The 288,358-nt window shown below is 42.3% G+C and overlaps 10 protein-coding genes, 1 long non-coding RNA gene and 2 pseudogenes across 14 annotated transcripts in view; 8 read left to right on the forward strand and 5 right to left on the reverse strand.

The window, feature by feature from the left end:
- LOC106598310 (uncharacterized) overlaps positions 1-1,529 on the forward strand; it is a 2,085-nt gene extending 556 nt beyond the window's left edge. Inside the window, exons 1-3 of the long non-coding RNA XR_006769058.2 lie at positions 1-47; positions 181-281; positions 851-1,529. The exon at positions 1-47 is cut by the window's left edge and continues 556 nt beyond it. This is a non-coding gene — a long non-coding RNA (uncharacterized LOC106598310). The remainder of the gene's footprint in view (positions 48-180; positions 282-850) is intronic.
- A 24,545-nt stretch (positions 1,530-26,074) lies between these two features.
- Positions 26,075-100,188, reverse strand: LOC106598314 (RNA-binding Raly-like protein). 3 transcript variants are annotated; one of them, XM_082973261.1, is made up of 9 exons: positions 100,063-100,188; positions 70,601-70,875; positions 30,757-30,835; positions 30,318-30,365; positions 29,989-30,197; positions 29,538-29,651; positions 29,302-29,435; positions 28,873-28,910; positions 26,075-26,450 (listed from the first exon to the last, which is right to left on the reverse strand). In XM_082973261.1, exons 2-8 carry the CDS (start codon positions 70,854-70,856, stop codon positions 28,878-28,880), a joined length of 873 nt encoding a protein of 290 aa, XP_082829387.1. In that variant the 5' UTR covers positions 70,857-70,875; positions 100,063-100,188; the 3' UTR covers positions 26,075-26,450; positions 28,873-28,877. The 3 variants fall into 3 exon arrangements, with proteins under 3 accessions (XP_082829387.1, XP_014044846.1, XP_082829386.1); XM_014189371.3 differs by having other exon boundaries at positions 29,302-29,438; XM_082973260.1 differs by having other exon boundaries at positions 28,857-28,910; positions 29,302-29,438.
- Positions 100,189-109,759: 9,571 nt separating this feature from the next.
- On the forward strand, positions 109,760-115,736 carry LOC145877476 (GTPase IMAP family member 2-like). Its single transcript, XM_082973052.1, has 2 exons — positions 109,760-109,790; positions 115,096-115,736. The coding sequence occupies exons 1-2, from the start codon at positions 109,760-109,762 to the stop codon at positions 115,734-115,736; spliced, it is 672 nt and encodes a 223-aa protein (XP_082829178.1).
- A 724-nt stretch (positions 115,737-116,460) lies between these two features.
- LOC123741654 (GTPase IMAP family member 4-like) lies at positions 116,461-117,965 on the forward strand (annotated as a pseudogene).
- On the forward strand, positions 117,802-118,762 carry LOC145850278 (GTPase IMAP family member 7-like; annotated as a pseudogene).
- Positions 118,763-132,799: 14,037 nt separating this feature from the next.
- Positions 132,800-156,671, forward strand: LOC123741603 (GTPase IMAP family member 8). Its single transcript, XM_082973262.1, has 3 exons — positions 132,800-132,858; positions 150,904-152,130; positions 152,279-156,671. Exons 1-3 carry the CDS (start codon positions 132,828-132,830, stop codon positions 154,297-154,299), a joined length of 3,279 nt encoding a protein of 1,092 aa, XP_082829388.1. The 5' UTR covers positions 132,800-132,827; the 3' UTR covers positions 154,300-156,671.
- Positions 156,672-173,553: 16,882 nt separating this feature from the next.
- On the reverse strand, positions 173,554-182,376 carry LOC106598340 (uncharacterized). Its single transcript, XM_014189384.3, has 5 exons — positions 180,879-182,376; positions 179,667-179,752; positions 176,522-176,563; positions 175,900-176,024; positions 173,554-175,569 (listed from the first exon to the last, which is right to left on the reverse strand). Exons 2-5 carry the CDS (start codon positions 179,731-179,733, stop codon positions 174,259-174,261), a joined length of 1,545 nt encoding a protein of 514 aa, XP_014044859.3. The 5' UTR covers positions 179,734-179,752; positions 180,879-182,376; the 3' UTR covers positions 173,554-174,258.
- A 1,447-nt stretch (positions 182,377-183,823) lies between these two features.
- LOC106598352 (COP9 signalosome complex subunit 9) lies at positions 183,824-204,341 on the reverse strand. Its single transcript, XM_014189397.3, has 3 exons — positions 203,980-204,341; positions 187,648-187,720; positions 183,824-184,325 (listed from the first exon to the last, which is right to left on the reverse strand). The coding sequence occupies exons 1-3, from the start codon at positions 204,040-204,042 to the stop codon at positions 184,288-184,290; spliced, it is 174 nt and encodes a 57-aa protein (XP_014044872.1). The 5' UTR covers positions 204,043-204,341; the 3' UTR covers positions 183,824-184,287.
- A 73-nt stretch (positions 204,342-204,414) lies between these two features.
- Positions 204,415-208,839, reverse strand: apoda.1 (apolipoprotein Da, duplicate 1). Its single transcript, XM_014189389.3, has 5 exons — positions 208,750-208,839; positions 207,045-207,198; positions 206,625-206,746; positions 206,156-206,241; positions 204,415-205,054 (listed from the first exon to the last, which is right to left on the reverse strand). The coding sequence occupies exons 2-5, from the start codon at positions 207,162-207,164 to the stop codon at positions 204,828-204,830; spliced, it is 555 nt and encodes a 184-aa protein (XP_014044864.1). The 5' UTR covers positions 207,165-207,198; positions 208,750-208,839; the 3' UTR covers positions 204,415-204,827.
- Positions 208,840-220,672: 11,833 nt separating this feature from the next.
- LOC106598598 (apolipoprotein D-like) lies at positions 220,673-224,132 on the forward strand. Its single transcript, XM_014189629.3, has 5 exons — positions 220,673-220,805; positions 221,139-221,266; positions 222,046-222,167; positions 222,838-222,926; positions 223,712-224,132. The coding sequence occupies exons 2-5, from the start codon at positions 221,147-221,149 to the stop codon at positions 223,960-223,962; spliced, it is 582 nt and encodes a 193-aa protein (XP_014045104.2). The 5' UTR covers positions 220,673-220,805; positions 221,139-221,146; the 3' UTR covers positions 223,963-224,132.
- An 8,110-nt stretch (positions 224,133-232,242) lies between these two features.
- Positions 232,243-243,966, forward strand: samd7 (sterile alpha motif domain containing 7). Of its 2 annotated transcripts, none has more exons than XM_014189402.3 (7): positions 232,243-232,549; positions 240,074-240,205; positions 240,644-240,968; positions 241,684-242,324; positions 242,471-242,592; positions 242,861-242,971; positions 243,151-243,966. In XM_014189402.3, the coding sequence occupies exons 2-7, from the start codon at positions 240,103-240,105 to the stop codon at positions 243,397-243,399; spliced, it is 1,551 nt and encodes a 516-aa protein (XP_014044877.1). In that variant the 5' UTR covers positions 232,243-232,549; positions 240,074-240,102; the 3' UTR covers positions 243,400-243,966. The 2 variants fall into 2 exon arrangements, with proteins under 2 accessions (XP_014044877.1, XP_014044874.1); XM_014189399.3 differs by lacking the exon at positions 232,243-232,549 and adding an exon at positions 235,961-237,539 and having other exon boundaries at positions 240,072-240,205.
- A 5,022-nt stretch (positions 243,967-248,988) lies between these two features.
- LOC106598366 (translocation protein SEC62) lies at positions 248,989-265,395 on the forward strand. Its single transcript, XM_014189408.3, has 8 exons — positions 248,989-249,114; positions 255,177-255,285; positions 256,419-256,524; positions 256,818-257,127; positions 257,287-257,382; positions 257,865-257,925; positions 259,377-259,496; positions 261,280-265,395. Exons 1-8 carry the CDS (start codon positions 249,079-249,081, stop codon positions 261,777-261,779), a joined length of 1,338 nt encoding a protein of 445 aa, XP_014044883.2. The 5' UTR covers positions 248,989-249,078; the 3' UTR covers positions 261,780-265,395.
- A 14,308-nt stretch (positions 265,396-279,703) lies between these two features.
- Positions 279,704-288,358, reverse strand: part of pigr (polymeric immunoglobulin receptor) — a 9,828-nt gene continuing 1,173 nt past the window's right edge. Inside the window, exons 2-10 of the mRNA XM_014189417.3 lie at positions 287,748-287,971; positions 286,979-287,102; positions 286,414-286,495; positions 282,236-282,390; positions 281,393-281,464; positions 281,166-281,301; positions 280,990-281,081; positions 280,727-280,773; positions 279,704-280,064 (exon numbers count right to left, since the gene is read on the reverse strand). Coding sequence (XP_014044892.2) covers positions 279,987-280,064; positions 280,727-280,773; positions 280,990-281,081; positions 281,166-281,301; positions 281,393-281,464; positions 282,236-282,390; positions 286,414-286,495; positions 286,979-287,102; positions 287,748-287,971 — 1,010 coding nt within the window. The 3' untranslated portion in view covers positions 279,704-279,986. The remainder of the gene's footprint in view (positions 280,065-280,726; positions 280,774-280,989; positions 281,082-281,165; positions 281,302-281,392; positions 281,465-282,235; positions 282,391-286,413; positions 286,496-286,978; positions 287,103-287,747; positions 287,972-288,358) is intronic.

Raw genomic sequence — 288,358 nt, forward strand, 5'->3', positions numbered from 1 at the left:
TAAAATGATGTTGGGCCACCTCAACGCTAGAGGTATACGGATCGAATGTAAGTGTTGCATTTTGTGTCGATTTTCTGTGGAATTGGGGAGAGCATTTGTCTATTAATATGTGTGCTTACCTGACAATTAGAAGTGAATATGACATTTGTGTGAAACAACATTCTAACCTCTGTTTTATAGATCCAGAAAGAGTTCAGATGCATACTCTCCAGCTGCAGAAGATATTCTGTGCCAGCTCCAAACAGTTTGTGGCATATAGATGGCAACCATAAACTCATTAGGTAAGGCTGAGTTTTTGTCAACGAAACAGTACAATACAATGCAAAATCATACAATACTTTTTGTATGTGACACACTGTATTATTAGTGCAGACTTCAAAGTATTAGAGAAGAGTGCTCAAATTCCCTGTAAAAAAAAAAAAAAACATTCTCAGTGTTCATCATTTGAACAATAATAATGTTACAACAGTCCTTAACTTTTGTGAGGGTCTCTCCAATACCCCCAATGTCCCCTTATTTGTGGGGTATACCATATCTACATAAACATGATTGTATGAAAAGCATTAATGCCTTCGCATATGGGTATGAGTTGATTATGTTTCTTGAGTTGGATGGTGTACTTAAAGAATTTCAGTCGCTCCTAGCTTCTGTCACAGGACACATGAGTAGTTTTGTCTGTACATGTTTTTCCCAAATCCTGTTTGATATGGAGTTATGGACCCATATGGGTGTTTCAACTTGTCTTAACAGGTGTTACAATATTCCGTTTCATCAATTATACCTTTTTGTAAGGAAGCAACTCCATTTGGTAAATTAATCTCCAGTTAATCTCAGTTTGTAACTATGGCAGGTAACCAAACAGGTCTCCAAGCCATTGTTAAAACCAGCGCCAAAGTCACTGGTGTGACGCTCTGTATCCAGGCCTCGTTCTACAAGCAAACCCTCATCATCTTGGGGGACGTCACCCATCCCTTCCATTCACAGTTGAAGTCATGCCACTGGGGTGGCGCCTGCGCTGCATTAAGTGCTCTACTAACCGCCACAGAGCAACGTTTATGCCAGAGGTTTATTCAACAAGCTGGACGATGATCAAGATGTATTTGTTATATATTTATTACTAATTCACTCATCATGTCTATTTGCATTACTGTCTTGAAGACTTTGCACTTGTGCAATGTGTAAAGCCACTGTAAAATGTCAGTCGAAGAAAAAAGAACACGTCGATCCAGTGATTGAAGAGTGCAGATTCTTTTAACTATGTTAGATGGGACCTTTACTATTCCAGTAAACGAAACAATGGAATTTCTTTATTACAGATGGCGATTTGTAGTTCATGGTGGCATTGACGGTTTTAGCCGTCTAATCGTGTACCTCAGCGCCGCCTCAACAGTGCTGAATAGCTTCCTTGGAGCAGTCTATGGAGTGCAATCACACGTTAGGTCTGACGAAGGAGGAGAAAATGTTCAAGTGGCACACTTCATGGTGTCCACCAGATGCCTAAACAGGGAATTCCCATCTCACTGGTAGAAGTACACACAACCAGAGGTATTATAATTTTTGTAATAATTGTGTATATTTTCATACTTCTTCAATCAACATTTATTATCTTAAAGGGCCAATTATGTTTGGTTAATTGTCAGAAAAATATGTTTAAGAACCACATGAGTTATGTTTGAGTTCACATGCTAAATTGAGCTGATTTAGTAAACATTCCTAGAACGTTTTTGCATAGAAAGAGTTGTGACTGTTGACAACTGTGGTGATTTTATGAATAACGATAATGACATATCTCTTTCCCCCAACTCTTTCTCTCACACTCTTCTGCTTTGTCTCTTTATCCAGGATAGAACGATTGTGGAGGGATGTCTTTGGAGGAGTGTTGGACCTCTTCTATACTTCTATCTGCAACCTGGAGAGGGAGGGTCTACTCAACCTAGATGAAGAGATCCACATCTATGCCCTCCACTGGAGCTTCCTTCCACAAATCCAAAAGCACCTGCAGTTCTTCAAGGACGGCTGGAACCACCATCGACTGCGCTCTGAGGGGAATCAGTCACGACTGCAGCTATGGATTCAGAATCAACGTGAGGGATATCATGACCCGTCCAGGTTTGTACGTCAAACAATGTTAGCAAGTACACTTCTAATGCATAACACACAAATGTGTACGTATGAATAAGTATGAATGTAAGCAGCAATATTTGTATCTGTATTTCCAAATGACCTTGTTCTTGAGTTTTATTGTGCTTGGCATTCCTTTATTATTTGCATAGATAAGACTTGCTCATATTTTATTGTTGAATCTCACATTAGGTTGACATGGAATACGGCATTGACTGGGGAGGTCCTTATGGTCACCATCATGAAGGAGTCACAGTCCCTGAGGTTCAGCTTCCACGGCCATTGACTGGCATGGAAGTGCACACATTGCCAGAGGTTCTTTTTCCAGTGTCTATAGTGAGACAGTTGCCATATTATCAGATATAATTGGAGATGTTTAAAAGCCCGGGTCTGAGAATTGAATTGATTTTAGTATTTGGATTAGTCGCACTATGTCCAAGAGAATTTCAAGTGCTGATAGATTCCATGTAACAGCAAATGCTGTTTGAGCTGTTTTGGCAGTTCTCACTGAGTCATTCACACTGAGGGCAGGTCGGAGTCTGGGAGTCCCCCATCTGGGGTGCAATTGACTGCAAATAACATGCAATTGACTGATAAGCCATCTATTATGATACAAACAAACTGATTTCTGACAAAAAAAATAAGTTGGCTTTAGCTAAAGAAGGTTATTTACAAAAACAATGGTAATTTGAACAATTGAGTGCCACTCATTCAAACTCATCATTCAACAAGCAAAACACTGCAATAAGAAACTACAAGCTGAACGGTGAGTCAAGATGGTCCTCTGTAAAATGTGTTGTATATGGCTGATTTAGTTCCAAAGCATTTTACCTCCCAAAAGAATGAGTGAATGTGACGTAAAATCAATCATTGATTGTCTGACAACTTGTCTAGCTTGTATTCATTTGCCGAAGTGCTTTACTTTAGATGCTGTTCTGTGAAAACTGTCATCAGCATTTTTGAGTTTGTCTTTGAAAATCGGGATTTAAATCCAAAGGACAACAAGGAGGAAGCATGGTAAACAAACATTACTGATGTTTACTTGTGGAGCCTTTAGAAAAGGGTGTTCAATAACCGCTCAATTCTGTTCTTTAATTTGAATTTGTACAGTTTGCCCTGTCACCATTGACTGTCTCAGTAAAACTGAGGTGAGAAACGGTCAATAATAAGACATGCTGCTGTCTTTTACACTAGTGAGCAGACAGACCGTCTGAGCAGTTCAACTAAAGAGTATAACTAAAAGTGTCACTTCAACTTCAGCTGAATGTATTCTTCATGACTGTTTCAAAAAATGTCTTTCTGGTGATGTACGTCTAACTACCAATCATGAGACAAGCAAATTCAAAATACCACCCTCCCAACGACCATCACGCACTGTAATGACCATTGTACCGGCACCCCCCTGTATATATTGTTATTTTTTTTTACTGCTGCTCTTTAATTACTTGTTACTTTTATCTCTTATTCTTATCTGTATTTTTTTTTTAAACTGCATTGTTGGTTAGGGGCTCTTAAGTAAGCATTTCACTGTAAGGTCTACACCTGTTGTATTCAGCATTTCACTGTTGTATTTGGCGCATGTGACTAATAAGCTTTGATTTGATTGTGGTCCTTTTATTCCTCAGTGCTATCTATGCTATAATAATCTGGGGGCGAACACTGCAACAGTGTGGATAGGCTTGCCGACACAGCCAGCTCTCCACAGACCCCCAGAACACAGAGGCAACGGCCTCTGGAGCAACTTGTGATTTCAATTTGAGCCAGGCCACGGAACGAGGACATCACATTACACCGTGGGGAGCCAGGGATGGAACGTGACCGGGGGCCTCAAACAAGATCAGGTGCTCCAAACCCTGTCAAGACCAACTGAAGCCAGTCACCTTGGTAGGGCACACTAATACATGTAAATGGGCCTCTCCCTTTTCACTCTCTGACTCCTTCACACTAGACTATCATTTTCTTCATTAAATGTTTGGACTCTGAGGGAAGTTTGTTATAAGGTGTTAGTGGAATGTGCAAGTGGTGCGACCCCACATCTGGCTTCTGTTACAATACACTACATCACATTTGTTCAGTGTCAGGATTCCCTGGGCTAAAGCCCTTATCATCGCCTTGAAACACCACCCTCTCATCAGGAGAGTTCAGGGGTCAAACGGCTGCACTGCCCGTCTACTGTCAGATTTATAACACTAGGGAGGCCTTGAGACATAGCTCACATGTTCATCCCTCAGTGTGTGACAGGAAACACCGACTCCTGGGTGCTGAATTAACCCCTGTTGGCCTTAAATATCCCCCTGGCTCCAATTTGATAGTGTAAATCTAATCAAATTATGTTAATGAAACAGTATACACAGTTCATTGTAATTACCCTCCGTCACATATTCTCAAAGTCCCCAAATAATGTAGTCATGATGTACTGTATCTTCTTGTATTAATGAACTGTGCCAAAGGCCTTACTGCATATTTCAATATAAGAGAAGGGCTGAAAAATAAGAGTAATGTCTTATCACTCTGTCCCACACTGTTTGAACATGTATACAGCGTTAGAGCTATAATTTCCATGTCTTACAGTACAAGGCAGAGAAGACTTCCTAACTGCGGAGTGCACACAGTCATAATTTGTTGTTTACTCAGAAGGGCCTTCCTAAAACTTCATGTTAAATTCAACAGACAGGCTGTTTGAGGTAACTTGGTAATTAAGCAGGAAGTGAGACATAACAAGTCAGAAACATAATGCCTCTTTGAATTTATAACATTGCTTTGGCTTGGATCTGGCCTCTTACCCATGGGCATGCTACATTTAAGTCTCTGGCTGGTTTTTGGCTTTTAGCCCACCCAGATTTCCCCTGGCCTCTGTTAATTCCTCAAAACAGTTTTGTAGCGTGACCTGTTCAGTTGAATTATAGAAGCCCAGAGTGCACACAGGCAGTTTTGATGCCCCCGGACTGAACCCTGTACACTATTGCATTTTTTTCCTAATTAATTTCAGCTTTCAGAATCCATCCGTTTTCACTTCATTGCTGCCTCTGGTGTCCTGCTCCTCTCAGACCCAGTTAGAAACACCTCCACTTTTTCACCAGATGATGGATCTGTCTTTATCAGACCTTTGAGACTCTGAACCTTATGAACACCAATGTCGGTTAATATACATCAGGCGCTTTATTGCAGAAAACGAGAGCACAAAGTGGATCCAGCAGAGCTGCAGGCAGGTGAAGGTCGAGTTAAGCTGGAGGAGCGATGGGCCTGGTTTGTCAAGGGCACCTCTAACATTGATTGGCCATTTGAGACACCTTCTCCCTCGGTGTGGTGGAAAACATATTTCAGGGTAAATGCAGTTATATTGAGAGGATATGTTGTAGATGTATAAAAAAATGTTCAAGCATCCAATGCAGCTTCAGTTTTTATATTTCAGTTTCAGTTTTACAGGGTAACTTGCCTTACAGTTCACTTTGTAGTGCAGGCATAGTGCTGCCTACCCTGAGCCTGCCTGCTGTCCAGTACCGTTGCCCCCCCTCTGGTTTACTGACCCCTGCCTGCCTTGACCTGTCTATTACCTGCCCCTGTTGGATTATTAAACTATTGTTCATCCAATGTTGTCTGCATCTGGGTCTTACCTTCATACCTGATAGACATACCACACAATATTCCCTAATACAGTATGTTTCCCACAGTTGGAAAATCCCACCTGGCTTCAAAGGTAAATTGTTTGCCATCTATAAAGAGGATTTGTCAGTCACAATTAGTATTTGTTTCTTTGAGAGAGACCCAGACCACATACCAACTCAATATGAGTCCTCACGTCCTTAATTCCGTTATCCAATATAGAAATGAGGCAGTGCATTAATATCACAATTTCCTAGAAACTCCTTTTAAATGTTTTATTTACAACCAGCAATTATTTTCCTCTGCTAGTTTGTGGCCATCAATTTAGATTAGCCAATTACACTGAGCTTCTAAAGGCACATTTCTCTTCTGCTGCTTGACTGCATAGGCACTTCCTTGAGGAAACCTTTCAAGACAGGACTTTTAAATAGGGAAAATGGGAGTGGATATGGAGGGTAGGCCTTTGAACTGGCCCCTCAGCTTCAGGTTCCTCCTCCAGTAGGATCTAGAATGCAACTGCCTGCAAGGCCATTGGGAATTGATGAGGTAGTGAGCACTACCTTTAATATAGCTCTATTTTTAATCTTTCAAATTGTACAGATTTTATTTTTTTACCGTTAGGATGTAAAATGTAAGCCACTTTATCAATGTGTCTGCATTACTGTATCAATGTTTACTATACTCTATATCTAGTGTAAAGTATATCAAATAACAAACAACAGTAAAACGCTCTATAAAACATTTCTTGAGCTGATATGAACATTGTCTTCCTGCAGGGCTGTGAATCAAAATGGACCAAACCCAGAGTAGGATGAGGAGATGCTTGGCATCAGGTCTTTTTCAAAATCCTCATAAGTCACAGTATTTTTCGACAGCTTCGGGGTTAAAAAAGCATGTTGATGACTGGAAGGGCACAGTCAACAACTGCCACCTCCAAAGATGAAGAAAGGACCTCCCAACCTGTCCAAAATGTCAGCAAACTCTTCAGGACCTCTGATGAACCTACAAAAGACGGGGATGAGGTAGTTGGATGGGCTATTTACAGATGGGCTATGTACAGGTTCAGTGATCTGTGAGCTGCTCTTACAACTGGTGCTTAAAGTTAGTGAGGGAGATATGAGTCTCCAACTTCAGTGATTTTTGCAGTTTGTTCCAGTCATTGGCAGCAGAGAACTGGAAGGAAAGGCGGCCAAAGACAGGAATTGGCTTTGGGGGTGACCAGTGAAATATACCTCCTGGAGCGCGTGCTACGGGTGGGTGCTGCTATGGTGACCAGTGAGTTGAGATAAAACTGGGCTTTACCTAGCAAAGACTTGTAGATGACCTGGAGCCAGTGGGTTTGGCGACAAGTATGAAGCGAGGGCCAGCCAACGAGAGCGTACAGATCGCAGTGGTGGGTAGTATATGGGGCTTTGGTGACAAAACGGATGGCACTGTGATAGACTGCATCCAATTTGTTGAGTAGAGTGTTGGAGGCTATTTTGTAAATGACATCGCCAAAGTCAAGGAAAGGTAGGATAGTCAGTTTTACGAGGGTATGTTTGGCAGCATGAGTGAAGGATGCGTTGTTGCGAAATAGGAAGCCGATTCTAGATTTAATTTTGGATTGGAGATGCTTAATGTGAGTCTGGAAGGAGAGTTTACAGTCTAACCAGACACCTAGGTATTTGTAGTTGTCCACATATTCTAAGTCAGAACCGTCCAGAGTAGTGATGCTGGACGGGCGGACAGGTGCAGGCAGCGATCGGTTGAAGAGCATGCATTTAGTTTTACTTGTATTTAAGAGCAGTTGGAGGCCACGGAAGGAGAGTTGTATGGCATTGAAGCTCGTCTGGAGGTTAGTTAACACAGTGTCCAAAGAAGGGCCGGAAGTATACAGAATGGTGTCGTCTGCGTAGAGGTGGGTCAGAGAATCACCAGCAGCAAGAGTGACATCATTGATCTATACAAAGAAGAGAGTCGGCCCTGTGACGACCCCTCACACTCTGTCTGCTGTATTCTTTATTTGCTCTTGTTTTCCTTATTAGGATGTTGGTGGGCGGAACCGGGATGGCCGTCAGCAAAATGGGACACACCTGGGCCCAGGTGTGTCCCGGGATAAATACACCTCTTCCCCATTCATTGAGAAGACTCTCTCCATGCAGACACACTGTTGGATTTTGGTTGTGGCATTTTTTTGCTTTGGCACTCTATCACATATATGCACGCAACCACACAGTTACATTACGGTTTACTGACTACACACACCATTGTTGATTTGTATATAGGTATGCCTCAGTTAATAAATATATTTTGTTGTTTCTTATCGCCACGTTGTCTCCCTTTTTGTTACGGGCTTCGAGCCGGTTCCTGACATTCCTTCCAACTGATCAATGACAAAGACATTACAAAATTAAAATGGACAATTATTTACAATGTAGTTGAGCAAATAGATTCAAATGCTAACCAAGTTTGTCACAAGGTCAAAAACACAAAGTTAATTTTATAGAAGTTGAATTGTAAAAATATTTTATCCAAATGAAAATAGAAAAGATTACAATGTTTCTCCCAACCAACTGAATGACATCCCGGACATCATGGTCCACGCAGTCAGATAGGCTTATCGGTGCCGTCTCTGGTTCTCCGCCAAACAGTACATGTATAATAGCAGGGCTTAGTCCTGCAAGGTGTGGGCCACCATTTAAAAAACAGTGCCCGATCATGTGCCCAGCTACTTAAAAAAAAATCCCTTTCCAAAAGTGCCTGAGATGTGGAAGGAACAAGATGGTCCTGCTCGCCCTCCTGAGAATAAACAGATGTCCTTTTGACTGACCTGGGGAAAAACTGTTTCACATAATCTACAAGTCTATAAATCAATATATTCAAAATACCTTTCTCTTCATCAAGTAGGAATCCATTTAGAAGATTTTCCATGACAGTGGACAGGACATACCTGGTGACCCCAATGGCAGAGTGTAAGGGCTGTCGTGAGAGAGAGTAGACCAAGGTGAATCGGAGTTAGTGTTCATCATTGAATATTTAATAGCAGAAGAACACTACACAAAACAAAACGAGAAAACTGACAGCCAAACAGTCCTGTCAGGTGCAAAACACTCAACAGAAACAATTACCCACAAAACCCAAAGGAAAAACATGCTCCTTATGTGTGACTCCCAATCAGCAACAACGAACTTCAGCGACGAACACGGCCCAAAACAAAGAAATACAAAAAACCTAGAAAACGAACATAGAACGCCCACCCAATGTAACATCCTGGCCTAACCAAAATAAAGAACAAAAAACCCCTCTCTATGGCCAGGGCGTTACAATAAATGTCAAAAATTTTATAAATTGATTTACATTTTAATGAGGGAAGTAAGTATTTGACCCCTCTGCAAAACATGACTTAGTACCTGGTGGCAAATCCCTTGTTGGCAATCACAGAGGTCAGACGTTTCTTGTAGTTGGCCACCAGGTTTGCACACATCTCAGGAGGGATTTTGTCCCACTTTGCAGATCTTCTCCAAGTCATTAAGGTTTCAAGGCTGACGTTTGGCAACTCGAACCTTCAGCTCCCTCCACAGATTTTCTATGAGATTAAGGTCTGGAGACTGGCTAGGCCACTCCAGGACCTTAATGTGCTTCTTCTTGAGCCACTCCTTTGTTGCCTTGGCTGTGTGTTTTGGGTCATTGTCGTGCTGGAATACCGATCCACGACCCATTTTCAATGCCCTGGCTGAAAGAAGGAGGTTCTCACCCAAGATTTGACGGTACATGGCCCCGTCCATCATCCCTTTGATGCGGTGAAGTTGTCCTGTCCCTTTAGCAGAAAAACACCCCCAAAGCATAATGTTTCCACCTCCATGTTTGACGGTGGGGGTGGTGTTCTTGGGGTCATAGGCAGCATTTCTCCTCCTCCAAACACAGCGAGTTGAGTTGATGCCAATGAGCTCCATTTTGGTCTTATCTGACCACAACACTTTCACCCAGTTGTCCTCTGAATCATTCAGATGTTCATTGGCAAACTTCAGACGGACATGTATATGTGCTTTCTTGAGTAGGGGGAACTTGCGGGCGCTGCAGGATTTCAGTCCTTCACGGCATAGTGTGTTACCAATTGTTTTCTTGGTGACTATGGTCCCAGCTGCCTTGAGATCATTGCCAAGATTCTCCTGTGTAGTTCTGGGCTGATCAATGCAACTCCACGAGGTGAGATCTTGCATGGAGCCCCAGGCCGAGGGAGATTGACAGTTCTTTTGTGTTTCTTCCATTTGCGAATAATCGCACTAACTGTTGTCACCTTCTCACCAAGCTGCTTGGCGATGGTCTTGTAGCCCATTCCAGCCTTGTGTAGGTCTACAATCTTGTCCCTGACATCCTTGGAGAGCTCTTTGGTCTTGGCCATGGTGGAGAGTTTGGAATCTGATTGATTGATTGCTTCTGTGGGCAGGTCTTTTATACACGTAACAAGCTGAGATTAGGAGCACTCCCTTTAAGAGTGTGCTCCTAATCTCAGCTCGTTACCTGTATAAAAAAGACACCTGGGAGCCAGAAATTATTCTGATTGAGAGGGGGTCAAATACTTATTTCCCTCATTAAAATGTAAATCAATTTATAACATTTTTGACATGTGTTTTTCTGGATTGTTGCACTTATTGATGAAGCCGATGACTGAGGTGGTATACTCCTCAATGCCATTGGAGGAATCCTGGAACATTTTCAAGTCTGCTAGCAAAACAGTCCTGTAGCGTAACATCCGCACCATCTGAACACTTCTGTATTGAGCGAGTCACTGGTACTTCCTGCTTTAGTTTTTGCTTGTAAGCAGGAATCAGAGGATAGAATTATGGTCAGCTTTGCCAAATGGAGGGTGGGTGAGAGCTTTGTATGCATCCCTGTGTGTGGAGTAAAGGTGGTCTGGATTTTTTTTCCTCAGGTTGCACATGTGACATGCTGGTAAAAATTTGGTAAAACATATTTATAGTTTGCCTGCATTTAAGTCCCCGGCCACTAGGAGCGCCGCTTCTGTGTGAGCATTTTCTTGTTTACTTATGGGCTTATAGAGTTGGTTGAGTGCGCTCTTAGTGCCAGCATCGGTCTGTGGTGGTAAATAGATGGTTTCGAATAATATAGATGAGAACTCTTTGTAGATGGTGTGGTCTACAGCTTATCATAAAGGTACTCTACCTCAGGCGAGCAATACCTTGAGACTTCTTTAATATTAGACATCGTGCACCAGCTGTTATTGACAAAAAGACCTACTCCCCCACCTTTTGTCTTACCAAACGTAGCTTCTCTGTTTTGCCGGTGCATTGAAAATCCCTCCAGCTCTACAGTATATTGTCCGCGTCGTCGTTCTGCCATGACTCGTGAAACATAAGATGTTACAGTTCTTAATATCTCATTGGTAGGATAATCGTAATCGTAGGTTATCCATTTTATTTTCCAATGATTGCATGTTAGCAAGTAGAATTGATGGCAGTGGGCGTTTACTCGCTCACCTATGGATTCTCAAAAGGCAGTCCGATCTGCGTCGTCTTTTCCTGTCTTTTCTTCACGCAAATGAAGTGGATCTGGGCCTGTTCCCAGGAGAGCAGTATATCTTTCTCGTCGGACTCGTTAAAGGAAAAAACTTCTTCCAGTCCGTTATACGTTCTAAAACGTAGATTTGTGCATGCCTATGCACACCATAAATCAAACTGTCACAAAATTGCACAAAACAATTTGGTTCACTCTGTTGATTGACCATAAATGTCTGGTTGAGGACTCCCTTTTGTCTTTCAAGTGATGTGACCATGATTCTTTTTCAGCACAATTCTTGTCAGATGGTTATCCCTCAAGTTCAGGCGCCTCTCACCCAACCCCACTCGCTGGAGGTGCTCTTTGCCAACCCTGCTTGGGACAGTAGTTGTGTCTTTACGCCCAAGACAGCAAAATGTGTGGGTGTAAGTGGAAAGTGGGTTTGTTTGGGTGATCCTTGGTTGACGCCTTGGCCTTGTTTGGTTATTATACGCACCAAATAGCCTTAACTTCAACTATATAAAAAAATCCATTCTAAACCAATAGATCAGCTTAGCTTGTGTCATGTTGTCTAATATTTAAAGTACACTAGGCTTATGCACAAGTAAGTTAGGTTTACTGGCAAGTAAGTTAGGCTATATAACAGAAAATTAAGTGATATGTCAGTCGTCGGAGGCACATTCTTACTTTACACTTGGTTATAAATGATATTTTAAAATTAATTATAATACATTCTTTGTATATTAGCTAGCTCACCATCAACAGGGTATAGGCCTACTCAACCCCCTGAAGTGCCAGATGCAGTAACAGATGAAGTACTAGATGCAGTAACAGATGAAGTGTTAGATGCAGCAACAGATGAAGTGCTAGATGCAGCAACAGATGAAGTGCCAGATGCAGTAACAGATGAAGTACTAGATGCAGTAACAGATGAAGTACTAGATGCAGTAACAGATGAAGTGTTAGATGCAGTAACAGATGAAGTGTTAGATGCAGTAACAGATGAAGTGTTAGATGCAGTAACAGATGAAATACCAGATGCAGTAACGGATGAAGTGCTAGATGCAGTAACAGATGAAGTGCCAGATGCAGTAACAGATGAAGTGTTAGATGCAGTAACAGATGAAGTGCCAGATGCAGTAACAGATTAAGTGCTAGTTGCAGTAACAGGAAGTGCTAGTTGCAGTAATAGGAAGTGCTAGTTGCAGTAACAGGAAGTGCTAGTTGCAGTGCTAGATGCAGTAACAGATGAAGTGCCAGATGCAGTAACAGATGAAGTGCCAGATGCAGTAACAGATGAAGTGCCAGATGCAGTAACAGATGAAGTGCTAGATGCAGTAACAGGAAGTGCTAGTTGCAGTAACAGGAAGTGCTAGTTGCAGTAACAGGAAGTGCTAGTTGCAGTAACAGGAAGTGCTAGTTGCAGTAACAGGAAGTGCTAGTTGCAGTGCTAGATGCAGTAACAGATGAAGTGCCAGATGCAGTAACAGATGAAGTGTTAGATGCAGTAACAGATGAAGTGCCAGATGCAGTAACAGATTAAGTGCTAGTTGCAGTAACAGGAAGTGCTAGTTGCAGTAATAGGAAGTGCTAGTTGCAGTAACAGGAAGTGCTAGTTGCAGTGCTAGATGCAGTAACAGATGAAGTGCCAGATGCAGTAACAGATGAAGTGCCAGATGCAGTAACAGATGAAGTGCCAGATGCAGTAACAGATGAAGTGCTAGATGCAGTAACAGGAAGTGCTAGTTGCAGTAACAGGAAGTGCTAGTTGCAGTAACAGGAAGTGCTAGTTGCAGTAACAGGAAGTGCTAGTTGCAGTAACAGGAAGTGCTAGTTGCAGTGCTAGATGCAGTAACAGATGAAGTGCCAGATGCAGTAACAGATGAAGTGTTATATGCAGTAACAGATTAAGTAACAGATGAAGTGCCAGATGCAGTAACATGAAATGTTAGATGCAGTAACAGATGAAGTGCTAGATGCAGTAACAGATGAAGTGTTAGATGCAGTAACAGATGAAATGTTAGATGCAGTAACAGATGAAGTGCCAGATGCAGTAACAGATGAAGTGCCAGATGCAGTAACAGATGAAGTGCCAGATGCAGTAACAGATGAAGTGCTAGATGCAGTAACAGGAAGTGCTAGTTGCAGTAACAGGAAGTGCTAGTTGCAGTAACATGAAGTGCTAGTTGCAGTAACAGGAAGTGCTAGTTGCAGTAACAGGAAGTGCTAGTTGCAGTGCTAGATGCAGTAACAGATGAAGTGCCAGATGCAGTAACAGATGAAGTGTTATATGCAGTAACAGATTAAGTAACAGATGAAGTGCCAGATGCAGTAACATGAAATGTTAGATGCAGTAACAGATGAAGTGCTAGATGCAGTAACAGATGAAGTGTTAGATGCAGTAACAGATGAAATGTTAGATGCAGTAACAGATGAAGTGCCAGATGCAGTAACAGATGAAGTGCCAGATGCAGTAACAGATGAAGTGCCAGATGCAGTAACAGATGAAGTGTTAGATGCAGTAACAGATGAAGTGATAGATGCAGTAACAGATGAAGTGCCAGATGCAGTAACAGATGAAGTGCCAGATGCAGTAACAGATGAAGTGCTAGATGCAGTAACAGATGAAGTACTAGATGCAGTAACAGATTAAGTGCTAGATGCAGTAACAGATGAAGTGTTAGATGCAGTAACAGATGAAGTGTTAGATGCAGTAACAGATGAAATGCTAAATGAGGTTCCAGATGAACTTGCTGTTGACAATGAAATTGAACAATACAAATTATCAGCATTCAACATTAGGCCTACATATCCACAGCATAAAATATGTAGCTATTAACTTCCATTCAAACTGCAGAGGAGTATATTGCTAAGTTACCCATGCTTACTTCTAAACTTGACCACACCATTTCAGCGATATCTGGCAATCTTCCTAGGGAAATATTCTAATATTTTCTTTGTGGACTGCCAGACAATTCACTATGCTTGCTAGCTAATGCTACAACAATGGAGTGAAAATCAAATGATTAGAGCTAGCTTTGGCCAGTCTGCACTCTTCCCTTTGGTGAACATGTATTCCCTTGGTCAGTCTGCTTGCTAAGTTAACTTTAGCGGTCTGAACATGTGGTTTCTATGTGCACGAAAAGTACATGTCAAATAATGTTCAACTGATGCCCAGCAAAAATCAAATTTATACTTTCAGAGTATGTGTCATTATACTTACAGTGCTCTATTTCTCCAAGCCGATCAGCCACCTCTCGAAGAAGCTCAGACACCGACACTCGTCGTGTAGACATGTTCACAGTGACTCACAGTCAGCCTCTTTCTCCCTCTCTAGGGAGGACCTACAGCCTATCCGCTCTCTAGGCTTGATTGCTATGCCTGAATGTTAAAGTCCCGCCTCATCATTTGCATAGGGACGAAGAAATACAGAAATTAATTAATTGATTTAAGAAATAAAAGTTGCCATAAATAAATAAATAGGGAAATAAATAAATGCAGCAATAAATGGTCAAGGAAATACATAAATAGGGAAATAAATAAATATGGAAATTAATAATTAGGAAAATACATATTTTGGCAAAATAAGTAAATGCAAAAGTACTCATATCAAATTGTGTTTATGTATTGATTGATTTCCATGTCCATTCATTTTTTTTTACATTTACATGCATATATATTTATGTATTCATTCATTTTTTATTTTATATAACTAACTGCCTGTCTATTTCCAACAACTGTGAGCAGTTGTGAAAATGTACTCAATAGGGTCACTCATTATGTGATTCACCAATATCCTTAATGTCCATTGCATACTGTAGTACCAATCACACGATTGGATCATGTTAGACAGCGTCATGAGATGGCATGTCCCCTGAGGATGTATAACAGTGAGGCGTTTTTCTTTACAAAGAATATTAACTCCCAATTTACAGAGAAGATCACTTCCTGCAAAATTTGCAGGACAACATGCAGAAAAAAATATTTGATGTTTTATACATGTGTCATCAAATTTAACAGGTAGGGGCATCGTGAGCAACTCCTTCATAGACGCTCCCACAGTGCTGACTGATTCATTTTACATGGGAGGTTTGGACATAGATTTAGAATTTATAACTGCCATTGCAGTGCCAGTATCTACTAGAAAATGTATTGACTCACCATTGATGAAGAGACGAACCATTGGCTCCTCAGTTCATATGTGGGTTGAAAAGGGTCATTTCGGTTTTCCAGCCTCACCCCACTGCTCCCTATTCAGTACGTTCGTTTCGACATGTTCTGGCGAAGTGTCCCTCTTTTCCACAATTGAAACAAGCAATTCCTACCCTGTGGTGGTTGTCGTCCGGCCCGTCCGTCAGCACTGCCTCCTCCATTATTACTTTAACTTTCCTGTCTGCCCTTCTCTCTGCTTCTCCTTCCCACTTCCTAAAACCATCCCAGTCTATTCTACTTGCCTTGCTTGGTTTCTTTAAAGTCCTGTAACTTCTTTCTACATTCTGCTAATAAAGCTTCACTCAATGTCCCTTTTTAAAGGAAAATTTTCTACCTTGTCCCAGAGCGGTACTTGTTCCACAATGTCCCTGCCCCACTTGTCCACCATTACCTTCACCGGTCCGGTCAGCGGGTCAGGCAGACAAGGTTCTCCCTTGCTGCTCTTGGCTCCCATTGTGAAACTCCAGACAAACACACAAAACAAACTGTATTTTGTTAGGAACAACTTCCTTTCTAATAAATCCCCAGTTTTTTGTTTTCTAATCCCTCAAAATATATATATATATATATATATATATATATATATTGATGGATTAGAGAAGGGCAGACAGAAGGGCAGACAGAAATATAATATATATATATATATATATATATATATATATTTATTTTTTTAATTACACCATTTAATTTTAAATGTTGTACCCACATGGTTTTAATTAACACATTTTCATTTACAATATTTTTATTTCACGTTTTCTTACTTCTATCTCAGGATTGTGCCCTCTGATCACAACTCGTACATTTACACCTTACAATACTAAACCATGTCATGTCATGTCATCCCATTGCCACTCCTCTACTCCAACAGAGAAACACAACCCCTGCCAGGATATTTCTGCTTCAACAAAAAGATCCCAATCGGAGATGTCCCTGCTCCAACAGGGCAACTCGTCCCAGAATTTCTCCTTTAAATAAAGATATCTCTTCCTAATTAAAGATCATAGGACTTCCCCTATCATAAATAACCCTGATACAACAAATACCTAATGTGCACAACCTGTTCCCAGAACAGGATTTTCTAAGAAAGTCAGTCTCACCCTTAATTTATTTTGTCTGTTCAGGATGGCGTATCCGTCCACTGATGCTCCCTGCCGGGTCCTTTCTGCTCTTTTCAGTAGAGTGTGGGCTCCCTGAGCCCACACCTAACGTAGCCCCTGCCCTGTTATCCTTGGATTCCCCGGGAATGATCAGCAAGCGGAGTTAGCCATCCAATCCTCGTCGCCAAGAATTGTCGTGGAAATTTGAACCAGAAAGGAAGAGAGACTGTAGATTCTTCAAACAACTTTTATTATTAGAATTGGAATTCTGGAGCAGTTAACAATCACTCGATGGTGCAGAGTTAACCTCTTGGGGCTAGGTGGGACGCTAGCGTGCCACCCGTGGTGCACTCCATCAACAGCAGGTGCATTTCAAGAGCGGCAAATTTGAATCCAAATAAATGTCAAAATTCAAATTTTTCAAAAATACAACTATGTTACACCATTTGAAAGATAAACATCTCCTTAATCTAACCACGTTTTACGATTTCAAAAAGGTTTTACGGCGAAAGCATAAATTTAGAGTATGTTAGGACAGTACATTTACAAGAGTTGTGTGTAATGTTTTGTCAAGTCAAAGACAGGGTCACCAAAACCATAAAACCAGCTAAAATGATACACTAACCTTTTACAATCTCCATCAGATGACACTCCTAGGACATTATGTTAGACAATGCATGCATTTTTAGTTCTATCAAGTTGATATTTATATACAAAAACAGCGTTTTACTATGGCATTGATGTTGAGGAAATCGTTTCCCTCCAATAACCGGCAGTCAAGTCAGCGTCACAAATTAAATAATTAAAATTAGAAAACATTGGTAAAATATTATATTGTCATTTAAAGAATTATAGATTTACATCTTTTGAACGCAATCAACTTGCCAGATTTAAAAATAACCTTACTGGGAAATCACACTTTGCAATAATCTGAGCACTGTGCCCAGAAAAATACGCGTTGCGATACAGACTAGACGTCATGTTGGGGAGATCTAAAATCGAAAATACTATGTAAATAATCCATTACCTTTGATTCTCTTCATCAGATGTCACTTCCAGGTATCACAGGTCCATAACGAATGTAGTTTTGTTCAAAAAAGCTCATCATTTATGTCCAAAAATCTCCGTCTCGTTAGCACATGATGTAAGCCAGCCGGACTTCTCGTCATGAACGAGGGGAAAAAATATATTTCCGTTCGTTCAAACATGTCAAACGTTGTATAGCATAAATCATTAGGGCCTTTTTTAACCAGAACATGAATAATATTCAAGGTGGACGAATGCATAGCCTTTTATAACGTATTGGAACGAGGGTACCCAACATGAAGTAGCGCGCCAGGTGTCTAATGGGACATCACCGTTCCATGGCTCTTGTTCGGTCAGATCTCCCTCCAGAAGACTCAAAACACTTTGTAAAGGCTGGTGACATCTAGTGGAAGCAATAGGAAGTGCCAAAATATTCCTAAACCCCTGTGTTTTTCAATGGGATAGGTTTAAAGTCAATACAACACATCAGGTATCCACTTCCTGTCAGAAAATGTCTCAGGGTTTTGCCTGCCAAATGAGTTCTGTTATACTCACAGACACCATTCAAACAGTTTTGGAAACTTTAGAGTGTTTTCTATCCATATATAATAAGTATATGCATATTCTAGTTACTGGGTAGGATTAGTAACCAGATTAAATCGGGTACATTTTTTTTATCCAGACGTGCAAATGCTGCCCCCTAGACCCAACAGGTTAAGAGCCCAACAAACAAGACTTGGGTCTTAGCTTTTATAGGAAAGTACAACCTCTTTTGTCTGTGGCAGTTTAGCAGATGTGTGAGAACCTGGTGGGAACATAGCATACAAACAAGTACAGAATAAGAGTAAATCTTAGGCATAAGATTTCTAGTCTGCAGCTAGAAATTACGTAAACCTAGGACGAGAATACCGACAACCGCCGAAGCATCTATTCTATGAGAACATTTCGGAATTGTACTTTGAAGTATCCATTATAACCACCTATAACCACAAAAGACTTTGACTTCATTGAAAGTTAACCAGAGACTCTGATGAACCCTACAGGACGATCAAGGATTCCAACAGAGAAGAAAACAACAACATACGGGCGTAAATATATATACATTGCAATTATTCTCAAATGAGCGGCCGTTCATGTGCAAAGGATTAGCATTTCAATTCATATAATTATAGACTGTATGTAATAAATCCATTGTCTTTCCTGCTCTTTCTCAGTCCCCACCCCTTTCTTTTGACAACCAAGCCGTCATATCGGCTTAACCCACTAGGGACTTTTCTATCATTGTTAGTAACTGTTTGTTTTATGTATTCCTGTGGTTAGTTAGTTAATAAATAAATAAATAAGCCAATTTGTATATTGCTGATTCATCATTTATGCTAGGGTTCGTGCAGATAAGCAAGAATTTTACGACATTCAGATGAGACTGATAGAAGTTAAAGAATAATTAATGATTGACTGCTATTGATATAAAAGATCTTCAGATCTTTAAGAGTGGATTCGGGAGATAGCCGCTCTACATAAACTAATTGCCCCGGATTCCTAATGAGTTAGTTATTGCCTGATTAATTTAATAAAATAATTAAATGTTAGATAATTGATTTGAAAATATCATGTCATCTCATTTAACCATAGTAAAGAGACGACAGACAGTATGGTACCCTGAGAGTGGCATCAGTAGACCATCAGAGGGTAAGCTTTGGGTGCCCATTTGATAATTGATGCCTTTTGAAGCATTTAAACTCTTCAAATGTGCTGAACCATGATGGAGAGGCATTGGATGTGGTGGCGGGCAAGTTGGTGTTAAACACCAGATCTACCACTTTTAAAAGAAACTCCAAAACCCCTACCACTGTTACTTTAGACCCAGGCTGTGTGGTGCAAGATTGAATGGTGGGACTTGAGGCAGAGGCAAATCTTCCTCTCTGGTGTGGTCTTCTTCTCTGGTGTGATCTTCTTCTTCCTCCTGTCTCTCTTTCAATGACACACACAACAAAAACTATTGGTTATGTTTAGGTTTTGTTAATATTTGCAGTGGATTACGTGACTTCCAATTCAGCTCGCTAGCTAGTTAAAGTTATGTGGTCTTACCTTCGGCATGCTACATCGATCTGGTATTTGGATCCCAGGTCCACTCCATTCTTCTGGCTGCACAATTTCTCCCGTTTGATGAAAAGGTACGCATGCGGTTTTTCCACTTGAGAATTAGAGTTAGCCCCTTGGTTCATCCGCAGAAGGCATACAGTGGGGAGAACAAGTATTTGATACACTGCCAATTTTGCAGGTTTTCCTACTTACAAAGCATGTAGAGGTCTGTAATTTTTATCATATGTACACTTCAACTGAGAGAATCCAGAAAATCACATTGTATGATTTTTAAATAATTAATTTGCATTTTATTGCATGACATAAGTATTTGATCACCTACCAACCAGTAAGAATTCCAGCTCTCACAGACCTGTTAGTTTTTCATTAAGAAGCCCTCCTGTTCTCCACTCATTACCTGTATTAACTGCACCTGTTTGAACTCGTTACCTGTATAAAAGACACCTGTCCACACACTCAATCAAACAGACACCAACCTCTCCACAATGGCCAAGACCAGAGAGCTGTGTAAGGACATCAGGGATAGAATTGTAGACCTGCACAAGGTTGGGATGGGCTACAGGACAATAGGCAAGCAGCTTGGTGAGAAGGCAACAACTGTTGGCGCAATTATTAGAAAATGGAAGAAGTTCAAGATGACGGTCAATCACCCACGGTCTGGGGCTCCATGCAAGATCTCACCTCGTGGGGCATCAATGATCATGAGGAAGGTGAGGGATCAGCCCAGAACTACACGGCAGGACCTGGTCAATGACCTGAAGAGAGCTGGGACCACAGTCTCAAAGAAAACCATTAGTAACACACTACACCGTCATGGATTAAAATCCTGCAGCGCACGCAAGGTCCCCCTGCTCAAGCCAGCGCATGTCCAGGCCCATCTGAAGTTTGCCAATGACCATCTGGATGATCCAGAGGAGGAATGGGAGAAGGTAATGTGGTCTGATGAGACAAAAATTGAGCTTTTTGGTCTAAACTCCACTCGCCGTGTTTGGAGGAAGAAGAAGGATGAGTACAACCCCAAGAACACCATCCCAACCGTGAAGCATGGTGGTGGAAACATTATTTGGGGATGCTTTTCTGCAAAGGGGACAGTAAGACTGCACCGTATTGAGGGGAGGATGGATGGGGCCATGTATCGTGAGATCTTGGCCAACAACCTCCTTCCCTCAGTAAGAGCATTAAAGATGGGTCGTGGCTGGGTCTTCCAGCATGACAACGACCCGAAACACACAGCCAGGCTCCGTAAGAAGCATCTCAAGGTCCTGGAGTGGCCTAGCCAGTCTCCAGACCTGAACCCAATAGAAAATCTTTGGAGGGAGCTGAAAGTCCGTATTGCCCAGCGACATCCTCGAAACCTGAAGGATCTGGAGAAGGTCTGTATGGAGGAGTGGGCCAAAATCCCTGCTGCAGTGTGTGCAAACCTGGTCAAGAACTACAGGAAACGTATGATCTCTGTAATTGCCAACAAAGGTTTCTGTACCAAATATGAAGTTCTGCTTTTCTGATGTATCAAATACTTATGTCATGCAATAAAATGCAAATTAATTACTTAAAAATCATACAATGTGATTTTCAGGATTTTTTTAGATTCCGTCTCACAGTTGAAGTGTACCTATAATAAAAATTACAGACCTCTACATGCTTTGTAAGTAGGAAAACCTGCAAAATCGGCAGTGTATCAAATACTTGTTCTACCCACTGTATGTTGATTGGACCAGCCGTGGGGACGTCAGCTAGTCTTTTAGACACGACACAGGCTACATGGTGCAAGGACTTAGTATGGCGTGACAGAGCACACAGTGCATCTGTCCTTTTGCTGGTCATTTTCGACCCATGTTTATTGCTGACTCCATGACTGAAGGAACTCTCTCGTAGGCTCTGGGGTTCGCAGCCATTTCAAAAGAATGTGTGCTCTACAAGGCGGCAGAATGGTGACAATACCCAAATCTGCGTACGCAAGTATGATTGGTCAAAATAATGACAAGCCTCCAAACACGCCTCTTGATCTTGTGACACACACAGAGACGCAGGAGGAGGGGTACAGAAGGCAGATGTACATTTTAACATGAGATCATGAACAGAGTTGTGAAAATTGAGGACTGGCCCCAGTGACTATCTTGGCTTACTGGCCCGACGTTACTTTTCACTGGCCCCGGGCCAGCAGGCGATCTTTAATGCAACTCAGGTAGCAGCTAGGCAGTTCAAATAATATCAAGGTTTATAAATAGTGGCATTCTCTCCCCCTGCAGAGAGGTATACTACGATGCAAGCTAGATCTACTCTGGGTTTTATAACGCTAGCCAGCTTCAGATAGCTTCACATTCCAGCTCAGGCTTTATCCATGTTACGAAGGTGGATATTTATCGTCCACCCGCCGCTTACTTGAGCTGGTCTTGTAACTCTGCGTGCTCTGAGCTCTAATTCTATGGGTGAATCAGTACTACTTTTTTTTATTTGTGCTGAAATTAAAATGAAAAAAAAGTTTCCTTGCAAATTCAGCAGGCTATGGTGTGAAATAGGCTTTTAGTCTTTATTTTGTTACATATCGTTAATGCCATCTTTGGTGTGCACAAGGACCTTTTTTACCATTCCTGTCTATAAAATACTTAAGTTGTCACGTCCTGACCAGTAATTAGGGGTTATTTGTTATTTATAGTTTGGTCAGGACGTGGTAGGGGGTATTTGTTTTATATGGTTCGGGGTGTGTGTGTATGTAGAGGGGTGTTGGATTTATGTGTTCCGGGGTTTTTGGTTTATGTTCTTGTTTTGTTTTCTAGGGTTTCTATGTTGTGTATTTCTTTGTTGGCCTGGTGTGGCTCTCAATCAGGAACAGCTGTACATCGTTGTTTCTGATTGAGAGTCATACTTGGAGCTTTTTTTCCACCTGTCCCTTTGTGGGTAGTTGTTTTTGCATTGCTTTTGTGTAGCCTGCAAAACTGTCATTCTTTGTTTATTGTTTTTTCGTGTTCACATATAAATAAAATAATGATGAGCATGCAACCCGCTGCGCCTTGGTCTAATCCCTTTGACAACCGTGACATAAGTCCTACAAGAAGTTTTAAATGCATTCTATAATTTCAAAATTTGTTATGTGATATAGGTATTTTAACAATTTAACACAAAACTCTGGCCTGGATTCAATCAGATCGAGCGTTAACCAATGTTGTCTGACATCCAAATAGCAGATGTTTTGGAGGTGTAACTGCAGTATGAGCTGACATAGCAAACAGCGGCTGCTCATGTTTTCAAAACCACTCCCTTCCTTATTATTCCTACTGTTACTGTGATGTTCAAAATGGCGCTAGAAAGTGTAGGCTCTATCGATAATAGAAATGACTCAAATGTCAAACCATTGATGTTAGGCTAGGGATTTATGTCTGTCAGTCTAATTAGTGTTTGAACTTGTAACGGTGCTGCATGACTTTCAAACGCGGCTGCATGGGATTTGTCAGATTATAGTCAGGTGTGGTTTCGTTGCATCAAATGTAAGTCTCTGTGATAAGGTAACGCAACGAGCCGCTTGTGGATTTGACAGCTGTAAACAGTAGCAACCCGTCATCCAGTGCACCTGTTCTGAGCCCCACATTGTGAGACGTTTTACGATCCCGTGACCAATTGTGCTAAAGTGTACATTTTTTCACGTTGTTTTGTACATAATGTTTCTGCCACTGTGTCTTATGACCGAAAAGAGCTTCTAGATATCAAGACAGCGATTACTCACCCCATACTGGAGGAATACTTTTTCTTCAACGAGTCGGACGGGAAGGATTTACTTCAGATGCCCAGGAAAGCCCTCATCCCTGTCATTCGCAGGAGAAAGAGACGGAGGAATCCGGGTGTCTTGTTAGGATCCGTCGCCGAGAGGGTAATCTACCTTTACCATCGGTTTTATTAGCCAACGTACAATCAATCTATAATAAAATAGACGAGCTACGATCACGTATATCCTACCAACGGAGATGACTGTGGACTACATGAAAAGGAGGACCGAGCACACCCCCATTCTCATCGACGGGGCTGCAGTGGAGCAGGTTGAGAACTTCAAGTTCCTTGGTGTCCACATCACCAACAAACTATCATGGTCCAAACACACTAAGACAGTCGTGAAGAGAGCACTACAAAGCCTATTCCCCCTCAGGAGACTGAAAAGATTTGGCATGGGTCCTCAGATCCTCAAAATGTTCTACAGCTGCACCATCGAGAGCATCCTGACTGGTTGCATCACTGCGTGGTATGGCAACTGCTCGGCCTCCGACCGCAAGGCACTATAGAGGGTAGTGCATACGACCCAGTACAGCACTGGGGCCAAGCTTCCTGCCATCCAGGCCCTCTATACCAGGCGGTGTCAGAGGAAGGCCCAAAAAATTGTCAAAGACCCCAGCCACCCTAGTCATAGACTGTTCTCTCTGCTACCGCACGGAAAGCGGTACTGGAGCGCCAAGTCTAGGTCTAAAAGGCTTCTTAACAGATTCTACCCCCAAGCCATAAGACTCCTGACTAGCTAATCAAAGAGCTACCCAGACCCCTCTTTACGCTGCTTCTACTCTGTTTATTATCTATGCATGGTCACTTTAACTCTACCTACATGTACATATCACCTCCATTACCTCGACTAAACGGTACCCCCTGTATATAGCCTCGCTATTGTTATTTTACTGCTGCTGTTTAATTATCTGTTACTCTTATTTTCATTTTTTTTTTCTTATCTATTTTTTACTTAACACGTTTTTCTTCTTAACTTCTCAAAGCATTGTTGGTTAGAGCCTGTAAGTAAGCATTTCCCTGTTATATTCGACGCATGTGACAAATAAAATTTGATTAGATTTTTTGCTATAAAAAATGAGGGGGTTGCCTGTATTGCATGTTATTTTGGCATTGATACGTGTCACATATTAGTTTGCAAACAATGTAAAAAATGTATTTAAAAAAACGTTGAGTTAATAAAGCCTCCATACAAACATGGTCTCTTTTTTTGCTCTCTTGAGTAAGGCAGCTCCAAAATGCAGGTGTTTCAGCCTAGCTCAGTGCTTTCTGTGGTGGTGGGGCAGCCAGCGGAAAATACGGAGCATAGGGGCTGGTAATGTTCTCTAGTTACGCTGTAATTGGACTCAGTGTTCTGTCACTCATGGGGACACTACGTCTCTGCCAAATCTAAGGGTAGAGCTCGAAAATTCAAGCCCCTTGGGTGCTGACATTGATTTACATTAGAAGTGCCCATCCAAGAAGGCTCATGGTCATTGGCCACATATAAAATGACGTCAAATACAGTAGCTGTGTATGGACTGATCATGTCAACATCATACTTTCAAAATCTTAGCTAGCAGTCGTCATCATGAGTAAAGTCGACAATCTACTGGCAAATCCTTGTCATTTGAAGAGACATTATAGATAAAACATATCGGTGCTCATTGGACATGAACATGGGTTGAGAGAAGCTGGGTGAGAGAATGCCAAGAGTGTGGAAAGCTGTCATCAAGACAAAGGGTGGCTACTTTGAAAAATATAAAATATATTTTGATTTGTCTAACGCTTTTTTTGGTTACTACATGAGTCCATTTTTGTTATTTCATAGTTTTGATGTCTTCACTATTATTCGACAATGTAGAAAATAGTAAAAATAAAGACTAAAAAAGTCAACTTTTGACTGGTACTGTAGTTTATTAAATAACACACATTTTAGTGCCAATACTGAGCAAATGGCGGTCTACCATTTTCAAACAACATCCGAAAACTGCTACCTGTGAGACTGTAATTTCTAAAACCCTTTTTGTCTTGTCCCCTAACTCATTTCATTGGTGGCCATACAACAGTTGCAACAAATAAATTAAAATGAAAAGTCACAATTCCAACATAACATTTCTTCTGAATTTTGCCATTCACGTTTTAGACGATAATACCTTGAAACCAGAACTATTAGTCTGAGAACAATGAGTATGTTTACATGCACACTAATAATTCGATATCAAACTGATTTATGACAGTAGACAGATTATACAATAGTCATGTAACCACCTTACTCTGCTTATCTTAATCGGTGTAAGGTCAAAATAAAAGTAAGCATATGCCGATTGCTCAGAAAACCATTTTTTTTTTTTTTTTTTTTTTTTTATCTTTCGATTTATTAGGACATGTAAACACCTTAAACGGCGTTCCAGCGGTGTATTTGATATGCACATTTTCTAGCACCAGCCAAGCGAGCCTCCCTCTTAAGCACAAGTGAAGTGAGTTCGGAACTACTGAATGTATGCGTAGTAGAAGTAGTTTTCAAATACAAACTTTATATGTCCAAACTCAGAATCAAATATTCTTACTAGAAAATGTTTTTTGATTGCCGATTTTCGGCATTGATCAGAGTGCCATCAGGTAGCCTGATTTCATATGTGTCCGTGTAAACAGGATTATTAGAGAAATCGTTCCTCTTGCAAAGCATGTAAACGTTTTAATTGAACTATTATATTAATCCGACTATCCACAATAATCACATTATTGTGTGCATGTAAGTCACACTCAATGAGAGCAATTCTTTTTCACACCCTGCATTAACTCATTTCTTAGATGACTAGAATAAAATACAGTCGTCTGGTACATGTATTGTATGAAATGAAAGTACAACATTGTAGTACCGCATCAATACGCACACAGTGTTGTGTCTTGATGGGCAAACAAGCACACTGGTCCATGAGTCTTTCTCTCTGAGAGTCTTTTCCTTTTTTCCATTGATTTGTCATTCAGGTCCTGATGTTCTCTATTGATTCTTCAAACCACCAATGAGGCTTTATTTTTACCTCCCTGTGAACAAGAAGCATAACCACACACAATAAGATGAATTATATTAATTGTGAACCTTATTGTCATGATCAGTAAAAGCCAAAACAATATTAATTATTATTGTCATCGTCAACATCCTCATCCTAATCAACAGTATGGAAAAGCAATGGTTGAAACTAGGTTCTTCAGAATAGGGAGAACCTTAGAATGGGAGTTTTCCCCAATATTATATAAAAAAAATCTCTGCTCTCTGCCCCCTAAAAATATTAGATAAATCAGGGGACATTTCAATGTGAACCAGCAGATGGAAAGGGGGAGGGAGAGAGTGTCTTTTTGACATGCTCAACAGACATCAGAGATAACTGCTGAAAAACAGCCATTTTACTGTTATAGACACCAAAAATGACAGGCAATTTAGAAAAACTGTGAATTAAACTAGAAGATAATGATTGCCTATTTGGGTTCTTCTCAACTTGAAATAAAGACAAGTAAAACACAGCATTTGTTATGGAGCAAATTCCTAGCCTGGTACCAGATCAGTTTTCCTAGCCTGGTACCAGATCAGTTTTCCTAGCCTGGTACCAGATCAGTTTTCCTAGCCTGGTACCAGATCAGTTTTCCTAGCCTGGTACCAGATCAGTTTTCCTAGCCTGGTACCAGATCAGTTTTCCTAGCCTGGTACCAGATCAGTTTTCCTAGCCTGGTACCAGATCAGTTTTCCTAGCCTGGTACCAGATCTGTTTTCCTAGCCTGGTACCAGATCTGTTTTCCTAGCCTGGTACCAGATCTGTTTTCCTAGCCTGGTACCAGATCTGTTTTCCTAGCCTGGTACCAGATCAGTTTTCCTAGCCTGGTACCAGATCTCTTTTCCTAGCCTGGTACCAGATCTCTTTTCCTAGCCTGGTACCAGATCTCTTTTCCTAGCCTGGTACCAGATCTCTTTTCCTAGCCTGGTACCAGATCTGTTTTCCTAGCCTGGTACCAGATCTGTTTTCCTAGCCTGGTACCAGATCTGTTTTCCTAGCCTGGTACCAGATCTGTTTTCCTAGCCTGGTACCAGATCTGTTTGTGCTCTTGCAAGACAGACCATAGGAGTTGTCAAGACAACACAAACAGATCTGGGACCAGGCTAATCCCTGCATTCTATGAACTAATCATATTAAGTCAAACGAGTTGTGGATCTACAGCATAGGTGGCCATTCTTAGCCGCAGTGAGCCTGTGTCGGTGCAGGCTTTTGTGCCAACCAAGCCATAACAAACTCGATTTTAAAAGTCTTGACAGAAGACTATGATTTGCTGATCATTGCTATCAGGTGTCTTACTGCTTGGTAGTGATGGGTTGTTGGTGAACGAACAGATCTTTTTAGTGAACCTCAGGAACCGAATTGCATCTGTAAAAGAGCCGCTCATTTGGCTCTCTGAGTAAAGACTTGCCAAAGTGCCAAAATTAAGTATTTTTACATGTCCCTCCATGCACCCGCTGTGACTTCTAGGAAGATTTTAACCCACTTAACCCCAAAATGTCAAGTTTTCACCATCATTGTGAAGCCCTAGTTATTTTGTTGCTTTTACAAGTCATTTCTGAAGATTATTATTTATTTACTGTGATTTCATTTACATCTGTTCCTCATTTTAAAGTCAACTCTGTTATGTGAACTGAACTCTCATTTTAATATAGTGAAATTATTCCTTTTTCAATATTTTTTTTCTAAAGAAATAGACATCATATTGTAAAAGCAGGTGAGCTGGTCCTACTCTTTTTGGCCATTTTTCTGGTGTTTTGTGGTGGAAAACTGAGCGGGTTGAGCATAACACGCTAACCATAGAACAATGTGTTTTTTTTATTTATTTTTAGCTTGCATTCAATTGCCCCTCCCTGTTTCACACAATAAGCTTCCATTCCCCCCATCAGACATGGTTATATGGCTGATTTTAAAATGAAATCGTCAACCCTGTAGTAAACGTTTTTATTTAACCTCTTGAGATGGAAACATTTTTTATTAAGTCTTTATGACAGAATGTAAACATTTTTGTGAAATGTACATGTATTTAAATTTGCACCAAGTTTACTCTTCTCAAAAGGCACTGAATTGGTGGAACGGTCCTACTATTGCTTTATGAGCTACAGACAATGATTATCTGTAGGTAAGTTGTAAAAACATTCCCTGAAGATGGTGATTCCTGAGTCACTGCAGGAACAACAGGTAGTCGGGGGGGAAAAAAGCCTCATTCTGGTCCACGCTCAATTTTTGCAATGTGCTATTTTTAATCCAAATAGACGGCTCATTTAGGTGAGCGGAGCCAAAAGATCTGGAATGCCGTCACTACCGCTTGGCTGGAACAAAAGCCTACACCCACTGGCCCTTACAGTGACACTTATAATAAACACTTCTAATTAACACGTTTAAATTGAACCAAACATGTCACCTGAGTGATAACTGACCTCTCTCAATTGTCAATGTCTGATAAGTGGTTTTCTATCTGAAAAGAAGAAAACAACACAGTAAGCAGTGATACTGTTTTAACCATTCAGCATTCAGGATTAGACTCACCCATTGTATATTGTTTAACAACACACAGTGGCTTACTCATAATGCTGCTTAGGTATCATCCACATAGGGCTCTGGGCAAAAGTAGTGCCCTACATAGGGAATAGGGTGTCATTTGACCCCATTCAGCCTTCAGATGTACGATGACAGACTAACCTCTAACTTGACATTTAAAAAAAATTCTGTAGTTCTGTCGTTGAGCTGTTCTTGTCTAATGATGTTCTGTATCATGTCATGTTGACCCCAGGAAGAGTAGCTGCTGCTTTTGCAACAGCTAATGTGGATCCTAATAAAATACCTAAAATACCCCTTGGCCTCCTCACCATATCGTTAGTGCCTTCATCGTCAAAGACATCCTCGTTGGCTTCGTCTGTCATCTCTCCCGCCTCCATGTCTCCGGAGAGGTCCGCTGTCTTGGCACGGAGACACTTATACACTCCTCCCTGTTTCCTCTGGGCTGCTGGGGGAAGGGGGGGATGAGAGAGAGAGAAGATGAGGTCAGGTTAGAGGTTTGTCTGACACTCACACAACAGGACACACATAGTCTGAACACGCTTACCTGCCTCTGTGCAATGCTGTCTCTCAATCCTCTCCAGACGCCCCAGTAGAGAGTCGATTTTGGTCTTGATCTGGGACAGCTCCCGTTTGATGGTTACCAACTGGTCGGTCTTTACTGGGAATATACAAAAACAGAGACAAATTATGTTTTTTGAAAAGAATATGCTTCTTAACTGTGACTTCACCAAAACAGTTCTGTCAAAGAGTAGGAGACAGAGCAGTGCAGAAGTAGGAGAGAGGGGAGGATAGAGATAGAGGTGAGAACGGAAGGAGAGGGGAGGACAAAGAAAGGAGAGGGGAGGAGAGAGGTGAGAACGGAGGGAGAGGGGAGGACAAAGAAAGGAGAGGGGAGGACAGAGGAGCCGAAGACAGCGATAGGACAGAGAGAGGGGAGGATAGAGGGAGAAAGAGTAGGACAGAGGCAGGCAGAGTGACTAGAGTATTAGACATACGCATAGGTCCTGCAGCTGAAGACCCAGAAGTGAGAGGTAGAGGCGAGGACGGAGGAAGAGGTCTGGAAGAAGAAAAGGAGTCGGAGCAGGTCCTGACCGGCAAGGAAGATTTGATTCTCCGCAGGGACGGGACCACGACACGAGAGCGTTTGGCAGGTATCGGCGATCGGATGGGGGGCTCCACCACGCGTCCATGATACTCAAATAATCTGGGGAGACGAGGAAAGGAGAGGGGCAAAAGTTTTAAGAAGTAATTAAATAGGTAAAGTGGAGTACATTGTTTTCCAAAGAAAATACTAGAATGGAACAGATCAGAATGATTTCCATACCTGCTGTAGAAATCCTCTCTGTAATAGTCGTAGTCAAACTCATAGCCACTGTAAAGACAGAAATAGAGATGTACATACAATATGCCACTGATACACTGACAAAACAATACAAGGGATGTTGATCAGTCCCTGGTATGGTTGGATGACACTGATTTTGTCCCTACTCAAGGGCTAGTATTAATGTAAGTGGGTTTTAGTGTAAGTGGTTTTATAAATGAAAGTGGGTTTTTAGTGTAAGTGGTTTATTAATGTAAGTGGTTTTAATGAAAGTGGTCTTCCAAGAAGGAAGTGGCCATAGCTTGTCGCTCTCTGGCACAAAAAAAAGGTTTGAGAAACGGTCCTTTAGCCAACTCTATTTATAGAGTAGTACAGAGTGTTTCTACGGTTGTCCTGCTCACAGAATGACAATCTATTTCTATGGTCATGCTATGACCCTGACCTGTAGAGAGAGGAGAGGGGCCTCTTGGAGCCCACCACCTTTGGCCTGTAGGGTCTCGGCTCTCCCGCCATGTTGATGTCTGGAACACAAACACAGCAGCTTCAGGATCACTTTCTGAACACCTCACACAGACCACACACACTTTTAGGATCCATGGCCAACTGTCAGCTAATAACTTTAACTTCTAACTCTATTCATAATGTGTACCAGTCTGGTTTTAGACCTGGACATAACACCGTTTCAGCAGCTGCACTTGTGTTAAATTGCTTAGATGATAAGAAATCATTGTGCTGCCCTATTTATAGATCTTTCCAAGGTCTTTCGCACTGTTACACACTCATTCAAAGGTTGACTGAAATCAGGCTTATTGCAAGTGGTCAGACAGGACACAATGTGTGATTTTTGATGGTGTCAAGTCTAAGACCTGTAGCTAGCTAGCTAGCTAGCTAAACAATAAACCATAATCCCAACTCATGATGTTACTACCCTGCATGAATCTGCAGGTAGCTAACCAACCAGATCCAATGTTAGTTAACATTAGGCTATAACTAGCAAGGCAAATGGTTCTGAGATACGAATAATATTACTACACAGATCATACAGTTAACTTTAGCTAGCTGACCTAACAGCAGTCAAGCACCCAAGCCAGCTGGCTAATGTTGGCTAGCTTGCTAGCTACTTCCAGACACAAATGAGAGAACAGCTCACTGACCATTTTACTCGCCCTATTGAAATGGATACTTGCATAGTGGATTATTTTGTTAAACAATGAACCATAATCACAATTTATTGACGTTAGTACCCTGCATGAATCTGCAGGTAGCTAACCAACTAGATGGTTGGCTAACCAATGTTAGCTAACCAACCAGCTAGAACTAGCAAAGCAAATGGCTCTGAGATATGAATAACTAGCTAGCTAACAGTACACTATAACTTGAAATGAAAAAGATTGTCAAAATTAGAAACGTGTAATATCTGAAAGTGTAGCTAGCTAGACTCTTTTCTGTATACGTGGAATGGACGCTTCTCCCTGTTATGGATGCCATGGTTGACCTTAGTTTGAAGATGTAATCCGGGGACAGGTGTTTTCTCCATCTCCTTAGCTATCATACTCTAATTCCACTGATTTCAAAACTCGGTCCTCTAGAAAGTGAAGAGCAGCACTTATGCAGTTCTACTACGCAATATACAGTGGCAAGAAAAAGTATGTGAACCCTTTGGAATTACTTGGATTTCTGCATAAATTGGTCATAAAATTGTATCTGATCTTCATCTAAGTCACAACAATAGACAAACACAGTCTGCTTAAACTAATAACACACAAACAATTTATGTTTTCATGTCTTTATTGACCACACTGTGTAAACATTCACAGTGCAGGGTGGGAAAAGTATGTGAACTCTTGGATTTAACCTCAACCAAACGTTTTCTGTTGTTGCAGATCAGACCTGCACAACGGTCAGGAGGAATTTTGAACCATTCATCTTTACAAAACTGTTTCAGTTCAGCAATATTCTTGGGATGTCTGGTGTGAACCGCTCTTTTGAAGTCACAGCATCTCAATCGGGTTGAGGTCAGGACTCTGACTGGGCCACTCCAGAAGGCGTATTGTTTTTCTGTGAAGCAATTCTGATGATTTACTTCTGTGTTTTGGGTCGTTGTCCTGTTGCATCACCTAACAGCAGTGGCTTCTTCCGGGGTGTCCTCCCATGAACACCATTTTGGTTTAGTGTTTTACGTATCGTAGCCTCGTCAACATAGTTGTTAGCATGTTCCAGAGATTTAGCTGACACTCTAGGATTCTTCTTCACCTCATTGAGCATTCTGTGCTGTGCTCTTGCAGTCATCTTTGCAGGACGGCCACTCCTAGGGAGAGTAGCAACAGTGCTGAACTTTCTCCATTTATATACAATTTGTCTTACCATGGACTGATGAACGTCAAGGCTTTTAGAGATACTTTTGTAACCCTTTCCAGCTTTATGCAAGTCAACAATTAATCTTAGGTCTTCTGAGATCTCTTTTGTTTCGAGCTATGGTTCACATCAGGTAATGCTTCTTGTGAAAGCAAACTCCAATTGTGTTTTTTTTTATAGGGCAGGGCAACTCTAAACAACATCTCCAATCTCATCTCATTGATTGGACTCCAGGTTAGCTGACTCCTGACTCCAGTTATCTTTTGGAGAAGTCATTAGCCGAGGGCAGGTATTCCCAAACTGGGGTACGGAAAATAAAAATGTGATTCACATTTTCAAACAGTCAATTTATATTTTCCAACGAGGCTATTCATTTGGGTGAGTTTTTTTTTCTTCTATAAATATCTGGGGTTTTGGATTGACAAGAATTTAATATTTAAAAAACACTGATGAACTAGTTAAAAAGCTAAGATTTAAAGCGGGCTTCTTTTCTAGAAATAGATCTTGCCTCTCCCGAAACAGCAGCAAGCAGATTGTACAGTCAACTTCCCTACCAGTTCTGACTCAATTTACTAGAATGCAGCATCCATTTCTCCTAAACCTTTGGATGCCGTCTACCGTGGCGCCCTTCGCTTTATCACAGGTGACAGTTTTAATACTCATCAAAGCGTCCTGTATCAAAAGCTTGGCTGGTCCTCATTAAAATCCCGTAGATCTCTTGCTTTCTCCCTTTTTGTTTACAAAGCCCTACTACACACTCTTCCCGACTTACCTAACTTCTTTATTGAAGTATAAAGACATGAGTTACCAAACCAGTTCACGGGGTTAGTTAAATTCCTCGGGTCTCCACTGAATTAGGTAAATCCGCATTTAAGTTTTAATGCGTCTCACTGCTGGAACAATTTGCAGAACTCATTACAATTGGATGTTCTGGTGCCTCTCTGGCAGTTTAGGGTGTTGATTGAAGACCTAGCAGCTGAGGAATGTAACTGTTTTGTATCGATTGCCGTTTTGTTTTACATTGTATTGGTTGTCGTATTGTTGTGATCAGGACACCCTGGTATCAATGGGTTTTCCCTGAATAAATACAGAGTAGTACAACAGATAAGGAAACATCTGCACACACTGACAGCACTGACTCACACCTCATCCCTGTCCCATTCAGAGTGGCAGAACACTGGTCGGGGGCTGAGATGATATCAGTGTTGAAGCGTCTGTCTGTCTGCTCAATCCTATGAGCCCTGAGGGTCTCTCAAGGTAATAATATAGACAGGCACAAGCACGTAGACACAGCAAACACACACACACACAGCTACATCAGAGACAGCTACAGTGGATCACACAGTGCCTTTCTTACATTCATACTCATGTGAGGGTCTTGATGAACAACTCATCCATTCCATAAAAGACACTCTCCCCTGGAATCCTGCTGAGGTCACTAATGATAGAGTGGCACTCAACAGAGTACGCTCTCCCCTGGAATCCTGCTGAGGTCACTAATGATAGAGTGGCACTCAACAGAGTACGCTCTCCCCTGGAATCCTGCTGAGGTCACTAATGATAAGAGTGGGACTCTAAGTGAACACTGTGCCGTTCAGCCAGGGAACACACAGTACTGTGATTGATGTCATTATACTAATCATATAATTGTGTGCTTTGGGGTTGTGTAAGAGAGTGCGTGCATATGGTGAGAGACAGAGTGTGTGTGTGTGTGTGTGTGTGTGTGTGTGTGTGTGTGTGTGAGAGAGAGAGAGTACATGTGGGTGTGTGTGTGTGTGTGTGTGTGTGCGCGCAAGACAAGGTACACACACATGAATGTGTTGCTAAGCAATGACCACGACTTAAGAACATGCATATAAATACAATTTGAACTCTGACCTTTTACAATGTTCTATTTTGGCTAAAAGGATATCAAAGGACATCTGAAGTGCCAAACCATCCCCATTTAGCAGAATGTACACCATTAGCATTGCTACATTAACTTGTACTCTCTTCAAACCATTCTTATCCCTGTCCACAGGCCTTGATGGAGGGAACAGCCTGTGTTTTAGAGACCATCAAAGCTGCTGCTGAGGGCTCTCAGTCACTTGGTCTATGCCTCCCTTTTAGGAAACTACAGTATGGTACCTCTATTGGACTAGCTATGTCCTCTTGCCTACGTACAATAAAGTATAGTTGAGTGAGTGAACAGCAGGTTGTGTTCATGATAAGAGTTTTTTGAGAGTTTCGATGCGCCTTGAATTTGAATGTGTGAGAGACCTCTCATGTTGTTGGTAACAGATACCGTTAGATAATAACTGTGCTTTTAAAGTCTGGATGTCTGGGAGAGCCAAGTATGAGTTATCTTTGTTTAAGGGCATGGATGTCATGGTTGTCATAGGATGAAGGAGCGGACCAAAGCGCAGCGTGTGTATCGTTCCACATTTTCTTTATTAAACTGTGAAACTATGCAATACATACAAAATAAACTGAATGAACAAAAACAACAAACCGTGACGAAGAGTTACAACATACACTTACTCAAAATCAATCTCCCACAAACCCAGGTGGGAAAAACACCTACTTAAGTATGATCTCCAATTAGAGACAACGATGACCAGCTGCCTCTAATTGGAGATCATCCCAAACAAAGCCCAAAATAGAAATACAAAACTAGAACGTAACATAGAAAATCTAAACTAGAAAACCCCCCTGTCACGCCCTGACCTACTCTACCATAGATAATAACAGCTTTCTATGGCCAGGACGTGACAGTACCCCGCCCCCAAAGGTGCGGACTCCGAATGCACCTAAAAAAAATGGAGGGTTAGGGTGGGTGACTAATGTCTATGGCGGCTCTGGTGCAGTACGAAGAACCTTCTCATCCCGCGGATCCTCCAGCAGAGGAGGCGGCTCCGGTGCGTAACCACCGCTCCGCCTGCTGATCCCTCCGCTTTTGTGTCACCGGACCCTGGATCATCGCCGAAGGACCTGGACCGCTGCAGGCTCCTTGGCCGCGGGCCGTCACTGCAGTCTCCGGGCTGTGGATCACCGCTGGAGGCTCCGGGCCGTGGATCACCGCTGGAGGCTCCGGGCCATGGATCATCACTGGAGGCTTCGGACCGTGGATCATCACTGGAGGCTTCTTACATGGAGCCGGAACAGGTCTCACCGGACTAGGGAATGTCGCTGGAGGCTTCTTACGTGGAGCCGGAACAGGTCTCACCGGACTGGGGGACGTTGCCGGAATCTCTGGACTGGGAAGGCGCACTGGAGGCCTGATGCATGGGGCTGACACAGGTGGTGCTAGACTGGTAACACGCACCTCAGGGCGAGTGCGAGGAGCAGGAACTGGGCGTACCAGGCTGGATAGACTCACTGGAGGCCGGGTACGTGGAGCAGGCACAGGATATACTGGGCCATGGAGGCGCACTGGAGGTCCCGAGCGTAGAGCTAGCACAACCCGTCCTGGCTGGATGCTTACTTTCGCCCGGCAAATGCGGGGCGCTGGCACTGGACGCACAGGGCTGTGAATACGCACTGGCGACACAGTGCGCAGAGCCGCCACAGGATATCCTGGACCGAGAAAGCGAACTGGAGACCAGGAGCGCTGAGCTGGCACCACCCTTCCTGGCTGAATGCTCAACCTAGCTCGGCGAATGCGGGGCGCGGGCACAGATCGCACCGGGCTATGAATGCGCACTGGCGACACAGTGCGCATCACCGCATAACACGGTGCTTGCTTAGTCACTCGCTCCAAACGGTAAGCACGGGGAGTTGGCTCAGGTCTCCACCCTGACTCTGCCAATCTCCCCGTGTGCCCCCCCAAAAAAGATTTGGGGGGCTGCCTCTCGCACTTGCCTCGTGGTTGGTATAGTGCCTCATAATATCGCCGCTCCGCTTTCGCTGCCTCAATCTCCTCTTTAGGACGGCGATACTCCCCAGCCTGCCTCCAGGGTGCTTTCCCGTCCAGTATCTCCTCCACGTCCACTGGTCCATTCCATGCTGCTTGATCTTATTGTGGTGGGAGATTCTGTCACGGTTGTCGTAGGATGAAGGAGCGGACCAAAGCGCAGCGTGTGTATCGTTCCACATTTTCTTTATTAAACTGTGAAACTATGCAATACATACAAAATAAACTGAATGAACAAAAACAACAAACCGTGACGAAGAGTTACAACATACACTTACTCAAAATCAATCTCCCACAAACCCAGGAAGGAAAAACACCTACTTAAGTATGATCTCCAATTAGAGACAACGATGACCAGCTGCCTCTAATTGGAGATCATCCCAAACAAAGCCCAAAATAGAAATACAAAACTAGAACGTAACAACATAGAAAATCTAAACTAGAAAAAAAACCTGTCACGCCCTGACCTACTCTACCATAGATAATAACAGCTTTATATGGCCAGGACGTGACAATGGCTGATATCTATGGCTCAGTATATGGCTCTATCATGCAGGAGACTGGCAAAATGGAACTTCTTTTTTGTGATCAAATGTTTTTATTGTTTTTGGTAAACAGAATGGATGTTTGTTTTTTTTATTTTTTTTTTATTTACTATTTGATATTCTACAAGTGTATCCATCGGCGCTCCCTACCAGTCTATTCTCCATATAGCTAATAGGGATGAGCAAACTTGTTTTTCCACAGACAAACTTGGCACAGAGGTTTGGCACCTCATACCAGCCAGAAAGAGCCTCTCCTACAATCTTAGAAAAAAAGGGTTCCAAAAGGGTTCTTCAACACTCCCCGTAGTGGAACACTTTTTGGTTCCAGGTAAAAACCTTTTTTAGTTCCAGGTAGAACCATTTGGGGTTCCATGTAGAACCCTGTGTGGAAAGGGTTCTATATGGAACCCAAAACGGTTCTACTTAGAACCAAATGGGTTCTACCTGGAACCAACAAGGTTCTCCAATAGGGACCGCGAAGATCCATTTTAGTTTCTAGAAAGCACTTTTGTTTCTAAGAGTGTATAGCCCCCCCTGATGCTGAGCCAAGACGGGCGCGTTGTAGAGCATTGCACTAGATAGCCAACAATGCGCATTTTACCCGATGTTTGCGGAGATCGCATTCCCAATAAACGCTGTGCATGTCGGCTGTAAAGTGTAAATCGCCTTTAAAGGTCAAATGCTATGCGTTTGTCGATAACATGCCTTGGATTGACTAGATAAAATAACTTTGACTTCAAGCTAAGGCTTCTTTTCCTAGTATCCATACTAAATTAATGCTCCTCTATGGATTTAGTGACCTATAGATACCAGGTCAAAAGGCCCCTGGCTTTGCACAATATGACTCTATAGTCAACACTGTAACTGCAATCCGATCGCCCTTTTTCGACGATGCACCATTAAAAGGTCATCTCCGATTGAGCTGACATATGCATCGTTTACCATGAATGTGGTCTTCGCGAACGCAGGAATATTGCCTTTTAAAGCCGCATTGTCGACAGCGCTATACAGATTGAATCCCTGCCTTAGGCTGCCCACTACCTTGACATTTTAAAGCATATTATGGCATTTCAACTCAAAAACACTCAACTTCAAAAATAATCCACTCAATAGAACTCTCTATACTATAACTGCAAGTAGGCTTCCAAGGCATTATCAAAGGCATATGATGACATTCCAAAACACTCCTTACATCAGTGTTTCACAAACTAGGGGTCGCGACTCCACATGGGAAATTCAGATAAAATAAATATGTCGGTAACCTCCGGTAGCCGCTAGATGTGGTTTTAATAAACAGAGTGGTTTCTGGTTTCTTCCTACAAATGTGGCTCGGTTTAAGTTACAAAATATTATGACCTCATCACTGAAAGATAAGACTCTCAGGAACACGTATGTCTTCTGCTTCCCTCTACAATGCCCACAAGGACTCATTAGAACAGAGTGGACAAGACCAGGCACTAAATCAGACTGGGGGGAAAATATCATCAATGTTATTCTTTTCAACACAGAAGCTCATACAACATTATTGCCTGATGATCGTCTGAACTTCCCAATACCTTTCTGATGCATACTTTCTTTAGATGGAAATACTGTCAGACTGATTTGTAACAGACTGTCATAGCCCCAATTAAAAAAGTAAACATTGGCCGTTGATTACATCATTTTCTTCACATGGATATCAAAATGGGATCGCGGGTCAGAAAGGTTTGGGAACCCCTGCCTTACGTACATACACAATCCTTGTTATCTCATTTGCTATTACTGTTGACTTGCTGTTGTCTCCACTTCAGTTCTCTTTGGAATCAACTACCTGAGGTACTCACTTTAATGATTTAAATTAGTGACTGGGGCAATACTCTGTCTGTCCACTTAGAGGAGGTCCATCCCTTTCATACTAGCCTTGAATGTGTTTTTCTGAGGACTTTCTCATGGAGGAAGCAGGGAGCTAATCAATAAGTAATTTGGTGAAGGTTTATATATGAGAGAGACTACTCTTCTACCTGTTGCATCTGTCTCATCCTCATACACAACACACGCATCTGTCTCATCCTCATACACAAAACACACGCATCTGTCTCATCCTCATACACAAAACACACGCATCTGTCTCATCCTCATACACAAAACACACACATCTCTCATCCTCATACAAAACACACGCATCTGTCTCATCCTCATACACAACACACATCTGTCTCATCCTCATACACAACACACGCATCTGTCTCATCCTCATACACAACACACACATCTGTCTCATCTTCATACACAACACACATCTTCATAGTAATTTGCTGTAGGGTTGGTTGGTAAAAAAATTATATATATATATATATATGTTTTTTCTTATATATATATATATATATATATATATATATATATATAGAAGCCTAATGTGAGAAGCGCAAATTGTACTGTACATAATGTAATACTGTAAATACAAGAATGATGTAATTAATACATCTTTACATAGAAACATGACTAACTACTCACATCTTTACATAGAAACATGACTAACTACTCACATCTGTACATAGAAACATGACTAACTACTCACATCTTTACATAGAAACATGACTAACTACTCACATCTGTACATAGAAACATGACTAACTACTCACATCTTTACATAGAAACATGACTAACTACTCACATCTTTACATAGAAACATGACTAACTACTCACATCTTTGATTGCGGCGTCTGCCCTTATTATACATTGCCATGACGAACTGGAAACGGTTTCATGGAAGTAGAGATGCTCTATTCTAGTCGGAGTCCCAAAAATGGACTGCCGACAGTACTAGGCAGGACTCACAGTGCCTCCCTGGACTGTACCATGGCACAGCCGATCCGGGGGGGGGACTACAGCATCACACACACTCACACACACACAGTCTGAGTGGATTAATCAATGGACACATGACAATCAATATACACAATGTAATATGGGGAAAAATGCACCAAATTATTTCGTAATCTTCAACATACTGTAGAAATGCTACCAAAAAGAATTTACTGAAACTTGTTACAAATGACGGAGTCCACCATGATTCACCAAGTAATATTTTGAAAGAGGAAACAAAGTACTTTAAGGATATGTTTTCATTTCAGTCTCCATCTCCACTAATCAAAGTTAATTGTAAGGATGTTTTTTCTATTAATAATGTAAAATTAACATCTGTACAGAAAGACTCATGTGAAGGCCAAATTACAGAGGAGGAACTTCCTGATGCAATTAAAGCCTAAAGTCTGGGAAAACTCCAGGGCTGTATGGCATACAAGTTGAGGTATACCAATCCTTTTTAGATATACTCAGAGGACCGTTATTAGCATGTTTTAACCACTCCTGTACAAATGGTAGATTATCAGATACTCGACACAAAGTTCTGATTTTATTATTACTGAAACAGAACCCAAGTGGTAAGTATAAAGATCCAGTCCATTAAAAAAATTGGAGGCCCTTTACACTTCAGTGTTGTAATGAAAAAATTCTAGCAAAATGCATAGCACACAGAATGAAAAAGGTATTGTCGTATATTATTCATCCAAATAAGACTGCTGTTTTACATGGACGATACATTGGAGATTACATAAGACAAGTACTGGAAACAATAGAACACTATGACAAATCTGGGAAATTATCTCACTACAATACAATTTAATAGCAAGTTAGCAAAAATAGATAAGATCTTGCATGGAAAGGAAAATACCTGTCTATTTGTGGAAAAATCACCCTGATTTTTAACTCTTTAGTCATATCTCAGTTTACCTATTTGTTTATGGTCTTGCCTACACCTAGCAACTTGTTTTTTAAATTATATGAGCATATTTCCATTTTATTTGGAATGGCAAGCCAGACAAAATTAAACGGGCCTATTTATATAATGAATGTGGAAGGCCACAATGATTAAATATTAAAGCATTAGATCTCTCACTAAAGGCTTCAGTCCTATAAAAGTTATTCTTAAATCCGAACCGGTTCTCTAGCAGATTAGTAGAAATGTCTCACCCCATGTTCAAGAATGGCCTTTTTCCCTTTATTCAGATTACCTCTTACTTTCGGTTATTTGAAAATGAAATCATCTCCAAAATATTGCTTTTTTAAAAACAAGCCATAGAAAGTTGGTTGATTTATGTTTAATTCACCAGAAAATACAGAACAAATATTATGGTTAGACTCAAATATACGAATTGTTAAAAAACACATTCTTTTTGAAGATTATTTTTTTTAACGGTATAATCTTTGTAAATAATATCATAAATAAGACTGGTGGAGATATGTGATACATGCAGCTAACAAAAATATATGGAAATGTCTGCTCTACTCAAAATTACAACCAACTAATTGCAGCATTACTGTCACGTCCTGACCCTAGTAAGATGTCATTTTCTATAGTAGAGTTGGTCAGGGCGTGACGGGGTGTTTTTGGGTGGTTTGTCTTTTCTATTTCTATGTTTAGTTCTTGGTTTTCTATTTCTATGTTGGAGTTTTGGGATGATCTCCAATTAGAGGCAGCTGGTTCGCGTTGTCTCTAATTGGAGATCATATTTAAGTTGGGTTTTTTTCTATTGTTATTGTGGGTAGTTGTTCTCCGTTTAGTTGTATGTTGCCTGACGGAACTGTTTGCTGTCGTTTTTGTTTCTTTGTAAAGTGTTTCGTTTTTCATTAAAGTATAATTATGAGCACTCAACACGCCGCGCCTTGGTCCCCTCTATACGACGAACGTTACAGAACTACCCACCACGATTGGATCAAGCAGCGTGCCCGGGCAGAGATGGATACCTGGTCGATGACCGAGTGGACCGAAAGGAGAAACTGGACTTGGGGCCAGGTAATAGACAGGTATCGTAGCCTACCGGGGAAGAACAAGAGGCAGCCCCAAAAAACTTTTTTGGAGGGGGCACACGGGTAGTTTGGCTGGGCCAGGGGTGAGACCTGAGCCAACTCCCCGTGCTTATTGTGGTGAGCCTGTGCCTGCTCCTCGCACTCTCCCTCCAATGCGCCTCCAAAGCCCAGTACGTCCTGTGCCTGCTCCTCGCACTCTCCCTCCAGTGTGCCTCCATAGCCCAGTACGGCCGGTGCCTGCTCTGCGCACCCAGTCCTCAGTGCGTCTCTCCAGTCCGGTGAGACCTGTTCCAGCTCCACGAGAATAGCCTCCAAAGATAATCTATGGTCCGAAGCCTGTAGAGATGATCCATGGCACGAAGCCTGTAGGGATGTTCCATGGCACGAAGCCTCCAGAGGTAATCCATGGCCCGGAGCCTGTAGAGATAATTCATGGCAAGAAGCCTGTAGGGATTATCCATGGTCCGGAGCCTGTAGGGATAATCCATGGCAAGAAGCCTGTAGGAATGATCCATGGTACGAAGCCTGCAGCAACGGTCCCTAGTCCGGAACCTATAATGACGCTTCCCAGTCCGGAGCCTCCGGGGACGCTCCTCAGTCCGGAACCTCCGGCGACGCTCCTCAGTCCGGAACCTCCGGCGACGCTCCTCAGTCCGGAACCTCCGGCGACGCTCCTCAGTCCGGAACCTCCGGCGACGCTCCTCAGTACGGAACCTCCGGCGACGCTCCTCAGTACGGAACCTCCGGCGACGCTCCTCAGTACGGAACCTCCGGCGACGCTCCTCAGTACGGAACCTCCGGCGACGCTCCTCAGTACGGAACCTCCGGCGACGCTCCTCAGTACGGAACCTCCGGCGTCGCTGCTCAGTCCGGAGTCTTCGGATGGCGGCCTGCAGCCCCGTGTCTTCGGCGGCGGCCTGCAGCCCCGAGTCTTCGGCGGTGATCTACAGTCCGGTTCCGACGACGACGATCCACGGTCCGGTGTTACAGAAGCAGAGGGATCTGCGGGCGGAGCAGGGGTTACGCCACGAACCGGAGCCACCTCCGCTGCTGGAGGATCTGCTGGATAGTATGGTTCTGGGTACTGCGCTATAGCCTCCATAGACAATTATCACCCTCCCTACCCTCTTGTTTTGTGGTTTCTTTTGTTGGTTTATGTTGCATTCGGAGTCTGGACCTTTGGGGGGGGGGGGGGGGTACTGTCACGTCCTGACCCTAGTAAGATGTCATTTTCTATAGTAGAGTTGGTCAGGGCGTGACGAGGTGTTTTTGGGTGGTTTGTCTATGTTTAGTTCTTGGTTTTCTATTTCTATGTTGGAGTTTTGGGATGATCTCTGTTACGGATACAGGTATCCTGTGTGTGTATCCTGTATGTGTGTGTTTCTTGTCTCTCCTTCTCCCCTCACAGGTGACAATCATCACTCCCCAATCAGTCATCAATCAGTCCCCAATCAGAAGACACCTGTTCCTTTTCCCTCAACCTATCACAGCTCCTTTCCCTTGGTTTAAAAACCCAGTCAGTTGTTTTCTCCCCAGCTCATTATCTCGCTAGCTCATTCTCACTCTGTGATCAATCTTTGTGCTCATTCGCTCTTGTGTCCAATCTCTATCTCCCTGTGTCTCTCTCTATCTCTGTATTGATCACTTTTGTTTTGCAACTACATGTCACATTTGTCCGGTAATCCTGTGAGTATTGTTTTGTTGTTTGACTGTTTGTTTGTTTGGTGGGAAAAGGGGGTACCAAGACAAGTCGCCCATGGGCATACATTACCCGTAGGAATACTGTGTCTAAGTACCCTAGTTAGAACTGGGCGGACCACCCACTGTATTTTTGGTTAGTTAGCTAGCTGTTGTTGAAATAGGCTAGTCTAGCTTAGGGGTGGTTTTGGATTATTGTTTCTTTGCTTGGGTCCCGCTCAGCCCCTTTTCTCACACCCCCCTTACCGTGTGTTTAAACAATAAACCTTTAGTGTTTGACGGTAGATTTCAGTTGTCTATGGTTTTTGTTCTCACTGTTACTTTTCACTATTATAATTTGCAGGATTTATGTTACGGGTCTCAGTTCCATCTCCCTTAGACTGCAGGGCCAAAGGGATTCGTAACAATCTCCAATTAGAGGCAGCTGGTTCGCGTTGTCTCTAATTGGAGATCATATTTAAGTTGGGTTTTTTTCTATTGTGTTTGTGGGTAGTTGTTCTCCGTTTAGTTGTATGTTGCCTGACGGAACTGTTTGCTGTCGTTTTTGTTTCTTTGTGAAGTGTTTCGTTTTTCATTAAAGAATAATTATGTGCACTCAACACGCCACGCCTTAGTCCCCTCTATACGACGAACGTTACAATTTCCGCAATAATGCAAGAAGCAAGCGGAAAGGGGGAGAAAGTAAGAAACTCTGCATTAAAGACAAAAACTGGTTAAAGAACATTATGATAAATAAAAAAGTATACCAGCTTCACTTAAAGACCAAAGAATTGACAGCTGTACAGATTGCAAAATAGTTTGTTCCAATGACACATAGTTTCTGAACTGATACACAAATCAATACCGGATTTAAAACTTTGGTTTTCAATTTAAATTATTTTACAAAATTCTTGCAACAAATAGAATGTTATATATATGGGGGATACAGATTTTTCTGCGAAGAGACAGAATCATTAGATCATTTGTTTTGGTACTGTCCATAGGTAGCTTGTTTTTGGTCGCATGTTTAAGAATGGCTGAAGAAGTACAACATTTACCTGGAGCTGATTCCGCAAATAGCACTACTGGGTGATTTTGAATAGTCACAGTCAATAGATCAATAATTTAATAATACTCTTAGTAAAAATGTGTATCTTAATTTACAATCTGTAGAAACTATGTGAATAGAAAAGTTCAGAACTTGGGACAAAAAAAGGATTAAACGGCAAAGCTGTCATCGAGGCAAAGGGTGGCTACTTTGAAGAATCTCAAATATAAAATATATTTTGATGTAAAACATTTTTTTGGGTTACCACATGATTCCATATGTGATATTTCATAGTTGTGATATCTTCACTATTATTCTACAATGTAGAAAATAGTAAAAATAAAGAAAAAACATGGAATGAGTAGGTGTATGCAAACTTTTGACTGGTACTGTGTGTGTGTGTGTGTGTGTGTGTGTGTATACATACAAAAGTATGTGGACATCCCTTCAAATTAGTGGATGGATTGTCACGCCCTGACCTGAGAGAGACGTTTTGTTTCTCTATTTTGGTTAGGTCAGGGTGTGATTTGGGTGGGCATTCAAGATTTGTAGTTCTTTGTTGTATTCTATGTTTTCTATTTCTATGTTGTTAGGTTCTAGTTTTGTATTTCTACGTTGGTTTGTTTGGGATGATCTCCAATTAGAGGCAGCTGGTCCTCGTTGTCTCTAATTGGAGATCATACTCAAGTGGGTTTTTTCCACCTGGGTTTGTGGGAGATTGTTTTTGAGAAGTGTATGTTTCACCTCTGCGTCACGGATTGTTTTTGTATTTCAGTTTATTTGTATGTATCGCATAGTTTCACGCTGAAAATGAAATGTGGAACGACACACACGCTGCACTTTGGTCCGCTCCTCCTTTCGACAACCGTGACAGAATCTCCCACTTCCAAAGGACCAAGCAGCGTGATCAGGATTGGACTTGGGAGGACATTCTGAACGGCAAGGGATCATGGACGTGGGAGGAGATCCAGGCTGGATGGGATCGCCTCCCATGGGAACAGGTGGAGGCAGCGAGAGCAGAGCGGCGACGAGAAGAGGAACTAGCCTGGCAATGAGGCAATTACAAGAGGCAGCCCCCCCAAAAGAATTGGGGGGGGGGGGGGGCACACGGGGAGATTGGCAGAGTCAGGGTGGAGACCTGAGCCAACTCCCCTTGCTTACTGTGGGGAGAATAGGACTGGTCAGGCACCGGGTTATGCGGTAATGCGCACGGTGTCTCCAGTGCGCAGCCACAGCCCGGTGTGCTCTGTGCAAGCTCCCCGCAGTTGCCGTGCTAGAGTTGGCATTCAGCCAGGAAGGATTGTGCCGGCTCAGCGTTCCTGGTCTCCGGTGCATCTCTTCGGACCAGGTTATCCTGCGCCAGCTCTACGCACGGCACCCCCAGTTCGCCAGCACAAACCAGTGCGACCTGTTCCGGCACCCTGCACTTGCTGGGCTAGACTGGGCGTCCAGCCAGGACGGGTTGTGCCAGTCATAAGCTCCAGACCTCCAGTGTGCCTCCAAGGCCCAGTATACCCTGTGCCTGCTCTGCGCACCCAGCCTCTAGCGACGTTCCCTAGTCCGGTGAGACCTGTTCCGGCTCCACGTATGAAGCCTCCAGTGATGATCCATGATCCGAACCCTCCAGTGATGATCCATGGCCCGGAGCCTCCGGCGAAGATCCACGGTCTGGTACCTCCGGCGACACAAAAGAGGAGGGATCAGCGGGCGGAGTGGGGGCTACGCCCCGAACCAGAGCCGCCACCATAGGTAGATGCCCACCCGGACCCTCCCCTATAGGTTCAGGTTTGTGGCCGGGAGTCCGCACCTTTGGGGGGGGGGGGGGGTACTGTCACTCCCTGACCTGAGACGTTTTGTTTCTCTATTTTGGTTAGGTCAGGGTGTGATTTGGGTGGGCATTCGAGATTTGTAGTTCTTTGTTGTATTCTGTTTTCTATTTCTATGTTATGTTCTAGTTTTGTATTTCTATGTTGGTTTGTTTGGGATGATCTCCAATTAGAGGCAGCTGGTCCTCGTTGTCTCTAATTGGAGATCATACTTAAGTCGGGTTTTTTCCACCTGGGTTTGTGGGAGATTGTTTTTGAGAAGTGTATGTTTCACCTCTGCGTCACGGGGTTTTGTTTTGTATTTCAGTTTATTTGTATGTATCGCATAGTTTCACTCTGAAAATAAAATGTGGAACGACACACATGCTGCACTTTGGTCCGCTCCTCCTTTCGACAACCGTGACATGGATTCTGGTATTTCAGCCAGACCCGTTGCTGATAGTGTATAAAATCGAGCAGACACCATGAAATCTCCAAAGATAAACATTGGCAGTAGAATGGCTTTACTGAAGAGCTCAGTGACTTTCAACGTGGCACCGTCATAGGTCAGTTCCTCAAATTTCTTCCCTGCTAGAGCTTCCCCGGTCAACTGTAAGTGCTGTTATTGTGAAGTGGAAACGTTTAGGAGCAACAATGGCTCAGCCGCAAAGTGGTAGGCCACACAAGCTCACAGAATGGGACTGCCGAGTGCTGATGCATGTAATACGTAAAAATCGTCTGTCCTCAGTTGCAACACTCACTACCGAGTTCAAACTGCCTCTGTAAGCAATGTCACCACAAGAAACGTTAGTCGGGAGCTTCATGAAATGGGTTTCCATGGCCGCACACAAGTCTAAGATCACCATGCGCAATGCCAAACATTGGCTGGAGTGGTGTAAAGCTCGCCACCATTGGACTCTGGAGCAGTGGAAACGCGTTCTCTGGAGTGATTAATCACGCTTCACCATCTGGCACTCCGACGGACGTCGGAAGCACTCCGACGGACGGGTTTGGCAGATGCCAGGAGAATGCTACCTGCCCGAATGCATAGTGCCAATTGTAAAGTTTGGTGGAGGAAGAATAATTGTCTGGGGTTGTTTTTCATTGTCCGGGCTTGGCCCCCTAGTTCCAGTGTAGGGAAATCTTAACGCTACAGCATACAATGACATTCTAGACAATTCTGTGTTTCCAACTTTGTGACAACAGTTTGGGGAAGGCCCTTTCCTGTTTCAGGATCACAATGCCCCGTGCACACAGCGAGGTCCATACAGAAATGGTTTGTTGAGATCGGTGTGGAAGAACTTGACTGGCTTGCACAGAGCCCCTGACCTCAACCCCATCGAACACCTTTGGGATGAATTCAAATGCTGACTTTGAGCCAGGCCTGATTGCCCAAAATCAGTGCCAGACCTCACTAAGTCCCCGCAGCAATGTTCCATCATCTAGTGGAAAGCCTTCCCAGATGAGTGGAGGCTGTTATAGCAGCAAACGGGGGACCAACTCCATGTTTAATGCCTTTGATTTTGGAATGAGATGTTCGACAAGCAGGTGTCCACATACTTTTGGTCATGTATATATTTACAAAAAATATATATGGTTGATTGGAAATTATGCAGACAATTACATTGATGGAAGCCACAATCTATCTGCAATATCAAAGCTGATCTATCTATCCTCCCAAAAAACAAACAAAATAAAAATAAAAATAACAGTAGACCTCTAAAACACACATGAATAGGGTCAGTCTGTACCTAAACACTACTACTACATCTTATTGAGAAAGCTGATAGCAGCATGCATGAAGGATAGTTGTGACCTGTAGAGACCTGCGCTCTGTAGAGAAGCAAAATAAATGAATCAAACGAGGAATGCTGGAAGTCCCTCAGAATGGATTGTGCCTTGCGAATGACTCATCTGATACAGGTGAAAGGTTAGATTTGTACCAATGATCCTGCTACCTAGTTTCACAATGTTACCCAGCCTGTTCTTACTCTTTAGGTTTAGATTACTGAACCAGCAGATCATGTTGAACGTTAAAATGGATTCAATGAATGATCTGTTGAAAATAGTGTTATCCACTCTGAGACTGCAGAGATTCCTCAGGAAGAACAAGCACCAATTTCCCTTTGCACACATAGCATCCACATTGGCCTCAACTTAGTTTGCTGTCAAGGAAAGTGCCAAAATACACTGCTCAAAAAAATAAAGGGAACACTTAAACAACACAATGTAACTCCAAGTCAATCACACTTCTGTGAAATCAAACTGTCCACTTAGGAAGTAACACTGATTGACAATACATTTCACATGCTGTTGTGCAAATGGAATAGACAACAGGTGGAAATTATAGGCAATTAGCAAGACACCCCCAATAAAGGAGTGGTTCTGCAGGTGGGGACCACAGACCACTTCTCAGTTCCTGTGCTTCCTGGCTGATGTTTTGGTCACTTTTGAATGCTGGCGGTGCTTTCACTCTAGTGGTAGCATGAGACGGAGTCTACAACCCACACAAGTTGCTCAGGTAGTGCAGCTCATCCAGGATGGCACATCAATGCGAGCTGTGGCAAGAAGGTTTGCTGTGTCTGTCAGCGTAGTGTCCAGAGAATGGAGGCGCTACCAGGAGACAAGCCAGTACATCAGGAGACGTGGAGGAGGCCGTAGGAGGGCAACAACCCAGCAGCAGGACCGCTACCTCCGCCTTTGTGCAAGGAGGAGCAGGAGAAGCACTGCCAGAGCCCTGCAAAATGACCTCCAGCAGGCCACAAATGTGCATGTGTCTGCTCAAACGGTCAGAAACAGACTCCATGAAGGTGGTATGAGGGCCCGACGTCCACAGGTGGGGGTTGTGCTTACAGCCCAACACCGTGCAGGACGTTTGGCATTTGCCAGAGAACACCAAGATTGGCAAATTCGCCACTGGCGCCCTGTGCTCTTCACAGATGAAAGCAGGTTCACACTGAGCACGTGACAGACGTGACAGTCTGGAGACGCCGTGGAAAACGTTCTTCTGCCTGCAACATCCTCCAGCATGACCGGTTTGGGGGTTAGTCAGTCATGGTGTAGGGTGGCATTTCTTTGGGGGGCCGCACAGCCCTCCATGTGCTCGCCAGAGGTAGCCTGACTGTCATTAGGTACCGAGATGAGATCCTCAGACCCCTTGTGAGACCATATACTGGTGCGGTTGGCCCTGGGTTCCTCCTAATGCAAGACAATGCTAGACCTCATGTGGCTGGAGTGTGTCAGCAGTTCCTGCAAGAGGAAGGCATTGATGCTATGGACTGGCCTGCCCATTCCCCAGACCTGAATCCAATTGAGCACATCTGGGACATCATGTCTCGCTCCATCCACCAACGCCACGTTGCACCACAGACTGTCCAGGAGTTGGCGGATGCTTTAGTCCAGGTCTGGGAGGAGATCCCTCAGGAGACCATCCGCCACCTCATCAGGAGCATGCCCAGGCATTGTAGGGAGGTCATACAGGCATGTGGAGGCCACACACATACTGAGCCTAATTTTGACTTGTTTTAAGGACATTACATCAAAGTTGGATCAGCCTGTAGTGTGGTTTTCCACTTTAATTTTGAGTGTGACTCCAAATCCAGACCTCCATGGGTTGATAAATTGGATTTCCATTGATTATTTTTGTGTGATTTTGTTGTCAGCACATTCAACTATGTAAAGAAAAAAGTATTTAATACGATTATTTCTTTCATTCAGATCTAGGATGTGTTGTTTATTAAGTGTTGCCTTTATTTTTTTGAGCAGTATATTTGTACTGATCAATGGTCTCCACTGGCTCACCATTGATAAGAGTCCTCATTGGTGTCAGTGAGCTCCAGTAGCCATATGATTGGTAGAAGTCAATAGCCATATGCTTGGTAGAAGTCAATAGCCATATGCTTGGTTTTCTTAACATTCAGTTCCAAGTAGGAGCGGCCACACCATCCAACAAAGGTATTCAATAGAAGGTCACATGTCTGTAGTTGTCTAGAGCTCTCAAGACCCAGTTTCAGACCAAGATTAGACCTCTTGAAACCGGCTATACCCAAACCACACCTTCGGAGACTCATTGTACCCAGTGTATTGAGACCATCTTTTGAATGACTGTCAAATGTTGCAAACGATTCAAATCCATGCTCATTTCACCATCACACAGAAAGAACAATGAAGCCTGTTGAAAATAGAGGCCTCTGTCTCTCCTGGATGACATCTTTATCGTCTAACCTTTTCTTCCACACAAGAAAAGAGGCTCATCATTACCAACTTGTCTCTTTCAATAGCCCACTGACTCTACACCAGTCAATTTGTATTCTCTTGAAGTGGTATAACTTTTCAGTTAGACTGTCCTGGCATTCATGTATCATTGAACAAAGGCTTTTTTCCCCCCTAGACCAAGATATTTCTAACCTTTCTCTATACATTTTAAAGCTGCAATATGTAACTTTTTGGCCGACCCAACAAAATTCCCATAGAAATGTGACTTATAGATCTGTAATTATCATGGAAAGCAAGTCTAAGAAGAGGAAGATCTGTTCTATATGTGTGATTTCTATGCTTCCCGTTTTTAAGTTTTGTTTTTGCATCTTTTACTTTTGGTTTTGTACACCACCAGCTTTAAACAGCTGAAAATACAATATTTTTTGTTATGTAAAATATATTTCACAATGGTTTAGATGCTAGAATGATTGTATACATTATACTTGCTTGTTTTGTCACATAAACTGAAATTAGGCAAACTATCAGAATTTTATCCACTATATTCACAACATGAGATTCAGTTGTACAGGTAAAGATGGTCCGAAGTGGGGGAAACAGCTGTCCGCCCCATGGCCGTTGCTATTGTTTTGTTGACGGTGACAAGGTGGAGGTGGGTAGCGTCGCACAAAGTGATAAAATAAATTGCAGTATATATTCTGCTGTTCTATCGCGAGGACAGTGATGTCCGAGGGGGAAAAAACTGTCAGTTGTTTGCAGAAACGTATTTGTTGTTGTAATATTTCCAACGGGCGTGTTAGTTCCACCAATTAAGAATTCCCGCTTTAAAGTACAAATATCAGATATCACAATGTGTTCTCAGGAAAGATAACGTGAAGCTGTTGAATCTTAATAAGATGTGTTTCACAACTGAGACAAGTGCTGTAGTAGCTTCCATATCTACTCCGCTACCACCACCTAGTGTTCACATTAGGAAAGTGCAGTCCACTCACGTAAATAGTAACTGTAGCCTGGTTCCAGATCTGTTTGTGCTGTATAACTTCTATGGCAAGACAGCACAAACAGATCTGGGACCAGGCTAGTATAACTGTATTACTACTGCTAAAATCAGTAATATTACAAATCAATCACCATGTCAGAGTGGACTGACATGTAGAGATAGATACTACATGATCCTCCTATTGATTTTAAACGACTTATTTAAATTACAATTCAAGAAAATATATATTATCCAGAATAAGAACTATCAACTTGATCATACGGATGCAGAGAACTATTTAAGTAACATTTTCATGGATACATATGCAAGGGTTGAAAGAATATGCATACAATTGTGATATTTTCTCTAGTCTGGTTCAAGATAATAAAATGCTATAAATGACTGCCAACCCTGCATAAGTCTCTGGAAATGTGTTTGTTAAAAACATACATATACAAACCTCAATCAGGACAATACACTTGAAATGCATACTAACCTACACCCAAACAATACACAAGAATCAATGCACAATCCTGTACTGTAGTTATAATAACAGACACAACAAGGCGCTCAAGCACCATTAGAGAGCTCTCCTCTCCTGTCAGAATGGCACAAGGCAAGCAGAAAACCTCTGGGTTTCAGAAATAAATGACTAAAACCAAAGACCATCTTACCTCATACTCCAATCAGACCAGGGTTCAAATAGTAGGTTTTCTTTTAACACTGGAAGTGAGTTGTTTTGACTAAATATGAATTTAGAATTCAAATATCTCTGCCATTTTAAAAGTCATGCCCCCCTCTGTCCTTGACTTTTCCTAAATAAGTATATAACATATTTAAATAAATATATTTACCATTTAAATACGTATATTTAACAAACATATGTTGTAAGAATTTTGATATCACAAACAATGTGTCAAAATAAGTTTTAAGAGGACGTCATTTTTGCCAGAAAGTCACTTTTTTCAAATCCTCATACACCTACAGAGTCACATGCAGGTAAGATATTTTTCTTTCTATATAGTATGAGAAAGAGAAGATTGAGGTTTTCCCAAACCCTCACCATTGCCAATTAACTCTCAAAATGGAAGCGATGAGCTCTATTTCAAAATCAACGTTTTTCCAAGAATAACCACTGTTCCACGCGCTCCACACATAAACTCATGAAAATACATTCATAACAAATTTCACAACACACCTGGGAGCCCAGCGGGCTGCAGGTCTTTTCCCTTGCCCTAGCACACTTGATTCAATTGACCAACTCATTGCCAAACTTGTGACAGGAGTCGAGTGAGTTGGATGCAGGGGTGGGAATGTGTGGCCCCCTTCGGGTCCCGGGGCCAGGACTGGGGGATGATGTCATGGGCCAGATGGTGTCTGAGCCGCTTGTGGAGAATGGCTATTTTAATCATTTTATTTCTCAGTATAGGTAGTTATGTCAGTGGCTACAGTGTGCAGATGGGATTCCATTGTTATTATGACACCTACTTTATGTTATTCATTGTATTTTATTTTCTCTTTTGTGTATCGGTGTGGTGCGATAATGAACTGTGGCTGTTGTATTGATGTCAATGTCTCCATGTTCTCAAATTTGAAAACGAACAAATAAAGTGTGTATATATATATATATATATATATATAAACTCCGCAAAAAAAATAAACGTCCTCTAACTGTCAACTGCGTTTATTTGTATGAATATAACAAGCTTCAACAACTGAGACATAAACTGAACAAGTTCCACAGACATGTGACTAACAGAAATGGAATAATGTGTCCCTGAAGAAAGGGGGGGGGGTCGAAATCAAAAGTAACAGTCAGTATCTGGTGTGGCCACGCATTAAGTACTGTAGTTCATCTCCTCCCCATGGACTGCACCAGATTTGCCAGTTCTTGCTGTGAGATGTTACCCCACTCTTCCACCAAGGCACCTGCAAGTTCCCAGACATTTCTGGGGGGAATGGCCCTAGCCCTCACCCTCCGATCCAACAGGTCCCAGACGTGCTCAATGGGATTGAGATCCGGGCTCTTCGCTGGCCATGGCAGAACACTGACATTCCTGTCTTGCAGGAAATCAGCCATACTGCTTGTTCTGTGCGTGGTGGCATTGTCATGCTGGAGGGTCATGTCAGGATGAGCCTGCAGGAAGGGTACTACATGAGGGAGGAGGATGTCTTCCCTGTAACGCACAGCGTTGAGATTGCCTGCAATGACAACAAGCTCAGTCCGATGATGCTGTGACACACTGCCCAAGACCATGACGGATCCTCCACCTCCAAATCGATCCCACTCCAGAGTACAGGCCTCGGTGTAACGCTCATTCCTTCGACGATAAACGCAAATCCGACCATCACCTCTGGTGAGACAAAACCGTGACTTGTCAGTGAAGACCACTTTTTGCCAGTCCTGTCTGGTCCAGCGACGGTGGGTTTGTGCCCATAGGCGACGTTGTTGCCGGTGATGTCTGGTGAGGACCTGCCTTACAACAGGCCTACAAGCCCTCAGTCCAGCCTCTCTCAGCCTATTGCAGACAGTCTGAGCACTGATGGAGGGATTGTGCATTCCTGGTGTAACTCGGGCAGTTGTTGTTGCCATCCTGTACCTGTCCCGCAGGTGTGATGTTAGGATGTATCGATTCTGTGCAGGTGTTGTTACACGTGGCCTGCCACTGCGAGGACGATCAGCTGTCCATCCTGTCTCCCTGTAGCACTGTCTTAGGCGTCTCACAGTACGGCCATTGCAATTTATTGCCCTGGCCACATCTGCAGTCCTCATGCCTCCTTGCAGCATGCCTAAGGCACATTCACCCAGATGAGTAGGGACCCTGGGCATCTTTCTTTTGGTGTTTTTCAGAGTCAGTAGAAAGGCCTCTTTAGTGTCCTAAGTTTTCATAACTGTGACCTTAATTGCCTACCGTCTGTAAGATGTTAGTGTCCTAATGACCGTTCCACAGGTGCATGTTCATTAATTCAAATCAAATTTTATTGGTCACATGCAGATGTTAATGCGAGTGTAGCGAAATGCTTGTGCTTCTAGTTCCGATCGCAGTAATATCTAACAATTTCACAACAACTACCTTATACACACAAGTGTAAAGGAATGATTAAGAATATGTACATATAAATATATGGATGAGTGATGGCTGTGCGGCATAGGCAAGATGCAGTAGATGGTATAGAGTACAGTATATACATATGAGATGAGTAATGTAGGGTATGTAAACATTATATAAAGTGGCATTGTTTAAAGTGACTAATGATACATTTATTACATCCAATTTTGAATTATTAAAGTGGCTAGAGTTTGAGTCAGTATGTTTGCAGCAGCCACTCAATGTTAGTGATGGCTGTTTAACAGTCTCGTGGCCTTGAGATAGAAGCTGTTTTTCAGTCTGTCAGTCCCAGCTTCGATGCACCTGTACTGACCTCGCCTTCTGGATGATAACGGGGTGAACAGGCAGTGGCTCGGGTGGTTGTTGTCCTTGATGATCTTTTTGGCCTTCCTGTGACATTGGGTGGTGTAGGTGTCCTGGAGGGCAGGTAGTTTGCCCCCGTGATGCGTTGTGCAGACCTCACTACCCTCTGGAGAGCCTTACAGTTGTGGGTGGAGCAGTTGCCGTACCAGGCGGTGATACAGCCCGACCTCGATTGTGCATCTTTAAAAGTTTGAGTGTTTTTGGTGACAAGCCAAATTTCCTCAGCCTCCTGAGGTTGAAGAAGCGCTGTTGCACCTTCTTCATGACGCTGTCTGTGTGGGTGGACCATTTCAGTTTGTCTGTGATGTATACACCGAGGAACTTAACTTTCCACCTTCTCCACTACTGTCCCATCGATGTGGATAGGGGGCTGCTCCCTCTGCTGTTTCCTGAAGTCCACGTTCATCTCCTTTGTTTTGTTGAAGTTGAGTGTGAGGTTATTTTCCTGACACCACACTCCGAGGACCTTCACCTCCTCCCTGTAGGCCGTCTCGTTGTTGTTTGTAATCAAGCCTACCACTGTAGTGTCGTCTGCAAACTTGATGATTGAGTTTGAGGCGTGCATGGTCACGCAGTCATTGGTGAACAGGGAGTACAGGAGAGGGCTGAGAATGCACCCTTGTGGGGCCCCAGTGTTGAGGATCAGCGGGGTGGAGATGTTTCCTACCCTCACCACCTGGGGGCAGCCCGTCAAAAAGTCCAGGACCCAGTTGCACAGGGCGAGTTTGGAGGGTACTATAGTGTTAAATGCTGAGCTGTAATCGATGAACAGCATTCTTACATAGGTATTCCTCTTTTCCAGATGGGTTAGGGCAGTGTGCAGTGTGATTGCGATTGCATAGTCTGTGGACCTATTGGGGCAGTAAGCAAATTGGAGTGGGTCTAGGGTGTCAGGTTGGGTGAAGGTGATATAATCTTTGACTAGTCTCTCAAAGCACTTCATGATGACGGAAATGAGTGCTACGGGGCGATAGTCGTTTTGCTCAGTTACCTTAGCTTTCTTGGGAACAGGAACAATGGTGGCCCTCTTGAAGCATGTGGGAACAGCAGACTGGGATAGGGATTGATTGAATATGTCCGTAAACACACCAGACTTGCGAGGGCAAACACATTTAAAAGTTTTACTCACAGTGAAGGAGAGTCCGCAGGTTTTGGTAGCAGGCCGTGTCAGTGGCACTCTATTGTCCTCAAAGCGAGAAAATAAGTTGTTTAATTTGTCTGGGAGCAAGACGTCGGTGGTTTTCTTTTTGTAATCAGTGATTGACTGTAGACCCTGCCATATACGTCTCGTGTCTGAGCCGTTGAATTGCGACTCTACTTTGTCTCTATACTGACGCTTAGCTTGTCTGATTGCCTTGCGGAGGGAATAGCTACACTGTTTGTATTCGGTCATCTTTCCCGTGGCCTTGCCATGATTAAAAGCAGTGGTTCACGCTTTCAGTTTTGCGCGAATGCTGCCATCAATCCACGGTTTCTGGTTGGGGAAGGTTTTAATAGTCACCGTGGGTACAACATCACCGATGCACTTGCTAATAAGCTCGCTCACCGAATCAGCGTATACATCAATGTTGTTGTCTGAGGTTATTCGGAACATATCCCAGTCCACGTGATCGAAGCAATCTTGAAGCGTGGAATCAAATCGGTCGGACCAGCGTTGAACAGACCCGAGCACGGGCGTTTCTTGTTTTACTTTGTGTCTATAGGCTGGGAGCAACAAAATGGAGTCGTGGTCAGATTTGCCGAAAGGAGATCGAGGGAGGGCTTTGTATGCGTCATGGAAGTTAGAGTAACAATGATCCAGAATGCTATCAGCCTGGGTCGCGCATTCCATATGCTGATAAAATTTAGGGAGCCTTGTTTTCAGATTATCTTTGTTAAAATCCCCAGCTACAATAAATGCAGCCTCAGGATATATGGCTTCCAGTTTACATAGAGTCGAAATAAGTTATTTCAGGGCCGTCGAGGTGTCTGCTTGGGAGGGGGGGGGGGGTTATACACGGCTGTGATTATAATCGAAGAGAATTCTCTTGGTAGATAATGTGGTCGGCATTTGATTGTAAGGAATTCTAGGTCAGGTGAACAAAAGGACTTGAGTTCCTGTATGTTGTTATGATCACACCACGACTCGTTAACCTCTTGGGGCTAGGTGGGACGCTAGCGTGCCACCCGTGGTGCACTCCATCAACAGCAGGTGCATTTCAAGAGCGGCAAATTTGAATCCAAATAAATGTCAAAATTCAAATTTTTCAAAAATACAACTATGTTACACCATTTGAAAGATAAACATCTCCTTAATCTAACCACGTTTTACGATTTCAAAAAGGTTTTACGGCGAAAGCATAAATTTAGAGTATGTTAGGACAGTACATTTACAAGAGTTGTGTGTAATGTTTTGTCAAGTCAAAGACAGGGTCACCAAAACCATAAAACCAGCTAAAATGATACACTAACCTTTTACAATCTCCATCAGATGACACTCCTAGGACATTATGTTAGACAATGCATGCATTTTTAGTTCTATCAAGTTGATATTTATATCCAAAAACAGCGTTTTACTATGGCATTGATGTTGAGGAAATCGTTTCCCTCCAATAACCGGCAGTCAAGTCAGCGTCACAAATTAAATAATTAAAATTAGAAAACATTGGTAAAATATTATATTGTCATTTAAAGAATTATAGATTTACATCTTTTGAACGCAATCAACTTGCCAGATTTAAAAATAACCTTACTGGGAAATCACACTTTGCAATAATCTGAGCACTGTGCCCAGAAAAATACGCGTTGCGATACAGACTAGACGTCATGTTGGGGAGATCTAAAATCGAAAATACTATGTAAATAATCCATTACCTTTGATTCTCTTCATCAGATGTCACTTCCAGGTATCACAGGTCCATAACGAATGTAGTTTTGTTCAAAAAAGCTCATCATTTATGTCCAAAAATCTCCGTCTCGTTAGCACATGATGTAAGCCAGCCGGACTTCTCGTCATGAACGAGGGGAAAAAATATATTTCCGTTCGTTCAAACATGTCAAACGTTGTATAGCATAAATCATTAGGGCCTTTTTTAACCAGAACATGAATAATATTCAAGGTGGACTTCCTGTCAGAAAATGTCTCAGGGTTTTGCCTGCCAAATGAGTTCTGTTATACTCACAGACACCATTCAAACAGTTTTGGAAACTTTAGAGTGTTTTCTATCCATATATAATAAGTATATGCATATTCTAGTTACTGGGTAGGATTAGTAACCAGATTAAATCGGGTACATTTTTTTTATCCAGACGTGCAAATGCTGCCCCCTAGACCCAACAGGTTAATCATAAGGCATACACCCCTGCCCTTCTTCTTACCAGAGAGATGTTTGTTTCTCTCGGCGCGATGCATGAAGAAACCAGGTGGCTGTGATAACGTATCCCAAGTGAGCCATGTTTCTGTGAAACAGAGAATGTTACAATCTCTGATGTCTCTCTGGAAGGCAACCCTTGCTCGGATTTCGTCTACCTTGTTGTCAAGAGACTAGACATTGGCGAGTAGTATACTCGGGAGCGGTGAACGATGTGCCCGTCTACCGAGCCTGACCAGAAGACCGCTCTGTCTGCCCCTTCTGCGGCGCCGTTGTTTTGGGTCGCCTATTGGGATCCAATCCATTGTCCTGGGTGGTGGTCCAAACAGAGGATCCGCTTCGGGAAAGTCGTATTCCTGGTCATAATGTTGGTAAGTTGACGTTCTCTGTCGGCGCCATCTTTTCAATTGTTTATGGTTCAATGAACAAGTACGGGAAACAGTGTTTAAACCCTTTACAATGAAGATTTGTGAAGTTATTTGGATTTTTACGAATTATCTTTGAAAGACAGGATCCTGAAAAAAGGATGACGTTTTTATATATGAATTACATTTTTTAGACTCTTAGAATGTTTGAGTCAAAATGACTGCTCATTGGCTCAAAGGGGCTCGAGGCCCAGCTTTTCTAGTGTTAAAAAACTTTACTTCCACTTTATTGAGCATGTCTTGTGCAATGGAACAAATGGAATAGTCCAAAAAGTATACTGATGAAAATATAAAGGCAACATGCAACAATTTAAAAGATTTTAGAGTTACTGTTCATAGAAGGAAATCAGTCAACTGAAATAAATAAATTAGGCCCTGATCTATGGATTTCACATGACTGGGCAGGGGCGCAGCCATGGGTGGGCCTAGGAGGACATAGGCCCACCCACTTGGGCGCCAGGCCCAGCCAATCAGATTTCTCCACAAAAGGGCTTTATTACAGACAGAAATGCGCAGACCAGCTGGCTGGAGTGTTTACGGACACCATCCACCATTGTTCCTGTACCCAAGAAAGCAAAGGTAGCTGAACTAAATGACTATCGCCCCATAACACTTCTGTCATCATGAAGTGCTTTGAGAGACTAGTCAAGGATCATATCACCTTTACCTTACTAGACCCACTTCAATTTGCTTACCCCAATAGATCCACATACGATGCAATCGCCATCGCACTGCACACTGCCCTATCCCATCTGGACAAGAGGAATACCTACGTCAGAATGCTGTTCATTGACTATAGCTCAGCCTTCAACACCATAGTAATCTCTAAGCTCATCATTAAGCTTGAGGCCCTGGGTCTGTACCCTACAAAATGAAGGAGCTGTTCATGGACTTCAGGAAACAGCAGAGGGAGCACGCCCTTATCCACATTGACGGGTACCGCAGTAGAGAAGGTGGAAAGCGTCAAGTTCCTTGACGTACACATCACTGACGATCTGAAATGGTTCACACAGACAGTGTGGTCCACACAAGAAGGCGCAACAGTGCCTCTTCAACCTCAGGAGGCTGAAGAAATTCGGCTTGGCCCCTAAGACCCTCAGGAACTTTTACAGATGCACAATTGAGAGCATCTTGTCGGGCTGTATCACCGCCTGGTACGGCAACTGCACCTTCCGCAACGGCAGGGCTCTCCAGAGGGTGGTACAGTATGCCCAACGCATCACAGGGGGCACACTATCTGGAGTCAGTAGATATCTTTATCTGGATCAAAATATTCTCAGTTCCTGTTAGCTCCCCCAGTATGATTAAGTGGCATATGCAAATAATATACACACTCAAAGTCATTGTGATGGAAATGGGGCCCTGGCTGGTGAAATTAACCTGAGTGAATGAATAGAAAGCCTGAGCTCCGTCTCTCATATGGCTATTAAATTCACTCAAGCATTCAAGCCTCTCCTCACCTGCTGGCCAAACCCACAGCAGTATCATGATCACGAACCTAAGCACACACACACACACACACACACAAACACACACATCTTTTGTAATCTGGGAAAATGTAATTCTCTGCATCTGCAATTTATTCTGCAGCTTTGCTCTTTTTTTAACCCTTTCCTACTTCTACAAGTGTGAGAGGTGGAAGAAAATAGGATAGTGTAGAAAACCCCTCTCTTTGGTCTTGGGAGAGAGACCGAACCTCTCTCTGGGAGTTAGAGACAGACCCTCTGGCCCTGGGAGTTAGAGACAGACCCTCTCTCTGGGAGATAGAGACAGACCCTCTCTCTGGGAGATAGAGACAGACCCTCTCTCTGGGAGATAGAGACAGATCTTCTCTCTGGCCCTGGGAGATAGAGATAAACTTTAGGACTCTGTCCCCAGGAGATAGAGATAAACTTTAGGACTCTGTCCCCAGCAGAGGCTACCATCCCCCTGATTTCACACCTCTGTCCTTGGCTACTCCATTGCTAGGGGGTCAGCCAATCACATTCTTTACCTGGTGGGGATCTCAAACCCCCAACAGTCTGTTCTTTAGTTGGACACAGAGGTCCAGAGATACAAAAGGTCAGAAGAACTCTGCACCACCTCAACACAATTCACCCTTCCTACAAGGACAAGCCTCCACCCTGGACTTCCTAACCGTGTGTCACTGACCATAATCCACTGTCACTACCACTAGTCTCTTCTTCCTGTTTGTCGTGTGTCTGTTTGGTGTGAGGTAATAAAGTGTGGACTGTAACTCTGTCTCCTACTGGTCATTTCTGTCCTCTAACTGGGACAGATGTACCTACAATCTAAACCAGAACCTCTTTCAGAGACCACCACATGATGGCGCTCTGTTTCAAGTAGATTACATTAATCGAAGGGTGTGAAAGTCAAAACGTTTTAACAACATTTTATCCTTAACATTAATGCAGCATCTTTCAAATGATTTGCCATCATAGTTAACAGTTGGAAAGTTGAGTCTCGCTTATCAATATCACTGTTCACCGTTTACTCCCGTTTTAACAGGGTTTTATTCCCTTTATGAATGAATAGATTACATTTAAATGTTTATGTCAAATCACCAGTTGGCAACCCATCCCGTATGGGATTATTTAACACATAAACAAACATTACAGTGATTCATAGCGATAATTCAGTGAAAATTCTTCCAGTGTTTTGAGCAGGGAGTTGAGACATACGGTTAACAGCAATTACAAAGCATAAATTCTTCCCTTTTTTAACCAATAGATGCACGTGTTTTCTTTTGCTCTGTGTTTGATTTGTGAGCTTAAACTTGGTGGGCAGGCGTTTGTTAAACATTGAACAAAGTAGGCCCCTATAGACTAATGAATATGCAATTTGACTTCATCGAAACAATGTTTTTGTTGCATATTTCAGTCTGGAACCTGCCTAGGTTTAGGGAAGGGGGGGTGTAACCTAATCTACGTGGCACACTACAGCTGCGCACTAAGCAAAAAAAGCCTAAAATAGACGACACGCATTTATTATTCCTAACTGCAGCACGTGGTTGGAACTCATGTTTCCCTACTGTAATCAACCAGTCCATTTAGAATTTGTTTTAAAGCTGTAGTGATTTGGCAAAAAAATGTATCGTTTTCAGTTTTGTTTAGTGCATACCGTCAGTTAGACACGTCTTTATAGGCAGTCATTTCTGTAGGTCTAATGGGAGGTGAGCAGCACACGTGTGTAGAGGGAGAGGTGGAGGGAAAAGAGAACGTAGGGAGAAGATCTGTGATCACCTGGCTACGTTTATTTTTTTTAGTTTTGAGTCGCTAATACACATAACGAATGGAAGGGACACGAGTTAACGTGAATGAACGGTTGTCTAAGGGACTTAATTTCACCTGCCTCAAAGCAGATTCCAGATACCGCCCTACTGTTTGACTGCCACCTATCGGTCATACCACACAATAGGATTTGAAGTGGAATTTTATGAAATGTTACTTTCTTTTTAACAGAAAACCACAAATAAATGTCTGTTTAATTTGTAAAGATTTGTTTTTATTTGTCACATCCCTGCATTAAACCACATACTTCTATGCTCTTTCTGTCTCTCTCTCTCTACAATACATCTTCACCATATTACTTATTGATTAGCTCCCTGCTTCCTCCATGAAAAATGAGAAAGCCTGTCAAGTCCTCTTCTCTTATTAAATATGAACTATGAACTAGAGTCCAAAAGGTCGCAGCTGATATTCTATCCTGCTTATCATCTATCTGAAGCCATAGTGTTATGTTAGTGGGAGGGTGCAGTGTGACTGCAAGGTTAAAGATGGAATCTGCAGCAGGGGGGAAACAGCGCTACTGGTCGCCCCACCACCGTTGTTATTGTTTTAGTTGCAGAGCTGAGGAGCGTCGTGCAGCGTGGTAAAACAACAATCTGTACATATTGATTAATGTTTTAGTTGTAGAGCTGAGGAGCGTCGTGCAGCGTGGTAAAACAACAATCTGTACATGTTGATTCATGTTTTAGTTGTAGAGCTGAGGAGCGTCGTGCAGCGTGGTAAAACAACAATCTGTACATATTGATTCCTGTTTTAGTTGTAGAGCTGAGGAGCGTCGTGCAGCGTGGTAAAACAACAATCTGTACATATTGGGCTCTTCTATCACACGTGTGATGATGTCAGAGGGGAAAACACTGTGTTTGTTGTTTGCAGTAGCTTCTTTGGTGTTTTAATCTCACAAACTGACGAGGCTGTTTCACCATGAAGGATTCCAGTTTTAAAGTTTAAAGTGATGGGCCCTAGTGCTCTCCTCATTCAGAGATGTATTAAATACACAATCTGGGATATTTCCTGCTGTTATTTTCAAATGATATACTGTACCATATGTAAAAGAGTGGTTGCATACATTTCCCCAGCTCCATCCCTCAGCTAACCATGTTTGTGTTTCTTGGCCTAAGCAAGTCTCTTCTTATTATTGGTGTTCTTTAGTAGTGGTTTCTATGCATGAATTCGACCATGAAGGCCTGATTCACGCAGTCTCCTCTGAACAGTTGATGTTGAGATGTATCTGTTACTTGAACTCCGTGAAGCATTTATTTGGGCTGTAATTTCTGAGACTGGTAACTCTAATGAACGTATTCTCTGCAGCAGAGGTAACTCTGGGTCTTCCTTTCCTGTGGCGGTCCTCATGAGAGCCAGCTTCATCATAGCACATGATGGGTTTTGTGACTGCTCTTGAAGAAACTTTCAAAGTTATTGACATTTTCCAGATTGACTGACCTTCATGTCTTAAAGTAATGACAGACTGTCGTTTCTCTTTGCTTATTTGAGCTGTTTTTGCCATAATATGGACTTGGTCTTTTACCAAATAGGGCTAACTTCTGTATACCACCCCTACCTTGTCACAACACAACTGATTGGCTCAAACCCAAAACCAAAATATTGAATGTTCTTTATGTATGTTTACTATTATATCTGCATTCAATCCTAACTTATTATTTTTATGTTATGGAAAGAAATTCCAGAAATGTAGTTTTAACAAGGCTCACCTGTTAATTGAAATGCATTCCAGGTGACTACCTCATGAAGCTGGTTGAGAGAATCCCAAGAGTGTGCAAATCTGTCTTCAAGGCAAAAGGTAGCTACTTTGAAGAATATAAAATATATTTTCATTTGTTTATCACTTTTTTAGTTACTACATGATTCCGTATGTGTTATTTCATAGTTTTGATGTCTTCACTATTATTCTACAATGTAAAAAATAGTAAAAATAAAGAAAAACCCTTGTTGAAGCACCTTTGGCAGTGATTACAGCCTTGAGTCTTCTTGGGTATGGCACTACAAGCTTGGCACACCTGTATTTGGGGAGGTACTCCCATTCTTCTCTGCAGATCCTTTGAAGCTCTGTCAGGTTGGATGGGGAGCGTTGCTGCACAGTTATTTTTAGGTCTCTCCAGAGATGTTCGATCGGGTTCAAGTCCGGGTTCTGAATGGGCCACTCAAAAACAATCAGAGATTTGTCCCGAAGCCACTCCTGCGTTGTCTTGGCTGTTTGCTTAGGGTCATTGTCCTGTTGTAAGGTGAACCTTCGCCCAAATCTGAAGTCCTGAGCGCTCTGGAGCAGGTTTTCATCAAGGATCTCTCTGTACTTTGCTCCGTTCATCTTTCCCTCGATCCTGACTAGTCTCCCAGTCCCTGCAACTGAAAAACATCCCCAGAACATGATGCTGCCACCACCATGCTTCACCATAGGAATGGTGTAAGGTTTCATCCAGACGTGACGCTTGGCTTTCAAGCCAAAGAGTTCAATCTTGCTTTCATCAGACCAGAGAATCTTGTTTCTCATGGTCTGAGAGTCCTTCTGTCGAGTTCTGGCTGTCGTGCATTTTACTAAGGAGTGGCTTCCGTCTGGTCACTCTACCATAAAGGCCTGATTGGTGGAGTACTGCAGAGATGGTTGTCCTTCTGGAAGGTTTTCAAATCTCCACAGAGGAACTCTAGAGCTCTTTCAGAGTGACCATCAGGCTCTTGGTCACCTCCCTGATCAAGGCCCTTCTCCCCTGATTGCTCAGTTTGGCCGGGTGGCCAGCTCTAGGAAGTCTTGGTGGTTCCTAACTTGTTCCATTTAAGAATGGAGGCCACTGTGTTATTGGGGACCTTCAATGCTGTAGACATTTTTTGGTACCCTTCCCCAAATCTGTACCTCGACACAATCCTGTCTCGGAGCTCTACTGACAATTCCTTCAACCTCATGGCTTGGTTTTTGCTCTGACATGCACTGTCAACTGTGGGACCTTATATACTGTAGACAGGTGTGTGCCTTTCTAAATAATGTCCAATCAATTGAATTTACCACAGGTGGACTCCAATCAATTTGTAGAAACATCTTAAGGATGATCAATGGAAACAAGATGCACCTGTGCTCAATTTTGAGTCTCATGGCAAAGGGTCTGAATACTTATGTAAATAAGGTATCTGTTTTTTATTTCTAAAAACCTGTTTTCGCTTTGTCATTATGGGGTTTTGTGTGTAGATTGAAGAGGAAAAAAATGGATTTAATCAATTTTAGAATATGGCTGTAACGTAGCAAAATGTGGAAAAGGGGAAGGGGTCTGAATACTTTCCGTGTGTGTGTGTGTGTGTGTGTGTGTGTGTGTGTGTGTGTGTGTGTGTATATATCATATTTGTTTTGCCTGTTTTGTTTGTTATTTTGGCATTAATAGGTGTCACATATCAGTTTGCAAACAATGTCAAAAATAAAATCATTGAGTTAATAAAGCTGCATACAAACATGGTCTTTCTTGAGTAAGGCAGCTTCAAAATGCAGGTGTTTCAGCCTAGCTCAATGCTTCCTGTGGTGGTGAAAATGGAGCATAGGGGTTGGAAATGTTCTCTAGTTGGGCTGTGATTGGCTCAGTGTTCTGTCACTCGTGGCCGCAAAATCTTTGGGGAGAGAAGATTCAAGCCCCTTGGGTGCTGCCATAGATTTACATTAGAAGTGCCCATCCAAGAAGGCTCAAGGTCATTGACCACAGCTAAAATGACGTCAAATCAAGTTCTAGCTACCGTAGCTTTGATTGGACTGATCATGTCAACATCATACTTTCAACATTTTTGCTAGCAGTCATCATTATGAATCAGGTCGACAATCTACTGGCAAGTCCTTTTCAATCCTTGTCATATGAAAATAAATTATAGATAAAAAGTATCGGTGCTCATCGGCCATTGGACATAAACATTACACAACAAGTTGAAAATCGCAAATTCAACAATGAGTGGAATCAGTGGCTAACTGCAAGCATTGCGAAGCAATCACTAGTCTGCTATTCAGTGGAATGGGTGTGTGGTAAAGTGTAGGTTTAAGGGTCTTATTTCCAAGCTGAAAAGGATAAACATTTACATGTCATGGGCCAGAAAATGTTGTATTTACTTTGCCACCATGGCCTTTTTTGCCTTTACCTCCATTATCTCACCTCATTTGCTCACATTGTATATATATTTTTTTTAAGTTTAAGACAACTGGGAACTCTGAAAAAAACGAGCTGGGGGAATACGTTTTGAACGGTCATCCAACTCGGAATTCAAAGTCGGAAACTGGGGCCTCTTTCTAGAGCTCTGACCTGAAGAAAACTGACGTCGTGATTCAACCTTGTTTTTTTCAGAGTTCCCAGTTGTCTTGAAAGCACCATAAATTCAGAAAATGCCAGACTTTGAAGACAAAGTTCAATGACAAATTTTGCCCACAAGAAGGATGCTGCTCCACCTTCCTGTTCAAGAGAGTACAGCACAACAAGGTGAGTCAAAAAATGTCTTGTATGCTGCTGCATAAGTGATGTAATATTGGGGAGATATGTATATTATAGCTAAGAAAGTAATACTAAGTGTATGTTGAGGAGTAAGCTGTTAGTAGCCCATGTGCCCCACCCTAATAATTTAGTAACTTAGCCTACTGTTCTGACTTGGTGGTGCACATGTAGCCTATAGCCTGTTTTAGAGAAATGTAATCATTGAATATTGTAAGAGCTTTCATTATCTGCTTATATGCCCCCTTTATTTATCCTACAGTTCTGACTTGGTGTACAGGGAGAATACTGTAATAATGGACCATGTTCTGAATCCTGTCGCTGAACAATTCAAAAGTGCTGAACAAATGTGACTTGTTTCAGGAAACTAGGCTTATGTCGCAGGTTACTACTTTACAGGAGAGCCGTTTGAACGTAAACTTTTTTGTTTTAATCAAAATGCATTTTTTTTGTCAGAAAGGCCTTCTGGAACATGTGAACTTTCATGTGCCTTAATAACAAACCTGTTTGCCATCTGTAAATACAAATACAATTGTTAAATTACGAGCCTAGTTGGCTTAACCACAGAAAAAGTCAGCAACCTTCCCACTAGCCATTATTGGCTGAGATAATGAGTACATGCCGAGAGATGAGTTCAGATTGGTCTGCTATATACAGTGAGGGAAAAAAGTATTTGATCCCCTGCTGATTTTGTACGTTTGCCCACTGACAAAGAAATGATCAGGCTATAATTTTAATGGTAGGTTTATTTGAACAGTGAGAGACAGAATAACAACAAAAAAATCCAGAAAAACGCATGTCAAAAATGTTATAAAATGATTTGCATTTTAATGAGGGAAATAAGTATTTGACCCCTTTGCAAAACATGACTTAGTACTTGGTGGCAAAACCCTTGTTGGCAATCACAGAGGTCAGATGTTTCTTGTAGTTGGCCACCAGGTTTGCACACATCTCAGGAGGGATTTTGTCCCACTCCTCTTTGCAGATCTTCTCCAAGTCATTAAGGTTTCGAGGCTGACGTTTGGCAACTCGAACCTTCAGCTCCCTCCACAGATTTTCTATGGGATTAAGGTCTGGAGACTGGCTAGGCCACTCCAGGACCTTAATGTGCTTCTTCTTGAGCCACTCCTTTGTTGCCTTGGCCGTGTGTTTTGGGTCACTGTCATGCTGGAATACCCATCCACGACCCATTTTCAATGCACTGGCTGAGGGAAGGAGGTTCTCACCCAAGATTTGACGGTACATGGCCCCATCCATCGTCCCTTTGATGCGGTGAAGTTGTCCTGTCCCCTTAGCAGAAAAACACCCCCAAAGCATGATGTTTCCACCTCCATGTTTAACGGTGGGGATGGTGTTCTTGGGGTCATAGGCAGCATTCCTCCTCCAAACACGGCGAGTTGAGTTGATGCCAAAGAGCTCCATTTTAGAAGGATTACTTTATCCTATCCCAGATATTCCTTAAAGAGGTGGGGTTTCAGGTGTCTCCGGAAGGTGGTGATTGACTCCGCTGTCCTGGCGTCGTGAGGGAGCTTGTTCCACCATTGATTGACAGTACTTTTGTGTTTCTTGCATTTGTGAATAATCACACCAACTGTTGTCACCTTCTCACCAAGCTGCTTGGCGATGGTCTTGTAGCCCATTCCAGCCTTGTGTAGGTCTACAATCTTGTCCCTGACATCCTTGGAGAGCTCTTTGGTCTTGGCCATGGTGGAGAGTTTGGAATCTGATTGATTGATTGCTTCTGTGGACAGGTGTCTTTTATACAGGTAACAAACGGAGATTAGGAGCACTCCCTTTAAGAGTGTGCTCCTAATCTCAGCTCGTTACCTGTATAAAAGACACCTGGGAGCCAGAAATCTTTCTGATTGAGAGGGGGTCAAATACTTATTTCCCTCATTAAAATGCAAATCAATTTATAACATTTTTGACATGCGTTTTTCTGGATTTTTTTGTTATTCTGTCTCTCACTGTTCAAATAAACCTACCATTAAAATTATAGACTGATCATTTCTTTGTCAGTGGGCAAACGTACAAAATCAGCAGGGGATCAAATACTTTTTTCCCTCACTGTAGCATGCTTCTGTCCATTTGATCTGGTCAGTATGTGTAGGTAATCCTGTGTTAACGCGGCTGTTTTTTAAATGCATTGCGTAGTAAAACTGCATAAGTGTTGCTCTACACATTCTGGAGGACCGAGTTTTGAAATCAGTGGAATTAGTACGATAGCTAAGGAGATGGAGAAAACACCTGTCTCCTGATTACATTTTCAAACTAAGGGCAACCATGGCATCTGTGACAGGGAGATGCGTCCATCCATGTTGTATACGGGTAAGATAGTCTAGCTAGCTACATTTTTAGATATTACACGTTTCTAATTTTGACAGAAGGTGGATTCATTTCAAGTTAAAGTATACTGTTTATCTAGCTAATGTTAGCTGGCTGGCTCGCTAGCTAACGTTACGTGTATGATCTTAATATTTGTATCTCAGAGACATTTGCATTGCTAGTTATAGCCTAATTTTAGCTAGCTAACATTGAACCTGGTTGTTTAGCTACATATCTGGTCTTCTACTCCAATTTCAGAGCACTGTGTGCCAGAGTGCTGATGGGATGAACGCTCAACACACCTTGAATATGGCTGGTGTCAGTAAACGTCGGCAAAAAAACATAATTAAATTGTTGCAGCCGCACAGTTACAGTCACCAACGCTCTGGATAATATGAAAATAGCCTAACCAGCTCTGCTGGGTGACTAAAATGGTCAGAGTGGGGTGATCATTTGTGTCTGGAAGTAGCTAGCAAACTAGCCAATGTTAGCAAGTTAGCTAGGGTGCTTGACTGCTGTTGTGAGGTCAGAACGCTCGGATCAACCCTACTCATCGGCTACAGCGTCCAGTGTGTGCTCTGAACACTCCCAGAGTGAAATGCTCTGAATTTATGAATGGACAATCTGACAGCACAGTTGCAGTCATCAACTCTCTGGATAACATAAAACAACATAACCAGCTCTGCTAGGGCGAGTAATGTTCAGTGAGTGTTCTCACATTTATGTCTGGAAGTAGTTAGCATGTTAGCCAATTGGCTTGGGTGCTTGACTGCTGCTGTTAGGACAGAATGCTCGGTTCAACCCTTAAAGAGATGGGTCGGTCTAAAGCTGGGTGTGAACGATGCTGAATGTGTGTAAACAAAGAAGAGCTCTCCAGTTGGTACCAAAACATTCAAAGGTCATTTTCTCAAAATTGAGGTTACAAGTTTATCAACTTTCAAAACAGAATTACTTTCCCATTGTTCCTCAAATGCAGTGTATGATATAACATTTTGTAGCTCTGTATCTCTGCTTTTATCCAATGTAAAAAACACAATTTCAAATTTTGATACATATATTGACTACGTCGGTCCTAGCTCGCTCATTAATGTCTTAATCAAAATTACGGATTGCCTTTTATCCACTCCTCGTTCCCTTATGCCATAGTTTGTACATCTCACAGCTTTATGTAGGCCCTAACAGTTTGTGGGCACCGTTTGTCACCGTTATAGTGCAATTAATGTATTGTTTAGTGTTGTTGTGTAGGGGCTTTTCTGGCATGTATCTAAAAAAAAATGTGGGGATTTTGCCCCACCAAGATTTACATGCTAAAATCGCCACTCATACTGAACGCAATGTACTGTATGCCTCTCTTGTACTCTGCATCAGTGGATCCACTCTGAAATAGCTTGTCCTTTGGAACTAATGATTCATTCAACAATTTAAGAGGCCTCGACAGTGAGTCCAATTGAGAGGCACTAGAACAGTAGAACAGCTGAAGAGAAGCACAGTACAATCACTGATGTGATATCAACAACAACTCAATAGTTATCTTCTTACCACAATATAGACCTAACATATTCCTTGCCTGCAATCCACGAACAAAAAAAAACAAGTTACCCAAGGGCTGTCCAGCGATGACCCTGGCGTTCTCCCTTTCTACAGCCACTCTTGCGTTCCTCTCGCTGCCGTACTGGACGAAGGCAAAGCCCTTGTGGACGGAGCAACCCACGATCCTGCCGTACTTGGCGAAGAGGGCCTCGATGTCGGCCTTGGTTACCGCCGCTGTGTTGAGGTTGCCGATGAAGACTCTGGAGTTGAGGGAGCGTGGATCATTCTTGTTGGTCACGTTGCTGGTGGGAGTCTTACCAGTCATCCTACTGTACCCTGACCGACTGACCGAGGAGGAGAGAAGAGACGTCAGAGTGTGTAAGGTGGGTGGTTGTGTAGGGGGGGAGTGTGTGTGTGTGTGAGAGAGAGTGTATTTCCAGTCATCCTACCACACCGCGCTGAAATGAGAGAAAAAATATGTCAGGGTCAGATATTGTCAGGGTCAGATACGGTCAGGGCCAGATACTGTCAGGGCCAGATACTGTCAGGGCCAGATACGGTCAGGGCCAGATACGGTCAGGGCCAGATACTGTCAGGGCCAGATACTGTCAGGGCCAGATACTGTCAGGGCCAGATACGGTCAGGGCCAGATACGGTCAGGGCCAGATACGGTCAGGGCCAGATACGGTCAGGGCCAGATACTGTCAAGTTAAAGTATTTGAAGTTTATTTGCCATTATGAATACATTGAAAATCTGAGATCACCTAAGCAAGCTCTCACAAAACACAATACTTTCAAGTATTTGAGGGTGTTTTCACACTTGGTCCCTTTCAGACAATGTTTGCAAACTCAGTGCGGTTCTCTTCAGTTTTTCTGCAGTGTGAACACTACAAAGGAACTCAGACCCGTCAAAAGAGGCCCCTGAAGTGAACCGAACCACGACCATCTTGAGAGGTGGTCTGAGTTCGGTTAGCTTGAATTACGTGGTCCGGTTCCCTTTTTTGGGGCAATGTGAACACAATGCTCCCGAGGTTCGCTTGTCATTATTCCTGCACTCACAGTAGACTACTGCAACACTGTTTCCCCTGACATAACCCCTCACATTAGACTACTGACATAACCCCTCACACTAGACTACTGACATAACCCCTCACACTAGACTACTGACATAACCCCTCACACTAGACTACTGACATAACCCCTCACACTAGACTACTGACACACTGTTTCCCCTGACATAACCCCTCACACTAGACTACTGACATAACTCCCCACATTAGACTACTGACATAAACCCTCACACTAGACTACTACAACACTGTTTCCCCTGACATAACCCCTCACACTAGACTACTGACATAACCCCTCACACTAGACTACTGCAACACTGTTTCCCCTGACATAACCCCTCACACTAGACTACTGTCATAACCCCTCACACTAGACTACTGACATAACCCCTCACACTAGACTACTGCAACACTGTTTCCCCTGACATAACCCCTCACACTAGACTACTGACATAACCCCTCACACTAGACTACTGTCATAACCCCTCACACTAGACTACTGCAACACTGTTTCCCCTGACATAAACCCTCACACTAGACTACTGCCATAACCCCTCACACTAGACTACTGACATAACCCCTCACACTAGACTACTGACATAACCCCTCACACTAGACTACTGCCATAACCCCTCACACTAGACTACTACAACACTGTTTCCCCTGACATAACCCCTCACATTAGACTACTGACATAACCCCTCACACTAGACTACTGCAACACTGTTTCCCCTGACATAACCCCTCACACTAGACTACTGTAATACTGTTTCCCCTGACATAACCCCTCACACTAGACTACTGACATAACCCCTCACACTAGACTACTGACATAACCCCTCACACTAGACTACTGACATAACCCCTCACACTAGACTACTGACATAACTCCCCACATTAGACTACTGACATAACCCCTCACACTAGACTACTGACATAACCCCTCACACTAGACTACTGTAACATGGTTTCCCCTGACATAACCCCTCACACTAGACTACTGACATAACCCCTCACACTAGACTACTGTAACACGGTTTCCCCTGACATAACCCCTCACACTAGACTACTGACATAACCCCTCACACTAGACTACTGTAACACGGTTTCCCCTGACATAACCCCTCACACTAGACTACTGTAACACTGTTTCCCCTGACATAACACCTCACACTAGACTACTGACATAACCCCTCACACTAGACTACTGTCATAACCCCTCACACTAGACTACTGACATAACCCCTCACACTAGACTACTGTAACACGGTTTCCCCTGACATAACCCCTCACACTAGACTACTGCAACACTGTTTCCCCTGACATAACCCCTCACACTAGACTACTGACATAACCCCTCACACTAGACTACTGCAACACTGTTTCCCCTGACATAACCCCTCACACTAGACTACTGACATAACCCCTCACACTAGACTACTGCAACACTGTTTCCCCTGACATAACCCCTCACACTAGACTACTGACATAACCCCTCACACTAGACTACTGCTATAACCCCTCACACTAGACTACTGACATAACCCCTCACACTAGACTACTGCAACACGGTTTCCCCTGACATAACCCCTCACACTAGACTACTGTAACAAGGTTTCCCCTGACATAACCCCTCACACTAGACTACTGTAACACTGTTTCCCCTGACATAACCCCTCACACTAGACTACTGACATAACCCCTCACACTAGACAACTGACATAACCCCTCACACTAGACTACTGTAACACTGTTTCCCCTGACATAACCCCTCACATTAGACTACTGACATAACCCCTCACATTAGACTACTGACATAACCCCTCACACTAGACTACTGACATAACCCCTCACACTAGACTACTGACATAACCCCTCACACTAGACTACTGTAACACTGTTTCCCCTGACATAACCCCTCACACTAGACTACTGTCATAACCCCTCACACTAGACTACTGACATAACCCCTCACACTAGACTACTGACATAACCCCTCACACTAGACTACTGCAACACTGTTTCCCCTGACATAACCCCTCACACTAGACTACTGTCATAACCCCTCACACTAGACTACTGACATAACCCCTCACACTAGACTACTGCAACACTGTTTCCCCTGACATAACCCCTCACATTAGACTACTGTCATAACCCCTCACACTAGACTACTGCAACACTGTTTCCCCTGACATAACCCCTCACACTAGACTACTGACATAACCCCTCACACTAGACTACTGACATAACCCCTCACACTAGACTACTGTAACACTGTTTCCCCTGACATAACCCCTCACACTAGACTACTGTCATAACCCCTCACACTAGACTACTGACATAACCCCTCACACTAGACTACTGCAACACTGTTTCCCCTGACATAACCCCTCACACTAGACTACTGACATAACCCCTCACACTAGACTACTGTAACACTGTTCCCCTGACATAACCCCTCACACTAGACTACTGACATAACCCCTCACACTAGACTACTGACATAACCCCTCACACCAGACTACTGACATAACCCCTCACACCAGACTACTGACATAACCCCTCACACTAGACTACTGACATAACCCCTCACACTAGACTACTGCAATACTGTTTCCCCTGACATAACCCCTCACATTAGACTACTGACATAACCCCTCACACTAGACTACTGTAACACTGTTCCCCTGACATAACCCCTCACACTAGACTACTGTAACACTGTTCCCCTGACATAACCCCTCACACTAGACTACTGACATAACCGCTCACACTAGACTACTGACATAACCCCTCACACTAGACTACTGCAACACTGTTTCCCCTGACATAACCCCTCACACTAGACTACTGTCATAACCCCTCACACTAGACTACTGACATAACCCCTCACACTAGACTACTGCAACACTGTTTCCCCTGACATAACCCCTCACATTAGACTACTGTCATAACCCCTCACACTAGACTACTGCAACACTGTTTCCCCTGACATAACCCCTCACACTAGACTACTGACATAACCCCTCACACTAGACTACTGACATAACCCCTCACACTAGACTACTGTAACACTGTTTCCCCTGACATAACCCCTCACACTAGACTACTGTCATAACCCCTCACACTAGACTACTGACATAACCCCTCACACTAGACTACTGCAACACTGTTTCCCCTGACATAACCCCTCACACTAGACTACTGACATAACCCCTCACACTAGACTACTGTAACACTGTTCCCCTGACATAACCCCTCACACTAGACTACTGACATAACCCCTCACACTAGACTACTGACATAACCCCTCACACCAGACTACTGACATAACCCCTCACACCAGACTACTGACATAACCCCTCACACTAGACTACTGACATAACCCCTCACACTAGACTACTGCAATACTGTTTCCCCTGACATAACCCCTCACATTAGACTACTGACATAACCCCTCACACTAGACTACTGTAACACTGTTCCCCTGACATAACCCCTCACACTAGACTACTGTAACACTGTTCCCCTGACATAACCCCTCACACTAGACTACTGACATAACCGCTCACACTAGACTACTGACATAACCCCTCACACTAGACTACTGCAACACTGTTTCCCCTGACATAACCCCTCACACTAGACTACTGTCATAACCCCTCACACTAGACTACTGACATAACCCCTCACACTAGACTACTGACACACTGTTTCCCCTGACATAACCCCTCACACTAGACTACTGTAACACTGTTTCCCCTGACATAACCCCTCACACTAGACTACTGACATAACCCCTCACACTAGACTACTGACATAACCCCTCACACTAGACTACTGCAACACTGTTTCCCCTGACATAACCCCTCACACTAGACTACTGCAACACTGTTTCCCCTGACATAACCCCTCACACTAGACTACTGTAACACTGTTCCCCTGACATAACCCCTCACACTAGACTACTGTCATAACCCCTCACACTAGACTACTGACATAACCCCTCACACTAGACTACTGTAACACTGTTTCCCCTGACATAACCCCTCACACTAGACTACTGTAACACTGTTCCCCTGACATAACCACTCAGACAGAAGGTGATGATGTGCAGGTTCGTAGAAAAAAACTTGTGCTGTTTTTGGATATTGATTAATGATTGTCAAGGATGCACAGAAATTCCAAAATATGTGTGGAGTTTTGTACTGACACGATGTTCAGATTATTTGTTTGCCATACGTGATCTATAGGCTGGCAGCTTTATAAACAGTTTTTGGGGTACGAATAGTGTGAGGTGAGAATGACATATTTGGATAGAATCACAACTAGAGTACAAAATCAAGGTTTTTGCTATCCGGGATCTTTGGAACCTCCCAACTCTGATGTTACCCCATTGAAGTTGATATTTAAAATGGTTAATGTACGGGTTAAGGTTAAAGTTAGGTTAAGGGTAGGGGTTAGGGTTAGGATTTAGTGCAGGGACATCCTAAGGATCCCGGATAGCATTTCTCACAAATTCAAGCCTAGCTCTTAAAGGGGCAGTATCCTACATTCAGTGTACAATTTTCAATTACAGCATTATTTGATCTGCAGTATTCTTCTGCTATTTATTCTCTTACCAATAATATTTACATGTAAATATTATCTTCTGTTTATAATATTTATGTCTAATTAAAAATAAAATAAATCTATTTTTTTTTCTTCCTTTTTCTCATCACTGCAACTCCCCAATGTGCTCGGGAGGCGAAAGTCGAGTCATACGTCCATAACACCCGCCAGCTTAACCCAGAAGCCAGCCGCACCAATTTGTCATTCAACTGACAACCGAGGTCAGCCTGAAGGCGCCCGGCCGCCACAAGGAGTTTGCTTGAGCGCGATGAGCGACTCTGGGTACCTTTCCTCCCCATATAAATGTGGTAACACCCTGATTGATTGACTTTAAAAAACACTTTGGTAAAACCAATGGGATAGATTGAAATAGATAAAGGAATTTGGGTTAACTGTTCATTTTTACGGCATTAATCCTTCCTATAGGTGATCGTTGTAAGCTACCCCATTTCTGAAAATCAGTTTTCATTTGTGCAAGAAGGAGAGTAAATTTTGCAGCAAAAAGAGCATGTAAAGAACAAGTTACGTTCACAAACAAATATAAATACAAATATAAAACCAGAGCGGCTAAGCTAAAAGGCAAAGTCTGTCTGCTGGAGCTGTAGCGCTGCTGGATTGATTGGGAAGCACTAACTTTTCTGGAGATTCATCTTGTAAATTGAGAAGGAGCCAAAGTTCTCCAGAATAGAAAGGATAGAAGGTAAACATGTTACAGGGTTATTTACATAGGTTATCATTATATGCAGATCATTTGTTACTCTATGTTCAACTCCTTCCTGTGCTACACCTTGGAAAGAAGAGGATGCCCGCAAAGTTACTGAAAGGGGGTCAATGGCAACGGCGAATAATAAAAGGGACAGTGGGCAGCCTTGGCGTGTCTCACATTCCAGGACAAAATAATCAGAACTGGTGTCATTGGTACAGACACTGGCCTGGGGAGATGTATACAAGAGACAGATCCATGAGCTAAATTTGTCCCCAAATCCACATTTTTTTAAGAACAGCAAATAGGTACTCCCACTCAATTCTGTCGAATGCCTTCTCTGCGTCTAGGGAGATTACCAGCTCAGGGGAGTTGGAGAATTGTTTAGAATAAGTAATGTTAAACAGAGTACGAATGTTAAAAAAATGAATATCTGTCCTTTATAAAGCCGGGTTGTTCCTGTGATGTGAGTCCTTGTAAGACTACTTCCAGACACCTAGCTATCACCATCGCCAGCACCTTTACATCCACATTAAGGAGACTTAGGGGCCTAAATGAAGAACAGGAAGTAGGGTCTTTCCCTTTCTCAAGGAGAAGCGCTATTGAAGCCTGTGTTAGGGTAGATGGCAATGAGCCACGTTCAACTGATTCATTATACATAGATAAAAGTAAAGGGGATAACTTGGTGTAGAACTCAGTTGGAAACCCACCAGGCCCTGGAGCCTTGCTGCTCTGCATTGACTTGATAGACTGAATAACTTCAAGGCTGAGAGGAGAATCAAAGTCATCTGCAGTATCAGCCTCAACTGTGGGAGTCTCCAGTTCACTCAAAAATGTAGTCATATTGGCAGTATCTGATGGAAATTCAAACGTACAGTTGAAGTCGTAAGTTTACATACACTCAGGTTGGAGTCATTAAAACTCGTTTTTCAACCACTCCACAAATTTCTTGTTAACAAACTATAGTTTTGGCAAGTCGGTTAGGACATCTACTTTGCATGACACAAGTAATTTTTCCAACAATTGTTTACAGACAGATTATTTCACTTATAACTCACTGTATTACAATTCCAGTGGGTCATACAATAAGTTGACTGTGCCTTTAAACTGCTTGGAAAATTCTAGAAAATTATGTCATGGCTTTAGAAGCTTCTGATAGGCTAATTTACATAATTTGAGTCAATTGGAGGTGTACCTGTATTTCAAGGCCTACCTTCAAACTCAGTGCCTCTTTGTTTGACATCATGGGAAAATCAAAAGAAATCAGCCAAGACCTCAGGAAAAAAAATTGTAGACCTCCACAAGTCTGGTTCATCCTTGGGAGCAATTTCCAAATGCCTGAAGATACCACATTCATCTGTACAAACAATAGTACGCAAGTATAAACGCCATGGCCGTCATACCGCTCTGGAAGGAGACGCGTTCTGTCTCCTAGAGATGAACGTACTTTGGTGCGAAAAGTGCAAATCAATCCCAGAACAACAGCAAAGGACCTTGTGAAGATGCTGGAGGAAACAGGTACAAAAGTATCTATATCCACAGTAAAACGAGGCCTATATCGACATAACCTGAAAGTCCGCTTAGCAAAGAAGAAGCCAATGCTCCAAAACCGCCATAAAAAAAGCCAGACTACGGTTTTTGCAACTGCACATGGGGACAAAGATCGTACATTTTGGAGAAATGTCCTCTGGTCTGATGAAACAAAAATAGAACTGTTTGGCCATAATGACCACCGTTATGTTTGGAGGAAAAAGGGGGAGGCTTGCAAGCCGAAGAACACCATCCCAACCGTGAAGCACAGGGGTGGCAGCATCATGTTGTGGGGGTGCTTTGCTGCAGGAGGGACTGGTGCACTTCACAAAATAGATGGCTTCATGAGGAGGAAAATTATGTGGATATATTGAAGCAACATCCGAAGACATCAGTCAGGAAGTTAAAGCTTGGTCGCAAATGGGTCTTCCAAATGGACAATGACCACAAGAATACATCCAAAGCTGTGGCAAAATGGCTTAAGGACAACAAAGTCAAGGTATTGGACTGGCCATCACAAAGCCATGACCTCAATCCCATAGAAAATTTGTGGTCAGAATTGAAAAAGCGTGTGCAAGCAAGGAGGCCTACAAACCTGACTCAGTTACACCAGCTCTGTCAGGAGGAATGGGCCAAAATTCACCCAACTTATTGTGGGAAGCTTGTGAAAGGCTACCCGAAACATTTGACCCAAGTTAAACAATTTAACGGCGATGCTACAAAATACTAATTGAGTGTATGTAAACTTCTGACCCACTGGGAATGTAATGAAAGAAATAAAAGCTGAAATAAATCATTCTCTAATATTATTCTGACATTTCACATTCTTAAAATAAAGTGGTGATTCTAACTGACCTAAGACAGAAAATCTTTACTAGGATTAAATGTCAGGAATTGTGAAAAACTGAGTTTTTAAATGTATTTGGTTAAGGTGTATGTAAACTTCTGACTTCAACTGTATACAGGGAGGAATAGAAAGATCTGAAGGTGTCATTGATCCCTGCAGGGTCAGAAATCAAGCTATGAGTGGAATCTTTAATTTGGGGAATAAGACCGGTAGCAGCACAGCGTTCTAATTGGTGTGCGAGCAGACGACTTGCCCTGTCGCCATGTTCATAGTAGGTACCACGTGAACGCAATAATAGCCGTTCTTCATCAAACAGCATTGCTTGCTGTTTGGGGTTTTAGGCTGGGTTTCTGTACAGCACTTTGAGATATCAGCTGATGTACGAAGGGCTATATAAATAAATTTGATTTGATTTGAGATTGAATTCAGATTGTAAATTCAAGCGTTGCTTATATACCTCTGGAGACGGCGTCAGGGCATATTGATGGTCTGAGTCAAGGATGGCTTTAGTGAGTTCTTCTAGTTTAGCTTTCTGAGTTTTGTTTAAGTGAAAAGAATAAGAAATTATATATCCTCTAAGATAGGCCTTAAGTGATTCCCATAAGAGAGAATGAGCGATAGAGCTTGAGTGATTTGAATTTTTTTAAATTATCAATAGAAGTGCAGATAACGTTACAGAAGTCTGCATCAGACAGGAGAAGAGAATTGAATCTCCAGAGAGGAGTACGAGTTTGTCCTGATAGTCCTATGTCGAGGGCTAAAGGTCCATGGTCAGAAATTACAATGGATAAATATTCAGAAGAGGTGACATTTGGAAGTAACTTATGATCAATAAAGCAAAAACCAACAGAGGAAAGCTCTGCATAAGCCTGGAATTGTAGTTATGCATTGCTATGCTAGCCAAATAAAAAGGACCTCCCAAATGTGTAGCTTAAATGACAACCACACAAGACAGTATTAGTCATTTTTATCAGAGTTCAATAACGTTAGTATTTCTGCCGAGTAGAAAAGGAATAGCAACAGGAGAGAAAGAAAATGCCCTGCCTTAAAAGTCAAACATACCTTTGACTTAAAGGCTAGGCTATGCATGCTACCTGGCAAAATAGTAGGTCATAGATCCAAGATATGACTCAGAAGTGACTGTCAAACCAACGCTGGCGTCCTCGTGGGAGTCGAATTGTAGCTTCCCCGAGGCATGTTCAATGTGCAGGGAAGCGGAATGAGAATTTCACTTTCTTCTCATGAAGTTTGCATTTCACATCGAGGAATTTAGCTCTTTTCTTGGCGACATTCGAGCTGAGGTCAGGAAAGATGACCACCTTGCGTTCGCAGAAGTGTAGCTGGTCTCTGCCCTGCCTCTGGAGAATGCGCTCCTTGTCACCGTAGTAGTGAAAAGGACGATAAACACTCTAGGCTTGGAGTTGTCGTCTCCGCCAGCTCCGCCCACCAATGCAGTGGGCTCTGTCCAGCTTCGGGGGTGATGGAACGATGGCCGGACCCAGCACATCCGTAAAGAATTCTGACATGAGTGTGACCGCATGAGGCTTTGTAACAGTTGGACTGGAGTCGGCGGCATTATTACCATTCACGTTTGCCATCGCGGTTGAAACGTTAGTTACAGGTCTTCTGCCCCTCAGGTCGTGTGACATTTGAATCAAAATGGTAACTTCTGAACTCATCAATCAAATAAATGTATGATATGTAAGAAAGTGGAATGCAAAGTACAAATTTGGCAAAAGTAACTAATGTGTAGGAGCCTCGTCCACGAGCTTCTTCTCCATTCACATGCTAAACCGGAACTCTCCCATGTCTCATCTTTCAACTAAATGAAATCTATTTGCTTCCAAAATTACATCTAGCTGTCCGATAACACGATCTGATGTTATAGTTTGTCCTGCACTTTGTAAAAACCCACATTGCATTGAGTGAATGTTGGAAAAAGATCTTGGTTCCTTTCTAAACATAGCAATGTGAATGCAAAGAGGACTCAGACCACAAAATAGGTGAAGTGACCTGGCAAAAGAGTTGAGTCCTCATTCAAAGGCAAGGGCAGTGTAAACACAAAGAGAACTGAGTTCACTTTAAAGACGACTGAGATCAATTATTTTTAAGAGGACTATATGTGAAAACACCCCGAGGTCTGTCTGATTTTGCATGCGTCTTTGGGACTACTCCACAGGACAGTGGAAGCCAAATCAAGTGCATCTCAGCTATTTGTGCCTAGTTCTGATTGGAATGTAGTCTCTCAGCAGACACATGACAACCTCTCACAGCACTGTAACAATAACTGTTGGTAACAACAGCTGATTCCACTGGAGTGGCAGGCAGAACATGAGCTGTGAGTCTGGGGCTAGTCCAGCTCACACACACAAACACACACACTCAAAGAAGAGTCTGCCTGAGAACCCTATCAACAATTAATCTCCTCTCTCTAAGACACTATCTCTCCACACAATTCTCACCATCCCATCCTCCCTTTTCACTCCATTTCTCCATTTCTCTCACCAGCCACGTCTCTCCTCAGCTGTCACACACGGCAACGTTATCCTGCTTTTCACAGCCACAGAATATAAAGAATGGCAAGACAGAAAAACAGACAAACTGATCTGTGACCAGGCTAATGTACCTAACCTGAAAGTTAAGGTTGGTGACCCGTGCTCTATAGAACATTGCAGATGATGAGTAGGTGTGAACTGTAGAGTGCATTGGCTGTGCTCTGCTCTCTAATCTAAACCTACTCACTCTGTTGTCCATGTCACAGTTCCAGTCTGAGGTTTACAGTGGTGAGTCCATTAGCTGACTAATCAACCATCCAGGGGTCCTGTCATAAGTGGTTTTAATGGGAGGAGACGACAGCTGTCTCAGAGCTGTCTGTCTGTTCACTGAACTGGGCTAGCTACTGTAGGAGAGAGCTAATCTCTCCAGCGACACTTCATTACAGTCATTAGGGGCCCTGAGGTCAGTAACCATCATTAAAGCGACAATCAGCAGTTGAAACAATAACTCCCCGTCCCTGTTTCACTAAAAAGCTATGGGATGGGTCTGGAGAAATGTAACCACTCTCATGATATCACAATTGTAGTTTTAACCATGTTTTAAGGCTATACAGTGTTTGTTTTCATTTACAAACATTGGAGTAAAACAACCTGGACTGACCACCTGCTCTGATTTTCCACACCTTAGCACAGATACACTCAGTCATTCACGCACGCACGCACCCAGACATATATACAGTACCAGTCAAAAGTTTATTTTTACTATTTTCTACATTGTACAATAATAGTGAAGACATCAAACTATGAAATAACACGTGGAATCATGTAGTAACCAAAAAGTGTGAAACAAATCTAAATATACTTTAGATTCTCCAAAGTAGCCACCCTTTGCCTTGATGACAGCTTTGCACACTTTTGGCATTCTCTCAACCAGCTTAACCTGGAATGCTTTTCCAACCGTCTTGGAGTTCCCACATATGCTGAGCACTTGTTGGATGCTTTTCCTTCACTCTGCGGTCCAACTCATCGCAAACCATCTCAATTGGGTTGAGGTTGGGTGATAGTGGAGGCCAGGTCATCTGATACAGCACTCCATCACTCTCCTTCTTGGTCAAATAGCTCTTACATAGCCTGGAGGTGTGTTTTGGGTCATTGTCCTGTTGAAAAACAAATGATAGTCCCACTAAGCGCAAACCAGATGGGACTTCGTATTGCTGCAGAATTCTGTGGTAACTATGCTAGTTAACTGTCCCTTGAATTCTAAATTAATCACCGACAGTGTCAACAGCAAAGCACCCCCACACCATCACACCTCCTCCATGGTTCACGGTGGGAACCACACATGCAGAGATCATCCGTTCACCTACTTTGTGTCTCACAAAGACACGGCGGTTGGAACCAAAAATCTCAAACTTGGACTCATCAGACCAAAGAACAGATTCCCACTGGCCTAATGTCCATTGCTCGTGTTTCTTGGCTCAAGCAAGTATCTTCTTCTTATTGGTGTCCTTTAGTAGTGGTTTCTTTGCAGCAATTCGACTATGAAGGCCTGATTCACACAGTCTCCTCTGAACAGTTTATGTTGATGATGTGTCTGTTACTTGAACTCTGTAAAGCATTTATTTGGGCGGCAATTTCTGAGGCTGGTAACTCTAATGGACTTATCCTCTGCAGCAGAGGTAACTCTGGGTCTTCCTTACCTGTGGCGGTCCTCATGAGAGCCAGTTTCATCATAGCGCTTGATAGTTTTTACAACTGCACTTGAAGAAACTTCCAAAGTTCTTGACATTTTCCGGATTGACTGACGTTCATGTCTTAAAGTAATGATGGACTGTCATTTCTCTTTGCTTATTTGAGTTGTTCTTGCCATAATATGGACTTGGTCTTTTACCAAATACGGCTATCTTCTCTATACCACCCCTACCTTGTCACAACACAACTGACTGGCTCAAACGCATTAAGAAGGAAAGAAAATCAACAGATTTACTTTTATCAAGGCACACCTGTTAACTGAAATGCATTCCAGGTGACTACCTCATGAAGCTGGTTGAGAGAATGCCAAGAGTGTGCAAAGCTGTCATCAAGGCAAACGGTGGCTACTTTGAAGAATCTAAAATCTATTTTAATTTGTTTAACACTTTTTTTGGTTACTACATGATTCCATATGTGTTATTTCATAGTTTTGATGTTTTCACTATTATTCTACAATGTAGAAAATAGTAAAAATAAAGAGTAGGTGTTCTCCAAACTTTTGACTGGTACTGTACATACAACTGCTGCTACCAGACCCTTATTATACTGGTCACTTAATATACACTGACCCCCCCCCCCCACCCCCACCCCCCTCCACCCCCTTCTCCAATACAGTAAATGTTGGACTATTAATTGTGCCTTCCTGTATTATACTTACGCTAAAATGTTTATTCTATTCTACTGAGACATTTATTTTCTTTGTATTCTTATCTGTTATTATTTCTTGTTGTTATATTGTCGAGCAGGAACCTGCAAGTAAGCATTTCGTTGGACGATGTATACCATGCGTATCCCGTACGTACGACTAATAAAACTTTAAAACTTGAGCTTATATTTTGGGCTCTGATGGGTTACAGCAGTTGAACTAATCTCATTAAGCGTTTCTAAGTTATATTCTTCAAGAATCAATGGGTACATATCATTCATTTATAAGTCCAGAAATGGATGTAGCAGCTGCTGATTGCCCGTTTCACGGTCAGTAGATGTCATTAGTTGATGTGTTAGCAGTGATGGTCAGTTGGTTAGGAATACTCAGTACCCTAGTCAGGAGAAGTTTCCTGATATGTCACAGGATAACCTTTTCTACTCACATTGGCCTCATAGTGAATGTACTCAGCTTGTTTGTGACAGAGAGAGACATCGAGAGAGAGAGTGTCAGTGTTTTTGTGTAACGCTGTGATGACTGTACAACTGAAAGAGAGAAGCCTTTCTTCATACAGCTTTCTGTTTAAAACTGCATCTCAGCTGAGCTCAGACAAAGTTACTCAGCATTATTTCCCACCATAATTACTCACCATTAACGGAACATATCCGAGTGAAAGGGCATTATGTTATTCCTTAAACTCGGTAGGGGTAAAGGGGATTATGTCATTGCTAAAACTCAGTAGGCGTAAAGGGCCTTATGTTATTGCTAAAACTCAGTAGGGGTAAAGATATGATGTTATTGCTCAAATTTAGTATGGGTAAAGGGGATTATGTTATTGCTAAAACTCAGTAGGGGTAAAGGGGATTATGTTATTCCTTAAACTCAGTAGGGGTAAAGGGGATTATGTTATTCCTTAAACTCAGTAGGGGTAAAGGGGATTATGTTATTCCTTAAACTCAGTAGGGGTAAAGGGGATTATGTTATTCCTTAAACTCAGTATGGGTAAAGGGGATTATGTTATTCCTTAAACTCAGTAGGGGTAAAGGGGATTATGTTATTCCTTAAACTCAGTATGGGTAAAGGGGATTATGTTATTGCTAAAGCTCAGTAGGGGTAAAGATATGATGTTATTGCTAAAACTCAGTATGGGTAAAGGGGATTATGTTATTCCTTAAACTCAGTAGGGGTAAAGGGGATTATGTTATTGCTAAATAAAGCTCAGTATGGGAAAGAAGTATAATTGAAAGAACACTTCAAAGGGGTTCATTCTTTACAATATTCATGAGTCTGCAGATCCTTAGAGCTTATTTCAGTAAGAGGCATGACATGACTACAGGCAACGCTGGGAGAGTGCGTTGAAGCACACTCAGTCTGTGCCCATAACAAACCATATAGTATACCAGTCCAGGGGACTCTTGAAATGTTAGGTGAACATGGTCAGACCACTTTTGTTAAGTAAATAATTATGAAGTATTAAAATCCCACCATATTAAAACTGCAATATTTAACTTTTTGGGCGACCTGAACAAATTCACATAGAAATGTGTGTTATAGATCTGTCATTCTAATTGAAAGGAAGTCGAAGAAGCGGTAGATATGTTCTATGTGTGCTACTTGTATGCTTCCCGTTAAGTTTAGTTTTTGTGTCTTTTACTTTCGGTTTTGTACACCAGCTTCAAACTGCAATAAATACTATATTTTTGGTTATGGAAAATATATTTCACAGCGATTTAGATGGTTCTCTACGCTATACTTGCTAGTTTTGTCAAATAAACTGAAATTAGGCAAATTATTAGAATTTAACAACCAGGAAATGCCAGACTGATTTCTGCATAGTCCATCTTTAACAGTCAGTTACAGTCAGTATAAAAAGTAACAGAGTAACTGCAACCAGGAGAGTAAATAATCCAAGGCCCGTATTCACAATGAGTCACAGAATAGGAGTGCTGATTTAGGATCAGGTTTGCCCTCTTATTCATTAGGATTTAAAAGGCAAAACTGATCCTAGATCAGCACTCCTACTCTGAGACGCTTATGTATACAGACCCAGTAGTATTCCATCATATCCAGGTGTGAGAGAAGTGAGTCATCGTGTAGGTCTGAGAGGAGCTGCTGAAATGATTACTTTCTACCAGCTTCAAACCTTTTAACCTCTGGAGAATTCATACATGATGGAAGCTTTTTTTCGGGAACTGAGATTGTGTGAAAAGAGTGTAACGGAGGTGGCCTGATGAACCAAGAGTGTAACGGAGGTCATCTGATGAACCACTCTTACCTAATGTGGTACTCACTGCCCACCTCTCATAGCCTGGTTCCTCTCTAGGTTTCTTCCTAGGTTCTGGCCTTTCTAGGGAGTTTTTCCTAGCCACCGTGCTTGTACACCTGCATTGCTTGCTGTTTGGGGTTTTAGGCTGAGTTTCTGTACAGCACTTTGTGGCATCAGCTGATGTAAGAAGGGTTTTATAAATACATTTGATTGAAATTTGACTGTAGAATAGGATAGAAAATAATAGAATAGAATAACTACATTTTTTCCCAGAATGAACTTCAGCATCATTCTGTGTGACTGTCCAATTCAGTTGAAAACCAGCCCAAATGCTTTCTGGGTGATTTATCATGGGTATTATACTAGATAATTCAGTTTTTATTGAGTTGAATGTTTCATGAGTATTCTGCAATGCAGCTAAATCCGTCATTTCTCTTTTTAGCCCGCTTTTCCCACAAGTCCTTGTAAACAATGTCCTTTTCATAACTTCCCCCCTCCCTCTCTTCTTTCTTTCTGTTCCCTTATTGTAGCCATACATTTATAAATGACTCAGCTAATATCCCAACAGCAGCAGGCGTTGCTGAATCATTAAAATGCCCCAATTAGCCAATGGCTAATTTGTTGCTAAAAGGATTTAATGAATAGGAGCATCAGATCATTCTACACCCAGTCCAATGGAACCTAGTGGAACCCATAGAAATATAATTACTAGTTCATTTAATAACTAATCTATTTATATGGTGGAACCTCTCCTTCTGCACATATGGATTGCCTTGGACTAATGTTCCTTTACTGGTACACTGAAGTACCTTCAAGGGAACACTTTTTTTTGTAGGCAAGCACAATCATACCTGATTCAACTAATCAAGGATAATGAGATATACTGTAGGGGCAACACATTACCCTTACAGTGTATTAACCTCCAGCGGTTCCAAAGCCTTTGAGGCACACCATGTTTCTTTTGACCTCATCAAAGAATTGTTCTACCTATCCCAGCCTGGGTATGCTTGCAAGAGGATGATGTAGAGGATGCTGTAGTAGAGAGAAAGAGAGAGAGGGAGGGAGGGAGAAAGAGGGAGAGCAAGAGCAACAGAGAGAGTGAGAGAGACAGAAAGAAGGAGTGTGTGACAGAGAGAGAGAGAGAGAGAGAGAGAGACATTTTAAAAAAGAGAGCAAAAGGCCTTTGCAATGCCAATCATCTTCAAGGGGCTGAGAACTGGGTTTGTGGCCTGAATATCAACGTTTTACATTTTGACACAACAGAACTGTCACGCCCTGACCATAGAGAGCCCTCAGGGTTTTCTATGGTGTTTTAGGTCAGGGAGTGACTAGGGGGTGTTCTAGTCTTTAATTTCTATGTTGGTGTGAGTATGGTTCCCAATTGGAGGCAGCTGATGATCGTTGCCTCTAATTGGGGATCATACTTAGTGTGGTCCTTTTCCCACCTGCGTTGTGGGATATTGTTTTTGTTTAGTGCTATGTGTGCTACGAACGGCACGTTCGTTTATTTATTTGTTGCTTTGAAGTTTCACTAAAATAAATATGTGGAACTCTTTGATCCACTCATTATAACGAACGTGACAAAATATCCCACCACTACAGGACCAAGCAGTGTTCCCTGGAGGAAAAAGAGAGCTGGAGCATAGGAGGACAGCGACGACGCCGGGGTCCGCGGCCACAGAAACCCCAAGATTTCTTTTGGGGGGGGGGGGGCACAAGGGGCGGTCGGTCGAGCCGAGGAGAGAGCCAGAGACCATCGGGGAGTTGATGGAGCAGTGTGAGTAGGGAGATCGGAGAGAGATGTTGGTTAGGTGTATTCTGCAGCGCATTCACCCTGAAGAGCGTCTTCTCAACCCAGTACGTCCTGTGCCGGCTCCCCGCACTCGCCCTGAGGAGCGTGTCATCAGTCCGGTGAAACCTGTGCCAGCACCACGCACCAGGCCTCCAGTGCGCCTTCCCAGCCCGGTACGTCCTGTGCCGGCTCCCCGCACTCGCCCTGAAGAGTGTGTCACCAGCCCTGAGTCCTCTGCGCTGGTGCCCAGTCCAGGCATGGCGTCCAGTCCCTCTCCATGGCCGGAGCCTTCCTCTGCGCCGGTGCCTAGTCCAGGCACGGCGTCCAGTCTCGCTCCAGGGCCGGAGCCTTCCTCTGCGCCGGTGCCCAGTCCAGGCATGGATTCCAGTCCCGCTCCATGGCCGGAGCCTTCCTCTGCGCCAGTGCCCAGTCCAGGCATGGCGTCCAGTCCCGCTCCATGGCCGGAGCCTTCCTCTGCGCCAGTGCCCAGTCCAGGCATGGCGTCCAGTCCCGCTCCATGGCCGGAGCCTTCCCCCGCACCGGAGCCGCCACCGACGCTAGTTGCCCACCCTAACCCTCCCCATCCAGGTTCAGGTTTTGCGGTCGGAGTCCGCACCTTTGGGGGGGGGGGGGGGGGTACTGTCAAGCCCTTGGGGTTCTCTATGGTGTTTTAGGTCAGGGCGTGACTAGGGGGTGTTCTAGTCTTTAATTTCTATGTTGGTGTGAGTGGTTCCCAATTGGAGAGAGCTGATGATCGTTGCCTCTAATTGGGGATCATACTTAGTGTGGTCCTTTTCCCACCTGCGTTGTGGGATATTGTTTTTGTTTAGTGCTATGTGCGCTACGAACGGCACGTTCGTTTATTTATTTGTTGCTTTGAAGTTTCACAAAAATAAATATGTGGAACTCTATGCACGCTGCGCTTTGGTCCACTCATTATAACGAACGTGACAAGAACACACTTTTTACATTTATTTTACCTTTTATTTAACTAGGCAAGTCAGTTAAGAACAAATTCTTATTTACAATGATGGCCTACCGGCCAAACGCTAACCCGGACGCTGGGCCAATTGTGGGCTGCCCTATGGGACTCCCAATCACGGCCGGTTGTGATACATCCTGGACTCGAACCAGGGTCTGTAGTGACACCTCTAGCACTGAGATGCAGTGCCTTAGACCGCTGCGCCATTCAGTAAAGGACACACTGAGCAGTTAGACCGCTGCGCCATTCAGTAAAGGACACACTGAGCAGTTAGACCGCTGCACCATTCAGTAAAGGACACACTGAGCAGTTAGACCGCTGCGCCATTCAGTAAAGGACACACTGAGCAGTTAGACCGCTGCGCCATTCAGTAAAGGACACACTGAGGAGTTAGACCGCTGCGCCATTCAGTAAAGGACACACTGAGCAGTTAGACCGCTGCGCCATTCAGTAAAGGACACACTGAGCAGTTAGACCGCTGCGCCATTCAGTAAAGGACACACTGAGCAGTTAGACCGCTGCGCCATTCAGTAAAGGACACACTGAGCAGTTAGACCGCTGCGCCATTCAGTAAAGGACACACTGAGCAGTTAGACCGCTGCACCATTCAGTAAAGGACACACTGAGCAGTTAGACCGCTGTGCCATTCAGTAAAGGACACACTGAGCAGTTAGACCGCTGCACCATTCAGTAAAGGACACACTGAGCAGTTAGACCTACTGCTGTGCACTACTGTCAACTGGCTGGGAGGGTCTACTTGAGGGCGTGGGAGCATATACAACATGCACGCACGCACACACACACCCACTGCACGCACATACACCCTGCATGCACGCATGCACACACACACATACACAATTGATTCTCATTCAAAATCCTATTTCACCTAACCCCTAAACATAACCTTTCCCCCTAAACCTTTTTCCTTGTGGGGACCGGCAGAATGTCCACAAATTTTCCTTGTTTTACTATCATTGTCATTGTGACTCCACAAGGATATTAAAACCAAACACACACACACAGCAGCCAGCCAGGAAGGCTCTCACATACAGTGCCTTCAAAAGTATTCAGACCCCATGACCTTTTCCACATGTTGTTACGTTACAGCCTTATTCTAAAATAGATTTTGTTTTTATTATCCTCAGCAATCTACACACGATACCATAATGACATCACACTACCCCATAATGACATCACAATACCCCATAATGATAAAGCGAAAACAGGTTGTTAGAAATGTTTTCTAATTTATAATAAATTTAAAACATAAATACCTGATTTCCATAAGTATTCAGAACCTTTGCTATGAGACTCGAAGTTGAGCTCAGGTGCATCCTGTTTCCATTGATCATCCTTGATGATCTACAACTTGATTGGAGTCCACCTGTGGTAAATTCAATTGATTGGACATGATTTGTAAAGGCACACACCTGTCTATATAAGTTCCCACAGTTGACAGTGCATAAAAGAGCAAAAACCAAGCCATGAGGTCGAAGAAATTGTCCTTAGAGCTCAGACAAGATTGTGTCGAGGCACAGATCTGGGGAAGCGTACAAAAAAACACAGTGGCCTCCATCATTCTTAAATGGAAGAAGTTTGGAACCAAGTTTGGTTCTCCCCCGCTCAGTTTGGCCGGGCAGCCAGCTCCAGGAAGAGTGGTCAGGGAGGTGACCAAGAGCCTGATGGTCACTAACAGAGCTCTAGAATTACTCTGTGGAGATGGGAGAACCTTCTAAAAGGACAACCACCTCTGCAGCACTCCACCAATCAGGCCTTTATGTTAAGAGTGGCCAGATGGAAGCCACTCTTTAGTAAAAGGCACATGACAGCCCACTTGGAGTTTGACAAAAGGCACCTAAATAGTCTCAGACCATGAGAAACAAGATTCTCTGGTCTGAAGAAATCAAGATTGAACTCTTTGGCCTGAATGCCAAGCGTCACGTCTGGAGGAAACCTGGCACCATCACTACAGTGAAGCATGGTGTTGGCAGCATCATGCTGTGGGGATGTTTTTCAGCAGCAAGGACTGGGAGACTAGTCAGGATCGAGGCAAAGATGAACGGAACAAATTACAGAGAGATCCTTGATGAAAACCTGCTCCAGAGCTCTCAGAACCTCAGACTGGGGAGAAGGTTCACCTTCCAACAGGACAACGACCCTAAGCACACAGCCAAGACAATGCAGGAATGGCTTCGGGACAAGTCTCTGAATGTCCTTGAGTGGCCAAGCCAAAGCCCAGACTTGAACCCGATTGAACATCTCTGGAGAGACCTGAAAATAGCTGTGCAGCAACGCTCCACATCCAACCAGACAGAGCTTGAGAGGATCTGCAGAGAAGAATGGGAGAAACTCCCCAAATACAGGTGTGCCAAGCTTGTAGCGTCATACCCAAGAAGACTCAAGGCTGTAATCGCTGCCAAAGGTGCTTCAACAAAGTAAAGAGTCTGAAAACTTATATAAATGTGACATTTTTATTTTTAATAAAAAAGAAAATCCAAAACCCTATTTTTGCTTTGTCATTATGGGATATTGTTTGTAGATTGATGGGGGGAAAAAAGCAATTCAATCAATTTTAGAATAAGGCTGTAACGCAAAAAGTGAGGCACCAAGATATTTCACATTTTTTTATTCCCCTTGTGTTGATGCCAAATACAGCTTAGTTCGTTCCACCACCCAGCTAAAGTAAATGGGTCATTGGAGTTGTAAGTAATAAGTTGATAGTAAAATATGTACACTTCCTGGTCTGTATGGTCCAAGTGTCATTCTGGGCCCAATAGCAAATCTTCGGCTGTCCCCTTTTTGGTTCCCTTTTTTTCTAAGAGTGTATACATTTGTGGAGAACTGAGAAGATTTGATTGGTATAAGCATTATGGCAATACCTTCACCTAGCCAATCAGACGACAAGGGGGGTGTATTATCATATTTGCTTATACCTGTCAAATCCTCTCAGATGTCCACAAGTACATAGGGAGTAGGAAGTAAGGGTAGATTTGGGATTGGGACATTGTTCCACTGGGAAACTCTGTGGAGGTTGGAGTTAAGGTCAGGCAATGGGGCAAGTGGCCACAGAGTTGTGCAGTGGAAGTGGTATGGGGAATGAGTAACTCAGGTGAGTAACCATGCCTGAGACTAGTTCCCAGAACTATCTAGTCTTTAACTCAGTGGGCTAACTCAATCTTGAGTTTAATACCAGTTGGTCATAGTTGCAGTCAGTGGAAGAGCCCATGCATGCTAAAACAAACTAAAATGGTATGATTACTTTATCTGCTTCCAGGATAATGGTCTAATTACTTTATCTGCTTCCAGGATAATGGTCTAATTACTTTATCTGCTTCCAGGATAATGGTCTAATTACTGTATCTGCTTCCAGGATAATGGTCTAATTACTGTATCTGCTTCCAGGATAATGGTCTAATTACTTTATCTGCTTCCAGGATAATGGTATGTCAAGTGTGTGCGTACTGGTAGCGAAGTCAGGTACAGGAAAGCAGAGTTTTGTGAACAGGCGCTCACTTTATTGAGGCAAAAGTGCAAAATGTGCAAAACAGTCACAAGAATTATGTTTAACAATAAACATCTTAGTGAAATACCACGGAAAAAACAAACCAGTCTGGCGCGTCAACAATAAACACGTAACACAAACAATCTTTCACAAAGACATGATGGGGAACAGAGGAATAAATACATGTAGATTGATTGGGGAATGAAAACCAGATGTGCAGGGAACAAGACAAAACAAATGGATACATGAAAAATGGAGCGGCAATGGTTAGAAAGCCGGTGACGTCGACCGCCTAACGCCGACCGAACAAGGAGAGGAGCCGACTTTGGTGGAAGTCGTGACATGGTCTGATTACTTTATCTGCTTCCAGGATAATGGTCTAATTACTGTATCTGCTTCTAGGATAATGGTCTAATTACTTAACTGCACACAGGATAATGGTTGAATTACTTTATCGGCTTCCAGGGAAATGGTCTGATTACTTTATCTGTAACAGGATAATGGTCGAATTACTTGGGCAACTCCAGTCATCGGGCCTGATTTTTGTCACACTTTTTCCCCAGCCCTAGCTAACACACCTGACTCGAATAATTGACTAATCATGATCTTCAGTTTAGTCCTACTGTTTAGGGGCAGCACTACTGTTCAGTACCACTGTCCTACTGTTCAGTACAATTGTCCTACTGTTCAGTACAATTGTCCTACTGTTCAGTACTACTGTCCTACAGTTCAGTACTATTGTCCTACAGTTCAGTACTACTGTCCTACTATTCAGGGGCAGTACTACTGTTCAGTACTATTGTCCTACAGTTCAGTACTATTGTCCTACTGTTCAGTACTACTGTCCTACTGTTCAGTACTACTGTCCTACTGTTCAGTACTACTGTCCTACTGTTCAGTACTACTGCCCTACTGTTCAGGGGCAGTACTACTGTTCAGTACTATTGTCCTACAGTTCAGAACTACTGTCCTACTGTTCAGGGGCAGTACTACTGTTCAGTACTATTGTCCTACAGTTCAGTACTATTGTCCTACTGCTCAGTACTATTGTACTACTGTTCAGTACTATTGTCCTACAGTTCAGTACTACTGTCCTACAGTTCAGGACTACTGTCCTACTGTTCAGTAGTACTGTCCTACTGTTCAGTAGTACTGTCCTACTGTTCAGGGGCAGTACTACTGTTCAGTACTATTGTCCTACTGTTCAGTAGTACTGTCCTACTGTTCAGGGGCAAGCTGCTATCAAGATCTGGTTTCTCACAGTAGCCATATCAGATGTAGACGCAGTCAGTCAGTCAGTCAGTCAATCTCACTACTCCCAGACAGTCTCCAGTGAGATATGTAGACTCAGTCAGTCAGTCTGTCTGGGAGTAGTGAGACTGACTGACTGGCTCTACATCTCTCACTGGAGGGAGACTGTCTGGGAGTAGTGAGACTGCTGACTGGTTCTACATCTCTCACTGGAGGGAGACTGTCTGGGAGTAGTGAGACTGACTGACTGGCTCTACATCTCTCACTGGAGGGAGACTGTCTGGGAGTAGTGAGACTGACTGACTGACTGTCTCCCTCCAGTGAGAGATGTAGAGCCAGTCAGTCAGTCCCACTACTCCCAGACAGTCTCCAGTGAGAGATGTAGAGCCAGTCAGTCAGTCCCACTACTCCCAGACAGTCTCCAGTGAGAGATGGCTAAGTATTGTTTGCATATAAAGCATATTTCATGCTTCGTTTCCTCCATCTATTATCTGACCTTCCCAGTCTGAATGGTGAAATGGTTTTCAGAAGGCATCCCATCTGTCCAATATCAGCCCATCTTAAGTAGGGCTCAGTCAAGCCTGAAAAAAAGGAGGGGAACCAACTCATAGCTGGTTTCAGCACCAAGGATAGTGGCTGATGCTGTCATTATGGATGAAGCTGGAGTGATCAGACCCCGATCAGAGCCTGTTTTCTGAACTGAATGACTGAGTTACAGCCTGAATAAAGTTTGAGGTGCATTCATGAACATAATCCAATGGTCATTGGTTATTTCACCTCAACATCAGCAAAAGGGAGAGACTTTTTCAGCTCCTAGAATACAAAAACGAAGCGAAACTAAGGTGTCAAGCCTGTGGCCAACTAGCTAACATTAGCTAGCTTAGCTCACGTTGCTTTCTTCAGCTGGCTAGTTATTCGCTAGTTGTTCCCAATGTGCGTAGCTCTCTAACGCTAGATTTCTTAGCATAGTTAGCTAGCTTTCTTGAGTTGTTGTAGGTCGTCTGTGCCTTGGATGTTTTTGGACTATTGCCAAACTTGAACTCCACTTGGATTTACTGTTCTGGACTCTGTGTAGCGCTTGCCACGCTCCCAGCTTTCCACCGGCCTGTACTAGAAACGACATCCCCTCCAAGGTGCTTCTCTCCTGGCTATCATACTGGTACATTGCTGTTTTGATGGCCCCCAGCATTTAATCGCATTGAGTAAGTCACCACTCTCTCTCTCCTTGCTGTTTTTATGCTGGTGAGTTTTGTGCCTTGGTTGTGTTTATTGTGGGTCCTAGTGCTGGCTGGATTCTAGTCTCTAACTACCTTCAGAGACTACGGTGAACGTTTCATCCCATGTAGGACCTGCACCTATTTTGCACAGTTCCAGGATAATATTGTACGGCCAAAATTCCAATGTGGAAACTGTCAGCTTATTGAGGAATATATGTCTGAGCTGGACGAGTAAGTAAATTGAGACATTGCAGTGTATCCTGAATAGGTCCCACTCTAAGAGCTTTTCCTTCTCTACTCCTCAGCCTGGTTGTCATGCCACTGCCTCAACACCGTGTTGTCACTCTCTGACTGACTGGCCAGGGCTGCCCTGGAAGGACCCCTTCCCTAGTGAAGTCACCCCCCCCCCCCCCCCCCGGCGAATAAGGCAGCATGGGCACTTTATGAGGAGCTGGTGGATGCCACAGTTATCGAACCTGCATCCCAGTGGAGGCACGTCACACACCGTAAGCCCAGTGCTATAGACCACCAAGTGCTAACAGTCAGTATCTGGGTAATATGTGTGAAATGCTTGATAATGTATGTGATTTCAACAGAGAGGTATATTTCCTGGATGACCTAAATATTGACTGGCTTTTATCAAGCTGCCCACTCAAGAAAAAGGTTTAAACTGTAACCAGTGCCATCAACCTGGTTCAGGTTATCAGTCAACCTACCAGGGTATTTACAAACAGCACAGGAATGAAATCATCCACATGTATTGATCACATATTTAAAAGACAATTACATTGGATGTAGTGATCACAATATGGTAGCCTTATCTAGGAAAACCATAGTTCCAAAAGCTGGACCTAATATTGTGTATAAGAGGTCCTACAAGAGGTTTTGTAGTGATTTCTGTGTTGATGATATTTGCTGGTCTGTGGTTTTTAATGAGGAGCAACCAGACGCTGCACTTGACACATTTAGGAAATTGCTTTTTCCAGTTACTAATAAGCACGCACCCATTAAGAAAATGACTGTAAAATCTATTAAATCCCTATGGATTGATGAGGAATTGAAATATGTTATGGTTGAGAGGGATGATGCAAAAGGAATGGCAAATAAGTCTGGCTGGATAATCGATAGCCAAACTGCAAATTGAGAAATCATGTGACTAAACACAGTGAGTGTGGAAGAGGTGAAAAAATATATATTGTCTATCAACAATGACAAGCATCCTGGGTCTGACAACTTGGATGGAAAATGACTGAGGATGATAGCAGACGATATTGCCATCTCTTCAATCTAAGGTTCAAAAAAGTGTGTTCCCTCAGGCCTGGAGGGAAACAAAAGTCATTATGAGACCCAAGAATAGTAAAGCACCCTTTACTGGCTCAAATATCTGAACCTGTTACCAACCCTTAGTAAACTTTTGGAAAAAGTTGTGTTTGACCAAATACAATGTTATTTTACAGTAAATAAATTAACAACAGACTTTCAGCACGCTTATAGTGAAGGGCATTCAACATGCACTGCACCTACATAAATGATTGATGATTGGCTGAGAGAAATTGATAATAAAAAGATTGTGGGAGCGCTTTTGTTTGACTTCAGTGCAGCTTTTGACATTATCGATCATAGTATGCTGCTGGAAAAACATATAGGTTATGGCTTTACACCCCCTGCTATATTGTGGATTCAGAGTTACCTGTCTAACAGATCACAGAGAATGTTCTTTGGGCTCCCGAGTACTCCCTAAGGCACTGCATCTCAGTGCAAGAGGCATCACTACAGTCCCTGGTTCAAATCCAGGCTGTATCACATCTGGCCGTGATTGGGAGTCCCATAGGGCGGCGCACAATTGGCCCAGCGTTGTCTGGGTTTGGCCGGGGTGGGCCGTCATTGTAAATAAGAATTTGTTCTTAATTGGCTTTCCTGGTTAAATAAAAAAATGGATGATTTAATGGTAGCCTCTCCAAAATAACACAAGTAGAATCAGGCATTCCCCAGGACAGCTGTCTAGGCCCCTTCTTTCAATCTTTACTAATGACCTGCCACTGGCTCTGAGTAAAGCCTCAACACTATACATATCAGCTACTACAGCGAGTGAAATCACTGCAACACTTAACAAAGAGCTGCAGTCAGTTTCAGAATGGGTGGCAAGAAATAAGTTAATCATAAATATTTCAAAAACTAAAAGCATTTTATTTGGGACACATCATTCACTAAACCCTAAACCTCAACTCCAATCTTGTAATGAATAAATGTGGAGATTGAGCAAATTGAGGAGACTAAACTACTTGGAGTAACAGTAGCTAAGATGGGGAGAGGTCTGTCTGTAAAAAAGCACTGCTCTGCCTTCTTAACAGCACTATTAACAAAGCAGGTCCTACAGGCTCTACTTTTGTGGCACCTGGACCACTGCCCAGTCGTGTGTTCAGGTGCCACAAAGAGGGACTTTGATAAAATACAACTGGCCCAGAACAGGGCAGCACGACTGGCTCTTAAATGTATACGTAGAGCTAACATTAATAATATGCATGTCAATCTCTCATGGCTCAAAGTGGAGGACAGATTGACTTCATCACTACTTGTTTTATAAGAAGTATTGACATGTTGAATGTACACAGCTCAGACACCCATGCATACCCCACAAGACATGCCACCAGAGGTCTCTTCACGGTCCCCAAGTCCAGAACAGACTATGGGAGGTGCACAGTACTACATAGAGCCATGACTACATGGAACTCTATTCCACATCAAGTAACTGATGCAAACAGTGAATCTGATCAACAACAAAAAAAAACAGATAAAAATACACCTTATGAAATAGCGAGGATAGTGAAGAGTCATACACATAGGGACAATCACACACAACACACACACTATACACACACATACACCTGGATCACCTGGATCACACACATAACATACACTATACACACACAACATACACTCTACACACACATACACCTGGATAGTGTTGTAGTACAGTAGTGGCCGGAGGTTACACACTTAATGTATTGTGAAATGTTGTAAAATGTATTTTAATGTTTAAAAATTGTATTATAATGTATATTACTGCTGCACCCCAGGAAGAGTAGCTACTGCCTTGAAAGCAGCTAATGGGGATCATAATAAACCCCAGGAAGAGTAGCTACTGCCTTGACAGCAGCTAATGGGGATCATAATAAACCCCAGGAAGAGTAGCTACTGTCTTGGCAGCAGCTAATGGGGATCCATAATAAACCCCAGGAAGAGTAGCTACTGCCTTGACAGCAGCTAATGGGGATCATAATAAACCCCAGGAAAAGTAGCTACTGCCTTGACAGCAGCTAATGGGGATCATAATAAACCCCAGGAAGAGTAGCTACTGCCTTGACAGCAGCTAATGGGGATCATAATAAACCCCAGGAAGAGTAGCTACTGCCTTGACAGCAGCTAATGGGGATCATAATAAACCCCAGGAAGAGTAGCTATTAGCTGCCTTGACAGCAGCTAATGGGGATCATAATAAACCCCAGGAAGAGTAGCTACTGCCTTGGCAGCAGCTAATGGGGATCCATAATAAACCCCAGGAAGAGTAGCTATTAGCTGCCTTGGCAGCAGCTAATGGGGATCCATAATAAACCCCAGGAAGAGTAGCTATTAGCTGCCTTGGCAGCAGCTAATGGGGATCCATAATAAATACCAATTGAACAATTCACCCACCTATTAAACCCAGAGATGGAGGCTGGTTTCTGGACCAATGACAGCGTCCAATGTTGTCAGTATGGAGGAGTCTGAGTAGATTAGGCCCTTGTTTAGTTATTTTGGAACTGAGTGGGTATTCAGCCCAGGTTGCCCATATGCCTCTAAACCCCGTTAGCCCACTGAGCTAAAGGCCTTTGTAAATTAGAGGAGGAATTTGTAAAGCGATCCTTTGGGTCATGCTTGAATGAGTCATGGTTTGACACCTGTAAATGTTTTTAACGTGTAAGTATCAATACAGATAGACAGATATAAATGATGTTTTTGAATGGTTATTGTCCATAGTTGGGCTATATCAGCTATCAGCCTGCAGATAAGTTGTGTGTTAAAGCTTCCGGTCTGTATGTCAAGGTCACATCATTAATCAAATGTATCATTAGGGGACCTGCAGAGACCTTCAGCAGACATTTGCATATTGAATGACTGCAGAAAGCCCTCACACTCAAACACACACACAGACACGATTTTAACTGAGCCTCTGCTTTAACTCCCTGAGATATCATGATTGGATTCCACAAAATACCAGTGCAGTGAGTGACTTCTTTCAGGAATGGCAAACAGTGAATAACAACTTCTACAGTGTGAAAGTATGCCTGCTTCCACTCAGTAGAAATGATCTGGAACAATAAATTAGTAGAAATATTACTTGGATTCATTCAATATCTGTCCAGCATCCTGTTATAGCCTATCGTAAACACGTGGGGAAAAAAGTGACAGGAATTGTAAACAAAAATAACATGAAGTACACGAAAAAAATAACTCCAAGCAAAGTTAAATTCTCACCTAGTTGAAAAGCAAAATCCCATCTCAAAGACCTGAAGACCACAGCAAGATCAAAGACAAGAAGCAAATAAAACCACACCAAAATAAGACAAGAGAAAATGAAAGAAAGAAAGAAAGAACGGGGGATAAGAGTGTCGGAGTACAACTGCTTCAGGGATGAAAAATATAAAGAGCTCCGCAAGCACGTATATTCCAGAGGCTGAATTCTGTGCATCCAACATTCCAATCATTGCATTCAGAAAATTAGAACACACCAGTAAAACCAAAATTTCTCATGTCTGAACACCAAGACAAGGAGGAAAAGAGGACAAAAATATGCTTAGGAAAATGCCATGAAGAAGGTACTCACCGAGTGGGAGAAAAATGTTTCAATTAAAAAAGAAATTGGGCGTAAAGCGGAGGGAGGGTGACGTTGTGTAGGTTTGTGTACCGGATAACTCTGCCTCACTCGCTCGCGCTCTCGTTCACTCTGCCGCTAGCTGGTCATGTGATAAGCATCGGCCCGTTTTTTTTTTTTATTAATCCACTGCACTGGTAGCCTGTAGTTCTCAACTTTATTGTGTTGTTCATTGCAATGATATATTCCAGAATTTGGAGCTGAACTAGACTCAAGCCAAATGTATTCGTATAAGTGCCAAATAGTGTGGTTTGTGTTAGTCAAATCCATTGTTTGGAACCAATGTCTTTGGAGGCTAAACTAACAGTGTATAACTTCGAAATATGGTTAAAACTATCACACTGACCTCGGACTGTCCTTGTCTCCATAGCTCCATCTATGAATTAGAGAGTGGTTACATTCCTCTTGACCAATTCCTCAACTTTATAACAAACCAAGAGATGGAGGCTGATTTCAGCACCGGGGACAGCAGCCAACACTGTCATTATGAAGGGAGCGTGACAGAAATGGCCTCTATCATTGATAAGTCACTCTCTGTTCAGTGCACATGGTCATTCTATGGTACTGCCTGGCAGGGCTCCTGAGAAATAAACGGATAAATGAACAGTAGCATGTCTGCCAAGCAGGGCTCATACTCTGTCTGACACCACATCAATGGCCATGTATCTAAGAAAGAGGGAGGCAAATCTGGTCTTATAGGGAGCCACAATGTCTGCCGCTTTCTTAAAAAAAAAAGTTATTATTATTATTTACTACTGATTGATACATGGGAAATAATTCCCTCTTTACCTCCTTTCACCAGCCTCCTGTGTGATGTGTTGTCCACAGAACCAGACACAGCTAAGACAAAATCATTGTAATTCAGATTCAAAGGATCCACTGTTGCCATTTAAAGTAATTTCCTAGTAAATAACAAGCAACTTTATACATCCTCATGAACGCCTGTTTCCAGTGGAAACAGGACAGTAAAATAAAGGGTTGCCGAAATGTCTTTGTTTTTTATTGATTCAATACCAAGAGCCTTACATTCTATGCATTATATACAGCAATAGGACAATTGGGCACTACTCTATCCTCCTTGTTCAGTCGGTATGGGCCCGATTCAGACTTGAGATAAGTTGACTTAACATGAATGTAAAAAGATTTGACTTAAGTCCATTTTAAATCTACTTATCTCAAGTCTGAATCAGGCCCTATGTGAGGAGAATGGTTGATTCAGAGAGAGTTCAGATAGGTGTCTGGACTCCTCCTGAATGGTGGAGTGTGCATCCATCTGTTTCATTACTCTGTCGATATGGTTGCCCATCTGGTCAGAGCTTTTAGTCTGCTCTCACATTAACCTGTTTCGAAACCTGGGTCTGTCACGGATCCAGCACCTATCACTGACTTCCACCGCCGACACCCTGGTCAACCAGGTATGGGCCCAGGTAGGACGCCAGGTGGCATACTGTCACGCCCTGATCTGTTTCACCTGTCCTTGTGCTTGTCTCCAACCCCCCTCCAGGTTTCGCTTATTATCCCCGGTGTATTTATCCCTGTGTTTCCTGTCTCTCTGTGCCAGTTCGTCTTGTTTTGCGAAGTTTACCAGCATTTTTCCTAGCTCCTATTTTTCCCAGTCTCTGTTTTTCCTAGGCCTCCTGGTTTTGGCCCTTGCCTGTCCTGACGCCGAACCCGCCAGCCTGACCACTCTGCTCATTCTGACCTCGAGCCTGCCTATCCCCTTGTACTGTTTGGACTCGGACCTGATCACTGAACCCCTGCCTGTCCTGACATTGAGCCTGCCTATCGCTTGGTACTGTTTGGACTCTGACCTAGTTTATGAACTCTCGCCTGTCCCCGACCTGCCTTTTGCCTACCCCTTATTGTTATAATAAATATCGGAGGTCAACCTCCTGTGTCTGCATTTGGGTCTCACCTTTTGCCCTTATAGGGTCTCCTGTGCCGCTCCACAAGACTGTGTTAGCCCTCTGAGATAAAGCCTAGGCGTTCATGAGGACGTCTCTGAGAGATACAAATTTGACCTTGTGTTTGTCCTGTGATTCGAGTGACAGTGTGTTACCAGCATGTTGACGTCGCAGCACTCAAAATAATACTGAACTAAGTAAACAATTTAAGTTGCCAACATTCTGAAGTAACACTTACACAAAGTCATGAATTTGTATGAGTATACAAAATAAAAATATCTCAATGTTCTTTCCTCTGTTGTTTAGCAGTGTCCCCTGGTTTTTCATTTGGAAAACGTGTTCATTCCAACCCAGAGAGATTGTTGTTTTCAATGTAAATCAGGTAGGAGTAGACAGTCTGTGAATCAATACAGTAGCCGAGCGAAGTGGAATTAGCTGTCATGCCTTAGGGACTCTTAAATTACACTAGTTTATTACAAGAGGGAAGGACAGAGGTGTGGATTTCCTAGTGTCAAACTATTGGTTGGTAAATTAGTATGCAAAGGCCTTGCCTTAAGAGATCATTTGGCCAACTGGCCTTATTTTGCCCATAGAAATAGTATTTATAGAACGGATATCTCTATTTTATTTCTATGGTTTTGCCAGCCATACCTTTTAAATGTGTACAAAGCAAGGTCTTTCTGTACAAACATGCATACATATTTATGTTGTGGGACATTTTCATCAGGGAAGGGAAAGTTATTACTTAACTGCAATTCTTTCACCATTATGCAGAAGTTTAATGGGGAAAGAGTGTTTAAAGTTCTATATGAAACCCGTTGTGCCCCAGGACACATTAGTAGAGATGCACAGAGCTCTGCTCAACCCTGAAGAGTACTTAAGAGTTCTTAAGCTCTTGATTAATTTAAGTTCTGTAGAAGTTGGAAAATGAATTTTCTTTGCTTTGTCCTAGATACGAGGGAATTGAACCAAGTACACAATGTTGTTCTTCACTGTGTTAAAGTAGTAACTGCAAGCTGAGTAGTGAGTACAACTGTAATTATTATTTTAATATTAAAATGTTGTAAATGTACTGAAACACTAACAGACACAACGTATAGAATGAATAAAATAAATATGATCAGAGGTGGAATATAATGACAAAAACCAGTAGCTTTGAAAATCTGCTACATTCAGTAATGCAGTAATTCAGCAATGCAGTAATTCAGTAATGCAGTAATGCAGCAATGCAGTAATGCAGCAATGCAGTAATTCAGTAATTCAGCAATGCAGTAATTCAGCAATGCAGCAATGCAGTAATTCAGCAATGCAGCAATTCAGTAATGCAGCAATGCAGTAATTCAGTAATGCAGTAATGCAGCAATGCAGTAATTCAGTAATGCATCAATTTAGAAATGCAGTAATTTAGTAATGCAGTAATTCAGTAATGCATCAATTTAGTAATGCAGTAATTCAGTAATGCAGTAATTCAGTAATTCTCTTCACAACAAGCCTATAAATTCCCAATGTGTCATGTGACCAGAACAGAGAAAGACTCTTGAGTTCTGTATAAAAGGGGACAAAGGCATTACTGATAGAAATGACAAAGTTATCCTGCATCCACTTGTCTGCACTTTGTATCTGTATCTAAAATACCATACCACCATGTGCATACTCTATCAAAGAGTTTGGGTGTGCATACAGCAAACCATGGTTTCAAATAGTATTTGATTTTTGTTTTTAATATTTTGAGAATTTTATTGAGCATGCCTGGAGTGGCAGATGGGTTTGCAGTTTTTTGGAACTATTCCATTGGATTCCATTAAGCCAGGCAAGCTCAATCAAACGCTGATAAAGTATTTTCTTTAAATCACATCATATTTGAACCCAGGTACTTTAAAGTTACCTTACATGTCATTCTGTACGGGTTAGTATCGGAATTTCAGAACCAGAATCTATTATTATTATTATCTACGCCTCTTCTTTCCCTCTTGTCTCTCACTCCTCTCCCACATGTCACAGATGAAAAGAACTGAGTTCATCTTTTATAGATTTCAAAAAGCAGCGAGCTGGAGCTCCATCTTAAATCGAATCTTGAAAAGAATCATCTTCTTGGCAGCTGGCTCAATGGAAGTTGAGATGTTGATAGTTTCAGAGTGCTCCTCCATTCAGGGCAGGCTGATTCATGTTCTGTCACCATTCTCTTGAGACCTGTCACACACTGTGTCGTTTTATCAGACCTCAAACCCCACGCTAAGTTCAGAACTGCTATACAGTATAACATTGAATATCATTTTCTTATCCATTGTTGAATGGAAATGTATTTTTTGCTGCTACGTTGCAGGCTATATGCAAATTACACACACACACACACACACACACACACACACACACACACACACACACACACACACAGAGAGGTTTGAGTACCTGTTTGAGTGTGTGTACGTAGTTGTGGTGGCGAGGGGAGGGGTGGGGGGGGCGTCTCCCAAACAAAACGCTAGGGGCAGGGGTCACAGTTGCATGGCCGTTTAGGACACACCTGTTAAAAAGAAAGTGAATTCCTCTGACAGTTGGTCAACGTCAACAATGTTGTTAGCAGGACATCTGGCAAACATCTGGTAGTCGATCATGACATCTGGTAGTCGATCATGACATCTGGTGCAGAGCCTTTGTGCTGGGTAATATGTTTCTGAACAGACTATAAAAACACAGAAACAAACAAAAGAACTGTTCTGAATACGTGCACAGTAGGGGTCAGTTTGCCTCCCTCCATCGGTGTATTCCTGTTTCACAGTTTACAACTCGGATTGCTCACATTGCTCTGCATTTTTTCTTATTTTTTATGTGAGTAGCTAAATGCACATGAACAAATGGAACATGAGAGTCAAAACGAATTAATGGTAGTCTTCAGGGCATATTCCACCTACCCCGTGTGGACATTTTTGTTATTATTATAATTTTTTTTCGTAATTTTACCCACTTTTTCATGAATACGATCTTGTCCCATCGCTGCAACTCTCCAATGGGAGTTAATCCAGAAAGAAGCCAGCTGCACCAATGTGTCGGAGGAAACACTGTTCAACTGACGATAGATGTCAGCCTGCAGGCAAACGGTCCGCCACAAGGAGTCAGTAGAGCGTGATGAGCCAAGTAAAGCCCCCCCCGGCCAAACCCTCCCCTGACTCAGACGACACTGGGCCAATTGTGCGCCGGCATATGAGACTCCCGGTCACAGCCGGTTGTGACACAGCCTGGGATCGAACCCCAGGCTGTAGTGACGCCGCAACACTGCGATGCAGTGCCTTAGACTGCTGTGCCACTCGGGAGGCCCCACTTATGTTACTTTAGATGGAGCTTTGGGAGACAGATAGTTCAGCAGTCTAACGTCTGCTGTTAGACTGTAGCTGTGTTGTTGAAAGGCTGAGACAGACAGCTACTGTGAAGCACCGAGTAAACTCTAATCTCTGTCCACATTGACATTCTTGTTCTGTATCTATTGGGATCCTTCGCCCCAAAAATGTAAACGTTTGAGATTGAATCAGCATCTTGACAAGTGAACCAAGAAACTTTGTTCACATTCTCTTGTTGAGGCTATGGGATTTTATCTTGTATTAAACTTTGATGAACATATTTCTTGCAGTCCGCTACTCTCTACTCATTCGTGTACTGAATGTAAATGTACAGTACTGCATCTCAAACTGCAGAAACATTCAGACAGACACTGTTCCACCCAAGTTGAAGTTAATATTGCCTTTTCATGAACGTATACAAAGGCTCATTTCAATTGGTTAATGTGACCGACCAGGGTTTGAAACCCAGGTATCCTGCGGTTTAAAACACTGTATTATCTCTCTGAGCTGAAGCCTTTTACTGCTTGTGTTTAGCCTCATTACCAAACCTAGCTAGCCCTGTTTGAGCTAATTATATTCCTATAGGGTCTCATGGGGTGCTGAGGACTTGCAGAGGTAAAGTCAGCACAAACGCAGCCCCAATGCTGACTCAAGCACCCCGGGCTAACGCTAGGTCTTCTCCAGCCGCCAAGGCCATGACTTAGGGAGGAACGACCAATGCAAGTCAGCTAGAATCTGCACCACAATACTTGAGTGGAGTTGCCAAGTGAATAACAAGCTAAATTCTTGGTTACACATGCACGCAAGTGCACGAACACATGCTCGTCCTAATATTTATTTATATATTTCTTAATTCCATTCTTTTACTTTTAGATTTGTGTGTATTGAGTGTATTGTTGTGAAATTGTTAGATATTACCGCACTGTTGGAGCTAGAAACACAAGCATTTCACTACACCTGCAATAACATCTGCTAAACATGTGTATGTGACCAATAAAATGTCATTTGACTTGACACACACACACTTTCTTTCCCTCTTTCGCATCTGCTCTCTACACTATCTGATAGTGTTACTGTTACCCCTAAGTTGCCCATCGTTGGCAGGCAGGCGTACTGAAGTGGGATAGATCGATGACAAGGGCTGTCAGAGCGCCTCAATGTTCCTCACAGCTTGATTGTGTTTGAAAGACTCTGTGCCACGCAGCTAATGATTGAAAGAAGTGCACAGTCAAGTCTGATCAGTTCTCCTGACAGCCATCATCAATACTGTCTGTTAGAACAGAAGCGCTCCATTGGACAATGTGACGGGTGAGTCATGAAAAATAGGTAGATACACACCCCCTCTTCAGAACAGTTCGGATCCTCCGCCAATCAGCACAGTGGACATGGTTGATGTTACTAGAGGTTATTGGCATTATTCGTTTTACCTTGATACATAAAGAAAGTGAATAGCTGAAATGTGGTCATTTTAGACCAGAGGTGGGCAACTCCAGTCCTCGAGGGCCTGATTGGTGTCACAGTTTTGCCCCAGCTAACACACCTGACTCCAATGATCACCTAATCATGATCTTCAGTTCAGAATGTAATCAGATTAATCAGCTGTGTTTTCTAGGGATGGAGAAACAGTGGGACACCAATCAGGCCGTCGTGGACTGGAGTTGCCCACCCCTGTTTAAGATGGCGCATATCTTTCTCATTCATTTTGGAGTTGGACCTACACAAAATATTGTGTGGGACACGAGACTCATCTCACCATTAGGTTACTATTTTGATCTGAAAACATTGGATAAACTTTGATTTTGGAGAACACTATCCCTTTAATAATGGCCTCAAAACACTGAAGCAAAGCGCACTGAAATAACACCAGCAAAACCAATTAGGCTGCTTTGCCCCTCTTCACTGCTGCAGCGAATGTTTATGAGTAGAAATAGATCTGAAAAGCACTAGCAATAATATGGGAAAATCTCCACAGGATCTTCCTACACTGTTATGTGTTTGCTAGCCTGCTGTGAGGCACCACAATGTTTAGGTATCGAACACTAGAGAAAACTCAGAGGAAAAAATTTCACATGAATATGGATGTGACTTTATAACTTAATTGCTAACTTGTCTCCCTTCTCACACGGCCTAAAGCACAACCCTTCTTCAACCCACGTCCTAAAGCACAACCCTTCTTCAACCCACGGCCTAAAGCACAACCCCTTATCAACTTACATCCTAAAGCACAACCCTTCTTCAACCCACGTCCTAATATACAACCCTTAATCAACCCACGGCCTAACGCAAAACCCTTCTACAACCCACGGCCTAACGCACAACCCTTCAACCCACGGCCTAATGAACAACTCTTCTGCAACCCACGGCCTAACTCACAACTCTTGTGTGTAACAGAGCCCCTGTGTGTAACAACCTCCACTGACTCTTTCATATGTAACTATGGTTACTATCTTCATATCATTCTCAATGTATAATGTCTATCCATAACATTAAACTTTTATCATTGAAATACTGTAGCAGATGGTTTGGTTAGTATCAGTACTACCTTCCTTAAATCTGTAGGCTACTGTCAGTCCTGACCTAGAAATGCCTTTTCTGGATCAGTGGTATTGACAGTGTTCCTGGAGTAGGTTGTGGCCTGGGTTCTCGGGTCCACCATGGTAGGGATGGACCATTTTATAACACTACATAGAGGTATATCCAACATGCAGTATTCTACAAGATATCTAGATTTATAGTTTTGTTAAATACATAGTGTTTGGCTGGTGTAGGTCTAATCAGAAGTGTTGTCTGCCAACTGTGTGTCACTGTGGTCATATCTCCTCTTTATATAGTGTACATGGACAGACACCTGCACAAATACACACACACACACACACACACACGCACGCACGCACGCACACACGCACGCACACACGCACACACACACACTGGTTATAGTTACAGCTCTAGCAAAACTAGGCCCCATCTTGTTTGGGGCATATAACTCAATGACACACAGATGAAGGCAATTTCAATCATCTCAAAAAAGGAAAAACACACTGAATGATCAATGTGACACATTCCAAGTTGACATTACAGCAGAGATGAAGCAACATTATCTCTATTGCTCTGTCTCTGGTGTGATGTCACAAAGGAATGACCTCTGGAGTTTCCCTCACTGTTCTACTTCTTCTCTGGCAGTGGAATTCCTATGTGGTAACACACACCCTGCCAGATAGCTGGAAATACAGCTTCAAGCATTTCCCATTCTACTGTATTTAAGACGACGATTCATTACCAGCCAATAATTACTACAAAATACAACAACCATGATGATTAATTACAAATGTTATTCATTGTGAGATGCTGCTAGAAACTTATCATAATAATATCATAATAACATAATTCAGAGCATTTAGTCTTCACAGAAGCGTGAAATTGATTCCAAATATTCTCTGCTCTATTCAGAGTATTTTATCTCAGTTCCTCAAAATAAAATATTGTTCATTCAACTTTTTTGGCAGATTCGTCGGAATGCAGGCACCAATTCAATTTGCTAGATGACTAAACTGATTGGTGTCTGAGGCAATACAAACATTTTTTGGGAGTCAATAGTCACAGCATTTTACTCCAAGGATATCTAGACAAATAAACAATGTTTTATTTCAAAACATACAGTTGTTTTCCAGATGAAGCCACAGAAAGGTATTGCTTATTATACAAGAGGTATCCCCTTTTATGCAAGAAACAGTTATTTTGGCATCCAAAACTTTCAGCACACTACCCAGGTTTCTCTGGTTACTGGTGCCACCTTGTGGAGGAAGTTTTTCATTGCGAAAGGTGAGTTTACAGTCTTGATATACCTGGAGACATTTTAGCATTCTGTCTTTACAGTTTTGTTTTGCCTAACCTGATCTACCTAACCATCTCAAATCACTTCAGAGTAACATCAAACCAAGTAATTTAGCTTATTACTTTGATGTGGGATTGGAGATGTGTACAGTATTTGCCCAATGTCAATCAAATATTACATTTATTTGAAATATACATCAAAGCAATTTGAGTTTTACAATAAATACATTTTTATTGAAAAATGTTTGCTAAAAGACTCCACTGGAAAGTGGCAGAATGTTTGGTATGTGCTTTATTTTTTAACTGCAAGGTATTTAATGGCTTAATTAGCTGGGTTTAATTCACTGAGATGACTTGGTTATGCAATGTAATGTATGCCAGGTGGAGAACATTCAGTCCTATTGTTACTCTGATTACAAATCAAGATCAAGTTAGTGGTTTGGAAACAAATTCAACATGTAAATTTTAGTCTCTCCACAAAACTCAACAAAACTCCACAACTCCTTTAAACAGGTAGGACCATGTCTTACTGCAACTTTCACTTTCATGTATCTGGCCCAGTACAGACATTTTAAGAATGAAATGGCGAACGCTGCATCATTCAGAGACAAAGGTAAGAACAGTAAATCCTTCAAAATATATCTGTAGGCCTTATGTTCATCATTATCTGTAATGTATCATTCATATAGTTGGCCTACATATCTAATTAAATTTACCCATCGAGCAATATATATAATATATATTTTGGGGCTCATCTTGGGTAACTGCTTTTCGTCTAGTATGGCCATCCTCAATCTCTATGCTTCAGTGCTCTGTCTTTGGAAAATACATTTACAGGAAATACCTGAAACAAGTGGTTATTGTTATCCAGTTTATATTTCTAAACATGTAATATCCCCCAAACTTATTTGGGTTTGAAAATGACTATCAACATTCTATTAAGCAAGGACATAGAAAGAGAAAAATATTGATATATCTACAGTTGAAGTCAGAGGTTTACATACACCTTAGCCAAATACATTTAAACTCAGTTTTTCACAAGTCCTGACATTTAATCCTAGTAAAAATCCCCTGTCTTAGGTCAGTTAGGATCACCACTTTATTTTAAGAATGTGAAATGTCAGAATAATAGTGGAGAGAATTATTTATTTCAGCTTTTATTTCTTTCATCACATTCCCAGTGGGTCAGAAGTTTACATACACTCAATTAGTATTTGGTAGCATTGCCTTTAAATTGTTTAACTTGGGTCAAACGCTTCGGGTTGCCTTCCACAAGTTTCCCACAATAAGTTGGGTGAATTTTGTCCCATTCCTCCTGACAGAGCTGGTGTAACTGAGTCAGGTTTGTAGGCCTCCTTGCTCGCACACGCTTTTTCAGTTCTGCCCACACATTTTCTGTAGGATTCAGGTCAGGGCTTTGTGACGGCCACTCCAATACCTTGACTTTGTTGTCCTTAAGCCATTTTGCCACAACTTTGGAAGTATGCTTGGGGTCAGTGTCCATTTGGAAGACCCATTTGCGACCAAGCTTTAACTTCCTGACTGATGTCTTGAGATGTTGCTTCAATATGTCCACATAATTTTGTTGAGAGTGTGCAAAGCTGTCATCAAGGCAAAGGGTGGCTAATTTGAAGAATCTCAATATAAAATATATTTTGATTTGTTTAACACTTTTTTGGTTACTACATGATTCCATATGTGTTATTTCATAGTTTTGATGTCTTCACTATTATTCTACAATGTAGGAAATATTAAAAACAAAGAAAAACCCTGGAATGAGTAGGTGTGTCCAAACGTTTGACTTGTACTGTATATAGCAATTGGTTTTGAGCTAGAGACTTCCTGGATGTGTCATTTGCCTTATCTATTTGGGCTAAGTGAACCTTGGTCGCTCGCGTGAAAGGCCAACACCCTATGCATTGCGCCAATAGGGTTAATCCACTTGGTGGGAATTGTAAACTGTAAAAAAAGGATTCAGTTGGTTAGTAAATTATACTTGAAAATGTTTTGACATAAAAAAATGTACTTGTCATTTTTACTTGAATTTAATTAGTACTTTTCTTCACTTCACCAACCAAGAAAATTAAAATAATAATTCAACATAAGTTCAATGCATAATTTAAACAACTAATTATGTGTAAAAACAACTACAAGGTAAATAGTGTTTAACTTACTCAATTTTCCTAATATTTCCTTTAATATTCACATGGAGAAGTCCACAGACCCACTCCAAAAGGCATTCGGAGCCATCATCAACTCGGGGGGTTTTGTCCAACATGTCTCTGGACCTACTCACTGCCACAGTCATACTCTGGACCTAGTTTTGTCCCGTGGAATAAATGTTGTGGATCTTAATGTTTTTCCTCATAATCCTGGACTTTCGGACCACCATTTTATTACGTTTGCAATCGCAACAAATAATCTGCTCAGACCCCAACCAAGGAGCATCAAAAGTCGTGCTATAAATTCTCAGACAACCCAAAGATTACTTGGTGCCCTTCCAGATGGAAGTCTTCCGACTAGCTTGGAAAGACAGTACCGTGCATTATCGAAGAGCCCTCACTGCTGCTCGATCATCCTATTTTTCCAACTTAATTGAGGAAAATAAGAACAATCCGAATTTCTTTTTGATACTGTCGCAAAGCTAACTAAAAAGCAGCATTCCCCAAAAGAGGATGGCTTTCACTTCAGCAGTAATAAATTCATGAACTCTTTGAGGAAAAGATCATGATCATTAGAAAGCAAATTACGGACTCCTCTTTAAATCTGCGTATTCCTCCAAAGCTCCGTTGTCCTGAGTCTGCACAACTCTGCCAGGACCTAGGATCAAGGGAGACACTAAAGTGTTTTAGTACTATATCTCTTGACACAATGATGAAAATAATCATGGCCTCTAAACCTTCAAGCTGCATACTGGACCCTATTCCAACTACTGAAAGAACTGCTTCCTGTGCTTGGCCCTCCTATGTTGATCATAATAAATGGCTCTCTATCCACCGGATGTGTACCAAACTCACTAAAAGTGGCAGTAATAAAGCCTCTCTTGAAAAAGCCAAATCTTGACCCAGAAAACATTAAAAACTATCGGCCTATATCGAATCTTCCATTCCTCAAAAAAAAAAAAAAAAAAGCTGTTGCACAGCAACTCACTGCCTTCATGAAGACAAACAATGTATACGAAACGCTTCAGTCTGGTTTTAGTCCCCATCATAGCACTGAGACTGCACTTGTGAAGGTGGTAAGTGACCTAAGTAATGGCGTCAGACCGAGGCTCTGCATCTGTCCTCGTGCTCCTAGATCTTAGTGCTGCTTTTGATACCATCGATCACCACATTCTTTTGGAGAGATTGGAAACGCAAATTGGTCTACACGGACAAGTTCTGGCCTGGTTTAGATCTTATCTGTCGGAAAGATATCAGTTTGTCTCTGTGAATGGTTTGTCCTCTGACAAATCAACTGTAAATGTCGGTGTTCCTCAAGGTTCCGTTTTAGGACCACTATTGTTTTCACTATATATTTTACCTCTTGGGGATGTCATTCGGAAACATAATGTTAAATTTCACTGCTATGAGGATGACACACAGCTGTACATTTCAATGAAACATGGTGAAGCCCCAAAATTGCCCTAGCTAGAAGCCTGTGTTTCAGACATAAGGAAGTGGATGGCTGCAAACGTTCTACTTTTAAACTCGGACAAAACAGAGATGCTTGTTCTAGGTCCCAAGAAACAAAGAGATCTTCTGTTGACTCTGACAATTAATCTTGGTGGTTGTACTGTCGTCTCAAATAAAACTGTGAAGGACCTCGGCGTTACTCTGGACCCTGATCTCTCTTTTGAAGAATATATCAACACTGTTTCAAGGACAGCTTTTTTCCATCTATGTAACACTGCAAAAATCTGAAACTTTCTGTCCAAAAATGATGCAGAAAAATGTATCCATGCTTTTGTTACTTCTAGGTTGGACTACTGCAATGCTCTACTTTCCGGCTACCCGGATAAAGCACTAAATAAACTTCAGTTAGTGCTAAACCCGGCTGCTAGAATCCTGACTAGAACCAAAAAAATGTATCATATTACTCCAGTGCTAGCCTCCCTACACTGGCTTCCTGTTAAGGCAAGGGCTGATTTCAAGGTTTTACTGCTAACCTACAAAGCATTACATGGGCTTGCTCCTACCTATCTTTCCGACTTGGTCCTGCCGTACATACCTACACGTACGCTATGGTCACAAGACGCAGGCCTCCTAATTGTCCCTAGAATTTCTAAGCAAACAGCTGGAGGCAGGGCTTTCTCCTATAGAGCTCCATTTTTATGGAATGGTCTGCCTACCCATGTGAGAGACGCAGACTCGGTCTCAACCTTCAAGTCTTTACTGAAGACTCATCTCTTCAGTAGGTCCTATTATTGAGTGTAGTCTGGCCAGGAGTGTGAAGGTGGACGGAAAGGCTCTGGAGCAACAAACAAAATATATAAATACATTTGATTTAAACTTAAGAATTTTATGTTATTTCAACAACTTGCCACGTGGCTCTGTTTTCAGAGGATTGTGGAGATTTTATTTTTACTTTACGATACTTTTACACAATGTTGTATGCATGTTTGAAGAACCAAAAGCACATTTATATATTAGTATCAAACAGTTTGTTGTGCTATGATATATAATGGATCATGATGAACGGATATCAAAACTGTCGAACAATTTGACATTAAATGATGAGACCACCCATTCTCCACCCATTCTCACCATTAGTAAGATCATGTGCGCTACTCTTGACAGAGGCAAATAGGTCAAGCTACAATGCTTTCCCTCCATTTAATGCTAGTGGAATGAGCATTGCACTCAACAATTCCTGGTAAAGTGTATAAAAATGTAAAGCGATGAAATAGTGTACATTATGTCATGTTTAACAATAAAATACTGTCAATGAAAGTAACTAATCAGAAAGATTAAGTACTGTAGATCTAATGTACAATAACAGTTCTATATTTTATACAATGAAGTTGGACCTTAGACATTTTTTTATGCTTGACTTAAAATACTAGTGTTTGCGAAACAGAAAAATATATTTTTAAAAATCATCATGTTGGAAATCCTCAATAAGCAGATGCAAATAGTTGCCTTTTTGTTTCAGGTGGAACTAGCTCAGTATTTTTTACAGTGTAATGTGGCTCATATAGCGAGGATCGCTACACTATCTATCTAGCTAGCATCCAACGCCCTCCTGTTAGAATTTCTCTTCAGAATCCTAGTACAAAGGCACTTTTCACCAGATAATTATCAGGTATGATGTTTTTATTGTTGACAACAGCTAAATGTATGGGCTGACCAGTGAAAAATTGCTCTTTTCATCTTGAACAGTAGCTAACGTTAGCAGCAGCTGAACAGGAAATGGGTTGTCAGTCAACCTGAATTATATTACTTCACGGCCGTCAATCCTGTACCTTCAAAGTTTAGAAACCCTGACATGTTCAAAAGCTGTTTATAACTTATTAGAATTGTTTTCTCACAATAACATTGATATGACATTAAATTAGCTTACCAATAACCTACATAGCTACTCAACATAAAATTACTTCAGAAGAAAATAAGTAGACAATCAACATTAAGAACTTTACAAAATACTGATGATTGTGTACATTTGATATGTTTTCAGTCTCGAATCCAGGGGCACAGAGATGCAAAAGTGTGGAATTATTGCCCCGAAAGGGTGAGTGATCAATAAAATATCAGACTTTTATCAACAGATTTTGTATTTCTCTGTGTAGAGAATAGAATAGATGTTTTGTTGTAATATGTTGCATAATGTTCATGGTGTAATCCTGAAAGAAAAGCAAACAAAAATGTTAGTGTCAACATTTTCAACAAAGTTTTACGGCAAACATTTTAAATAACGTTGTGGTGGTGTTTATGTTACAGAGTTAAGGATTGTGCTGCTCGGCAAGAATGTCTCTAAGAAGAGTGTTGGGAACTTCATCCTGGAAAGAGAGGTATTTGACCTTAACTATGTACGAAGTCGCTGTGAGAGAGTCAGGGGTCAGATGGAGGGAAGACACATAGCTGTGATCAACACTCCAGACCTGTTAGACCCTCACATGTCACATGACAAACTCTCAGAGGATCTGCGTTGGTGTGTCACTCTGTCTGACCCGGGACCTCATGTGTTCCTGTTGGTGCTGCAGCCTGAGGAGTTCACACAGGAAGAGGGAGACAGAATCAGGACAATCCTAGACACCCTCAGTGACCGGTCCTTTGACTACTCAATGGTATTGACAACTCATGAAGACAAGAGGGGACACATGGATGAGAATCACCCTCTGAATCAGATGGTCAGAGCCTGTAGAGGGAGGCAGCACCTCAGTGACCGCACTCAACTTATGGCAGATGTTGACAAGATTGTAAAGGAGAATATCTCACCTGTGATGTATTTGAAGATACAAGTGACATGGTACAAGGGAAAGAGGAAATCCACAGGAGTAAAACTGATTGGAACCTCAAATCTTCCTCTGAGGAAGAACTTGGAAAGGATGTTTTGGAACAAGGTGAATCAGCACAATTGAACAATTGGGAGAAAATTAGAACAATTGGTAAGTATACAGCACACTGACAAAAGTTATAATGAGATGAGCATTGAATACAACTGACAATTAACTTTTGTTTCATTATGACTGGTTTAAATGGACTGCGAAGAGGAAGTCACTGAAATTGATTATGTCAACTTTTCTTCAGGACTGGTATCACTTAAGCAAGAAAGACGGAATCCATCAAGCAGACATGACAAATGTGGGTAAAATTCAGTGGTTATACATCATAATGTAACTATTTGTTATTTAAGAGGGAGGCTACGGCTCAGAAGGATTTGTCATGGGGCATGTTTTCATTATTTTGTTTTCAAAATGTCTATCCTGAAAATGTCTCTTGTTTTTCTAAATGTCTATCCACAGCTCATAAACCAACAGTATCTATCAATTTGAGGTTATTGCTCCCTCTGGTGGAAACAAAAAGAAATGTCGCTCAACATTTAGATTTAGAGATTTGCTCAGTGCAGCGATTTGCTGCTCAGTGCAGCGATTTGCCATATTGTGGCCATTAAAGGTGAAGCTTTGGAGTACAATGTGAGGGATTCCACGGGAATCACTGAGCAAAATAAAATTCTGGAACTGTACTCACTCAATATTACTGACTACTACTGTCAAGTTTTTTGACAACAAGCATTGGGAGTAAAGCTTTGTTAATTTGCACTGGGACAATCCTCCAGTGTGAACATTTGGTAAGCAGGTAAACAACATGATGTTTTATATGCATATCCTTATATTAATCAATGTGTACATGTGATTTACAGTGTCTTCACTCAGGATTGTGCTTCTGGGGAAGAATGACAACAAGAAGAGTACAGTGGGTAACATGATCCTACAGAAACAGGCTTTTCCTTCAACTATAAACAGCCATGTGAATCAGCCAGTGATAAGGTGAATGGCAAGTCTGTTACTGTTGTAAAGACTCCAGACTTCTTTGCTACACGTCTGACTGTGAAGTAACTGATGGAGGAGATGGAGAAATGTAAGTCCCTCTCTGCTCCTGGGCCTCATGGGGTCCTGCTGGTGTTGAAGCCTGAGGAGCTCACAGAGGAGAACAGAAACACATTCAAGTTGATCCTGAGCATATTTGGTAAAGAGGCCTTCAAGTACTCAATGGTGATCATTACTCACCACAAGGGAGTCACAGGAAATCCTCATCTGAGACAAATGATCGAAGAATGTGGAGGAAGGTATCATGAAATGTACAAACAAGGAAGTGACCACAAAGAGTTAACTGAAAAGATAGAAAAGATGGTAGAGGAGAATGAATGGAGATACCTCACCTCCAATGAAGAGACGACACATGATACCATGACACCAAAGGCTCAGAGACTGAATGTGGTGCTGTGTGGCAGAAGAGGAGCTGGGAAGACTTCTACAGCCAATGTGATACTGGGTCAGACAGAGTCCAGTCCAAAGTCCAGCTCCTCCTCAGTGTGTGTGAAGAGAGAAGGAGAGGTGTGTGGTCGGCCGGTCACCCTCATCGAGCTGCCTGCTCTGTATGGAACACATCTCACTCTGGAGGAAGTGATGCGTGAGACTTTCCACTGTGTCTCTCTGTGACTCTGGAGTGCATGCTTTCCTCCTGGTCGTACCTTTAGGTCCAATCACTGATGAAGACAAAGGAGAGTTGGAGACCATCCAGAAGATTCTCAGCTCACGAGTCAATGACTTTATCATGGTCCTGTTTAGACAGGATTACATTCCAGTTGATAAAACTGCAGTTAACTTTGTGGAACAAAATGCAGACACAAAACAACTGATCAAGATATGCGGAGGGCGGTATAAAATCTTTGATGCTTTGAAGATTGATAACACCAAGCAGACGACAGAACTTGTAACAGAAATAGTGAAGATGATGGATCAGAACAGAACCTGCTACACTCTGTACATGTACATGGAGGCTAAACACCAATCAGAACTGGACCAAAACAGAAGAATCAAGGATTTAGAGGAGAGAATCAGGAACATGTCACAAGGTGAGTTTGTTGAACACAGAGAGGAACAAATATTGGGGGGGTGATTGGGAAAACAATGATTTAACACTATGAACTTTCTGTGTTGATTTCAATATCAGTTCATGCAGTAATTCACATTCATTTTTTATAATTTATTGTTTAATGTGTAGGCGCTGAAATTGAGTTTGCCAGCACAGCGTGCATAAGGGTGGTGCTGATTGGGAAAACTGGAAATGGGAAGAGCGCCAAACACTATCCTGGGCAGAAAGGAATTTGAGTCTGAATCCAGCACTGATTCCTTGACAAAGGTTTGCAAGAAGGTAGTCGTCAAAGTTGATGGAAGAACAGTTTCTGTGGTGGACACACCTGGACTTTTTGACACAACATTGTCTAATAAAGATGTTCAGCAAGAGATAGTGAAATGTGTTTCCCTGTCAGCTCCTGGACCCCATGTGTTTATCATAGTGTTGAGTATCGGGAGAATCACACAAGAGGAGCTGGACACTTTGGACCTCATAGAGACAACCTTTGGTCCAGGAATGTTGTGCTTAGTTCTGTTTACTAGAGGAGATGACTTGGAAAATACATCAATTCAAGATTACATTGGGAAAAGCAAGAATGCCAAACTGAAAAAACTGATCAGAGATTGTGGAGACAGATTCCATGTCTTCAACAACAAAGACAAAACTAACCACACACAGGTCACTGAGCTTCTTAAGAAGATTAACAAAATGGTGTCCATGAACTGGGGCAGTTTCTACACCAGTGACATGTTCCAGGAGGCAGAGGCATCCATTAAACAAAAACAGGAAGCAATACTGAAGGAGAGAGAGATGGAGATAAAGGCTGACATGGAGAAACTGAAGGTCAACCATGAAACAGACATGGAAAAGATGAAGTCAAAGTTGGAAGAGGAGAGATTGAAAGTTCAGGAGGAAAGACAGCTGAGAGAAAACATGTTGAGAGAGAGAGGAAGCTATTAGAAAAGAGCATGAAGACAAGGAGAAAGCAGAGAAGGAAGGAAGAGAGTTGAGGACAAAAAGAATATGAAAAGTTGAAAAGAGAAAATGGAAAAAAAGAGAAGATGGAAAAAGAGATAAAAACTCAGGAAATAAAGTTGAAAACCTCCAAAGAGAAAAGGAGGAAGAATATAAAATGAGAATGGAAAAACTGAGAAAGGAAGAGAAAGAAAAAGAAGAACGGCTTATAAATCAAGAAATTATGTTTGAAAAATTAAAAAAGGCAGAAATGGCCAGGAGAGGGAAGGATGAGGATGAGAGGAGAAAGAATGAAGAGAAAGAAAGACAAGAGTGGCAAAGAAAAATAAAGGAAGCAGAGAAAAGTCAAACAGAAATCATGCAGAGAAAAAAAAGGGAATGGGAGCAACATTTAAAAACAGTAATAGACAGACAACAGCATAGAGAAATGCTGAGGAGACAGAATGAGGTACAAACTCATGTAGAACAAGATAAAAAACAGAGAAGATTGAGAGAGCAGTTTGAAAGAGAGAGGGAACAAGATAGATTAAGGAATCAGAAGAGCAGAGGAGAGAAATAGAGCAAAAAGAAAGAGACCGAATAGAAAAAGACTTTGAAGAAAAGAGGAGAGAGTTGACAGACAAAATGACAACGCAACAAGAGCAGTGGGAGAGAGAACGTAGAGAGGAACAGGAAAGAAGACAAAAAGAGGATGTAAATCGAAGAGTGGGGGAGAGGCGAAGACTCAAGGAACTGCAGAAACATTTTGAACAAGAACGTGAGAGCGAGAACATGAGGAAAGAGAAGGAAGATGAAGCCAGGAGAGAACAAGACAAGAAACGGAAGGAAATGGCAGCAGAGTACGAAAGAAAAACAAAATAAATGGGTAAATACGAAGAAGAGGCCAGAACACAAGCAGAGGAGTTTAATAACTTTAAAGAGAAATATGAAAAAAAGCTAAATAAATTGTTGAACAACTTGAAGATGAGAAGAAAATGGAAAAATCACAAAGTGGAGCATGACCTATTAAACAATCTATATAGTCATAATAAAGAAGAATGGAATAGCAAAATGCAGGAGTTGAAGGAAAAGCATGAGGTAGAGATACATTCTTTGAAGGAGGCAGCCAGATGTGTTGTACAGTGAGGAATCTTGAGCCCCATGTGAATTGGACTGGTTTAACCAATGAACATCGTAATGTAGTTAATACCAGAAGTTGAGTTATATTTTAAACAGACTGCAGTGATGTGAACAGCATTGTGAACCAAAGATAGTTGTATCACAATGCTGAGCACATGTATAGAAAACAATGTCATTTTTACTTTGAGGCACTGTCACTTCATTTTGAAAGCTGGTTTGCCTCTTAGGGCCACTGTTGTGAAGCCCTACTAAGGTACAAAATGTAATAGTGCCCACTGTTTACTGTTAAATGACGATGGTAACACAAATGCACCATTTATAAAATACACCACTTGTGGCAAAGATGAGACATGGAAAATAAAATGTGAGAATATGGCCTCTGATAATACATCATGATATAATTGTTTTTATTTTCCTTAAAATAGGGTTTGTACATGAAATGTAAATACAAACTGGACAGCAATGATGAGAAGGAGGAGGATGATGACAATGGTGATGATGATTGTTGATGGATTAAATGCTGAGAATTCTTAGTTTTGTACTCTTTGTTCCCCATTCTTTTGACAGTCTGTTGAAAATCACAACATATTTAAACAGTTACATACTGTACTATGCAGACAGAGAACTACTAACGGCACAGAATGTTCACCTGTACTAGCCCAAAGTAATTGCTTTCCAGGCCTGTACTAGCAACTGTCGTGTGACTTGTCTTTGTTGATTTCATACTTGTCATTTTAATGTGTTACTGTGCTTTATATATATCACAATTTCTGTCTTTGTTGTTCAAACAACAAGATAATAAAATGTCAAAAGAGACACATCAACAAATCTGTTAATTGTCCAGTTTCCATAAAATCACTTTACAGCTGTTCCCATTGTCTTGTTAATATGAGGCTGAGTTCGGGTCTTGGGTGAGGTCCACCTAACCAGGATCTCGTCACGGTATTTTTGTGCATTCAAATTGCCATCGATAAAATCACATTGTGTTGTCCATAGCTTATGCCTACCCATACCATAACCCAAACTCCACCATTGGACGCAGTGCAAAATTCTCTATAACAACATTGGAGGTGGCTTATGGTAGAGAAATTAACATTCAATTCCCTTGCAACAGCTCTGGTGGACATTCCTGTAGTCAGCATGCCAATTGCACGCTCCTTCAAAACTTAAGACATCTGTGTTGTGTGACAACTGCACATTTTAGTGGCCTTTTATTGTCCCCAGCAAAAGGTGCACCTGTGTAATGTTCATGCAGTTTTGTTTTCATTTACATTTTTATTGAATATTAAAACATACAATCTAATTGCAGTGAAGCCGGTCAACATTACATTCAGTCATCTAACAGACTCCCATCCAGAGCGACCCACAGAAGCAACCAAGGTCAACTCCCTGCTCAAGAGCAGGTTGACAGATCTCCTACAAGGTCAAAAATGGGGACCTGAACCAGCAAACTTTCAGCCACCTATGGGGGGTGATTCCTGCCAGAATTACGCTTCGTGAAGCTACTGATACCTCTCACCAAGTCATCTAACGTCTTCCTAGCACCATAAAATACTGCCATGAATTAACATGGATGTCAATGGAGACAATTTTTTTCTAAGGCGTCAAACTGCTTGTAAGTTTATTATGAAAGATCTCACCATGAAATCTACATGTACATGATTTTGTAAAATATATTTAATTGCCAGAGTAATCTAATCAATTTAATTTGGCGATTTAGATAAAATAGGCATATCACCTCAATACATAAATGATTAAGCAAGTTGATATTGTAGCCAGCCACCATTTCTGTGTAGATATGACTATTTCTCACATCAATACAGAGTCAAGGGCTACAACAGAATGTCGGCTTGCACGGGAAAAACTGTACGTTTCTGACATTTATGGTTGAGATTTAATTCATATAAACATAAACTATGCACCTTATGACTTTCAGTAACGTGCAGGCGTCACGCAGATGTTAGTAAGATGTTCAATGGTAGGTGACAGCCACACGGTGGTACTGTTGCCTAGGTTTATTAACTTCTTTTGGATCAGTGGGACGGTAGCGTCCCAACTCGACAACATCCGGTGAAATTGCAGAGCGCCAAAATCTAATTAAATTACTATAAATATTTAACTTTCATAAAATCACAAGTGCAATACATCAAAATAAAGCTTAACTTGTTGTTAATCCAGCCACCATATGGCATAAAAATAGTTGTACTCATCCTTAAAAATGTCGTACTGGAGAGAAGAGGACCAAAACGCAGCAGGTATGTGCAGGCTCATCTTGACTTTTATTCACTATCAAAATGAATGCCAAAATAACAAACCATGAGAATGAACGAACAACCAACAAACAGTCTGGCAAAGCATAGGCTCAACACAGAACAATTCCCCACAACCCCAAAGACAAACACACACACCTATATAGGACTTCCAATCAAAGGCAACTATACACACCTGCCTTCAATTGGAAGTCCCAATCATCCACCCAACATTTAACCAACACAAACATGCCACGTCCTGACCCCAAAACTAAAACACTAGCTCCATCTGCTGGTCAGGACGTGACACCATATCAGATTTCAAAAAGGCTTTACGGCAAAAGCAAACCATGCGATTATCTGAGGACAGCGCCCCGCATACCAACACATGAAAAACATATTTCAACCAGGCAGGTGCGACACAAAAGTCAGAAATAATGATATAATTCATGCTTTACCTTTGAAGATCTTCTTCTGTTGGCACTCCAAAATGTCCCAGAAACATAACAAATGGTCCTTTTGTTTGATAAATTCCTTCTTTATATCCCCAAAATGTCCATTTATTTGGCGTGTTTGATTCAGAAATACACCGGTTCCAACTCGCCCAACATGCCTACAAAGTATCTAATAAGTTATCTGTAAACTTGGTCCAAACATTTCAAACAACTTTCCTAATCCAACCTTAGATATCCTAAAACGTAAATAATCGATAAAATTTAAGACGGAATATATTGTGTTCAATAGAGGATAAAAACAATGTGGAGCGAGCTCCAAATCACGCGCGCCACACAGAAGAGTACACTTGGCTTGAACAGCCCTACTTCTTCATTTCTCAAAAGAAAAACATCAACCAATTTCTAAAGACTGTTGACATCTAGTGGAAGCCATAGGAACTGCAACCAGGTTCCTCATAAATATAGTCTCCCATAGAAACCCAATTGAAAACACAGTGACCTCAAATTATTTTCCTGGATGGTTTGTCCTTGGGGTTTTGCCTGCCAAAGAAGACATAATTTTAACAGTTTTAGAAACTTTAGAGTGTTTTCTATCTACATCTACCAATTATATGCATATCCTAGCTTCTGGGCCTGAGAAACAGGCAGTTTACTTTGGGCACGCTTTTCATCCGGACGTGAAAATACTGCCCCCTATCCCAATGAAGTTAACACGCAGGTGTCACAAAGATATTAGTAAGGCGTTGGTATCAAGTCATGTCAGTCAGACGTTCAATGGTAGGTGACAGCCACACAGTGGAATGGTTGCCTAGGCTTAATTCTGGCACTTATCAACCCCCCATAGTCACTGGCTCAATCTCCCAACGGCCAGGCCACCAGCCCTCCAAGATCCCCCCCACAGTTTCCCCAAGAGATGCTCCTCAACCATCTGAGACCCCACCTCACAGTCACAATATTTTTTTGAATCATAATACAAATAACAAACAAAAGAGAGACAAAGGAAAACAGAAAATAACAATGCAGGTAACAAAATACATCAAGGACAACAAACAGCATAACAGCAAGACCAATTGAATACGTTTTAGTTCATGTATGGCACTGTTTACGTGTGTGTGCGCGTGTCCGTGTATGTGTACGTTTGAATGAGAGTGTGCATATGCATGTGTACAAGGGTGCAAATACCTGCGCTGCATCAGCCACAGGCAAACAGGCATTAGCAACCTCAGTGTCATTCAAATGTACTTTTTGTTTTGTTTTATTTAGACTTAAAAGTAAAAAATATATATATTTGACCGTCATTCTATCCCCAGCCCAGCAACTCTCCTCCCCCTTGTCTCCAATTCCACATCCCAACCCTCAACTTCCCTCAGCCCATCCCACCTATCTCTGTTGGCCATCCTCTTCGGATTTCTATGCACCATATATCTTTCAACTATGCTGTGATGTTTAACATACAATTTTAATCTATGTAATCGAATAGAATTCACAGATTGCGAGTTGAAGATAAATACTTTTCCTAAGAGTATTAGTATATTAGTAATTGGCTGACCAGCTCTCTCCAGATCTCCCAACAATGCTATTTCTAGGGTCAATTTTAGAGGAATGTTATGCTTTTTCAGCCATTCCTGAACCTGAAACGGGCTACCTGAGGGCAATACCAAAACAAATGGTCTATTGATTCTGTATCCTCACAACAAAATCTACAGAGCTGCGATGATTGTATGCCCCAAATATTCAACATTTTGTTGGTGGCAAGAATTCTGTACAATAATTTTAGCTGAAAAGCACAAAGTCATACATTTTACGTAGTTTTATATATCAACTCATACACCCAACTATTTTGCATTCTGTATGGCACAGCCATCAACATCCTGGTCTTCAAATGAAACTGGTATACTTTCCTATTTATGCTATTTTTATTCCTTCTCCAGTTTTGATCCTTTATATTGGGCAGACAGACCAGTTCCTTACCTCCTCCTGCTGCCAGCTGCCTCCATTTTTGGGTAATGATGTAATCAATTGTTTGTAATCTTGGATTGAGCAGACCTTCCCATACAATTATGATTACTCCATGAAAGACATAACTCTACAATTCGAATTTACAATATCATTTAAAAGTGAAATACCCTTTTCAAACATATTTTCCATAAATGCAGGTATTTTATAAACCAGCACATTTGAGTTCAGCTATAATATTTGTTGTAACATCTGTTCTGTCTTTTCAGGGGGATGAAATTAAAATTGTAGCCAGCTCTGCAATGCTTGTTTGAAAAAGAGAGATACTTTGAAAAGGTTGAATTTTCAATTAATCAAAAATGAGACATGTCAATCTACACAAAGGCAAAAAGGACATTTTTAAACAATGGATGAGCTTTTCTTAGTAATCTACTTGATAACCATTTAGGGTTCAAGTAAAACTTTTGTATATGTGAAGCTTTAAGAGGGAGGTTTAGTGGTTTTATATGTAATAATCTTTAACACCCAGTTCATATTAATTATATAGATAGGTACACTTTATCTTGTCTGGTTTAGCATCCCAGATAAAGCCAAATATTTTTTGCTCATATGATTTGAAAAACAAATCATCATGAGTAGGTAGTGCCATAAGTAAGTGAGTAAACTGAGATATGACTAAGGAACAAAATCCAGGCATTTCTAAATAAAATCCGCTATAAATACCAGGCCTGAATTTTTAGATGTTTCATGTTGTTCTGTTATTTCTAGTAGTTGTCATATATTATCTCCAATGTATCGTCCATGTAAAAAACCTGTCTGATCAGGATGAGCAATACCTGGTAAAACCTTTTTAATTCCGAGTGCTATGCATTTCGTTAGTATTTTTGCATCACAACATTGAAGTGTAAGGGGCCTCCAGTTTTTTAGATAGAGTGGATCTTTATATCTTGTTTTAATAATAGTGAAGTCAGACCTTCCTGCTGAGTACCTGACAGACTACCATTTCTATAGGAGTAGTTAAAACAAGTTAATAATCAAGATTTTAGTTCTGTATATCAAAAAAGGCTTGATATACCTCTACTGGTATACCATCAAGCCCTGGGGTTTTTACAGACCGAAAGGATTTAATAGCCTCTAGAAGTTCTTCCTCTGTAATTTGGCCTTCACACTGATCTTTTTGTACATTTGTTAATTTAAAAAATATATATTATTTGGAAATAATTCCTTACAGTAATCTGCATTCAAAAGCTGAGGATGAGACAGAAAAGAAAAGAAAACATCTGCCTAAAATATTTTGTTTCCTCTTTTAAAATATAATTTGGAGAATCATAGATGACACCGTCTTTAGTAATCTTGTTTCTTTAGACAGAAACTGATTTATTATTATCGATGAATATTGAATTGAATGACCTCTGAAGGTACATTTAAAGCTATCCCAAACAATAAAGGGATTTGCCGAACCTATATTGTGCTGAAAAAATCAAGTTGTAAATTATTTTGTCTTAGTAAAAAATAAGATTGTCCTCCAATAGACATTGATAAACTTTCCAATATCCCCGTCCACGTGGAAATTCTGTAAGAGTTATGTGAAGGCCAATTAGATGATGATCCAATCACATTCTGTCTCTTATCAATACTTTTTGAACCTTTGATGCAAGAGAAAAAGATACAAGAAAGTTGTCGAGACGACTAGCTTGATTAAGTCTCCATGTAAATCTTACTAGGTCAGGGTTTTTTAGTCTTCAAATATCCACTATTTCTAATGTCCATAATATTTGTGATTTCCTTAAGAGCACAGTGATGATAGTTTTTAGAGTGATTTCCTTTACAGTCCATTGAGGTACTTAACACCGTGTTATAGTCTCCCACCATAATGATTTGATCATATGTTGCGTGTAAGTTCACTTTCATATTCAACAGGATCCACCTTCCTTGCAAATTATTCTTGACTATTTGCACATTCAAATCAACATTTTTGTTAATTCATATCATCACACCTTTTGAGTTCCTTTGTCCATGAGAGAAAATTATTTCACCACCCTATTCCTTTTCCACGCAAGTTAAAACAAAGGTCTCCGGACCTACTCACTGCCACAGTCATACTCTGGACCTAGTTTTGTGCCATGGAATAAATGTTGTGGATCTTAATGTTTTTCCTCATAATCCTGTACTATCGGACCACCATTTTATTACAATCGCATCGCAACAAATAATCTGCTCAGACCCCAACCAAGGATCATCAAAAGCCGTGCTATAAATTCTCAAAAAACCCAAAGATTACTAGATGCCCTTCCAGACTCCCTCCACCTACCCAAAGACGTCAGAGTACAAAAATCAGTGAACCACATAACTGAGGAACTCAATTTAACCTTGCGTAATACCCTAGATGCAGCCGCACTGTCACGATCCTCGTCTTCTGACGATATCGCGAAATCACTGTCGGAGAAAGTGGACCAATACGCAGCGGGTGGCGTGTTCAACATCATATTTATTAAAGACGTTGACCACGGAAAAACAAGAAATGCAGACAACACGACAGGAGACAGTTTCACAGGCTATACCTAGCAGTGCAAAAAACAACTACCCACGAAACACAAACACACCCTACTATATAGGACTCCCAATTAAAGGCAACTCAACACACCTGCCTTCAATTGGGAGTCCAACCCCAATTAACTAGACATAGAACCACAGACATAGACCAGTGACAAACCCCATAAACATACATCAACTCCCCTCTGCCACGTTCTGACCGAACTACAATAACCAAATATACTCTATACTGGTCAGGACGTGACACGCACCTCTAAAAACTGGAAGTCTTCTGACTAGCTTGGAAAGACAGTACTGTGCAGTATCGAGGAGCCCTCACTGCTGCTCGATAATTATATTTTTCCAACTTAACCTCTATGGGCTAGGTGGGACGCCTACTCAACAGCCAGTTGAATCCTGTGGTGCGTTATTCAAATACCTTAGAAATGCTATTACTTCAATTTTTCAAAAATATGACTATTTTACACCATTTTAAAGATAAGACTCTCGTTAATCTAACCACACTGTCCGATTTCAAAAAGGCTTTACAACGAAAGCAAAACATTAGATTATGTCAGCAGAGTACCCAGCCAGAAATAATCAGACACCCATTTTTCAAGCTAGCATATAATGTCACATAAACCCAAACCACAGCTAAATGTAGCACTAACCTTTGATGATCTTCATCAGATGACAACCCTAGGACATTATGTTATACAATACATGCATGTTTTGTTCAATCAAGTTCATATTTATATCAAAAACCAGCTTTTTACATTAGCATGTGACTAGCATGTGACTAGCATTCCCACCGAACACTGCCGGTGAATTTACTCAATTACTCACGATAAACGTTCACAAAAAGCATAACAATTATTTTAAGAATTATAGATACAGAACTCCTCTATGCACTTGATATGTCCGATTTTAAAATAGCTTTTCGGTGAAAGCACATTTTGCAATATTCTCAGTAGATAGCCCGGCATCACAGGGCTAGCTATTTAGACACCCAGCAAGTTTAGCACTCATCAAAGTCAGATTTACTATAAGAAAAATGTTATTACCTTTGTTGTCTTCGTCAGAATGCACTCCCAGGACTTCTACTTCAATAACAAATGTTGGTTTGGTCCAAAATAATCCATCGTTATATCCAAACAGCGGCGTTTTGTTCGTGCGTTCAAGACACTATCCTAAAGGGTAAATAAGGGCGCAATTCGTGACAAAAAAATTCTAAATATTCCATTACCGTACTTCGAAGCATGTCAACCGCTGTTTAAAATCAATTTTTATGCAATTTTTCTCATAAAAAAGCGATAATATTCCGACCGGGAATCTGCGTTTAGGTAAACAGACAAAGGAAAAGAAAGCATTCGGTCGACGCAGGCACGCGCCTAAGCCCATAGTCTCTGAGTGGCCACTTGCCAAAAGCGATAAAGTGTTTCAGCCAGAGCCTGCCTCGATATCGTTCAGCTTTTTCCCGGGCTCTGAGAGCCTATGGAAGACGTAGGAAGTGTCACGTTATTGCACAGATCCTGAGTCTTCAATAAACAGAGCCAAGATGAAACACTACTTCTCAGACAGGCCACTTCCTGCATGAAATCTTCTCAGGTTTTGGCCTGCCATATGAGTTCTGTTATACTCACAGACACCATTCCAACAGTTTTAGAAACTTTAGGGTGTTTTCTATCCAAAGCCAATAATTATATGCATATTCTAGTTACTGGGCAGGAGTAGTAACCAGATTAAATCGGGTACGTTTTTTATCCGGCTGTGTCAATACTGCCCCCTAGCCCTAACAGGTTAATTGCAGAAACTAAGAACAATCCAAAATGTACTTTTCATACTGCCGCAAAGCTAACTAAAAAGCAGCATTCCCCAAGAGAGGATGACTTTCACTTCAGCAGTGATAAATTCATGAACTTCTTTGAAGAAAAGATTAGAAAGCAAATTACGGATTCCTTTTTAAATCTGCATATTTCTCCAAAGCTCAGTTGTCCTGAGTCTGCACAACACTGCCAGGACCTAGGATCAAGGGAGACACTCAAGTTTTTAATACTATACCTCTTGACACATTGAAAATAGTCATGGCCGCTAAACCTTCAAGCTGCATACTATTCCAACTAAACTACTGAAAGAGCTGCTTCCTGTACTTGGCCCTCCTATGTTGAACATAATAAATGGCTCTCTATCCACCGTATGTGTACCAAACTCACTAAAAGTGGCAGTAATAAAGCCTCTCTTGAAAAAGCCAAACCTTGTCCCAGAAAATATAAAAAACTATCGGCATATATCGAATCTCCCATTCCAAATTTCCCAAATTGAAAAAGCTGTTGTTTTAGACCCCATCATAGCACTGAGTCTGCACTTGTGAAGGTGGTAAAATACCTTTTAATGGCGTCAGACCGAGGCTCTGCATCTGTCCTCGTGCTCCTAGACTTTAGTGCTGCTTTTGATACCATCAATCACCACATTCTTTTGGAAAGATTGGAAACCCTAATTGATCTACACGGAAAAGTTCTGGCCTGGTTTAGATCTTTACTGTTGGAAAGATATCAGTTTGTCTCTGTAGATGGTTTGTCCTCTGACAAATCAACTGTAAATTTCGGTGTTCCTCAAGGCTCCTATTGTTTTCACTATATATTTTACCTCTTGGTGATGTCTTTCGGAAACATAATGTTAACTTTCACTGCTATGTGGACAATACACAGCTGTACATTTCGGTGAAACATGGCGAAGCCCCAAAATTGCCCTCCCTGGAAGCCTGTGTTTCAGACATAAGGAAGTGGATGGTGGAAAATGTGCTACTTTTAAACTCGGACAAAACAGAGATGCTAGTTCTAGGTCCCAAGAAACAAAGAGATCTTCTGTTGAATCTGACAATTAATGTTGATGGTTGTACAGTCGTCTCAAATAAAGCTGAAGGACTTCGGCGTTACTCTGGGCCCTGATCTCTCTTTTGAAGAATATATCAAGACTGTTTCAAGGACAGATTTTTTCCATCTACGTAACATTGCAAAAATCAGAAACTTTCTGTCCAAAAATGATGCAGAAAAATGTATCCATGCTTTTGTCACTTCTAGATTAGACTACCGCAATGCTCTACTTTCCGGCTACCCGGATAAAGCACTAAATAAACTTCAGTTAGTGCTAAACACGGCTGCTAGAATCTTGACTAGAACCAAAAAATGTGATCATATTACTCCAGTGGTAGCCTCTCTACACTGGCTTCCTGTTAAGGCTAGGGCTGATGTCAAGGTTTTACTGCTAACCTACATGGGCTTGCTCCTACCTATCTTTCTGATTTGGTCCTGCCGTACATACCTACATGTACGCTATGGTCACAAGATGCAGGCCTCCTTACTGTCCCTAGAGTTTCTAAGCAAACAGCTGGAGGCAGGGCTTTCTCCTTTAGAGCTCAATTTTTATGGAATGGTCTGCCTATCCAAGTCTTTATTGAAGACTCATCTCTTCAGTAGGTCCTATGATTGAGTGTAGTCTGGCCCTGAAGTGTGAAGGTGAACGGAAAGGCACTGGAGCAACGAACCGCCCTTGCTGTCTCTGTCTCAAACCCTATTATGGGGGCTGACTCACAGGCTTACTGGTGCTCTTCCATACCGTCCCTAGGAGGGGTACTGCTCCAACTGTTCTGCCTGCAGCTATGGAACCCTGACCTGTTCACCGGACATGCTACCTTGTCCCAGACCTGCTGTTTTAGCAGGAGCGGTAGAGATACTCTGAATGATCGGATATGAAAAGCCAACTGACATTTACTCCTGAGGTGCTGACCTGTTGCACCCAAATCAAATCAAATGTATTTGTCACATACACATGGTTAGCAGGTGTTAATGCAAGTGTAGCGAAATGCTTGTGCTTCTAGTTCCGACCATGCAGTAATATCTAACAAGTAATCTACCAATTCCACAACAACTACCTTGTACACACAAGTGTAAAGGAATGAATACGAATATGTACATAAAAATATATAAATGAGTGATGGCCGAACGGCACAGGCAAGATGTAATAGATGGTATGGAGTAGAGTATATACATATGATATGAGTATTGTAGGGTATGAAAACATATAAAGCAGCATTGTTTAAGGTGGCTAGTGATACATTACATCAGGATGGCAAGATGCAGTAGATGGTATAGAGTACAGTATATACATATGAGATGAGTAATGTAGGTTATGAAAACATTATATAAAGTGTCATTGTTTAAAGTGGCCAGTGATACATCTAATTACATCAAGATGGTAAGATGCAGTAGATGGTATGGCGTACAGTATATACATATGAGATGAATAATGTAGGTTATGTAAACATTATCTAATATAAATAATATAAAGTGGCAAGTGATAAATTGATTACATCAATTTTCCCATTATTAAAGTGGCTTGAGTTGAGTCAGTATGTTGGCAGCAGCCACTCAATGTTAGTGATGGCTGTTAACAGTCTGATGGCCTTGAGATAGAAACCTTCTACAAACACTGTGATTATTATTATCTGACCCTGCTGGTCATCTATGAACATTTGAACATCTTGGCCATGTTCTGTTATAATCTCCACCCGGCACAGCCAGAAGAGGACTGGCCATCCCTCATAGCCTGGTTCCTCTCTAGGTTTCTTCCTAGGTTCTGGCCTTTCTAGGGAGTTTTTCCTAGCCACCGTGCTTCTACACCTGCATTGCTTGCTGTTTGGGGTTTTAGGCTGGGTCTCTATAGAGCACAGTGTGACATCAGCTGATGTAAGAAGGGCTTTATAAATTCATTTTATTGATTGATTGATTGATTGATTGATTGATTGATTGATTGACTCTCAGACCATGAGAAACAAGATTCTCTGGTCTGATGAAACCAAGATTGAACTCTTTGGCCTGAATGCCAAGAGTCACGTCCGGAGGAAGCCTGACACTATCTCTACGGTGAAGCATGGTGGTGGGAGCATCATGCGGTGGGAGTGTTTTTCAGTGGCAGGGACTGGCAGACTAGTCAGGACCGATGGACAGATGAATGGAGCAAAGTACAGAGAGATCCTTGATGAAAACCTGCCCCAGAGTGCACAGGAACACAGACTGGGGCGAAGATTCACCTTCCAAAAGGACAACGACCCTAAGCACACAGCCAAGACAATGAAGGAGTGGCTTCAGGACAGGTCTCTGAATACCCGTGAATGGCCCAGCCAGAGCCCGGACTTGAACCCAATCGAACATCTCTGTAGAGACCTGAAAATAGCTGTGCAGCGATGCTCCCCATCCAACGTGACAGAGCTTGAAAGGATCTGCAGAGAAGGATGGGAGAAACTCCACAAATACAGGTTTGCCAAGCTTGTAGCGTCATACCAAAGAAGACTTGAGGCTGTAATCACTTCCAAAGGTGCTTCAAAAAGTACTGAGTAAAGGGTCTGAATACTTATGTAAATGTGATATTTCAGTTTCAAAATTTGCAAAAATGTATAAAAACCTGGTTTTCGCTTTGTCATTATGGGGTATTGTGTGTAGATTGATGTGGGGAAAAAAATATTTAATTCATTTCAGAATAAGGCTGTAACATAACAAAATGTGGAAAAAGTCAAGGGGTCTGAATATTTTTCCAAATGCACTGTATGCCAGGTGGAGAACATTCAGTCATATTGTTATTCTCTTTACAAATGCTCAAGTTAGTGGTTTGTAACAAATTCAACATGTAGATTGCAGTCTCTCCACAACTCCACAAAACGAATTGTCCCTTTAACAGGTAGGAGGAATATGTTTTTCTTCAAGTTTCACTTTCACATTTATCTGTCCAGTGCAGACATTTGAAGGATGAAATGGCAGACGCTGCATCATTCAGAGACGAAGGTAAGAGCAGTAAAACCTCAATAATATATATATATATTGGCCTGATGTTCATCAAATCTTGTAACGTATCATTCATATTGTTGGCCTACATTTCTAACTCAATTTGCCGAACTGGCTAAATATTTTTTTTTGTTGGCTCATCTTGGGCAACTGCTCTTCGTCTAGTATGGCCTACAACACTCTATGCTGTATCTTTGGAAAATCATTTACAGGAAATATCTGAAACATGGGGTTCTGGAGAAATGCCTTCACCAGGCAGGCACCATATTATTGTTTTCCAGTTTATTTATAAAAATGTAATACCTGAATGCTAATAATGTAAATAATGTCACGGGTCTGTGTCAGAACGGATATGATTGTCACAGGTCTCGGGTATGTGTAATTTTAACTGACTTGTCGGGAAGGGTCCATACAGATCCGCACACGACTGCTGCAGTAGAGAGAGAGAAATGTTTTCATTTATGCTGACAATCATACATCAAAGCGGCAATAGGCTACAGTCAAAGAGCCTCCGCTTGTGGCAAAAGTTAGGAGATATATAATAAATGGAAGATGGAATTAAAATGATGAATGTAGGTTAGGCAGCACCCACACCTTTCTGATTCAGATGGGTTGGGTTAAAATGCGGGAAGACACATTTCAGTTGAATGCATTCAGTTGTGCAACTCCCTGTGTCATTAGCTCTTAGTACGGCCAAAGACAGTTCAATATAAAGATGGGCTAAAACTGCTTCTCCAGTAGAAATCCCTGATCACACTTGTAGGAGATGTCATGGCAAGCTAAGCTCATGCTCAGCTCACGTCATTGGGTCTAAAGGTCGTCTCGCGCCAAACTGCGCATGTGCAGGCCGTCAAATCAAAGGCACTCCTTAGATATAAAGTCGTTTTTGACTAAAATAAAAACGTGTCAGTTTGTCACTTAATAACATGTTCAGCTACTTAAGACATTGGCTCAAATCTAGGTTGTGCCTTTAGATTTTGAGAAAATGAACAACTAAGGAATACTTTTTCACGTCTCTCATTAACTTCTCAAAGCCCAAACCCCAGCTTGTTCCACATAGTCTCCTTCGCAAGCTTTCCCCAAAGTCTTGCAATGTTGTATCTCTGGGTTTAGAAACTCTGTGGTACGGCCCCTCCCCTGCCTGCTAGAGCGGTGCCTCTCTCCCTCCTCGTGCTTTATCAGCTACGGTTAATAAAGTGAGTATCCACACGAGTTAATGATCAATAGGCATGACTTGCACTTTACATTTTCAACATAGTTGGGAGTTAAATTGGTGGCAAAATTTTCTGTGTTGGATAATCACTGTTTAAAGATCCATCATGAACTAATTTACTGGAGTGCCAATGACAATAGTACAGTAACCGTGGCATAGCTAGTTGGCTGTGGCTGCAGTGCCGTGGTCTGGAATGTGGAAAAGGGTCATGGGTACAGGGTTCGCCTCTCCCGAGTCCGTATGGGAGTTGCAGCGATGGGACAAGACTGTAACTACCAATTGGATATCACGAAAAAGGGGGTAAAAAGTACCAAAAATAATCATAACAAAAAATAACAAGAAGTTAATTATTGCGAGTTTAAGAATATGTTGCAAGAGAAACGATAAATCGCCCTTATTAAACTCTCCAGATCATTTTCCATCAATGGATGTTAATTTAACTTGTTTTGACTGCTATGATTAAGCAATAAGTTCCGAGGAGGTGTGCTATATGGCCATATACCACGGCTAAGGGCTGTTCTTAGGACATAGCCCTTAGCCGTGGTATACTGGCCATATACCACAAACCCCTGAGGTACCTTATTACTATTATAAACTGGTTACAACATAATTAGAACAGTAAAAAGTATGTTTTTGTTTTTCCCATGGTACACGTCTGATATACCAATGTCTTTCAACCAATCATCATTCAGGGCTCAAACCACCCAGTTTATAATTGTGAATAAATCCCTTTTGTGCATGTGCATAACTATAGATAAATCCGACAGGAGAGTTTGAGTGATGAAAGTTGGACAGAGGATCTTGAAATCTCTGTGCAAGAAACACTTGGACGAACTTCTAAAAATGAATGTTATGCTATTTTCTGACAATTGTGCCGTGATTATGTGACAGATGTTAAGACTACAAACCGTTATAAATGGCATATTTGCGAGATTGACTTATTTCAATGGGCATAGAATACTGACTAAAATCTGGGTTTATAATTGCAATTAAATTTTGCCATGGTTATCTGAGCTAGATGCAGGTAGCCTATTACACAACGCTACAACAACAAACTGAGTTATCGTATTTAATGGTAGGCTACAGTAGCCTGCAATGGCATTGAAATTAATAGCCTACTTGATGGCCAACAGATGCAAATATAGCCTATCATCCTCCTGTCACGCCCTGACCTGAGAGAGATGGTTTATTTCTTTTTATTGGGGTGGGCATTCTATGTCATTATATTTCTATGTTTTGGCCGGGTATGGTTTCCAATCAGAGGCAGCTGTCTATCGTTGTCTCTGATTGGGAACCATACTTAGGCAGCCTTTTCCCACCTGTGTTTTGTGGGTTGTTTTTTCTGTTTTGTGCTTCTGTACCTGACAGAACTGTGTGCCTTTGTTATTTTTGTTTGGGTGTTTGTTTGATTCAAATAAACAATCAAGAACACGTGCCACGCTGCATCTTGGTCACCTTTCTACGATGATCGTTACACCTCCACATTTCATGTAATTTTCATTGTGGACTTTTTCCCATAACACAAGCACACGAGGGAGTTCCATAACTTCCATTTCAAATTTCCACCCGTGCAGCGCTCCAGACCTTAGAACTGAGCATGAGTAAAACCCTTAACTGTTATCCATAAGAAAAGTCCACTTAATACTGTTATCCATAAGAAAAGCCAACTTAATACGGTTATCCATAAGAAAAGCCAACTTAATACTGTTATCCATAAGAAAAGCCAACTTAATACTGTTATCCATAAGAAAAGCCAACTTAATACTGTTATCCATAAGAAAAGCCAACTTAATACTGTTATCCATAAGAAAAGCCAACTTAATACTGTTATCCATAAGAAAAGCCAACTTAATACTGTTATCCATAAGAAAAGCCGACTTAATACTGTTATCCATAAGAACAGTGGACATTAGAATGGAGTTTACTTTAAACCACCTCTGAGCTAATTTATCTAAAGTAGGTTTCCAGTGCTTTGTCTCCGTTATATCAGTTCTAGCACGTTAATATGTTTTATGGAAAAGGAGTGTCTCCATAATCAACAATCTAAGTAGCCTACCTGCCTCTGCTGCAGCATTCTCTCAACCAGTGTACTTTGAGCACACACACCCCTCCGGCCCTCCCCCTCTCCACCACTCACTCCCACTCACTCACTCACTCACTCACTCACTCACTCACTCACTCACTCACTCACTCACTCACTCACTCACTCACTCACTCACTCACTCAGTAACAGCCTTCTCACTGCCTGATAGTCAGCAGCACAGTGAAATACAGTACCAGTCAAAAGTTTGGACACACCTACTCATTCCAGGGTCTTTCTTTATTTTTACTATTTTCTACATTGATGATTAACAGTGAAGACATCAAAACTATGAAATAACACTTATGGAATCATGTAGTAACCAAAAAAGTATTGTATGTAACATATATTCTAAAATTATTTTATACAATAGTTTTCATGTTGGTACCAACTTTCATTCAGAAATGATGGCTTAGTAATAATAAAAATGGTGCTCTGGTAGGCTACCCCAAAAAATACCACTTCACCACTGGTTATAATAGATGTAAAGGAATTACCATGTATGGCCAACTGATGATAATTAAAGCACCATTTTTATTGGGACAGCGTCATTGCGCTGCTTTGAGACAAGCATTGGAACTCATCTTGATAAATAAATCAATGTCAGATTTTTGTTTTCACTGAATCTCCGTTTGGATATTTGGTTACAATTAGAATGGGAATTGTTAGCTAAGTTGAGGTGAGTACTCATGATCATTAGTCAAGCAATTGAAAGCAATGCAGATATTCTCTCTACACACACACATTAGGCCTATTACTTGATGAGTTTCCCTGAACCAATACTTTTCTGATGCAATTCAGTCACTTAGCCTACTGATGCGAATACACATTTGGAAGCTTTTCCCATAGGCTATTCAAGTCATTTTACATCTTTTTTTTTTTTTTTTTTTTTAAAAGGTAGTAAGGCCTACATCATTTCAATGACAATAGAGCTGAGACCGCTATTGGCTTCATTGACGTAAATCAAAATTAAATCAAATGTTATTTGTCACATACACATGTTAAGCAGATGTTGTTGCGGGTGTAGCGAAATGATTGTGTTCCTAGATCCAACAGTGCAGTATTAACTAACAATTCACAACAATACACACAATATACTAGAGGTCGACCGATTATGATTTTTCAATGCCGATACCGACTTCGATTATTGGGGGGCCAAAAAAATGCCGTTGCCGATTAATCACCCCATTTTGTATTTTTTTTAAATGTATTTGTAATAATGACAATTACAACAATACTGAATGAACACTTATTTTATCTTAATATAATACATCAATAAAATCAATTTAGCCTCAAATAAATAATGAAACATGTTCAATTTGGTTTAAATAATGCAAAAACAAAGTGTTGGAGAAGAAAGTAAAAGTGCAATATGTGCCATGTAAAAAAGCTAACGTTTAAGTTCCTTGCTCAGAACATGAGAACATATGAAAGCTGGTGGTTCCTTTTAACATGAGTCTTCAATATTCCCAGGTAAGATGTTTTAGGTTGTAGTTATTCTAGGACTATTTCTCTCTATACGATTTGTATTTCATATACCTTTGACTATTGGATGTTCTTATAGGCACTTTAGTATTGCCAGTGTAACAGTATAGCTTCCGTCCCTCTCCTCGCTCCTACCTGGGCATGAACCAGGAACACTTCGACAAAAGCCACCCTCGAAGCAGCGTTACCCATGTAGAGCAAGGGGAAACAACTACTCCCAAGTCTCAGAGCGAGTGACGTTTGAAATGCTATTAGCGCGCACACCGCTAACTAACTAGCCATTTCACATCGGTTACACCAGCTTCATCTTGGGAGTTGATAGGCTTGAAGTCATAAACAGCGCAATGCATTGCGAAGGGCTGCTGGCAAAACGCACGAAAGTGCTATTTTGAATGAATGCTTACGAGCCTGCTGCTGCCAACCACCGCTCAGTCAGACTGCTCTATCAAATCATAGACTTAATTATAACATAATAACACACAGAAACATGAGCCTTAGGTCATTAATATGGTCGAATCCAGAAACTATCATCTCGAAAACAAAACGTTATTCCTGTTACATTGCACAACCTTCAGTGTTATGTCATAATTACGTAAAATTCTGGCAAATTAGTTCGCAACGAGCCAGGCGGCCCAAACTGTTGCATATACCCTGACTGCGTGCAATGAACGCAAAATGACACAATTTCACCTGGTTAATATTGCCTGCTAACCTGGATTTCTTTTAGCTAAATATGCAGGTTTAAAAATCTATACTTCTGTGTATTGATTTTAAGAAAGGCATTGATGTTTATGGTTTTCAAATGCGCTTTTGTTAAATCATCCCCCGTTTGGCGAAGTTGGCTGTCTTTGTTAGGAAGAAATAGTCTTCACAGTTCGCAATGAGCCAGGCAGCCCAAACTGCTGCATATACCCTGACTCTGTTTGCAAGAGAAGTGACACATTTTCCCTAGTTAAAAGAAATTCATGTTAGCAGGCAATATTAACTAAATATGCAGGTTTAAAAATATACACTTGTGTATTGATTTTAAGAAAGGCATTGATGTTTATGGTTGGAGCAACGTGTACCTAAGCGATTATATGCAACGCAGGACAGGCTAGATAAACTAGTAATATCATCAACCATGTGTAGTTAACTAGTGATTTTGATTGATTGTTTTTTATAAGATTAGTTTAATGCTAGCTAGCAACTTACCTTGGCTTCTTACTGCATTCGCTTAACCTCATGGAGTGCAATGTGAAGCAGGTGGTTAGAGCGTTGGACTAGTAAGGTTGCAAGATTGAATCCCCGAGCTGACAAGGTAAAAATCTGTCATTCTGCCCCTGAACAAGGCAGTTAACCCACCGTTCCTAGGCCGTCATTGAAAATAAGAATGTGTTCTTAACTGACTTGCCCAGTTAAATAAAGGTAAAAAAAAAAAAAAAAGGCCAAATCGACGTCCAAAAATACCGATTTCCGATTGTTATGAAAACTTGAAATCGGCCCTAATTAATCGGTCATTCCGATTAATCGGTCGACCTCTACAATATACCCAACCTAAAAGTAAAATAATGGAATTAAGGAATATATCAATATTAAAATGAGCAATGTCAGAGTGCCATTGACTAAAATACAGTAGAAAAGAATACAGTATATACATATGAGATGAGTAAAGCAAAAATGTGTAAACATTATTAAAGTGACTAGTGTTCCATTATTAAGTGGCCAGTGATTTCAAGTCTATGTATATGGGGCAGCTACCACTAAGATGCAGGGTTACGTAACCGGGTGGAAGCCGCATTGTGATGGCTGTTTAAGAGAGTTGGGCCTGTAACCGAAACGTTGCTAGTTTGAATCCCCGAGCCAGCAAGGTGGCAAAATCTGTCGTTGAGCAAAGCAGTTAACCCCCCAACAACACTCACTCACCGGGTGCCGATGACATGGATGTCAGTAAAGCAGCCCCCCGGACCTCTCTGATTAGAGGTTGGGTTTGTTAGGTTCTAAATATCAGAGTAAGAACTCGACGGACACTATGAAAGCTTAAACCAAGTTTATTCACCCCAAAGGGCCGAACAGCTGAACAGACAAAGACACATTTCAAATAGTGGTAATATATATACCCCAGTTTGGGTGTAGTCTCCTAATTCTCGCTAAACATTACATCTCTGTTGCTAGGCAGGAAATGAAGTGACGCGGGCAATAAATTGTTCCTTCTCCCTTAACGTGACCTGACCTGACCTCGACCCCCTTCATCACTAATCCACAGCTCTCTCCCCTTATCAGTGCTGCCACGTGATCATTTCCCCTCCACTCAGCACATTCCAAGATTAATTGTACCCACCATATACAATCCTCCTACAGATAACCATTAACTTCTGGTGTAAACCCAAGACTATGGCACTCAATATTTCAATAGGACACCTGATAATTAACCCTATTCAAGTTTTAGGAGTCAGAACCCAGAATCCATCAATCCCCCGTTTTGAACATTTAACTCCTTACTGATCAACATTACATCAACTTCGAAAATACTTTTAAATGGACTAACAATGATAATAAAACATGAACAAAAAATAAAACATAATTCATATTCACAGTGAGGTTTACAAACTCAGAGACGTATGGCCTCTGTTCTATAATCACACCATGCACACTCTTATTTCCATTTCTCATAGAACACTGATAATAACGTGTCCGATAGATCTGTTGACTTCTCCCAGTTCAACTTTCTCCTCCTGGTTCCTAAGAGAGTGATAGCACAGGACTTGAAAAGCAACGAGAAACACAAAACATAACAGTATTAACAAGGTGATAAGCTATGCATAATTATATATGCATGACAACCCAAAGTCTGATAACATGACAATTCCCATTCTCTCTTCGCCTGACTCTGTGCCTCCAGGATACCTTTCTGCTGGATTCCACAAAGACGAAGGCCCTAGGGAACATCATGCTTTCACCCAGTCTTCCCCTTTTCGGCCACAGGCGCAGAGAGGTGTTCACAAGCCATGTCATTTTCACTTTGTTCCCCATCTCCTTCTTCCTCCATTGCCACCTGACAGGCAAGTCCGTAGCCCTAATCAACCTATCCCTCAACGTGACCAAGACAAAGGAGATAATTGTGGACTACAGGAAAAGGAGGACCGAGCACGCCCCCATTCCCATCGACCGGGCTGTAGTGGAGCAGGTTGAGAGCTTCAAGTTCCTTGGTGTCCACATCACCAACAAACTAGAATGGTTCAAACACACCAAGACAGTCGTGAAGAGGGCACGACAAAGCCTATTCCCCCTCAGGAAACTAAAAAGATTTGGCATGGGTCCTCAGATCCTCAAAAGGTTTTACCACTGCAACATCGAGAGCATCCTGAGTGGTTGCATCACTGCTTGGTACGGCAATTGCTCGGCCTCCGACCGCAAGGCACTACAGAGGGTAGTGCGTACGGCCCAGTACATCACTGGGGCTAAGCTGCCTGCCATCCAGGACCTCTACACCAGGCGGTGTCAGTGGAAGGCCCTAAAAATTGTCTAAGACCCCAGCCACCCCAGTCATAGACTCTTCTCTCTACTACCGCATGGCAAGCGGTAATGGAGTGCCAAGTCTAGGACAAAAAGGCTTCTCAACAGTTTTTACCCCCAAGCCATGAGACTCCTGAACAGGTAATCAAATGGCTACCCGGACTATTTGCACCTAAAATTATATTGAAAAATGATATTGACATGAACAGGGAAGAGAGAAAGTACATGTTTAATAATTTCACACCATCCTTGATGTGACTAAGACTGGGGAAAGAACCGTCCATCCGTTCCATTCTATGCTCAGCCCATGTGATGCTGGTCTCCATGCCCGTCTCCTTACTTTTCATCCTCGGGTGTTAACGCAAGACATAGACTATGAGCCTTGTATGCAATTACTTGTATCATATCATCCAGCAATCTATATGTATTGCTGCGATTTAACATTAGAATTCTGATGACATGGTAAAACAAAGAACCCCTTCATGGTTGACCCAAGCTACCGTCCAGTGAGTTCTCTAATAACTTCCCTCTCGGAGAACACTAAAAGATAAGGTTTCTAGAGAGAGAAACCCTCCCTAGACCCAATAAATTAGAGCAGTACCCCCACCCCTCACAGTTTGAGAGCAACTCACTCTCGCTTGTATCCGAATCATAATTAAAACATTTTATAAGTTACCAACCCAAACTTAGGTAGCCTTGTGATTAGAGCATTGGGCTAGACACCGAAAGTTTGCTAGATCGAGTCCCCGAGCTGACAAGGTAAAAATCTGTCTGAGAGCGAAACGGTCTGAATTTACCCAGAGGGTTTTTCGTTTTTCATGGAATAGAAACACCATAATATTAATCTAATTAATTAAGCAAGTACCAGTCAAAAGTTTGGACACACCTACTCATTCCAGGATTTTTCTTTATTTTTACTATTTTCTACATTGTAGAATAATAGTGAAGACATCACAACTATGAAATAACACATGGAATCATTCTTATTTACAAGGACAGCCTACTCCTTCCTCCCTGTCGGTCTCCCGCGTGCTTGCAATATGAAAGACTATCAAATGCTTCTCAAAGATGCCCTCTGGTGCTCAAACTAGCAAAACTTGCATTAACAGAAGAAATGGCTGACAAATAGATGACGTTCCACAGAATGCTGCAGCAGCCCGCAAGGTGTGCCGCAGTATGACACAACTTTTAAAGGAGGAACCACTGTATACGCCTATGTAGATATTACATAAAAAATCTGCAGTTTCCATCTACAACAGTCATTTCCAACATTAGCAATGTCTACACTGTATTTCTGATCAATTTGATGTTGATTTAATGGACATTATTTTTTGCTTTTCTTTAAAAAACAAGGACATTTATAAGTGACCCCAAACTTTTGAATGGTAGTGTATATAGTCATTGGTTTTGAGCTACAGACTTCCTGGATGTGTAATTGCCTCATCTATTTGTTCTGGATCTGCCCATAGCAGCCATTCACCTCTGTGGTAGACAGGAGCTACGTTACAACAGAGTTTGTGAGACAAGACAACATCCTGAAAACGGTTCTTCTCACGAAAACGTCTCTAAACTGAACGGTTTGAGCTACAGACTGTTATGACCCCATAATGAAAAGCTTAGACTGTTTTGCTCACAAGCCGCACAGTCAATCATTGAAATGTATTTTGAAAGTTTATTTTGTGCTTTATCCGGGTAGCCACAAAGTAAAGAATTGCAGTAGTCTAATCCAGTGACAAAAGTATGAATTCACTTTTCTGGATTATTTTTGGACAAAAAGTTTCAGATTTTTGCAATGTTACGAAGATGGAAAAAAACTGTCTTTGAAATATTCTTGATATGTTTGTCAAAAGAGAGATCAGGGTCCAGAGTAACGCCGAGGTCCTTCACAGTTTTATTTGAGAAGACTGTACAACCCATGAAGATCGCTTTGTTTCTTGGGACCTAGAACTAGCAAATCAGTTTTGTCTACATTTAAAAGTAAAAAAATTGATTCCATTCACTTCCTTATGTCTGAAACACAGGCTTCCAGGGAGGGCAATTTTGGGGCTTCACCATTTCATCGAAATGTACACCTGTGTATTCTCCACATAGCAGTGAAATTTAACATTATGTTTCCGAATGACATCACCAAGAGGTAAAATATATAGTGAAAATAGTGGTCCTAAAACGGAACCTTGATGAACACCGAAACTTACAATTGATATGTGTTTGAGGACAAACCATCCACAGTGACGAATTGATATCTTTCCGACAGATAAGATCTAAACCAGGCCATAACTTATCCGTGTAGACAAATTACGGTTTCCAGTCTCTCCAAAATAATGTGGTTATGTCAGAATCCATGTATGTAGGTGGCAGGGAAGTCAGGCGCAGGAGAAACCAAAGTGGTTAAAAATGGAGTATTTATTAAAGAAAACAAACTACAAAACCAACGTACTAAATAATCTGGGTAAAAAAATTACCCGTCGCACACCGATACATAATCAACACGTACATAACAAACAATCACCGACAAGGATATGATGGGAAACAGAGGGTTAAATACACAACATGTAATTACTGGGATAAGAAACAGGTGTGTAAGGAGACCAGACAAAACCAATGGAAAATGAAAAAACTGATCAATGGTGGCTAGAAGACCGGTGACGTCAACCGCCAAGCACCACCCGAACAAGGAGGGGCATCGACTTCGGCAGAAGTCGTGACAGGTGATCGATGGTGTCAATAGCTGCAGGACAGATGCCAAACCTTGGTCTGACGGCATCAAAAGATAATTTACCACCTTCACGAGTGCAGTCTCAGTGCTACGATGGGCTATCAACAGCTTTTCCAAACAATTTTGAGAGGAATGGGAGATTCGATATATGCCGATAGTTTTTTAGATTTTCTGAGACAAGGTTTGGCTTTTTCAAGAGAGGCTTTATTACTGCCACATTTAGTGAGTTTGGTACACATCCGGTGGATAGGGAGCCATTTATTATGTTCAACATAGGAGGGCCAAGCACAGGAAGCAGCTCTTTCAGTAGTTTAGTTGGAATAGTCTCCAGTATGCAGCTTGAAGGTTTAGAGGCTATGACTATTTTCATGATTGTTGTGTTGAGATGGGATTTAAAAACTTGAGTGTCTCCATTGATCCTAGGTCCTGGCAGTGTTGTGCAGACTCAGGCACACTTAGCTTTGGAGAAATACGCAGATTCAAAGAGGATTCCGTAATTTGCTTTCTAATGATCATAATCTTTTCGTCAAAGAAGTTAATGAATTCATCACTGCTGAAATGAATCTTCTCTTGGGGAATGCTACTTTTTAGTTAGCTTTGTGACAGTATCAAAAATACATTTTGTATTGTTCTTATTCTCCTCAATTAGTTTGAAAAAATAGGATGATCGATATTGCACAGTAATATCTTTCCAAGCTAGTTGTAAGACTTACAGTTTAGTGGAGCGCCATTTCCGTTCCAATTTTCTGGAGGCTTGATTCAGGGGTCGGGTATTTTCTGTATACCAGGGAGCTAGTTTCTTGTGACAAATGTTTTTTTGTTTTTAGGGGTGCGACTGCATCGTGGGTGTTACGCAAGATTAAATTGAGTTCCTCAGTAAGGTGGTTAACCGATTTTTGTACTCCGACGTCCTACATAGAAGATCATGAAGAAGTATTGCATTGTGATAATTTCTGATAACTGTCAGACAGATGTGGGAATTGTAATGTGGCACATTTATCGAGACTCGCTAAACTGCCCCCTCCAAACGGGAGGCTAGTCAGTCCCCTCACATGTCCGGGCTGTGTGCTCCGATGAACTTACGGCTGTCATTCCACTTCTGACACCAATGTAGCGAACGACAGGGAGGGGAAGGAAGTTAACCTGGGTCACTGGCGTGAAAGGCCAACACTCTATGCATTGGGGGTTAGTCCACTTGGTGGAAATTGTAAACTGTAAAAACTGTTTTCAGAGAATTGCGGGTAATATATATATTTTTTACATTACAATACTTCTACACAATGTTGTATGCATGTTTGAAGAAACAAAAGCACATTTGTATATTACTATCAAACAGTTTGTTGTGCAATGGATCATGATGAAAGGATAGCAAAACCGTTGGGAAAGATTAAGTAGATCTAATGTACAATAACAGTTCTGGATTTGATACAATTAAGTTAGGTCTTAGCCATTGTTTTATGCTGGACTTAATATATTAGTGTTTGAGAAACATTGAAAGTTAAATATATTACACATAAAAATACATCATCTTGAGAATACCCGAAAAGCTGATGCAAATAATTGCAATTTGATTTTGAAGAGGAACCAGCACAATATTTTATTTATTATTTGATAAATTGTTCACTAACGATGGAGCTGATATGTGTTGGTGTATTTAATAATGGTTTATCCCATACTGACCTGATGGAGCTGATATGTGTTGGTGTATTTAATAATGTTTTAGCCCATACTGACCTGATGGAGCTGATATGTGTTGGTGTATTTAATAATGGTTTATCCCATACTGACCTGATGGAGCTGATATGTGTTGGTGTATTTAATAATGTTTTAGCCCATACTGACCTGATGGAGCTGATATGTGTTGGTGTATTTAATAATGGTTTATCCCAGACTGACCTGATGGAGCTGATATGTGTTGGAGTATTTAATAATGGTTTATTCCATACTGACCTGATGGAGCTGATATGTGTTGGTGTATTTAATAATGGTTTATCCCATACTGACCTGATGGAGCTGATATGTGTTGGTGTATTTAATAATGGTTTATCCCATACTGACCTGATGGAGCTGATATGTGTTGGTGCATTTAATAATGTTTTATCCCATACTGACCTGATGGAGCTGATATGTGTTGGTGTATTTAATGTTTTAGCCCATACTGACCTGATGGAGCTGATATGTGTTGGTGTATTTAATAATGGTTTATCCCATACTGACCTGATGGAGCTGATATGTGTTGGTGTATTTAATAATGGTTTATCCCATACTGACCTGATGGAGCTGATATGTGTTGGTGTATTTAATGTTTTAGCCCATACTGACCTGATGGAGCTGATATGTGTTGGTGTATTTAATAATGGTTTATCCCATACTGACCTGATGGAGCTGATATGTGTTGGTGTATTTAATAATGTTTTATCCCATACTGACCTGATGGAGCTGATATGTGTTGGTGTATTTAATGTTTTAGCCCATACTGACCTGATGGAGCTGATATGTGTTGGTGTATTTAATAATGGTTTATCCCATACTGACCTGATGGAGCTGATATGTGTTGGTGTATTTAATAATGGTTTATCCCATACTGACCTGATGGAGCTGATATGTGTTGGTGTATTTAATGTTTTAGCCCATACTGACCTGATGGAGCTGATATGTGTTGGTGTATTTAATAATGGTTTATCCCATACTGACCTGATGGAGCTGATATGTGTTGGTGTATTTAATAATGGTTTATCCCATACTGACCTGATGGAGCTGATATGTGTTGGTGTATTTAATAATGGTTTATCCCATACTGACCTGATGGAGCTGATATGTGTTGGTGTATTTAATAATGGTTTATCCCATACTGACCCGATGGAGCTGATATGTGTTGGTGTATTTAATAATGTTTTTGCCCATACATTAGTGGGTTTTTAATTTTCAAACTCTCACGAGTGCCTGGACTTTGACTTTTTTTTATGCCACTTAGCACCTATTTGTGGTTATAATTGTTCCTTTTTGCTTTTCAAATAATGATTTCAGTTAGTCATTAAATCGCTCATGTAATACTGCACTGCATCACACACATTCAACTCAAGCAACAATCAATATTAACATCTTTACAAAATACTGTTGGGGACCCCTTCCCGCTCTGATCCGTTAACGGGATTGCTTGACAAGATACCATGGCGGGAAATTCAAAACTGCAAGAATCTAATCATTTCAATTTCTCAAACAATCAACTATTTTACACCATTTGAAAGATAAACATCTCCTAAATCCAACCACATTGTCCGATTTCAAAGAGGCTTTACGGTGAAAGCATAAAGTTAGGTTATGTTAGGAGAGTACATTGAAAATAGCTGTGTGTAATGTTTTGTCAATGCAACGACAGGCGTCACCAAAAGCAGAAAACCAGCAAAAATTATGCACTAACCTTTGACAATCTTCATCAGATGACACTCCTAGGACATTATGTTAGACAATACATGCATTTTGTGTCCCATCAAGTTCATATTTATATCTAAAAACAGCATTTTACATCGGCGCATGACGTTCAGAAAATGTATCTCCTCCAAAAACTGCTGGTGAATTTTCAAAAATACTCATTATAAAACGTGGATAAAATATTAAACTGTTATTCAAAGAATTATAGATTAATATCTCGTGAAAGCAACCGCATTGACATATTTCAAAATAACTTTACTTGGAAAGCACACTTTGCAATAATCTGACTACTGCGCTCAGAAAAATAGGCTAGGCTATACAGTTAGCCGGCATGTTGGAGTCATCTAACATCATAAATAACATTAGAACGATTCCCTTACCTTTAATAATCTTCATCAGAAGGCACTTCCAGGAATCCCAGGTCCACAACAAATGTTGTTTCTTTCGACAAAGTTCATAATTTATGTCCAAATAACTCCAAGTTGTTCCATGTTGTTAGCGCGTTCGGTAGGCTACTCAAAATGTAGGGCGGGGAGTGTTTTCTATCCAAATCTGTTAATAATATGCATATCCTAGCTTCTGAGTTCGTGTAGGAGGCAGTTAAAAATGGACACATATTTTTTTCAAAATTCTCAATACTGCCCCCTAGCCCCAACTAGTTTAATTGGATGTGTTTTCAGTCTCGAATCCAAAGGCCCAGAGACGCTCTCATTTACAACTGCGACCTGGCCAAGATAAAGCAAAGCAGTTCGACACATATAACAACACAGACTTACACATGGAGTAAAACAAACATACAGTCAATAATACAGTACAAAAATAAGTCTATATACAATGTGAGCAAATGAGGTGAGATAAGGGAGGTAAAGGCAATAAATGGTGGCAAAGTAAATACAATATAGCAATTAAAACAATGGAATGGTTTAAATGGACTGCAAAGAGGAAGTCACTGAAATGAATAGTGTCAACTTTTTTTCAGGATTGGTATCACTTAAGCAAGAAAGACGGAAGCCATCAAGCAGTCATGAAAAATGTGGGTAAAATTCAGTAGTTATACATCATAATGTAACTATTTGTTATTTATGAGGGAGGGCTACGGCTCAGAAGGATTTGACATTTTCATCATTTTTGTTTCTGTTTTCAAAATGTCTATCCTGATATGGTACAAAAGCTTTGTAGGTAGACGTGACAAAAAAAAAAATATATATATATACGTGTTATTATTCACTTAAGTCCATTTCAATATTCTGCCGACCTCCATTCCAATGTGTTTGTATCTCTGAGGACCTACTGTACTTTATAGTCTAGTATCATGCTCATGTCATTGTTTTAACACTTTAACCTGTTGGGGCTAGGGGGCAGTATTTTCACGGCTGGATAAAAAACGTACACGATTTAATCTGGTTACTAATCCTACCCAGTAACCAGAATATGCATATACTTATTATATATGGATAGAAAACACCCTAAAGTTTCTAAAACTGTTTGAATGGTGTCTGTGAGTATAACAGAACTCAAATGGCAGGTCAAAACCTGAGAGATTCCTTTACAGGAAGTGGTCTGTCTGACCATTTCTGGAACTTCTTTGCCATCTCTATCTTTTACAAAGGATCTCTGCTCTAACGTGACACTTCCTACGTCGTCCATGGGCGCTCAGAGCCCGGGAAAAAACAGAATGTCATCATCCCAGCCCCAGGCTGAAACACATTATCGCCTTTCTCAAGTGGCCGATCAAGGGACTGTGGGCTTAGGCGCGTGACCTGGCCGCCCCCGTCTTTGTGATTTTTTCCTCTGTTTGCCGAAAAGGAGATTCCCGGTCGGAATATTATCGCTTTTCTACGAGAAAAATGGCATAAAAATTGATTTTAAACAGCGGTTGACATGCTTCAAAGTACGGTAAAGGAATATTTAGAATTTTTTTGTCACGAAATGCGCCATGCGCACGACCGTTATTTACCATTTCGGATAGTTTCTGGAACGCACGGACAAAACGACGCTATTCGGATATAACGATGGATTATTTGGGACCAAACCAACATTTGTTATTGAAGTAGAAGTCCTGGGAGTGCATTCTGACGAAGAACAGGAAAGGTAAGACCATTTTTCTTATAGTAAATCTGATTATGGTGAATGCTAAACTTGCTGGGTGTCTAAATAGCTAGCCCTGTGATGCCGGGCTATGTACTTAGAATATTGCAAAATGTGCTTCATCCGAAAAGCTATTTTAAAATCGGACATATCGAGTGCATAGAGGAGGTCTGTATCTATAATTCTTAAAATAATTGTTATGCTTTTTGTGAACGTTTATCGTGAGTAATTTAGTAAATTGTTAGCGAATTCCCCGGAAGTTTGCGGGGGGTATGCTAGTTCTGAACGTCACATGCTAATGTAAAAAGCTGTTTTTGATATAAATATGAACTTGATTGAACAAAACATGCATGTATTGTATAACATAATGTCCTAGGGTTGTCATCTGATGAAGATCATCAAAGGTTAGTGCTGCATTTAGCTGTCTTCTGGGTTTTTGTGACATTATATGCTAGCTTGAAAAATGGGTGTCTGATTATTTCTGGCTGGGCAGTCTGCTGACATAATCTAATGTTTTGCTTTCGTTGTAAAGCCTTTTTGAAATCGGACAGTGTGGTTAGATTAACGAGAGTCTTGTCTTTAAATAGCTGTAAAATAGTCATATGTTTGAGAAATTGAAGTAACAGCATTTCAAACGTTTTGAAAATCGCGCCACAGGATTCAACTGGCTGTTACGTAGGTGGGACGAATTCGTCCCACCTAGCCCAGAGAGGTTAAACGATTATAATTTGGTATGAGATCACAGCTAATAAACCAACAGTATCTATCAATTTGAGGTCATTGCTTCCTCTGGAGGATACAAAGAGAAATGTGGATCAACATTTAGAGATTATTTTTGAGGTGCTGCTTAGTGCAGCGATGTGCTTTATAGACCCCCTCCCCCCTTTTATCAATATATTTGGCTCTATTTACTCTCAGATTTGAAAATGCTAATTAGCATCAATGTAGACATCATGCAAAACTACAAATCCCTACAAGCTCCTGAACGTCATAGCTTACAACTTTGCTAACATGTCAATTTAAAACTTGCACAAGACAGTTCACAGAATTGTCCATTTAAAGAAATGTTGCCAATTTATTCATTACTACATGTAGATAACATTAGATAGTTAATCCAGAGATTCTTACCTAAGCCTACACGAAACACAGCCCTTATTTTAAGTGATTCTAAAATCCCTTATTGGAAAAGTTAATGGTGGAAAAACGATTGGAACCATTTCCCTGTATGACCTCTAGGTTTTCTGGGTATTATGACACCTCCACTGTGGGGCTCTATGGTGGCCATTAAACATGGTGCTTTGGCGTACAATGTGAGGGATACCAGGGGAATCACTGTGCAAAATAAAATGCTGGAACTGAACTCACACAATATTACTGACTACTACTGTCAAGCTTTTTGTTCACAAGAATTGGGAGAAAAACATTATTAATTTGTAACAGAGACAATCATCCAGTGTGAACATTTGGTAAACAGGTCAATTAAATTGTTTTATATGCATATCCTTATATTAATGAATTTGTACATGTGTTTTACAGTGTCTTCACTCAGGATTCTGCTTCTGGGGAGGAGTGATGACAAGAAGAGTACTGTGGGTAACATGATCCTACAGAAAGAAGCTTTTAGGCCTGCTTATTTCTTCAAATATAAACAGCCATGCGATTCAGCCAGTGGGGAGGTGAATGGCAAGTCTGTTACTGTTGTAAAGACTCCAGACTTCTTTGCTCTACCTCTGACTGTGCGGTCCCTGATGGAGGAGATGGAGAATTGTAAGTACCTCTCTGCTCCTGGGCCTCATGGGCTCTTGCTGGTGTTGAAGCCTGAGGACTTCACAGAGAAGAACAGAAACACATTCAAGTTGATCCTGAGCATATTTGGTAAAGAGGCCTTCAAGCACTCAATGGTGATCATTACTCACGAGGGAGTCACAGGAAATCCTCATCTGAGACAAATGATCAAAGAATGTGGAGGAAGGTATCATGAAATGTACAAACAAGGAAGTGACCACAAAGAGTTAACTGAAAAGATAGAAAAGATGGTAGAGGAGAATGAATGGAGATATCTCACCTCCAATGAAGAGACGACACATGATACCATGACACCAAAGGCTCAGAGACTGAACGTGGTGCTGTGTGGCAGAAGAGGAGCTGGGAAGACTTCTACAGCCAATGCCATACTGGGTCAGACAGAGTCCAGTCCAAAGTCCAGCTCCTCCTCAGTGTGTGTGAAGAGAGAAGGAGAGGTGTGTGGTCGGCCGGTCACCCTCATCGAGCTGCCTGCTCTGTATGGAACACCTCTCACTCAGGAGGAAGTGATGCGTGAGACTTTCCACTGTGTCTCTCTCTGTGACTCTGGAGTCCATGCTTTCCTCCTGGTTGTACCTTTGGGTCCAATCACTGATGAAGACAAAGGAGAGTTGGAGACCATCCAGAAGATACTCAGCTCACGAGTCAATGACTTTATCATGGTCCTGTTTAGACAGGATTACATTCCAGTTGATAAAACTGCAGTTAACTTTGTGGAACAAAATGCAGACACAAAGCAACTGATCAAGATGTGCGGAGGGCGATATAAAATCTTTGATGCTTTGAAGATTGTTAACGCCAAGCAGATGACAGAACTTGTAGCAGAAATAGTCAAAATGAGGGAGCAGAACAGAACCTGCTACACTCTGTACATGTACATGGAGGCTAAACACCAATCAGAACTGGACCAAAACAGAAGAATCAAGGATTTAGAGGAGAGAATCAGGAACATGTCACAAGGTGAGTTTGTTGAACACAGAGAGGAACAAATATTGGGGGGTGATTGGGAAAACAATGATTTAACACTATGAACCTTCTGTGTTGATTTCAATATCAGTTAATGCAGTAATTAACATTCATATCTTATCATTTATTGCTTAATTTCTAGGTGCTGAATTGGAGTGTTCCAGCACAGAGTGCATAAGGGTGGTGCTGATTGGGAAAACTGGAAATGGGAAGAGCGCCTCCGCAAACACTATCCTGGGCAGAAAGGAATTTGAGTCTAAACCCAGCACTGATTCTGTGACAACAGTTTGCAAGAAGGCAGTCGGCAAAGTTGATGGAAGAACAGTTTCTGTGGTGGACACACCTGGACTTTTTGACACAACATTGTCTAATAAAGATGTTCAGCAAGAGATAGTGAAATGTGTTTCCCTGTCAGCTCCTGGACCCCATGTGTTTATCATAGTGTTGAGTATCGGGAGAATCACACAAGAGGAGCTGGACACTTTGGACCTCATAGAGACAACCTTTGGTCCACGGGCAGGAATGTTCTGCTTAGTTCTGTTTACTAGAGGAGATGACTTGGGAAAGAAATCAATTCAAGATTACATTGGGAACAGCAAGAATGCCAAACTGAAAAAACTGCTCAGAGATTGTGGAGACAGATTCCATGTCTTCAACAACAAAGACAAAACTAACCACACACAGGTCACTGAGCTTCTTAAGAAGATTAACAAAATGGTGTCCATGAACAAGGGCAGTTTCTACACCAATGAGATGTTCCAAGAGGCAGAGGCATCCATTAAACAAAAACAGGAAGCAATACTGAAGGAGAGAGAGATGGAGATAAAGGCTGACATGGAGAAACTGAAGGTCAGCCATGAAACAGACATGGAAAAGATGAAGTCAAAGTTGGAAGAGGAGAGATTGAAAGTTCAGGAGGAAAGACATCTGAGAGAAAACATGTTGAGAGAGAGAGAGGAAGCTATTAGAAAAGAACATGAAGACAAGGAGAAAGCAGAGAAGGAAGGAAGAGAGTTGGAGGACAAAAAAAGGAAAGAAGATGAAAAGTTGAAAAAAGAAATATGGGACACAGAAAAAGAGAAGATGGAAAAAGAGATTAAAACTCACGAAATAAAGTTGAAAACCCTCCAAAGAGAAAAGGAAGAAGAATATAACATGAGGATGGAAAAACTGAGAAAAGAAGAGAAAGACAGAGAAGAACAGCTTCAAAATCAAGAAAGGAAGTTTGATCAACTTAAAAGGGAACAGGAGGAAGAAATTAAAAGGAGAGAGAAAGAAGAGGATGAGAGGAGAAAGAAGGAAGAGAAAGTAAGACAAGAGTGGCAAAGCAAAATAGAGGAAGCAGAGAAAGGTCAAACAGATCTCCAAGAGGTCATGCGTAGAGAAAAAGAGGCATGGGAGGAACAGTTGAAGAAAGAAAGAGACAGACAACAGGAAGAAGAAAGGCTAAGGAGACAGAAGGAGGTAGAAACTCTTGTAGAACAGGAGGAAAAACAGAGGAGATTGAGAGAGCAGTTTGAAAGAGAGAGGGAACAAGATAGAATAAAGATGAAGCAATCAGAAGAGCAGAGGAGAGAAATAGAGCAGAAAGAAAGAGACCGAATAGAAAAAGACTTTGAAGAAAAGAGGAGAGAGTTGACAGAGAAAATGACAATGCAACAAGAGCAGTGGGAGAGAGAACGTAAAGAGGAACAGGAAAGAAGATTTCAAGAGGATGTAAATCGAGGAGTGGAGGAGAGACTAAGACTAAGAAAACTGGAGGAAACATTTCAAGAAGAACGTGAAGAAGAAAACAGGAGGAAAGAGGAGGAAGATAAAGTCAGGAGAGATCAAGAAGAGAGGAAATTGAAGGAAATGAAGGCAGATTATGAAAGGAAAACAAAAGAAAAGAAGGATACATATGAACAAGAGGCCAGAAGACATGCAGAGGAAATTAATAACTTTAAAGAGAAATATGAAAATGACATCCAAAAACTATCGGATCAACTTGAAGAAGAGAAGGATAAACTAAGACAAAAGCACAAAGAGGAGTGTGATCGTTTAAAGGATCAATATGCTGATAAAATGAAGGAATTGGAGGAAAAACAGAAAGAAGAGATAGAAAACATGACAACGGTAAAGGGAATCACTAAACAAGTGGTGAACAAATGTACTATGCAGTGAGAGTCTTAACTACATGACAATGTGCATTAGTTTAAACTAGTCCCATTCAAATAAGGCTTAACCCTCTGAGACTGAAGGGTTTTCCCTATGATATTTACTGCCCTAATACATAGATTTGTTTTAAAATAGTAATAACAACATTACTGATGGAAATGAATATGGATATACTGTATGTAAATACAACATAGTACATAAAATGTCAATACCTACTGGACAATAATGATGATGATGAGGAGGAGGATGAAGATAGTGTAACAGCTGAAATAGTATAAAACTAAGATCTTTGCTCCACGTTCCTTTAACAACAGTGTTGTAAATCACATGTTTAAACTGCTATAGCTATAGAACGATAACTATAAATGCGCAGAATGTTCACCTGTACTATCCCAGAGAAATTGGCAGAGGCCGGACACCTGTACCTGCGTCCTAAATAGTAGGCTGTTTGGGTATGCAAAAATAGGAAATATATAGTAGCCTATGTGTCACATCCTGACCAGTATTAGGGATTATTTGTAATTGTAGTTTGGTCAGGACGTGGCAGAGGGTATTTGTTGTATGTGGTCCAGGGGTTATGTGTAGTGTAGAGGGGTGTTATATTTATGTGTTCCGGGGTTTGGGTGTATGTTCTGGTTTTTGGTTGTCTAGGGTTTTTCTGCTTTGTGTATTTCTTTGTTGTCTGTGTGGCTCTCGATCAGGAACAGCTGTACTTCGTTGTTCCTGATTGAGAGTCATATATTAGGAGCTTGTTTTCACCTGGGTTTTTCGTTATTTAATAAATATGATGTTGAGCAAGCAATCCGCTGCTCTTTGGTCTTCTCTACAGTACGACAACTGTGACACTATGTGAAATTTCTTGCCTACTAATTACTAAAACGACATACTGTGTACTAATCATACTACATACTAGATAGAACGTATCGTTTAGTAAAAACACATTCAGAAAGCAACAAATGTCAACATACTACTTATCCGTACTGAGAAGGCTTCATCTAATGCGCAATCGCGATTGTCCCCCTCCCTTGGTTTATTTTTGTAGAGTGCGTCCCCTATTCTGATTACCAGCTGTTGTCAAACACACTTGTGAGAAGACGATTCTCTTCCTCAATAGGGTGCAGTGAATTCTACTAGATGAAATGCCAAATGAGTATGACATCCTGGCATTTAAGCATGCTCGATGTTTGAAATTTCAACATACTATAAAACTCTCTTTTCACGTACACAAAAAGCCTACTATGTAGACCGGAAGTGTGGGTATTCGGACACAGCGTATGTTTTAAATACAAGGATGTCATTCTCATTTCGGCTAAGAATTCGATGCATGCTATTGAGGAAGAGAATCATCTTTTTAGACCCAGTTGAGTTTGACAACAGCTGCAAATAAGATCAGGGGACGTGTTGTACCAAAATGAATGTATGGCAGTAAACAACGCAATTGGGCATTAGATCAGTTTCCCAACCCCAGTCCTCCAGTACCCCCAAGAGCACAAATTTTTATTGTAGCCCCGGACAAAAACACCTGATTAACACTTGTCAAGGGCTTGATGATTAGATGACAAGTAGAATAAGGTGTACTTGTCTGTGGGCCACAGAAATATGGTCCTACTTCTGGTTGTACTTGAGGACCGGAATTGGGAAACACTGCATTAGATGACACATTCTCAGTATGTATGTATGATCCTAGTATGTATGTATGTATGTATGTATGTATGTATGTATGTATGTATGTATGTATGTATGTATGTATGTATGTATGTATGTATGTATGTATGTATGTATGTATGTATGTATGTATGTATGATCCTAGTATGTATGTCCTAGTATGTATGATCCTAGTATGTATGATCCTAGTATGTATGATCCTAGTATGTATGATCCTAGTACGTTTATATTTGTTGCTTACAGCATTCATTTTTTTACTTAACAGTACATTTTAATTAGTATTTAGTATGATTACAGATTTCGTACACCCATTGCCTTCCTGGCCTGTACTAGCAGCCACTGCCTTGCTTTTATTTGTTGATTTCATATGTTTAACTTTTATATACGTGACTGTGCTTTATATATCCTGATGCTATTTCTGCCTTTTGTGCTGTTCACACCAGAGAATAACAGACAAAAGAGACATATATCAACACATTTGTTAATTATTGATTTATGTCAGTTAACAACTGTTCCCAGATCTCAATTTCTTGTAGTCCATGGACATGTCTGAATACCCGTTCTTGCATTCTAAATATTTAGACTGATTGGGTGTGTGAAAATAGAATGTTTTATAGTAGACTATGTGAAATGTATAGTAGACTATGTGAAATGTATAGTAGACTATGTGAAATGATTATTAAAGGTCCAGTGCACTACAAAAAAAAATAAAAAATTGTTGTTTATAAAAAACATTTGTTTTCTGATTTTTCAGGGGGTGCTCCAGCATCCTCAGCTATGGCTGCAGATAACCAGCTAATAAAGCATTGCATGGGTTAGGGTTAGGCAATTCTACTTCCTTTTACATGACTGGCAACATTAGCAAAATATTTTTAAATACCACACAAATGAGAGAAAGTACATGGTTAGTATATAGTTGTAATAGGGCATATTTTGAATAATAAATAGGCTGACCTTATAGAATATCTTACCACTTCCATCGCATTTTCTCTCGCTCTGCTTTATAACTTTCTCGAGCGGGTAGAGACGTGCAGAGAGAGGGGCTCTCAACAGTTTAATGAAATAAGGTTAGTTGTGAAAACATGTCAATATCGATGTTCCCGAACAGATTTGGTTGGTTTTAGATATTGTGGCTTAAGTGGGCTAGGCCTACTGTCTGTTCAAAAAGCAGATGTGTTCCTGCCTGTGCTCTACAGCCTACAATGTGTCATATATTTAGAAAATAAAGTTGCATATCTAACATAACAGTGCAATTATATAACAAGGAAAATAAATAAAACAAAGTGGCATATTTAATTATTTTAAATAAATGATGAAGTGTAATGCTGGAGAGATGGAGAAAGGGTTGCAGGCTCATCTCTGTTCGAGCGACGTTCGGCTGTCGACGTCACCGGCCTTCTAGCCATCACCGATCCACTTTTCATTTTCCATTTGTTTTGTCTTTGGTTTTTACACACCTGGTTCCAATTCCCCATTACATGTTCATTATTTAACCCTCTGGTTTCCCCCATGTTTGTGTGCGTGTTTGTTTTATTGTAAGGCTGTATTCTGACGGCTGGTATATTGTTACCGGGTTTTGTTATTTAAGCCCGTTTATTTCGTGGTACCGGTATTTTTCCAGCACCATAGTATTGTGTTTATACTGGTGTTTTCTTGAATTAAATACCTTGTCCACACATCTCAGCTCTCCTGCGCCTGACTCCTTTCACCAGTTACTGACAGCCTTGACCCCATCGTCTTGCGCACCAGCCCTTCATGAAACTCACCTGGACTCCATCACCTCCTTGATTACCTTCCCTATATCTGTCTCTCCCCTTGGGTTCTTTCTTCAGGTGTTATTGACTCTGTTCCATGTCAGTGCGTTGTTTGTGTTCTGTTTATTTATTAAAGACTCACACCCTGTACTTGCTTCCCAACTCTCAGCTCATTCGTTACAGAGATGGCCTCTACATGGCATGCTTCTCTCTCTCACCTTAACAATGGTCATACATTGGTCAAACATGCTCAAACTTAAACCCAGGCCCTGCCCAACCTGAATCAATTATCACAATATCAAGCGTGGGCTGAAAATCTACATTTTCAAAATATGTTTTTTAGTGGGCAGGATAATTAACAAGGAGGCAACTTGATATTGCCCAACTCTGATCGCTTTTATTTTAATTTTTACATTGCAAACAGTGACAATCATTTGTCATTCCAGAGAGGTACCGGATCCAGGCAAATAGGTGCCGGAATTCCAAAACTGAGAGGTTTCGGATCCTGTTCCGGCAGGATTCGGCTCAAATTAAGAACTGATCTCAGCAAATATCATAATCGACTGATAACTCTCTTATCCATGTAGGATCTGTGATCTACATCTGTGATCTACATCTGTTTCTATTAGTTACTATGCTGTTACTAAGCAGTAATGTATTACGGCAGTGTTACGTTACTACACCTAATAGGAAATGCACATGGGCACTATTGTGCCGGGGGGCTGTAGAGCATGAGGGGTTTTGACTAAAGCAAACTAACTGTACTCTCAAGTTTGTATGTGGTCTCACAGGTGAAGCATATCACAGAAGGCTTCTGTCAGAGAAGAACCTGACCTTTAAGAAAGCCTGTGATATCGCACGTGGACTCGAGCTTGCCCACAGGGATACTATTGAGCTATCAGGATATGCAGAATGTCAGAAAGGTGTTCACATGGTCAGTGATGCACGTGATGAAAAAGGCTCACAAAAGTCACACTTTTATCAGTCCCGTCCTCAAGGTTACACAAGAACAAAGCAGCCCACATCACAAAGGTCTAAGCCAAGTTGCTACAGATGTGGGGGAGATAATCATCAGCACAGTGAATGTCGATTCCAAAATGAAAATTGCCACAATTGTGGAAAGGTTGGACATCTACAGAGAGTGTGTAAACTCCAAAACGCACGGTAAAGTGTCAGACGCAGCACAAGAAGAGGAAGGTACAACTGAATCAGTATTGGAACTGTTCACAGTGTACACAGCTCAACAACAAAAAGATGGAATCTATCTCAGCATGGAGTTAGCGGGAAAACCAGTGAAAATGCAGCTGGACACCGGAGCGTCTGTATCACTTGTTCCAGAAAGACTCTACAAAGAAAAACTGTGAGTGCCCTCTTCAGCCAGCGTTCATCCGCCTTTCTTCATACACTGGTGACACTATTCCTGTGTTAGGGCAGATCCAGGTACCAGTCCGGTATGAGGGGAAGGAGTGGACGCTACCGCTTGTCATTGTTAAAGGAGAACAATCAGCCTTGCTAGTCAGAAACTGGCTACAAAAGATCAAGTTGAACTGGGGAGAAATCTTCAGTCTGAGAAATGACAAACCAGTGAGTCAGGCTACACTCACTAACATGCTGGAGAAGCACAATTAACCTTTCAAAGTTGGCTACGGCGAAATACAAGACTTCACAGCAAAAGTCAGAGTGCAAGAAGGAACCAAGCTTATCTTTCACAAACCACGTCCAGTTCCCTATGGTCTTAAGGAAGCAGTAGAGAAGGAACTGGACTGCTTACAGAAGAATAACATCACCATGAAAGTAGTGAGGAGCGACTGGGCCGCTCCGATCATTGTAGTGCCAAAGAAAGACAAGACCGTCAGAATGTGCGGAGACTACAAGGTCACAGTAAATTGCTGCATACTGCCAGAGGAATATCCACTACCAAACGCTGAAGATCTGTTTGCCACTCTAGCTGGTGGGAAGGTTTTCAGTAGGCTGGACCTGGCATTCGCTTATCAGCAACTGAAGCTGGATCCGGAGTCAGAACAGTATCTGACCATCAAAACACACAAGGGGCTATTCAGATTCAATCGCTTGGCCTATGGAATCTCGACAGCTCCAGCGATATTCCAACACACAATGGATCAGATCTTGGACGGTATAGACAATGTTGTGTGCTTCATGGATGACATCCTCGTGTCAGCACCAACCATTGGAGAGCACCTTGTAGTGCTGGACAAAGTGATGTCAAGACTGGAGAAATACGGAGTGAAAATAAAACGCAGCAAGTGTGAGTTCCTCCAGGACTCAGTGGAGTATCTCGGATACAAGATTGATGCACAAGGCCTGCACCCAACCAACAGCAAGGTGGAAGCAATCGTAAATGCACCAGCACTCACAAATATCTCAGAGCTGAGGTCATTTTTGGGGCTCCTGAACTATTACGGGAAGTTTGTGGCAAACTTGTCCACATTGTTGCATCCCCTTCACCAACTGCTGCAGGCCAATACAAAGTGGAATTGGTCCCCACAATGCGAAGAAGCATTCAAGACTTGCAAACAGCGTCTGCTAAAGAGCAAGTGGCTTGCCCACTATGACACAGAGATGAAGCTGAGACTCACGTGTGATGCATCTCCATACGGAGTAGGAGCCATCATCTCACATGTTCTACCGTCAGGCATCACGGACTCTGTCACCAAGTGAGAAAAATTATGATGAAATTGAGAAGGAAGCCCTGAGCATAATATTTGGAGTGAAAAAGTTTCACAAATACCTCTACGGAAGGAAGTTCCAACTGCTGACAGATCAAAAGCCTCTGTTGGCCATCCAGCTATAACAAGCCTTGCTGCACTTTGAATGCAACGTTGGGGTCTGATATTGCTAGCCTACGACTACGAGATCGAGTACAGACGATCCAGTGATCACGCAAATGCAGATGCACTATCAAGACTACCATGCAATAGTGACTCCGACAGTGAAGATGATAGAACAGTCTTCCAGATCTCTCTCATCGACAAACTGCCCATATCTGCTTCAGACATAGCAGAGGAAACAAGGAAAGACCCAGTGCTTTCCAAAGTCTTGGACTTAACATTAGGTGGTAGGCCAACCTTCGTAAATGACGATAACCTTCGTCCATTCATTGAAAAGAAAAACCAGTTGTCCACTGATCAAGGATGTGTTCTGTGGGGATCAAGGGTGGTGGTACCTCACAAATTCCAGAGGAGAATGCTATCTGACCTGCATGAGGGACATCCAGGGATCACTCGAATGAAAGCACAGTTATCAGTGGTGGCCTGGACTGGATCAGGACATTCAACAGCATGTAGGCCACTGCTCACCTTGTGAAGCTGTTCGCAACAAGCCTGCTGCTGCACCTCTTCATCCATGGTTCTGGGCTGCTACACCATGGGAATGCATCCATGTGGATTACGCCGAGATTGACAAGCAACATTTCCATGTTGTCGTCGATGTCCATTCCAAGTGGATGGAAGTGTTCCCTACTCAACTGACCACAGCTGAGAAGACCATAAATCTTCTCAGACACCTGTTCGCATCCTTTGGACTAGTCAAGGAGCAATCGGACAATGGACAATGGCCCTCCATTCACGTCAAACGATTTTGAAATGTTTCTCAAGAACAACAGAGTAAGGCACATCCTGTCACCACCTTACCATCTGGCATCAAACGGAGCAGCGGACAGAGCCCTGCAAACCTTTAAGAAGGCCTGGACTAGACTCGATGTTCAGTCTGTGCCCACCCACCAAAGGCTTCCCTGGTTCCTGTTTACTTACCGTAACACACCACACAGAGTAACGGAATGTACACCAGCTGAACTGTTTCTGAAACGCCAACCACGTACCCGCCTGACATTGTTGAAACCAGACTTGTCAAGCACTGTGGCAAAGCACAAGCTACAGCTGAAGAAAGCTCATGACAGACACTCAAAGACTGTCAGAGAATTCAAAGAAGGAGAGAGAGTGATGGTACGTGATTTCAGACACCCCAAGCGCCTGTGGAACTCAGGTGTGATCTTGCAACGTGGAGGACCTTTGACTTACCAAGTCCAAATTAGTCATCGCCATGTCAACGTTCATGTGGATCATCTGCTACGGTCCAACTCCCCAGCAGAGACATGCCGAGAGAACAAGAGAACAAGAACAATTACAACCGCCAGGACTATTCTCCTGACAGAGCCTGACCTTCCTCTTCTCCTGACAGAGCCTGACCTTCCACCCGAACCTGGCCCACCACCGGAAGCCCAGGAGGAGCGGAGGGATCCTATTCGACAGCAAAGGGCACCTCAAAAGCTTGACCTGTGAGTTGAGCTGTTTCAGGAGGTAACAGACAGTAAAACAAACAAACACTTTAATATGTCCTAGATAAAAGGAAAGAAAAAGGACATTACCTGGGTTAGTTATTAGGACACAAATTCCATCTTCGGGGCAGAATAATCCCCTGGATTTGTGCTGGGCTCTGAAAAGTCTGCTTCAACACAGTAGTTGAAAATGGTTAAGAATGCATTGTTCAGATATTGCATTAGTAGTTCCCTAACATATTTACCTTGTTCTCTGGGAGTTAAACACTATGGGGAGGAGTGTAGTATCTGTGATCTACATCTGTTTATATTAGTTACTATGCTGTTACTACGCAGTAATGTATTACGGCAGTGTTACATTACTACACCTAATAGGAAATGCACATGCGCACTCTTGTGCCGGGGGCTGTAGAGCACGAGGGGTTTTGACTAAAGCAAACTAACTGTACTCTCGTCTCCTGCCTGGTCATTTCTCCACAACACAAATATTACAATCCATAGATTCTTTAATGATAAAGATCAGTGACCAAACCCTTTGAGTAACCATGTCTGTCTAATATTCTATGCAGTTTGTTGTGGTAGGGATGATCCCCGATAGATGCCATATGCCCACATGCTGATCTTAAATATAGATTAAATTGATTTAAAATTTTAACATGTAATGAATTTTTTAAAAACCAAATAAATTGACCTTAAACGTAGATTAAGGAAAAAAGAGGCACCAGGTAATTTATATTTAGCCATTAGGTCAGCGCAATACAATAAGAATACACACATAATACAAAAAGTTTTAAAAAACTAGAAATTACAAAATGTCAGAGTGAGCAATATGAGAATGAGCAATATATGCATTCGAAAAGTATTCAGACCCATTGACCTTTTCCACATTTTGTTACATTACAGCCTTATTCTAAAATGGATTAAATACAATTTTCCCCCTCATCTATCTACACATAATACCCCATAATGAAAAAGTGAAAACTGGTCTTTAGACATTTTTGCAAATGTAAAAAAAATATATATATACTTATTTACATTTACATGTATTCAGACCCTTTGCTATGAGACTCGAAATTGAGCTCAGGTGCATCCTGTTTCCATTGATCATCCTTGAGATGTTTCTACAACTCTATTGCAGTCCACCTGTGGTAAATTCAATTGATTGGACATTATTTGGAAAGGCAAACATCTGTCTATATAAGTTCCCACAGTTGACAGTGCATGTCAGAGCAAAAATCAAGCCATGAGGTCAAAGGAATTGTCCGTAGAGCTCCGAGATGGGATGGTGTCGAGGCACAGATCTGGGGAAGGGTACCAAAAAATGTTTGCAGCATTGAAGGTCCCCAAGAAAACTGTGGCCTCCATCATTCTTAAATGGAAGAAGGTTGGAACCACCAATACTCTTCCTAGAACTGGCCAGCAATCGGGGGAGAAGGGCCTTGGTCAGGGAAGGGAAGGGACCAAGAACCCGATAATAACTCAGACAGAGCTCCAGAGTTCCTCTGTGCAGATGGGAGAACCTTCCAGAAGGACAACCATCTCTGCAGCACTCCACCAATCAGACCTTTATGGTAGATGGGCCAGACGGAAACCACTCTTCAGTAAAAGGCACATGACAGCCCGCTTGGAGTTTGCCAAAAGACACTTAAGGACTCTTGAGAAATCATGAGAAACAAGAGTCTCTGGTCTGATGAAACCAAGATTGAACGCTTGGCCTGAATGCCAAGTGTCACGTGGAGGAAACCTGGCACCATCCCTACGGTGAAGCATGGTTGTGGCAGCATCATGCTGTGGGGATGTTTTTCAGTGGCAGGGACTGGGAGACTAGTCAGGATCGAGGGAAAGATGAACGGAGCAAAGTACAGAGAGATCCTTGATGAAAACCTGCTCCAGAGTGCTTAGGACCTCAGACTGGGGTGAAGGTTCACATTCCAACAGGACAACGACCCTAAGTATACAGCCAAGACAACGCAGGTGTGGCTTTGTGACAAGTCTCTGAATTTCTTTCAGACGTCCAGCCAGAGCCCGGAAGATCGAGACCTGAAAAGAGAACCTGTGTAGCAACCCTCCCCATCCAACCTGACAGAGCTTAAGAGGATCTGCAGAGAAAAATTGGAGAAACTCCCCAAATACAGGTGTGCCAATCTTGTACCGTCATACCCAAGAAGACTGGAGGCTGTAATCGCTGCCAAAGGTGCTTCAACAAAGTACTGAGTAAAGGGTCTGAATACTTATGTAAATGTGATATTTCTAAAAACCTGTTTTTGCTTTGTCATGATGGGGTATTGTGTGTAGATTGATTAGTCAAAAAAACTATTGAATCCATTTTAGAATAAGGCTGTAACGTAACAAAATGTGGAAAATGTCAAGGAGTCTGAATACTTTCCAAAGGCACTGTACTAGTGCAGGTTACAATTTTGTTAATATTGTTAATGTTAACAGTAAAAAGTACAGGACCCTGAATCGACCCCTGTGGGACAACTTTCGTAATATCCAGGATATACAAACAATTGCACATACTATAAAACATTCTATTTTCACACACTCAATCAGTCTACTATTTAGAATGCAAGTAGGGATAATCGGACATGGCCATGCTTTCAGTGAGCAGTAAATCTATAGTAGCCTTAGTAGTGCAATCTTAACGGAGATGACTCTAACTCTTTTAACAAGCAGGATCACACCAGAAACCAAACGTTTACAAGACGACACCTGCAATTTAGGGCATATTTCCACAGGTTTCCAGAAGCACAATTTGGGTTCAGGTAGTCATTACATTCTCCACTGCGAGCTACCTGCTTTTAAAACTGTCAGCAGCAGTTGGCTACACCTTGAAGCCAGTGTGTGTGCTCAACGTCTGGTGACAGTTGAAAAACAAGAGTTCCCATCACCATTTCTTGTATGCTTCTCAGTCAGGAGTTCTGTAATATACTGTCGGTCCTTTTACGAGGGCTGGATGGAGCTCTGGCAATTCAATGTCCAGTCCAAGATATAAGAAAAGCCATGAAATAGGTGTAGAATCCATGGCTCAGTTTAAATACATGTTATGTCTTCTACATCTGAGTCTTTATATAATGTTTCAGTCAGCTTTCAGTCATAGAGAAGCCCTGTCATGATACCTTTGTCTGTACATTATTCCTTGAATCTATTCTACTAGACGACCAATTCTTATAGCCTTTAGCAGTACCCTTATCCTACTCCTCCTCTTTCCTCTGGTGATGTAGAGGTTAATCCAGGCCCTGCAGTGCCTAGCTCAACTCCCATTCCCCAAGCGCTCTCATTTGTTGACTTCTGTAACCGTAAAAGCCTTGGTTTCATGCATGTTAACATTAGAAGCCTCCTCCCTAAGTTTGTTTTATTCACTGCTTTAGCACACTCTGCCAACCCGGATGTCATAGCCGTGTCTGAATCCTGGCTTAAGAAGGCCAACAGAAACCCAGAAATTTCCATCCCTAACTATAACATTTTCCGACAAGATAGAACTGCCAAAGGGTGTGGAGTTGCAATCTACTGCAGAGTTCTGTCTTACTATCCAGGTCTGTGCCCAAACAATTTGAGCTTCTACTTTTAAAAATCCACCTTTCCAGAAACAAGTCTCTCACCATTGCCGCTTGCTATAGACCACCTTCTGCCCCCGGCTGTGCCCTGGACACCATATGTGAATTGATTGCCCCCCATCTATCTTCAGAGCTCATGCTGTTAGGTGACCTAAACTGGGACATGCTGAAAACCCCGCCCATCCTACAATCTAAACTTGATGCCCTCAATCTCACACAAATTATCAATGAACCTACCAGGTACAACCCCAAATCCGTAAACATGGGCACCCTCATAGATATCATCCTAACCAACCTGCCCTCCAAATACACCTCTGCTGTCTTCAACCAGGATCTCAGCGATCACTGCCTCCGTAATGGGTCTGTGGTCAAACGACCACCCGTCATCACTGTCAAACGCTCCCTAAAACACTTCAGCGAGCAGGCCTTTCTAATCGACCTGGTCCGGGTATCCTGGAAGTATTTTGACCTCATTCCGTCAGTTGAGGATGCCTGGTTATTCTTTGAAAGTGCTTTCCTCACCATCTTAAATAAGCATGCCCCATTCAAAAAATGTAGAACCAGGAACAGGTACAGCCCTTGGTTCACTCCAGACCTGACTACCCTTGACCAGCAGAAAAACATCCTGTGGCGTATTGCATTAGCATCGAATAGCCCCCGCGATATGCAACATTTCAGGGAAGTTAGGAACCAATATACACAGGCAGTTAGGAAAGCAAAGGCTAGCTTTTGCATCCAGAAATTTGCATCCTGTAGCACAAACTCCAAAAAGTTCTGGGACACTGTAAAGTCCATGGAAAATAAGAGCACCTCGTCCCAGCTGCCCACTGCACTGAGGATAGGAAACACTGTCACCACCGATAAATCCACGATAATTGAACATTTCAATAAGCATTTGTCTACGACTGGCCATGCTTTCCACCTGACTACCCCTACCCCAGTCAACAGCCCTGCACCCCCCACAGCAATTTGCCCAAGCCTACCCCATTTCTCCTTCACCCAAATCCAGATAGCTGATGTTCTGAAAGAGCTGCAAAATCTGGACCAATACAAATCAGCCGGGCTAGACAATCTGGACCCTCTTTCTAAAATGATCTGCCGAAATTGTTGCAACCCCTATTACTAGCCTGTTCAACATCTCTTTCATATCGTCTGAGATCCCCAAAGATTGGAAAGCTGCCGTGGTCATCCCCCTCTTCAAAGGGGGAGACACTCTAGACCCAAGGTCTTCGAAAGCCAAGTTAACAAACAGATCACCGACCATTTCGAATCCCACCGTACCTTCTCTGCTATGCAATCTGGTTTCCAAGCTGGTCATGGGTGCACCTCAGCCACGCTCAAGGTCCTAAACGATATCATAACCGCCATCGATAAGAGACAATACTGTGCAGCTGTATTCATCGACCTGGCCAAGGCTTTCGACTCTGTCAATCACCACATTCTTATCGGCAGACTCAACAGCCTTGGTTTCTCAAATGACTGCCTCGCCTGCTTCACCAACTACTTCTCAGACAGAGTTCAGTGTGTCAAATCAGAGGGCCTGTTTTCCGAACCTCTGGCAGTCTCAATGGGGGTGCCACAGGGTTCAATTCTCGGGCCTACTCTTTTCTCTCTATACATCAATAATGTCGCTCTTGCTGCTGGTCATTCTTTCATCCACCTCTACGCAGGCAACACCATTCTGTATACTTCTGGCCCTTCTTTGGACACTGTGTTAACTAACCTCCAGACGAGCTTCAATGCCATACAACTCTCCTACTGTGGCCTCCAACTGCTCTTAAAGGCAAGTAAAACTAAATGCATGCTCTTCAACTGATTGCTGCCTGCACCTGCCCGCCCGTCCAGCATCACTACTCTGGACGGTTCTGACTTGTGGACAACTACAAATACCTAGGTGTCTGGTTAGACTGTAAACTCTCCTTCCAGACTCACATTAAGCATCTCCAATCCAAAATTAAATCTAGAATCGTCTTCCTATTTCGCAACAAAGCATCCTTCACTCATGCTGCCAAACATACCATTGTAAAACTGACTATCCTGCCAATCCTTGACTTCGGTGATGTAATTTACAAAATAGCCTCCAACACTCTACTCAGTAAATTGGATGCAGTCTATCACAGTGCCATCCGTTTTGTCCCCAAAGCCCCATATACTACCCACCACTGTGACCTGTATGCTCTCGTTGGTTGGCCCTCACTTCATATTTGTCGCCAAACCCACTGGCTCCAGGTCATCTATAAGTCTTTGCTAGGTAAAGCCCCGCCTTATCTCAGCTCACTGGTCACCATAGCAGCACCCACCAGTAGCACGCGCTCCAGCAGGTATATTTCGCTGGTCACCGCCAAAGCCAATTCCTCCTTTGGCTGCCTCTCCTTCCAGTTCTCTGCTGCCAATGACTGGAACGAACTGCAAAAATCACTGAAGCTGCAGACTCATATCTCCCACACTAGCTTTAAGCACCAGCTGTCAGAGCAGCTCACAGATCACTGCACCTGTACATAGCTCATCTGTAAACAGCCCATCTATCTACCTACCTCATCCCCATACTGTATTTATTTATTTATCTTGCTCCTTTGCACCCCAGTATCTCTACTTGCACGTTCATCTTCTGCACATCTACCATTCCAGTGTTTAATTGCTATATTGTAATTACTTCGCCACCATGGCCTATTTATTGCGTTAACTTACCTCATTTGCACTCACTGTATATAGACTTTTTGTTTTCTTTTGTTCTACTGTATTATTGACTGTATGTTTTGTTTATTCCATATGTAACTCTGTGTTGTATGTGTCGAATTGCTATGCTTTATCTTGGCCAGGTCGCAATTGTAAATGAGAACTTGTTCTCAACTAGCCTACCTGGTTATATGAAGGTGAAATAAAAATAAAATGTACGACGGAGTCCCTGGATACAGCCCTTAGCCATGGTATACTGCTCAAAAAAATAAAGGGAACACTTAAACAACACAATGTAACTCCAAGTCAATCACACTTCTGTGAAATCAAACTGTCCACTTAGGAAGCAACACTGATTGACAATAAATGTCACATGCTGTTGTGCAAATGGAATAGACAACAGGTGGAAATTATAGGCAATAAGCAAGACACCCCCAATAAAGGAGTGGTTCTGCAGGTGAAGACCACAGACCACTTCTCAGTTCCTATGCTTCCTGGCTGATGTTTTGGTCACTTTTGAATGCTGGCGGTGCTTTCACTCTAGTGGTAGCATGAGACGGAGTCTACAACCCACACAGGTGGCTCAGGTAGTGCAGCTCATCCAGGATGGCACATCAATGCGAGCTGTGGCAAGAAGGTTTGCTGTGTCTGTCAGCGTAGTGTCCAGAGCATGGAGGCGCTACCAGGAGACAGGCCAGTACATCAGGAGACGTGGAGAAGGCCGTAGGAGGGAAACAACCCAGCAGCAGGAACGCTACCACCGCCTTTGTGCAAGGAGGAGCAGGAGGAGCACTGCCAGAGCCCTGCAAAATGACCTCCAGCAGGCCACAAATGTGCATGTGTCTGCTCACACGGTCAGAAACAGACTCCATGAGGGTGGTATGAGGGCCCGACGTCCACAGGTGGGGGTTGTGCTTACAGCCCAACACCGTGCAGGACGTTTGGCATTTGCCAGAGAACACCAAGATTGGCAAATTCGCCACTGGCGGCCTGTGCTCTTCACAGATGAAAGCAGGTTCACAATGAGCACGTGACAGACGTGACAGAGTCTGGAGATGCCGTGGAGAACATTCTGCTGCCTGCAACATCCTCCAGCATGACCGGTTTGGCGGTGGGTCAGTCATGGTGTGGGGTGGCATTTCTTTGGGGGGCCGCACAGCCCTCCATGTGCTCGACAGAGGTAGCCTGACTGCCATTAGGTACCGAGATGAGATCCCTCAGACCCCTTGTGAGACCATATGCTGGTGCGGTTGGCCCTGGGTTCCTCCTAATGCAAGACAATGCTAGACCTCATGTGGCTGGAGTGTGTCAGCAGTTCCTGCAAGAGGAAGGCATTGATGCTATGGACTGGCCCGCCCGTTCCCCAGACCTGAATCCAATTGAGCACATCTGGGACATCATGTCTCGCTCCATCCAGCAACGCCACGTTGCACCACAGACTGTCCAGGAGTTGGCGGATGCTTTAGTCCAGGTCTGGGAGGAGATCCCTCAGGAGACCATCCGCCACCTCATCAGGAGCATGCCCAGGCGTAGTAGGGAGGTCATACAGGCACGTGGAGGCCACACACACTACTGAGACTCATTTTGACTTGTTTTAAGGACATTACATCAAAGTTGGATCAGCCTGTAGTGTGGTTTTTCCACTTTAATTTTGAGTGTGACTCCAAATCCAGACCTCCATGGGTTGATAAATTGCATTTCCATTGATTATTTTTGTGTGATTTTGTTGTCAGCACATTCAACTATGTAAAGATAAAAGTATTTAATAAGATTATTTCTTTCATTCGGATCTAGGATGTGTTGTTTAAGTGTTCCCTTTATTTTTTTGAGCAGTGTATATTTGCCATATGCTACAAACCCCTGAGGTGCCTTATTGCTATTATAAACTGGTTACCAACATAATTGGAACAGTAAAAATATTTTTGGGTCATACCTGTGGTATACGGTCTGATTTTCCACGGCTTTCAGCCAATCAGTATTCAGGGCTCAAAGCACCCAGTTTATTATAACTAATGAACCTTGTAACTTAATACCTGAAATGTAAATATTTTTTTTAAATAGACTGCGGTGATATGAACAGCAGTGTGAACCAAAGATAATTCAGAGTGAGGGTGGTGCAAGAGGTTAGACTCCCACACAGAACATCTGTGGCTGTGTGCTTGTGCATGGGAGTTCACTTCACTCTCCTGTGATGTGATAGCTGCCTGATACTATTTTGAATAGATGTTCTCTGTCCTAGAACATCAGTACATAAAGGGGAATTGTCCAAAACTCCATTTATGGTTTCTAAACCTATTTGTTTATTGTTTATTATCCTTGTTAAAAGCCCTGTCCTTGGACAGATCAGACTGGTCATGACTCATGAAAGTAGAGATGTTGCTGGATTGTTGGTCATTTTTTATCGATGTGCTACGGTGTCATTTTCCTAAAGTCTGAAATTAGCATGTTGAGCCCTTTAGTTAGTCTACATTCAAGGACACTGTCAGTTTCACTAAATACTACCATCCACAATATACACGTGATAAAGCAGCAGTCTATTGAACCCTATTTGAATGGGACTGGTATAATTAAGCAGTAAGGCCAGAGGAGGTGTGGTATATGGACAATATAGCACGGCTTAGGACTGTTCTTATGATGTCATATGTTTCATTTTTCTATCTGTGACTGTGCTTTATATATTCTGATGCTATTTCTGTCTTTATGTTGTACAAACCAGAGAATAAAAGACAAATCAACAAATGTGTTAAATCTTTATTTCTTCCTTTCACTTCATAGTTGTTCCCACAGCCTTGTTTAAAACGCAGCTGAGTTCTTTTAAACTTGGAGGTCCTAAATATAGATTCTCCATTGAAAATGTATTATAGTCCAGGACTAGGCTTAATGTATGTGAGGGAATTTGGCAATTTTTTGTTTTACTCAAAGCTGTTTTAAAACCTTTTTGAGAAAAGAGATGGTTTCAGTGAGCAGTAAATCTAATTTATCCTCAGTAGTCCATTCCCTAGTGGAGATGGTTTCAGGGAGCAGTAAATCTGATTTATCCTCAGTAGTCCATTCCCTAGTGGAGATGGTTTCAGTGAGCAGTAAATCTAATTTATCCTCAGTAGTCCATTCCCTAGTGGAGATGGTTTCAGGGAGCAGTAAATCTGATTTATCCTCAGTAGTCCATTCCCTAGTGGAGATGGTTTCAGTGAGCAGTAAATCTGATTTATCCTCAGTAGTCCATTCCCTAGTGGAGATGGTTTCAGGGTTCAGTAAATCTGATTTATCCTCAGTAGCCCATTCCCTAGTGGAGATGGTTTCAGTGAGCAGTAAATGAAATTTATCCTCAGTAGTCCATTCCCTAGTGGAGATGGTTTCAGGGAGCGGTAAACCTGATTTATCCTCAGTAGTCCATTCCCTAGTGGAGATGGTTTCAGGGAGCAGTAAATCTGATTTATCCTCAGTAGTCCATTCCCTAGTGGAGATGGTTTCAGGGAGCAGTAAATCTGATTTATCCTCAGTAGTCCATTCCCTAGTGGAGATGGTTTCAGTGAGCAGTAAATCTGATTTATCCTCAGTAGTCCATTCCCTAGTGGAGATGGTTTCAGGGTTCAGTAAATATGATTTATCCTCAGTAGTCCATTCCCTAGTGGAGATGGTTTCAGTGAGCAGTAAATCTGATTTATCCTCAGTAGTCCATTCCCTAGTGGAGATGGTCTTAACTCAGAAACACCAGAAACCAAACATTTACAAGACAATTCAGCAATTCAGGACATATTTCCACAGGTTTCCAGAAGCACACTTTGGCCTCAAGGTGTAGCCAACTGCTGCTGACAGTTTTAAAAGCAGGTAGCACCCAGGGGAGAATGTAATGACTAGCTGAACCCAGTGTTTGTGATCCGTCTGGTGACAGTTGAAAATCAAGAGGCCCCATCACCAACAGTGGCTGCTAACGCAAACTGATACCTGTGAAACTCAAAACAGTTGTGGTATTTCCTTCTATGCTTCTCAGGCAGGTTTGTAATATGCTGTACTGTATGTTCATTTGGTTTCAGCACTTTTATGAGGGCTGGATGGAGCTCTGGTAATTCAATGTCCAGTCCAAGATACAGTGCCCTTCGTAATTAATGGGACAGTGAAGCATATTTTCTTATTTTGGCTATGGGGTTAAAGTGCAGACTGTCAGCTTTAATCCATATTAAGTGAACTGTTTCGAAGTTATAGCACTTGTAAATAGTCCCCCCATTTTAGGAAACTAAAAGTATTCATTTGTATCAAAATAGTAAAAAGTGAAGTATTTGGTCCCAGATTCCTAGCATGCAGTGACTACATAAAGCTTGTGACTACGTTTGCTTTTGCTGTTTGTTTTGGTTGTGTTTCAGATTATTTTGTGCCCAATAGAAATGAATGGAAAATATTGTATTGTGTAACATTAATTTGACACAATAAAATATCACTCATCATTATTCACGATTCATTCGGCAATATCCGTAATCATGGTAGCATCCACATTAATGTAGAAGTGTTTAGAAACATGTTCTATTGTTATTTAGAATAAAGGTGACTCAACACATTATTTACCATTCATTTCTATTGGGCACAAAATATCTGAAACACAACCAAAACAAACAGCATATTCATCCAACAAATGTGTAGTCACAAGCTTGATGTAGTCATTGCATGGTATGAATATGGGAACATAAACTTACTACTTTAATACACACTTTTGGTCCCCTAAAATGGGAGGACTACATACAAAAAGTGCAGTAATTTCTTAACTGTCACCCTATATGAATGAAAATACCCTCAAATTAAAAAGCTGACAGTCTGCACTTTAACACATTGTCATTGTCTCATTTCAAATCCCAAATTTTGGAGTATAGAGATAAAATAATAAAAAAAATGCTTCACTGTCCCAATAATTACAGAGGGTACGGTCTAAGAAAAGCCATGAAGTATGTGTAAACAATGAGTCCATGGCTGAGTGGAAATACATCTTCTACATCTGAGTCTTTATATGATGTTTCGGTCAGCTTTCAGTCATAGAGAAGACCTGTCATGATACTGATACTCATTGTGACTTCCTGGATTCACCTACAATGGCCTCACCACACCCCTGGATTCCACTGCTGACACCACTGATGGATTCAGGAGATGACCAGCACTGAGTATTCTTACCTCTAAAATGCTGAACATGTTTGCTAATATGACATACATTTCAGACAGCAATGGCTTTTTACTGTGTTTTCACACGTTATCAGAACCACTGTGATAGATTGGTTATGTTGTTGTGTAGTTCGGGTATTAATTAATGTTTCCATAAGAAAATTCAAGCTTGTTTCAAAACTTTTTATTTGGAACTAAAATAAACAAACTGACCAGAGGAAGGATTTGAGGTTGACAGGTTTTAGAAATACTATGAAAACAACATTAAATACACTCAGGAGAGACTATGTTCACGAAACACTGGAAATGGACAATGTACAACCACAGAAAACATACCAACATATCGACACAAATTTAGATTAGGCTGTCTTCAAGTATATTAGCTAACCCTATTCTACAAACACAATACAGACATTTATTTCTACAGACAAACGTAGTATTAAATGAGGAACTTTCACATAGACTTCTATGGGACCATAAAACGTAGAGGGACTAATGTTGGGTTCCCCACAGCCAGAATATCACAGCCAGTATACCACAGCCAGTATATTACAGCCAGTATATCACAGACAGTACAATTATATACCTTCAGGCACTGTAATTGAGCAAATCTGATTAACTATTGCAGGTCTGGAACTTCCTGTTGATAAAGCACTAGCCGTCCTGCTTTAGCAGTATTGGACCATGGGAGATATTTTAGCACCTTGGGAGGACCATGAGTGTGTGTGTGTGTGTGTGTGTGTGTGTGTGTGTGTGTGTGTGTGTGTGTGTGTGTGTGTGTGTGTGTGTGTGTGTAAAACATTAACTTGTCTCACTTTCTTCCAGTTCTAGCGATCTATCGTCTAGTTGACATTTGAGTGACGTGTGTTTTTTTTTAGATGTACTTCTTCCTGTACTGACCCATGTAACTCCTCAGGAAGTCTTCCAACTGTGGGACAGCGTACCCGGGCCCGGCCTTCTGCTGCACCGGCTCCTCATTGGCCGCTGATTCCATCGCAGCGGGGGAGTCCTCGGCACGACGAAGGCGACAGTTGTAGTCGTATTCGGGGTCGCAGTCGGGATCGGGCAAGATCACACCGCTCTTGGGCTCGTTGGCCTCGGCGGTGAGGGTAGTGGGGGCAGACATGCCGTTGCAGGTGAAGTCGTAGGGGTGGCACTGGGGTACGGCGGGGGTCTTGGGTTCGTCGCTGGCCTCCACAGGAGTGCAGTCCTTGTCGTAGTGCACGTAGCAGTCATGGCCCTCCTTGGTCTTCCCGAGGAAGCCCAGGCGGGAGCGGATCTGGAACTGAGGCAGCGCTGGGGGGGCCTTATGGAGCGCGGCGGCGGCACCAAGCAGGCAGTATGGGTCGTAGCGCGGGTCACACGCCAAAGGGGCGGGGGCTGGCGCAGGTACGTCTTTGGGCGTGTACTCCAGGACGGGCTTGGTGAGGCCCGCCAGCTTGGTGGCGGTGAGGGGGTTACAGCCCTTGTCAAAGAGGGGGTTGCAGTGCTGCTCCTTCGGGGTCTCCAGGGGAGCGGGAGGAGGGGTCGCTATGCTAGCCATGCACAGGGGGTCGGTGGCCGGGTCGCAGGTGGGGTACAGGTGGAAGAAGCCGGAGGGGGCCTTCTTCACCAACTGGGGCCGGCAGTAGGGGTCCTTGGTGGGATCGCAGCCCAGGGCAGCATAGGACGGGGCGGGTCCAGGAGCGGGCCTGTAGCCGTAGGCGGCACGCAGGTGGTACTGCAGACACTCGGTGTCGTCAAAGTTACAGATACGCAGCAGCTCTGTCTTCTGCTCAGCGGTGAGGAAGGGCTCCAGGACTGGGGCGTAGTAGAGCCCTGTGGGGGTCTTCAGAGGGTACGGCAGGAAGGGGGTCAGGCCAGGCACTGGGGCGGCTTTGACCGGAGCCGGGGCTGGAGTCAGAGGAGGCTTTGGGGCAGCCATCTTAGGGGTCATGGGGAAGAGGCAGTAGGGGTCGATATAAGGGTTGCACATTCCGACTGTGGCGGTCTTGATGGGCGCGGGCATCAACACCTTGGCCTTGGGCTTGCTGGTGGACTCGGCGATGCACTCTGGGTCGTCGGATTCGGCGCAGGTCCTGTAGATAGCACTGAGGTGGGTGAGGTAGTGGTTGAAGGTGGGACCCTCCTCGGAGCGGTGCTTGTTCTGCAGGTAGATCACGTACATCTTGTCCAGATCCTCGATCTTTAAGTGAGGGAAGAGACGGACTCCCATCAGATCCAGACATGGGTTCAAATTGTATGTTGTCTTTCAAATACTTTGCACATTTGATTGACCCTGCCTGAAAAGCCAGATGGGTCAAATTTTCACTTTTTCCGACTATACCATTGGTTCCATTGTGCCTGGCTCAATCTAGACTGTCAAGGGCTAATGGGGGTGGTGGAGAGGCGCAGTACAAAGTACCAGTTATCTACAAGTGAATAAACTGAAGAATATGGATTAAGATAAACTGGTAGCTAACAAACCAAAAGTACGTTCACTCAAAACAACGTCTGTGGATTGTTTGACACTCACTCCTTCCTGGTTACCAGTATCCATGAAGAATCTGTACCATCCCCAGAAGTCAGGGAGCTGCTGGAGGACGGGCATGTGAACAGGAAGACTCCTCTTACTGCGGACATCCCTGGATACTGAAGATGCTGATACAATAGAGAGAAAGACAGCATATATTAAGAAGAGAATGTGGACTCAAAAAGAGCCATATTAGATTAAATAAATACAACACCTGTACATGAGTATGTGTGAGTACACCACTACATGGCTGTTTGTGTGTGTACTGTAAGGGTGTATGTAAAATGGTATCACTGTAAGTGAGTTAACTGTTTATGTCTGAAAATCTTTTAGTATGACATACTGTCCAGTAAACAGTACCACAGTTTGGACACACATATTCATTCAAGGGTTTTTCTTTATTTGTACTATTTTCTACATTGTAGAATAATAGTGAAGACATCAAAACTATGAAATAACACATATGTAATCATGTAGTACCAAAAAAAGTGTAATATTTTAGATTCCTCAAAGTAGCCACCCTTTGCACAGTCTTGGCATTCTCTCAACCAGCTTGAATGGTACTGTACATGCTAATATCCTTGTTTCCCTTGTTGTCTCATTCAAACCAGTCCCCCTCACTCACCCTCCTCCACATTCTGCCTCACCGGGCCGGCCCCCAGAAACTCTGTAAAACAACGGTAGGGACATGAGTCGACGAGAACCAGATGTTGTGTGGCTCTGCTAATAGGTCCCTGGGAGAACATGGCAGGAGCCGGCACTTAGAGGAACAGCCCAGGCAGCATCCTGACCATTAACATACACACACATCCTTTAAACATACACATACTGTACAGACACACCACCTGGAAGTCAGTGGAAACCATAAAACTACAAAGAGAGCCCAGAAGACCCCCCCCCCCCCCCCATCCAATTAAACCCCCACTATAAAGTAAGATGTTTTGGGGGGAGGGAGGGGGCGGAATCTGATGTTCTGTACATTGTGTCTCTGTACGTTAGAAGCACCAGGGGTTTCCTTCAGAGGTTTATGGCAGAAGGGAAAACGCCTCGTCAACTGGTTATGTTATGGTGAGACGTCTACGGTGCCTTACCTTGACTAATGAGACTAGAGTTCAGCTACAATGGCATCAGAGATTCAACTCCAAGGCATCAGAGATTCAACTCCAAGGCATCAGAGATTCACCTCCAAGGCATCAGAGATTCACCTCCAAGGCATCAGAGATTCACCTCCAAGGCATCAGAGATTCAACTCCAAGGCATCAGAGATTTATGTATTTTTATATGGTGGTGTACACTTTAGACTGCATTCCCCTATGACTGACAAGTGATCATCTACCGTACAAGCATTGGTTTGATGTAGAGTGTAGTAACAGCCCATCCTTTTAGTGACATTGTAGATATAAATGATTATGTACTAACATCCATTAGTGGTATGAATGATGCTCTATGTAGAATGCCTTTGGGCTTAGTAAAGTGACTGATTATAAAGCTATCTATCTATTGGGCTACAGTAAAGTGACTGATTATAAAGTTATCTATCTATTGGGCTACAGTAAAGTGACTGATTATAAAGTTATCTATCTATTGGGCTACAGTAAAGTGACTGATTATAAAGTTATCTATCTATTGGGCTACAGTAAAGTGACTGATTATAAAGTTATCTATCTATTGGGCTACAGTAAAGTGACTGATTATAAAGTTATCTATCTATTGGGCTACAGTAAAGTGACTGATTATAAAGTTATCTATCCATCTATTCGGCTACAGTAAAGTGACTGATTATAAAGCTATCTATTGGGCTACAGCAGTGCTTAAATTATTGCCGGATCCTGTCACCTCTCCGTTTTGGACTGTTTCGTTCTAGAACGTATTTGACTGGATCCGGTACCTCTCCGTTTTGGACTGTTTCGTTCTAGAACTTATTTGACTGGATCTAGTGGCCTGAAAAATAATTGGCAGTTTTTGCAATGTAAAAATTCTAATAACAAAGTTAATTTAAGTTGCCTTTTTGTTAAATATCCTGCTGCCCCCCTCCCCTATATCTATCAGAGAACTTGAATGAAATTCACTTTCTATGGATCTCTCTCCCTCTCGCTGCTCTGATAGACATGAGCCTGTAGCTCTCATCTCTCCAGCGTTGCACTTCATAATGTATTACCTTTTATAGGTGGTTCGAGCCCTGAATGCTGATTGGCTGACAGCCGTGGTATACCAGACCATATTCCACGCGTATGACAAAACATTTATTTTTACTGCTCTAATTACGTTCGTAACTAGTTTATAATAGCAATAAGTCACCTCGGGTGTTTGTGGTATATGGCCAATATACCACGGCTAAGGGCTGTATCCAGGTACTCCACCTTGCGTCGTGCATAAGAACATCCCTTAGCCGTGGTATATTGGCCATATACCACACCCCTTCCTACCACACCCCTTTTTGCTTAAATAGAGCCGCATGAACAGTTCTGGGGGAGCTGAGCACACCCGATCAATTGAAATAAATTTGCCAAAGTTATAGAGTTCCTGCTGTCTGTTCAGAAAGAAATTAAATAATTAAGAAAAGCCTACTACACCATGATAAAAGACTATAGTTTTGCCACAGAGGATGAATAGCTTATTAAAAATAGCCAAGCTGTGGAGTGTAGCCCAAAAACAAGGCATGGCATAGTCGGAAACACACTACAAATCTGTCAGTGAATGAACAGCATGTAGACAAAAATGGCCTTCACAATATTTCTACAATTGCGGGAAAACACGTTGGAAAGCAAATGGCTCCTGCTGAAAAGAGAAGACTATAATCTGTCAGCTTTAGGCTACCAAAATATTTTAGCATCTTCCAAATATTGTTTTACAAAGTAAAACGAGAGAGAGAGGCTTTTGGCACGAGCGCAAATGCCAAAACCAGCTAGTGAGCTGCGCATCATTGGGTGAGTCAGTGAAACTGGAAAGCATTTTTATTTAACTTCTATTTAACTAGGCAAGTCAGTTAAGAACAAATTCTTATTTACAATGACGGCCTAGGAACAGTGGATTAACTGTCTTGTTCAGGGGCAGAACGACAGATTTTTACGGACTATCATTTCCTCCTCATACTGTAGCATACAATATGACTCCACACACCTAGAGAAGGTCGTTTTCACTGATCTCAGATTCTCAGTGTCAAAGTAGCCTGCCATTTCGATCATTGTGCGGTATTATGGTGCTTTCAAGACAACTTGGAACGTGGTCAAATCATGATGTCAGTGATCTACAGATCGAAAAGTCTGAGCGCTAGAAAGAGGCCAGAGTTCCCCACTTGGAATTCCGAGTTAGATGACCGTTCAAAACACATTTTTCCAGTCGGAGCTCGTTTTACCGAATTCCCTGTTGTCTTGAACGCACTGAAGTCGGAAGCTGGAGATTTCCCAGCTCCGAGTTCCCAGTTGTTTTGAACGCAGCATTATACCAACGTCTTCAGTTATGTAAAATTAAATCCGTTTATAAAACTCAAATGTTTCCCATGTGTGCAACTTCTGCAAGTGCCCCCATCTACTGCTCTATGCCATTACGCAAATGTGATATGAATGCAATGCTTGATTAGAAAAGTGACATTTTTTCCCCTCATGCCTCAGAGCTCAGGTCACCCCCCTCTTGCTCACTTTTTGTTCCGGCACCTCCCGCTTTACAAATTAAGCACTGGGCTACAGTAAAGCGACTGATATAAAGTGCCAGTCAGTAAATCAGTCAGTCATGTCTTTCAGAAAGTGCTGAAGCACAGCAGTCTCACTCACCTGGTGATAACACTAGGAGGATTCCAGTGTAGATCAGGGAAAACGTTGGTCTTCCTGCCCGTGCCATTTTCAGCTTTGTCTGTCTCCTGAGTGTGAAATTGGGAATATTGATTATTTTTTGGGGGGAAACAGGTAAGAGAGGGTGAGATTTTTTCCTGAACATGCTAAAATAGGTGAGACTTTAAACAAGTTTATGTATAAGTAGTGTACATACCAATAATAAATGAATATTTGTAAACATTTATAAACATGTAGCCTATAAGCATTTATACGTTTCCAATACTGAACGGCTCCTCTAGCTCACAAAATGTCTGCTTGTGTATGGTCATGTAAATGCATAACCTTTGTGTATGGTCATGTAAATGCATAACCTTTGTCATAACCTTTGTGTATGGTCATGTAAATGCATAACCTTTGTCATAACCTTTGTGTATGGTCATGTAAATGCATAACCTTTGTGTATGGTCATGTAAATGCATAACCTTTGTGTATGGTCATGTAAATGCATAACCTTTGTGTATGGTCATGTAAATGCATAACCTTTGTGTATGGTCCTGTAAATTCATAACCTTTGCAGTAAACAGTTGTTTATACAGACCCAAGTCATTGTCCTGTAAATGGATAATCAGTCTAATTTGTTTCTTCTATCAACGTTGAAAACAGCTGATCTTGGAGCAATGCACTAAAGCACCAAAGGCTAGTAACTTCAACAAAAAATATTTTAACATCCTGCAAAACAATATCATGTAGCCTGCTTATCTTGCTCGGACTAGACTATACAGTTTTTCCTGAGGCAAAGTCTTGAAAAGGCATTAAAATGTAATTCACTGGAATGATGTATTCTTCTACTGGCTTTACCACTGATGGAGGGATTGACTTAACAGAATAGAACTCCCATCTGTTATAATGATAATCCATTGCCAGCTTTGCTCCCAAACCAACAACTGAACCATTGTAGATTCTGAAATAAACTCTTGCATGTAGTAACTGACTGACACTAGCTTTCCTACCATACAAAGAGCTTGGTACTATATAAACAATATACATCAACTGTATATAAAAAGTCACAGTGAACATCATACATCTAGCAAACATTACACATTTATGTATTTTGAGCACATTCTTGTATAATGAAAAGCGCTTTACAAATGTAATACATTATTCTAAGCACACCACTGTAACACACTATATGCATTATAATCCAGGACTTACCTGTTGTTCAAGTGAAGCTCTGCCCTCCTGAGATCCTGAAGGAGCCAGTGGCTCTCTGGGTTGATTGGTTTGGGGGGGGGGGGGGGGTATAGCTCACCGAGCTGTGTGTGCACCCTACCTTTCTGCTCCCTTGTATGGGAGACGAGCGCAGGGCAACATTTTTAAGGAGCTTCTTGATCATTACAAAACAAAAAAAGGCATGTCGTATGGCTGGAGCATGCTGTTACAAGCTCCGGTATTGGCTCCTGTACAGCCAGCTGATGGACCAATAGGGGGCCTGTAATTACCCCAACTGAACAGCAAGACCCCTGGGTAGATAAATACCTGATTAACAGGATACCATTTTGATGTACCTTATTTGTTTTACACTGATTTGGAATTTGGGTTTAAAGATGGCTACAAATATAAACCAAGACAACAATCAGTGTCGTTGGATAGAACAGCCATTATTATGGATCTTAGAGCTGATTCAGGCAGCAGGATTCACTCAGTAAAACCCTAAAAACAGTCAACTTATCTCTGACTGTGTTGTTTCTCACAGAACAGCTAGTGTAGTATAATAGAATGTGAAGATCCCTCACTCAGCCAGAGAGCTAGCCTACCTTCTACTACTATATACAGTATCTCTATGTGCAGTGTCTCCAGCCATAGATCTAGCCTACCTTCTACTACTATATACAGTATCTCTATGTGCAGTGTCTCCAGCCATAGTCAATAGCTAGTCATATATCTCATAACACATTCCTCTTGTATTTGATTAGAATCCCTATCAGCTGTTGCTATAGCAGCAGCTACTCTTGCTGGTGGTCCACACAAATCATGACATAATACAGAACATTAATAGACAGGAACAGCTCAAGGACAGAATTACACAGATTTAAAATAACCAAAAAAAAAGGTCCCACAGACAGTTAAACTATGGTCCGTGCTATCCAGAAACGTTGGGACGTCCCTACCCCATTGAAGTTGAAATTTATAATGGTTAAGGTTAAGATTAAGGATGTCCCAAGAATGCAGAATAATACTGACCGTTACACTATCTTAACTTCTTACACCGTCTTTCCTGGAAACACAACTGAAGAGAGCGACTGTTGTCCAAGCAGAGACCTTTATGAGCACACTACCAACTGAGCTCTGACTGACACCTGGAAACATGCCAACCGGGACCAGTGGCACTGAGCTGGTTCTGTTGGAATCAACTTGAAAAGCTTTATGAAGCCTTCAATGGCCCTTCATAAAGCCTTCGTAGATGCTTCATAAACCATTCATAAGCAACGTCATGCTACATGGAAGGTGGGAAAAGGGCTATGCCACATTTGAATAATATGTAGTATAGAATGTATAGATCATCAAATGGACCACGTGCAAAGTGAAGACATTACCTCCTCAGTCGTCCATGCATGGAGGCATTCTATAGGTCAATGAACCAGTTGCCTTGAAAACAACTCTTAAGTTAATAGTAACCATATTGTTAATGTCAAAGTTGTTATACTCATGGAAACATTATGGCAAGGGAAGTTTGTATGAAAAGCCCATAAAGCGGTTTCTTAACACTTGTGGACAAAGAAAACTCGTTAAAAAAAAAACAGACCCTTGCTGTAAAAATGATGAGGCCCTACCACCACTTTCATGTAAGCAGTTTTTCCATGTGTTCGTTTGACGAACTACACGCCACCAACAGGGGAAGAGAACACGTACAGTGGTGTGGTCAGTCAACGAGGTGAAACATTCTGAAACATGATAAACATGGCCGCGGAAAGATGTTTAGTGGTGGGGGTACTGAAACTATTTTTGGTCCGCTCACACAGGAGCAATAAAGTCCCAGTGCACAAAAAATATCCATCTCAGGAGGTGCTGCAGAACCCTCAGCACCCCTACATCCCACAGCTATGGAAATTAATAGAGCTGATATCATCATTTATTCAACATTACATTTACATTTAAGTCATTTAGCGGACGCTCTTATCCAGAGCGACTTACAAATTGGTGCATTCACCTTATAATATCCAGTGGAACAACCACTTACAATAGTGCATCTAAATCTTTTAAGGGGGGGTTAGATGGATTACTTTATCCTATCCCAGGTATTCCTTAAAGAGGTGGGGTTTCAGGTGTCTCCGGAAGGTGGTGATTGACTCCGCTGTCCTGGCGTCGTGAGGGAGCTTGTTCCACCATTGGGGTGCCAGAGCAGCGAACAGCGAACATCGCAACAGATTTGATCTGAATGTTCCTTGCCGTAGCACCCTCCTAACTAGATCCCTCGTCATCCACACTTGATTGAAAATAAATATTATTTGTTGACATGGAAAGTGTTAATTCTAACGGCCAGGAATTATTTACATTTTGGATTTGGAACATCAAAATGTGTCCTGAGCAATTAATCATAGCATATGTGTGGTGGAATTGGATCAACAACTCTCCACATCGACATTAAATATACTTAAACTTTGTGCTTCAGTTGTTTACTTTACAAAATCCAGATTATTCATGTAATTCTTTGTGGAGTACAATTAACATTTTGTTGAGAGAATGCCAAGAGTGTGCAAAAGCTGTCATCATATACATCTCAAATATATTTTGATTTGTTTAACACTTTTTTGGTTACTACATGATTCCAGATGTGTTATTTCATAGTTTTGATGTCTTCACTATTATTCTACAATGTTGAAAATAGTTATAAAAAAAATAAACACCCTGGAATGAGTAGGTGTGTCCAAACTTTTGACTGGTACTGTAGATACAGTATATAGAGCTTTATAATGTACTGTGTCCTGCTCTAGTGTTTCCAAGGTAACCAAATACATGGACAAGTGATATATGCATTTTCTCATCTTTCTCCTTAACATTTATGTAACCAATGGAGACAAAATGAAACAGGATATTAATCCAAAACACCATATCCATCAAGCCTCACTGTGCCCATATATAAAACCTAGGAACTATCATTATTCTCAGGCTTTTATTTGTCATTACAAATAATTTAAGGGATTCTTTGTTGCGCCCCATTCATCATCTGCCATCTGCAATCTGACTGCATCGGAGGCTCTGGGATCATCCCGTATATAATTATGCTCCACATGCCTGAGGAACAGGTGTTCTCAGAGAGAAGAGGGGAGAGATAGAGACAAACCTATAATCCAGCTTGGAAGTCTGTTGAAGCTACGTTAGCATGATAGCAACTCATAAATTGGAACATTCCAACATATTTTGGGGGAATCGTGCAACATCTGGTGGCAGCAGTGGCGATTTTGTTAAAACCTCGAACTAGCTATTTGGCTGAATGTAAATTGTATATCATTAGAGTTTAAATAGCCAGTTTTCCATGTAGTCCCAGAAAATCATCCACTCTTTCATTCAATCACCTTATTAAAAATAAAATCCCCCCCAAAAAATAAATCCATAATCTTCCTCACTGGACATCATCGTCATCAAAAAGGTCTTCAAAATCTGTGGAGAAAAAAACAGATGCATGAATTTAGAATAATCCGTGATCTTCACAAGTCATTGTCTATGGAAGTCAATCCCCTAAAAGCTGTTATCAAAAACCATACTTTGGCAATACTATCAAGGAAAAGACAGACAACAGGAAAACAATACTTTAAGCCAAATGAAAGACTTTAGCAAACCAACCACTTGTACATCACCTGCACTCTAAGACGGGCTGTTAAAATAGACACAAGTACCTATCTCATATGTTACATGTTTATAGGGGGGCAGCAGGTAGCCTAGGTTAGAGCGTACAGCTCAAATCCTCAAGTTGAAAAGGTCCAAATCTGTCGTTCTGCCCCTGAACATAAGAATTTGTTCATAACTGACTTGCCTAGTTAAATAAAGGTTACATAAAATAAATAGGGAGGCATGTTTAAAGGACATATCTTTTAGGAGCCACATTTCAAGACATTGTGGAACTCTCTTTGTGCATCTCCTTTGAACTCAATTTAACCCAGTGATTCACAGAGCTCACCTTGAGTACCCCCAGCCAGCTCATTCAAAAGCCCCTCATTAGTTAAATCAGCTACTGCTAGTTCTGGAATAGATCAAAGATGTGGACTGGCTGGGGGTATTCCAGGAAAGACTTTGATTAGGAAAACAATGCTCTAAACTAATCAAAAATAAAAATTGTGAGCTACTTGATTTATTCAATCAATCCACTTTAAGTTTGAGGGAAGCCTCTTCAACTAGACACAGTCACATAACTAGCTATTGCAACAAAGAGGAAATAAATTCTGTCTCCTATAAACAAACGTCTTGCATAACAGCCCTGGGTGTTCCAGCAGAGGTGGTCTGGGTAGGCTAGTGAATCAGACTCCATTATTTATTTATTTCGTTTTTCCAGGTTTCCATATTATCTGGTTTTCAAAATTAAAAACATTTAATAGAAAAACAAATGTGGATGTTCTAAGTTCACAACAATTGTTAAAACACACCAGGAGACCATTTTGTTAGGTCTGGGAAGAAGAGGTTTATTTCCAATGTGACAGTGGATACTACATAGCCGGTTCCAGGCTGCGTCCATCTGCTCCCGCTCAAAGGAAACACAATTGAATACATTGGCTAACAACCAATGAGGCCTGCCAATAAAACTATGCGCATCCAATCAGATACATATTTCCAATATCACGCACTGAACACGTGCATACCATTTTAACCAGGTGTGCCTAATAACATGCTGCATATCTCTCAAACAATACAGTTACCCTTTAATTCCAGTTTGTACATAGCAAGAGGATATTGTTTAGCTGTTTCATATAGCACACATGTAATGATAGTTGGATTAATAAAAATATCATTCTGCCAGGTAAGCATAGGCTACTATGCAGTTAACATTTAATTCAGAAAGATTTTGTGAAAGCCTTTCCATCTACCAGGGACCAGTTTTTCATAAGTGATCTATCTAGATTTCATCTATCAGATAGGATTAAATGTATAGAAATAGAATGAATAGAACAATGGTTTGTCTGTTCTGTTCATTATATTTCTGTGCATTTTAATCCTACCTGATAGACGAAATCCAGATAACTTTTGAAAAAAATGGGCCCTGAAGGCTGTTTTCAAAACATCGTCGCTAACGGCTACACAGTGGTAGACAAGCGCACCGCACACACACAATCGTTGCCTTTTCAGAAAGTTGCAGGAAATACAAAATACTTGTGCATTCTGTTCATTATAACACACTTGGGCAAATATATTTATTTTCAATATATTTTAGTTGATTCCCTATCAATTTCAATACATTGTTGAATATTGTTGTTCCGTTTTAATGTCTGGATTCCATGATTGCGTCCGCGTTCTCCAGATCGCGGATTTTATAGACATATGGTGAGAAGAAGTCATGTTTGATGTTATTTTGCCTCAAGACAGGGATCACACTACATTATAAAACTAACTTTGTAAAATAAAAAAACAGGAGTGATGGTTTGAGGCCAGTAAAGATGCTTCCTGCTGCTCCAGAAGCCAACAGAGTTCTGAAGAAACAGAATGGAGGTGAGCTGCTGGAGGAAGACATGCACTAATGGATTCAATCTGCCTTGACGACTCGGCTCATATGGAATACAGGTCAGCTGCTCTGGTTAAAGGCAGCAACCTCAACGCATTCAAAGGTCCAATGCCCTACCAAGTCAATGTGTTTAAATCACAGTTGGATTGATGCTGTGAGTGTTAACATGATAGGAGTTTCAGGATTGATACTGTAACAAACCATCTCTACGTATGCAACTGAAGGATTAACCCTTATTGAAGCAGTGATGCCTACGGGCTGTGAGACCTGGTATCGAGACCCGCAAGGGCCTCAATACATTATTCACTGTTACATTATACACCGCTGCATTATACACCGCTGCATTATACACCGCTACCGTTCGCAAACAGATCACTACAATATCAAAATTATGCATATAGTTGATACTGTTCAGTGATGTTTTAGTAATTTTAGCAGCTGGAACTCTTAATGTTTCAAAAGCACAAAGGTTATCATTGCTATTATTTATTTTGAGTCAGCAACATTGCAAAGTTAACCACACTACAACATTACAAAATGAATCTGACTATTCTGGTCAGATTATGTCTATCCACGGATGCTAAATTTCGCATGGGACGTCAATGTCATTTTCTGCTTGTTGAGACGTCATATTACCATCTTACAACCAGTTAACAAAATTTTTTACAAGGACAACATCAATGTGTCTAGGAAAGACATTTTGGTTATCTGGTCAATTAGCCATGATTCCTTTCTCAAACTTCATACTTTCTCAAACTTCATACTGTTATCTTGTCAGTTAAAGACACCTTTTTCAGATCACTAAAGAGACATCTAGAAAATATGCTTTTATTAGCAGTACACAACCTGACCATGACGTCACAAAATATATGTCAGAATCATCTCATTGCAACCAGCTTTGTGTACTGGGCATGGATGAACCTTTATGAATAATGAGTGTCTTCAAAAAGAGTGGTAGAATATAGCAGGGTTTCCCAAACTTGGTCCTGGGGCACCCCATGGGTGCACATTTTGTTTTTTTTCCCCCAGCACTATACAGCTGTTTCAAATCATCTAAGTTTGATGATGAGTTGGATATTTGAATCAGCTGTGTAGCGCTAGGGCAAAACGTTTGAGAAACCCTGGCATATAGGATGCAAGGGGGACATGGCCCTGACCAATATTCACAAGAATGTAGCAGCACCTCTGTCTCTGACAGGATAGATAGTAAATATGGAACTATGGGAGATGTAGAGTTACCATTTCACCCAAACAGGTGTTCTTAAATCTTACCATTGAAAAAGTCTGCATGAACTGCCTTCTCATTGGTGGCCAGGTCCATGAGCAGTCCTGTACTCCCCCCGGCCTGTCAGGATAGAAAATTCAGCAAGTGATGGAGGTGAACTCAACGAGCACACAGTTAAAGAGACAGGCCTCTCTGAGGGTTGCTGGTATTAGCTATTCAAATATCGCCTAGTCCGATCATTGCTCTTGTTCCAGCTGGCTGATAGGCATTATTAGGTAGGTACCATTTGGCGTAGCACAAAGAATTTATGACCAACCTTAATGTGACGATACTTTCAAATCTTCTCTCATTGATTGAGACAGGTGGGTGTTCACCACAAAGTGCTGCATGTCATGATGACGCTCACCTGTCTCGATCAATGAGAGAAGATTTGAAATAGACAAGATGGCGGCGTACACATTGTTGGATTACTTAATGGAGCAAAACATTTTTATTTAATAACAGAGTGTTTTCTAAATTCAAAAACGAACCACTTGCAACTGGACACTGACCTTTTAAAAGAAGATACATGTTTGACCGAATCAAGAAAGAAGATGATAATCGCCAAGTTAAGGTTTGCTACACCAAACAGTACCTATCCTGTACCGTAATGGGACGCCCAGTAATGGATACCAAAAATCTTTGTCTATTTCCCATTATCTGGTGTACAATCTGTAGCTGTGTGTGTGTTCCTGGGGGTTTCCCTGTGCCAATGGACAAAGTATGACTTCAACAGCTAACGTTAGTTAATCCAGCTGCAACTAAAGTTAGACAAGACAGCAGTGCTCAAAGTTAGTGGTGAGCTGAACCAGAATCTGGGTTTACAAAGGAGACGTTGAATATGGCGATTCTCCTTTAAGCTCAGGAAGCAGCCATTCAACTTGCCATTCACCAGCTTTTCAAGTGTAATAATGTCCAAATGTGACCCGATTCAGGAAACTAGGCATATGTCGCAAGCCTTGACTTCACAGGAGAGCTTTTTGAACGTAATTTTTGTATTTTTAATCAAAATGCGTTTGTTTGGGCAGAAATGCCTTCTCGAACATGTGAACTTTCATGTTCCTTAATATCAAACTTGTATGTCATCTGTAAATCCGAATAAAATTGTTAAAATTACGAGCCTAGTTGGTTTAGCCACAGAGAAAGGCAGCAACCTTCCCGCTAGCCATGATTGGCTGAGATAATGAGTGGGCTGGATTGGTCTGCGGTGTTGCATCTTGTGTCTATAAAATGAGCTGCTCGTAATGCATTTTTTTTTTAAAGATATAACTTTAAACATGGAGAACTGCAAATATGTTGCTGCTGCCCTGAATTTATCAGGCGCTATCAACAAAGGTCAGTGAGAAAAAGTTGTGATGAACTACTTTCTGGATGACGATCGTGCCGTGCAATGCTGGCTGAAAATAACACGTTTTGAAATCAGTGGAACACAACGGGCCAAACAAGCTGTGCAAACTAAACGGAAGCAACACAGGATGTCTTATAAAAGGGGTTGCAGTCTGCCGTGAAGCTTTCATCCATGTATACAGGTAAGAATCTAGCTACAGATTCAGATATTACACGTTTCTAATTTTGTCCGAAAGTTGTTTTCATTGCAAACTAAAGCTTGTTGTTAGCTAGCTAGTTGGAGTTTGATGGCTGGCTTGCTAACTAACAATGAACCTAACGTTATTTGGTTAACTTTAGCTTGCTATGACAATCGGTTTGTATTGCTAGTAACGTTACTCTATGGATTGGGATTATAGTTCATATTTTAGCTAGCTAACGTTAATGTGACATGTCTAAACAAAAGACCAAGTTAAAGCTTGCTGTTAACTTTTATTTATTTCACCTTTATTTAACCAGGTAGGCTAGTTGAGAACAAGTTCTCATTTGCAACTGCGACCTGGCTAAGATAGAGCAAAGCAGTTCAACACATACAACAGAGTTACACATAGAATAAACAAACATACAATCAATAATACAGTAGAAAAATCTATAAACAGCATGTGCAAATGATGTAGGATAAGAGAGGGAAGGCAATAAATACGCCATGGTGGCGAAGTAATTACAATATAGCAATTAAACACTGGAATGGTAGGATGTGCAGAAGATGAATGTGCAAGTAGAGATACTGGGGTGCAAAGAGGCAAGATAAATAAATAACAGTATGGGGATGAGGTAGATTGCTTAAAGCTAGTGAGGGAGGTAAGAGTCTACAGCTTCAGAGATTTTTGCAGTTCGTTCCAGTCATTGGCAGCAGTGAGATATACCTGCTGGAGCACGTGCTACGGGTGGGTGCGGCTATGGTGACCAGTGAGCTGAGATAAGGAGGGGCTTTACCTAGCAGAGACTTGTAGATGACCTGGAGCCAGTGGGTTTGGCGACGAGTATGACGCGAGGGCCAGCCAACGAGAGCATACAGGTCGCAGTGGTGGGTAGTATATGGGGCTTTGGTGACAAAACAGATGGCGCTGTGATAGACTGCATCCAATTTGTTGAGTAGAGTGTTGGAGGCTATTTTGTAAATGACATCGCCGAAGTCGAGGATCGGTAAGATGGTCAGTTTTACGAGGGTATGTTTGGCAGCATGAGTGAAGGATGCTTTGTTGCGAAATAGGAAGCCGATTGTAAATTTCACTTTGGATTGGAGATGTTTAATGTGAGTCTGGAAGGAGAGTTTACAGTCCAACCAGACACCTAGGTATTTGTAGTTGTCCACATATTCTAAGTCAGAACCGTCCAGAGTAGTGATGCTGGATGGGCAGGCAGGTGTGGGCAGCGAACGGTTGAAGAGCTTGCATTTAGTTTTACTTGCATTTAAGAACAGTTGGAGGCCACGGAAGGAGAGTTGTATGACATTGAAGCTCATCTGGAGGTTAGTTAACACAGCGTCCAAAGAAGGGCCAGAGGTATACAGAATGGTGTCGTCTGCGTAGAGGTGGATCAAAGAATCACCAGCAGCGAGAGCGACATCATTGATGTATACAGTGAACCGAGTCGGCCCGAGAATTGAACCCTGTGGCACCCCCACAGAGACTGCCAGAGGTCCGGACAACAGGCCCTCTGATTTGACATACTGAACTCTATCGGAGAAGTAGTTGGTGAACCAAGCGAGGCAATCATTTGAGAAACCAAGGCTGTTGAGTCTGCCAATAAGAATGTTGTGATTGACAGAGTCGAAAGCCTTAGCCAGGTCGATGAATACGGCTACACAGTAACGTCTCTTATCGATGGTGGTTATGATATCGTTTAGGACCTTGATCATGGCTGAGGTGCACTCATGACCAGCTCTGAAACCAGATTGCATAGCGGAGAAGGTACGGTGAGATTCGAAATGGTCGGTAATCTGTTTGTTAACTTGGCTTTCGAAGACCTTAGAAAGGCCGGGTAGAATAGATATAGGTCTGTAGCAGTTTGGGTCTAGAGTGTCTCCCCCTTTGAAGAGGGGGATGTCCGCGGCAGCTTTCCAATCTATGGGAATCTCAGACGATACGAAAGAGAGGTTGAACAGGCCTCTCTTTCCAGATAGGGGTTGCAACAATTTCAGGAGATAATTTTAGAAAGAGAGGGTCCAGATTGTCTAGCCTGGCTGATTTGTAGGGGTCCAGATTTTGCAGCTCTTTCAGAACATCAGCTATCTGGATATGGGTGAAGGAGAAGTGGGGGATGTTTGGGCGAGTTGCTGTGGGGAGCGCAGGGCTGTTGACCGGGGTAGGGGTAGCCAGGTGGAAAGCATGGCCAGCCATAGAAAAATGCTTATTGAAATTCTCAATTATTGTGGATTTATCGGTAGTGAAAGTGTTTCCTAGCCTCAGTGTAGTGGGCAGCTGGGAGGAGGTGCTCTTATTCTCCATGGACTTTACAGTTTCCCAGAACTTTTTTGAGGTTGTACTACCGGATGCAAATTTCTGTTTGAAAAAGCTAGCCTTAGCTTTCCTAACTGCCTGTGTATATTGGTTCCTAACTTCCCTGAAAATGTGCATATCACGGGGGCTATTCGATGCTAATGCAGAACGCCACAGGATGTTTTTGTGCTGGTCAAGGGCAGACAGGTCTGGAGTGAACCAAGAGCTATATCTATTCCTGTTTCTAATGTTTCCTGTTTTTTAATGGACCATGCTTATTTAAGATGGCGAGGAAGGCACTTTTAAAAGAATAACCAGGCATCCTCTACTGACGGGATGAGGTCAATGCCATTCCAGGATACCCCGGCCAGGTCGATTAGAAAGGCCTGTTCGCTGAAGTGTTTTAGGGAGCGTTTGACAGTGATGAGGGGTGGTCGTTTGACCACAGACCCATTACGGATGCAGGCAATGAGGCAGTGACCGCTGAGATCTTGGTTGAAAACAGCAGAGGTGTGTTTGGAGGGCGAGTTAGTTAGGATGATATCTATGAGGGTGCCCGTGTTTACGGATTTGGGGTTGTACCTGGTAGGTTCATCGATAATTTGTGTGAGATTGAGGGCATCGAGCTTAGATTGTAGGATGGCCTGGGTGTTAAGGATGTCCCAGTTTAGCTCACCTAGCAGCATGAGCTCAGATGATAGATGGGGGGGGCAATCAATTCACATATGGTATCCAGGGCACAGCTGGGGGCAGAGGGTGGTCTAGAGCAAGAGGCAACGGTGAGAGACTTGTTTCTGGAAAAGTGAATTTTTAGAAGTAGAAGCACGAATTGTTTTGGTACAGACCTGGATAGTAAGACAGAACTCTGCAGGCTATCTCTGCAGTAGATTGCAACGCCGCCCCCTTTGGCAGTTCTATCTTGGCGGAAAATGTTATAGTTAGGGATGGAAATTTCAGGGTTTTTGGTGGTTTTCCTAAACCAGGATTCAGACACGTCTAAGACATCCGGGTTGGCAGAACGTACTAAAGCAGTGAATAAAACAAACTTAGGGAGTAGGCTTCTAATGTTAACATGCATGAAACTAAGGCTTTTACGGTTACAGAAGTCAACAAATGAGAGCACCTGGGGAGTAGGAGTGGAGCTAGGCACTGCAGGTCCTGGATTAACCTTTACATCACCAGAGTTACAGAGGAGAAGTAGGATAAGGGTACGGCTAAAGGCTATAAGAACTGGCCGTCTAGCACGTTCGGAACAGAGAGTAAAAGGAGCAGGTTTCTGGGCACTAGCTAACGTCAGCTGAGTTTAGGTGGCTGGCTTGCTAGCTAACATTAACTTGTGTGTGTAACGTTAGTGCAGTTTTCAGAATGCCATTTCGCATTGCTAGTTATAGCCTAAATCTTAGCTAGCTAACATTGAACCTATTGGTTAACTTTAGCTAGCTATGACAATCAGTTTGTATTGCTAGTTAAAGCTTGCTGTTAGCTAGTCAGCTGATGTTAGATGACTGGCTAGCTACAGTAGCTAACATTCCCTGTTTGAAGTGTGTGTAGTGTAGACAAAGGAGAGCTCTCCAGTAGGTACCAAAACTTTCAAAGGCCCTTTTCTCAAAAATGAGTTTACAAGTTTATGAATTTTCAAAGCAGAATGACTTTCCTATTGTTCCTCAATTGCAGTGTATGATATACTATTTTGTAGCTCTGAGTCTACTTTTATCCAATGTAAAAAAAAAATATACAATTTCAAATGTTGCTACATAAGACCAATTTGAGCTGGTCAGTCACAAATATGTTCAGTACTTACCAAAGAATGGAGTTTCGGTGATCATCTATTGTCATTACTGGTCGTTCCACCTGATAAGAACTTCAAAATGTCTAAATTAGAAGTTACATGCAACCGAAAAAATGCCTCGTCTGGAAATTAGTACTGATTGGTATGCGCCCAAATCCACCTCTTCTGCACCTCCTGCAATATTAAAGGAATGAAAACACACTAAATAATGTATGTCTAGACATATACAATCACTGTGAAAACATACCCTATATTGTCTACTTAATCTACATACATGACATATTATTGTATTCCGTGCAGGGTAACCAGATTGATAAGACGTTCGTACTGTTGAAGGTGTTGAAGGTGATACAATCAATGACCTTTCCTGCCGCTGGAACAGCCGAACTGTGAGCGGCAGTAATGAGTGATTTTATTGGAGGTGCAGAAGAGGTGGATTTGGCACATGTCCACTTGCTCAAAATCAGTACTCGTTTCCAGACAAGGCTTTTTTCGGTTGCAATGAACTTCTTATTTATACCTTTTTTTGAAGCACATATATCGGGCGGAACGGCAGTAATGATGATAGTTGCTCAATGAAACTCCTTTCTTTGGTAAGTACCAACATTATTTTTACATTATTAAGCTTGAAAAGCTGGTGAATGGCAAGTTGAATGGCTGCTTCCTGGGCTAAAGGGAAAATCGCCCTAATCAACATATCCTGTAAGCACCGACTCTGGTTGACAGTGGTTAGCTATCTGGGATGAGCCGGTAGCTAGCAGGTTCATCTCAGTGACGCGACAGAGGTGTAGGGTTGCTATAGGCACGGGATACCGAAACTAATCGGAGCTCCGGTACGAGGTGTGCCAGGGAGCATGAATATAGGAAGTGTGGGGATGGTGGACAACCAAAGTGCTGCAGCTGTGGGGGTGTTCATAGTGTGGTATATAGTGGGTGTGAGGCTATGAAGCAGGCAGTGGAGGTCCAACAAGTGAAAGTGGAGAGAAGGGTGCCATATGCTGAGGCAGTGGGGGTGGTGCAGGTCCAGAAGCTACAGGTTCCAGGGAGAGATGGGTAGGAGCATCTAGACTGGGGATTACAGGGCAGGTGGGCGGCGCTATGGTATACATAGATAAGAGAAAGCTGGTGACGTTCATAGCAGGAGCTATCAATAGCACCACTAAAGTAGAGTCTAAAAAAAGAGAGGATTCAGCTAACAGTGAAAGCTGATGGGAGACATCTGAGTATGACAGGGTTGACATGGGAAGAGGTTGGAGATGACCTCAATCAGCCGAGGGTGGAGTCATGTATTACTGGATCTTAGTTATGATGGTAGTACTACAATGGAATGCTCGAAGCCTGTTGGCTAATGGGCAGGAGTTCAAGCAGTTAATTGTAGATATGCCAGCTAAGCCTGATGTGACTCTTGTGCAGGAAACATGGCTCAAACCAACTGTGGAGTTTAGGGATATGTACAGGGATACAGGGATATGTAGAGGTTTGTTAGGGACAGAGATGTAGGCGGAGGGGTACCACCTTCATAAAGCAAGGACTTCCTTACAGGATGCTAGGCAAAGGTATTGAACAGGAATATGTGGTGGTGGTGTGGTTGAGAGGAGGGATGATAGTGAACTACTATAATCCATGTCAGGTATTGGACATAGAGTTGGAGAGGGTGGAGGGCCAGGATAGAAGTAAGGTCATGTGGTGATTTTAATGCTCACAACACGCTCTGGGAGGGAAACGGATGGATGGAAATGGCCAAGTGATGGAAAATCTGATAGAAATGAAAGATCTGGTGTGCCTGAAAGATGGCCGAGGGACCAGGATTGATGTAGACACAGGGAAAGAGTCTGCCTTGGACCTCACTCTGGTATCTAGTGCGATGGCAGGAATCTGTGAGTGGGAGGTATGGGAGGAGTCGACAGTAGGGAGTGATCATTACCCCATAGTATGGACAGTAAGCCAGAGGGAGGAGGAGGTGTCAGTGGATGAAGTAGGGTGTTTGAAAGGGCAAAGTGGGATCAGTTTCAGGAGCTGGGTGAGCGGGTGATGTCTCGGTTGGATATGAGAGGAGATGAGGATAGTATGAATAACTGGGTGAGAATAGTGTTAGTGTGGGCAGCTACTGAGGTGATACCTAAGAGTTCAGGGAGAAGGAGGAGGAAAGCAGTCCCGTGGTGGACGGAGGAGTGTGGGGCAGCGGGGAGGAGCAGGAACAGGGAATTTAGAGTACTGAAAAGGACACATAACTTCCAACATCTGATTCAGTATAAGCAGGCCCAGGCTCTGGTGAGGAGAACTATACGTTAGGCAAAGACGTCATGTTGGCGTCGGTTCTGTGACACCATTGGAAGGGCGACACCAGTGGGAGAAGTGCGGGGGATGATTAAGAGGATGAGTGGGGTCAGAAGGGAGTGGGATTATCCAGTGTTGACGAGTGGGAAGGATGTGGCAGTAACAGATGAGGAGAAGGCAGAGATGATGGTCAAAGTGTTTGTCCAAGTCCATAGCTCTGCAAATTGATCAGAGGAGGGGCAGAGGGGGAGACAGAACGAGAGAGGAGCATCTTGGAGTGCTGGATAGGAGGGAGGATGTAAAGGATGTGTTGAATACACCATTTACCATGGCAGAGGTGAAAATGTCAATAGGTAAGGCTGGGTTAACTTCATGTTGGCCCATCTTAGTAATGAGGCACTGGATAAGGTATTGGTGTTGTGGGAGGAGGGGAAACTACCAAGCAGTTGGAAGGAGGCAGTAGTGGTAACAATCCGGAAGCCAGGGAAGGACCAAACGAGGCCAACAAGCTATTGGCCAATAACTTTAACATTACATGTATGTAAGATTATAGAATGTACAGTCGTGGCCAAAAGTTTGGAGAATGACACAAATATTAATTTCCAAAAAGTTTGCTGCAGTGTCTTTAGATATTTTGTGAGATGTTACTATGGAGTACTGAAGTATAATTACGAGCATTTCATAAGTGTCAAAGGCTTTTATTGACAATTACGTGAAGTTGATGCCAAGAGTCCATATTTGCAGTGTTGGCCCTTCTTTTTCAAGACCTCCGCAATCCACCCTGGCATGCTGTCAATTAACTTCTGGGCCACATCCTGACTGATGGCAGCCCATTCTTGCATAATCAATGCTTGGAGTTTGTCAGAATTTGTGGGGGTTTGTTTGTCCACCCGCCTCTTTAGGATTGACCATAAGTTCTCAATGGGATTAAGGTCTGGAGAGTTTCCTGGCCATGGACCCAAAATATCAATGTTTTGTTCCCCGAGCAACTTAGTTATCACTTTTGCCTCATGGCAAGGTGCTCCATCATGCTGGAAAAGGCATTGTTCGTCACCAAACTGTTCCTGGGTGGTTGGGAGAAGTTGCTCTCGAAGGATGTGTTGGTACCATTCTTTATTCACGGCTGTGTTCTTAGGCAAAATTGTGAGTGAGCCCACTCCCTTGGCTGAGAAGCAACCCCACACATGAATGGTCTCAGGATACTTTACTGTTGGCATGACACAGGACTCATGCTAGCACTCACCCAGTCCTCAGCAGTCCAATCCCTGTACCTTTTGCAGAATATCAGTCTGTCCCTGATGTTTTTCCTGGAGAGAAGTGGCTTCTTTGCTGCCCGTCTTGACACCAGGCCATCCTCAAAGTCTTCGCCTCACTGTGCGTGCAGATGCACTCACACCTGCCTGCTGCCATTCCTGAGCAAGCTCTGTACTGGTGGGACCCCGATCCCGCAGCTGAATCAACTTTAGGAGATGGTCCTGGCGCTTGCTGGACTTTCTTGGGCGCCCTGAAGCCTTCTTCACAACAATTGAACCGCTTGGCTGGTTGATTTAGCTGCAATCTCACTGGCAGCAATATCCTTGCCTGTGAAGCCCTTTTTGTGCAAAGCAATGATGACGGCACGTGTTTCCTTGCAGGTAACCATGGCTGACAGAGGAAGAACAATGATTCCAAGCACCACCCTCCTTTTGAAGCTTCCAGTCTGTTATTCGAAGTCAATCAGCATGACAGAGTGATCTCCAGCCTTGTCCTCGTCAACACTCACACCTGTGTTAACGAGAGAATCACTGACATGATGTCAGCTGGTCCTTTTGTGGCAGGGCTAAAACGCAGTGGAAATGTTTTTGGGGGATTCAGTTCATTTCCATGGCAAAGAGGGACTTTGCAATTAATTGAAATTCATTGGATCACTCTTCATAACATTCTGGAGTATAAGCAAATTGCCATCATACAAACTGAGGCAGCAGACTTGGTGAAAATTAATATTTGTGTCATTCTCAAAACTTTCGGCCATGACTGTATGATTACGGAGAGGCTAACTTACTTCCTGGAGAGCATGGGGCTAGTATCGCCACATCAGGGTGGGTTCAGGAAGGGTAGGGAAACTATGGACCCAGTGCTCTGCTTAGAAGCAGAGGTCAGGAAGGGTCAGGTGAACAAGGAGACTGTTGTAGCGGTCTTTCTTTGATGTGGAGAAGACGTAGGGTATGATGTGGAAGGAGGGATTGTTAATCAAGCTTGTTTTTATGGGGGTAGGAGGAAGAACGTACAACTGGATAAAGGATTTCCTGTTTGGAAGGTCTATTTGGATGATGGTGGGGAAGTCTCTCTCAGGCAGCTACATTGTGGATAACGGTACACCGCAGGGGAGCGTGACTAGTCCTCTATTGTTCTCGATCATGATCAATGATGTTTACTCTCAGGTATGGCCAGATATTGGGAAGTCGTTATTTGCTGATTGGGCCTTATGGAAAAGAAGAAGAAATGTGCCATATATAGTCAGGAAGGTACAGGAAGCAATTGATGAGGTTGAGTGGTGGGCATTAATGTGGGGATTCAGGTTCTCTGTAGAGAGAACTCAGACAGTGTTCTTTACCAGGAGGAAGGTGGGAGATGAGGTATGCTTGAGGTTATATGGGAGAAACTTGGAGAGGGTGGGGGGCCTTCGGATTTCTTGGGGCGTACTTTGACAATAGACTGACCTGGGCAGAACACATTGAGAGAGTGGTGGGAAAGAGTAAGAAGGTACTAAATGTGATGCATTGTCTGATGGGGAAGGAGTGGGGGGCTGGGCGTTCCTCATTCAGGACCATGTATGTTGCATTGATCCAATCTGTAATAGACTATGGCAGTATTGCATATGGTTCGGCATTGGAAAGGCTAGATGTCATAGTGCTCAGAAAATGCAGTGGGGCATTTCGGAACTCGTACTACACCGGCTCCAACGCTCGTCGGATGTGGCAGGGCTTGCAAACTATTACAGACTACAGCCGAGAGCTGCCCAGTGACACGAGCCTACCAGACGAGCTAAATATCTTCTATGCTCGCGTCGAGGCAAGTAACACTGAAACATGCATGAGATCATCAGCTGTTCCGGACGACTGTGTGATCACACTTGCCGCAGCCGATGTGAGTAAGACCTTTAAAAACAGGTCAACAGTCACAAGGCCAGACGGATTACCAGGACGTGTACTCCGAGCATGCGCTGACCAACTGGCAAGTGTCTTCAACTGACATTTTCAACCTCTCCCTGTCTGTAATACCAACAAGTTTCAAGCAGACCACCATAGTGTTCTTGGGCACAGGGACTAAGGTAACCTGCCTAAATGACTACCGACCCGTAGCACTCACGTCTGTAGCCATGAAATGCTTTGAAAGGCTGGTCATGGCTCACATCAACACCATTATCCCAGAAACCCTAAACCCATTCAAATGTGCATGTGCACTCAACACTGCCCTTTCCCACCTGGACAAAAGGAACACCTATGTGAGAATGCTATTCATTGACTACAGCTCAGCGTTCAACACCATAGTGCCCTAAAAGCTCATCAATAAGCTAAGGACCCTGGGACTAAACACCTCCATCTGCAACTGGATCCTGGACTTCCTGACGGGCCGTGTCAGAGGAAGGCTCTAAAAATTGTCAAAGACTCCAGCCACCCTAGTCATAGACTGGTACCGGAGCGCCAAGTCTAGGTCCAAAAGGCTTCTAAAACAGCTTCTACCCCAAGCCATAAGACTCCTGAACATCTAATCAAATGGCTACCCAGACTATTTGCATTGCCTCCCCCACCATCCCCTAATACCCAGACGAAGGAGATGGGACTCTATGGAAGGGAGTTTAGTCCAATGGTAGCAATTCCTGTAAATCCACCATGGCTCCTCCCACCTCCAGTAGTTGATCTAGAAGTGTTGGAGAGACTACAGAAAGATAGGGAGGGTGTTGATCCATCTGATTGGTTTAATAGATGTCTGGATACTGTGTATCAGGATTTTGTGGCCATTTACACAGATGGTTCAAAAGATCCAAGGACAGGACATACTGGGTCAGCATTTGTGGTGCAGGAATGTGGGGTGGAAGTCAGGAAACGTATTACAGATCATCTGGCTGTATATACAGCAGAGCTGATGGCCATACTGTTGGCCTTGCAGTGGGTGGAGGAAGTCAAGCCAGACAGAGTAGTTATTTGCTCTGATTCATGTGCAGAGTTGATATGGTAGAAAGCCTGATATGGACAGTAATGGTGCAGAGATGGCAGGAGCAGTGGAATAGAGATACCAAGGGCAGGCATTTATTTCAAGTACAGAGGAAAGTCGGGGGAGGGGAGGGCGGCAGGAAGGGACAGAGGGGAGGCTATTTTTTACAAGATTAAGGGTGGGACACAGCCGGTTGAATAAGACCTTAAATGTGATAGGAAAGCATCCAACAGGAAAGTGTGATAATTGCCATTAACAGAGACAGTGGAGCAAGTCTTCTCTCCCTATCCCAGTCTGCTGTCCCCACATATTGCAAGATGGCTACCATTGTTCCTGTACCCAAGAAGGGAAAGGTAGCTGAACTACAGTTGAAGTCAGAAGTTTACATACACTTAGGTTGGAGTCATTAAACCTCGTTTTTCAACCACTCCACAAATGTCTTGTTAAAGGCACAGTCAACTTAGTGTATGTAAACTTCTGACCCACTGGAATTGTGATGCGGTGAATTATAAGTGAAATAATCTGTCTGTAAACAATTGTTGTAAAAATTACATGTGTCATGCACAAAGTAGATGTCCTAACTGACTTGCCAAAACTATAGTTTGTTAAACACCTTGGAAAATTCCAGAAAAATTATGTCATGGCCTTAGAAGCTTCTGATAGGCTAATTGACATAATTTGAGTCAATTGGAGGTGTACCTGTGGATGCATTTCAAGGCCAACCTTCAAACTCAGTGCCTCTTTGCATTGACATCATGGAAAAAATCAAAAGAAATCAGCCAAGACCTCAGAAAAAAATTGTAGAACTCCACAAGTCTGGTTCATCCTTGGGAGCAATTTCCAAACGCCTGAAGGTACCACGTTCATCTGTACAAACAATACTACGCAAGTATAAAAACCATGGGACCACATAGCCGTCATACTGCTCAGGAAGGAGACGCGTTCTGTCTCCTAGAGATTAACGTACTTTGGTGCGAAAAGTGCAACTCAATCCCAGAACAACAGCAAAGGACCTTGTGAAGATGCTGGAGGAAACAGGTACAAAAGTATCTATATCCACAGTAAAACGAGTCCTATATCGACATAACCTGAAAGGCCGCTCAGCAAGGAAGAAGCCACTGCTCCAAAACCGCCATAAAAAAGCCAGACTACGGTTTGCAACTGCACATGGGGACAAATATCGTACTTTTTGGAGAAATGTCTTCTGGTCTGATAAACAAAAATAGAACTGTTTGGCCATAATGACCATCGTTATGTTTGGAGGAAAAAGGGGGAGGCTTGCAAGCCGAAGAACACCATCCCAACCATGAAGCACAAGGGTGGCAGCATCATGTTGTGGGGGTGCTTTGCTGCAGGAGGGACTGGTGCACTTCACAAAATAGATGGCTTCATGAGGTAGGACAATTAAGTGGATATATTGAAGCAACATCTCAAGACATCAGTCAGGAAGTTAAAGCTTGGTCGCAAATGGGTCTTCCAAATGGTCAATGACCCCAAGCATACTTCCATAGTTGTAGAAAAATGGCTTAACGACAACAAAGTCAAGGTATTGGAGTGGCCATCACAAAGCTCTTTTTTTCACCTTTATTTAACCAGGTAGGCCAGTTGAGAACAAGTTCTCATTCACAACTGCGACCTGGCCAAGATAAAGCAAAGCAGTGCGACACAAACAGCAACATAGAGTTACACATAGAATAAACAAGCGTACAGTCAATAACACAATAGAAAAAAAGGTCTATATACAGTGTGTGCAAATGGCGTGAGGAGGTAAGACAATAAATAGGCCATAGTAGCAAAGTAATTACAATTTAGTAAATTAACACTGGAGTGATAGATGAGCAGATGGTGATGTGCAAGTAGAAATACTGGTGTGCAAATTCGCAGAAAAGTAAATAAAAACAACATGGGGATGAGGTAGGTAGATTGGGTGGGCTATTTACAGATGGGCTATGTACAGCTGCAGCGATCGGTTAGCTGCTCAGATAGCTGATGTTTAAAGTTGGGTGAAAGCTCTGACCTCTGACCTCAATCCTATAGAACATTTGTGGGCAGAACTGAAAAAGTGTGCGCGAACAAGGAGGCCTACAAACCTGACTCAGTTACATCAGCTCTGTCAGGAGGAATTGTGGGAAGCTTGTGGAAGGCTATCCGAAACGTTTGACCCAAGTTAAACAATTTAAAAGGCAATGCTACCAAATACTAATTGAGTGCATGTAACCTTCTGACCCACTGGGAATGTGATGAAAGAAATAAAAGCTGAAATAAATCACTCTCTACTATTATTCTGACATTTCACATTCTTAAAACAAAGTGGTGATCATAACTGACCTAAGACAGGGAATTTTCACTAGGATTAAATGTCAGGAATTGTGAAAAACTGAGTTTAAATGTATTTGGCTAAGGTGTATGTAAACTTCTGACTTCAACTGTAAATGACTATCACCCAGCAGCATTCACTTTAGTCATCATGAAGTGCTTTGAGAGACTAGTCAAGGATCATATCACATCCACCTTACCTGCCAGCCTAGACCCACTTCAATTTGCATACCACCCCAATTAGGTCCACAGACGATGCAATCGCCATCACACTGCCCTATCCCATCTGGACAAGAGGAATACCTATGTAAGAATGCTGTTAATTGACTACAGTTCAGCATTCAACACCATAGTACCCTCCAAGCTCATCATTAAGCTTGAGGCCCTGGGTCTCCACTTCGCTGATCCTCAACAAGGGTGCGTGCTCAGCCTTCTCCTGTAGTCCCTGTTCACCCACGACTGCGTGGCCATACACGCCTCCAACTCAATCATCAAGTTTGCAGACGACACAACAGTAGTGGGCTTGATTACCAACAACGATGAGACAGCCTACAGGGAGGTGGTGAGGGCACTCGGAGTGTGTCAGGAAAATAACCTCTCAACTTCAGGACACAGCAGAGGGAGCACCCCCCTATCCACATCAATGGGGAAGGTGGAAAGTTAAGTTCCTCGGCGTACACATAACGGACAAACTGAAATGATCCACCCACACAGACAGTGTGGTGAAGAAGGCACAACAGCGCCTCTTCAACCTCAGGAGGCTGAAACAATTTGGCTTGTCACCTAAAACCCTCACATCTGTCGGGCTGTATCACCACCTGGTACGGCAACTGTACTGCCCACAACCGCAAGGCTCTCCAGAGGGTGGTGCGGTCTGCACAACCCATCACCTGGGGCAAACTACCTGCCCTCCAGGACACCTACAGCACCCGATGTCACAAGAAGGCCAAAAAGATCATCAAGGACAACAACCACCCGAGCCACTGCCTGTTCACCCCGCTATCATCCAGAAGGTGAGGTCAGTACAAGTGCATCAAAGCTGGAACCGAGAGACTGAAAAACAGCTTATATCTCAAAGGCCATCAGACTGTTAAACAGCCATCACTAACACAGAGGCTGCTGCCTACATGCAGGCTCAAAATCATTGGCCACTTTAATAAATGGATCACTAGTCACTTTAATAATGTTTACATATCTTACATTACTCATCTCATATATATATATATACTGTATTTTATACCATCTATTGCATCTTGCCTATGCAGCTCGGTCATCACTCATCCATATATTTACATGTTCATATTCTCATTCACACCTTTAGATGTGTGTGTATTAGGTAGTTGTTGTGGAACTGTTAGATGACTTGTTAGATATTACTGCACTGTCAGAAACTAGAAGCACAAGCATTTCGCTACACTCGCATTAACATCTGCTAACCATGTGTATGTGACCAATAAAAGGTGATTTGATGTTTTGCTAGTGTGGGCAATATCAGAGGGAAAGAGAGAGGCTGAAATCTAGAAAGAGGGAGAAGTGGTTACAGGAAATTAGTATAAAGAGTATATTGAGTAGAACGTCATTACATATAGTCTCAAATATGTTGTTATCTATTTTTAAGGGCAAAGGGCTGGCAGGAAGGATTTAGTTTCACCCCGTCTCTGGCCCACACTCCAGTACAGTAGTTGGTGGTAATACACCATAACGTTGGATGCCAACCGCTGATAAACCCCACCGAAGACGACAGTGGTGAACTGGCTAAATTCAATAAAAGCTCAATTAAAATTCCTACAGCCACCAAATAGAGCTTGGTTACTTCTAGTGTGAGTTCATACAGAGGAAATCGAACTAGTTACAGTAGCTCGCTAGCAGGTAATGTTAACGTTATCTAACATAGCTACCTAACTAACAATTCTGAAGCATAACAAATGTTTGCAAACCTCATCAAGATCCACGTATGGCCCAGCTCCTTCGGGGAACATCTCGTCGACTGCTGGCTTCATCACGGTTGAGTTTTATCGGTCTTTAATTGTCATACATGAATTAAATAATTGAACGCTTGAATGTTTAGCAAGCTAGCCGCTAGCTAGCTGCCGTCGCCGGTTTTGATGCAGTGTCATATAAAAATATATCCGATGGGGAGACAAGGAACGCGCATGCAACAGAATAAACGTGCCGGATATACAAGTGCCTTCTAAGGCACATTTACACCAACATTGTGTTTAGTTTAAGACTATGTTAAATGAGACCATATGATGGATGAAAACAATGTTAGGAGTTTTAACATATTAAGCCTCGTGCATTTGTCATGCATTCTCTTTTTACAGTAGCCACAAGGTGGCAGTATACATCTGTCCAATCAAGCTCACATGATATTGATTTCCTTATACTTTATTGCCTCTAATGAGAATACTCATGTTTTCAGTTTGTGACAAACATTTTAAATTAGGTCACAACAATTAATTTCCAGTCATAGGATTTAAAATAACGTAATTGTAACTGGAATATATATATATATATATAATTTGACAGAAAAGCATAAAACAGACAAACTATTACTGTACATTGTTTTCCTCTAACGATTCCTCTGAATAATTAGTGAAATGTCACTGAAGTTTGCCAGAGCTAACATATTATTACACAGATGAGGGAAAATATATAACTTGTTTCCATCACCATCTCTTGCATACTATGTTGTTGCAAACCAAATGTCCCTGTGGGAAAATTCTATTAAGTTCTACTCTACATTACTCTGCTCTATCCAATTCTATTGAATCTCTCAGAGGGTCTAATCACAGCCCTGCTGCCTGCTGGCAACCATCCGACTAACATCAATGTTGCTGCTTGTGAAGATCTCCCTGGCTTTGTCGACGGTGGCAGCGGGGAGCGTGCGTGTGCGGCCCAGGATCCAGGCAAAGTCCATGTGGAACAGACGCAGGACATCGGTGCAGGAATAGATCAGCGCTGAGTTCTCATAGTCAGTGGAGAGGATCCAGTAAGGAGAGTAGGGCAGGACTGTTAGAGACACAGAGATGAGAAACAAACACATGAAGGCAAGACGCACAGGATCACATTACGTTTATTCCACTGATTATAACGTGATTGCAGTCGTGATGACTTCTTCAAACTGCAGGAAATGTAATTATCTCAAATGATGTCAAGATCAACAAAGTGGGATGAGATGGGCTAACAGGTCCAACTCATGACATCTCCTGACTTTCAAAAACAACCCCTACCATTTGAACTCTGTGGTGAGTGATCTCTACTGCTCAGTTTGTCCTTAAAGGCTAGCATCGTTTTTGTTGACCAATGAATGTAATTTGTTAGCTGGGAAGTCTACACACATGTTTAGTAGGGCACACTGTAGCAAAACATTTAGCAATGGAAAACAAACAAACAAAATCTCATTGGACAATTTCATGTAGTAGCTACCTCCCTGTTTTATATATACACTAGATGAGACAGGCCGCTGTTTCGAAGCCGCCGTGCCTCCATCTTGGAACTCCCCCACCGCTGTAAAAAAGACTTTAGAAGCTATAGAAAGTAATTTATTAATGTCTACATTCGTTTTTGCCATGTTTATTCAATATTTATGTTCATGTTTATGCATATTTTTTATAATATTATGTGAGCATGAAAATAAAAATATAAAAATATATAATAATATATATTTTTGCAAGTTCTAATGTTACCTTCCCCACTGCAACCCAAAAAATACATACAATTCTGTCCTTGAAACATTTTATTGAAATACTGTAGAATTCCTTTGAACGACTGTTCCTTCTGGGGAGTGCCAATATGATGGCCGGTGGCTTCAAAGCCTCTCATTGGCCAATACAAAGCATCAGCAATTCAGGGTTTATTCCATTTCAAACAGTTTTCTCCCTACTGAACACGACCCTGGTTACACTTGTAAGAAGAAAAGGATTGGCTTAAACCAGAATAGACTGGAGCTCTTGAGGACCGGAGCTGGGCAGTGGTACTCCTGCCCTAGATGAGGTGTAGGACAAGTTCAGGCAGTACCTCCCTATTTAATGCAGTTTCTCCCTACTGAACACAACCCTGGTTGCCCTGCTCTACTGTAGTTATGGTGTAACAGCTGATCATAACACTCACCGTAAGAGTAGCTGATGCCTAACTTGGCTGGGTTCTTCAAGTCCTCTGTGACTCCTGTCCCCTCGATAGTCCTTAGCTCTCCCTTTCTGTCAAAGGTCACCAAAAGGTCAAAAGCATGAGATTCATATCAAAGGATTTCAACAGAAAGAACTGTACAGCAACTGAAATGATCTGCATGTCAACTGAAATTAGCTGATTTTAACTGAAATGAAATGTGCCACAACTGAAATAAACTGCATGGCTCACTACTTTGAATTTGCAAACAACATTGTTCATGATAAAAGTGTATGTAATCAAAAGGTGTATCTAGGGTTGAAAAATTCCTGTAACTTTCCCAATATTGCCTGGTTTTCCCAGAAGTATTACGAAATAAGCAGGAAATCTGAAATCTTCCAACCAGGATTTTTAGAAAACTGGAGAATTTAAATTACCTGAATTTTTCAATCCTAGGTGTACGTAATCTACTCACAATATTTCAGAGCTGACCACTCTAATGGTCTGATCAGCCTTCATGGAGAAGTTGGTCTCGATGCACTTCCCCTTCTCAAACTGGGCAGGCAGTTTGGCGATTTCAAACCATCTACCCATGAACTAGAACCATGGGTAAATAAACACATACACATTCCAAATTCTCAAAACCTCCAACTTAACATGTTGTTGTGCTTGTTGGTTCTTTCTGTGATAAAATGCTATACAAGTTATTTAAATAAATGATTATTATCATGAACATATCACAGTGAATGTCATTCTAAATCTACCTGTCTTACAAGATGAACACTAAACACTACATTAGTCATGGTCTCTTCATTTTCTGATTGACTGGCCATTCATGATTGGCAGTACAGTAGGTAAATGATCTTTGTCGATTGGTCAGGCAGGGGGTTAGTACCTTTTTCATGCTGAAGGCGGGCTGGACGGCTGGTTCCGGACAAGGCCCCCAGTGGGGAACTTGGGCACTGACGAGGGGCAGGAGGAGGAGAGGCAAGAGGAGGGCAAACAATGGCGTCATGGTCACAGGGGCAGCCGTCACCTGAAAATAATTACTATCAATCAACAGAGAAAACAAAGCTTTAAAAAAAGTACATTTTCTGAGGGACAACAGAGAGGAAGAGGCGAAGCGAGAGGTTTACTCCGCCCAAAATCTGTTCACGAAAATAAGTCCACGAAGTGAGGAACTTTTGTATGGAGGAGGTTAATGAGAGTGTAGAATTTGGTCAACAAAATGTTTTATCCTAATTTGCAACATGAGGCTTATTTGATCTAAAATAAGTTTCTTAATGGTTAGGTTGTTACAAATCACAGGCAGCCGGTGGCACCTTAAATGGGGAGAACGGGCTGGAACGGAATCAATGGAACGGCATCCAACACACATCAAGCATATGGTTTTCATGTGTTTGATACCATTCCATTTACTCCATTCCAGACATTATTATGAGCCGTTCTCCCCTATGCGGCCTCCTGAGTTTAGAAATGCACTGATATAAGTGGACGCACTTGGATTTTTGGCAACTTTTGAGTTGTGCCTGTTGCCATAGAGATATCTAGTTTTAGCATGGACATTTGAGTTGAGGGCTTCCACCATTTTAAAATAGTAAACTGGGTGGAGATTCCTATGAGTTTGGTGCGATCAGTCAATGAAGAAGAAAATTAACTACATTGTAAAATGGAGATAGCCTCAATAGTGCTTCCCATGCGGTCACAGATCTATAATGGCACAGATACAAAGATGAATTCTTTATCTACAGTACCTCTAGGGCCTGTTGTTCACATGTGTATCTGCCCTCTCATTGGCTAGAATGGTCCCACCTGATCTTGCCTCCTCCCACCTGCCTTCCATATTTGATGACATGCATTTCCATTGTTGGAGCGGTCACTTGACTATCTTGTCAATATAATAGAACATTTTTGGGGACAAGAAGTCAGTTCAGGAATAGGCATAATTGGTGAAACTGGCCTTAGATGTTGTTGTTGTCCATTTTACAAATAGAAAAATGGTTAAAGAGAGCAAACCACAGGATATTCCATCTCAAGTGTTTTTTCATTGTCGATTCAAATAGTAAATGGAGAAAAGGAGGACAGATGACGCATCGGCCATCATTTCCTCAAATGCAAAATATTAACATATAATATCTCTATCTGTCATAAACGCAAAACATACAGTATCTCTGATATCTGTCTTAAAATGGCTGACAAATGTCACTCACACTTTCTCCTAATTAGTCACATTTTCAAGACAGAAAAAAAAGATTCTTTACAAAGAAAAAATAAAATCAATATAAATGTGTTTCAGCATCAACCATGTAACACACATCAATCATTGGGTTATTTTAAGTTCACTGCTATTTGTAAATAGACAGCTATATAGAGATCAGATTTGTTTCATTTCCCAGTCCCTGCTGTTGGTCTCTTCGTCTCAGATGACAAAGATATTCAGCAAACTCTACCTTATTTCTCTTGCTATGGTACCAACCAAATTCTACCGTTCATTTGAACTCCCCAAACAAGTTTTCTAATTTGAACATTGATAGAGTTCATTCATTCGAAACATTTATCTTTATATGAAATCCCATACAACAGCAAAAAGCACATCTTACCTCTTTCTCTCTGGTCAGGATATCTGGTCAATTCAGGTTGTGTATTTATAAGAGAAGCTTCTCTCTCCTGGGTCACGCCACACTGAAGTCTCTGTCATGAATGAACGTCTTTGTAGCACCCGAGGGCTTATTTCTGACATAAAGTAAACAATTAGCAAACTGGAGTCATGGGGACATACCAGAATAAAATTTATAAAACAATCTGGCAGGATGGCATAGGATGGAATAGATGGACTGGGATGGAATAGGATAGACTGGGATGGAATAGGATAGACTGAGATGGAATAGGATAGACTGGAATGGAATGGGATGGAATAGGATGGACTGGGATGGAATAGGATGGACTGGGATGGAATAGGATGGACTGGGATGGAATAGGATGGACTGGGATGGAATGGGATGGAATAGGATAGACTGGGATGGAATAGGATGGAATAGATGGAATGGGAAGGAATAGGATGGACTGGGATGGAATAGGATGGACTGGAATGGAATAGGATGGAATCGGATGGACTGGGATGGAATAGGATGGACTGGGATGGACAGCACTCTCTGGGACATTGTCGTGAAATATTAATGTCACACTTGGGGAAGATATCCAGGACCTTTATTTCTTTCTTCTTACTTAAATTCTGTTGTCTGTTCTTTTTTGTTGTTGTTGTATGGTTCACTGGGAAATGTTTGAGTAGCACTCTATTTAGCAGTGCAGACATGACTAGGTATTTACTAAGCAATTTGTTCTAACAAGCTCAGTCCACACAGTCATATTTGTTATTTAAACAAGACTTTGGAGGATGTCAAACTTTAATATAAGATGTAAGCTATGATTTTCAGGTGTGAATCAGAAAGAGTAACAAACACACAAATCTTTGCATGCAGGCATTTAATAAAATGACTTTTAAAGCATCATTCCACCCCAGTAGGGACCAGGGTGTAGCTGTCATAGTCAGTGGACAGCACCCAGTAGGGACCAGGGTGTAGCTGTCATAGTCAGTGGACAGCACCCAGTAGGGACCAGGGTGTAGCTGTCATAGTCAGTGGACAGCACCCAGTAGGGACCAGGGTGTAGCTGTCATAGTCGGTGGACAGCACCCAGTAGGGACCAGGGTGTAGCTGTCATAGTCGGTGGACAGCACCCAGTAGGGACCAGGGTGTTGCTGTCATAGTCGGTGGACAGCACCCAGTAGGGACCAGGGTGTAGCTGTCATAGTCGGTGGACAGCACCCAGTAGGGACCAGGGTGTAGCTGTCATAGTCGGTGGACAGCACCCAGTAGGGACCAGGGTGTAGCTGTCATAGTCGGTGGACAGCACCCAGTAGGGACCAGGGTGTAGCTGTCATAGTCGGTGGACAGCACCCAGTAGGGACCAGGGTGTAGCTGTCATAGTCAGTGGACAGCACCCAGTAGGGACCAGGGTGTAGCTGTCATAGTCAGTGGACAGCACCCAGTAGGGACCAGGGTGTAGCTGTCATAGTCGGTGGACAGCACCCAGTAGGGACCAGGGTGTAGCTGTCATAGTCGGTGGACAGCACCCAGTAGGGACCAGGGTGTAGCTGTCATAGTCGGTGGACAGCACCCAGTAGGGACCAGGGTGTAGCTGTCATAGTCGGTGGACAGCACCCAGTAGGGATCAGGGTGTAGCTGTCATAGTCGGTGGACAGCACCCAGTAGGGACCAGGGTGTAGCTGTCATAGTCGGTGGACAGCACCCAGTAGGGACCAGGGTGTAGCTGTCATAGTCGGTGGACAGCACCCAGTAGGGACCAGGGTGTAGCTGTCATAGTCGGTGGACAGCACCCAGTAGGGACCAGGGTGTAGCTGTCATAGTCGGTGGACAGCACCCAGTAGGGACCAGGGTGTAGCTGTCATAGTCGGTGGACAGCACCCAGTAGGGACCAGGGTGTAGCTGTCATAGTCGGTGGACAGCACCCAGTAGGGACCAGGGTGTAGCTGTCATAGTCGGTGGACAGCACCCAGTAGGGACCAGGGTGTAGCTGTCATAGTCGGTGGACAGCACCCAGTAGGGACCAGGGTGTAGCTGTCATAGTCGGTGGACAGCACCCAGTAGGGACCAGGGTGTAGCTGTCATAGTCGGTGGACAGCACCCAGTAGGGACCAGGGTGTAGCTGTCATAGTCGGTGGACAGCACCCAGTAGGGACCAGGGTGTAGCTGTCATAGTCAGTGGACAGCACCCAGTAGGGACCAGGGTGTAGCTGTCATAGTCAGTGGACAGCACCCAGTAGGGACCAGGGTGTAGCTGTCATAGTCAGTGGACAGCACCCAGTAGGGACCAGGGTGTAGCTGTCATAGTCAGTGGACAGCACCCAGTAGGGACCAGGGTGTAGCTGTCATAGTCAGTGGACAGCACCCAGTAGGGCCCAGGGTGTAGCTGTCATAGTCGGTGGACAGCACCCAGTAGGGACCAGGGTGTAGCTGTCATAGTCGGTGGACAGCACCCAGTAGGGACCAGGGTGTAGCTGTCATAGTCGGTGGACAGCACCCAGTAGGGACCAGGGTGTAGCTGTCATAGTCAGTGGACAGCACCCAGTAGGGACCAGGGTGTAGCGCAATACCCTCTGTAGTGCCTTGCGGTCGGAGGCCGAGCAGTTGCCATACCAGGCAGTGATGCAACCAGTCAGGATGCTCTCGATGTTGCAGCTGTAGAACCTTTTGAGGATCTGAGGACCCATGCCAAATCTTTTCAGTCTCCTGAGGGGGAATAGGTTTTGTCTTGCCCTCTTCACGACTGTCTTGGTGTGCTTGGACCATGTTAGATTGTTGGTGATGTGGACACCAAGGAACTTGAAGCTCTCAACCTGCTCCACTGCAGCCCCGTTGATGAGAATGGGGGCGTGCTCGGTCATTTTTTTCCTGTAGTCCACAATCAGCTCCTTTGTCTTGATCACATTGAGGGAAAGGTTGTTGTCCTGGCACCACACGGTCAGGTCTCTGACCTCCTCCCTATGGTCTGTCTCGTCGTTGTCAGGGATCAGGCCTACCACTGTTGTGTCATCGGCAAACTTAATGATGGTGTTGGAATCGTGCCTGGCCGTGCTGTCATGAGTGAACAGGGAGTACATGGATACCTCACCATATGATGAACTGAGGAACATCTGGCCTTAACTAACATAACTAATTACTGTCAAATGTATGTTGATTCATATCAGTAGTATTGGCAAGTACTGGGAAATCATAATTAGTCATACTTTATTTTATTGTCGCTTATTTGCATAGTTTATGTGATTTTCTAAAAAAACTAAAACTTTTCATACAAAGTATTCGTTTTGAGACAGTAGACAATATAAATACACCAAGTATTCAGATAACTTCACTGATAATAATTGACTAATAATTGAACTCAAACCCAACCAACATTTAGTATGAAGCTCCTATACGGTACCTGTAATCACACAGCTCCACTGTGTAATGTGAAACATGTGTCAGTTACATGGATGTAGAACTTGCATAATTATGATTGACAGCCTTATACAACCACTAGACTGTCACGTGCTATCCTAAAGGGTGGCAGAACCCAGTGTGTAAGACAGCTGTGTACACACTCGGGGGGGGGGGGGGGGGGGGGGGGGGGGGGGGGGTCCGCTGTGTGAACGTGTTTGATAAAGGGGCGAAGGTAATCCCATCCTGGGACACTAGCTCCTGTTGATGGGCTCCAGGGGTCACGTCCTTACCGTTTACGTAAATGGCAAATAATGCAATGTCATTCACTGGTTTAAGCAGGTAAGTCATTGAGAACACATTCTCTTTAAAAACCTTTTACATCTAGACGTTCCGCTAGCGGAACACCTGCTCCAATATCCAATGATGGGCGTGGCGCGAAATACAAACTCCTCAAAATTCCGAAAACTTCAATTTTTCAAACATATGACTATTTTACACCATTTTAAAGACAAGACTCTCCTTTATCTAACCACACTGTCCGATTTCAAAAAGGCTTTACAACGAAAGCAAAACATTAGATTATGTCAGGAGAGTACCCAGTCAGAAATAATCACACCCATTTTTCAAGCTAGCATATAATGTCACAAAAACCAAAACCACAGCTAAATGCAGCACTAACCTTTGATGATCTTCATCAGATGACACTCCTAGGACATTATGTTATACAATACATGCATGTTTTGTTCAATCAAGTTCATATTTATATAAAAAAACAGCTTTTTACATTAGCATGTGACGTTCAGAACTAGCATTCCCACCGAACACTTCCGGTGAATTTACTAAATTACTCACGATAAACGTTCACAAAAAAACATAACAATTATTTTAAGAATTATAGATACAGAACTCCTTTATGCAATCGCGGTGTCCGATTTTAAAATAGCTTTTCGGTGAAAGCACATTTTGCAATATTCTGAGTAGATAGCCCTGCCATCACAGGCTAGCTATTTTGACACCCACCAAGTTTGGTACTCACCAAACTCAGATTTACTATAAGAAAAATTGGATTACCTTTGCTGTTCTTCGTCAGAATGCACTCCCAGGACTTCTACTTCAACAACAAATGTTGGTTTGGTTCCAAATAATTCATAGTTATATCCAAATAGCGGCGTTTTGTTAGTGCGTTCAAGACACTAGCCGAAGGGTGACGCGCCGGCGCGTTTCGTGACAAAAAAATTCAAAATATTCCATTACCGTACTTCGAAGCATGTCAAACGCTGTTTAAAATCAATTTTTATGCGATTTTTCTCGTAAAATAGCGATAATATTCCGACCGGGAGTCGTTGTTTTCGTTCAAAGACTGAAAATGTAAAATGGCCTCTTCACGTGCACGCGTGCGCCCGTCTCATTGTTCTCAGATCGACCACTATCCAAATGCGCTACTGTTTTTCAGGCAGGGGCTGCAAAGTCATCATTCAACGTTCTGGCGCCTTCTGAGAGCCTTAGAAAGTGTCACGTTACAGCAGAGATCCTCTGTTTTGGATAGAGATGACAAAGAAGGGCCAAGAAATGGTCAGACAGGGTACTTCCTGTACAGAATCTTCTCAGGTTTTGGCTTGCCATTTGAGTTCTGTTATACTCACAGACACCATTCAAACAGTTTTAGAAACTTGAGTGTTTTCTATTCAAAGCTACTAATTATATGCATATTCTAGTTTCTGGGCAGGAGTAATAACCAGATTAAATCGGGTACGTTTTTTATCCGGCCGTGAAAATACTGCCCCCTATCCATAACAAGTCAACAATAACACCCTGACAACCGCTATTCCTCCGCACCTTTGACATTATGCCTTGTATCACATCCGGCCGTCATTGGGAGTCCCATAGGGCGGGCGGCTCTGGCGGCTCCTGACTGGCGGGCGGCTCTGGCGGCTCCTGACTGGCGGGCGGCTCTGGCGTCTTAGTCCTGGGAGGCGGCTCTGGCGTCTTAGTCCTGGGAGGTGGCACAGGACGGACCAGGATGGGGAGACCCACTGGAGGCCTAGTCCTGGGAGGTGGCACAGGATGGACCAGGATGGGGAGACCCACTGGAGACCTGGTCCGTGGAGCAGGCACAGGACTGACCAGGATGGGGAGACCCACTGGAGGCCTGGTCCTGGGAGGTGGCACAGGACGGACCAGGATGGGGAGACCCACTGGAGGCCTGGTCCGAGGAGGAGGCACAGGATAAACCGGGCTGTGGGGGAGCACTGGAGTTCTGGTACGGACGCTCTTTACCCACACTCCAGGCTGAATGCCCACTTTGGCCCGGCACGGGCGGAGAGCAGGCATTGGGCGAACTGGACCCTCCCAGCGCTCTGGAGACACAGTGCGCAACGCCGGCGCAGGAAAACCTGGACCGAGGAGGCCCACTGGAGACCAGACGCGCTGAGCTGGCACCATCCGCCCTGGCTCGATGCCTGCACTCGCATGGCACTTGCGGGGGGCTGGTATGTAGCGCACCGGGCTTTGAACGCGCACTGGGGACACCGTGCGCTCCACAGCATAACACGGTGTCTTACCAGTACCACGCTGCTTCCGGTAAGCACGGGGAGTTGGCTCAGGTCTACCGCCTGACTCCACCAATCTCCCCGTGTGCCCCCCCCCCATTTTTGGGGGGGGGCTGCCTCCCGTGTCCGTTGTGCTCCCTTTCCTCATACCAGCGCCTCTCAGCTCTCGCCGCCTCGATCTCCCACTGCGGGCGGCGATAATCCCCAGCTTGAGCCCATGGTCCTTTCCCGTCCAGGATTTCCTCCCAAGTCCACGACTCCAGATAGCTTTTCTTCTGGTGCCTCCTTGTGCTGCTCCTTCCTCCGCTGCTTGGTCCGTTGTTGGTGGGTAATTCTGTAAGGGCTGTCGTGAGAGAGAGTAGACCAAGGTGCAGCGGAGTTAGTGTTCATCATTGAATATTTAATAAAGAAAGAACACTATACAAACAAAACAAGAAAACTGATAGCCAAACACTCCTGTCAGGTGCAAACACTAACAGAAACAATTACCCACAAAACCCAAAGGAGAAACATGCTCCTTATGTGTGACTCCCAATCAGCAACAACGAGCTTCAGCTGTGCCTGATTGGGAGCCACACACACACGGCCCAAAACAAAGAAATACCAAAACATAGAAAAAGGAACATAGAACGCCCACCCAATGTAACACCCTGGCCTAACCAAAATAAAGAACAAAAACCCCTCTCTATGGCCAGGGCGTTACAGGGTAGGCCATCATTGTAAATAAGAATTTGTTTTTATCTGACTTGCCTAGTTAAATAAAGGTTAAATAAATAAAAAAATACATTTAAAAAAAATAAACATTTAAAGACGACAATACCTTAGAAATAAAGTAATTCATGGTTTATAGTTGTGTTTCACCCCTGTCATGACATAAAATCAATGTGATATTGCATGATAAAATAGTAATTACACAATAACCTATGGAATTCCTTGGTATTCATTCAAACAATGATCACTTGACACCGTTTGGTACCAGGCAAGTAGTAACCAATTGTGTTGAGTTATGATAAATACAATTTTTAGGGTTTGTAAAGGTGGTAACAACCCAAAAAACATGAATATCCTAAGCTACAAACCTCCATGTCATGATAAGCAAAACCTTCTCTTTGGATTCGTTATCAACGGATTGATAAAATAAGACATAGGGAATTGACAAGATCTTTGAAAAGAAGATTACAAACTGAAGTGCTTAATGCAACTTTTGCTGCTGCAAATGTTGACAAGATAAAATAACGACGATCTTTCAAGATCTTTCAGGATTCTGACAAGATATTAATCAATATTCTATAAGATCTTTAAAGAGTCAAGATCCTGCAATCATCACACACATTATACTACTAGCGAGCATTTGGTCTCCCTTGATAAAAAAAGTATAAAACAATAGCCAATCAGTGTTGAGCTAAACTAAGTGTGCTCAACTGTGATTTTTGAAAATATTTTTGGTTAAAAAAAAATCTTTAACCTTTATTTAACTAGGCAAGTCAGTTAAAAACAAATTCTTATTTACAATGACGGCCTACTCCGGCCAAACCTGGACGATGCTGGGCCAATTGTGCACCGCCCTATGGGACTCCCAATCACGGCCGGATGTGATACAGCCTGGATTCGAACCAGAGACTGTAGTGACGCCTCTTGCACTGAGAATGCAGTGCCTTAGACCGCTGGTTCACCCCCAAAAAAGTGTCAATAGGAAGCCTGTTTGGATTTGGCTTCACTCCTATCACATCTCTTCAAGAGAAATACGTAATTGACAGAAACAACTTTGTCGCATCTCTTGTGTTGTTGTCCTCTGGTGGCTAGGTAGCTAAAATTAACCTTTTTCTAAATTAGCCATGGATGGAGATAGGGATTTGGCCTTTTGGTTTTACTCAATTCTCCGTACTGGCCAATGATTATAAAGGTGATTCTGATCCAACCATAAATTCATACACATTGTGGCCCTGGACTGAGAGGATGGATGTTCAGTATGTAGCTTGATGTAGTAGGCTACTGTTAACTAGCTGGCTAATCGCTAACGTTGCCCATGAAAGGAAGTTAGGCTAGCAAGCAAGCATTTTAGCCAGGTAGCCTAGGACAACAACAAATAAAAGCTTGTACAGATTGACGGAGTCATAGAATGTTTCACCAACATGAAAGAGAGGAGGATGGCATTTCTCTACATGTAGGTTGAGTTAACATGTTTTTTCTACTTGCAAACACACACACACACACACACACACACACACACACACACACACACACACACACACACACACAGAAATCAGTCCATGGACAGTCACATTATATTTAGCTTACATTGATTGGACAAAATGTTTTTTAGTATCTTTTAATTGTCACTGTATTACACTAAGCATAGCTAAGTGATTTGATGATGTTGAAATGAACCAACAGGTTATAGAGCAAACAACACAATTATCACAACACATAGATTGTAATATGGCTTTTTTGCGGCGCGTAGCTTCCCCAGTGATGTTACCCACACACCTCTACTGATTTCCATTACAGCATATTGGATGACTGTCATTCACATTCCATTCACCCAGCTCAATGTAACATCGATAGGTTTAGGCTACTACATGATACCCAAATTTTCCCTGTACCCATCATGTTGCTACAACCTAGCCTATAAATAAAAGTTTACAATGTAGTTGCACAGGTCGAGATTTTGAATAATTAAGGTGACAGACAGGGACACATTCAATTCTGCATTGCACACTCTTGCCTGCATCTAACTGATCTAGGGTGTAATCATTAGTCCAACAGTTGTAAATAATAGTTTCTATTGGACAAATTCAGGTATTTTTATCCCCGTTTCATTCTGAATTCTTCTGTTAAGATTTTTTTTTTCAATAGTATCGGTGGGAATCAAAACACCCCTGATCACACGCAAACAGCTCACTTTCATAGCAGCCACATAAAAACAGCATGATCACTTTGCTCGTTGTATACAGTGCATTCAAAAAGTATTCAGACACCTTCACTTTTTCCAAATTTTGTTACGTTACAGCCTTATTCTAAAATTGATTAAATAGTTTTTTCCCCTCATCAATCTACACACAATACCCCATAATGACAAAGCAAAAACAGGTTTTTAGAAATGTTAGCAAATAAAAAATATATAAAAAATTATGGAAATATCACATTTACATAAGTATTCAGACCCTTTACTCAGTATCAAATCAAATGTATTTATATAGCCCTTCTTACATCAGCTGATATCTCAAAGTGCTGTACAGAAACCCAGCCTAAAACCCCAAACAGCAAGCAATGCAGGTGTAGAAGCGCAGTGGCTAGGAAAAACTCCCTAGAAAGGCCAAAATCTAGGAAGAAACCTAGAGAGGAACCAGGCTGTGAGGGGTGGCCAGTCCTCTTCTGGCTGTGCCGGGTGGAGATTATAACAGAACATGGCCAAGATGTTCAAATGTTCATAAATGACCAGCATGGTCAAATAATAATAATCACAGTAGTTGTCGAGGGTGCAACATGTCAGCACCTCAGGAGTAAATGTCAGTTGGCTTTTCATAGCCGATCATTGAGAGTATTTCTACCGCTCCTGCTGTCTCTAGAGAGTTGAAAACAGCAGGTCTGGGACAGGTAGCACGTCCGGTGAACAGGTCAGGGTTCCATAGCCGCAGGCAGAGCAGTTGAAACTGGAGCAGCAGCACGGCCAGGTGGACTGGGGACAGCAAGGAGTCATCATGCCAGGTAGTCCTGAGGCATGGTCCTTGGGCTCAGGTCCTCCGAGAGAGAGAAAGAAAGAGAGAGAGAATTAGAGAGAGCATACTTAAATTCACACAGGACACCAGATAAGACAGGAGAAATACTCCAGATATAACAGACTGACCCTAGCCCCCCGACACATAAACTACTGCAGCATAAATACTGGAGGCTGAGACAGGAGGGGTCAGGAGACACTGTGGCCCCATCCGAAGAAACCCCCGGACAGGCCCAAACAGGCAGGATATAACCCCACCCACTTTGCCAAAGCACAGCCTCCACACCACTAGAGGGATATTTTCAACCACCAACTTACCATCCTGAGACAAGGCCGACTATAGCCCACAAATATCTCCGCCACGGCACCACCCAAGGGGGGGCGCCAACCCAGACAGGAAGACTACGTCAGTGACTCAACCCACTCAAGTGACGCACCCCTCCTAGGGGCATGGAAGAGCACCAGTAAGCCAGTGACTCAGCACCTTCAACTTTGTTGAAACACCTTTGGCAGCGATTTCAGCCTTGAGTCTTCTTGGGTATGACGCTACAAGCTTGGCACACCTGTATTTGGCTAGTTTCTCCCATTCTTCTCTGCAGATCCTCTCAAGCTCTGTCAGGTTGGATGGGGAGCTCCAAGCTATTTTCAGGTCTCTCCAGAGATGTTCGATCGGGTTCAAGTCCGGGCTCTGGCTGGGCCACTCAAGGACATTCAGAGACTTGTCCAGAAGCCTTCGCCCCAGTCTGAGGTCCAGAGCGCTCTGGAGCAGGTTTTCATCAAGGATCTCTCTGTACTTTGCTCCGTTCATCTTTCCCTCGATCCTGACTAGTCTCCCAGTCCCTGCCTCTGAAAAACATCCCCACAGCATGATGCTGCCACCACCATTCTTCACCGTAGTGATGGTGCCAGGTTTCCTCCAGACGTAACGCTTGGCATTCAGGCCAAAGAGTTCAATGTTGGATTCATCAGACCAGAGAATCTTGTTTCTCATGGTCTGAGAGTCCTTTAGGTGCCTTTTGGCAAACTCTAAGCGGGCTGTCATGTGCCTTTTACTGTGGAATGGCTTCCGTCTGGCCACTACCATAAGGTCTGATTGGTGGAGTGTTGCAGCGATGGCTGTCATTATGGAAGTTTCTCCCATCTCCACAGAGGAACTCTTGAGCTCTGTCAGAGTGGCTTTCGGGTTCTTGGTCACCTTCACCCTGACCAAGGCCCTTCACCCCCGATTTCTCAATTTGGCCGTGCAGCCAGCTCTAGGAAGAGTCTTGGTGGTTCCAAAGTTCTTCCATTTAAGAATGATGGAGTCTGCTGTGTTCTTGGAAACATTTTTGGTACCCTTCCCCAGAACTGTGCCTCGAAACAATCCTGTCTTGGAGCTCTATGGATAATTCCTTCGACCTCATGGCTTGATTTTTGCTCTGACATGCACTGTCAACTGTGGGACTTTTATATAAACAGGTGTGTGCCTTTCCAAATCATGTCCAATCAATGAAATGTACCACAGGTGAACTCTAATCAAGTTGTAGAAACATATCAAGGATGACCAATGGAAACAGCCTGAGCCCAGTTTTCAATCTCATAGAAAAGGGTCTGAATACTTAGCAGATGTTCTTATCCAAAGCGGCTAGGAAATTTGATCCAGCAACCTTTCAATTACTGGCCCAGTGCTCTTAACCATTATGCTACCTGCCACCCTTGGGACAACATATAAAAAAAAAAAAATTGTCTTCTATTCCGCTAAAATGGTCCTCACAAAATCAACCCCTATATAAGCCCCTTTGCAACCCCAGTTAAGAAATGTTCAAAATAATTGTAGTCAAATGGATGAGGGGATCAAATGAAACGCTTTGGTGCACATTTTCGCAAGTCATAGCTTGAATACTGGCAATATTTTGCAATGGTAAAGAATCTAAGAAAGTGGTAAGAAGTCAAGTTACACTTCTGCCTGTGTAGAAACACACTGTGTATTAACATGTTATTACTTAGTACTTTGGTAGAGCATGGCGCTTGCAACGGCAGGATTGTGTGGGTTTGATTCCCGCCAGGGTCACCAACACGGAAAATTGATGCACTCACAACTGTAAGTCGGTTTGAATAAAAGCATCTTCAAAATGGCGTGTTATTTCAGTTGTGTAACAACCGAAACCACTAACATGTAAGTCACTAGCAGAGTCAGCCAGGAGTTTGTTTCCACAAGGTCCATTTGAACAGGTGCCATACTCCCAACCCTAATACAAACACTAACACACACACTCTCAATTCTGGAATTCTGAGAAAACCCGACATGAAAGCCATGCGTCAGCCACATAACTAATGAGTTTGACGTATAAATAGGCGTCTATAACCCACTGAACATCACTGAAACAGGTTGATCTTCTGAACAAGTGCAGGTAAGTGGGACCCATTCCCCCTGTCTCTCTCTCTCTCTCTCTCTCTGATTCTTGAAGCTCTGCGATTTCCCATTGCCTGAAGAATGACGCTGTGCACACTGTAGGTCTGTAGTTGTTAGGCACAATGCATTGCATTCGTAACGTACTTCTGACATAAAATTGACGTATCTTGACCAGTGTCTAGGATAATTGTTTATACAGTATGTTGTTCTGTTTCCTAAAAGGTTTTGATATGAATTAATCACTGTATATTTGAAGTCAATTTGCATTGTCCTCCAATGGAGTTGGTGAAAATGTCTCTACTTTTCTGCGCATGTGTCTGTTCCTACCCAGGACCCAAGATGCAGGCTCTACACGTTCTCTCTCTGACTCTGCTGTCTATTCTGACCGCTAACGCCCAAACCTTACGCCCTGGAAAATGCCCCCAACCTCCCGTCCAAGCTAACTTCGACGCCGCCAGGGTGACTATACATAACTTTTATTACTGTATTTGAAGTTGCTCTTATGCATATGCAGTAGCATTGTAATTAATTGAGTGATAACATGGAATTGCGTGTATGCATGTGTAGTAACAGTGTCATTACTTGAGTAACAATGTATTCCACAGCAGGCTGCTGAGGGGAGAAAAGCTCATAATAATGTCCGGAACGGAGCAAATGGAATGGCATCAAATACATAGAAACCATGTGTTTGACGTGTTTGATACCATTCCACCAGTTCTGCTCCAGACATTACCATGAGCCCGTCCTCCCCAATCAAGGTGCTACCAACCTCCTGTGTTGTATTCATAAATTGTTACCTATTCATTTAGTAATTGTTTTGTCATTACATAGTAATGCTTTTGAGAATTTGTGTTATTACACAAGTGGAAGAGAGATTGTTCCTATTTCCACTTTAATTAAAAAAACGATGAATACAATGTTATTACAGCATTACTACACAGGTATACAGCAACTTCTATCTACTTTAAGTGTGACCAAAATGTCGCCTTCGATCAAACCACTGGTATGTTGTGAGCTGCAGGTATGGATAAAGCCATGGAGGAGTAGGGTAAAGTTGCCCCTAGATGCTGATCTTGGGGTCAGTTTTGCAACCATTCCCAACAAATGGTTAAGTTTAGGATTGGGGCAGGGGAAGCTGATCCTAGATCTGTACACAGGGGAAACCTAACCCCTGAGCTCTAAGCCATACCATAGCATCACATTGTCATATGACCTTTGACCTTTGTCTTTGACAACAGTATCTGGGCAAGTGGTACGAGATCAAGAAGCTCCCTGCCGTCTTCCAGAAGGGCGAGTGTACCACAGCTACCTACTCCCTGGAGAGCCCCGGAGTCGTTGGTGTGCTCAACAGGGAGCTGCTGTACGTGCATTAAAGAGTTCAAGTTAAAACGTTTTTAAAAAGTACATTTTTTATTTATTTTTTACATTCAACTGAGACTCAGCGATATGACGTTCCCACGAGCAGCAATGCAGATGTAGATGAGTGCAATGCAAGATGATGCACTCGTAGAGTATCACAGAGTACCTGTGCATGGGTGCGTTTCCATAGCTGCGATGTGATAGCTGCCTGATCTGAAGCAACAGAGAAGTTTTGCCTCGTGCTTCAATGCTGTTAGTTATTGTAGGAAATCATGCATCGCTGACTTCACCTTTAAAGAGATAGTCAAAATTCAATGTTTGTATCTCATTCCAGGAGAGCAGACTACCTTTTATTAACCCAAGTCTGAGCCTCCTATTCAATCAAGTACATGTAATGGAAATCCGCACTGTAGGTTTACTCAGAATGGTAGGTTAAGGACAGGTGGGACGTGATGTCATTAGCCAATGAAAATGTCCGCAGCTTACGTAGTGGTGAGTCGGTTAACAAGGTTATCACCTCAGCTATAGCATAAACATTCCCAGTGAATGTGTGCTGTTTTCCTTTATCTGCCATTGATTGAGTAGGGGCCCATGAGTCAGTAGGCCTCATGAAACGCCATTGTTGAATGTGTTTAACCTCTAACCTCTCTCTCCCTTTTTTTCTCTCTCAGTGCTGATAACACTGTCAGTGTTATCACTGGCTATGCTAAGGCCAAGGACCCCTCTGAGCCCGCCAAGCTGGAAGTCACCTTCTTCGAGGGTAAACACACATCAAGTCTAATATACTTGTCTCAACATTCTCGTGAGGTAGACCTAAATAAGTCCATTTGACTTCTTAAGTGGTCTGCTTCTGACCCATGTCTGGTCTGACCCTGTATGTGTATGTATAGCGTTTATGTAGTGGGCTGTGTAGTGTTAGCGCACGGTCAGGCAAACATATTGACAGGATACACTTCCACACTCCATCCCCCAGGGGGCAGCAGCAACCTTGTCCAAATGCTGAGCCTTGTTGATAAGCACATCAGGTGCTGCCAATGAAGGTGATGGTCAGTCATAGTAGCAGCTGGTAAGATGTAAAGCTGTAAGGCTGCTTGATTTGTTTGGTGGCCATGAGGCCTTTCCTTTGTTTTTGTCTTTAGTTTGGACATGCCTTTGGTATTTTTCCTTTTTGTACATATTCACATTTCATCATCTAAACAAATAATAGTCTTCTTGGATGACCAAGAGGTCAAGAAAGACTGAGCTGGCCCTGGACCAAGGTAAGGTTGCTGTCTCCCTGAGCACGTGTACATTCAACACCAAGGCATATACACAGATGTCTCACAGAAATGGACACATTCAGGTTACAGAGCATGTAACTAGGCCTAGGACCCCTAGACAAAGCGAGTGCAACAATATCCTTAGGCTAGTTATGGGTTTAGTAACAATATTTATATTCATATGGACCTCTGTAGAAAAATGTAAAATTATAACCCAGATATTTATTTTAATTGTTCTCGTAAATAAACTACTAAATGTATTTTAATATGTTTTCCTCTCCTGCAGACTCTCCCCCTGGCAACTATTGGGTTCTGTCCACTGACTACGAGGGCCACTCCGTGGTCTACAGCTGCACCGACATCCTGGGCACCTTCCATGCTGACTTTGCCTGGATCCTGAGCAGAGAGTCCACCCTGTCTGAGGAGAAACTGGAGGAGCTGTACAACGTGTTCACCTCCAATGGCATCGACATCGACGGGATGACCGTCACCAACCAGAGCCAAGAGCTGTGCGCCGACATGCCTCTGTGGGCCTAAGAGACATGATTCAGTCTACAACATACGTATGATTTGCATTCATAACATAACATGGCATGCACATAGACTGCTGTACAACGTCCAATGGTTGATACCTGCATGGTTGTTTGGTGTTTGGTCTGTATATGTTATCTTATGAGGAAATGCAATAAAATTATACTAGAAACGTTTATCTGGTGTGAATGTGTACTTTTTCTGACTAGTATTTATAATGATTCCAATCACCTCGCTGTTCAGTGAGGTGACTGTATAAAATGGAAGCTTTTGTCACATTCAGCAAGCAAATGTATGATTTACAAAAGAGAAACCAGTCCAATGATGCAACAAAGGCATAAAAAACATTCTCTGTCACCTTATATGACAATATTGCTACCATATGCATTACATATTGTCTCACAAGTAAATAGGTATTTAGAGATGAGTGTCCTACTGTGAATTCACATGCTCAGTACAGTATATCTTTTTTTTCCTAAACTGATTTGAAGCACTAGATGGCACTATGACCGTGGCGGAATTCAGACTCTGTACCCTTCTCCCTGACGTCTGCACATGCTCCCACCATTATCCATTGTCCGCCATACTTGGTTACACGACTAACACTTGTGGGGGCCCTTTTTGTACTGTAATCATAGTACAAGTTAAGTAAATATATTATTTATATGTATTTATCACAAATAGATCCAGATTTTCTATTACAGTAATACAAGTAAATATTAGGGGCAATATGTTATGTACTGTAATAGTACTGCGATGTGTCCAAAAGCAACAGGGACGCCTGTTACTCCAGGATTAGGCTTCTAAATATATAAGTGATTGTGTGTGCTGTATTTATTCTGTTGAAAAAGAAAAAAATATAATAATTACAGTGAAATTTGAATGCATTGTTTACCTTTGAAGCATTATAGAGGCTTAGCACTGTTATTGGACAGCCCTGTCGTGAGCCTTTATCTCATGCTGTCCAGTCTCTGGGAACAAACCATGGAATTTATAGCTAGAGCTCTTTATAAGGCTAAACCCACTTCACAGTGACTACATAATACAGGGTGCAAACAAGCCGAACAGAAATCCCAGCTTACACCAGGGAGATTCTTAAATTAGCGGTTTAGCTAAGTATCTTAATACTTTGTTTACTTAATTCCTAAGTCCTTTATTAGTGAGTTCCTCTTCTTTTTTGGGGATGAAGTGAGCATTCCCCTCACAATATGGTTGTCTGGTTTGACAGCCCCTCCCCCACAGGCAGACAGACAGACAGAAACCGTTCACAAACGGTTATCTTTCTGGTTCAACAGCCTCATGTGGAGCCTTCTCAGGGTCCAGGCCACTCTTTTTATATTTTAATTCAAAGCATTGCCACAAAAGGCAAACATAATTAAAATACATGTGAGGATCAGTCTGGCCTGCACTCCTATAGATGTGGTAAAGAGATATATCAAATTCTACCAAAACAATGGAAATGCCACTCACGTGTCCCCCCTTTTGGGAAAGATTTAGAATCTTCTCATTGCCCCCATCAAAATTAGTCTGCATTTAGGCCAGAGTTTCCCAAAATCAGTCCTGTGGACCCCAAAGGGTGTACATTTTGTTTTTGCCCTAGCACTACACAGCTGATTCAAATAATCAACTAATCATCAAGCTTTGATTATTTGAATCAGCTGTGTAGAGCTAAAGCAAAAACAAAATGTACACCCTTTGGGATCCCCAGGACCGAGTTTGGGAAATGCTGATTTAGGCTATTGTTTATATGTGTTTCACAGCAGGCTGCTGATTGGAGGCTCACAATAACATCCAGGAACAGAGCGAATGGAATCGGATCAAACACATGGAAACCATGTTTTTGATGTATTTGATACCATTCCATTAATTACGCTCCAGCCATTACCACGAGTCGGTCCTCCCTAATTTAGGTTCCACCAACATCCGGTGATGTGTATTTCACATTATTTTGAGGTAAAAACCAGAGTGTAATTCTATACTATTATATTATATATTTTTTATTTTTTTAAATTATCCCAGCCACCATCCCCACAGGAGGGCTTTTGCCTTTTGGTAGGCCGTCATTGTAAATAAGAATTTTTTCTTAATTGACTTGCCTAGTTAAATAAAGGTAAAAAATACATTTAAAAAAAAATGCTTGTATGTCAACCCCAATACATGTTCACGTCATCGTTACTAATCAACTGCATTACAGTTAAAAAACAGAGTTAACTCCCACCACCGATTTCTAGTTTCTACAAATGGGAGTTATTATTTAGCAGACATTTTTTCGAACCCTGAAAATGACTATATCTAAATATTATTCTGCGAAAACAGCCAAATATATCCAAATAGGATTTTAATAACCACATTGTGGGCCTGTTAGAACACCAAAATCATGACAGATTTGAAGAATATCCACTCTGTGAGATCAGATTTTTTGAGTTTGCGCCAATGCCAGCGTCCTTGTTCTTTCCCCCACGTTCTGCATTCCAGTGGTCTCATTGGTCCCCCAACGATGAAATCAGAGCGGAATATGGATCTGTACCCATCCGTTTGCTAGTCACACACAATATCTCATACCCCACTGGCCCGATTTTGACGAAACTTGGGTGAATGATGCATCTTGTCATATAGATCTGCTATTTACAAAATTGCACTGATTGGCCCAAGGGAGGGGGGGGGGGGGGGGCTATAGTAATCAACTGAAATTCTAAACTTTGAACAAGCATATCTCCTGTCCCTTTTGAGCTATATATGCCTCTCTTCACAAAAGTTGCAAGATCAAATCCCCGAGCTGACAAATGAAAAAATCTGTTGTTCTGCCCCTGAACAAGGCAGTTAACCCACTGTTCCGAGGATGTCACTGAAAATAAGAATTTGTTCTTAACTGACTTGCCTAGTACAATAAAACACATTTCCCATAAGGATCCATAAGCTCTGCCCATTCACGAACAGTGAACAACATCTATGGGCCCTGTAATTCCATACAGTTGACATAAGATTTGATTGTTGTTTGTTCTCTCATTAATCCATATTATTGAATAATTGTCACTAATTGTCCCAAGTTGGGGCACTGCATCATTTGTGGGGGATGACATGTTTACTGTTTCCTTGTTACTCTTGGTTAGACAGCTGTACATGAACCAGCCATTTACACTCCTCTTTCAAAATGGAGACATACATGTCATTCCTCTCAAGGTTGAGGATAGCATGTACTATTGCACTATTTCTAACACGGCATGTAATTCGAGCAACAAGTTTCCCATAAGGACGTACATTGAGTGTACAAAACATTAGGAACACCTCCCTAATATTGAGTTGCACCTCCTTTTGCCCTCAGAACAGCCTCAATTCGTTGGGGCATGGACTCTACAAGGTGTCGAAAGCGTTCCACAGGGATGCTGGTCCTTGATGACTCCAATGCTTTCCATAGTTGTGTCAAGTTGGCTGGATATCCTTTGGGTGGTGGACCATTCTTGATACATACGGGAAAATGTTGAGCGTGAAAAACCCAGCAGAATTGCAGTTCTTGACACAGACCGGTGCGCCTGGCACCTACTACCATACCCCGTTCAAAGGCACTTAAATATTTTGTCTTGCTCATTCACCCTCTGAATGGCACACACACAATCCATGTCTCAAATGTCTCAAAGCTCAACTGTCCCCTCCCATTCATCTACACTGATTGAAGTGGATTTTACAGGTGACATCAATAAGGGATCATAGCTTTCACCTGGTCAGTGTATGTCATGGAAATAGCAGGTGTTCCTAATGTTTAGTACACTCAGTGTTGTTTTGATAAAATGCTGCTACTCTTCCTTCCTATATGATTTGATGACACTACATAAACGCCTGGTCTTTTGTCAAGAACATTTGCACAATGATAGGTCACTCCAAGGTCACTCCGATTGACCAAATGGTGACTTATATGTGGCTATGGCGTGCTTGGCCCCCGCAATTGCTGCTTGCAGCTATATATTTTTTATAATTGATATTCCAAGAGGGGGCTCTGCATCATTTGTGGGGGATGACATGTTTACTGTTTCCTTGTTATCCTTGTATTCCTGTTCAAGAAAGTTTGGAATTTTGGAATGTTCAACTGTTCAAATTCATGGAAAATTCTTCAGTCAGACAGTTGATACAAGACTCAAAATGACAGTCTGTAAAACCTGGAGGATTTACAAACTGTTTTTCAACTTGAGGTAAGCAAGCAAAGCATTTAATGTATAATGTATTTAAGTTCAGAATAATATTTCTTCAAAGACCCTTTTCTGTGTTTGCAAACATTTCCAGCACGAGAGCGATGAGCGCAAGTTGTTGGAGGAACAAGAGCGAGTTATTTTAGAACGGCAGCAAAAAAAGCCTCTATTTACATGTTGCATGTTACTTTTGGATTATAATTGGATTTTAAGTCTCGTAAGAATGTCCTGCTTAATATACTGCTCAAAAAAATAAAGGGAACACTTAAACAACACATCCTTGATCTGAATGAAAGAAATAATCTTATTAAATACTTTTTTCTTTACATAGTTGAATGTGCTGACAACAAAATCACACAAAAATAATCAATGGAAATCCAATTTATCAACCCATGGATGTCTGGATTTGGAGTCACACTCAAAATTAAAGTGGAAAACCACACTACAGGCTGATCCAACTTTGATGAAATGTCCTTAAAACAAGTCAAAATGAGGCGCAGTAGTGTGTGTGGCCTCCACGTGCCTGTATGACCTCCCTACAACGCCTGGGCATGCTCCTGATGAGGTGGCGGATGGTCTCCTGAGGGATCTCCTCCCAGACCTGGACTAAAGGATCCGCCAACTCCTGGACAGTCTGTGGTGCAACGTGGCGTTGGTGGATGGAGCGAGACATGATGTCCCAGATGTGCTCAATTGGATTCAGGTCTGGGGAACGGGCGGGCCAGTCCATAGCATCAATGCCTTCCTCTTGCAGGAACTGCTGACACACTCCAGCCACATGAGGTCTAGCATTGTCTTGCATTAGGAGGAACCCAGGGCCAACCGCACCAGCATATGGTCTCACAAGGGGTCTGAGGATCTCATCTCGGTACCTAATGGCAGTCAGGCTACCTCTGGCGAGCACATGGAGGGCTGTGCGGCCCCCCAAAGAAATGCCACCCCACACCATGACTGACCCACCGCCAAACCGGTCATGCTGGAGGATGTTGCAGGCAGCAGAACGTTCTCCACGGCGTCTCCAGACTCTGTCACGTCTGTCATGTGCTCAGTGTGAACCTGCTTTCATCTGTGAAGAGCACAGGGTGCCAGTGGCAGATTTGCCAATCTTGGTGTTCTCTGGCAAATGCCAAACGTCCTGCACGGTGTTGGGCTGTAAGCACAACCCCCACCTGTGGACGTTGGGCCCTCATACCACCCTCATGGAGTCTGTTTCTGACCGTTTGAGTAGACACATGCACATTTGTGGCCTGCTGGAGGTCATTATGCAGGGCTCTGGCAGTGCTCCTCCTGCTCCTCCTTGCACAAAGGCGGAGGTAGCGGTCCTGCTGCTGGGTTGTTGCCCTCCTACGGCCTCCTCCACGTCTCCTGATGTACTGGCCTGTCTCCTGGTAGCGCCTCCATGCTCTGGACACTACGCTGACAGACACAGCAAACCTTCTTGCCACAGCTCGCATTGATGTGCCATCCTGGATGAGCTGCACTACCTGAGCCACTTGTGTGGGTTGTAGACTCCGTCTCATCCTACCACTAGAGTGAAAGCACCGCCAGCATTCAAAAGTGACCAAAACATCAGCCAGGAAGCATAGGAACTGAGAAGTGGTCTGTGGTCCCCACCTGCAGAACCACTCCTTTATTGGGGGTGTCTTGCTAATTGCCTATAATTTCCACCTGTTGTCTATTCCATTTGCACAACAGCATGTGAAATGTATTGTCAATCAGTGTTGCTTCCTAAGTGGACAGTTTGATTTCACAGAAGTGTGATTGACTTGGAGTTACATTGTGTTGTTTAAGTGTTCCCTTTATTTTTTTGAGCAGTGTATAATGTTTGTGTCATCATCGCAAATCAACTGTATTATATTTAAAAAACACTTCAACTTCAACCAGTAAAATTGCTCAGAGACTCGATTTTTGGTACAGCCTATTTCAATGAGTGTTAGCATTCTAGCTAACAACTGCTGCATCCAAAATAGTTATTTTGCAAAGATCACAGCCAAATATACTCTTAGTGACTGTTCAAGCAAGAATCAAAACATAATTGTAAGCGTATGAGAACTCCAAAAAGTGATTTTGTTTAGAAGTAATAAAAATGTAAATCTAGGCTAGGGTTGAATGGCGCAGATGAAGCTGGTTTCTTACTGCAGCCAAGAGCATGACGCCAGTGTGTCGTGTACTGGAAAATGGTCTACATGAAGAAATGTATTTGTGACTTCTTGTTTTAGCACTACCAAATTTGATATTATGAAGACTGTTTAGCTAGCTAGCTAGCTAACATTTGTCATTAGCTCGCTAAGTTAGCAAGTAACGTTAAGCTTGCAGTTGAAAAAAAACCTGTGGTTAAATCTCTAAATGCATGATGTTACATTGTTTCAGTTGTCTACAAAGTCCATGGTCAAGTTTCCAGTATTATTAGTTGTATGTACGGGATCACATGGTACACAGCGTCCAACGAAATGCTAACTTCCTTTTCGATCTTCATTACTTCTCAACAATGTTAAAATCTCAACTTCAACGATAGTTCAGCCCCATCACCACCTTCATCTTAAGACATCTTGAGAGAAAGTTGATCTACTCTTCTTAAATAAACGATTGAGACTGCAATTCTGGGCTTGTGTGTCTGTCTGTCTGTGTGTGTTTGTGTCTGTCTGTGTGTGTGTGTGTGTGTGTCTGTTTGTCTGTGTATGTGTTTGTGTCTGTCTGTGTGTGATTTTCTGTCTGTCTGTCTGTCTGTCTGTCTGTCTGTCTGTCTGTCTGTCTGTCTGTCTGTCTGTCTGTCTGTCTGTCTGTCTGTCTGTCTGTCTGTCTGTCTGTCTGTCTGTCTGTGTGAGTGTGTGTCTGTTTGTCTGTGTATGTGTTTGTGTCTGTCTGTTTGTGTCTGTCTGTGTGTGTTTGTCTGTGTGAGTGTGTGTCTGTTTGTGTCTGTCTGTGTGTGTTTGTCTGTGTGATTTTGTGTCTGTCTGTCTGTCTGTCTGTCTGTCTGTCTGTCTGTCTGTCTGTCTGTCTGTCTGTCTGTCTGTCTGTCTGTCTGTCTGTCTGTCTGTCTGTCTGTCTGTCTGTGTGAGTGTGTGTCTGTTTGTCTGTGTATGTGTTTGTGTTTGTGTCTGTCTGTGTGTGTTTGTCTGTGTGTGTTTGTCTGTGTGATTTTGTGTCTGTCTGTCTGTCTGTCTGTCTGTCTGTCTGTCTGTCTGTCTGTCTGTCTGTCTGTCTGTCTGTCTGTCTGTCTGTCTGTCTGTGTGTGTGTGTGTGTGTGTGTGTGTGTGTGTGTGTGTGTGTGTGTGTGTGTATTTCTGTGTGTACGTGCACAGTGACTGGAGGGTGCTAGTATGACAAACATGGCAACAGCGTGACGATCCTGAGGCCACTTAACCCTGCGGGAGCCTCATGCTCACACCTAAACTGGATAGAGAGAGCGAGAGAGACTGTCCACCACTGTCCCCCATGCAATAACACCCTTAGTTAGCAGAAACACCCTACCCCCCACAATACTGCACACCTAGCTGTAGACTAATCCCACTTTATCCCTCCAGGATTAAAAAAAAAAAAGCATAATTCGAGGAACTGCACCAAGGGCCTCTGCTGTAAGCGGCTGGTGAGTACAAACTGTCAGATTAAGACGTCTGAGAGGATGATCCTGGTCACACATTTAGCAGGATTTTATTTCCTACCAAATGACCAGCTTGGATGTTTGGCCAGTGTCACTGTATGGAACTACAGAGAGTCTTAATAGTCGTGCCAAACCCAGACACCTTGTCAAAACAAAAACAACAAAAAACATGGTTGTTCTTCCCACATAACACAGTCCACACGGACAACCTTCCCTGTACTGTTAGTGGCCACCGAGTGGTAGTGGTTACTTATAAGGCCACCCCTTTTTCTGCCATCGGAAAAAGGAAGCTAAGGCATTTAGGTGTCTTAACCGCGGCCTAAAGTGCTAACAAGGGCTTAGTGAGGTAAATGTTGAAAGAGGTTTAGCCTCCCAACGCTTAATACAGGACTCTCCTGGGAGTAATTACTGTGAAGCGCCTGGTCCGGCCGGTGCGTAGTTGGATGAGGAGATCACCCCAATGTCAGGAAATAGGGGGGGGGGGGGTGCTTAACTCGGGAGATAAAGCCAGGCTAATAGAGTTGAGCCAAAGCGATATTTTAAGTTTTTTTTGGGTTAAGGCCGTTAGTTAGCCGTTAGCTGCTGACACAGGACAGGGGTGTGGCTGATTGGCTGGTCACCACTTATCAGAGGTGTCAAGCTAGGCTGCTATACCAAGGCCCTGAGGAATCCATCAGCATCATATTTTGTGAACTCCTGACCTGAAGATACAGCGTAGCTTTAAGGTTTTTTATTCCGTTTAACTTCTCGTTCTGTCTACTCTGTTGGGACAAGCCAGTCACAAGCTGTTCTCATTGGCAGGAACTTGAAGGTGAGTCAAATGAACTTCCCTCTGTCCTCTCTCTCTCTCTCTCTGTTACTCTTCAACCTTCTTCTCCCTATTCCACTCTCTCCCTCTGTTACTCTTCAACCTTCTTCTCCCTATTCCTCTCTCTCTCTCTCTCTCTCTCTCTGTTACTCTTCAACCTTCTTCTCCCTATTCCTCTCTCTCATTCATTCTTCATTCTGTGTGTTTCAAAAGCTGAACACTGAAATAAGATTTTATTAAATTGAATAATGCAAAGAGCACAGATCTAAAAAGCACAGAGCACAGATGTAAAAAAAAAATACAGTAAAACTCCTTAGAATTTGCAGAAGGTTAATTTAAAAAGGTTATTCGATATGCACGTAAATTGCATATATATATATATATATATATATATATATATATATATATTATTATTATTATTTGTTCAGTGTGGATGAACCAATGGGCGTGAGCAAAATAACCATAATATTTAAATTAGATGGGAAATCACATTATCCAACATATGTTCCAAATACTGCAACTCACATTTCCATCATGTGCTTCACATAAATTGTGAAGTTTACTAAACGGAAATCGTCGAATAACTTTTTTCAATTAAGCTTCTGGAAATTCTAAGGAGTTTTACTGTATTTTTAAAAAAAAATTACAGATCTGTGCTCTTTGCATTATTCAATTTAATAAAATCTTATTTTAGTGTTCAGCTTTTGAAACACACAGAATGAAGAATGAATGAGAGAGTGGAATAGGGAGAAGAAGGTTGAAGAGTAACAGAGAGAGAGAGAGAGAGAGAGAGAGAGAGAGGAATAGGGAGAAGAAGGTTGAAGAGTCTACGTAGACTCTATATATTTTAAATTGTATGTATTCAACAAATACACACTGTGAAATGCATTTTACAGTAGTTGCAATCAATCAATTTGTATTCACAAAAGTTGTTCCTTAAGGGGATAGTTCAGTGATTTATTCAAATTCGGGGTAAAAAAAGAAGAAGCTAATTTTAGCATTTGTTGACTATGTTTAGTCTAACTGTGGATAACTCCCCCCCCCAAAAAAAAAAGTATGGATTGCAGTCACTCCTTGTCTATAGATAGGGGTTGGGTAAGTTTCTCATCTTATTCATTATGATGTTAAAGGCTAAACTGATCCTAGTTCAGCACCAGGGTTGGGTAGGTTTCTCATATCATCTTATTCATTATGATTTTAAATGCTAAACTGATCCTAGTTCAGCACCAGGGTTGGGTAAGTTTCTCATATCATCTTATTCATTATGATGTTAAAGGCTAAACTGATCCTAGTCCAGCACCAGGGTTGGGTAAGTTACTTTCTAAATGTAATCCGTTACAGTTACCTGTCTAAAATTAGAATCAGTAATATAACTTTTGGATTACCCAAACTCAGCAACCTAATCTTTTTACTTTCATTTAGTTTTTGGATTACTTTCCTCGTTAGAACAAGACAAAAAGGATCGATCAAACGCATTTGGTGTGTCATCATTGTGGTCAGACTCGATTAGGAGGAACAAACTTAAACTTGCGTCTTTTTTCAATGCTGAATGTCATTGAGGAAATGGAAAGCTGTCATAATGTATATTTTTCCTTTCCGAATTTAAAAGTAATCAGAGAAGTAATCAATTCGTTTTTTCAAAAGTATTTGTAATCTGATTACAATATTTTGGTTTGTAGCGTAACTGATTAGTTACGTTTTTTTTGTCATCAGATAAAATGTAATTCTTTACTCCTCAACCCTGTCTATAGTCTCACGGTAAGGAAATAAATATAAAAATATGTAAAATACTGTAGTTGAACTATCCCTTTAACTTTTTGTCTGTTGAGTTATTTTATTGTATTTATGTAAAATATTTAGGTAATGATGCTGTAAACTATGCAGTTGTAGGTAGCACGGACAGTTAAACATTTTTTTTTATTTTTTTTTAACTTTGCCTCTCAAACCTGGCCTGACTCACGTGCTCATCTAATTAAATCAAAATGTAATTAAAATATCAACCTCATCGATATCTACATCTCGGGTTCATTCAAACATGCTAACAACGTGTTGATGGTCTCAGCAAAAGTATGTCTGGCATTTGTTTGTCACTTAAGGGGATTATAACGTTCCAGACGATGCTTCTGTCTTGTCTGATATGACCTCCCCAAATGCAAGGCTTCATGTAAGTCGTCAGCAATTTTCCTTTAATTCATTCTTGTAATGAGATTAGCCCGGGCAGCCGCAAATCCAGGCACCCGGAGCTCTAGTCTTAGATACAGGCTTCCACTTGTCACATGCAGGCCAAAACTCCACTTGCTGTGTGCAAACATGTCAGATCAAATGGGGGAAACTCCTAAATCTCACTGTTCGAAAACCTCAAGATTTTAAGGTTTTTAAAAAATGTACATGTTTATCCAAATGAATGGCATTACTTTGGTGGCTTGATTTCAACTGTACCATAGAATCAGCTACAGTAGGAGCTTAGTTAGTTAGTCAGTTAGTGAGGATTGATTAACTGAGTGTCATTAGTCTAATGTTTAGGACTCCATATAAAGGTCATCTAAAGGTCATCTATTACATTTTGGAGGTGACGATATAGTAATATAGTTTGATATTTGAGTTAACTATCCCTTCAAAATACGCATTGTGGTCATTTGACCGACTTTTAATATATTCGGTAACACTTTACTTGACACCCAGCGTCATAACATGTTATGACCCATATATTTACACCTGTTGTGACATATATTGTGTTATTTTATGGCTGGTTATGACACCTACATAAGACTGTCAAAACCCCACAAAACCTACCACACAAGGCAAAACATTCCATTACACCATAAACATACTGTTGACATGTAGGCTATGTTATATCATTTTTTTGGGAGAAACAACCCATATTAAATTATCATTGTACTAATTGCACACACATTGATATCAGACATACATCCAGCGCAGTGCTCTGTTGCTGATGACTGGGATGAATGCAGGAGCAGATTTCAGGAGCAGGACAAGACACCCTCTTTTTGACTCATGACTGATGTTGTTTTTAAAACGCAGATGATCTGCATTATTTAACTAGGCAAGTCTGTTAAAAACTAATTCTTATAAGGGCCTGTACTTGATAGGCCTATGTGGCTTATATGATTAGGATGGTCATAAAGTGTATTTTCTTAGTCCAAGTAAAGTGACACAGGATGGTAATAATGCTTCATGCCAATGTCATAAGGTGTATTTTCTACAAGTTATTTAAAATATGATTAATTGCAACAACAAAGGATTTATGAAACAAACTTTCAAATGAAAGGAAACTTCTAGGCAGGGAAAAAACTATTTAGAAAAATATGGGTTTTGACACTCTTGTTTAGGTGTCATAACCAGCCATAAAATAGCGCAATATATGTCACAACAGGTGTAAATACATGGGTCATGACAGTGTTATGACCATATTATGACAGGTTATGACACGTTAAGTCAGCTGTTATGACATATTATGACACGGTTATGACCGTGTCCTAACGTGTTTTGACACTGGGTGTCAAGTAAAGTGTTACCATTTATTCACTGTACATTGTGTGGAGAAGGGTCTATTCAACCCATCGAAAATATGACAAATAAATATTTCTGAATCGAATGATACGCTCATTTAACAGACAGTTTCATACAAAGCGACTTACAGCACCCTCAACATAATGACACATATACTCACTATGTGGCCCATGCTGGAATCAAACCCACAACACTGGTGTCTCTGCCGCCACCAAGCTCTAACAAACTGAGCCATTTGTATTTGTATTGGTATTGGTATGTATTAGGATCCCCATTAGCCGCTGCAAAAGCATCAGCTACTCTTCCTAGGGTCCACATGAAACATGACTTAATACATAGTACGGAACATTATTAGTCAAGCACTGAAATGCATAATTTCAAAATGTTACATATCAGTACATACACACACAATATCTAGGTCTAATACATAGTACAGTGCAATTACAAAACAAGATATATAAAATGGCTGTGTCTCTTCACAGTCCACTTTGTGCAGTAAGTTGTTCTTTTATCTGCTTTTTTAAACTGGTTTTATCGCTAGCTTGAGTTACCTGGGGTGGCAGAGACACCCTAAACACTTGTAACAGGCTGATTGGTCAGCTGTTTGAACCATTAAAGGGTGCTCTGCTATTCTTGGGTAGCGGAATGACCTTTGCCCCCCTCCACTTCTGAGGGCACACATCGTCTTCCAGGCTTAAATTGTATTCTGCTATCAACCTCAGCAATGTACCATCCAGGTTGTTGCTACCAGGTGGTTTGTCCTTATTTATAGATAACAACAATTGTTTCACCTCTTCCACACCCACTTTGTAGAACTCAAAACGACAGTGCTTGTCCTTCATTATTTGGTCCATTATGCATGAATATGAAGGCTCAGAATTTGTTGTTTGACCAACAATTTTTTTTCACGTCTTTAACATAGGAATCATTGTAAAACCTCTTGTATAATCCTTTAAACACAATTTTCGGGTCCAGTCTTTGGAGCATTGTTTTTTCTAGTTAAGGCTATTATGATCTCTACATCTGATGGGTGTGGATACAGCTCTAGAGCAGATTTCTGTAACATTAGTAAAGATGTGATCAATACACATGGAGGATTTAGTTCCAGTTCTGTTTGTAAATACCCTGGTAGGTTGACTGATAACTTGGACCAGATTGCAACAGGCATTTTACTGAATTGTACAGTAGTTGCTCTGCTGTATGGCAAGTCCTAGTGTGTGCTGCAATAGGGGCCAGGCCTCTCTGGCTTTCCTCGGACTCTTCTTGGTTCAAGTTCATACAAGCCCTACTCTTCCTGTATAAGATTAATTACTGAGTACAAGCTGTTTTTCCAGCTGAGCGCTATACCTCAAAGATTAGTATCCCCTCTTCTGACTGGTAGTTCAGTGATAATAGTAGGGATAGGCTTGAATGTACAGTGGTCTGTTTGTTGTTTCGTAGCGTTGGTTTGGTCACTAACCGGGTGAGTTTTCATTCATTTATACACGCATAGACATACTTATACTCATAGATATACTCACTTTACCGCTACCTACATGTACAAATTACCTCGACTAACCTGTACCCCCGCACATTGACTTGGTACCGGTACCCCTGTATATAGCCTCGTTATTGTTATTTTATTGTTACTTTTTTTTAAACTTTAGTTTATTTAGTAAATATTTTCTTAACTCTATTTTCTTAAAAATGCATTGTTGGGTTAAGGGCTTGTATGTAAGCATTTCACAGTAAGGTGAAACACACCTGTTGTATTCGGCTCATGTGACAAATAAAATGGGATTTAATTTATACTAACATTCACACAGGCAAAATGACACTATGACGCAATAGATTTTTCTTACACTCACATTATGGAGACATTTAACACGCAAACTCTTATTACACAAAATACACAGATCCCCCCCCCCCCCCCCCCCAAAAAAAAACACTTATGTAAATTTACAGTCAGGCTACCTGAGGAGGACAGATAAACCTTGAACCGTCATTGTATTAATTCACTATGGTGTATGTCATCTTTTTAAATGTTCTCTCTTACCTCTATCCTTCCCTGTGTATATTTGCTGAGTTTAATAGATGAAAGATAAAAGGTTGTGTGGAGAGTGACATTGGTGGCAGGGACCAGGGTGGCCATGCTTGCGTGTGGCGCCACATATTTCCCCATAAACCAATTTCCCTCCACCAGATTTATCCCCCAAGGTGTTTTCAGGACATCTCAAGGGGCTGATGGAGGCTAATAGGCTTATCACTGAAGGTGTATTGTCTGGTGTGCTTACAGGCAAGGTTTGCTGAGGTAAAACTCCTAAACGCCCGGATTACCTCCAACACATCCCTTTAAAGTGCTGTATAGTCAGGATTTAGCTAATCGGATAGTGGGGGAGGGAGGGCCAGGTTGGAAGACACACGGGTCAGCAGATGTTCTCGGGTCCTGGCAGACTAGATGGGACTAACAGGAGGATTACTGGAGCCCAGATTAGATGGGTCTGTGAGGGAACTTTAGGGGACTGTGGGGTAAAACGGTACACGACTGACTGGGGCTAAGGGCTGCTAACGGTTAGGGATAGGCTGGATCTTATGGGGGGGATATTTAGCCAAGTGTATTTTGACAGGGGTGTGTTGTCGTAGGTTACCCCATAGGTGTATCTAGCCCCCCCCCCCCCCCACACACACACACACACACACACACACACACACACACACACACACACACACACACACACACACACACACACACACCATAAAGGAGAGATACCCAGTAATTTCAGTAATGCCATGACCACAGTTATTTTAGAGACACCTCTGACATAATATTTTCCTGTAGTATGTGTTAAAAAATTGGAGTCCATTTCCCTATGGATATAAATCTACAGCCCATACTGGTCCTGGATTAAAGCGCTGTCTGTTCAGTGTAATATTTATTCATTAGATGCTAATCAGAGGTGTCTAAGTCAATCGGGTGTAATGACAAGCTGCAATGATATACACGTGTGTGTGTGTGTGTGTGTGTGTGTGTGTGTGTGTGTGTGTGTGTGTGTGTGTGTGTGTGTGTGTGTGTGTGTGTGTGTGTGTGTGTGTGTGTGTGTGTGTGTGTGTGTGTGTGTCTAAAATTGTGCTAATTAAAAGGATTGTTGTTGTAGCAGAGAGAAAGAGTTATATGGAGGCAGAAAATGTTCCAATGTTCCTTCTGCTCTGAGGTGAATCTAGAGTCTAGACAGTATTCCTCAATCCTCGATATAGCTTTGGTTGCTCCAACAAAACTTCATTGTCACCTTTGACAACAGTTTCTTTTTTTTATATCTCAATGTCATCAGTCTCTCTCTCTCCCTTAAAGACCATTGATGAAAACATGCTTAGCAATGATTAGCAATCCTCACATGCCTATTAAGTGTACTAGTTATGGTAGTATTGTAACGGCAGGGTTTGTTAATCGACAGTACACACGTGATCACTGACGAGTAGTAGCCTAATCTTTTCTGAGACCTGCGGACTTATGTTGCATCCCTCTTGGGCTATAACTTAGTTAATTGGGCTAACACGGTCTTGAGTAACACCAACCACCCATGTTTGATATCTATCTGTTCAGTTACATCAGCACACAGTAACTGTACGCCATAATTTTTTATCATAGAAGACCTTTCAATGTATAGGTCATGGTTGCCTCCTAGTGGTGAAATATGAAAATGACAAGCAATTTAAAGAAGGTTGCTAAACGGGGACTTAACTTAGACTAATTAACACTAATCTGCTCAACACCACTTTACTTTTTTTGTACTGGGCAAGTGCGGTCTTTCCTGTACCTGGTATATGTAAGCAAGGTTCCTTCCTTCTTAAAGGACCAATTAGATTAAAACAAGTACTTGAAAACAGACTAAATCACTGTTAGCTAACCATCTGAGGGACCAGTCAGCAATATCCCAGGGACCAATGCTGGTCCACGGGCCACAGGTTGACAAACACTGGTCTTAAATACTAATCTCCTGATCTCGGTTCCACAAAGAGGCAGTTTCCTAGAGGTCAGAGGTCAGGCCATGACCCCAAGGGAGCAGCTGAGAAAGATGTCAGCGATGGGGGAGCAGGGGGCTCTGGATGAGAAACACTGGTACCGCCTGGTCAACGGCATGTCTGCTGGAGGTAAGGCTGATCCACCTGGCTTGAATCTGCATGTCTCAAGGCTATGTTAGCCTGTTGAGTTAAAGTCCTAGGTATTAGCTCGTTCATCCTTGCCTAGAAAATTCACTCAACCTAACCAAGAGCATTCATATTCTTCCATACCTTAGAGCCAGGAGCTTTTCACTGACCTAGGTAATTGCTGGGGCCCAGAACTTTACCTGATCTGGTCACATAGTCAGTAGAAACTTTGGGCCCTAGTTCTGTATCGACTTCTAAATGGCGTGACACATCCACCATCGAAGGCTAGGTATTTCAGAAGGTTAGGTATTTCACTTGTCCTGCATGTTGGAGCTCGAAGCCTAAGATTTTCACTGTACCCTGCAATCACACCTGCAACCCTGTACATGTGACTATTAAACACTCTGAATCTGAATCGTGTTGCGCTGTGTTGCGTCGCAGAGCTACGTCAGCGGCAGGAGATGATGATGAGGAACCAGATGACCATGACTCCTCAGATCCTGGCCCAGGGACAGCAGAGGCTACAGGGGGTGCCCACCCAGTTTGAGCCCCGCTTCATGGAAAGAGAGCTAGCTCCTCCCTCTGAGATGGTATCTTCTGAGGTCAGGCAGATGCACATGGGGGGTCACCTCGGTCCGCCCATGCCCCCACACCCTGGTATACCTGGCAGGGGCTTCCCTGGAGCTAGCTATAGCTTCATGCCCTCAGAGCCCATGGAGACAGTTGCCCGGCGACAGGAGCTCATCCACAAGCAGAACATCGCCAGGTACGGTCTGACATTGACCTGCAGCTGCATGTTACAGGGCATGTCAAAGTACACGTCATGGACTATAGGGCTTTGGAAATCCTAGCCCTCCCTTTTATGGCCCCCTTCAACTTAGTACCAAGGGTCTGTTTTATGCACTACATTACAGAACAGTTGACATATATGATTTGATTAAATACAGAGCCCATGTGACCTACAAATGTGTATTGTTATATATATATATATATATATATATATATATATATATATATATATATATATATATATATATATATATATATATATATATATATAGTGTTTGGTTATGTCTGATTGGTGTGTTGTTACGTCTGATTGGTGTGTTGTTACGTCTGATTGGTGTGTTGTTACGTCTGATTGGTGTGTTGTTACGTCTGATTGGTGTGTTGTTACGTCTGATTGGTGTGTTGTTACGTCTGATTGGTGTGTTGTCACGTCTGATTGGTGTGTTGTCACGTCTGATTGGTGTATTGTCACGTCTGATTGGTGTATTGTTACGTCTGATTGGTGTGTTGTTACGTCTGATTGGTGTGTTGTTACGTCTGATTGGTGTATTGTTACGTCTGATTGGTGTGTTGTTACGTCTGATTGGTGTGTTGTCACGTCTGATTGGTGTATTGTCACGTCTGATTGGTGTATTGTTACGTCTGATTGGTGTGTTGTTACGTCTAACTGGTTTGTATTGGTTGTTTTTCAGGATGGAGATGAATGCCATCCTCCACCAGAAGGAGATGGAGAACGCCCATCAGAAGGGTCTGATGGGTATGGAGGCGCCCATGATGTACCAGTCCAATGCCATGGCGTTCCGAGGGCGCCAACGCCTCCCAGACGGCCATGATGTCTTCGTCCACCGCACCACCCTGGAGGAAATGCAGGCCAACAGCCTCATGATGTCCTCCAGCCCCTATCCACCAATCAGCACGCTGCAGAGGGAGAGGAGCCGCAGGGCCGGTCGCAGGGCAACTAATCACAAGAGCGCAGAGAGCCATGCGTCGGGCCCAAAGGGCCAATCGGAAGACAAGAGCGTGGAGCAGAGTCCTGGCGGTGCCTCGGGAGAGGAGAAAGAGGCGGAGGGGAAAATGGACATGGGAGGGGAGGCGGCCAGCAAACAACATCAAACCAAAATGGACGCACAGCTCTCGACGGGCACCAGGAAGAGCTACAAGGAGGAGGAGCAGGGCCTGCGCAAGGCCTGCATAAACAGTCAAGATGGCTGCCCTGACGTTACCAACTGTAACAGTAGCGCCAGCGACAAAGACATGCCTGGCCAATGCTCTGCGTTCCAGTATCCCTCCGCCAGTGGACCTATCCCAGGCATGCCTTACATGTTCCCTCATGGTGGGTCTACTTTCTACAGTCTTATTTTGATCAAAACACTCAGGGGCTTGTGCTGCTGTCTTTGATTTGATTTGTATCATTTATTTGACCAAGGATTGATGTGAGCCGTATGTGTGCTAACACACTTTGTTTTTTGTTTTGATCAGGGCACCCCAATCTCTTTCTCAACGGAGAAGATATGTCCTCTATCCAGGACCTTAGGAAGTGGACAGTGGACGACGTGTACAACTTCATCAACAACATACCCAGCTGCTCTGAATATGCTCAGGTTGGTGTCATCATCAAAACAGTAGAGTGACTTCCTGCTTACAAAAGTCAACAACAACATCATTGTTGTCTCTTAACAATTTGCACCCTCCCTCGAGGCAGTCCCACTTTGCAGGTTTGAATTCTGTTGTTGGTGATTTTTGTAAACAGAAAGTTGCCTCGCTGTATATAGTGTCATACTGCTGCATCTACCTTTTAAAGGATGTTTTTCTAACTGGTTAAACGTTCCTGTATTCCTCCTCCTCATATTACCTGATTATTCCCTGCAGACGTTCAAGGACCACATGATAGATGGGGAAACGTTGCCGCTCCTGACAGAAGACCATCTACTGGACACCATGGGACTGAAGCTGGGCCCTGCACTCAAGATACGATCACAGGTAGACAAACCATCAAACAAATTTGGACAGCAGACCAAAAGATTTTCAAGTGCTGTCTATTTAATTTTCAATGGATTAAATATTTGCAACCCTTTTCGGGAAAAAAGTATTGATGCACATTTTTTCAGCACATTGTTTATTATAATACCTTATGGCATCTCTATCTCTGTCCCACCCAGGTGTCTCGACGGCTAGGCAGCATGTTTTATATGATGAACCTCCCGCTCGCCGCCGCAGCCGCTCTGCAGGCCGCCCCTGACAAGGCAGGAGGAGGCCGATCGTCAGAGATCAGCTCCCCTGTTAACTGTAACAGTGTGGAGATGATGGGCAGCCCGTGCACCAGAGACCCAGAGGGCCTGAAACCAACTGACTCCCTCCCAGAGACTGACAACCCCTCTCCCCCTTCGGCCAGCAGTGGAACTGCCTGAGGCATCAGTGCGTGGGAGAAGAGTCGTCAGCCAGTGGCTCAGATCCAAGTCGACCACTAGCCTCTACCACATACACATAGACACATACCCTCAAAGGACTTCATGTAGATTTTTAAGCATTGGATGGGTATAAGTGATATAGTAATAGCTGCATCTTGCCCTCTGATTGGCTAGATGGAATTGTTGCTGTGTTGGATACACCTGTCCAACCTTCAGAAGTGCACAGGGAGTAGGAAGTAGGGTTCGATTAGGAATTCAGGAAGTGTTTCAGCCCAAAGAGCTGCTTTTGAGCTGCTAACCATTTCCATCAGGCAATGGTGTTCAGTTTTCTAGTGTGTGTCCTGCAGTGTTTAAACTGCTAGGTATATGATGGCATTTTTTCTATGTATTTAGTTACAGTTGAAATGTTTGGTACTTTTTTTCCACCATGTTTCAGATTCAAGATGGAGGCAATAAACCCCAAGCCATTAGAAATATAGATGGCTTGATGAAGAATGGGAAGAACACTGAATATACACATGACCTCTGTGTTTGGGGGGAAAATAAACTGTATTATGTAAATGTTAATGCATTAATTGTGTTTTTGTAGCATAATGCTTTCCAATGAATATGTGTGACATTACCACTTTTAATGAATATAAATGATTGATTTTAATGTCACAATGTAGCCTATCAAATCACAGTTTTTTATACGTTTTCTATGTTTTCTGGTTCAGTATGGAAACTATTTTTAGGAAGCAATGGACACTGAACATCAATCATATAAACACTATATAAATAATTTATATGTAGATAGCTGCACTTTATCTGAAATTGTATAGTTGGGACTCATCCAGTTTAGCTACATTCAGGGGCGGACTGGGACCAGAAATCGGCCCTGGCATTTCTAAAACACCGGCCCATTTTTTTCCTTGAGGCCCCCATTATTAGCCAAATAATGATCAAGTTAGACAGACCCACTGGGCACATTTTTTTTATCAGCCCATCTGGCATTTGCCCGAAATGCCAGAGGGCCAGTCCACCCGTGTACATTAGAATGAACACCCTTGACCCTGTCGTTTGAGATACAGTGGTGGTAAGGCTATTTCAAATTCAAAACACATGCTTTGATACTAACAGTAGCCAAATGTAATTACCATAAGATAACATTATTATTACAAGGTGGTTAATTCGATATGATTTCTCGAAGAAGGGTCTCTTGTTGAAGAAACTCACCTTTCAGGACAGAAAAGGGGTATTTGGAATGGTCCATGCTACCCGGGATCCTAGTGACGTCCATACCCCATTGAAGTTTACATTTAAAATGGTTAATGGTTAAAAAGGTTTACAGTTAAAGTTAGGCTAAGTGTAGGATTTAAGGTTACGACGCTTGCCTTTTGGCTGATCCATTTCTGGTTTCAGGTGTGGGTGAAAACCGAGTTGGGTGCTGTGGAATCACTGAGGGTAACCAGAAGTGGTCTTGTGATAATTGTTTGTGTTTCTGCTGGTCAGAAGGAGCAAGTGCTCCGTGTTAAATGAATGTGGGCACCGAGATGTGATTTTGCTCTCAAGAAAAGGGTGCCATTGAAAGGAGTGATTAACTTGGTAGCGGTAAATGTGAAAGTTGACCAACTGAAAAGGAAGATTCCCGGTGTTTGTGATGCTCGTCGTTTGGTCCGACGCAGACAGGGCGGCATGAGTGGTGGAACAGAAGAGTCATTGTCTGTTCTTTTGAGTTTTGATGTTAAGTTTTTGCCTGACAAATTTATGTTAGGATATATAAGTTATCCTGTACAAGCTTTTGTGCCGAATACATGACGTTGTTACAGCGGTGAAGCTTATGGGCATGTGGCAACAGTGTGTAGGAGGGAGGTTCCTAGGTGTGAGAAGTGTGCAGAAGGGAATGAGACAAAGGAATGTGTACCATTGGGGAAAGTAATAGTATATGGTAATTGTAAGGGTGCCATGGGGCTGGGGATCAGAAATGTCCGGTGCGAGAGAGGCAGGTTGAGGTTTCCAGGGTTAGAGTAGTGCAAAAGTTCTCATATGCTGAAGCAGTGAAGAAAGTCGAGGAATATGAGTCAAGGGGGAGGGATCCTGAGAGGAGTGGTGTGAGTAGTAGATCTGTACCAGTACAGAGGAATAAACCAACAAGTGATATACACTACTGTTCAAAAGGTTGGGGTCATTTAGAAATGTCCCTGTTTTTGAAAGAAAAGCACATTTTTTGTCCGTTTAAAATAACATCAAATTGATCAGAAATACAGTGTAGACATTGTTAATGTTGTAAATGACCATTGTAGCTGGAAACGGCAGATCTTTAATGAAATATCTACATAGGCGTACAGAGGCCCATTATTAGCAACCATCACTCCTGTGTTCCAATGGCACGTTGTGTTAGCTAATCCAAGTTTATCATTTTAAAAAGCTAATTGATCATTAGAAAACCCTTTAGCAATTATGTTAGCACAGCTGAAAACTGTTGTGCTGATTAATGAAGCAATAAAACTGGCCTTCTTTAGACTAGTTGAGTATCTGAAGCATCAGCATTTGTGGGTTCGATTATAGGCTCAAAATGGCCAGAAACAAAGAATTTTCTTCTGAAACTCGTCAGTCTATTCTTGTTCTGAAAAATGAAAGCTATTCCATGCGAGAAACTGAAGATCTCATACAACGCTGTGTACTACTCCCTTCACAGAACAGGTCAAACTGTCTCTAACCAGAATAGAAAGAGCAACTGAGCAAGAGGACAAGTACATTAGAGTGTCTAGTTTGAGAAACAGACGCCTCACAAGTCCTCAACTGGCAGCTTCAATAAATAGTACCCGCAAAACACCAGTCTCAACGTCAACAGTGAAGAGGCGACTCCGGGATGCTGGCCTTCTAGGCAGAGTTGCAAAGAAAAAGACAGATCTCAGACTGACTAATAAAAAGAAAAGATTAAGATGAGCAAAAGAACACAGACACTGGACAGAGAAACTCTACCTAGAAGGCCAGCATCCTGGAGTCACCTCTTCACTGTTAACCTTGAGACTGGTGTTTTGCGAGTACTATTTAATGAAGCTGCCAGTTAAGGACTTGTGAGGCATCTGTGGTGGTAGTGTGGATGAGAGGAGGGATGATAGTGGTAGTGAACTACTATAATCCGTGTCAAGTATTGGACCTAGAAGAGTTGGAGAGAGTGGAGGGCCAGGATAGAAGTAAGGTCATGTGGTGTGGGGATTTTAATGCCCACAACACGCTCTGGGGGGACGGGGACGGATGGATGGAAATGGCCAAGTGATGGAAAATCTGATAGAAGTTAAAGATCTGGTGTGCCTGAATGATGGCCGAGGGACCAGGATTGATGTAGACACAGGGAAAGAGTCTGCCTTGGACCTCACTCTGGTATCTAGTGCGATGGCAGGAATCTGTGAGTTGGAGGTATGGGAGGAGTCGACAGTAGGGAGTGATCATTACCCCATAGTATGGACAGTAAGCCAGAGGGAGGAGGAGGTGTCAGTGGATGGAGTAGGCAGGTGGGTGTTTGAAAGGGCAAAGTGGGATCAGTTTCATGAGTTAAGTGAGCGGGTGATGTCTCGGGTGGATAGGAGAGGGCAAGTGGGTAGTATGAATAACTGGCTGAGAATAGCTTTAGTGGGGGCAGCTACTGAGGTGATACTTAAAAGTTCAGGGAGAAGGAGGAGGAGGAGGAAAGCAGTCCCGTGGTGGACGGAGGAGTGTGGGGCAATGGTGAGGAGTAGGAACAGGGAATTTAGAGTACTGAAAAGGACACATAACTTCCAACATCTGATTCAGTATAAGCAAGCTGAGGCTCTGGTGAGGAGAACTATTCGTTAGGCAAAGACGTCATATTGGCGTCGGTTCTGTGACACCATTGGAAGGGCGACACCAGTGGGAGAAGTGCGGGGGATGATTAAGAGGATGAGTGGGGTCAGAAGGGAGTGGGATTATCCAGTGTTGACGAGTGGGAAGGATATGGCAGTAACAGATGAGGAGAAGGCAGAGATGATGGTCAAAGCGTTTGTCCAAGTGCATAGCTCTGCAAATTGATCAGAGGGGCAGAGGGAGAGACAGAACGAGAGAGGAGCATGTTGGAGTGCTGGATAGGAGGGAGGATGTAAAGGATGTGTTGAATGCACCATTTACCATGGCAGAGGTGAAAATGTCAATAGGTAAGGCTGGGTTAACTTCACCTTAGAAAGATGAGGTGTGCTATATTATATTGGCCCATCTTAGTAATGAGGCACTGGATAAGGTATTGGTGTTGTACAACAGAGTGTGGGAGGAGTGGAAACTACCAGGCAGCTGGAAGGAAGCAGTAGTGTTACCAATCCGGAAGCCAGGGAAGGACCCAACGAGGCCAACAAGCTATCGGTCAATAGCCTTTAACATCACATGTATGTAAGACTATGGAGCGTATGATAATGGAGCTTGTTAATCAAGCTTGATATTATGGGGGTAGGAGGAAGAACGTACAACTGGATAAAGGATTTCCTGTTTGGAATGTCTGTCCAGGTGAGGGTCAGGAAGTCTCTCTGGAAGCTACATGGTGGATAAAGGTACACCATAGGGGAGGTGGATTAGTCCTCTGTTGTTCTCAATCCTGATCAAAGATTGTTTACTCTCAGGTACAGCCGGATATTGGGAGGTCGTTATTTGCAGATGATGTGGATTTATGGAAAAGTGGAAGAAATGTGCCATATAGAGTCAGGAAGGTACAGGAAGCAATTGATGAGATAGAGAAGTGGGCATTAATGTGGGGATTCAGGTTCTCTGTAGAGAGAACTCAGACAGTGTTCTTTACCAGGAGGAAGGTGGGAGATGAGGTATGCTTGAGGTTATATGGGAGAAACTTGGAGAGGGTGGGGGCCTTCGGGTTTCTTGGGGCGTACTTTGACACTAGACTGACCTGGGCAGAACACATTGAGAGAGTGGTGGGAAAGAGTAAGAAGGTACTAAATGTGATGCGCTGTCTGTTGGGGAAGGAGTGGGGGGCTGGGCGTTCCTCATTCAGGACCATGTATGTTGCATTGATCCAATCTGTAATAGACTATAGAAGTATAGTGTATGGTTCGGCAGACCGGACATCATTGGAAAGGCTAGATGTCATACAGGGACAAGGACTCAGAATATGTAGTGGTGCGTTTTGGACGTCCCCAGTGGCTGCACTACACCTGCATTGCTTGCTGTTTGGGGTTTTAGGCTGGGTTTCTGTACAGCACTTTGAGATATCAGCTGATGTAAGAAGGGCTATAGAAATACATTTGATTTGATTTGATTTGCACTACAGATGGAGATGGGGGAAATGCCATTGCAGATTAGGAGACAGCAGCTGGCAATTCATTATTGGGTCAGGGAGAAGGGGATACAGGAAATTTGTTTAAAGAGTGTATTGAGTAGAACGTCATTAGATATAGTCTGAAATATGTTGTTATGTTTTTTAAGAGCAACGGGGCTGGCAGGAGGGATTTAGTTTCTCCCTGTCGCTGGCCTACACTCCAGTACAGTAGGTGGCGGTAATGCACCATAACGTTGGATGCCAACCGCTGATAAACCTCCACCGAAGAAGAAGAAGAACAAGGGAAGTTATTGAAGGAACCGTGTTTTTGGAACGTACATTTGTGTGCCATTTTGCTCTCGCGATATTACCCGTACGTCCTACGTGATTACACGTCAGACGAGCTGTGTTGGAGAATCATGGCGGAGCGCAGGAGGCATAAGAAACGGATCCAGGTAAAAATAATTTTCACGTTAACTGGAAGAAGATAGTTTTTGCTTGGATGTATTACAGAGAGGTTATTTTCAAGATTGGAATATTTCCCGCAACAGACTAGTTTTCTAGTATGGTAATTTGCTAGCGATTCGATGCTGTTGATAATAGGCGAAAAGCTGTGCTAGCAGCTACCGTTAACGACTGAAATATTTAATTTTGCAGGAAGTCATTTTGCATAACATTTATATTTAACACGAATATTTCAAATAGCAATACCTAGCTATTTCAGAACATTAGCTAGCTAGTTAGTGAACTTTACCGGTTAAGAAAACATTTTGGTGAAGAGGAGGAAGATATTAGGTAACGTTACAGTAACGTTAGGTATTTACAATTTGCTAGTTAGCCAGGCTATCTCAGAAACCAGGCAGAGAAAGCTAGTGCAAACCCGTAGCCAACTAGCTTTGCTACCAGCTACTAACAAAACTCGCCAGCTAACGTTACCATCACAATGATAGTAAAGCAACTTGCGGTTGCATGGCGGGCAAACAGATGTTAAGCCAAGACGTGTTTTGGAATATATAAATAGCTAGCTAATGTTACTGTTTTGGCAAGCCAAATGCCACTGATGCGCCAGCACATCCTCATTAATTGATGTTTGATGGCCATACGAGAATAGTCTCATTAAAACTACGATGACGTAGTTTAACTAGAGGTAGCTAGATTGCGGCGTGATTTCTTTCGAGGTGCATTGGTCATTGTACAAATTGCAATAGTTTTGCAAGTAATGCTGGACCAGTTTTCTTTGGGGTAAGTCCCTGTCAATTGTTTGAGACGAACTCAGGGGTATGATCTGTGGAACGTTCCAATAGGAATCTGTTCCCAAAACTTCGTAAATAACAAGTTTGCCAACAAACAACGCATCCAAAGTTGTATAGCGGCAGAATCAGATACCGGGTAGGGAGTGGGCTACATAATTAAGTTTTCACTCAACACGTTTATTCCGAAAAATGTCTCTGGTAGCCTGTGGACAAACATTAAGAATAAGCTACGTGGTGAGTTGATGCCTATTCGGCAGCTAGTTAGCTAGGTGAATTGATCATGCAACTTTGTATGCGTTGTTTGTTGACAACCTTGTACTTTACCAAGTTTTTGGGACCGATTCCTTTTGGAACATTCCACAAATTATACCCACCCTCAAACTCATGCCAATGTAACAATATAGCTTCCATCCCTCTCCTTGCCCCAACCTGGGCTTGAACCAGGGACCCTCTGCACACATCAACAACTGTTACCCATCGTGCCACAAAAGCCGCGTCCCTTGCAGAGCAAGGGGAACAACTACTTCAGGTCTCAGAGCGAGTGACGTCACCCGATTGAAACGCTATTAGGGCGCACCACCGCTAACTAACTAGCCATTTTCACATCGGTTACACTCACCCCTCATTTGACCTCCTCCTTTTCCGCAGCAACCAGTGATCCGGGTCAACAGCATCAATGTAACAGTTTGCTTCCGTCCCTCTCCTCGCCCCTACCTGGGCTTGAACTAGGGACTCTGCACACATCAACAACTGACACCCACGAAGCATAGTTATCCATCGCGCCACAAAAGCCACGTCCCTTGCAGAGCAAGGGGAACAACTACTTCAGGTCTCAGAGCGAGTGACGTCACCGATTGAAACGCTATTAGGGCGCACCACCGCTAACTAACTAGCCATTTCACATCAGTTACACCAACACACTAAATTCAACTCGACAACCTGATGACAATAACATACCTTACTGTAGTGTAATGGAAGTTAATCGAATCGATTACACACAATTCAGGCCTTCTGGTCATTGTCAAATTATGCAACAGGTTCACATCACCTTGACATGCATCAACAACAGCAGATAGGCAACACCTTGGCTGTCAGTGGTCAAATTGCTTAATATTCCATATGTCCTTCTCCTGGCTGCAGGAACAGGGTATGTTATTATGCAATAGTTGAAATTACATCTATTCCTTTATATCCAGTTTGCGCTCTCTCTTTTTTCTCTAGCTCTGTCTCATGATATGGTAACGGAAAAGCACATGTTTTGAATAACTGATTACTATGGAAAAGCACAGTTTTGAATAACTGAGTACTATGTTGCTTTATTACCATGATGAGTGAAGTGAACTTTCGCTGAGCATAAACATTGAGCAAAACACTACCCAGGTTTGATAGCTGGCAGTGGCTATGCTATCCTCATCAACTATTAGACTAACCAGATTTGGACTTTAATTTTATTTGGCCACGACGTGGGCAGCTGAGAGTGGGGACAACTGGGCCTGAAAGAGTAGGGACTATCAAGACAACGTTGTGAAACGAGGAGATAAGCTACTACCTGATATTTCCAATAAGAACACAGGTTTTAGTTTGCCGATTGCGAAATGCTTTTGCTAAGGCGGGCCCTACTGAACTTAGAACTGTCTTTCATAGGGGAAGCGAGGGTGGCCTAAGTCCCCCTCATATTCATAGGATAGGCTCAGGTAAAGACGGAGTTTTTTTTCATTTAGTGGGGCCTCGTGTGTCTGTATTTTGTGACTGATGATGCCCATACCTGTACCAAAACCCTGTTTAAAAGCCCTCCTTGCTTCATCATGTGCTGTATAGCTGCGAAGCCAGCCAGCTGGGCCAGAAGCAGCAGCAGGCAGGACTGAATCTCATTGTGCTGATGCTCTCTCATTCCCCTCCATGTTAGCAGGCAGTACTGGCTTCAGTGTCGGGCCATGTTCAGTCAGTAGGCACGAAGCAGGAGATTATGAAACTGAGCAAAATGGAGGGGGGTGCGAGGGAATTGGCCAATGATAGAGTTTGTGTTTGTTGTCTGTAATGTCCAAACAAGAACTACAATCCCATATATCACCATAATAAGACTATTTCTGGAAATCCCAGTGAAATAGCCTAATGTTACATCATTCCATTTTGTTGATTTTATAAATGCTTCTTTAGAAATCCTATGAAATGCTTAAATTCATGAATGTCATTCAACACCACGTGGTCATATGCTGGATGTCAGCCTTCCCTCCCCCAATTCTAACCTTAACCATTAGTAGGGAAAATGATAAACTGAACCTAGATAAGAGTCTAGGGGCAACTTCACCCTAATCCTGTCCTCTGTAGCTCAGTTGGTAGAGCATGGTGGTGCTCCTCCTGTAGCTCAGTTGGTAGAGCATGGTGGTGCTCCTCCTGTAGCTCAGTTGGTAGAGCATGGTGGTGCTCCTGTAGCTCAGTTGGTAGAGCATGGTGGTGCTCCTGTAGCTCAGTTGGTAGAGCATGGTGGTGCTCCTGTAGCTCAGTTGGTAGAGCATGGTGGTGCTCCTCCTGTAGCTCAGTTGGTAGAGCATGGTGGTGCTCCTCCTGTAGCTCAGTTGGTAGAGCATGGTGGTGCTCCTCCTGTAGCTCAGTTGGTAGAGCATGGTGCTCCTGTAGCTCAGTTGGTAGAGCATGGTGGTGCTCCTGTAGCTCAGTTGGTAGAGCATGGTGGTGCTCCTGTAGCTCAGTTGGTAGAGCATGGTGGTGCTCCTCCTGTAGCTCAGTTGGTAGAGCATGGTGGTGCTCCTGTAGCTCAGTTGGTAGAGCATGGTGGTGCTCCTCCTGTAGCTCAGTTGGTAGAGCATGGTGGTGCTCCTGTAGCTCAGTTGGTAGAGCATGGTGGTGCTCCTCCTGTAGCTCAGTTGGTAGAGCATGGTGGTGCTCCTGTAGCTCAGTTGGTAGAGCATGGTGGTGCTCCTCCTGTAGCTCAGTTGGTAGAGCATGGTGCTCCTGTAGCTCAGTTGGTAGAGCATGGTGGTGCTCCTCCTGTAGCTCAGTTGGTAGAGCATGGTGGTGCTCCTCCTGTAGCTCAGTTGGTAGAGCATGGTGGTGCTCCTGTAGCTCAGTTGGTAGAGCATGGTGGTGCTCCTGTAGCTCAGTTGGTAGAGCATGGTGGTGCTCCTCCTGTAGCTCAGTTGGTAGAGCATGGTGGTGCTCCTCCTGTAGCTCAGTTGGTAGAGCATGGTGGTGCTCCTCCTGTAGCTCAGTTGGTAGAGCATGGTGGTGCTCCTCCTGTAGCTCAGTTGGTAGAGCATGGTGGTGCTCCTCCTGTAGCTCAGTTGGTAGAGCATGGTGGTGCTCCTCCTGTAGCTCAGTTGGTAGAGCATGGTGGTGCTCCTGTAGCTCAGTTGGTAGAGCATGGTGGTGCTCCTCCTGTAGCTCAGTTGGTAGAGCATGGTGCTCCTGTAGCTCAGTTGGTAGAGCATGGTGGTGCTCCTCCTGTAGCTCAGTTGGTAGAGCATGGTGGTGCTCCTCCTGTAGCTCAGTTGGTAGAGCATGGTGCTCCTGTAGCTCAGTTGGTAGAGCATGGTGCTCCTGTAGCTCAGTTGGTAGAGCATGGTGCTCCTGTAGCTCAGTTGGTAGAGCATGGTGCTCCTGTAGCTCAGTTGGTAGAGCATGGTGCTCCTGTAGCTCAGTTGGTAGAGCATGGTGCTCCTGTAGCTCAGTTGGTAGAGCATGGTGCTCCTGTAGCTCAGTTGGTAGAGCATGGTGCTCCTGTAGCTCAGTTGGTAGAGCATGGTGCTCCTGTAGCTCAGTTGGTAGAGCATGGTGCTCCTGTAGCTCAGTTGGTAGAGCATGGTGCTCCTGTAGCTCAGTTGGTAGAGCATGGTGCTCCTGTAGCTCAGTTGGTAGAGCATGGTGCTCCTGTAGCTCAGTTGGTAGAGCATGGTGCTCCTGTAGCTCAGTTGGTAGAGCATGGTGCTCCTGTAGCTCAGTTGGTAGAGCATGGTGCTCCTGTAGCTCAGTTGGTAGAGCATGGTGCTCCTGTAGCTCAGTTGGTAGAGCATGGTGCTCCTGTAGCTCAGTTGGTAGAGCATGGTGCTCCTGTAGCTCAGTTGGTAGAGCATGGTGCTCCTGTAGCTCAGTTGGTAGAGCATGGTGCTCCTGTAGCTCAGTTGGTAGAGCATGGTGCTCCTGTAGCTCAGTTGGTAGAGCATGGTGGTGCTCCTCCTGTAGCTCAGTTGGTAGAGCATGGTGGTGCTCCTCCTGTAGCTCAGTTGGTAGAGCATGGTGGTGCTCCTGTAGCTCAGTTGGTAGAGCATGGTGGTGCTCCTGTAGCTCAGTTGGTAGAGCATGGTGGTGCTCCTGTAGCTCAGTTGGTAGAGCATGGTGGTGCTCCTGTAGCTCAGTTGGTAGAGCATGGTGGTGCTCCTGTAGCTCAGTTGGTAGAGCATGGTGGTGCTCCTGTAGCTCAGTTGGTAGAGCATGGTGGTGCTCCTCCTGTAGCTCAGTTGGTAGAGCATGGTGGTGCTCCTGTAGCTCAGTTGGTAGAGCATGGTGGTGCTCCTCCTGTAGCTCAGTTGGTAGAGCATGGTGGTGCTCCTCCTGTAGCTCAGTTGGTAGAGCATGGTGGTGCTCCTCCTGTAGCTCAGTTGGTAGAGCATGGTGGTGCTCCTCCTGTAGCTCAGTTGGTAGAGCATGGTGGTTGTAACGCCCGGGTACTTGGTTCGATTCCTGGGACCACACATATGTAAAATATATGCGCGCATGATTCTAAGTCTCTTTGGATAAAAGCATCTGCTAAATGACATATGTATATGTGTATGTATGTATATATGTGTGTGTGTTGTGAATATGACTGGCTGATTGACTTGACTTCACCGCGGGAGGTCCTAAAGCCCACCCCTGCCCTGGGCTGACAGTCTGATCTGCTCCTTAACTGGTCTGCGTTCTTGTCTCTGTAGCAATGCTGTAGGCCCTACACTGTTAGCCTATATCTATGGCAGTGTTTCCCAAACATGGTCCTCTGGTGGATTTTGCCTTAACACAGCAATGATCAAAGCTTCATGATTATTATAATCAGCTGTGTAGTGCTAGGGCAAAGGGAAAAATGGGTGCACCCCTTGGGGTCACCGTGGACTGAGTTTGGGAAACCCTGGTCTATGGTCTGTAACTGTTAGTGTGGGGGGGGGGGGCAGGAGCAGCAAACGTGTCGCAGCAAAAGAGTAAGTGTTGATGGTATTCAACTCAACATGGCATAGTAGCACACAGACTTGTGATTTCCCTTTTTCCTCACTGTGTAGGAGGTGAGTGAGCCCACCAAGGAGGAGAAGGCGGTGGCCAAGTACCTCCGCTTCAACTGCCCCACCAAGTCCACCAACATGATGGGCCACCGGGTGGACTACTTCATCGGTCAGTGCTCCGTTCATACGCTCTCCTTTGTTCACTCATTTAGGACAGTGATTCTCAAACCAGTCAGCAGCAGTTGGTGCCGGTCCCCACAGCATTTGATATTTCAGTACTAGCACATAAAGTGCTTAAATTAGTCAACTATCATCAAGCCTGTGACTAGGCCTCGTTGAATCAGGTGTGGTACTGTTGGAATATCCCTACTTCAAATAGGCTATCATTGTGGGGAATGGTTTGAGGGACACTTTTAGGGGATTAAAGAAGTATTTTATTTTTGACCACTTGACTAGGAAAACCCAAATGTTACACTTTAAAGCTGCAATATATCATTTTTGGGCTGACCCAATTCACATAGAAATATGTGTTACAGATCTGGCATTCTCATTGAAAGCAAGTCTAAGAAGCTGTAGATCTGTTCTATGTGCGCTATTTCTATGCTTCCTGTTCTTAAGTTTAGTGTCTCTTTTACTTTAGTTTTTGTACACCAGCTTCAAACAGCTGAAAATACAATGTTTTTGGTTATGCAAAATGTTTCACAGCTGTTTAGATGGTACAATAATTTTCTACACAATACTTGCTTGTTTTGTCACATAAACTTGGGCGAACTATTAGAATTTAAGCAAGCAGGGAAATGGCAGAGCGATTTCTGCATAGTGCATCTTTAACTAAGGCCCGAAGTTTTTCCTGGTCAGGAACAGTCAGGACATATCTGGGCCTTAGCAGTAGGCCTAATGACGACGGTGTCTTGATGTGAGAGACGACAATTGGCATTTATTTGTTATTTCTTCCGGTCCTGCTGAGTTGAGGGTTGGAATAGTTAACTTTTGACCCAGAATCTCTCACTATATCTCATAGTAGTACTGTTGACCTGCCAATGTTTACATTTGCCCAATGACTTTAGCCCCATAGCAGACCTATTCTGTCAACAGTGTCAGTAAATGCTGTTTGCACAGTCGTTGGTTAAATATCTCTGGCGTGTGCTGTGTCTGTTGGAGAGGAGCTTTTGTACACATCCCCAGGGGCCAGGATTTCAGAATGTTTTCATAGCATGATGGTCATTGAGTTTCAACGTACAGCATCTCTCTACTACCTTTTGATGTCATTTTTGAACATGGTTGTCTGTTTCCCTTTGTCAGCCTCCAAGGCGGTGGACTGTCTGCTGGACTCCAAGTGGGCCAAGGCCAAGAAGGGAGAGGAGGCCGTTTTCACCACCAGAGACTCTGTGGTGGACTACTGCAACAAGTTAGTCTAATGTGGGAGTGCTGGTAGTTGTTTAACTACCACCCTACACTAGAACTGAAGTTGCTTTCACACTACACATTGTTCACTACAACTTCCATGTTTGTATGTTGTCCCTATGTCCTTAGGAAGTTCGGGGCAAAATGTGTGTAATGTGAAAGGTTCTACAAGGACTATACAGGCTCCCGATGGTTTCAGGGGCTCCCAAACAAAATCTGAAACAATATGATGAAGTACTGAACAATATTTGACCATGGTTCATCTTGTGTTCTGGTGTTTCTGCTCTCCTCCTTCAGGCTGCTGAAGAAGCAATTCTTCCACCGCGCTCTGAAAGTCATGAAGAAGAAGCCAGAGAAGGACATCAAGAAAGACAAGGAGAAAGAAAAAGATAAGAAGAAGGATTCCAAGGATGCCGAGGCTTCAGATGTAAAGAAGGAGAAAGAGAAGAAGAAGGATTCCAAGGATGCCGAGGCTTCAGATGTAAAGAAGGAGAAAGAGAAGAAGAAGGATTCCAAGGATGCCGAGGCTTCAGATGTAAAGAAGGAGAAAGAGAAGAAGAAGGATTCCAAGGATGCCGAGGCTTCAGATGTAAAGAAGGAGAAGAGTGTATGTAAATTGAATGAAGTGAATATATAGGCTATGAACATGTTGTATAGTTCGTAACAGGTTAGACCACTGAAGCGGTTTGGTCATAAAATCAAATACGATTGATCTAGATTCTTTTTATAAAGGCCATATGACCATGCTGTTTTTTTGTGTGCTCAGGATGATAGCCCCGGAACGCCAAAGAAGAAAAAAGACGTGAAGAAGAAATTCAAACTGGAGCCTCATGAGGATCAGCTCTTCTTGGATGGCAATGAGGTGAGTTGGAACACAGGGAATCCTGGGAAAAAGGGCTCCGCCTCGCCAAAGATTAGGATGGGTAAAAATATGAAAGCAGGACTTTCTGGAAAAGTGAGCATGTTTCAGTCGGTGTGTAGCCAGAGGTCATTGTTGTAATATTCACTTTAAAAGACGGGGAACATTCTGATCTTTGTGGCATGAATTCAGCACATTGGTGTTTGTTTTTCCCTGTGACATTTGAGAGAATTCCAGAGCAAAAGAGCTTACCCTTGTTTCAGGGTGCACTTAATGAGACACGTTCTCCATGACCAGAGACATTCTTTGTGGCGTCAGTTTGCCATGCAAGCATGACATGATGGTGATATGATGGCAAGAGGTTCAATGTGACTTGCACGGAGTTCACCATGTGATATGTGAAAAATGGTGAATCGCTGTGGTTGATAAATAAAAACTATTTCTAAGGTGAAATTTAAAATTATCATATTTACTCCACTTTCCAGGTATTTGTTTGGATCTACGACCCAGTCCATTTTAAAACCTTTGCCATGGGACTGATTCTGGGTGAGTGGAATTGTAGTATTAATTACCTAGAATATTACATTTTGATAACTGATTAAACTGTCTTTCACAAATAACTGATCATTGCAACTGAATTGGTAGGGATGGTCATGAGTAGTCGGAATGGAGGTCAAAACTCGATCTCTAACCAGAGGTTGAAACATTGTCTTAAAGACAACGTTCATCTGCTTTGGTTCTCGTGTTCCATTTGTACATGTGCATTTGCGAGGCACAATAAAAAAGAAACCAATCCAAGCATCACTCAGTCCCTAAATTCCCTCCGTGTCTCACTAACGCAATTGCGTTCTGATCACTCCCTCTACACATGCGGGCTAAATGAGCACACAGGCTTCTGTTAGGCCTACAGAAATAAATGCCTATCAAAACATATCTACCTGATGGGATACACAAGCTACATTCCTTGCCAAATGACAACAGTTTTATCGCATTCAAAATGGACTGGTTGATTGAAGTAGGGAAATAGGTGGTTCCAACGAGGAGCGCAGCAGTTTTGGAATAATTGCGTCACGTCATTTTTCCGCTTAGGCTACTTTGCGAACTGCTTGTGCCATTTAGAATAGGTTAGCCTAGGCTATAACACTTTTAAACATAGACGGTGGGAAAGAAATGTGAAAACGTGAGTTTGATAAAGACGGCGTGTATTTTCAATCATTAAGCCTAGGTCTACTCACCAAACAGATGTTGTGGCTGCAATTCATCACCATCACCAAATGGATTAACAATGTGAAATCCATTTTTTTAAATACCAAAGAATGGCAGAATAAACTACATCGAACGTCTCTATCGAAAAGACAGATTCTGTTTTGTAACCCAGAAAAAATTTCACCTCGACAAATTGAGCCCAGTTTCAAGCGAGCACTCTGAGAATAACTGTTCCAGACGCGCATCAATTAGCACTGGCAACTTTCAATTTGGAAAAAAGTTTCTATTTTATTCTGTTATGTTACATCATGATTTTTACTATGAAATAGGAGCCTATTGACTGTGATAAGGGCTCGGGAAATTAACAAAACAAGGCTAGGCCATTGTACAGCCATAGGCTTTTACAAGCAAGCGCCACTGTTGATGTTAGTGTCTTGTTTGGAGATAATTCTTTGTGGCGATTTTATTTATATATATATATATTTATATTTAGTTGATTTTTACGGTTTCAATAAATTAATCTTAAAATGGCACTTGTTTTTTTATTGACGTGTGCGTATATATGGGGCAATTAGGATTTGTTATCTGTAGTGGTTATGATTAATCAGGCATTGTTGAGCTCTGTTAGCATACAGATAAATGCTGAACAGATACATTCCAGTACAGGCCTTGTGTTCTAAAAATGCAATTACTCGAACAGTCAACATTTCAAATGCTCATCCCTATGAATTGGTAAAGGGAATAACGATGCTTATTTTCCACTGTACTAAGGCCTGCGTCTCTGTTTCCAGTAATTGCAGTGATTGCGGCCACTCTCTTCCCGCTGTGGCCGGCTGAGATGCGTGTGGGTGTGTACTACCTGAGCGTGGCAGCAGGCTGTTTCGTGGCCAGTATACTGCTGTTGGCTGTTGGTAAGAAAGAAAACACCCAACCTCTAGACACTTGTGTACAACTAAAAATAGTGTAACTCAATATGCTAGCACCAACTTGTCCTCCTAATGCTCTAGGTAGAATTGCCTTCTCTCGTCCTCCTTTCGGCAACTCGGAGTGCGACTCCATTTTGCTCCTCCCCGCCTACAAACAAAGACTCAAAAGGGATCTTCCGGTGGTCAGGTCTGTACAACGCTGTTCTGACCAATCAGAATCCATGCTCCAAGAGTGTTTTGGACTGGAATATGTTCCAGGTCGCGTCTGGGGATAACATCATTGAATAGGGCTACAAAAATGCAGAGATGATGTGATACCGACGGTATCGTTCAAAACTTACTGGAATCCAAAACCGTGGATTGATGGCAGCCTTGTTGGGAAACTGAAGGAGAGAAATGCTGCTTATAAACAGGGCAAAGTGACCTGGGACAACTGTATGGTTAAACAGCACAAATGCGACCCACGCGGATCGATAACATGGCAAGATAGAAGTATAGGGACAAAATGGAGGAGTAATTCAGTGGGTCGGATACGAGGCATATGTGGCAGGGGCTTCTAACGATCACGGATTACAAAAAGCAAGCCAATCACGTCGCAGACACCAACACCGGACGAGCTAAACCCCTTTTTCTCATGCTTGGAGCATAAGGGTGAGCCCCCGAGGACGACGAGGGCTACGTGCTGACGGTCTCCACGGAGGACCATTCACTACGTACCACTCACTTCTGTCATCATGAAGTGCTTCAAGAGGCAAGTCAAACACCACATCAACTCGACTTCCTGACAAACGTAGCCTACATTACCTCCTCCACACTGATCTTCAACACGGGGGCCTCACAATGGTGTGTCCTCTGTCCCCTCCTGTACTCCCTGTATACCCACGACTGCGTGGCCTCACACATTTACAACTCCTTCATCAAGTTCTCTGACAACATGACAGTAGTAGGCCTGATTACCAACAACGAGACAGCCTACAGAGAGGAGGTGGGCACTGGTGGTGTGGTGCCAGGTAAACAATCTCTTCCCTCAACGTCAGCATAACAAAGGAGCTGATTGTGGACTTCAGGAGGAACCAGGCTGGGCACGCCCCTTCCCTGTCAACAGGGCCGCCGTGGAGACAGTCAAAAACATCAAGTTCCTCGGGGTAAACATCTCCAAGGAGCTGAAATGGTCAACAGCAACGCCTCATTGGGTGCACACTGCCTGCCTTCCAGGACACCTATTAACACCAGGTGTCGCAGGAAGGACAAGAAGATCATCAGGAAACTCAGCCACCTGAGCTACGGCCTGTTCTCCACACAGCTGAACAGTCCCCTGCCCCCCCCCCCCCCCCCCCCCCCCCCCCCCACGTTCCCTGTGCGTGTGATCACCATATTGCTAATACCCCTATCCAACCCTTAAAGGGATACTGCCAGATTCTGACATTAAGCCCTTGTTCTATGAGTCAGAAGCTCATGGATACCATTTTTATGTCTCAGTGTGCATTATGCAAGAACTTAAGTGGTAGTTTCGTGAGCCAATTAAATGCCAGAATCTTGCAGTAACCATTTTAACAGGGAATTCCAATAAAGTTCAAATTCCGTTTTGTTCTTTTACTTTTTAAATAATGTATCTTGTGTTTACCTAGAGACGTGAGTCAAACTGGGTGACACGGCACCAAAGCTGACGTCACAGGGTTGCGTTCCTTCCCCTCAGCACCGTTGACGTTAGTTGCTGGCCTTTGCTTTGACATTACAATGCCATTTGACAATGTTTATCTCCCCTCAGCTCGCTGCATCCTGTTCATGATCATCTGGCTGGTGACGGGCGGACGCCACCACTTCTGGTTCCTGCCCAACCTCACGGCTGACGTGGGCTTCATCGACTCTTTCCGCCCGCTCTACACGCACGAGTACAAGGGCCCGCGGGACTCCAGCAAGAAGAGCCAGGGCAAGACCAGCGATGAGAAGGAGGGTGACGGTGAGGAGGAGGAGGAAGAGGAGGAGGAAGGTGAAGGAGGCGAGGGCTCAGTTCCACAGGGGACGGAAGAAGGCGAGGTGGCGAAGGGGACGGGGACGTCAGCGAGTACCGCTGAGCGCTCTGACACAGACAGCGACCGGCGTGAGGACGAGGGCTCGCAGCACAGCAATGGAAATGACTTTGAGATGATCACCCGCGAGGAGCTGGAGCAGCACACGGAAGAGGAGGAAGAGGAGGAAGAAGGAGAGGGGGATGAAGGAGAGCAGGAAGGAGATGGTGAGAGAAAGCCCTTGCCTGTTCAAACATAAACATTTTATCACTGCCACCTCCTTCTCCTCCAACCTCGTGCTCCTCCAAGGACAACCTCCCACCTCCTCCAGGTCAACCTCGCTGAGGAGACACCTTCATCTTGCCTGCTCCGATCTTCCACCAACTATACAGATGCCACGTCTGAGTATCGACACCGGTGTCAAATGTCTATAACGTTGGAAAAGAGAAGCCTTTATTGTGGTTCTAAAATCCCCAGCTTATTTAACTGAGAAATGCAAACTAACTTAACAGATGTTTGTCTGAGGAAGTTGTCACGTTAGTTCTCCCGACGTTTTCCCTATTTTTCGGTACTTACGTTATGACTGTTATCCCATATCATTCTAGTTAACTCATCCACTCTGTGTTGTTTACTATTGCTACAATGCTTCCCTTGTATGTCTCGTTTCTGCTGTGAGGCAAAGTCTCTTGACAATTTCCACAGATGAGGGAATTAAAGAGCTAAGGAATCGTTGTTTTTACTAGGGGAAGTACTGCCATCTTGTCTACCTACCCCTCAAATCCAGACTGTTGTCTTATGAACAACTTCCGATTTGTACAATCATGGTTAGGCTAAGCCCAGTGTTGTGTCCAGTAGCTGCAAAACATGGTAACAAAATTCAAATGGGAACCAAAATATACACATTTTCCCATTTCCCTACTGAACACGGCCTTGTCCTTTGGTCTATTGTCACCCAACTGGGCCAAGGTCATGTACTAGCAGTGGCATCTGGCCCTCTGTACACAGTTCAGCTCTTTGTTTTTTTATGAATGTGATCTCTCCTAGGCAGCCATCGGACGTTACGATTGACCAACCGTTGGCTACGCCACTATAACTAATGTGGATGGACCAAAATCCATAGTTTACCCCACCCCAAGAAAGACCTCACTTATTGGGGGTATTGCCGAAATATGTCTGGTGAGAGAACAAAAGAAGAAGAAAAAAAATGGCGTCGGCAGATGAACAGCATTAACAATAAACAGCCTTGTGGTTCTTTGCGGTACTTATTATTTTCAATGAGAAATGTTTGTTTGGGTGATCGGTTCTGTCCATCCACACACACACACACACACACACACATATAAAACCAGAGTTCATTAGAGTCATGTCCATTACAAGCAGTCGGACAACAAAAATAAAACAGGTCATTTGAGATACTGCTTTCTAGAAGAAATGTATTCTGAGGCCACGCACATGCAGACCGCAAAGATGGAATGGAAAACCTGTTTTTACAGTTTTGTATTCACCATTTAGAATCGGACATCAAAATTAAAGTGCCAAACACGTTAATTGTTGTTACAATGCATGCTGTTTTCATACTGGAAGACATGTCAAAGGTGTCAGCAAGGGATTTTGGTACATTTATTCATTTTTGTAACGATTGTGTCAAATTCCAAACCTTTTACACCTTAGAAACGCAGCGCAGTATAGGAGCTAAGACGTGTGTAGACATCAATCCCCTTCTCCCTTCAGTTCTATCTAAGCCATGCAAAGCAGGCAATATGTCCTTAAGCTTACTATACTCATTCTACGATCGCTTGTAATAGTATTGTCAGTTCAACTCGGATGCCTGTATTTTCATGATGGCTTTTGTTGTGTTGCCTTCATTGGTATTCTAGTCATGCTAACGGACAACAATGGAGACCCATGTGAATGCATGGGGACTCCGTTAGAAACCAATGTGGTCCAGGTCCAATTCTCTGTAGTGTTGCATTATGGGGGCTGTGGTCCAATACCGTCTGTTCGTAAGGTTGCATTCTTTTTGGCTGGAGTTGTTTTAGATGCTAGTGAGGACGATATTTAAAAATAATAATAATAATAAAGATGTCATTTATATAAGGAATTCTATATCAAATATATTTTGAATTGATCAATTATGAGCCCACTTTGTTCAACTTGAACAGAATCCTTTTTTTGGGTATCAAAACTTTTTATTTTCAGTGTAATGTTTATTTTGCTCAGTTATACTTTTTTTTTTACTATCATTTTGACCACCAATAGGCATATTGTCAAGAGTGTATTGTACTCTCATTATTGGGGACTCTCACCAGAAATGTAGAATATTTAATGTTTGGATATATGATCAGATGGACTACCTATTTTTGATCTAGTTGATATTGATCGATTTTTGTCATTTATTTTGTGTAGAGGAATGTATATAGAAAAACTAGCTATGTGGCTACTTACAGCAAGTCCCACAAACATGTTTGTTTCTTGCCATAAGAATAGTGAATGATTAACTTGTGGTTGAGAAACCCGTTGGCAGTGGATTGCATAATATTTTGTATTGCTGTTCCACACAAAATGTTCTGGGAAGAAAGTTCACCCCGCTGTGGAATGGTAGAGTGGAGCTTGTGAGAGCAAAGGGGGGGAAAAGTCACTTGGTTCGGATATCCCACACACTACACAGATGGACTCAATGTCTAGACTGAGGAGTATCTTCCAGACACTCATACCCTTTTCCCACAATCTTGTCGACCCGAACGGTAGTCCTGGCCGGTTCCTGGAGCTATGCTGGATGCGTAAACAGGCGGGCGCAGTGCAGCTCTGTGAACGGGTCAGAACGGGTCAGTAGTGTGAAAAGGGTACAAGCACTGTCTTGCTTTCCCGTTCTCAGAGCTTGTTGACCTCGGTAGATCTCCAGCTTGTTTCTTCATTGTCGTGTTTCCCTGAACTTTATTCAACTGCGCGTGGCTCTTGTACAATACAAGTGTACTACTTACAACTGCACACTGTAGTTGGTCTCTTTTAGTATTTTTTTTTGTTGTTCATTTTCAATTATTTTCTGTTTCCTGATGTCTTCTGGAGAGCCAGAGTGCGTTCGTAAATTCAATCTGGAGTGCCAGAGTGCCCTCTGGGCATTTGTAAATTGAGCATTGTCCGTTGGTAAATTCAGAGCGTGTCAGATTGTCTGTTGGTAAAGTGTTTTGCTCTCGGAGCGTTCAGAGAGCACACTGGACACTCTGACCGAGGAGTCGGGTTGAGCCGAGTGTTCTGACCTCAACAGCAGTCAAGCACCCAAGCTAACGTTGGCTAGCTTGCTAGCTACTTCCAGATACAAACCCCACTGAGAATTTCTCGCCCTAGCAGAGCTGATTTAGGCTGTTTTCATGTTATTCAGAGCGTTGGTGACTAACTGTGCTGCTGGCAACATTTTTATTACACTTTTTGCCGATGTTTACTGACACTGGCCATATTCAACAGGTGTTGAATGTTCGTAAATTCGTCAGTTATTCTGCGCTCTGGCACACTCAGACGAGAGTGCTCTGAAATCGGAGTAGATAGCCAGAGTGAATTTACGAACGCGCCCCAAGTTGCCAGTAGCTGTATTATTATGAACTATTTCATGAAAATCTCATTGTTCTTGAGTCTTCTTCTTGCACAGTACCAGTCTGTTGTATATTGTAGTATTAATCTATACTGCTTTATTCCATTACATTTCTTTGAAGAAAAAAAAACGTCATCTTTTATCTGTTGAAAATGTTGTTAGTCACTTAGTTGTTCATATTCGGATCAATATCATTGAGGACTGTCTCTTGCAATATTTCAATATAATGTCATTAATTGAATGTCTGGAAGTATATCTGTATCTTATTGCAATAAAACTATAGAAAGCAGTTGTTTCCTGTCTTATTTGCATGAATTGTTGGTGCTTGAATGAGATGATTCATTTCAAATGACCTGTTTTTCCATCTACCCCAAGTTTAGTATGTCAATTACATAAATTAGGTCCTCTTCCAAAAAAAGATAATCTTACGTCGATAATCCAGGGGCTGGTTACTGACAGCAACACACAGGTGACTCTTGCCACATGGTTCTACCTAGCCTTTTATACACTGAGTGGATGGAACATGTTCTTTCCATGACATAGACCACGGGTCAAACTCTTTCCACTGAAGTTCCCAGAATCTGCGGGTTTTTCTCTCCTCCCTTGTACTAGGCCACTAGTTGGTAAGGAACGCCCCTCACCTGGTTGTCTAGGTCTTAATTTAAAGGATAAAACTAAAACCTGCAGACACTAGGCCTTCCATGGAATGAGTTTGATACCCCTGACAGACTAACCATGTCACTTGTTAAATCCACTTCAGTGTAGATGAGGAGATGGGTTAAAGAAGGATTTTTAAGCCTTGAGACAATTGAGACCTGGATTGTGTACAGTCGTGGCCAAAAATGGAGAATAACACAAATATTAATTTCCACAAAGTTTGCTGCTTCAGTGTCTAGATATTTTTGTCAGATGTTACTATGGAATACTGAAGTATAATTACAAGCATTTCATAAGTGTCAAAGGCTTTTATTGACAATTACATGAAGTTGATGCAAAGAGTCAATATTTGCAGTGTGACCCTTCTTTTTCAAGACCTCTGCAATCTTCCCTGGCATGCTGTCAATTAACTTCTGGGCCACATCTTGACTGATGGCAGCCCATTCTTGCATAATCAATGCTTGGAGTTTGTCAGAATTTGTGGGTTTTTGTTTGTCCACCCGCCTCTTGAGGATTGACCACAAGTTCTCAATGTGTTTAAGGTCTGGGGAGTTTCCTGGCCATGGACCCAAAATATCGATGTTTTGTTCCCCGAGCCACTTAGTTATCACTAAGTGGCTTTTCCAGCATAGGTGCTCCATTATGCTGGAAAAGGCATTGTTCGTCACCAAACTGTTCCTGGATGGTTGGGAGAAGTTGCTCTCGGAGGATGTGTTGGTACCATTCTTTATTCATGGCTGTGTTCTTAGGCAAAATTGTGAGCCCACTCCCTTGGCTGAGAAGCAACCCCACACATGAATGGTCTCAGAATAATAACAAAACCAATTGATATTGCCAATTGTTTTGCAGATTTTTTTACAAAGAAAACTAATTTATTGAGCAACAATGTAAACATACATTCTTCCAAACAAGCTGTTGTCCAATGGATTGATGATTATATTATGAGCAACAAGACCTGCTCTTTTAGTCTGCAAACGGTGTCAGTGGAGGAGGTGTTAAACCTATTGAAGTCATTACCCAATGGTAAATTGGGGTTATTGTCTTATGGACAATTTTTTGCTTCGCTGTGCTGCTCCCCAGATTGTAGTTCCACTGAGATACATATTTAATGGGTCACTGGAAAAGGGGATGTTTGCAAATGTATGGAAGCATACGAAACTGTGTCTTATTCCGAAAGACAGCAAAGAACCCATTACTCCTGCCAATAGTCGACCAATTAGTCTACTCCCTTCACTCAGTAAGATATTGGAGGGTATTGTGAGTAGACAAATATGGGAGTATATGGAAAATAATTATCTGATTACAGCTAATCAGCATGCTTATTGCAAAAAACATTCACTACCACTGCATTGGTTGACATGACTGACCAGTGGCTCAATGCTGTGGATAATGGCAAGTTTGTGGGTGTACTATTTTTAGATTTCAGTGCAGCATTTGATTGAGTGGATCATGAAATAATTTTGACAAAATTAATGCATTATGGTTTTAAGGAGGTAGCATTGAATTGGGTACAGTCATATCTAACTGACAGGAAACAGTCCACCTATATCAATGGTTCATTTTCTTCCCCTCATGTTTCAAACTGTGGAATACCGCAGGGCAGCTTCCTTGGGCCACTTCTTTATTAAATATATACCAACGACCTTCCTTATGCCTTAGCTGAAACTCAAGCTACTATATTTGCAGATAATACTACAATTTATGCAGCAAGACAATCGGTTCAACAGGTACAGCAACCTTTACAAGGCGATTTGGAGAATATTAGGGAGTGGGGTTGCCAGAACAAACTTGTTTTAAACACCAAGAAATCCAAAGTTATGTTGGTCTGTTCCACTAGGAAAAGGCCAAAACAGCATGGGATACAATTGAGTATGGGAGGACTACAAATTGAAGAAGTGGCAGAAACCAAACTACCGGGAGTGCAGCTAGACAACAGCTTAACATGGTCGTCTCAAATAACTAATGTATGTAAAAAAAAATATATATATTAAAACAGCATGCATAATCAGAAGGATAGCTAAATATTTACCAGGAGAAATTCTTAAGAAAATAACACAAGCTTTAATTGAGAGTCAGGTGAACTACTGTTCTGTGGTCTGGGGAAATGCATCATCAAGTGAAGTTAGGAGGCTGCAGATTGCACAGAACAAAGCAGCAATTCAGTTGGTAAGAGACAGACATTCAGTAAATACTAGGAATAGATTGTCCACCATCTATGCGTTATCCAGACAGAAAAGAGAAATAGGCAAAAGAACATTTCGATTTAGAGCAATAAAGAAATTGAATAAATTAACCTTTCAATATATACATTTAAACATTATTTTAAAACCATTTAAATATAATACGTACAAATGTTGTGGGACTATAGTATTTTTTAGATTGAGTATATATCGGGTCATTATGTTAGTATATTATGTATGTTTGTAACAGTGAAAATGTGTTCGTATTATAAATTGTATTTTAATGTTTAAGGACTCTTGGAAGATTAGTCCAAATGAGGACCTTGTCTTCTCCGGACAAGCTTTTTTTCCGGATGCCTCAAACAATCGGAAAGGGGATTCATCAGAGAAAATGACTTTACCCCAGTCCTCAGCAGTCCAATCCCTGTACCTTTTGCAGAATATCAGTCTGTCCCTGATGTTTTTCCTGGAGAGAAGTGGCTTCTTTGCTGCCCTTCTTGACACCAGGCCATCCTCCAAAAGTCTTTGCCTCACTGTGCGTGTAGATGCACTCACACCTGCCTGCTGCCATTCCTGAGCAAGCTCTGTACTGGTGGTGCCCCGATCCCGCAGCTGAATCAACTTTAGGAGATGGTCCTGGCACTTGCTGGACTTTCTTGGGCGCCCTGAAGCCTTCTTCACAACAATTGAACCACTCTCCTTGAAGTTCTTGATGATCCGATAAATGGTTGATTTAGGTGCAATCTTACGGGCAGCAATATCCTTGCCTGTGAAGCCCTTTTTGTGCAAAGCAATGATGATGGCACGTGTTTCCTTGCAGGTAACCATGGTTGACAGAGGAGCACCACCCTCCTTTTGAAGCTTCCAGTCTGTTATTCGAACTCAATCAGCATGACAGAGTGATCTCCAGCCTTGTCCTCGTCAACACTCACACCTGTGTTAACGAGAGATTCACTGACATGATGTCAGCTGGTCCTTTTGTGGCAGGGCTGAAATGCAGTGGAAATATTTTTGGGGTATTCAGTTAATTTTCAATGCAAAGAGGGACTTAGCAAGTAATTGCAATTCATTGGATCACTCTTCATAACATTCTGGAGTATATGCAAAATGCCATAATTTTTTATATGTTTTTATTTTTATTTAACCTTTATTTAACATACAAACTGAAGCAGCAGACTTTGTGAAAATTAATATTTGTGTCATTCTCAAAACTTTTGGCCACTACTGTATGTTTGCCATTCAGAGGGTGAATGGGCAAGACAAAACATTTAAGTGCCTTTGAATGGGTTATGGTAGTAGTTGCCAGATGCACCGATTTGTGTCAAGAACTGCAATGCTTCTGGGTTTTTCATACTTAACATTTCCCTGTATGTATCAAGAAAGGTCCACCACCAAAAGGACATCCATCCAACTTGACACAACTGTGGGAAGCATTGGAGTCAACATGGGCCAGCATCTCTGTGGAACGCTTTCGACACCTTGTAGATTCCCCAACGAATTGTGTCTGTTCTCAGGGCAAAAGGGGGTTCAACACCATATTAGGAAGGTGTTCCTATTGTTTTGTACACTCAGTTAATAACAAAGCTGAACCAGGTGTGTGGAGGCAATTAGGTGAAGACACTAAAGGTGTTTTGGGAAGCCAAGCTTCTGCTTCCCTATTTGGCCACTAGATGAAGCCAACGTCACATATTGGCCTTCTAGCACCAGTCCCCTTGCCACAGCCTTTGGTGTGTGTTTGTGGTGTGTACATACTTGTCTGTTGTATTATGGAATTATGAATACCAGCATATTGAGAGAAATAGTGCTGCTTTGTTCAGTAATGTCTCTCTCCACTACTGCCAGGTGGGTTGTGGAGCCCTGTCTGTGACATGCACACAGAGATCAGCTTGTTCATATTGTACACATTGAAGGGAGTGAGAAGCTCAAGGGGAATATTACAGGTACAATCCGTAGCCTCAATTGCTTGTCAACAGTTTGGCCACGTGAAAAATCAAAGAAGAGGGAAAATTGTATGGGTTTTTCCTTTGCTTCAGCCAAGATTGTATGAACCAGTACTGGTATTTACTGTTACTGTACCAGTACTGGTATTTACTGTACCAGTACTGGTATTTACTGTACCAGTACTGGTATTTACTGTTACTGTACCAGTACTGGTATTTACTGTACCAGTACTGGTATTTACTGTTACTGTATCGGTACTGGTATTTACTGTTACTGTATTGGTACTGGTATTTACTGAACCAGTACTGGTATTTACTGTACCGGTACTGGTATTTACTGAACCAGTACTGGTATTTACTGTTACTGTACCGGTACTGGTATTTACTGTACCGGTACTGGTATTTACTGAACCAGTACTGGTATTTACTGTTACTGAACCGGTACTGGTATTTACTGTACCGGTACTGGTATTTACTGTTACTGAACCGGTACTGGTATTTACTGTACCGGTACTGGTATTTACTGTTACTGTACCGGTACTGGTATTTACTGTACCGGTACTGGTATTTACTGTTACTGTACCGGTACTGGTATTTACTGTTACTGTACCGGTACTGGTATTTACTGTACCGGTACTGGTATTTACTGTTACTGTACCGGTACTGGTATTTACTGTACCGGTACTGGTATTTACTGAACCAGTACTGGTATTTACTGTTACTGTACCGGTACTGGTATTTACTGAACCAGTACTGGTATTTACTGTTACTGTACCGGTACTGGTATTTACTGAACCAGTACTGGTATTTGTTCGGGAAACAGAAGGCTGCACTATATAACTGCTCTTAGGCTGCTGATGAAGATGTTTACTGACATTCAGGACAACATTTTTTTTTATTGTTCTCCGCAGCTACACAATAAGCATAACTCCCCCACCCACATCACCTATTGTAAATATATATGGTTCAAACTAAATCAAGGACATCGTCATTCTATCATTTAACTAAACAAGCAGAATATATTTTATAATTGATTTAAATGTTTGACAATTTGAATAAGAGAAATGACACCGCAAAACTGAAAATGATTAGGCATTCTCTCAGGGTTAAATATGTGATCAAGGGCTCTAGACGTGTTGGTATACACTTATTGGATCAAAGGATACATATTTGCCTAAACACTGTTACCATGGTTACCAGTCTGAAAGAAGTCGCTGTAAAAAGGACAATCTCTATAAGCCAGAATGTTGTACATGTTGTTGGTCCTTTTGATGGTATGAGGTGGAGATGGGGTATCCACAGGAAAGTGTTGTTTACCTGACTTGCGGCGCCGGTATATTCTGCCGCTTCTATTTTCAATCTCTTGACTCATTGCAGGTGTTGCACAATGTGTCAACAATAGCTAAATGTAACCGATTGAAATAAGTGACCGAAGCACATTTCCTGCAATCAGCTGGGAATGTTTGCTGTATGGTCAGGCTCTGCCGTATTGTGCAAGTGTTTGTCATGTGCGAATTGCATCAGTATTGAAAACGGAAGTACAAACTGATATACAGACCAGCATACTGAAATTCTGGTTAATAATTCTACGCAGTTGATATTTTGTCTACATTTTTGAGCAGCAGTAGGACAAACCGCACAGACCACCAGTAGAGCAAGTTTAAATGCAATTTTAATCAGAATTCTGGCTTGTAAGGAGCATTTATTTTTGCACAAGTCTCAGGCTGTATATACAGTGCATTCGGGAAGTATTCAGACCCCTTGACTTTTTCCACATTTTGTTACGTTACAGCCTTATTCTAAAATGAATTAAATGTTTGTTTTTTTCTCTCATCAATCTACACACAATACCTCATAATGACAAAGCAAAATCAGGTTTAGACATTTTTGCTAATTTATTAAAAATAAAAAACAGAAATCACATTTACATAAGTATTCAGACCCTTTGTTGAAGCACCTTTGGCAGCGATTACAGCCTCGAGTGTTCTTGGGTATGACGCTACAAGCTTGGCACACCTGTATTTGGGGAGATTCTCCCATTCTTCTCTGCAGATCCTCTGAAGCTCTGTCAGGTTGGATGGGGAGCGTCGCTGCACAGCTATTTTCAGGTCTCTCCAGAGATGTTAGATCGGGTTCAAGTACGTGCTCTGGCTGGGCCACTCAAGGACATTGAGACTTGTCCCGAAGCCACTCCTGCGTTGTCTTGGCTGTGTGCTTAGGGTCGTTGTCTAGTTGGAAGGTGAACCTTTGCCCCAGTCTGAGGTCCTGAGCTCTCTGGAGCAGGTTTTCATTAAGGATCTCTCGGGAACTTTGCTCCGTTCATCTTTCCCTCAACCTCCCTCCCTCAGCCTTTCCAAATCATGTCCAATCAATTGAATTTACCACAGCTGACTAGCTGATGACTTTACTAGCAGCTAAACGAGTACATTTTGTATGCAGTAGCTAGAAGTTTGACAGAGCTGCAGCTTGCAGGTGTAAAGCAAGAATGTTTTTATTGAATGTAACGATTTTTATTGAATGTAACGATGTTATGTCTCTGTGCCTCCAGGACCAGCACACAGAGAGGAACCCCTCAACGTCTGTTTCAGAGGAACCCCTCAACGTCTGTTTCAGAGGAACCCCTCAACGTCTGTTTCAGAGGAACCCCTCAACGTCTGTTTCAGAGGAACCCCCTCAACGCCTGTTTCAGAGGAACCCCCCTCAACGCCTGATTCAGAGGAACCCCCTCAATGCCTGTTTCAGAGGAACCCCCCTCAACGTCTGTTTCAGAGGACCCCCTCAACGCCTGTTTCAGAGGAACCCCCCTCAACGCCTGATTCAGAGGAACCCCCTCAACGCCTGTTTCAGAGGAACCCCCCTCAACGTCTGTTTCAGAGGACCCCCCTCAACGTCTGTTTCAGAGGAACCCCTCAACGTCTGTTTCAGAGGAACCCCTCAACGCCTGATTCAGAGGAACCCCCCTCAACGCCTGTTTCAGAGGAACCCCCCTCAACGTCTGTTTCAGAGGAACCCCCCTCAACGCCTGATTCAGAGGACCCCCGTCAACGCCTGTTTCAGAGGAACCCCTCAATGTCTGTTTCAGAGGAACCCCCCTCAACGTCTGTTTCAGAGGAACCCCCCTCAACGTCTGTTTCAGAGGAACCCCCCTCAACGCCTGATTCAGAGGACCCCCGTCAACGCCTGTTTCAGAGGAACCCCTCAATGTCTGTTTCAGAGGAACCCCTCAACGCCTGATTCAGAGGAACCCCCCTCAACGCCTGTTTCAGAGGAACCCCCCTCAACGTCTGTTTCAGAGGAACCCCCCTCAACGCCTGATTCAGAGGACCCCCGTCAACGCCTGTTTCAGAGGAACCCCTCAATGTCTGTTTCAGAGGACCCCCGTCAACGTCTGTTTCAGAGGACCCCCTAGTGCACAGCAACATGGAGGATGAGCTAGACGGGGACTCTGGGTCAAAGGTGAGAGGCGAGTGAAAGCAGGAAGAGTTATAGGGCAATTGAAATGTATGTATGACCTCATAACATTTTTCTAAATATGTACTCATGTAATTCAACACCATGTTAGCCCTTATAAATTGTGTGTGTGTGTGTGTGTGTGTGTGTGTGTGTGTGTGTGTGTGTGTGTGTGTGTGTGTGTGTGTGTGTGTGTGTGTGTGTGTGTGTGTGTGTGTGTGTGTCGCACACGGGCATTCCTGTGCCGTTTAAGAAAGCTGCAGGAAAATAAGTCACTGACTCATTTTGTTCCTCATGATTAACAGGCTAATTAATTCAATACATTTAGTTGCTTTCCCACAACTTTTTTATTTTATTTTATCCATTTGAATCTCCACAATGCAGATTTTATAGGGCCCTGCACAAGGTAACAAATTGAACATTATGGCGCTGTAATGATGTCGAGGCAGGGTTTATGAATAATCAATTTACCAATTTTATTTTCTCCACAGTGCCCAAAGCATGACACCGTTGAAACCAAAATTGGAATAGAGAAGTGTGGCGTTTGCCGAGGACCATTCTCGCCTCTTAAGGTGGCAGGGACTGAAGTGCAAATGTGAGTATCAATACATCTGCTTCAATATTGATGACAATAGGTGGCAATCAACACAACATCGGCATCATTTGCTAAAGTTGCAATATACCTATACACTCAACCTTAAACCATCCTTCATGTGTTAATTTCGTAAACAATAACTACGACACAAAATACTCGTCAACTACTTATTTTTTTCTGACAAAAATTATGATGATAACGAGATTCCCTAAGGGGGGGGGGAACGATAACTATTAAAAATGTACTTTCCATTTTAGTCTACGAAAATGACTGGAGGAGAATTCCACCTGAGGCTAATGGACATTTGACATGACATGCGGTGCGAGAGCGGCAACACGGGAGAATGAAAAATGGCGCACTTGGGAAGATGGAGCTTCTGATGTGATCAAAGCAAAAATAGCCTTCATGAAAGTAAGAGAGGAAGTAAACAGTATTGTTTCTACACTGAACAACAATATAAACGCAACATGTAAAGTGTTGGTTTCATGAGCTGAAATAAAAGACCCCAGAAATGTTCCATACGCACAAAAAGCTTATTTCTCTCGTTTTGTCCACATTTGTTTGCATCCCCGTTAGTGAGCATTTGTCCTTTGCCAAGATAAGATGTCAATTCTGCCAATAAGAGGATTGTATGAAATATTCTGCATGTTTAGGATTGGAGAAAAAGGGACATTTTATTTGCAGAATTGATATATTTCAGTTGCACGGTCTGATTGAGCTGATCTGCCTGGCTATCCTCCCACACAGCTCCTCACTCTCCTCACTCTTTTGAACTGATGCGAAGCAAGGCACCAGGACACATGACTTGTAACTAATCTCAAACGAGAAACAATGTTTACTTCCTCTCTTACTTTCATGGAGGATATTTTTGCTTTGATCACATCAGAAGCTCTATTTTCCCATGTATGCCGTTATTCGTTCATCTGTGTTGCCGCTCTCGCTCCGCATGTACACATGATAGAACTCAGAGGATATTTAGCACTAAATATTCATTATTTAATAGGGGGGAAAAATGCTTTGACTTGTGACTAAAATTAGACACATTGTCCAAGGTTTTAGTCGACTGATAATTACAAAAATTAGACACATTGTCCACGGTTTCCGTGGACTGATAACTAAAACTAACGAAGGATGAAATGACTAATGAGACTCAGACTAAAAGGTATTTTAAAACTAAAGATAAAATAGCTGTCACGCCCTGACCTGAGAGAGACGGTTTATTTCTCTACTTTGTTAGGTCAGGGTGTGGGGTGGGCATTCTATGTTTTGTATTTCTTTGTTTTCGGCCGTGTATGGTTCCTAATCAGAGGTAGCTGTCTATCGTTGTCTCTGATTAGGAATCATACTTAGGCAGCCTTTTCCCACCTGTGTTTGTGGGTATTTGTGTTCTGTTTTGTTATCTGTGACCTGACAGAACTGTTGGCTTGTTTTTGTTTTGTTATTTTTGTTTGAGTGTTTCATAGTGAAATAAAATCATGAGCACTTACCACGCTGCGCTTTGGTCCCCTTCTCATTACGACAGCTGGAAACATATTAAACCTGATCCATCCCTCAACCTGTCCAGCATTTATTTTCATCTGTTCATTTACCAATCCACCGTGGTTCTCATCTGATATGAACTGTGTTCCAGAGTATGTTAGTATAACTTCTAATTATAGAGGTTGTACAGCGAGGGGTGACTGTACACCCCTCAAACTCAACTCTTGACCTCAACGCCATGTCCACTTGTTTTTTTTTATTGTTCCCCTCCAATCAGGGACTGCTTTAGACTTGACCGGTGCAATTTAATTAGCTGGTAGAACAGAAATCCAGCAGGCTCTGGATTTCTAGGCTAAGAGTTGAATACTGCTCTACACACTAATGTGTGTATATATTTTTTTAAATGTATTTTATACCTTGTGCTGGGGACAAAAGGCCACTTTAAAAAGCTATGGCGGCATATGAAAAGATGTGTCACCATATCAGAAGGTCCAGCAGGTCAGGGGTAATTTGGGGGGTAATTTGGTCATTGTTCGTATTGAACGGTACAGCCTTGCCTATAGAGCAGGGGTGTCAAACTCATTCCATGGAGGGCCTAGTCTCTGCTGGGTTTTCCTTCCAATTTAAGACCTTGACAACCAGGTTAGGGAGTTTCTTACTAATTAGTGTCTGTTACCTTCCCCAGTTTCTGTGTTATGGTTTGTATATTTTCATGCAGGTATTTCAGGAAATGGCTTCCTGAAATTCTCCAAGCAGCTGATTGGTCGGCCCCATTGTTGATTGGAGAGCTGACCCCGCCCCCTCGTCAGGACGCAGCTGTCTCCAATTACTAACTCCTTCTGAAGCTTTATAAGACAGTGTTCTGTTCCTCAGAAAGGAGATGATGGCTGAGAGAGGAGGCTGAGGGTTATAGCATGTTGGTTGTTTCTAAGAATTTTGGTATGTACTGTGTTCGTTGTTGCTGATTGGTTGTGTGTCAATAGGACGCAGTGTTTTGATTATAACTTGTTTGTGTTATTCTGTTTCATTTGTTCCCCGGGGGGAAGGGGAAGGCACCTAGGGAGTGCTTAGGCAAGAGGCCTGCGGGCATACATATACCCGTAGTAGTTTACTGTCTATGCACACTAGGGAAGACCTGGGTGGACCATCCCCTGTATTTTGGTTAGTGCACCAGGTGGTGCTAGTTAGGTAAGTAGTGGGTAGGCAGGTAAGGTAGGAGAGGGGGCTTTAATATTTACATTCTTTGCTTTGGTTCCGTCCAGCCCTTTCCCCAAAGTTACCGTGCGAAGGAATAAATTCCCTGTAAATGGTGTTCTCTGCCTTTTTTGTCATCCTTACTCACACCTACAGTCCGTATCTCTTTCACACCACGGAGAGTTGAGTTGTAGCAGGGTGTTGAGTTCCCTCTTACTAGAGGCGTGCGTAACAGTGCCCTTCATTCATCAATCAAGTACAAAGGAGTGTGAACCTGCAAACACTCAGACCTCCGTGGAACAAGTTTGACGACACCTATCGAGTACGCTCCCATGAAATGGGATGTCAGCCTACAGCCCTACACGGTGACACCCACATATTACAATTCCAAAGAGTTTACACAAATATTAGCGTCCATAGCTATTATTGCCTGACTTTACAGTCCAAAACTAATGCTCAATGCGCACAATAGGCTGACTAGTGAAGTGATTTCCCACAGTTAAAGACCCGCAATAAGAGCTACGCTGCTAATATTGATCAACTCATCAGAATTGTAATCTGTTGGTGTCACTGAGTAGGTGGATACCCCCGTTTCATGGGTGCGCACTTCATGGATAAGGCTGTACATTGCAATATGAATGTCCAATACACTCAAACTGACTGGGAAGGTGATTTTTCTGCATTAAGAGAGAGCCCACTGCTCATCCCTGCGACACACTGCATCCTTCTCCCACGAACTGCTGCACCTGCACTCTGCTTGTTGCTGTCAACAGATTTCCATGTATGTCCTCATAACCCATGTTTTAGACATGCCATTCATGTATGGTGTGATGAGTCCTCATAACCCATGTTTTAGACATGCCATTCATGTACGGTGTGATGAGTCCTCAACCCATGTTTTAGACATGCCATTCATGTATGATGTAATAAGTCCTCATAACCCATGTTTTAGACACGTTTATGTGTATGACCTCACCAACCTTATTTCTTGATATTCAATATTGGATTTTTGTTTTGTTTTGGAACACACACTGAACAAAAATATAATGCAACATGCAACAATTTAAAAGATTTTGCTGAGTTACAGTACATATAACGAAATTAGTCAATTGAAATAAATTAATTAGGCCCTAATCTATGGATTTCACATGACTGGGAATACAGATATGCATCTGTTGGTCACAGATATCCTAAAAATAAAGTAGGGTCGTGGATCGGAACCAGTCAGTATTTGGTGTGACCACCATTTGCCTCATGCAGCGAGACACATCTCCTTCGCATAGAGTTGATCAGGCTGTTTATTGTAGCCTTTGAAATGTTGTCCCACTGCTCTTCAATGGCTGTGAGAAGTCACTGGATCACGCTGTCCTACACGTCCATCTGTGGCATTGTGTTGTGTGACAAAATTGCACATTTTAGGGTGGCCCTTTATTGTCCCCAGCACAAGGTGCACATGTGTAATGATCATGCTGTTTAATCAGCTTGCTGATATGCCACACCTGTCAGGTGGATGGATTATCTTGGAAAAGGAGAAGTAAACAAATGTGTACAACACATTTGTGAGAACATTTAGTTTTATGGAACATTTCTGGGATAAATGTTTTTGTATGGGGTGGGGGGGGGGGGGGGGTGTAGCAACTCAATATTAGGAAGGTGTCAATGTTTTGTACACTCAGTATGTGTGTGTGTGTATTGATTTAAGACTGATACCCAGACTACCTGTTTTCCTTTCTGCTCAAACAAGGGCATTCAGTTTCTGGGAAAATATACAAAAAGGACATGGGTGTAATTAATAAGTGAATAATTTTTTCATTGTGACATTTTATCAGCTGTTCCCATATTGCAGGTGGGGAATAAGTAAATCGTCCATTAGTGTTCTTGAGCCTGTTGAGGGTTGCAGACTACTGATCTCTCTTTAATCAAAACCTGATGTCGCTCTAAGTTTTGCCCCATTCATCTAATATGAATGAACAAGCTGAAAGGCAGGGTGTGTATGGTGTGTACAGTATGGCTGATCATTGACATTTGGGTGCGCTAAGAAACATGAAGTGACTTGGAACATTAGGCTTTCTTCCTGTTGATCCGTTAAACAGGAAGTTCACTTTATACATTTCAATTTTCGATTCAAATGGCATGTTTTAGAAGTGACCAGAAACGTTTTTGCGATCTGCCTTTATCCGCAACTTCCGAACTTTATCTGCAAGGTTGTTTTTCCCTATCCAGCTGAGCTGCTTCTCCATGTTGCCCGCGCATGCGCACGGGTAAAAGTATCGTAGGCTATACAGATGTATCGCTCGAGTCGCACAACATGGAATATAATAATGTAATGTAATACAATTTCAGGTGTACAACATTTTTAAAGAGCTGCATCACGACTGAGAGCATTGCTTTATGGGTGTTTTTGAAGCCTTTGTTCATGTTTTGCTGTGCCTCTACAAACTGCTGAAAGAGGAAGTGTATCGATGATTGGATACGTTTCTCCAAAACAAGTGAGATCGCAAAAATTGTGGCTGGGCAGTTCGATGACATGCCATTTACATCTCAAATAGAGATTTGACGCTTTTGTTTGTGTTGTCTGGATGTAACTGGACGTAGTGCTTTAAATGGGCTCACGCAGCATCTCTGAAGATACCATGCAGAGGTCAACGCATACAATGTATACTGATCCTTGGGACGTACCTACAGTGAACCTAATCTTAACCCTTACCCTAACCTTACCTACCCCTAATCTTAACCCTTACCCTAACCTTACCTACCCCTAAGCTTAACCCTTACCCTAACCTTACCTACCCCTAAGCTTAACCCTGAGTGGGCTCCCGAGTGGTGCAGCGGTCTAAGCGACTGCATCTCAGTGCTAGAGGCATCACTACAGACACCCTGGTTCGAATCCAGGCTGTAAAAAAGACACAAAAGAATAACAAAATGTTGTACAATATTTACAGAGCTCTCTGCCTATGCAACTTATGTGGGAAAATAAGTAGGGTCTTACAAGTCCCTTTCTGTCCAACCAGTATACTGACAACTATAATCACTAGTCCCTTTCTATACCAACTTGTCCAACCAGTATACTGAGAACTTTAATAACTAGTCCATTTCCTGTAATTCTTTCTTAAAATGTTTTTTTTTTAATAGAAATGTAAATATGTAATACAAACAAATAGTTGCAGTAGATTATATACACACTGATTTCAGTAAACATGGTAACATTATTTAACATGTCAGGTAATGATCACAATAACATTTGTGGTAATGATGGATCATACAACATGGTACTGAAAATATCGTTGGATGGATGGAATATTTAGTGGCGCCCAGCTCTGATGAAAGGTGGCCAGAGATAGAGGGTGGACGTTAGAGGTCAGAGGTGACTGGAGGGTGGACGGGGTCAGAAACCGTACACCTTCTGTGAGGCGGAGTTGAGGAAGACGACAGAGGTGTTCTGCCAGTCGTCACCTGGGGGGTCCTGGGGGGAGGGGTTAGTCAGTCAACCAACTAACAGGTGTTTATAACAAGGGGACCAAGGGTGTATTCATTATGGAAACTGTTTACTATTTAAGAAACAAACGGAAGCAAACGAAACGAGGAGGGACCTTGTACAATAGAAACTCATTTGCGTTTTCTGTTTGGATTAAATGGTTTATGGTTGCAAAACGTTTCGCAACAAACTAAACATTTTGCAACAGAATTGGTGTAATGAATACACCCCTTGTGTGTTGGATCAGCTGACAGTTGTAGTGGACTTACACTGAGTCTGGATCAGCTGATAGTTAAGAGTGGACTTACACTGAATCTGGATCAGCTGATAGTTAGAGTGGACTTACACTGAACCTGGATCAGCTGATAGTTGTAGTGGACTTACACTGAGTCTGGATCAGCTGATAGTTAGAGTGGACTTACACTGAATCTGGATCAGCTGATAGTTAGAGTGGACTTACACTGAGTCTGGATCAGCTGATAGTTAGAGTGGACTTACACTGAACCTGGATCAGCTGATAGTTGTAGTGGACTTACACTGAATCTGGATCAGCTGATAGTTAGAGTGGACTTACACTGAGTCTGGATCAGCTGATAGTTAGAGTGGACTTACACTGAATCTGGATCAGCTGACAGTTAGAGTGGACTTACACTGAGTCTGGCTTCCAGCTCTGCCTGTCTTGTCCTGTGTGTTTTGTCTGGAAAGATATGGTGAGGTTTAACTTAAGAGCAATATAATATGCTTATTCCATTGTCTACCAACAGACAGCGTCATTGTAACTTGTAACAGGACACATTTCCATGAACTAGTTATGAATAAGGCCTGCATTTGGTTCACTAGAAACCTCCAATGTGATATGCATGTCATGCCTTCTGTGTGTTTATGAACCTACTATACCCAGTTCAGGACTCACTGTATTGGTCCAGTATCTTCCATGGCAGCAGCACCAGAACCATCAAGATGAACAGAACTCCACACACCATCAGAGGAAACTCCCATAGTGGCCTGCAACGCGCACACACAGGGTTACCTATAGCTGTGGTAACTTCTACCCATGGTTACCTATCCCTCCCTGGTCTGCAGTGTTACCTGTGGTGGTCTGCTCCTTTAGCTACGTGTCTGGGAAGAGGAGACACAGACGGAGACACAGACGGAGACACAGACGGAGACACAGGAACAGACTGGGGGCTTTCTTCTGGTGGGGACGTCACTGTAGGAGCAGGTGCTGTGGGACAAACACACACACACACAACAGGTTTCTTAATCCTGCTTGTTCTAACTCCTGATTCAGCCAATCATATCTAATCATCATGTACCTGTTGTGGATGGAGGAGTGACCAGGATGTAGACAGCCACTTGTTGTTGTCCTGCAGCACACCAGTACCAGCCTGCACACACATGAGAATATTACCATGGTAATAATAACCATTACCAGCCTGCAGATACATTAGAATATTACCATGGTAATAATAACCATTACCAGCCTGCAGATACATTAGAATATTACCATGGTAATAATAAACATTACCAGCCTGCAGATACATTAGAATATTACCATGGTAATAATAACCATTACCAGCCTGCAGATACATTAGAATATTACCATGGTAATAATAACCATTACCAGCCTGCAGATACATTAGAATATTACCATGGTAATAATAACCATTACCAGCCTGCAGATACATTAGAATATTACCATGGTAATAATAACCATTACCAGCCTGCAGATACATTAGAATATTACCATGGTAATAATAACCATTACCAGCCTGCAGATACATTAGAATATTACCATGGTAATAATAACCATTACCAGCCTGCAGATACATTAGAATATTACCATGGTAATAATAACCATTACCATCCTGCAGATACATTAGAATATTACCATGGTAATAATAACCATTACCATCCTGCAGATACATCAGAATATTACCATGGTAATAATAACCATTACCAGCCTGCAGATACATTAGAATATTACCATGGTAATAATAACCATTACCAGCCTGCAGATACATTAGAATATTACCATGGTAATAATAACCATTACCATCTTGCAGATACAATATAATATATAGATAATGGTCTTCATCATCAAAATCCACATAACTGCACCATGGTATATTATTTCTTATAAGTTATATTCTCCATACCTGTATCTCTCCGGGCCAGTCCCTTCAGGGTGACAGTGAAAGCCTTGGTCAGGTCATCTCTGATCTCTACTGCCTGGTCTTCATACCGCCCTTCACCATCTGTCACTAGACAGGAGCTCCAGTCACCACTACGACACCAACGCTTCTCATGCTGCCTGACAACACACACACACAAGTCACTACGACACCAGCAGTTCTCACTCTGCCTGACAACACACAGACAGACAGACACAGACCCACAATCCTACTGGCAACTGCACAAAATCACAGGCCTACTGTAGATGTACTCTCTCTGCCACAAGTCACATTGGGAGCAGGTGTTCAGATCTAATACTAGGGTATTCTATATAGACAGGTTACACACCATTCACATACATATATGTTTATATTCCGGACTCTGATCCAGAAGCTAAATTCCTGCAATTTCTATCCATTTTACCATGGGGTTTTGTACTGTGTATTTAAATACTGTATTCTCCACATTGCTGATTCTATTGCACATTGTATTTTAGTTACACTGGTTTATACACACCACATATTTATTTACAGTGCATTCAGAAAGTATTCAGACCCCTTGACTTTTTCCACATTTTGCTACGTTATAGCTTTATTCTGAAATTGATTAAATCATTTTTCCCCCTCATCAATCTACATAATGTCCAAGGACAAACAGGTTTTTAGAAATGTTTGCTAATTTATATATGAAATGTAAATGCAATAACACATTTACATAAGTATTCAGACCCTTTACTCAGTACTTTGTTGAAGCACCTTTGGCAGTGATTACAGCCTCGAGTCTTCTTGTGTATGACACTACATGCTTGGCACGCCTGTATTTGGGGAGATTCTCCCATTCTTTTCTGCAGATCCTCTCAAGCTCTGTCAGGTTGGATTGTCACTGCACAGCTATTTTCAGGTCTCTCCAGAGATATTAGATCGGGTTCAAGTCCGGGCTCTGGCTGGGCCACTCAAGGACATTGAGACTTGTCCCGAAGCCACTCCTGCGTTGTCTTGGCTGTGTGCTTAGGATCGTTGTCCTGATGGAGGTCTTGAGCTTTCTGGAGAAAGTTTTCATAAAGGATCTCTCTGTACTTTGCTCTGTTCATCTTTCCCTCAATCTGACTAGTCTCCCAGTCCCTGCCGCTGAAAACATCCCCACAGCATGATGCTGCCACCACCATGCTTCACCGTAGGGATGGTGCCATGTTTCCTCCAGACGTGACGCTTGGCATTCAGGTCAAATAGTTCAATCTTGGTTTCATTAGACCAGAGAATTTGTTTCTCATGGTCTGAAAGTCTTTAGGTGCCTTTTGGCAAACTCCAAGCAGGCTGTCATGTGCCTTTTACTGAGGAGTGGCTTCCGTTTGGCCACTCTACCATAAAGGCCTGATTGGTGGAGTGCTGCAGATATGGTTGTCCGTCTGGAAGGTTGTCCCCTCTCCACAGAGGAACTCTAGAGCTCTGTCAGAGTGACCATCGGGTTCTTGGTCACCTCCATGACCAAGGCCCTTCTCCCCCAATTGCTCAGTTTGGCCGGGTGGCCAGCTCTAGGAAGAGACTTTGTGGTTCCAAACTTCTTCCATTTAAGAATGATGGAGGCCACTGTGTTCTTGGGAACCTTCAATGCTGCAGACATTTTTTGGTACCCTTCCCCAGATCTGAGACTCGACACAATCCTGTCTCGGAGCTCTCCGGACAATTCCTTCGACCTCATGGCTTGGTTTTTGTTCTGACATGCACTGTCAACTGTGGGACCTTATATAGACAGGTGTGTGCCTTTCCAAATCATGTCCAATCAATTGAATTTACCACACAGGGTCTCCAATCAAGTTGTAGAAACATCTCAAGGATAATAAATGGAAGCAGGATGCACCTGAGCTCAATTTCGAGTGTCATAGCAAATGGTCTTAATACTAATGTAAATAAGGTTTTTCCGTTTTTGTTTTTTATATTTATATTTGCAAACATTTCTAAAAACCTGTTTTCTCTTTGTTATTGTGGGGTATTGTGTGTAGATTGATGAGTATATATTAAAAAATAAAAACTATTTTAGAATAAGACTGTAAACGTAACAAAAAGTCAAGGGGTCTGAATACTTTCAAAATGCCCTGTATATACTGGATTCTTGACATAGCATCCTTGACATAGCTGTATCTACTGCTGTACATATCATTATTGGTATATCTACTGCTGTACAAATAATTCTTAGTATATCTACTGCTGTACATATCATTGTTAGTATATCTACTGCTGTATATGTCATTCTTAGTATATCTACTGCTGTATATATCATTTGTGGTATATCTACTGCTGTATATGTCATTCTTAGTATATCTACTGCTGTATATGTCATTCTTAGTATATCTACTGCTGTATATATCATTCTTAGTATATCTACTGCTGTACATATCATTCTTAGTATATCTACTGCTGTATATGTCATTCTTAGTATATCTACTGCTGTATATATCATTCTTAGTATATCTACTGCTGTACATATCATTCTTAGTATATCTACTGCTGTACATGTCATTCTTAGTATATCTACTGCTGTACATATCATTCTTAGTATATCTACTGCTGTATATGTCATTCTTAGTATATCTACTGCTGTATATGTCATTCTTAGTATATCTACTGCTGTATATGTCATTCTTAGTATATCTACTGCTGTACATATCATTCTTAGTATATCTACTGCTGTATATGTCATTATTAGTATATCTACTGCTGTATATATATCATTATTAGTATATCTACTGCTGTATATGTCATTCTTAGTATATCTACTGCTGTATATGTCATTATTAGTATATCTACTGCTGTATATATATCATTCTTAGTATATCTACTGCTGTATATGTCATTCTTAGTATATCTACTGCTGTATATGTCATTCTTAGTATATCTACTGCTGTACATATCATTCTTAGTATATCTACTGCTGTACATATCATTCTTAGTATATCTACTGCTGTATATGTCATTCTTAGTATATCTACTGCTGTACATATCATTCTTAGTATATCTACTGCTGTATATGTCATTATTAGTATATCTACTGCTGTATATATATCATTATTAGTATATCTACTGCTGTACATATCATTCTTAGTATATCTACTGCTGTATATGTCATTATTAGTATATCTACTGCTGTATATATATCATTATTAGTATATCTACTGCTGTATATGTCATTCTTAGTATATCTACTGCTGTATATGTCATTATTAGTATATCTACTGCTGTATATGTCATTCTTAGTATATCTACTGCTGTATATGTCATTATTAGTATATCTACTGCTGTATATATATCATTATTAGTATATCTACTGCTGTATATGTCATTATTAGTATATCTACTGCTGTATATATATCATTATTAGTATATCTACTGCTGTATATGTCATTCTTAGTATATCTACTGCTGTATATGTCATTCTTAGTATATCTACTGCTGTATATGTCATTCTTAGTATATCTACTGCTGTATATGTCATTCTTAGTATATCTACTGCTGTACATATCATTCTTAGTATATCTACTGCTGTACATATCATTCTTAGTATATCTACTGCTGTACATATCATTCTTAGTATATCTACTGCTGTATATGTCATTCTTAGTATATCTTGTGTAAATTAATCTGGTGTATATACATATAGACTGCATCTGGATCACTGTTACAGTGCTATTTGGGTTAATTGGATTCGTTCTGACATTTCAAGATTGAAATGTTTTATTGTATTATTTGTGTACTTGTTTTACTTTTTACGGCATTGTTAGGAGCTAGTAACATAAACATTTCACTGCACCCACTATAACATCTGCTAAACTGTGTGCATGATGAATAAACTTTGATTTGATTTGGTTATGTACCCTATAGAGCAGGACTCTCCAACCCTGTTCCTGGAGAGCTACCTTCCTGTCACTTTTCACTACAACCCTATTCTTGGAAAGCTACCTTCCTGTCCGTTTTCACTCCAGCCCTGTTCTTGGAGAACTACCTTCCTGTCAGTTTTCACTCCACCCCCAGTTGTAACTAACCAGATTCAGCTTATAAATATTTGAATCAAGTGCGTTAGATGAGGGTTGGAGTGAAACCTACAGGACAGTAGCTCTCCAGGGACAGCGATTCTCCAGCCCTGCTACAGAGGTGATGTCCAGTCGTACCTGTATCCCTGGCTGTAGAGACACTGGACAGTAACGCTGGTCCCTTCCTCTCCGCTCACCATGCTGTTCACCACAGACATACCTGTACAGCACCACCAGAACAACACATATATTTATTAACATGTAGTTTAGCCATACCAACTAACTACCACAGCATACTATAACAACCACCAGACCAGCACACCACTCCAATGCTTCAGCTACATGAAGAGGAGCAAATGAGTGCACACATTATGTGAATGGCTACATTCCAATTCTCTACCCTTCTGACAAAGTGTGCATTCGTTCACACCCCCTCGTAGATTTATAAGGAATGGTGTAGTGTGATGGTGGAATATGGTGGGCACTCCCTCCAGCCGTGCCTGCACCAATCTAATGCTTTTACATGCATAAAGGGGGTGTGAATAAGATCAGAACACAGCTAATGAGTGCACACTTAAGGGAGAAGGGGTTAGAATGGGGAGTGGGACTGTGACTCGGTGTGTGAACGAGTGCATAAATGAAGGGAAAGAGTGCACAAATGAGTACACACTTCAGGGAGAAGGGGGGACTTGTGTCCTCTCACCTTGGATAACATTGATGTGAAGGGAGGCTGTGACATCAGCACTCCAGACTCCTCCCACCTCCACACCACACCAGTACCATCCAGAGTCCTCCTTCTGCAGCTCTGTCATTGTTACTGTGAACACCTGAGTATAAAATATAACACATCATCATCACCATCATGCTCACTGTAACAACATGAAAAATACACATCTATTAACCCTTTTATTATGCTGCTGACTGGAGAATTCCAGTGTCAACAGATAGCAACATACTGACCAGCCGATTCTACTAAACATCATACTGACCAGCCAATTCTACTAAACATCATACTGACCAGCCAATTCTACTAAACATCATACTGACCAGCCGATTCTACTAAACATCATACTGACCAGCCGATTCTACTAAACATCATACTGACCAGCCAATTCTACTAAACATCATACTGACCAGCCGATTCTACTAAACATCATACTGACCAGCCAATTCTACTAAACATCATACTGACCAGCCAATTCTACTAAACATCATACTGACCAGCCAATTCTACTAAACATCACACTGACCAGCCAATTCTACTAAACATCATACTGACCAGCCGATTCTACTAAACATCATACTGACCAGCCGATTCTACTAAACATCATACTGACCAGCCGATTCTACTAAACATCATACTGACCAGCCAATTCTACTAAACAACATACTGACCAGCCAATTCTACTAAATGTACAATAAAGTATCTATCCTAATAGATATTAATAATAGAAACCATCTGATCCTCCCACCTGCTGTACCGGGTCATCAAACATGGCCACCTTGTCTTCTCCAGGTGCAGCCTGCCCCCGTGGGGCATCGCTGCGAACCAGACTGGTACAGAGGTCCTTTACACTGCCATGGCACCAGTACTTCACATAACTGGCGTATTGCGGCCCGTAATGGCACGGGATCATCACCGACCGACCTTCCAGGACCGCCAGGTCACCCACGGTGGTCACCCTACAGAGAGAGCCTACAGACAGCGAGCAGAGATGTTATTCACCCTAATATTAACTCCGGACCCCTCCAGAACCCTTAGATCACCCACGGTGGTCAACCTACATAGAGAACCTACAGGCAGGAAGAGAAGTTGATTAACCCCTGACCCCCTCTACAACTGCCAGGTCACCCTACATAAAAACACTACAAGCAGGGAGCAGAGAGGTCATTAACCCTGACATTAAGCCATAACCCATGCCTGCCAATGTGTATGTTATTAAAAGTCATGTTTCCTCTCTGGTACTGTTGATATTTAACCGGCAGCCCTAAACTGTCCTATCTATAAAAAAAGCAGGATACAGAATGTGACCCTGAATAGCACGCCTCCACAAGAAACTTCGGGTTTCGTTTTTCTTGAAAA

Source organism: Salmo salar, chromosome 03 (genome assembly GCF_965601325.2).
Source record: "Salmo salar chromosome 03, fSalSal1, whole genome shotgun sequence".
Taxonomy (NCBI): Eukaryota; Metazoa; Chordata; class Actinopteri; order Salmoniformes; family Salmonidae; genus Salmo; species Salmo salar.

Coding starts and splice junctions, on each gene's coding strand:
- LOC145877476 (XM_082973052.1), top strand. CDS start 109,760: ATGGCGAACGCTGCATCATTCAGAGACAAAG. Junction 109,791..115,095: donor TGCATCATTCAGAGACAAAG/GTAAGAACAGTA, acceptor TTTATGTTACAG/AGTTAAGGATTGTGCTGCTC.
- LOC106598314 (XM_014189371.3), bottom strand. CDS start 70,856: ATGACTGGTAAGACTCCCACCAGCAACGTGACCAACAAGAATGATCCA. Junction 30,836..70,600: donor CATCGCTGGACAGCCCTTGG/GTAACTTGTTTT, acceptor TTTGTGTTCCAG/ACATCAACATGGCGGGAGAG. Junction 30,198..30,317: donor AGAGAGGATTTCTACAGCAG/GTATGGAAATCA, acceptor TCGTCTCCCCAG/ATTATTTGAGTATCATGGAC.
- apoda.1 (XM_014189389.3), bottom strand. CDS start 207,164: ATGACGCCATTGTTTGCCCTCCTCTTGCCTCTCCTCCTCCTGCCCCTC. Junction 206,242..206,624: donor GTGGTCAGCTCTGAAATATT/GTGAGTAGATTA, acceptor GACCTTTGACAG/AAAGGGAGAGCTAAGGACTA. Junction 205,055..206,155: donor AGGCATCAGCTACTCTTACG/GTGAGTGTTATG, acceptor TGTCTCTAACAG/TCCTGCCCTACTCTCCTTAC.
- LOC106598366 (XM_014189408.3), top strand. CDS start 249,079: ATGGCGGAGCGCAGGAGGCATAAGAAACGGATCCAG. Junction 257,383..257,864: donor TCTTCTTGGATGGCAATGAG/GTGAGTTGGAAC, acceptor TCCACTTTCCAG/GTATTTGTTTGGATCTACGA. Junction 259,497..261,279: donor TATACTGCTGTTGGCTGTTG/GTAAGAAAGAAA, acceptor ATCTCCCCTCAG/CTCGCTGCATCCTGTTCATG.
- LOC123741603 (XM_082973262.1), top strand. CDS start 132,828: ATGGCAGACGCTGCATCATTCAGAGACGAAG. Junction 132,859..150,903: donor TGCATCATTCAGAGACGAAG/GTAAGAGCAGTA, acceptor TGTGTTTTACAG/TGTCTTCACTCAGGATTCTG. Junction 152,131..152,278: donor AATCAGGAACATGTCACAAG/GTGAGTTTGTTG, acceptor CTTAATTTCTAG/GTGCTGAATTGGAGTGTTCC.
- LOC106598598 (XM_014189629.3), top strand. CDS start 221,147: ATGCAGGCTCTACACGTTCTCTCTCTGACTCTGCTGTCTATTCTGACC. Junction 222,168..222,837: donor GTGCTCAACAGGGAGCTGCT/GTACGTGCATTA, acceptor TTTCTCTCTCAG/TGCTGATAACACTGTCAGTG. Junction 222,927..223,711: donor GGAAGTCACCTTCTTCGAGG/GTAAACACACAT, acceptor CCTCTCCTGCAG/ACTCTCCCCCTGGCAACTAT.
- LOC106598352 (XM_014189397.3), bottom strand. CDS start 204,042: ATGAAGCCAGCAGTCGACGAGATGTTCCCCGAAGGAGCTGGGCCATAC. Junction 187,721..203,979: donor CATACGTGGATCTTGATGAG/GTTTGCAAACAT, acceptor CTATCCTGACAG/GCCGGGGGGAGTACAGGACT. Junction 184,326..187,647: donor TCATGCAGACTTTTTCAATG/GTAAGATTTAAG, acceptor TTTTCTCCACAG/ATTTTGAAGACCTTTTTGAT.
- LOC106598340 (XM_014189384.3), bottom strand. CDS start 179,733: ATGGCACGGGCAGGAAGACCAACGTTTTCCCTGATCTACACTGGAATC. Junction 176,564..179,666: donor CCTCCTAGTGTTATCACCAG/GTGAGTGAGACT, acceptor GTTGTTTTACAG/AGTTTCTGGGGGCCGGCCCG. Junction 176,025..176,521: donor GAGGCAGAATGTGGAGGAGG/GTGAGTGAGGGG, acceptor CTATTGTATCAG/CATCTTCAGTATCCAGGGAT.
- samd7 (XM_014189402.3), top strand. CDS start 240,103: ATGACCCCAAGGGAGCAGCTGAGAAAGATGTCAGCGATGGGGGAGCAG. Junction 240,969..241,683: donor CACAAGCAGAACATCGCCAG/GTACGGTCTGAC, acceptor GTTGTTTTTCAG/GATGGAGATGAATGCCATCC. Junction 242,325..242,470: donor GCCTTACATGTTCCCTCATG/GTGGGTCTACTT, acceptor TGTTTTGATCAG/GGCACCCCAATCTCTTTCTC.